This window comes from Heloderma suspectum, chromosome 1 (genome assembly GCF_057233095.1).
Source record: "Heloderma suspectum isolate Gila_16-S chromosome 1, 16-S_ref, whole genome shotgun sequence".
In the NCBI taxonomy this organism is placed as follows: Eukaryota; Metazoa; Chordata; class Lepidosauria; order Squamata; family Helodermatidae; genus Heloderma; species Heloderma suspectum.
Genome location: NC_139458.1, coordinates 76,818,691 through 77,097,953, shown reverse-complemented (window position 1 = coordinate 77,097,953; position 279,263 = coordinate 76,818,691). Strand labels below are relative to the sequence as shown.

At 44.9% G+C, this 279,263-nt stretch overlaps 5 protein-coding genes across 7 annotated transcripts; 3 read left to right on the top strand and 2 right to left on the bottom strand.

The window, feature by feature from the left end:
- Window positions 1-11,850: 11,850 nt before the first annotated feature.
- Window positions 11,851-23,049, bottom strand: ERH (ERH mRNA splicing and mitosis factor). The gene is made up of 4 exons (XM_084847927.1): window positions 22,982-23,049; window positions 20,136-20,223; window positions 17,856-17,976; window positions 11,851-12,317 (listed from the first exon to the last, which is right to left on the bottom strand). The coding sequence occupies exons 1-4, from the start codon at window positions 22,982-22,984 to the stop codon at window positions 12,215-12,217; spliced, it is 315 nt and encodes a 104-aa protein (XP_084704053.1). The 5' UTR covers window positions 22,985-23,049; the 3' UTR covers window positions 11,851-12,214.
- Window positions 23,050-23,485: 436 nt separating this feature from the next.
- Window positions 23,486-46,100, top strand: SLC39A9 (solute carrier family 39 member 9). The gene is made up of 7 exons (XM_084847926.1): window positions 23,486-24,200; window positions 28,876-28,984; window positions 33,701-33,898; window positions 34,747-34,815; window positions 35,805-35,890; window positions 39,739-39,873; window positions 42,466-46,100. The coding sequence occupies exons 1-7, from the start codon at window positions 24,105-24,107 to the stop codon at window positions 42,694-42,696; spliced, it is 924 nt and encodes a 307-aa protein (XP_084704052.1). The 5' UTR covers window positions 23,486-24,104; the 3' UTR covers window positions 42,697-46,100.
- A 9,903-nt stretch (window positions 46,101-56,003) lies between these two features.
- Window positions 56,004-94,302, top strand: PLEKHD1 (pleckstrin homology and coiled-coil domain containing D1). Its single transcript, XM_084827672.1, has 13 exons — window positions 56,004-56,211; window positions 73,515-73,608; window positions 74,018-74,107; window positions 75,132-75,208; window positions 80,083-80,174; window positions 82,393-82,445; window positions 84,060-84,154; window positions 86,550-86,643; window positions 88,557-88,738; window positions 89,654-89,786; window positions 90,689-90,833; window positions 92,308-92,457; window positions 93,240-94,302. The coding sequence occupies exons 1-13, from the start codon at window positions 56,063-56,065 to the stop codon at window positions 93,395-93,397; spliced, it is 1,512 nt and encodes a 503-aa protein (XP_084683798.1). The 5' UTR covers window positions 56,004-56,062; the 3' UTR covers window positions 93,398-94,302.
- Window positions 94,303-126,868: 32,566 nt separating this feature from the next.
- CCDC177 (coiled-coil domain containing 177) lies at window positions 126,869-131,578 on the bottom strand. Its single transcript, XM_084827661.1, has 2 exons — window positions 131,180-131,578; window positions 126,869-129,987 (listed from the first exon to the last, which is right to left on the bottom strand). Exon 2 carries the CDS (start codon window positions 129,962-129,964, stop codon window positions 127,925-127,927), a length of 2,040 nt encoding a protein of 679 aa, XP_084683787.1. The 5' UTR covers window positions 129,965-129,987; window positions 131,180-131,578; the 3' UTR covers window positions 126,869-127,924.
- A 21,930-nt stretch (window positions 131,579-153,508) lies between these two features.
- Window positions 153,509-278,468, top strand: SUSD6 (sushi domain containing 6). 3 transcript variants are annotated; one of them, XM_084847890.1, is made up of 9 exons: window positions 153,515-153,927; window positions 158,490-158,599; window positions 199,344-199,428; window positions 199,721-199,918; window positions 228,024-228,221; window positions 229,683-229,821; window positions 235,997-236,424; window positions 237,293-237,371; window positions 277,154-278,468. In XM_084847890.1, exons 4-8 carry the CDS (start codon window positions 199,798-199,800, stop codon window positions 237,316-237,318), a joined length of 912 nt encoding a protein of 303 aa, XP_084704016.1. In that variant the 5' UTR covers window positions 153,515-153,927; window positions 158,490-158,599; window positions 199,344-199,428; window positions 199,721-199,797; the 3' UTR covers window positions 237,319-237,371; window positions 277,154-278,468. The 3 variants fall into 3 exon arrangements, with proteins under 3 accessions (XP_084704033.1, XP_084704016.1, XP_084704024.1); XM_084847907.1 differs by lacking the exon at window positions 199,344-199,428 and having other exon boundaries at window positions 153,509-153,927; XM_084847898.1 differs by lacking the exons at window positions 199,344-199,428; window positions 277,154-278,468 and having other exon boundaries at window positions 153,518-153,927; window positions 237,293-242,141.
- Window positions 278,469-279,263: the final 795 nt, after the last annotated feature.

Genomic DNA, 279,263 nt, shown 5'->3' with positions numbered 1-279,263 from the left:
CCTTGGACTGCTAAAACATTGTTCAAACCCCCATTCCTGAACAAACAATTTAAACTCCCAACTAGCAAAGAGCATATTATCGCTCCCAACTATTTTCGGAATTCCATGACAAGCAAATGCTACTTTAAGCTTAGCAGTCACAGTTCTTGCAGTCTTATCAGGCACGTTCAGTGCCTCTGGATAGTTTGAAAAATAGTCACCAACAATAATAAAAGGAGAAGAGCCATATTCAAAAATATCTGCACCCACCTTTTCCTATGGTATTTCAGGAATCTCATGTAGTTTAAGTGGCTCCTTTTGATTACATGGAGCAAAATGAGCACAAACAGAACAATTTCCCAAAACTGTTTCAATCTTTTTAGACATACCAGGCCAGTACATTAACCCTCTTGCCCTAGCCTTACTTTTCTCAATACCCTGATGAGACTCTTGAAGTTGAGAGAGCATACTCTGTCTTTGAGACCCAGGAATAACCACCCTATCTCCCATATCAAGAATATCATCCTGACACCGTAAATCGTCCCTCACCAGCCAAAAAGTCTTTGCAGCAGGAGATACATCTCTCAAGTACTGTGGCCATCCCTGCTCTATGAGTACTGCCACCACCTGAAGTTGATAATCTTGCTTTGCCGCTTCTTGCATAGTAACCACTCTGTCTGGGAGCATAGCTAATGTATTCAGTTCATGTACTACTCTCTCACCTTTCAAAGAATCTTCATCACCTACAGGAGGATCCACTGTAGCCTGTGACAAGGTATCAGCAAGATACATAAACCTGCCTGGGGTATACACTACATTAAAGGTGCAATCCTATGCATGTTTAGACAGAAAAAAGGCCCACAACTCCCAGTATTCCCCAGCCAGCAAAGCTGGGGAATGCTGGGAGTTGTGGGCCTTTTCTCTGTCTAAACATGCATAGGATTGTGCTCTAAGTTGATACCTCTGGAGCTGTAAAAGCATCCACTGCAAACAAGCAGGAGCGGCTCCTATAGGCTTTTAAAAAATTGTTTCCAAACGATTGTAATCAGTCTGAAATGAAACAACTTTGTCAAACACATATTGATGGAATTTTCTTACTGCGTACAAAACAGCAAGTAATTCTTTCTCTATTTAAAGCATAATTTTGCTCTGAGATGCTAAGTGACCTTGACACATAAGACACCGGTTTATTCTCCTGAAGCAAACATGCTCCCAAACCATCTTTTGATGTATCAGCTTGCACAACAACTGATTTGGTAACATCAAAATATTGGAGTACAGACGCTTGACACAATTGCAATTTAATCATTTCAAAAGCTTTGATGTTCTGGCATCCGCTGAAACACCACATTCTTTCTTAGCAAATTTCTTAAGGGTGCCATCAGTTCTGCCTCCTGTGGAATATAGTTTGACAGATATTGTACAGACCCTAAAAATCTGAGCACACCTTGTCTATCTTGTGGAGGTGTCATTTCTCGAATGGCCTTAACTTTATCATCATCAGCGAGAACTCCCTGAGCTGTCACTATCTGACCCATATATTTCACAAAGTTAACCTTAAACTGAATATTTTCTCTGTTGAATCTGATGTTCTTAGCACACGCTGTTTCCATAACTTGTTGTAAAATCTGGTCATGCTGCTCAACTGTCTCTGCGGCTATGATCATATCACCAGCTATCATATACACCCCTTTTATGTGCCCAAAAGTCTCCTCATTTTTTGCTGAAACACTTTACTAGAGGATTTAAGCCCAAATGGCAGATGATGAAGCAATACCTTTATGTACATTAAATGTACATAAAAATGATGAAGATTTATCCAACTTCACCTGTCAATGACCATCTTTCTCATCTATAATAGTAAAGGTTTCCATTCCAGCTAGATGACTCAAAACTTCTTCAACTGTGACGATAGTATAAAGCTGACTTCAAACTGCTTTACTGAGATCATGAGGGTCAAGACACATACACAGCTTCCCATTCTTTTTTTCTGTAATAACAAGGCTGTTCACCCAGTCTGTGGGGCCTGTAACTTTAGATATCACTCCTGCATTCTCCATCGGGCACAAAGTATCCTTCAGCCTATCAAGTATTGAAAAAGGCATCTTCCGACATCCATGAATAATAGGAACAACTGCTGGATCAATATGTATATGGAAACTCACCCAAACCTTCAAAAACATCAGAGTACGTAGCAAGCAGCCGTTCCTGTGTCAACGGTTCAGCTGTATGTACAACATCAGCCTACCGACCAAATCCAAAGTCTCACAGGCTGACCTGCCCAATAATGGAATTGCTGAAGGATCTGTTACATAAAACAATAATCTGGCTACTCCCTTTGGAGTGCGACATTCAAGAACAATAATTCCCTTGGGCTGTATGCTCAAGAGTTACATCACTTTTGGTTAGTACTTATTTGTGTGGTAACCCCCAAAATATATTGAATGGCAATGCATTTGCCTCAGCTCCTGTATCTAATTTAAACTTTACTGAAAATCCTTATAAAATTATATCAACATACTAACCAGCACTTTGGCTTGTATCTAAACCATTAGTCTCTTGAGATAATTTCCCTATCAACAAACTGCTTACATCAAACTCATGAGTCTGATATCTTTGTTGTCCTTTATCAAGAGTTAATGATGTTGCTTTACATAATCTGGCATAACGATTTTTCATGCCACAGTTATTAGAAGTCTTTCCAAATGCTGGACATTTTCAAAGCTTGTGTACTATACCACAATAGGGGCACTTTTTATCTCTAGTCTGGTCATATCTACGTTCAAGTTTTGACTTTTTGGCTCCAAGAACTTGCACTGGAATCTTCAGGATTCTTGTCAGTCGCATGTACATCATACAGCTCCTTGGAAGAAATTGCCAGAGTCTGCAGTTGAGTTCTTGTTACCTCAGCCACCCGACATATTTTAATTGCTTTCTCGAGAGTAAGATTAGTTTCTGTTAAAAGTATTTCCTTTAATCTCTCCTCCTTCACACTGAACACAGTCTTATCTCTCACCATATCATTAACTGCACTCCCAGATTCACAGCTGCTAGCTTTAAGTTCAGTAACAAATTGTTCAATGGTTTCTCCTTGTCTCCATAAATAACTCCAAAAGGAATATCATTCAAACACCAGGTTCTTATGAGGAGTGCAGTATATTCTAAATTGTTCGAGAATTTCTGCTATATCTTTTGGAATTTCTGCTATATCTTTTATCCTTCTTCAAGAAAAACAAAAGTATTGTATACTGTTAAAACTTCTTCTCCCACACAGTGAAGCAGAATAGCTACTTGCCATTTCTTGGAAAGATTATCAAGTCCTGCTGCAGTGAAATATAATTTAGGGGGCAATCGCCATAGGTTATGTGATTTTCCATGCTCCGAGGTTGGTTCCCGGAGAACCAACCTTCCCTGGCTTCTGCGCTGCCTCGCAGGCAGCACAGAACAGCCCCACACTCAGAAGAAGAGCATAGAGCAGCCGAAACGGGGCGTTCCAGGGCGGGAAAGGCGGAAATGCTAGTATGACACATCCTATGTGTTGTCCGGCAGCCTCCTCCCCCGCTCCGCCTTCCTGTGGCTAGACAGCTGAAATCAGCTGTCTAGCCACAAATGAAGGGCAGGAGAAGCACGGAGGGAACAATCCCCTCTGAGTTTCTCCTACCCTGCATTGGATAGGTGGTTGCCTCCAAGTTCAGAGGCGGCCACCTATCCCCACAGGATTGCGCCCTTAAAAGCTTGCTCCCAGTGCTTCCAATTCTCAGCCAAATTACCTTGCAAAGCAAGTGAAGTGGAGGCCAGAACGAGTCCATATCTTCAATTAAAACAACAAACTCCTAACTGCAGAGGAAAACCCCCGAAATCCACACCGACTTCTGACACCATGTGATGTCTTGTCCCTCAAGGGCTCTGTGGAATAGGCTCACACATAAACAAAGGCTCCTATGTAGCAGACAAAGGTTTATTCTTCAATCAAAGTACAAGCCCAGCACCAGCATAACCTCTATGCTAGGAACAGACTAACTGAAAACACTTGGTTAAATATTCTCAAGGAAATTCTCAAAAAGGAAATTCTCAAGGCACAATTACAAACAATTCCAACAAGAAAAAAAGGTGGAAGACAACAGATGAGGCCAATGTGGGGAGAGGTAACGAGCAGGGTACCACAGGGCTCAATCCTGGGCCCAGTGCTCTTCAACATTTTTATTAATGTCTTGGAGAAGGAGGTGCAGGGAATGCTGATCAAATTTGCAGATGACACAAAATTGGGCGGGATAGCTAATACCTTGGAAGACAGAAACAAAATTCAAAGTGATCTGGATAGACTGGAGCGCTGGGCAGAAAACAACAGAATGACATTTAGTAGGGATAAATGCCAAGTTCTGCACCTAGGAAAAGGAAACCAAATGCACAGTTACAAGATGGGGGATACTTGGCTCAACAACACTACAAGCAAGAAGGATCTTGGAACTGTTGTCGATCACAAGCTGAATATGAGCCAACAATGTGATGTGGCTGCAAAAAAGGCCAATGCTGTTTTGGGCTGCATTAATAGAAGCATAGCTTCCAAATCCCAAGAAGTACTAGTTCCCCTATACTCAGCACTGGTTAGGCCTCACCTGGAGTACTGTGTCCAGTTCTGGGCACTTCACCTTAAGAAGGATGCAGACAAACTGGAGAAGGTTCAGAGGAGGGCAACAAAGATGATCAGGGGACTGGAAACAAAGCCCTGTGAGGAGAGACTGAAAGAACTGGGCATGTTTAGCCTTGAGAAGAGAAGACTGAGGGGAGATATGATAGCGCTCTTCAAGTACTTGAAAGGTTGTCACAGAGAGGAAGGCCAGGCTCTCTTCTCGATCATCCCAGAGTGCAGGACATGGCATAATGGGCTCAAGTTACAGGAAGCCAGATTCCGGCTGAACATCAGGGAAAACTTCCTGACTGCTAGAGCAACACAACAATGGAACCAATTACCTAGGGAGGTGGTGGGCTCTCCCACACTGGAGGCATTCAAGACGAGGCTGGACAGCCATCTGTCAGGGATGCTCTGACTTGTATTCCTGCATTGAGCAGGGGGTTGGACTCAATGGTCTTGTAGGCCCCTTCCAACCCTTGTTGTTGTTTATTCGGTCAGTCGCTTCCGACTTTGTGACTTCATGGACCAGCCCACGCCAGAGCTTCCTGTCGGCCGTCGCCACCCCCAAATCCCCCAAGGTCAAACCTGTCACCTCCAGAATACCATCCATCCATCTTGCCCTTGGTCGGCCCCTCTTCCTTTTGCCTTCCACTTTCCCTAGCATCAGCATCTTCTCCAGGGTATCCTGTCTTCTCATGATGTGGCCAAAGTACTCCAGTTTTGCCTTTAATATCATTCCCTCAAGTGAGCAGTCTGGCTTTATTTCCTGGAGTATGGACTGGTTTGATCTTCTTGCAGTCCAAGGCACTCTCAGAATTTTCCTCCAGCACCACAGTTCAAAAGCATCTATCTTCCTTCACTCAGCTTTCCTTATGGTCCAGCTCTCGCAGCCATAGGTTACTACGGGGAAGACAATTGCTTGAACTATGCGGACCTCTGTTGTCAGTGTGATGTCTCTGCTCTTAACTATTTTATCAAGATTTGTCATTGCTCTCCTCCCAAGAAGTAAACGTCTTCTGATTTCCTGGCTGCAGTCAGCGTCTGCAGTAATCTTTGCGCCTAGAAAGACAAAGTCTGTCACTGCCTCCCTCTATATGCTAGTTATCAATCAAGCTGGTTGCCATAATCTTGGTTTTTTTGAGGTTTAACTGCAACCCAGCTTTTGCACTTTCTTCTTTCAGCTTCGCCATGAGGTTCCTCAGCTCCTCCTCGCTTTCAGCCATCAAAGTGGTATCATCTGCATATCTGAGATTGTTAATGTTTCTTCCAGCGATTTTAACTCCAGCCTTGGCTTCATCAAGCCCAGCACGTCGCATGATTTGTTCTGCGTACAGGCTGAATAGGTAGACTGAGAGTATACAACCCTGCCGTACTCCTTTCCCAATCTTAAACCAGTCCGTTGCTCCATGGTCTGTTCTTACCGTTGCTACTTGGTCGTTATACAGATTCCTCAGGAGGCAGACAAGATGACTTGATATCCCCATACCACCAAGAACTTGCCACAATTTGTTATGATCCACACAGTCAAAGGCTTTAGAATAGTCAATAAAACAGAAATAGATGGTTTTCTGAAACTCCCTGGCTTTCTCCATTATCCAGTGGATATTGGCAATTTGGTCTCTAGTTCCTCTGCCTTTCTAAACCCAGCTTGTACATCTGGCAATTCTCGTTCCATGAATTGCTGGAGTCTACCTTGCAAGATCTTGAGCATTACCTTACTGGCATGTGAAATAAGTGCCACTGTTCGATAGCTGGAACATTCTTTGGTGCTTCCCTTTTTTGGTATGGGGATATAAGTTGATTTTTTCCAATCTGTTGGCCATTCTTGTGTTTTCCAAATTTGCTGGCATATGGCATGCATCACCTTGACAGCATCATCTTGCAAGATTTTAAACAGTTCAGCTGGGATACCGTCATCTCCTGCTGCCTTGTTATTAGCAATGCTTCTTAAGGCCCATTCAACCTTTTCTTGTTCTCTTCTGCTTCTGTTAGGTCCTTGCCATCTTTGTTTTTGATCATACCCATTTTTGCCTGGAATTTACCTCTGATGTTTCTAATTTTCTGGAAGAGGTCTCTTGTCCTTCCTATTCTATTATCTTCTTCCGCTTCCACGCATTGCTTGTTTAAAAATAATTCCTTATCTCTTCTGGCTAACCTCTGGAATTTTGCATTGAATTGGGCATATCTCCCCCGATCACTGTTGCCTTTTGCTTTCCTTCTTTCTTGGGCTGCTTCCAGCGTCTCAGCAGACAGCCATCTTGCCTTCTTGGTTTTCTTTTTCTTTGAGACGTTTTTTGTTGCCACCTCCTGAACAATGTCGCGAACTTCTGTCCATAGTTCTTCCGGGACCTTATCTACTAAATCTAGTCCCTTAAATCTATTCTTCACCTCCACTGCATATTCATGAGGAATATTAGTGAGCTCATATCTAACTGATCTGTGGGTCTTCCCTATTCTCTTTAGTCTGATTCTAAATTGTGCAATAAGAAGTTTGTAATCTGAACTACAATCAGCTCCAGGTCTTGTTTTTACCAACTGCATAGATGTCCACCACCTTTGGCTACAAAGGATGTAGTCAATCTGATTTCGGTGTCGACCATCTGGTGAAGTCCATGTATAAAGTCGTCTCTTAGGTTGTTGGAAGAGAGTGTTTGTTATGCACAGTGAGTTGTCTTGGCAATCAGCCTATGTCCTGCTTCATTTTGTTCTCCCAGATCATGCTTGCCTGTAATTCCAGGTGTCGTTTGACTACCCACCTTAGCATTTCAGTCTCCTGTATTGAAAATAACATCTTTTTTTGGTGTACTATCCAGTAGGTGCTGCAGATCCTCATAGAACTGATCTACTTCTGCTTCTTCAGCATCTGTGGTTGGGGCGTATATTTGGATCACTGTGATGTTAAATGGCTTACCCTGAACTTGAATTGAGATCATTCTGTCATTTTTTGGATCGTATCCAAGCACTGCTTTAGCCACTTTATTATTAATTATGAAGGCTACTCCATTTCTTCTGTGATCCTCTTGTCCACAGTAGTAGATCTGGTGGTCATTTGTTGTGAAGTGGCCCATTCCAGTCCATTTCAGTTCACTGACACCCAAAATGTCTATATTTAATCTTGACATCTCCCCAATAACCACATGCAATTTGCCCTGGCTCATAGATCTTACATTCCAGGTTCCTATGGTGTGTTGATCTTTAGAACATCGGATTCGTCGTTCACCACCAGCACCATTGGCTGCTAGCCGCCCTTTCAGCTTTGAGCTAGCTGCATCATCACATCTAGGGCTAGTTGAACTTATCCTCTGTTCCTCCCCAGTAGTATTTTGACCATCTTCTGACCTGGGAGTCCCATCTTCCGATGGTATACCGACATATCTCTGGTTGTACTGATCCATTTCATTTTCATGGCAAGAATACTGGGGTGGGTTGCCGTTTTCTTCCCCAGGGATCGTATTTAGTCTGACCTCTCTGCCATGACCTTCCCGTCTTGGGTGTCCCTTCACGGTTTAGCTCATGACGTCATTGAGGTGCTCAAGCTCCAGCACCACGACAAGGTAACGATCTCCTTTGCTGGAGCCTTCCAACCCTACTATTATATGATTCTGCAGCTGTGCTGGAAAACAGTTGATCTTAGAGACTAAACCCACATCTGACTCGGGCAACCCCCCCCCCCCAGCACTCCACCAGCTGCATGAGCCTCCTATTCTTTCTTTGGACCCATGGGGAGCACCTGCAGCCATCGCCCTCTTCGAGGAAGTCGCCATTTTCTTTTAAAATGGTGACTCTTCATCTTCTTTTGGAAATTAAATGTTGTACAAATGGTGGCTGTAACGTGCACAATGTTACAAGCGTAAATAGGACATTTACGCCTGTAATGTTGTGTACATCAAGGCCTTAAGGCTACCATTTGTGCAACATTTAATTTCCGGAAAAGTTACCATTTTAAAAGAAAATGGTGACTCCCTCGAAGAGGGCGATGGCTGCAGGTGCTCCCCACGATCCAGGTAAGGAGCAGGGGGCTTGCGTGGCTGGGTGGGCGGCTGTCTGGAGCGGGCCAAAGCACTTCAGATCTATCCACCCCACTTCGGACCAATCCCAACCCTCTTCAGATCTGGACTGAAGTGCTCCAAATCAGCCTGATTCAGCTCGGAGTTCAGATCCAGAGCTGAAGCAATACACAGCCCTACCACATATCCAATTATTTCATAGATATTTTGCTTTATAGGTCACTCCTCCCTTATTTACAAACCACACACACAGTTTGAACTTGAGAAGCTCTGATTTTCTGTGCCATTTGCTTGAGTGGAACTGCAGCGGTTCTTTTTAATTAGACTAAAGCAGAGATTTCAGTCCACCCCTCAAAGTAATTCCTTGATGAGACAGCGGATGTGACGCAGGGCTACTGAACAGAGTGAAAGGTATAGGAATGCAGGAACGTTTATCTTGTTTCAGAGTTATCATTTTAAGAGTGGGACACACAGCCAGTTAGTAGCAGAAAGGTTAATTTCCCCAAAGTCCTCCAACATGGGTGGAGGCCAGAGCTCCCTCTTCCCAAGGTGCACTGTCTGCTCCAATTGAGGATTGTGTGGGAATCCAGCCTCTTTTTATTATAAGCAATCATTATAGGCAACCTTCTGTGAAAGAATCCAAAATAGTTAAAATTAAAGACCATTAGTTTTTCATAAGGTATGCCACATATAGGACAATTCCTACTCAATACCCCTGAAAACAATACGGAAATTACATGCAACTTGAGTCCTTCAGTGCCTTTGAAGCAGCAAGTAGGCCACTCTTACTCACTTTGAGATTAATAAGATGAGAATCATTTGACTGAAAAGGTCTTCAATAAATAAAAAAGCAGAAGTTCAAACTAAAAATGTACAGTCACCATCAAAACAGCATCTACATTTCCTAATAATATTGACTAAACATTCCTTCTCAGTTGAAATCTCTTGGATCTAGTGAGGTCACTATATTTACTTACCAGAAGAAAAGGATTCCTGGTGCTATGCTTGCAAATAATCCATGACTGCAGAGATCTGCGTGCATCACAATTTCTGAATTCTGTGTCTCCTTCTGTTTTAGTAGTGATATCATAAAAGTTCCCAGTTCTTCATTTATGTGGATGTGCACCTCGCACACAAATTAGACAAACAATGATGAAGATTTCTTCATTACTTGTCTCCATTCTGTTAGCAACAGCCAAATTCCAAGACTAGAATAATCTGACTATAAATATGGCTGCATGCTATGGGCAGTCACTATGATCAAGATGTTAACAAAATGTTTACTTAAATGAAATCAAACCCAACACCACACATGGGAGCATTGCAAGATCCACAAGGACCTTGTGTGACCCAGGAATGCTATGGAGAGAAATTACTTGTTTATGTCCTGAATTACAGATCTGATTGGTGACAATTAATTATTTTAAGTCTACATTAAAGATACAAGTATTATGACTGAGGCTTCTCACACAAATTCAGTCAGAAACAAGTACCCTACCTCTAGTTCAGGGGTGGGCAACATGTGGCCCTCCAGATGTTTTGGCCTACAACTCCCATCATCCCTTATCATTGCCTAACCTGGCTATGGCTGGAAGGCCACAAATTGCCCACCTCTGCTCTGGTTGCAATGTGTAGGCTGAAGAATATTCGGACGTGAGATTCTTAATTCCAATGTTGTTAAACCATAAGCAATAAGCACACTTTTACTCACATACCAATCTGAAATAAAAGTGTTGACCTTGGGATTTCCCTAACTATACTGTTAAGCCCTTCAGAGGTTACACAGACATATTACTGTTTAGTTGTCTTTTTGTAAAAGGGAATGTCTCTTTGGCATTGGGAGCTGCTGCACTCAACACAAATAATGTTTTTAAATAAAACAGTACGTAGTTTTCTGTCAGTACCCCCACTGGCATATCTCACTTTTTAGGCTATGGCCCCTACCCCTAACTATTAACTGGCTGTCGCAACCGAGTAATCAGCATGATTACGTTCTACCATCCCAACACATTTTGTTGTTCGGTCGTTCAGTTGTGTCCGACTCTTCGTGACCCCATGGACCATAGCACGCCAGGACTTCTTGTCCTGGGCTCTCTCCCAGAGTGTGCTCAAGTCCATATTCATTGCATCGGTGATGCTATCTAGCCATCTCATCCTCTGCCGTCCCCTTCTCCTTTTGCCTTCAGTCTTTCCCAGCATCAGGGTCTTTTCCAGGGAGTTTTCTCTTCGCCTTAGGTGGCCAAAATATGTGAGCCTCAGCTTCAGTATCTGTCTTTCCAATGAGCAGTCATCCCAACACATTTAGCATTTAAAAATATTTAGACAACCTGGCCTCTCCTTCCCTTGGGAAGTAAAAGGACCTGATGTCCTGGGAATAAGAGTGCTCAGTCAAGTAATGGACTATCCAAGTATCAGTACTTGGAGGTGTGCAATGGTATCAAAGTAGGTGAGAACCACCATAATGAACTAGTGAGAACTGGTTTTGGTGCTGGGGGGAGCAATGCCAGGTGTTTGGGGGGGAGAGGGTAAAGAAGCATCCCCACTGTAATTGGATTTCATGTTTTTAAAATTTAAGATTCTTTTGAGATTCTATAATTTTTCAGTAATCAAACGGATAGTAATTACATACATAAGCAATATGGACAACTAATACTGCAACTCCATGTGCTAGCTTAAGAACAGTTTCATTTCCCCCAATATACTGTGTATATTAAATATACTGTGCTGGATCCAAACTCCCTGTGAGCTCCACTCATTGGACTCCTCTGAGGGCGGGCGAGAATTATTTTTGCCAAATCTCTCTTCTGCCCCTTGCAAAGCTGCTCCAGAGGGCTGAGGAACCCCTTGAATAACCTAAGGGGTGGCACTGGGAGCTGCAGCAGGGATCAGTGAAAATCGCCTCTCCCACTACAACAGCCTCCACTGCATCTTGGTACCTTCCTTAAACAGAAGGAGCTTTTCTGTTTGTGGAAGGGGACGTCTGGATCTAACCCAGTGATTAAAATCTTGCAAGTGTGTCTACTAGACTAGACAAGGAAACCTCTGTTACTCACATTTCCAGGAATTTGGTCATATATATGTGTCCACAGTTGTATTTATATGTTGTCATGATGTGTTATGATGCAGCAATTCAAAATCTTGCACGAGCCAGTCAGTAGTCAAGCTTCAAGTTGTTTTTGCAGCTAGCTACATTTAAGTTACATAGCTTATTAAGCCACCACTCAACACATGTAACTAAAGAGCATTTATTGTATTCTCTGCTATGACTCACTGCCTCCAAGTAATAACATTGGGGGGGAAAACCAGAGAGGGGTACACAGAGCAACTGGTGAAGCAGATGTGAGCAATCCTCGGGGTGTTGAACAAAAGCAAATTGTCTAAGCAAAGAGAAGAATTAACCTAAATACTCACAGAAGGCATTTCATTTTTAAAAATTTGAACAGAACAAGTCCCTTGAAATTCTAACAGACTCAGTCTGATATACAGACTAACAAGAATGAACAGGAGGACTACAATACAAAACCTTCACTACAGAGTGCTGTACAGACTTGTTGTCTAAACCCTCCCTTAAAGCCCTGTTAACCATGCTGTCTCATTATTTGCTTGCTTGCTGAGCTTGTCTGCGGAGAAGGACATAGATCTTCTCCTTTATCCAGTCTTTATTGTAGGGCTGGTATGTCTGAGTATCAGCACGATAACTAGTGGAGAGAAAAACAGGTCAATTAATATTGCCAGGTCTTTTTAGCGTGCATTTCTCCAAAATCGTTTCACAAAACCAGTACGTCTCAACATCTTGGTACAGAAGCAGAGCCCAAGTTTTCAAACAGTAGGATGCTGGACCTTTGGGTGCCAGGAATCCGATGGCAAGAAAAAGGCATTCGTTTCAATCCACTTGGGGCTTTTCTGTTGACCTTTATCCTCCACAGATGACAGTGATAGCCAATTGTATGACTAGAGTGCTGCTCCAGGATCTTAACTTCACATATTGCATTAGCCCTGACAGGTCAAAAATGTCAGTGGAGATGTGGTCTTTTTACTAGAATCCACCAGATTTCAGAAAGGAAGTGATCTCCATTATGGCGCTCCCATGTCCCAAGCTAAATAAAGGACCCTTGACAATTCTAAACATGGAGGATAGCAACTTCTAGAGTCAGAGAGCAAGACTGATGTGGGTCTATATATATTATATATATATTAGTAAGGGCTAAGTCCCCAAGGCCAACAAAATGGTCTTCCCCTGCTTCTGAATGCAATGATCTTATGCTTCTTGAATAATGCATGCAGTGGTTACCCCTTAACATAGTACTAGTAAAGTTTTAGCCAAAAATTAAACTCAAGTTTGTATTGCTGCTACATGTCAAGTTACAATGAAAGATATACAAGCAGCAACTTAATAATCAGTTCTTGGAATTACTAGCTATTTTGAAGTCAGCTGTGTCCCATCAATGTGTCTGTATGATTAATTTATCCTTGATGGCATGCTATGGAAGGAGCAGCACCAGAACCATTATGTATAATGTTTTATGCTCCAAGTATGCCCTCTGGTGGCTCACTAAAATCTGAATACCCAGAATTTACCTACTGCTTCTGATCTAACAATCTGATGTGCACAAGGTGCTTGGAAGTGTACAGCCTACCCCATGTTTGCTTGACTCCTGCCATTCTTAGTTTCGGGGCGGGGGGGAATAATTGGAGTTCAAGAGGTTCTTCACTGCAAAAAGAGGGGGTCCTGGATTTCAAGGAGCCAGTTGCAATACTACTCCTTTAAAAACTTGACCTGGACCCAGAGGATTAAAACAACTGACCAACTGCAGATTGTCCCCTTTTTTGAGTCAAGAACTTGAATAGCTGGCAGCCATGATGCTATTGGATGAAACTGATTATCCATTTCAATCCTGATTCAGGCCCAGGTTTGCCACTGAAACTGCCTTGGTTGCCCCGGGGGACAATCTCTGAAGGGCGAGTCACAATGGAAGTGCAACCTTGCTGGTTCTCTAGATCTCCATGACCTTTGATATCAACTATGGCATTCTTCTGGACTGCCTGTCTAGCATAGGGATAGGGAACACTTTTACAGTGGTTCCACTCCTACATGGTAGATGGGTTCCAGAAGGTGTGAACTATAGTTCAATGCCACACATTTGTGTGCTTGTCTTTCACAGGGTCTATTCCCCCCCCCCCCCAATGCTGTTTTAAGATCTACATGATAGAGCCACTGGATGAGGTTATCCGGAGGTTTGAAGTAAGGTGCTGTCAGTATGCTGGTGATACCCAGCTCTATTTCTCCTTTACATTAGAGTCAGGGGAGGCAGAGGAAGTGCTGAACTGGAACCTAGAATCAGTAATGGGCTGGATGAAGGCTAAAAAACTGAAGCTCAGTCCAGACAAGATGAACCAAAGTACTGTTATTCAGTGGTTCAACGAACTTAGCAAGGAGATCTATGCCAACTCTGGACTGGGTTGCACCCTCCCTTAATGTGTAGGTTTTCAGTTTTGGGGTGCTGTTAAATCCAACCCTTATGATGGATACTGAAATAGTATCCATAGCATGACGGTCTTTTCACCAGCTCAGCCTGTTGTACAATCAGCAGCAATTCCTAGACAGAGATAGCCCTGCTAAAGTTATTCAAGCAATAGTAGCATCCAGGTTAGATTACTGTAAGTTGTTATACTTGGGGCTGCCCTTCAAGACTGTTTGGAAATGTGAGTTCATCAGAACATGGCAGCCAGAATGTTGACTACACACCCCCAATATACAACCCATATCTGCTGCACTGGCTTTCGGTTAGTTTCTGGGCTCAAATCAAAGTGCTGGTCTTGACTTTTAAAACTGTAAACAGCTTGGGACTAGGTTACTTAACAGAATGCCTTCACCATTATAAACCTACTCAAAACATTAGATTTGCTTCAGAATCTCTCTTCCATCTGCCTACACCAGGAGAAATCTGGAACATGGTGAGAATGGAGAATGCCTTTTATGTGGTGATGCCTCACCCATAGAAGGCCCTCCTTTCACCAGGTGAGGGAAGCACCACCACTTTTGTCATTCTGATGTGTCAAGAACTTTCTGGTCTGAGGCTTCCATTGATTGTTGAAACAGGAGAGCAGTAAACCAATCTTAAAAAATATTTTATTCATTTTAAAGCAACATATTATGTTATTTTATTGTTTAAGCTGCTTTGGATATTTTTAAAAATAAAAACAGCTAGAAATATTTTAAATAAAAGTGGGAGTCAGATATAAAAGAAAAAACCAGGATGAGAAAACTATTCCCATACAATGAAGTGCATTACTGGAAAATTAGTACAACCATGAGCGCTACTGGTAGATTTACATATTCCCCAAACTACAAAATTCTGCTGTTAAAGTGTTTATTGTAATTTCTCTAAATATTTTAGCTGTATTTTTTCCCAAGTTATGTAGAAATAAGAATGACTGAAGTTTCCTTTAGAAGCCAGTTAACATTCATATCCACATACATTATGTATATTTTATACATTCCTTTTTTCTATATCTGTAATTCTAGCCATCGACAATAGTATGAAGTGAAGTGGGTTTTGGGGGGACTCATCACAAATAGCTTCTCTCTTTCATAGCAGATGGATACACCTTCCTACACAATGGCTTGGCCCACACCAGCACCACGGCTTTAACAAGCCACAATGGCTTAAGCCACAGCATGTGGCGGGTGCCATTTGCCTAATTACCCGCCCAGGTGCAGCTTGTCATGTCAACCTAACCCGAGTGACATGGCTTCTTTGAGGATGAAACAACCCTCAGATAACTCATGGACTTTTGCCAGGTTATTTGAAGGTTGCTTCCCCCTCAAACAAGCTATGCTGCCTAGGTTTGGATTACATGAAAAGCTGTGCCGGTTAACTAGGCTAATGGCATCTGGCACACACCATGGCTTAAAGAAGCCACCATGGCTTGTTTAAGCTACGGTGATCATGTGAACCAGGTCTATGGCTTGGATCCTAAGATGCTCCCTGATTAACATGGCAGGGGTGCTTCTTGCCAGGATGGATGGATTGACTGAAATCAAGACAAGTTAAATTAAGGTTCCCACTGAAACTTTTTCATATATTTCCTGAACAATGGTGCAAATCTGACCATTAAGCCATGTTAACTTACAACTAAAAAAAGAGTATTATGTACACAGTTTCATTCTTACAAGGAGGCTTTGCATCTCTTTGTCTCGCTGTATATACTTTGCATGCTTGCCTTTTTTACCTCCAGAGGGAATATATTTAAAATACTCCCACGACAATTTGAATTTAACAGCACAATCCTATACATGTCTCCTCAGAAACGAGTTCAAATGGGCTTATTCCCAAGACAAGTGGGTAGGGCCAATATGGTTGGGTACCTGCCCAGGGCCTGCACTGCAGCAGAGAACCCACTGGACATGCTCCTTTTCAACCTGCTTATTCACATGCCTTTTGCTCTGACCCAGACAACAGTGGTGGTGGTGAGGAGGAGCAGTACATGCCACTGCCTACTGGCTCTCAAGCAAGCAGTGTCAATGATGAGAAAGAAGGTAAGGAGCAATAGCAGCCAGTGTCAATGTCAGCGAGAAGGTAGATGTACTAAGGGAGGGGCCCCATGGAGGGTGTCTGGTTCAAGGGCCCTCCAAAACCAGGAGCATGGGAATACAGAAAGATGTACACGGGACAATTTTGTCTTTTTTCTTTCCAATGTTGCTCTTTTCTGCTTCACTCTACCTTGGCCCAGTTTTGCCCCCACAAAAAACAAATAGTAAACAAAAAGGAAACGCCCATGACCTTTTATCCACCCAGCTATATTCTCTTTCTGTCTTAACTCCTCTGCCTTGCTTGGCCTGACTCCACCACCACATAAGCACAGAGTAACAACAATCCTATCTAGCCTGTGTCTTTGCACCTGTGACTTTAATCAGAGGAACTGGAAGCCCAGAACTCGCAAAACCTGGTTAGACTAGACAAAGCCATTTTCATGAGATCCAACTGAAATAAACGCCCACATCTGATTAGTAGGTACCTTTATTTATATGAGACTGCAACTGTAGGTTTAGCATGTTTATGACGAGATTTAACTGTACGTATGTTATTTTCTGAGCGAAAAAATTGTATTTTATTTATGATTTTTAAAAATAAAATCATCCAATGTAAATGTTAGAAATCCAATTTTAAAAAAATAATTGCTTTTTATTCTACCCTGCTTTTCGCTAATTCCCCCCTCACCATTCCATGAACAAGAACTCCATTCCAGTTATGGAACAAAAGTTAGGATCCAAGCTAATATACCAGAAATTCCTTCCACGTCCATATTCTTTAAGCCACCATAACCGCTACCATCCATCATTGTTTTCCTGTCAACTGCTGGCCACGCAAACAGCATAGACAGCAATCTTTTCATTTAATCTTTTGATTAAATTAAATTTAATATTTAATGTAATATTGTATCTTAATATTTGGTAATACCCTATATGGTTATATGATTTTGAAATCATATTACTATACAATTTTATTCCAAAACACATTAGATTAATACATTAGTATATATATTTGTCAGAAAAAAATATAATAAATCTAATGGCATCAAAAAATCACAGTCATGAGACTCTGGACTTTGAAATATTCTTGAATTCTGAAGGATCCAATCTATAGATGATTTACATTGCCATATTCCTATTCATTTTAACTGTAAATGGTTTTTAAATTGGCTCCATAAGCCATGTGAGCCATCCATATGTTTTTTTGAAAATACTGTATCTTCCAAATATAATCAGATTCAGGCTTTGGGCTCCTAGCATACCATTAATGTAGCCACAGCTAGTTAATACCGACATGTAATTGCTCCAAACCTGCAGCACTTTGCGTGCCAAGAACTCCATATGTGAAATGAAGCTCCCACAGAGCTTTGGACTGGATCGACAGCTCCATTTTAGGCTTCACAGTCAACTGGATGAAGCATTGGTTCTACAATAGCTAAGGACAAAAGTTCCAAAGTTTATTCTGCATGCAATGGAAGTTGTATTTGACAAATTTTGACCATTTCAAAATCACCTAACATTCCAAGTAACACTTGAGGTAGATGTATATTTTACACACACAAAATACAGATCACCTATAACTGCTAACAGAAATACAGAGCTGTTGAGCAAAAATATTAAAAGCCCCATTGCACATATGGAAACTTCAACATAGATTCGTAAGCCAGTAGAGATAAGCTTACAGAAGCTAAAGAATACTTACACAAGACAGCTGAGGTCAGCCAAATCATCAATGAAATCAAATAACTGGCTAATATCATATGTGATTGAAGGGCTGTTAGGATTCATTCTCTTCAGGTGTTCTTCATACATTTTACAGACTCCTGAGAGGAGAGGACACTGTTCAGCATTTACATTATAAACTCATAGGGCTCCAGCTTCCCACTTACTACTCAGATGTCAAGAAAGGTATGAACAGAGAATCGGAAGCAACCTGATTCTAAAAGATTAGGGGTGCAATCCTATTGAGATAGTCAGCAGCCTCTGAAGTCAGAGGCTGCCGTGTATTCAATGCAGAGCGGCTGAAACATGAGGCGATCCTCACCTCCATGTTTGGGCCGCCCTGCATTTTTTGCAGCATAGCTTTGGGGAGGGAAGGAGGCAGTGTGATGCATAGGAAGCTGTGTAAAGCGGCTTCTGCGCTCTACTCCCCTCTCCACTGTCTCTGTGCTTCATTTCTGAGTGTGGAGACATCGTTGGTGCGGAGAGAACCATGCTGGCTACAAGGGGGTGGGGGAGGCAAGTGTGGTTTCTGGGAACCGCATTTGGAGCCCTGGCTCCGACCTTGGTTCCTGGAAACCGAAAAATCCTGTAGCCCTCTAGACAGTGTCTAGGGGCCATAGTACTGTTCCCTAGCTTAAGTATAAGATTCAGCTTTTATGTGGATAAATATACAAATAACACGGCATTAAAATGTCTTCATAATTCTGTACAAGTAATAAAGCAAAAACGGAAGTGCATGATTGAACATAAGAGTTTAGATTCTTGGATTTTAAAGTTTTTTGGCTGCAGACATTTTGAGGATGGTTTTTAAAATTATTCCTCTAGCAGTTTGACAATGATGTGCATTCATAGACCTATATGTTAATCTAGTAAAAGCCGTAAGCTCTCATGGTGAGAAAGAAAGTAATGTCTAATCCAGGCTGTACCATGTTTGGCACTGCAGCAAACACCCCTCCACTTCATTATTTCCAGGGACATATGATTGTGAACAGCCTCAGGGGGTCACTGAGTTAAACTACAGTAGGATTTTATCCTGTACTCTGTCTGGCTCACGCACAGGACACAAACACAAGTCGCTGTACTGACACTATTATTCTCTCAATATTTCTCTCTCAATATTTACCAAGCTACTTCTATGATGACTTGTCCTGTGCTTGCAGTTTCTGTGTGCTACAAAAAGATGAGTATTCCAGTCTAGTGATAATATAATTTTTACCAGTGGGATTGGTAAGATTTTCATGGAATTTGCGGGCAGGTAATCTGTGATTTTGTGTGTGTGGCTATTTTCACTGTGCACCTTCAAAGCTATGCAGCTGTGAATAACATAATTTATTTTAAACCATTCTGCACAGGTAGTCATGATGGCTATATACTACCTCCAGTATCAGAGGTGGTATGCCTATGTACACCAGTTGCTGGGGAACATGTGTGGGAGGATGCTATTGCACTCATGTCCTACTTGTGAGTTTCCCACAGGGAGCTGGTTAGCCACTAGGTGAAGAGAATGCTGGACTAGATGGACCCTCGGTCTGATCCGGCATGGCTCTCATATACTGGGCTTTAAAACACACACACCAAAAATGGCACTATGACCTCCCCACCTTCTTTCATCTCCACATATTTCTCCTCCTCCATGTTTTGTTTGGGTTTTTTCACTGTGCAACTGTGAATAACCATGCAACTTAATTTTAAACCTTCATTTCTGCACAGCATCAAAGGGTTGCATGAAGTTACCAGCCTCAAAAATGCAAACTGAAACTGCTGCATAACTGTCCATTTCTCCCACAATTGTAGCACTATACTGAGTCTTCTGGCATATGGTCATGCTACAAACACAAATCATAACACACACATGACTTTTCAAATTCCACCTACTTATCATGCAATTATAATATGTAATTTGTGTGTGGCACTCAATCACATTATAAGAATGGTGGATACTATGCTTTATTCATTAGCGTGCCCACTTGAGTAGCCACTGCATTTTGCAAAAATATCAGCAGAGCGATTCCTCAAAAAGGAAAAGGGCTCTAGTATAGATCCTACCACCATGTTCAAATACAGGTGGTACAGCCAAGGTAATTCATTACAGTACCCCCAAGAGAAGGGGGCAGAAATGCAAGAGCTTAAGACTTTGACTGGGTTAGTATTTCCCCCCAACAGTTTACTGAACTTGCCCAATTTAAGAGGGAACTGGACTTCAGTACTTATTTACAGCCAAATAATCTGAAACATCTCCATGTAAAGCACTGGTATTTACCTTCCATGCACTCATTCACAGATTCATAATCAGCATAAGTCCTGCCTTCTGGTCGTTTGGTAGGTTGAACAAGCAAAATTGTGTGAGACTGTATAAAAACAAAGGCATTATTTGGACTTTTAAATGTACCACAGCAAAGCAAACCAAGTTGTTGCTAACAAACACCACAGTAGTGTGGTGATCAGAACAAGTGGAAAATTAGATTACTTAGTCTTAAATGTTTTGTTCCCAGAAGCATAATATTGTTTGCATACTGAAACACTAGTATGCAAGGATCAGACATACTCAAAATATGTTACAGCCAATAAAATAAGCGCAGTCACGCAATCTCATTGTCAGTGATATATTCCGTTGGATGTATTTAAAAAATGTGAGTATGTTGATCTGATCGTGAACTCAAATGTGAATACATCAAACCTATTTAATAATTTGCAGTGTACATTATCTTTCCCTAAACTATCTAATATGTATATTGTTCATATTAGATAGCTTAGGAAAAGGGAACAATTTAGGGCACAATCCTATGGCCGCTAGACAGCCCCGCACTCATAAGAGCACCGAAAACAGGGCATTCCTGGGGGCAGGTCAAGTGGAAGCACCTTACTGATGCTTCCTATGCGTTGTCCACCCCCCACCCCTGAAATTGGCTGTCTAGCCACAAATGCAGGATGGCTGAAGCATTGAGGGGAAGATCCCCTCCATGCTGCTCCTGCCCTGCGTTGGATAGATGGTCGCCTCCGAGTTCGGAGGCAGCTGCCTATCCTGATAGGATTGCGCCCTCCAACAGGTTTCCAGTATAGGGACAAGGAGTTTGCATGTAGGGAAGTGGGTAGGGCAGGATCTGGGTCCTCAGACTTCTTAGGAAGCTACATAAAAGGTGCATGTCATTAGACAACTACGAGAGACAAAGGAAAAAGGGTGTTGCAGAACAGCATTAGCTAATAAGACAAATGTTTGTTTTTGAGATGATATAGCACAACAGCAATATACTCTGTTAATACCGGAGAATTTCAGAAATACAGGAATCCAATGTAAAATGAAGTGATGCAATGAAAGGTAATTTCCATGAGGTAGTCTTGCAGGAAAATAAAGGTAACAGATACCAAACTGTAATATATATTTTAAATCTAACAATTGCAGTGTTGGAATATGTGAAGGATATCATCAAAAGCAGAATGTGAACTGATGTAGAATCTATTTGCTAAAATACTAACTGCTAGCAACTGGAGAAATCAGATTAAAAATGTGCATAACTGCAGGTATATGAGAACTTAAGATATATTGGCTTAGATTCAGTGTCTGCCTTCCACAGACAGAAGGCTTCTAATTCAGAGGGAGCATCAGGGAGTTGTGAAGTCTGGGGAAAAAAATTAAAGTTTGGGTGAAAACTGGGAGTCCCCCCCCCCAAAAAAAAACCTTTGAAAATGTTTCCAATGCAAAAATTGGAAATTTGAGGCTACGCTAGATAACACTACTGAAGAGTTCAACATTTCAAGGTTAGACAGTTTTAACTTGATATTCAAATATCCTGCTAATCCTTAATATCATGATTGTATGAATATTTCAGTCTAAATAATATAGTCTGTTTTCTACAAAGTTAGTAGTTCCCATTTTTTCCTACTTCCCAGGTGGCAAGAATTAAGATGCAGCAGTTTGCAGTTCTAACCTCACTGAGAAAAGCAACAGCAAAATAGAAAGAAAAAAAGAAAAGACACCCCACACTCAGAGAGGGGACACACAGGTAAAGAGTGAGAATGAAATTGTAGTGTGATTGAAAGAAGTGTGAGCTTTTTCTCAACTTGCTGTACTTCTGACAAACAGGTTATGTATAATAAGCTAGGTGTCAGGGAGAAGGGTTCTCATTTAGCAAGACAAAACAAAAATTATGGTTTTTTTTTATATGTGTAGGGAACTTTTGGTATGGATCCACTCTAAGCCTCAACCAGTAATTTCAAGCAGTACAACTCAAAAACAATTATTTTTTTACCTCAGTTAGAGGTGCATACTCATCTACAACAGGAAGGGATACATTTGGCCTTGGTACAAGTAGGGAGGGAGACCAAACCCCCCAAAGAACTAAGTGGGGCAAGTTTTAAGCCGTGCTTGAAACTAATGTGAAGATTACCCAACGCGTTTCAACTACTGGCCTTTGACAGGGCCTTCAAGTGGCTTATTCTAGTACACCAGTTAAAAACGACTCAGTCAAAAGATACTTTCAAAAGTCTGCTGCCGCCAATATGTTTAAGATGCTGTTTTTACCACGGTGTGCGTATCTTGTTTTATTGTTCGGATTGCTTGTAGCTCTGCAATGTATGCCTTTATTTGTAAACCACCTTGAGTTTGCTTCCTATCACAGAAAACTAGAGGATAAAAGCCGAAGTAAAGAAATAAAAGTAGCAGCCCACATAATGAATCCCTACTTCCAAGCACTACCTTGAGGCCCGCCTTTCTTTGGGTCTCCGCAGCGCAACGGGGTGTGCGCGCGTTGGGGTTAGGGAGCCTGAAGAGGCGCGTACGAAGGACTGCGCCCGCGGATGGTCCAAACCCATTTTGCAAAGAGCGTCCCCGGGCTGGGGAGTTGGGGCGACTTTGCGGGGGGGAGATGGAGAAGTGCTGTCCTTTCCGGGATGTTACAGGCGCTTTCGCGAGGGAGGGAGTATTCCCTAGGCAGGCAAGCGACTAACTGCTCCTCCTACCCCGCCATAGCCACCGTAGGCCCAAAGCACTGGAAAAAGGCGACGGAGGACACCACATGGAGCGCCTGACCCTCGTGGGAGCGTACCCGGACGCCCTCTCACGCCTCAGCCTAAAAGAAACCAAGGCACACGCGCTCCTCTCTTACTCACCATGGCGACTCGTTTTGCTGGGCTCAGGCGCGAAGCACAAACTCTCAACGACTTCTCCACCACAATGCACCGCGGCGACCGGAAACCGTGCACCTAGCCCAACGTGCCCTCCAAGCCCATCAGCACCTTTTAGGCACGATAGAGATGCCACAGTTCTCGCTCACGAAGTCTGGAAGCTAGAGCGGCGACGATGCCCATCTCGCGAGACTGGCCCTCGCCGTTGGCTCGCCGTTCCCCCTTCCTTCCGCGCGGGAGGCGGAAGAGCCGAAATAACTTGAGAGAGCTGCGCGGCTTCGGCCATCTTTGTTAAGGGCTCCCTCGGTCGGCCGTGAGGAGAAGCGTTCGGACTCCCATTCCTAGCAAGAACACATAGCCGTGGGTGGCCTTATATCGCGCGCCTTTCCCTGCCCGCCATCTTAAAATTGGGCGGGAAAGAAAGGGGTGAATAAAAGGAGAGCGGCCCGCTAGTGCGTCTGCTTTCAACTGCCAGGTGTCCCGGAAGTTGAGTGAGCGAAGAGGAAGTGAGCGAAGAGTTGCCACTTGGCCTTATGGCAACAGCTGAGGGAGTTGGGTTTATGGTGATGGCCGCCGCCGCGGCGGACTGAGGAATGGGCAGTTTCTCTCCCCGCCTTCCGTAACCGTAGCCAACTACTGGTTAAGTAGCGCAGTTGGGTGACGAAGGCCGAGTCCATCCGCCTTCCCTCTCTCTTCATCTGCACCACAAGGAGTGAGGGGAGCGTCTGATTTGAGCTACCCGGGGCTGGGCTGTGGACCAGAGGAAAGGGAAGACGGTCCGTTTGCCCCTCGCCCCTCCGAGGGCTGGCTTAGGGCCGCTGAGGCTTTCCTCGGAGGGAGCCGGGTGCCCGCAGTGGACGGCACCCTTAGTGGGGGGTGTCTCCTCAGTAGATTCCGAGCTTCCTGACAGGCAAGTAAGTGGGTCCTGAGTGCTGTGGCCAGTCCTAGGCGGCGGCGCGGCCTCTGAGTGGAAAGGAGGTGTCGCCTGCCCCCTACTTCTTGGCGCAGTCGCCTTTTGGCCCAGGAGGTTTTCTCTCCCTTTGGAGCCGTGAAGGCGAATTCCCTGGTGAATTGGGGCGCCCCGGTTAACACGAAGCAGAAGCCGGCCATGGATGACTTCTTGTCCATCAGCCTGCTCTCTCTAGCCATGCTGGTTGGCTGCTATGTGGCAGGGATCATCCCTTTGGCCGTAAACTTTTCCGAGGTAAGGAGGCTTCCGTGCAACTGCCATCCACTTCTCGAAACGGAGATGCCTAGAAGTTAAAAGTCTGCAGAAAGTAGGGGGGCGGGGGATGCAAACCTTGACTTCTCAAAAGGAGCGAGGCAAGAGAAAAGAAATGTTGAGGGAAGTAATTTAATGAATGCTATTAATATCTACGATGAGAGTGGGGGAAACACTGTAAATAAGAATTTAATTGAAATAAGATCCACATCTCAATTAGCTCTGATCCCTTATATCAGGATTCTGATGCAGTATAATGACCCAGAAAGAAAGAGGAGGTGGTAAAAACTGAAGTCTTTAAAAACAAAATCCAGGTGGTTTGAGTTTGTGTTCTTTCTGACTTGCTTCCGCCCCCCCCCCTCCCCCTGTAAATCTGTTTAAGTCCAGTTTGCTTTTGTGGTGTCAAATATTAGTAAAGTAATTCATGAGTTTTAAAGTTAGTTGAGAGATTTTGGGCACAATCCCTTGCATGTTTAGACAGAAAAAAAAGTCCTACAATTCCCAGTATGCCCCAGCCAACCATGCTTTTTTTTGTCTAAACTTGCATAGGATTGCACTCTTAAAGGTGCAATCCTATGGCCGCTAGTCAGCGGCTGGATAGCCATAGGATAGGTCAGTTCCCGGAGAATCCACCCCCTCTCGCAACGCCTTGTAGGCAGCACGGATCAGCCCCATGCTCGGAAGAGCAGCACAAAGCGGCGAAAACAGGGTGTTCCTGGGGGAAGGCTGGGGCACAAAGGTCGGAAGTGCTGGTGTGATACATCTTATGTGTTGTCCAGCCGCCACTTCCTGCTCTCCTATATCCCGAAATCAGCTGTCTAGCTGTGAAAGCAGGGCGGAGGGAGCGAGGAGGCGATCTGCTCCTCACCACTTCTACCACTCTGCACTGGATAAGCGGTTGCCCCTGGGGTCAGAGGTGACTCTCAGTCCACATAGGATTGCTCCCTGAAGCATGGCAGAAATGTTTTGCTAGATCCAAATTACCAAGAATTCAGTATTCTTTGTGCTAGAAATGTTCAGACAGCTGTTATTTCAGGTGATAGTTACACTATGCTGTTAACTGACACTTGAACAAGGAATACTTGTTCCTATACCTATTCCTACCTGTTGTCTCCATTGAAAAGAGTATCTGATTCTCATTTTAAAATAAATTGTATTCATTTTCCCAATGCATTATGTGTGGCAATAAGTATCTTCTGAGTAAAATGTCTTCTAAAGCTTCCAGATTTGGAGGGGAAAACATCTTTAAAATATGCTGGATAATAAACACAAGACAAAGCAAAAAATAGATAACTTCATATATTTATACCAGTGTTATGTATTTGAAATTCTGCATCTGGAAGAGAAAATGGTTACTTACTGTACAGATGTCTACAGAATTAGAAGCTTATTTAAATGCAGGAAGCATGTCTGCTAAATGTCATTTCATTAAGAGTGCAATCTTATACATATCTATTCAGTAGTAAATCCCATTGAGTTCAGTGGACCTTAATCCCAGGGAAGTGTATATAGGTTTGCAGCTGAAATGAAATTTCTCTGATAAGCATGAAGTACTTTTTGTAATATGCAAAGTCAGGATTGTTTTCATTAAGAATATTAAGTTTTCTTTAAGTTTTATTGCTAAATATGAATGCATGAATGTAAAGGGCTGAGAAGTAACAAGCACTTTAGAAATATTATTGGTTTAGAGCAAATACTTTGAGTAGGCAAGCTTTAAGTTCTACGAGTTTTGTAGTATATCTTTCAACTCTGCACAAATATCTTTCCAGTTCACAGAAATTTCCCAGCATTCCTGCATATACCTGCATGCCACAAAGGTTGGCAAGCTGCTTGCCCATATGATATTACATTTTCTGTGTGACTGGCTAAGTTAAATGGTTGGCTTGTTCTGTATCATTGATCTGTCTACTTAGAGGAAACACATTTGATCTTTGTCTTCTAAAATATTCAGAGGTAGCCATTTTCTAAGTAGTAACTGCCGCAAGGATTGGGAAATGTTTGTCACCCCAACCTCAACTTTCAGCTCTGTCAAGGAAAGGTTTCCTGGCAACAGATGGGTGTGTGTGTGTGTGTGTGTATGGAATCAGAATGGGTTTAGATCAAGGTGGCTTAAATCACCAAAAAATAAAGCAAAATAAACAGGGTGAAATTATTGATGTTAAAACCATTTTTCAGCTGTGGATTCCTGCACTCCCTCAATAAGCATGTATATCAAGTGGCTGCAATAACAATTGCAACATATGAGTTTTCTGTTAACTATGCAATCGTGTGTGTGTGTGTGTGTGTGTGTGTGAGTGAAGTGGTAGATCAGCCACTGCTTCCACGGCCCTGCTGGCTCACGACAGCCAAGGCCAGCAGTGTTGGGGCAGGGTGTATCGGACGTACTGTTTTCACACACACTGATCTCTTTTTTAATTACTCACCCATTGCTTCCAATGGGGGGATTATTTATGCCAGCTCCAGACTGGCATACAGAAGCCTAATCCTAGGTCAAAGGAAAACAAAAGATCTGGATCCAAGGCTGCCTCTGTCCTACCCCCAGAAATTCTGATTGTGGGACCTACTGCAGGCAATACATTTATACTCATGGAACTTACTGTGGTCATATCAACGGTGTCTGGAGCATACGCAGACCACCCTGGCTGGTGGGAAGGCACCTCTGCCTCAACCTAACTGCCCTAGAACAGCTATCCAGGTGATGGCTATGCCTGCAGTCTTTATATTAATTAGCATAATCCAAAACATCTGGTTGTGCAGCCCACATGCACCAGAGAATTGTATCTGCTTAGAGTCAAGAGACAGATTTGTTTGGCTCCCAGTCTGTGCACATGAAAGGATATGATGTAAGATCGCTTAGTAGAAGGTTAGTGCTACAATCCTATGGGTACATTTGGAAGCAAGTCCTATTTGAAAAAGTGGGACTTACTAATGGATTGGGCTGAAACAAGTACCTAAATCTCCCCTAATCAGGGGCAGTTGTTACTGGCAAAATAGTTAGATGGGAAGTCTATGTCCAACTCCTAGGTTGGTATTCATACTTTTCATTATTTGAAAACTGAGGGTGCAATCCTATGGACTGTATCCTCGCTGCTCAGAAACCCCCAAACTTGGAGGCTCCCAAGATTGCAGTGTCCTGCTTGTCTAAAACTGACAGGGTTGGAGGAGCAGTGGAGGCGATCTTTGCCTCCCTGTCCTCCGTTCTGTGCTGTGTCAGAGGGGGAGAGAAGGAGGCTCGGGATAATTTGTATCCTGACCTTCCGGTTTCCTCCCTCGCTGACTGCTGGAATGCCCCCTTGCCCGCCTCTCTGAGGTCAGTTTTCTTACCTCAGAGAGGCAGCCAGCATGATTCTCTCCACACCATCTACAAGGGCTGAGGGTTGGATCTCCTGCTCCCACATCAGAAGGAGTTTTCCCAGTCCTGTGATCCCTGGGATGCTTGCCCAGGAATCATAGAATTGCTCTCTGAATGTGTTGCAGAACTTGGGTAGTTGACAAGTACAAGAACAGCTATATGAGTTCCATAGATGATCCTTGAAGATGACCCACCTTGCATTTTTGTAAGGAAAGGGGGTACAAATGTAAAATAAAACAGAATGGCATTTCCTGGATCCTAGCAGCTTTGATGACTTGGCAACTGTTTGACAGGAGCACGATTCTGCTGGGAAACAGGGTGTGCAAGGAGAGCCATCCCCAGGAACCCTATTTCCCAGCAGAATTGGCTGGCAGCAGCACTGGTGGGTAGGAGCCCAGGGTACCTCTGGTAGGCTGCACAAGCCATGGTTGTCCACCCCTAATCTAATGCAAGCCCCACATGATAAATAAAACATAGGAGTTACATTTGTGCTGCTTAACCTGGGTCAGATACCATTCTCAATGTTTCTATTTTACATAGACCTGGTTTGCATGTAACAACAAGCCATCAGTTTTAAAACTGATGGGTTGTTGTGCATGAGCAGCTGAGAGTGGGTGCACTGCTTGTGGAGTGCCTGCCTCTTCTGCTTTTACTTGATGACCCACAATCAGCTGCTTTGTAGGTTGTAGAGCGTGACATCTGAACCAGTGGTTAACCCAAGTTAATTCCAATCCAAACATATATTTAGAATTATTATTCCTTCAGTTTAACTTTTTATTTTTGTGAAGAAGGGTCTGTATTTCTGTTCTCTGCACTTGACATGGCAAGGATGGTGAGAGGAAGCCCAGCCTTCCTATCTAGCTTGGCTCTGGACATGGGGAAGCAATTGTCCCTGTAATTCTACTGAGCTTCAGAGGGCTCAGTGCAGTGACAGGAAAGATCTCTGCCCCCTTCCACCTAGAGAGGAAAGTTGGGGCTAGCTGTTTTGGCGATGAGCTGGTGAAATGTCTAGAGCACCTTGGCTACCCACCACTAAAATAAGCACCATGCTTTTTTCCCAACTCTGGAGGTGACAGTTGTGGCTGGCTGTTTTGGAAGTGGCTGACCAAAGGCATTTCAGCTGGCCAGCACTAAAGCAAGCCCCTGCTCTTCTCTCCTAGCTCCAAAAGATTGCCTAGATTATTTGTCAAAAGTTCTGATTTCATGTTTCATGTTTTTGAGTAAGCAATATTTATCCAAAAATTTATTCTTGTGACAAGGTTTTGGTTGCTATGAAATATTAATTATTTTGAGTTTTATTTGCAGGAAAGGTTAAAGCTAGTCACAGTTCTTGGTGCTGGGCTTCTTTGTGGAACTGCCTTGGCTGTCATTGTGCCCGAAGGAGTACACGCGCTTTATGAAGACATCTTGGAAGGTGAGAAAACAACAGCATTATTGTTCTGGTGCGAAGTATTCTGAATAATTAAAGATGACCTTTTGCTCAAACCTCAAGCACTGGCCATGTTTATAAGCTTTGTTTTATTATAGATCACAGCCTCTTTTGAATTTCAGCAGTTGTAGGGCAACCTTTAAGTTTTGTATTTTCAGTGAATTAAAATGCCATAGTGGCTTAAAAATCATGGCCAGGACATGTACATGTAACACTACAGAATTCCATACAGCTCTTTCTTTGTTAGGGTGCAGTCTTATCAATTACACCTTTGCCGCTCGAAAGCCTCCGAATTCAGAGGCTTCTGAATTTCCTATGCCCTGCTAGGCTGAAGCCAGCAGGGTGGGAGGAGCAGCAGAGGCAATCTTTGCCTCCCTGTCCTCTGTCTGTCCTGATTTTTGGAGTGGAAGGGGAGGAAGCTGGGTCAAGATAACTCATGTCCTGGCCTCTCTGGTCCCCTCTTCTCCCCTCCTGCCCACTGGAACACCCCCTTTCCTCCTCCTCCAAGGTAGTTTTTCTGACCTTGGATGGCAGCCAGCGTGGTTCTTTCCACACCAGCTGGGTTGGGGAGTGGGGTCAGATCTCCGACTCCCCCTTGTGAGGTAGGAGCGCTCTGTTTGTTCCAGCCTTCCTCCTAGAAGACCCGCATTTTATCCTCCCAGCTACCCTGTGAAGTATGGGTGGTTGAGTTATTTGGGGGTTGTTTCCCCCAAAAACAAGACATGCCACTCAGGTTCGGATGACATGACAAGCCATGTGGGTGGGTAATTAGGCAGTTTGCACCCAGCTCATGCCATGGTTTAAATAAGCCATGGTGGCTAGTTTAAGCTTCTGTGTTCGTGTGAACCAGCTCATTGACTGGCCCATGTTCACCACATGACCTTCATAGCTGAGTTCAGAGTTGAACCTGTATTTTCCTGTTTTAAACCTGACACTCTTTCCACTATACCACACTTGCTCATGGTCCTTGAGTGAGCCTAAGCAGCTTGTTGGACCCCAGTCCATACATTTAATATCAAAACAACCACAGTTGTTGTGGATATTAATGGAATCCTGTGTAGTGAGCCCATGCAGGTTTATATACTGTGATTATCTGATCCTATTGTTCAAGTGCAGAAGTTAGTATTGGGCAAAATTCAGCATCCCGTGGGATTTGGCGTTCTCTTTATTTTGCTTACGTTCCCAGCTATTAGGTTTATGCTTGAAAATACCTTGGAAAAGCCTGAAAATGATTCAGAAGTCAGGGGGCCGGATATTAGTGCAGGTTTAGCTCTTTGGCTACCAGAACTAGAATAATGTATTTAAAATAAATAAATGTATGCATGTTTGTTTACAACATTTGTATACCATTCCACATCTGAAACAGATACCGGAGTGGTGAACATAAAAGGTAAAGTGATGAAAAGAATTAAAACCCCATATTAAAATTGTTTTTTAAAAACGGAATACCAATAAAAATCCTCCCTGGTCAGTTAAAGAATGCTTCCTGAAGAAGAGCTCTTTTCAGGAGGTGCCAGAAGAAGCAGTGTTTGTGCCTGCCTGACCTCCAGGGACAGGGAGTTCCAAAGAAAGGGGGCCACCACAGTGAAGGCTCTTCTCCTTGTGAACTCCAGTTGGGCCATAAGTCCATGTGGAACCACCAGGAGCATGCCCTCTAATGACCTCGGTGACCAGGCAGGGAATAGGCAGCCAGCGCAGTTCCCTCAGCAAAAGAGTTGCATGCTGAAAAGGAGCAGCTCTCAACAAGAGCTGAGCTGCTGCACTCGCTCCAGCTTCCAGAGCAGCCTTAAGGGCAGGCCCACATAGAGCGCATTGCAGTAATCCAGTCTTGAGGTTACTAGCACCCATACCACTGTGGCCAAGCTATCCCTGTCCAGGAGAGGCTGTACTTGGTGAACCAGTCAAATCTGGTAAAAGCCACTCTGAGCTGCCATGGCCATTTGGGGCTCCAGCAACAATGATGGATCTAGGAGTACCCCAACCTACGAACCAATTATTTCAGAGGGAGTGCAACCCCATCCAGAACAGGCAATGAGCGTGCCTCCTGTACCTGGGAACCACTCACCCACAGGGCTTCCATCTTGCCAGTATTCACTTTCAGTTTATTGGCCCTCATCCAGCCCATTACTGGGTTTAGGGACTGATCCAGGACTTGCATAGCCTCTTCAGATGTCACAGGGAGGTAGAGCTGTGTGTCATCAGCATACTGATGGCACTTAGCTCCAAATCCCCTAATGACCGCTCCCAGTGGCTTCATACAGATGCTAAACAACATTGGGGACAGGATAGTACCCTGTGGAACCCCTTAGCTCCATTGCCAAGGGGTTGAGGAATGGTCACCCAATGTTACTCTCTGAAATTGACCCTGCAGGTAAGACCAGAACCACTGTAATACATTGTCTCCAGTGCCATATGGTTACAGTATTGCAAGATCTGTGGCTTGGGGTGCTGTGAATAGATTTATTTGTGTGTTATACTGATATGCCAGTAGTTCTAATTGAGAAAAAAGTGGATTGTTTTGTTTGAGTGTGTCATTTGTTTTTATGTGGATTATTTTGTTGGGTGTCATTTGTTTTTATGTGAGGGAATTAATGTCCTAGGCTGGTGTGACTTGTATTTCCAATTGATAAATCACTGATGAAGAGGGGAGAGGGAGGGAGAAGGTATGTTGGACTCCTCTGAGTAAGCTTTTTGGAACTGTAGAGGTACGTATCTGTTCATTTGGATATGTAGAGGTACATATCTGTTCATTTGTACACATATATCAGTTAATGACTTGTTCGTGTTTTGTGTCATAGTTTCTGTTTTTGTTTTTTCAGAACACTGTAATTTTCTTTTTAAAAACCAGGGAAATTCAGTTATCAAAATCCTGCTGTTGGCTCAAGCTTCACAAAGCTGTAAATTGGAAGCTAGGACTGATGCCTTAACAGATGTGCCTCATGATTAGTAAAGATGTTGTGCAGTGTCACAAATAGTGCTTTCTTACAAGCAACAAACAGGCATGGAGCAACTTACAAGAGGATTCCTCTAGCAATACAATAAGGCTTGTGTGCGTTATAAGGCCATACAGGACCAGGACGTGGGGTATCTTTGCTGGTCCCAGGCACTCCATCCTCCTCATCTGGATTTGTGCCTGAAAGACCCAGGAAAAGTGGGTACATGGAAGGTAAGTTGTAAGCAAGCACAATTTGTGACATTGCACAACATCACTGATCATGGGGCATGCCTGTTCAAACATCAACCTTGGTTTCCAATTTCCTGGCTTTGCGGATCTTGAGCCAAAATGTATTAGCCTTAACTCTGGTCTTAAACCGGTAGGTTTTTTGATAATTAAATATAGCACAGATGAATACTGCAGTTTCCAGTTGTTGGAAAATGGATACATAAACCTTGAAATTAGAGACACCCCCCAGCTTACTTGCTTCCCTTGTTGTTACACATTCACCCATTCCCCTCTCCACTGCTGTCTCCTCTTCCCTTTTACTAATGCCTTTCATCAGCTGGAAAGGGAGGCAGCTGGTGGTACATCTTCCTTGGAGGTAATAATGCTGCTCTTCCTAGGCTGTAATGAACACCACATAGCTATCCCAATCATGTGTGAGGCAGCTCATGAAGAGAATTGGGAATCTGCTGCAATGCTTTCTTTCCCAAAACTGGAAAGACTGCTGTGGGATTACTAGGGCTCTTGACTCATGCTACAGCGATAGTGATAGGAAATGGAAAGGTAGAGGCAATTGCTGCTTGTTTTATGTATTTGTGTAATTCAGCATGTCAACATATATCCTGTTTGATTGCTTTTGAAAAACAACACTTCTCTGAAATTGGTGATGTGTTTTAATATAAAATTTTAACTGTGATGTTTAATAGGGGCAGTTCTTGGGGGGGGGGGCTGTAGTTCTAATTTAGTTTAATTGGAGATGTGATGTAGCTTAACCAAGAGTAGATTGCTTTCCTTGATGGTTATTGAAAATAACAATACACAAAGCTTCCACTTCAAAGTATGTTTTTAATCCCCATGACTGGGGTAGAGGAACCCCCAAGCTCCTGGTTGTTTAAGCACCTAAGAACTGATAGAAACATAATAAATGCTGCCAGGAATAGAAAGTCAGTAAAAGAAAGTGGCTCAGCATACTTCCCTAAGGTCATTGGAGATATACTATTCACTTGCCCCAAGATGCTTCTTATTGATCTCTAGAAATTTAGAGTTGTCACAGTGCCTGCACATGTACACACATTTGCTTACTGTACCTGCTGGTAAGCTTTTGCTTTCACTAAAATGTTTGAGTTTAAAGAAAGTACCTACATATGTTAAATGAGGCTTGTGTACCTATAATCACTGACTGACCATTAAAATTGTTTCCCTATTCAATTTTAAATCTCTTTCTGACAGATTACAAAAGCTGAAGACTGAAAATGCATTTTTCACACATGCTGGTGTTCAGCACTCATGAGCAACATCTATGTGGTGGTTAATACACGAGTATCTTGACTTTTTCCTCTTAAACAAAAATGTATGAAAGAACCTAATTTTATTAAGTTAGCTCAGTTGCATTTAAAATTCTTTTGTACCTTTTTCATGAAATGTAAAAATGGCTTGGATGCCAACAAATTATCTAATAATTTTGACAATTAAAATATGTTGGAAATGCAGTGCTCAAGGCTTCTGTGGAATTTCAAACTGTCCTGTTTTGTTTCCTTTAGCAAAGCATCACCCAGCCAGTGAGACTCAAAAGATGGTTGAATCTGAGAAAGTACCAGATGTACTAGATGTGCACGACCATGAGCACAGCCATGATCATTCAAGATTACATGCTTACATTGGTGTTTCCCTTGTCCTTGGCTTTGTCTTTATGCTTCTGGTAGATCAGATTGGTAGCTCTCATGTCCACCCTGCAGATGGTAAGTCAACTCAGATCATACTTGGAATGAATAGCGAGAGAGTCTTGAAATACTCAGATATGCATATTCTAGCGTCACCTGTTTTAAGTAAAAGTAAACAGTTTGTTCCACATCAAGTGCTTTAATTAAAACGTTTCAGGACCTGGAAGGCAAAGTTAGTTTATATACACACATGGTGTATGCCAGGGCTTGAGTGGATTGAATTTTGTGGGTATTCTTTCATGAGTCTAGAAGTGGAGGTTCTGAAGCAAAATTACTACTATTGCCTGTTCAATACAGTGTTAAGGCTTTGCAATAAAATGCTTGCTCAAAAGTCTATATACTGCCAATGAAATAAGTTAACCTCCATACTGGAAGGATTTTAAATGAGGTTTTGTCTGCAGAGATTTAAAACATTTATTGGTAGGCGTCAAGCTTTTAAAGAACAATGTTTTCCACCAGGAGATTTTTTCTAGAGTAAATAAACATTCTAGAATGTTACTGTTAAACAAACCCAGTATGACAGTCCAGGTTATTCTGAGTTTTGGGTAAATCAAGTCTGAATTCACAAAGGTATAGCAATAATTGACAATGCTGCTGCTGGTATCTACTAAGCTTTAGCATGCTGTAAAATAGGGGCAACAGACAACTAAGGCACAGTGCCCTTCAAAAGGGGACAGCTTTGTGGAATAGTCCACCTCCCCAGTTCTAAAAACAATCTGATATGTGAAGAAACTGGTGAACTGTTAATATGTTATAGCTTGGTTTTAGCTAACACGTTGGGTGTTAATTCCTGTAATATTTCTTTTTTAGGGTTCTCTACATACTTGTTTATATCTTATTTGGTTAAGATTTCTTAATTATTTCAGACCCAGAAGCAGCAAGGTCGGGAAATTCCAAAATTACTACTACACTGGGACTAGTTGTCCATGCAGCAGGTGGGTCACTGTTGTTGGTCACTTTTAAAGAACAAATAAGAACAAAGGCCTTATTTGTCAGGTTATCCAGGTTAGAATTATGCTAGTTTTGCATGACATGACACCAGTAATTAGCATTCCTGGTAAGGAAAGGAACCTTTGTATCATGCTTGCAATACCTTTCTCCAAGCTTACTGAGCGCTCTTTTGTGTTGGGTAAGAGAGAAGAGGGAGAAGACTGACACAAACCTTAGGGACGTGTACCTAATAATGAATATACTGCTTAGTGCTCGGGGAGCTCCAGTGCACACATGAAACTCCCACACAAGCAAAACATTATCCATTTGCTTTTAATTTGCAGGGCAGCTGCCAGATCAAATCTCTGAACTGGAAGGGTGAAGATTTTTATTGGAATCTTATTCATAGTAAAAATGTCAACTAGTACAATGGTTTATATGCTAATAAGGTTACATGTAGTTCAAAACACTCAATCTGTCCAAGCCCTCAGAGGCCTAATTTCCACCACTCCCATGCGCACACCAACACACCCTTTTCCTTCTACAGTTTTCAGGAGGCAAAGCAAGCCTTTATTGTGACAGTAACCTTGAAATTCTCACCGTGTTCATCTGAAAGAATAAACTGAAGTCAAATATGTCAGGCCTCTGACTCTGATAGACAGTTTAAGAAGAGAAACTAGGAACAAGTCTGATATGATTTAGAACACTGGTGTTCTCATGGCATAAAGGAGTAAACAGAGTAGTTGGGTGTATTGCCTCTCAGAAGACTGAGGGCCCATTCATGATTTGAAACTGTTGCTATAGATTTGCTCTCAAAAACTGTCCTTTATCAGAATTAAATCATTAAAAAGGGAAAGCAGATTAAGATGTGATAAGAGAATGATGGGTGCGGTTTACATTATAAAATTGTTCCTTGCATAAAATGGCTCCTTAAGCCTTTGATCAGTGGATGGGTTCACACTTGTGTGTGTGTGTTTTTCCCCCCCTCATTAAGCTGACGGTGTTGCCTTGGGTGCAGCAGCTTCTACATCTCAGACCAGCGTCCAGCTAATAGTGTTTGTTGCAATTATGTTACATAAGGTAAGCCTTTGAGTAGGAAATCTTTACATGTTTCTGGTATGCATGGATGGTATTCGTTATTGGGAGTCATGGATTTGCATTAGTGGTGGAAATTATGATTTAAGAACAGTGTGACTTAAGAAATCCATGCGTTTTCTTGAAGCATTTCTTCATTTCTCATTTCCCAGTGGAACTTTTTGGCATGTTAGTTTCCAAAGTTATCTTCTAGCTTTCATGCCTAAGAATGGCAGATGAAATTGATTGTAAATGCAGAATCATATATTTTATTTCTAGTCTGTGGCTTGTGGCAGGAGTAGTGATATTTATGTGACCAAATTAGTACCATTCACATATAAAAGGGAGGTCCCTCCAAGCCCAGAGGATTGTTGTGCATCTCTCGGTTTGTGTCTTTAAGCTTATGACAGCAACCTAACCTGTACCTTGGCTCTCCCTCCACAATCACTCTGCATCTCTGCATGTGTGCACACGTTGGTTGCAGGGCTTCAGTTATCAATACAGGTTAGGATGAAAAGTAATAAATTATAAAGAGTAGAGATGTTAAATTGGGCCGCGGTGGCTTAGTGGTTAAGACGCAGTTCTGAACTGCAGACCGGAAAGTCGGCAGGACAGCAGTTCGAGACCCGAGTGCTGCGTGACAGAGTGAGCTCCCGTCTTCAGTCCCAGCTCCTGCCAACCTAGCAGTTCGAAAGCAAGAAATTGCAAGTAGATAAATAGGTACCGCCTCGGCGGGAAAGGTAACAGCGTTCCGTGTACCTCGGTGTTCAGTCATGCCGGCCACATGACCACGGAAGCATCTTCGGACAGCGCTGGCTCTTCGGCTTAGAAGTGGAGATGAGCACCACACCCTAGAGTCGGACATGACTGGTTGGGGACACCTTTACCTTTAGGGATGTTAAGGCCCAGAAAACAACCAGAAAAACTTGGGGGGGGGATGGGGACGAGTTTTTCCATTTTTTCTGAGGACCATTTTTGTTTTTGCTGAAAAATTGGAAAAATTCAACAGCTTTGGATTATGGAATATTTTCTTTTAGAATTTAAGACCAAGTTTTTATATATTGTTACCCAGCCTTTACTCCGCAAAAAATGATTTCTAAAAACTATGTAATAAAAACACTTCTGTAGAAAGACTAGAGCTGTAAAATGTTTGGAAATAATGAAGCAATGGGGAAAATATTTTTTTATCCTCTCTATAAGATTCCCAGCATAGGTAGTTCTTTCATTCCTTATTAAAATTATTGATCTAGAGTATATTTTACTGATAGACATTTGTGCTCAGTTTCCCAACATGTGACCATTGTGCAGTGTTGGCAGTATATGTGCATTCTTGACAGCTTGGGTTTTGTTCTATAGAGTCCTGTGTTTCTGATGCTGTAGCAGTCATTTAATATAGTTCTAATCTATTCAGACAAGAATTACAAATTCACTAACTCGGTTTACTTTTAAAGTTTTAAAATATAATGTTAATGTTATGAGCAAATTAAGTCATACATAAAATAACTTCAGCCACAGAAAAGCTGCTTTATGTTCCTAGAGCAGCCCTCCCCAACCTGGTGCCCTCCAGATGCTTGGACTACCATGCCTAGCATTCCTGACCATTGGCCATGCTGCCTGAGGCTGATGGGAGCTGAAGTCCAAAATATCTGGAGGGCATGAGGTTGGGGAAGGCTGTCTTAATGCAACAAAGTGACTTTAGATCTGTAAAGAGCACTTTAAAAATAGGTATTGCTTATTTTTCAGTTTTTCCAAAATTTCCAATGTTTCTAGAAAAAAAAATTGAAAGAACCCTTTTTCCTTACATGGCCTTAAGATTTCTGGAAATGTCTGTTGTTTTTCAGTCATTAAGTCGTGTCCGACTCTTTGTGACCCCATGGACCATAGCATGCCAGGCCTGCCTGTCCTGTACTCTCTCCCGGAGCGTGCTCAAGTTCATATTCATTGCATCGGTGATGCTATCTAGCCATCTCATCCTCTGCCGTCCCCTTCTCCTTTTGCCTTCAATCTTTCCCAGCATCAGGGTCTTTTTCCAGGGAGTTTTCTCTTCACATTAGGTGGCCAAAATATTTGGGCTTCAGCTTCAGTATCTGTCCTTCCATTGAGCAGTCAGGGGTGATTTCCTTTAGGATGGACTGATTTGACCTCCTTGCAATCCAGGGGACTTGTAAGAGTCTTCTCCAGCACCACAGTTCGAAGGCATCAATTCTTCGGCGCTCAGCCTTCCTTCTCTAATAAAGGGGTTAATAAATCTGTAGGTTGGATCCAAGATCCATTTTCTGTAGACAGAAGGGCTCCTTCTGGGGGAGGACGGGGGAGGAAGTAATCTTTACTATTCCCCCCCCCCCCCCGCACAAGCCTGCTCCAGAGTTTGCTGCACCCTCTGGAACAGTGTGGGAAGGTGGTATTATGAGCTAAGGCTGAGGAGGGAATCACTCAGGTAATACTGGCAGGAGGAAATGCTTGATCTAAGCCAAATAACAGTATGAACGGACACATTTCTCTGTGTACATATTTATCTGTGTACTCTGGTCACCCAATGAAACTGTCTGGTATGTTCAAGACAGAAGTGCATTTCTGCACGATGAATAATAAACTTGTGGAATTCATTACCACCAGTGATGGTAATAGTAACTTATGTGGTTGTCTAGCTTTGGATTTTTTTAAAAAGAGGAGATTCAACACATTCCTGGGCAATGTCTATCCACTATTAGCCATGATAGCTAAATGGAACCTCCATCTTCAGGTGCAGTGTATTTTTCACAGTCAGATGCGGGGGAGAAACAGGGAGTAGCCACTACCTTCATGCTTTTGGGAAGAGCAGGGCATGTAACTGATCACTGTTGACACAAAATGCTGGTCTAAATGGACCTTTGGACTGGTTCAGCAAGGCTGACTGTGTGGGAGCTCAGAGTAAGGTTGTTGCCTTCCACAATGCCAGTAAATGTGCTTTACTTTTAGAAGCTGGACTATGCGGTTTAGTTAATACTTTAAATGAAAGGGGAAAACTACTTCAAAGGTGGATTTCTGAGAAATTGGGATGCTGAACTGCATAGAAACATTACAGCAGGCCAACTCTGCCCTTCCCCCACCACTTCTATTTTTACACTTTTTCTCTTACCCCACCCCCACCCTTCCATCAGATCTGCAATAGTCTCCTGAGGCCAAGTGTTAAGCTAGTTGCTTTTGATTCCCTCCCTTCTTCCCCTGCCCCACCACACAGTGTAATCACAAGCAGATCACCTCTTTGTGCATAGAAGTTCTTTTAATTTGCAGTGGAAGTTTGAAGTGTTTCTATCAAAGTAGAACAAATGAATTGGGGGGTGGGAGAGAGGCCCAGTTCTGTTGTCGGTAACATCTGTATAAAATGTCTTATCCCATCTTCTTTTTTAAAAAATCAAAATTTGGGGAAGGGGATTGATGCTTACATCTTGGTTTTCTACTGCAGATGTGTGTTTTTTACAGCACTTCAAGTTATTAAGAAAAGAAAAACTCTGCTACAGCAGACGTTTGCTATCTAGATGCTGTTTTGGAAACTAACAAGAATGAAAATTAAGTTGGAGTGGGTTTAAACCTTTTACAGCCTAGTTAACTGTGCCTTTGTGATGATTATGCAAATCCATGGGATGTGATATGCTAATAGCTTCTGTAGTAGTTGAATTTGTAATTTAAGGAAATGCTATGCTACATATACACCTTGCACTCAGAATGATCATAAATGGAAAAAGAACTTAAATAGGCCATAATAAGATAGTAGCTTTTGGGCTGGCTAAGCATTCCATTTCACTGAACAGAAATAGTGATTGCAGCCTGTTCTATAGTTCTACATAACATCTTTAGCGATTTTTCTCTTATAGGCACCAGCTGCCTTTGGCCTTGTCTCTTTTCTTATGCACGCTGGTCTTGAACGGAATCGAATCAGGAAGCACTTGCTAGTTTTTGCACTAGCAGCACCTGTTTTGTCAATGGTAACTTATTTGGGACTAAGCCAGGTAAATCTCTTCTCAGATTTAACTGCCCAGAATTACGATCTAACGCGGGAAGGAGATGCTAAAATCGTGTTTTACCCACATTGTTATTACCACTCAGTTTTGCATGAGTAAGTGTGTTGTGGAATGTATCTAATCAAATACTTCTGTATCTCCTTCAGTAATATATTTTTAGTGGATTTTGAATTGCCAGACATTTGTGCTATGACTAAAAGTTTGAATCTTCTACAGATTATGACATCTACTAAAGACATCAGCAATTGTTGCTTTTGCCAACAGTATTTGAATATAAACAAATTAAAAATATTACATGAAACGTCTGTGAGCATTCTATTTTGCACTGACACATTTATTTAAGAAATTTATACCCTACTTTTCCTCTCCAAAAAAGGAGTTGCTCACAGTGGCTTACAAAATATAGAAAGCATAAAACAATAGCCTGTTAAACACATTAACAATGAGCTAGTGCAACATATACAGAGAACCAAAACTAATGAGCAATAAATAAAATTAAGCAAATGCATCTGCAATGAAGATTAAAAACTTTGGAGGGTTAATGTGTCCTGATGTTACTTTGAACTATCTGCTTAAAGTTTAGTATTCAGGGAGCATTTAGCTGACTGTTAAATTCATATAGCACAGGAAGGGGGAACCTTTCCCAGCCCAAGGGCCCTGTTATGATCTGGGAAATGTCTTGGGGTGGGCAGGGTGCATCCATATGTGGAAGGGGCATAAAGCAGAATGGGTGCAGCTACTGATCTTAAGCCTACTCAGAAGTGCGAAATTCAAGGCTTTTGCATGTCTACTCAGGAGTAAGCATGAGCAGCATGTCTACCCACAAGAAAGGAGGACAAGCATCTGCAGGATAAATCTCAGAAGTAAGCATAAGTGAATCACTCAGAAGCTTCTTCCCAGCCCCCACCCCTTGCAGAGAAAAGCTTATCTCTGATTACCAGCTGATTGGAGATAAGAGTTTTTTCTTCTGCACAATGACAAAGGCTCCCTTCCCTGTAGGGAGAGGGTCAGGGCCTGGGGAAGAAGCTGGCAAGCCAGTTGGGGAACCCCCGCAGGCAATATCTGGCCCACTAGCCAGATGTTCCCCATCCCCACTATAGCAAATAAAAGCACTTTTAAACAAAGTGTGCACTTACCATCATTTGGGTTACCCAGGTTTTACACTAAGAATAATTATAGTACAGGAATCTTTGGATTAATTTCTTTTATTAATATAAATGTGTTTTATTAGGAAATCTCTTAAGTATCAAAACATTTAAAAGCAACTAAGGATGCAATCCTATGCATGCTGGGAGTTGTAGGACTTGTTTCTGTCTAAATGTGCATAGGATTGTGCCCTAAGGTAATATTGCGAAGCATTTTTTATTACGAAACAATGTTTTATTTATTTATATATTAGATTTATTAGCCGCCCATCTGACTGGCTACCTGGCCACTCTAGGTGGCGTACAATACAAATAACATGAAATAAAACAAATTTACATAATCAACTGAACAAAAAAACATTGCTCTAAAAAACCTTAACCCACTCCAAATGCCCACCTGAACAGCAAGGTTTTCAAAGCCCGGCGGAAGCCCATCAAAGAAATGTTGAGTCCATACACTTACTGGAGCTTCTCTATGGAGAGTCTGGCAGTTTGTCACAGTCCAGGAGCTTCAATATTAAAGAAGCTACCTACCCCCAAAATCAGCTCATATTTATACAGTTTCTGAAATGTTATTGCATTCTTATCTACTGTCCCATAAACTTGGGCTCAGTTGACTCGTTAAAAAGTTCCGATGGGTTTAAAATATATTTTTGAAAAGGCTGTAACACATATCATTCAGGCTACGTAAGATTAATTGTGAATTACAGATTTGACAAAACAACTCCTGACTCAAAATTTAAGAATTAAACCCAAGTGTATAAATTTTGTGTATATATCATGCTTTCTAGTGTTTGTAACTTTTACAAAAAAAATTGCTCACTAATAAACAAAAGCTTTGCTTGTTTGAACTTGAATAATAAACTAACAGTTTTACATTTTGACACGCTTCAGATAAATCTTGATCCTGGCCATTCAATTCTACAACTCTATTCCTTATATATTCCCTTGATCTTGAGCAGTGGGCTTTAAGTCAACAATCTCGCATCAGATATTATATAAAATGCGTTGCCAATTGGTTTTTTATATCAGTTTCCCAGAGTTCTTTGTGAACTTGCTTTGTGTCTTATTAATATTAGTTCTCATTTGTTTAATTCTCTGGATTTCCATGTATGTCTTATGCAACATCTAAGGTAGTTGTCTAGGGTTTGATGCGACAAGACTACTTTCATTTTTTGCAGAAGGAGGATGTGAATAATCACTTCAGTAAACATTTGAGCACATTAGTGGCACCCTTGTTTGGATAAATCAATGACAGATATGGAAAGTTGGCTCTCAGAATCATTTATTCTTCAGTGGCTAGTTCAGGATAGGCAATAATACTTCTCAAAGCTGGCTTTGAGTCTTCAGTAGAATAATTAATTGAAGTATAATTAAAAAGGAATCTCTTTAAGCATTGTATTTTGTCTCCTTTTGCCATGTTTTTGTTTTACAGAGCAGTAAACAAGCACTTTCAGAAGTCAATGCGACTGGAGTTGCCATGCTTTTCTCTGCTGGAACTTTTCTGTATGTTGCCACAGTTCATGTTCTCCCTGAAGTGGGTGGAATGGGACACAGCCACAAACCTGATTCTACTGGAGGCAAAGGACTCAGCCGCCTGGAGGTGGCAGCATTGGTTCTGGGCTGCTTGATTCCTTTGATTTTGTCCATTGGACACCAGCATTAAAAGTCTGAAGTCCAGCAATCTTCTCAGTCTGGTATGAGCAGCAAACTGGTGTCAGCTGCTCTTTTATCATTGCCTCTCTTATCCTGTTAACCACCCCATCTGTTTTAAGGAGTTGGAGAGAAGTACAATTACAAAAGGAGGAATTATGGGAAAGCTTTTAGTATAGCAGACGGTACTGTTGACAGCCTGACATAAATCCTGCATAACTTCCCTTTTCTGAAGATACTCTGATTATGACTTCTTGCCCTATTCTCAGGGAAGTTGGAATTTAAGAGATTATTTGGGAAGAACTTTGCAGCTCATCATGAAATCATAATCCAAGTATTCTGTATGTCTGCATTCACAGCTGACCTCTTGACATTAGATGCTGCCTTCTGACATGTGGAACTACTATTTGCCACCTCCAGATTTTTCATCTGGTAATGATGACATGGGCTGTCTTGGGAGGATGCATCTGCTGAAGAAATGTGTTTCGGATGAAACTCTGGACAAGATTTGTACTAATTAAACAGACTGTTAGGTTTCTTTCACTGAATTACTAGGAAACATCTGTTGTGCCCCTTGAGTATAACAATCTATATGGTAGAATGAGGGAGCCATGCTGGGTTGGAGTTTAGGTTGTTCCAGGCTTTAAGGAGCAGGTGCTTATTGAAATGGACACTATACTAATGTATTCCACTAAAATAGAATATGGTAAGCGGTAATCAGCAAGAGTGAAGGGGGCTAAAGTATCAATCTCTGCGATAGCAGAGACTAATATATACCATTATCACAAGCGAGAAGCATCCTAAGTTGTTGTGGGCCCCTCTCTCAAATTGTTCAGTCAACTCTGAGTGTAAGTGCAATTGTGGAATGCAGTGCCAGTCACTGATACCTTCCATGTAAGAAATGCTACTTTTTGGCTAGTAAATTCCATTTTGTTATGAAAGAAATTGTGAGAGCCTTGGGCAGAAACCTAAAACATTTGAAGGTATATGTAAATTCTGAGCACACAATTTTGACATCAGTTTTAAATCTTCATTCTCACTGCCAGCAATTCTTCAATTAATATTTACAATGTCACTGTTAGCAGAGGTAACTGGTGTCTGTAGCACTGGTTATTCTGTGTAACTTATATTTCCCTCTTTCCCTATCATTTTACAAACAGCCCACATAATGTGGATCTCTTCTATGCCTTATCCACATCCTATATTTGCTTGGCAGAGAATGATGGTTTGGTTTTTCATGAGAGTTTGGTTTTTAATTGCTTATTCCTGCTTGCTGATTTGGTATTAGTGCAGCAGCAGTAGTCAAGATCAAGACTTCACTGAGGATCTTGTATTTCATGAGAGAGGCGTAACATTAGAAATTGAAGTTAAAATCTGCACAGAAGAATGTACATGTGGTCTTTCCTGTATGCTAGTTATTGATCTCATCTAAAACCAACACTCAGCAGGCCTGCCCGTGTGATCCAGAAGTGTAGTGCACCAGCTACATAAGTGGATTCACCAAAAGCTTGGATAAGCCACCTAGTTTTTATGCCTGCCCTGGACTGTAAGAACAGGTGTTGTCAAAACACCTGGTGGCCACATCAGCTGAGGTTTGGTGCATTGAAAATTGTGTGGCCTGCTCTATTTTTTTTCTTTAAAAAGGAGCCTTATTTGTAAGGTATGAATGCTTTCTTACTGATCAAGTGGAGTTTTTCTATAACGTAAAATAGAATTACACTCTCAAAATGTAATATAAAGAAAACATAGTAGGTAATATCTGGTATGAGACACAAGATGGCTTATGTGCTTGTCACATCTGCATATTTGATGACTGTAGGAAAGCTAAACAGCAGTATAATTAAAGGCCAAGTTTGCCCTGCAGTGGTGGTTAAGGCAACAAGAAGTTCCTGAGTTGGCAAGGAAGGAAATGGTGGCAAAATAAGAACATCTGGGTGAACAACAAACTTGATCTGAAAGTTTATAGATCTAGAAGCACTTGGTGTAGGAGTTGGGATTAAATCATACTTCAAAATCACTCTTTTTCTTAGTATTTTTAACATTTGAGAGAACCTCAGGAATCCTACTCTAGGGCAGAGTTGCATTTAATTGCTGATAGCTTTTAGCAAAAACATGGCCAGAAGCTGCCTACACCACTTCATGTATATGAAAATGATGTCTGCCAATTCTAGCTTCTCTGCTTTCTAACCTTGGGCCGAGTACCCTACCAGGAAGCCTATGTTGTACTTCTATCCTTGATTTATAAGGAACTATGTCTACAATCAATATGTTGGATGTATCACATACTAAACATGAGCAAGGCAAGACATGAGGCACTACAGCAAAGGCCTGTAAGGTTGAAATGTTTCCAAATGCATTCAGCGTTAAACGACTTGTTCTCCTCTACCACTGCCACTCTGATTTGCTAATATGTGGTGACCAGGATGTCTTGGTGCTTTATCTGTACTGAATTGCCTAACTGCTACCACTTAAGTGGCTACCAATGAGAAGGGAATTTCTAGATTATGGCACCAGATGTGTAATCCCTTCTATAGCCATGAGAATCCTAACATTGAGGAGACGTCTAGGTTGAAGCAAACCCGAGTTTACTATCCCCCATCTTAAGAATCATCACTCAAAATCGGGGCTTTTGTAGTCTAAAATCTTATTAGTCAAATACAAATTCTAATCAAGGTCTTACACTCGACTTCTGGAAGCTATCAACTGCTGAGTTAGGGATGTATTCCTGCACTTCCACAATGCACATCAGTTGTGGACTGAGTTGAAAGTGGAAATCAGTTAATCTCTGGAACATTATGTTTGGCCACTTAATTGACCACTATTCACAAAATAAAGGGATGATCTCTTGCTTAACTGAGTTAAAAAAAACTTGGTTTATAACACCTGCCATGGTGACAGAGCAGACATATCAAGGGCACATAGAATCTACAAATATGGAAGGACACTTCTTGGAATTTCTGAAAATGTTCTGAAACAGCAGAAAATTGCTTAACTAGAGAGGGCTCACCAATCTGTCTTTCAGGTACACTCAGTGGGAGCTAGTTTGCATTCTTCATAGCCAGCTGTATTGGAATGGGAAAACTTGAACTTGTGTATTGTGCTGCTGCGTTATGTTCTTTATGATGAACCACAGGAGATATGAGGGAGGAAAGCCCTTATATCAATATGAGGAAGCAGAGTTTTCATTTCAAAAGGAGATCAACTTTCTGTGCTTCAGTCATGTTTCTGAGTAGCTGTGACTTTCTGGGCACAGTGTTCCCTGGTCACAGCTGTATACCTGATTTTGTGTACTCAAGTGTAATTTTAATGTCTTTTACAAATCATTCCATGGATGGCTGCCTTATTTTTGATTTTTTCACTCTAATTGTGAACAGTTTAAAAATGTTTTTATTAAAACAAATGTTAGCTGCACTGCAGAAGTAAGTAGCCTTATTTCTTTTGAGTGGTTGTGCTGAAGTGATTCAGTAATTTGATACTTTGTGTGTGCGCTTTTCCTGCGGCATGCTTTATTTCAGTTCTTACATAGTTATGCTCCCTCCTTTAACTTCAGAATAGAGATCTTATAAAACAGTTTTAGGAGAGCCTTAGGAAAAGCACAATGGCATCAGTGTATTTTTCACCCTCCACTGGCTTTTGTGCTTCCTGAATGGTCCAATATAGTTCTTAGCTCAAAATGTGTTGAAAAATATGTATTGAGAGAAAATGGGCTCACAACCAAATCTCAGAAATGTTCCTTTTGATCAATAGATCAAGACTGCTGGTTGGAGGTGCTTGAACATCTCACAAGAATGGTCTTATCATAACCCCCTTCAGCTTAGGATAGCCCTCAGAGCCCAACTTGGAAGAGCACAGCAGCCACCGTGGCGAAATCTCCCTTGTTTGCTTTTTCATTTTAATTTTGGGTGATTGTAATGCAACTTGACATAGCTGTATTTGGCTTTCTTGCTTGCAGGGACCTCTGCATCCACAAGGGGGAGTACTTAAGAGAAAGGGGTTGGCGTTTTCTGGTCACGCCATTGTGTCATTTGCAGGAGCAAATAGGATGCATCTCATGGCCTGGGTGCTGATGCTGAAGATCAGACTGACTAGATTTGCTCTATATTGGCAAGATTCAAACTGCTATTTTTCTTATATCCACTGTCCACATAAACCTTAGTTTAGAATATAGAAAGCTCAGTGCTGTATTACAGGCTTAAGCAGGCTTCCTGCGTTTTGGGGTCCCTTGCACATTTCCTCCTTCACAGCAGTATTGCCTGGTAGGCACATACAAGCTATTATCTTTGTGCGGTTCTGCCTATGAGCTTAAAAGACATAATTATTCAGGTTAGTGTGCTTGGCGGGCTATTGCTGTGTTTGCTTTATAACTGGAAATCCAGCCATTGTTCCCTTTGCTGTAGTGTGGAGCATCCTTAGTTTCAGAGGCATTTGAAAAGAGCCATTTTGTATGGTCTTCCCTCTTCCCCCAGCCCAGGGGAGGTAACAAAGCCCAAGAGGGAGACTAAGGCAAAACAACATCACACATTTTATTGAATTTGAAATTCTTTGAAATTGCTCCACTGGCCAACCCAAATGGCTTGATCTTAATGCCACTTACAAAAGGTGCTCAGTCTTCGCCTTTGGCAAGTTTGTAGTGGGGAGTGAGAATGAAGAGGGACCACTGAGGGTGTCTCTATGATCTTGTATATAGGTAATACCATAAAGAGGGTACCTTCAGTGGACCTTGGAGATCATAATGGGTCACATGGAAGGAGTGGTCTGTAAGCTATACTGAGCCCAAGCTATATTTTTTATTTCATTTATGTCCCACCTTCCCTCTTGCAAAGAACCCAAGGTGGCTTACATGGTCCTCCTCTGCATTTTATCCTCACAACAACCCTGTGAGGTAGGTTAGGCTGGGAGTCAATGGCTGGCCCAAAGTCATCGAGTGAGCTTCATGGGCAAGTGGGGACTAGAACCTGGATCTCCCAAGTCCCAGTCCAACCACAACATCACACTGGCTCACAGTGTGCTTTCTTCACGTGGTATCCTTAATTGTGCAACAGTATGAATGGTCCTAAATGTAGAGTATGCTTGACACAGTAGTTAAGCTCTCTCTTCCCATGTAACCATATGATTTTCAGTCTCACTTGGAGGTGCCACATTAATAGAAATAGTCATAGCACTGGTTGGACTGGATGGCATGAGTCAGGCCTTCCAGTCATAACCTAAGGGTTCCCCTTAACCTGGTAGCTTGCTAGAAGCTTGGCAGGCTGGCTTTATGTAGGGTTTTCACATTTATGACTGCCTAGCTGTTTCCTAACCCCCTTCTAGTCACTCTTAAAATGTAATGGTCCTGTGGGCTGCGCAAGCATCATCAGTGGTATCCAGGTACTGGCTGAGGGGTATCTTGCTCTCACCCAGATCAGAGGCCTGAGGTTCTGGGGATTAATTTGGATTAATAAATATGCCACTCGTGGGTGTATGGGGAAGTGAAAATAGAGTGAAAATGCCCCAGGAGATTTTCAGACCATTTAATTCACCTAAAAATGGGCATCTCAAGGCTGTGTGTACTTCACCACTTTTGTACCGCTATGTGCAAGGCTAATCCTAGATGCTTTCTTCATCACTACCACCCACCAAACCCTGCACAGGATGAATGAACAAACTGGATGCAGTATAGGCCGTGCCTATAATTTGTCACAGTGAAGTGCCCAGGACCCACTGTGGCTGCTGCTTCCTCCAACCTGTTTTAGAGGAGAGGAAGTGAGTGAGAGGCCACATGTCTGTCCACTCACTTTCCCCATCATAAAGCTAGTTCTCACCTGGAACTAGCTTTATGATGGCCCAGGGCTCTTAGCCAGCTGGCGAGAAGGTGAGATGTCAAAAGAAAAAGTGACCAATGCTCTCCTTTGCCTCATGAGCTTGTGTGGAGGGGGAAATGGTGACTCACCATGAGCCTGGTGGCAAAGCCAGAGGAGAGTTTGAAAAATGGGTTGTGCCCAGAACAGCAGATGCTGTGCTTATATTAAGGCTTGTGAGAATGGACCATCAATAGGGCCTCAAACAACGCATTTCAGTATGTGGCAGTTCATATTCTAGCCAAGCGAAGGCAGCGCTTCCGGACAGACTAGCGCTAATCATTGTTCTTCTGCTGTAAGCTGCAACTGAAATTCCAACTGACTTCCCTTGCTATCGAGGGATATTATACATTTTCTGTAGGTACATCCCACTATGTTCTGTCCACACCAGTGCCCTTCGTGCTATTCTTCTGACTTCCTAAAGGGGTGTGGTTGTGACATGGGTAGTAACTTCTCGGCCACCTGAACCGATCACAGCTTAAAACGCATTTGTGATGTCCTTTGCAGTGGAACCCATTTTTTAAAAAATTATTTAGTTTTAATCTGTCTTTTAAGAAGTGTGATGTAGAACCCTGATTATGCAGTACTTTTGTATTGCTTAGGTACAAGTTAGTGACAGATTTAGCAAATCAAAAAACAAAACACATGCAAACCTCAAGCCTCAAAACTTGAGAGCTCTTCCTTTTTTAGTTGTCTCTTATTAAGTGAGCAATTAAGTGTAGAGAAATTGTTATATATGCACTTATAAATTAGCCCTTGGATTTCTGGTTTCTTTTATGTAAAACAATGTCTGAAATTATATTTTGAGATGAGTAGGGGCAGATAACAATAGAGCTGGTTCTCAAGCTGACAAAGGAACACCACGACTGAGTAGGGATACATAGTTCCAGTACTAGCAAAACTGGATATGGCGAAGCTGCTATAATAATTTGCCTGTCTCTATAAACTGACAGTTGCACAATTTCTTGGCATTGCTAAAAGTGAGAACCAGTGGTTTTCCACCATTCAGTTCACTCAATTATCCAAATGCTTCTTTGGTGAAGGTATGACTAGTTCAGCCTGGTGAGTCTGCAATGGTATATTAGGCTTTTAATTTCTTTCAACAGCTTCAAGACAATCTTCATAATATGAGCTGAAACCACAGCAGATTACAACTGCCAAAACAGAAAGCCTATTGTTTCATCTCCCACCCACCCCCACCCTGCTCCTGAATGGTGGGACGTTCTGGGCAGCTTTTATTGGATAAATTTCCTTTGCAGGAGAGGGCACTGGCGTCTTAATGTCTTTATTATAATTGGTTTGCTTCCACAGCTAAAGGTTGAGCAGGCATTACAGAGGCACAGAAACAAGCAGATAGCCAATGTGTCAAAACAATCTCTGCACCCTGGCATCATAAAATAAAAATTTTTATTTATAAAAATAAAAGGAGCCTGGGGAAGGAGGACCAGCCAGCAGCTGCACCAGGTGGATCCTGAACCTGAGCCTGCTTCTGCCCCCGCCCACAGGTACTTAAGGCGGGGCTGCCAGAGGCTGCTGGGGAAGGAGCACTTAGCGTCGCACTTGGAGTTGCGTAGGACCTGAAGATCTACCCACCTGCCTCTCCAGAGACACCAGCAGCCACAATACCAGCAGCAAATAGCAGCAGCAGCAGAGGGCAGCAGCTTTAAAGACAAGGGGAAGGGGCAAACGTGGACTATCTGCTCCTTCTTAGCTGCAGTTCTCTTTTATCTCTTTTATATTCTTTTAAACTGTTGTGTATTTTATATCTTAATATTTTAATATGTGCCTGGGAGGACTATTGGGCAACTCAGGGGGTGGGGGAGGTGCCACCATAACTGTGGTCACGGGCAGGGGGAGGTATGGTGTTGGGGGATTAACAGGCCAGCTGAGGAGAAGAGGGGCTAGACACCTTACAGCTGTCCCCTCTTCTGGTTCTTCCCCCAACCTGATGGTTCCTGGCAGCCTTACCAGTCTGCCCTCGGGTCTGGTGGTGCTGCTGCTGAATGCCAGGTCGGCCCAAAGTAAGACCTCCCTCATCCATGATTTGATTGTGGATGAGGGGGCTGACCTGGCATGTATTACTGAGACCTGGGTGGGGGAACTGGGAGGGGTCACTCTCTACCAGCTGTGCCCTCCTGGGTACTCGGTGCAGCACCAACACCGACTTGAGGGTCGGGGAGGGGGGGTTGCCGTGGTCTATAGGAATTCAATCTCCCTCTCCAGGCTTCCTGCTCATTTGAGTGCAGATCTTGAGTGTTTGTACCTTGTGTTGGGTACCCAGGACAGATTAGGGATTCTGTTGGTGTACCGCCCACCCCACTGCCCATCAGACTCCCTGCCTGAGCTGACGGAGGTGGTCTCGGACTTGGTGTTGAGGACCCCCAGGATGATGGTCCTGGGGGATCTCAACTTCCATGCTGAGGCCGCTGTATCCAGGGCAGCTCAGGACTTCATGGCCGCCATGACAACCATGGGGCTGTCCCAACATGTCATCGGCCCAACGCATATAAAAGGACACACACTTGATCTGGTTTTCTCGACTGGGCAGGTGGATGGTGATCTGAAAGTGGAGGAATTAACATCTGTCCCTTTGTCATGGTCAGATCACTTCCTGCTGAGGTTTAGACTCCTGGCGGCCTTTCCCCTCTGCAAGGGTGGGGGACCTATTAAAATGGTCCGCCCCCGGAGATTAATGGATTCCGATGGATTCCAGAGGGCTCTGGGGGATTTTCCTGCTGGTATGGCTGGTGCTCCTGTCGAAGCCCAGGTCGCTCTGTGGAATGCAGAGATGACTCGGGCAGTTGACATGATCGCGCCCAAGCGCCCTCTCCCTCTGAGCAGAGCCCGGCCAGCTCCTTGGTATACACCTGAGCTGAGGGCAATGAAGCAAGAGGGGAGACGGCTAGAACGCAGGTGGAGGAAAACTTGTGCTGAGTCTGACCGAACACAGGTAAGAGCCCGCTATCGAGCCTACTCTGTGGCGGTGAGGGTGGCAAAGAGGCAGTTCTTTTCCACCAGCATTGCATCTTCTCAGTGTCGTCCGGCGGAGCTTTTCCGAGTGGTTCGCGTCCTGTTACATTCTGGGCCAGGGAGAGAGACGGTGGAACCCTCGGTAGCACGCTATGACGAGTTTGCGCGGCACTTTGAGGATAAAGTTGCTCAGATTCATCATGAATTGGACACCACCATTAATGCAGTTCCATTGGTAGAGGCGTTCAGAGCACCGTCTGGTCCAGTTTTATTGGATGAGTTTCAGTTACTGAGGCCTGAGGATGCGGACAAGGTGCTTGGCCAAGTCCGATCGACCACTTGTGTGCTTGACCCTTGCCCTTCATGGCTTATTAAATCAAGCAAGGAGGGGTTGTCCGGCTGGGTCCAGGAGGTTGTAAATTCCTCCTTGAGAGAGGGAGTGGTGCCTGCTGCTTTAAAAGAGGCGGTAATTAGACCACTCCTGAAAAAGCCTAACCTGGACCCAGAGGATGTTAACAATTATAGGCCAGTGGCCAACATCCCCTTCCTGGGCAAGGTGCTTGAGCGGGTGGTTGTAGGACAGCTCCAGGCACTCTTGAATGAAACGGATTATCTAGATCCATTTCAATCGGGCTTCAGGCCTGGTTTTGGAACGGAAACTGCCTTGGTCGCCCTGTGGGATGACCTCTGCCGGGAGAGGGAAGGGGGAGTGCGACCCTGTTGATTCTCCTGGACCTCTCAGCGGCTTTCGATACCATCGACCATGGTATCCTTCTGGATAGGTTGTCTGGGTTGGGAGTTGGAGGCACTGCACTACAGTGGTTCCGCTCCTACTTGGATGGCCAATTCCAGAAGGTGGTGCTGGGGGATTATTGCTCTGTGCCATGGCAATTGTGCCATGGGGTTCCACAGGGCTCTATTTTATCCCCCATGCTGTTTAATATCTACATGAAACCGCTGGGGGAGGTTATCCGGAGGTGTGGGCTGAGATGCCATCAATATGCGGATGACACCCAGCTCTACCTCTCTTTTTCAACAAAACCAGGTGAGGCAGTGGCTGTTCTGAACCAGTGCCTGGGCACGGTAATGGACTGGATGAGGGCTAATAAACTGAAACTCAATCCAGACAAGACGGAGGTACTGTTAGTGGGTGGTTCGTCTGCCCGGCTAGGTGATATTCAACTTGTTCTGGAGGGGGTTGCACTCCCCCTAAAGGATCAGGTTCGTAGTTTGGGGGTGCTCTTGGATCCAGAATTGTCACTTGAGGCACAGGTGAACTCAGTGGCACGGAGCACCTTTTATCAGCTTAGGCTGGTATACCAACTACGCCCTTATCTGGACAGAGATAGCCTAGCTACAGTTATCCATGCTCTGATAACTTCTCGTCTGGATTAGTGCAATGCGTTATACGTGGGGCTGCCTTTGAAAACGGTCCAGAAACTTCAGCTGGTCCAAAATAGGGCAGCAAGATTGTTAACAGGGACTGGCCTGCGAGCTCATATTACGCCAGTACTTTTCCAGCTGCACTGGCTGCCAGTCCATTTCCGGGCCCGATTCAAAGTGCTGGTGTTAACATTCAAAGCCCTTAACGGCTTGGGGCCAGGTTACCTGAAGGATCGCCTCCTCCCATATGTGCCTGCCCGGACCTTAAGGTCATCATCAGAGGCCCTTCTCCGTGAGCCCCTGCCAAAGGAAGTGAGGTGGGTGGCTACTAGGAGGAGGGCTTTTTCTGTTGTGGCACCCCGGCTCTGGAATGAGCTCCCTCGTGAGGTTCGCCTGGCACCTACATTGTACTCCTTTCGGCGCCATGTGAAGACCTTTTTATTTTCCCAGGCATTTTAGCTTTCTAAATTTTTATCTTAGCTGTTTTAAATCTGTATTTTAAACTCCTGTACTGCTGTTAGGTTTTATTGTGGTTGTATTGTTATATTGTGTTTTAATGTTCCATATATTTTAAATTGTTTTATTGTGTGTTGTTTGGTTTTAGTTTTTGTGAACCGCCCAGAGAGCTTCGGCTATTGGGCGGTATAGAAATGAAATAAATAAATAAATAAATAAAATTGAGCCTTTAACGAAATCCATGGTTTTGTACAGAACAACCTATAAAAGCACACAAAACAGTTTGGACGTTTGGTCTAAGGGCTGCTCAAAGGGGAACATGGGGTTGAGAGAAGGCATGCTCCAGAGGCTGTTTTGTTCTAGCAACTCTTGTGCCTAGGGTGGCTGCTTATGAATCATCAAAAAAGAGGAAATGCATAACCAGAAAATAGGATAAAAGAGGGCACTGATATATACTAATTTAGAAATATAATTTAAATAGAAATACAGGATAGCTCGGAAGACTGTGACCAGATGATTTCTGTGCCTGCCTGTTCAGTCTGCTCTCCAGATACTAACTGTTGATGGGCAACAGTTCTGATGGTTCTTCATATTTAAACTGGACTTGGACTGGACAACCCTTCAAATGGAGGATGCCTTCAAAAAGAGGACGGTCCTCTGGCAGCCTTTCAAATAGAGGTCTGTCCACTGTCAAAGAGGACACATGGCCACCCTATGAACTGCTCTCTTAATTTGGAGGGGCTCTGCAGAGTGAAGCTTGCTCAAACTTACGACAGGCATGCAGTTAGTGATTCACCTCTAGATCATGGCTGGAGTACATACTTTTAATTTTCTATAGTGCTGTTCTGCATCCAGCACATCTGATATTCTCTCTTCCTTGTGTCCTCACAACAACTCTGTGTAAACTTGCACAAAGGGTCTCTCTCTTAACCTGAAGGTCATACAATAAATTTCATAGCAGGGCAAAGCCACTCTGACCCTGTATTCAAAGTTGACACAATCATGTGAGCCCTGACCAAGGGTTTCCATTCTGGTAGAAAAAGCAAATTGGGATTTATGCCCACTTTCTGCACACATAGGTATTCTGTGTCTCCCTCCATGGGCTTTTCTACATGAGGCTGTTAATCTGGTACATCTACTTTTTGTTTCATCACAGAATTGAGATCCGAGCACTGCACAGGGAATTTTTTCTGCTTTTCTGCTACATAACCTCTAGGTGGCACTGTGGATTAGCAGAATAGTGCAAATTTATAAGAGGAAATTGTGCTTTCCATTGCCATTAGAAATAATACCCCACTTTCCCTACCCTAAAAAAACTCGTGGAAAGTGCTCTTTACAAACAAGCAAAACTGGAGGGTCATGTCATCTAAAGAACCCATAAATAACCGTAAGTAGAGAATGACAAGGGCACAACAAATACCCCATGTAGAAAAGCTCCATCTCTCTGAGCTGCTTTGCTGGATGTGCATATTTAAAATGTAATGCGTCTGACAAGGAGGAACATAAGAGCCTTGCTAGATCAGATTAAAGGCCTATTTGGTCCATCATTCTGTTCATACAGTGGCTGACCAGATGCCCCCATAGGCAGTCCACAAGCAGGATGTGAATGCAACAGCACCCTCCTGCTATTGAATGTGAAATTGCTACACACCCACCCACCTACCTCTCACTTTCTTTCTCTCAGATGCATACTATGTACACTGCGGTGGGGATACTGTTGTGAACTATGTGGGGGTGCTTCCAGACAAGGCTTTTAGCTTGCCATCACCCTGCCTCATTCACCAAAATTTACAACATCAGCTTCCACTTGTAACCCTCCTGTTTCCCTCCCCTTCATCACCTTTTTTTCCTCAATGCACAAAAGTCATTAAGGAAGAAAAGACAGAATAGCTGCACAATGCTTTCTAATTGGTAGCACTATGAGCTGTCCATCTGGAAGCACGTCTGGGTGGCCACAACGAGGATCACGTGCTTGGAGTGCAGGGGAGCTGGGCATCTCTCAAATCTGAGGGCCAAAGTCCATTTCGGACAAGGTCTTGGGGTGAGCGGGGCTGAAGGCAAAAGGGGAGGAGCCAAGAAAGCCAGCATATTTCAGCTGAAAGCCAGTAACTATGTCTCAGGAGAGGCATTTCAACCTTTTGGAATTGGGGGTGGGGGCGGGGGGACTGCACAAAAGCTGGGAAGCCACCAAGTGATCAGTGGTTGGGGGTGGCTGGGAGGGTGGCCACTAGGGGACCGCTGAAATGCTGGCTTTGGCCCCTGAGCCTGAAGTTCTGCACCCCTGCTATAGTGTCAACTCAGGGAAAAAGCCATTTCACCTCCCCACATGTTACAGGATAGAAGCAGATATAAACTCATTTGAAACATGTATCTGTGTCTACGGTAGGGTGTGAATGCCACAATGCTGCACAAACACTGAGCATGGCCTGCTATGAGATCTGAGTGCTCTGATGAGGCTGTCTTCAGTCTGGTGTGGAATGTTCCCTCTCTCTCCAGTGTATCAGCACCGGTATGGAATGAGGAAGCTCTCCTCTGCATCAGGGAGGCAAATATTGACTGAGCACTGAGCAGTCCAGTTATTGATTCAAAGCGTAGCCTCTGTCTCTCTCTCCAGAGCGAGTGCTTACGTCCTTCTGGTTCATTGCATTTAATCAGATTCCCTGAGCTGCAGAGCAGAGGCAGAGAATTAGATTTGAAAATCTCTCTCTCTCTCTCTCTCTCTCTCTCTCTCCAATGTTCACTTCTAAATCCAACTCCGTCTCTCCTTCCCCGTCCATGGAACCAGCAGATTCGGATGCCTTGGATATCAGCACCAAAGTGCAGCTGTATGGAGTGCTTTGGAAGAGACCCTTTGGGAGACCATCAGCCAAATGGTCCAAGAGGTAGGAATTTGCAGGATTTGCTTGTGAAGAACTGCATTTGCAAAATTAAAAGCCTTTGCAGGGGCTGAGGGGAGGGGATAATAGGGTTCATGCTGGAAAGGGAAAGCCAGAAGATCATGGGTAGGCTCTGAGGGAGTCTTAAGCTAGGCAGATGGGTCCAAGAGACAAGGGGGAGAGCTCAGAAAGGATGCTAAGGCAAAGTTCAGCATCATGGGCACCTAGGGGTTAAAAAAACAGGTTTACTTTTCTGGAATTTGTAGGCTTACAATGTGGCAATCAAATCCAGGTGTGTGGGAGAGAGGAGGATATATCTAGATTGATTGATTTCCTCTTTGTACACTGGTGTGGTATCTTTATCAGCTCTCCTCTGGTGCTCCTCACAGGGGAAAATCATAGCTGGTATTGGCTCAGCTGTAGGTTGGAATATATGTGGCCTTTGGAGGTCCACAGAGCATGTATTTTAATGGAGTGTGGTGCTAAGTTGAGCAGGGAGCTGCCCTGCCTCTTGTAGGGAACAGCAAGGGTTAAACCGGAGCTGTGCCAAGACCTGAAGTGGTTCTTTTGCTACCTTTTTGCTGAGATAATGTGTGAACTCAATTCCACAAAGCTTTTTTGAGATCTCTGTTTGCATGCCTGGAAGGTGAAGGCACAGGCACTGGCCAATAGAGCAGCCATTCCCAACCTGTCGTCCTTCAAATGTGTTAGACTACAACTCCCATCATTAAGAAAAGGCATCTGGATTCCAGCACAAAAAATTAAAAGATAAGCAAGCACCCAGTTCAGCAAAGATGATAGCCTAAATGGCCTTAGAGGTCAGGTGTCAGACCCTTTGGATGCGAGGGTGTTGTAGTCACTGCCTGTTATTGCTGGGAAGTTGGAAATGGCTCTGGTGTTTTGGTTGCTAGCCATGTTCAGTTATTCTGTACAATTACCAGGTTTCAGAAGTGCTTATGTAGGGTCTATGTAAACGGTTCTTTTTAACGCAAGATGTATTGCACTAGTCAACATCTTCAGTAGCATTTGAGTAACAAAGTGTCTGTTTTCCCCCATATTTGGTACTTCCTACATCGTGAGATTATTTTATAAATGTACTTAAATGTATACCCCATCTCCTCATGAAGGCTTGTAGGATACATACATAGGCTTGGAACCAGAGTTCCCAGGAGCAAAACTCTGCTCACAGGATGCTCCTGCTGGAGGAAAGCAGGCAGTTGATTTTGCAGATTCCTCTTCCCCTGCAATCCCTTTGCGTCCTCATGAAAAATTGCTTTGGAGAGCTCAGGGGTGCTCCAGAACAGGGTGGGAGGTGGTGCTGGGTTGTAGGGGGAAGGGGGAATGAGCAAATGTCACTTCCCCATCCCATTCTTCCATCAGGAGCCTCTGCTGGGTCCATCCAGAGAGCTTTGGCTGTTAGGCGGTATAGGAATGTCATCAATGACTAAATCCTGGATCCTCCTGCAAACAGAAGGAGCCCTTCCATTTGCAGAGGGGCAGCTCTGGATCCAACCCTTTACCTATTTAATTAAAATGCATATTTATATAGCACCATTAATATACAAGGCCCTTTCCAGAATAAGATAAGCAAAAACAGGTCTAACTTTAAAAGCAGACAAGCTAAATTTAAATGTGTGGGGTGGGGGTGGGGGTGGGGAGAATGTAAGGTGGGGGAAGCACGGGAAAAGCAAAGGTTACCAAGGATATATGTGAGCAAATGTAAATAGACATACACTGGCTTTATTTTAGGTGACTGGGTCGATGGGAATTGTAGTCCAACACCATCTGGAGGGGGCACAGAAGGGTTGTTGCTCAGTGGTAGGGCACCTGCTTTGCATGCAGAATGCCCCAGGCTCAAGCCCCAGCATCTTCAAGTAGGGCTGGGAAAGGGTCCTGTGTGAAGCCCTGGAGGGCTGCTGCCAGTCAGCGTAGAGAGACAATACTGAGGAAGACGGACCAAGAGTGACTGGGTATAAGGCAGCTTCCTGTGTTCCTGCTTCATGGAAACAGTGGATTTGAACTGGGATTCGAAGGAGGAGAGAGAGAGGCGCCACCACAAAGGTACTCTGTAAGGTTGTTCCAGGCATAAAGGGCAGCAAGAGAGAGAATGGGTGGAGTCACTCAAGAGGGCAGGGGACAGGGGTGCAGACCCCGGGGGCCAAATCTGGCCTGCCTGGGGCCCCAAGCCAGGCCACACCCCTCCACCCTCTCCCATCCCCTCCAACCATCAATCACTTGGCACTTTCCCGGCTTTTGCACGGTTTCACCCTCCATTCTAAAAGCTTGGAATGGCTCTCCTAAGGCTTGGTGACTGGCAGGAAGTGCTGTAAGCTAAAATATGCTGGCAGTTTTGGTAAGTTGGCCCCACTCTTTATGCCTTTGGCATGCGGCCCCCGAGCACTTCTCCAAAATGGAATCCAGCCCTCAGGCTGAGAGAGGCTCATCAGCTCTGGCACAGGAACACAGGAAGCTGCCTTATACCGACTCAGGCCCCCCACGCTTGTGTTCCTGGGAGCTCACAGCAGCCTAAGCAAAATATCCCAGAGAGCGTGGAAATGTGTGGAAAGTCTGCTCACAAGCGGAGGGAAGTTTGAATAACTTCAGCTTCTGAAGTAGGAGCCACTTGAAATGACAGGGAGGCTGCTGACCTGAAAGTTGCACTCTTTTAAGAACTTACTCCTGAGTAAATACAGACAGGTGTGGCAAGATTGTTATGGAAAAATACTGCTATATAAATGTCGTGTGGCACCACTATTTTAATTCCGCTTCCAGCTGACGGATAAATCTAGAGGGAGGGATTTAACCACTGCTAATTTAAGAAATCGTTACTGTAGCAGCAGTAAAGTACCCCAGTGTGGAAAGGGCCTCTGTCAAGGAATTTATGGCTCCGGTCATCTTTTCTTTGTTCCATAAATTTAGCATAACACAAATTTGGCTAATTTGTAATGAGAAGAAATGACAGTCAAGGTATTTCATGTTCATAAGCAAGCCATGTTTAAAAGGCCAAAGTCATTGGGTTTGTGAAAGAAGCCAAGACTGCCGTTTATCCCCTGTGAGTGGGAATAATAAAGGGCAAAGATTCTTTTGCCGTTGGCCGAGAGTCATTTCATTCTAACCCAGACTCTTCCATGCAAGTCTGCAACTCCAGCCTCTGAGTGCTATTATTAATTTAACACAATTTTATAGCCTGGATGATAAAGAAAAACTCTTACATTGCCCAACAGCAAAAACTCTAATTTGCGCCAATGGGAGCTTTTTTCTATCGCTAATTAAAATGTGGGAGGGATTTTCATTGGAATTACCAGTGTGTGTGAGTGTGAGTGTGTGTGAGTGTGTGTGAGTGTGTGTGTGTGTGTGTGAGAGAGAGAGAGAGAAACCTCACCTTCCTGTATCCCAAATGCACGTTTGTATTTTATATTTCATTTTTAATGTTACTATAGGAATATATGGGCAGTATGTATTTGAACTTTCAGCAAAGGAGACCGTTACCTTGTTGTGGTGCTGGAGCTTGAGCACCTCAATGACGTCATGAGCTAAACCGTGAAGGGACACCCAAGACGGGAAGGTCATGGCAGAGAGGTCAGACTAAATACGATCCCTGGGGAAGGAAACGGCAACCCACCCCAGTATTCTTGCCATGAAAACTAAATGGATCAGTACAACCAGAGATTTGTCGGTATACCATCGGACGATGGGACTCCCAGGTCGGAAGATGGTCAAAATGCTACTGGGGAGGAACAGAGGATAAGTTCAACTAGCCCCAGATGTGATGACGCAGCTAGCTCAAAGCCGAAAGGACGGCTAGCAGCCGATGGTGCTGTTGGTGAACGACGAATCCGATGTTCTAAAGATCAACACACCACAGGAACCTGGAATGTAAGATCTATGAGCCAGGGCAAATTGCATATGGTTATTGGGGAGATGTCAAGATTAAATATAGACATTTTGGGTGTCAGTGAACTGAAATGGACTGGAATGGGCCACTTCACAACAAATGACCACCAGATCTACTACTGTGGACAAGAGGACCACAGAAGAAATGGAGTAGCCTTCATAATTAATAATAAAGTGGCTAAAGCAGTGCTTGGATACGATCCAAAAAATGACAGAATGATCTCAATTCGAGTTCAGGGTAAGCCATTTAACATCACAGTGATCCAAATATACGCCCCAACCACAGATGCTGAAGAAGCAGAAGTAGATCAGTTCTATGAGGATCTGCAGCACCTACTGGATAGTATGCCAAAAAAAGATGTTATTTTCATTACAGGAGACTGGAATGCTAAGGTGGGTAGTCAAACAACACCTGGAATTACAGGCAAGCATGGTCTGGGAGAACAAAATGAAGCGGGACATAGGCTGATAGAATTTTGCCAAGACAACTCACAACTCAGACACTCTCTTCCAACAACCTAAGAGACGAGTTTATACATGGACTTCACCAGATGGTCGACACCGAAATCAGATTGACTACATCCTTTGTAGCCAAAGGTGGCGGACATCTATGCAGTTGGTAAAAACAAGACCTGGAGCTGATTGTAGTTCAGATCACGAACTTCTTATTGCACAATTTAGAATCAGACTAAAGAGAATAGGGAAGACCCACAGATCAGTTAGATATGAGCTCACTAATATTCCTCATGAATATGCAGTGGAGGTGAAGAATAGATTTAAGAGACTAGATTTAGTAGATAGGGTCCCAGAAGAACTATGGACAGAAGTTTGCAACATTGTTCAGGAGGCGGCAACAAAAAATGTCCCAAAGAAAAAGAAAACCAAGAAGGCAAGATGGGTGTCTTCTGAGACAATGGAAGCAGCCCAAGAAAGAAGGAAAGCAAAAGGCAACAGTGATCAGGGGAGATATGCCCAATTCAATGCAAAATTCCAGAGGTTGGCCAGAAGAGATAAGGAATTATTTTTAAACAAGCAATGCGCGGAAGCGGAAGAAGATAATAGAATAGGAAGGACAAGAGACCTCTTCCAGAAAATTAGAAACATCGGAGGTATATTCCAGGCAAAAATGGGTATGATCAAAAACAAAGATGGCAAGGACCTAACAGAAGCAGAAGAGATCAAGAAAAGGCGGCAAGAATATACGGAAGATCTGTATAGGAAGGATAATAATATCGGGGATAGATTTGACAGTGTGGTCAGTGAGCTAGAGCCAGACATCCTGAAGAGTGAAGTTGAATGGGCCTTAAGAAGCATTGCTAATAACAAGGCAGCAGGAGATGACGGTATCCCAGCTGAACTGTTTAAAATCTTGCAAGATGATGCTGTCAAGGTGATGCATGCCATATGCCAGCAAATTTGGAAAACACAAGAATGGCCAACAGATTGGAAAAAATCAACCTATATCCCCATCCCAAAAAAGGGATGCACCAAAGAATGTTCCAACTATCGAACAGTGGCACTTATTTCACATGCCAGTAAGGTAATGCTCAAGATCTTGCAAGGTAGACTCCAGCAATTCATGGAACAAGAATTGCCAGATGTACAAGCTGGGTTTCGAAAAGGCAGAGGAACTAGAGACCAAATTGCCAATATCTGCTGGATAATGGAGAAAGCCAGGGAGTTTCAGAAAAACATCTATTTTTTATTTACTATTCTAAAGCCTTTGACTGTGTGGATCATAACAAATTGTGGCAAGTTCTTGGTGGTATGGGGATAGCAAGTCATCTTGTCTGCCTCCTGAGGAATCTGTATAATGACCAAGTAGCAACGGTAAGAACAGACCATGGAACAACGGAGTGGTTTAAGATTGGGAAAGGAGTACAGCAGGGTTGTATACTCTCAGCCTACCTATTCAGCCTGTATGCAGAACAAATCATGCGACGTGCTGGGCTTGATGAAGCCAAGGCTGGAGTTAAAATCGCTGGAAGAAACATTAACAATCTCAGATATGCAGATGATACCACTTTGATGGCTGAAAGTGAGGAGGAGCTGAGGAACCTCATGACTAAGGTGAAAGAAGAAAGTGCAAAAGCTGGGTTGCAGTTAAACCTCAAAAAACCCAAGATTATGGCAACCAGCTTGATTGATAACCGGCAAATAGAGGGAGAAAACGTGGAGGCAGTGACAGACTTTGTCTTTCTAGGCGCAAAGATTACTGCAGACGCTGACTGCAGCCAAGAAATCAGAAGATGTTTACTTCTTGGGAGGACAGCAATGACAAATCTTGATAAAATAGTTAAGAGCAGAGACATCACACTGACAACAAAGGTCTGCATAATTCAAGCAATGGTATTCCCTGTAGTAACCTATGGCTGCGAGAGCTAGACCATAAGGAAGGCTGAGCGAAGGAAGATAGATGCTTTTGAACTGTGGTGCTGGAGGGAAATTCTGAGAGTGCCTTGGACTGCAAGAAGATCAAACCAGTCCATACTCCAGGAAATAAAGCCTGACTGCTCACTTGAGGGAATGATATTAAAGGCAAAACTGAAGTACTTTGGCCACATCATGAGAAGACAGGATACCCTGGAGAAGATGCTGATGCTAGGGAAAGTGGAAGGCAAAAGGAAGAGGGGCCAACCAAGGGCAAGGTGGATGGATGATATTCTGGAGGTGACGGACTCGACCTTGGGGGAGCTGGGGGTGGCGATGGCCGACAGGAAGCTCTGGCGTGGGCTGGTCCATGAAGTCACGAAGAGTCGGAAGCGACTGACCGAATAAACAACAACTTGTATTTGAACAGAACTTAAGCATGGCATGTAGGGAAGAAACCTATCTCTTCAAGCAGCCTTGTATTGAAGCACTCACCACTGACGACAAGGAATTGCATGCAGGTGAGCAAACAGGCTGCCAGAGGAGAGATGGAGTGCTCCGTCCCTCATTTGCACCCAGCATAGAAACCAGCGGGATGCCAGAGTAGTGAAACATCCACATAGGAATGCAGCCGGCTGCTAGAGGAGGGAGGGAACTCTCTGTTCTTCCTCTGGTTAGTTGAATTTTTGCAGTTTTGTGCATTTATTTACAAGACTGTCTTAAAGGAGTCGTACAACTGTAATGGTGTGCTGTTGGCCTGGTGAAAGACCAAAAGCTTCTTGAGATGGGGATGGGGAGGAAAGCCCTCATTGTATGACCCACACAAGAACATGGTGGGACCCGACTGTGACCCAGAGTTTGTGAAGCACTGTGCTGTACTATTATTTGCAAAAGTTGCAGGGTTGTGTAAGAGTTGGTATTGATTAATCAGGGGAAATGCCTGAGCAAATGCAACATGTCCAGATAGGGAAGTGCAATTACCAACTGGAGAACGGAGGTATCAGCAGGTTATCTATGTACTGAAATGCTTTGGAAGCCAGTAGACGCAATCTTGAAAACTGATGCAGTATTAAGGTCCTATAATGGTATTAGTGCTAGAAATTATTACAGGAAACCTAGGGTTCTTCGATTTATAAGAATAAAATGTAACTAAATGAAACAATGAAGATCCCCCCAACCCCCCGGACCAGATTTTGTAGGCACATGGGGACGGCTGCGTGGGAGAGGGGCAATTGCCTCATTCCTTATTCTGCTGATGGAAGTAGTTTTGTCAGCAGAACAACTTCATTGGACTGCACACGTATTTCATAGATTTGTCATAAAGACTGAAATGGGGGGAAAGCTGGATATAAATCTGATAAATATACAAATTAATTAAAATGGCACAGTTTTAAATTATCCAGTGCTCATAACAGGATTCCTGAGAGCATCATATTAAATAATGGGTTAGATCCAGAATTGCACTGAGTGGAACTCTGCCACTGGATGTGCCCACAGATGGGGTGGAGGCTGTTTCTAGACAATTTGCCTTTCCTCTTGCAGCCCCCTGTGCTCCTGAAAATCTGCTTCAGAGGGTTGGGGCACCAGGGTTGCAAGAGGGAATCACCAAAATTGCTCCCCCCCCCCCCAGTCTTCTGCCTGCAGGAGAATCCCCTGGATCTGATGCACTTCCACAAATAGAAGGACTCCTTCCATTGGCGTAGCATCTGGTCTGGATCCAACCTAGTAAGTCCTTTGAGTGGAAGGACGACATGACTCAACCCATTCCTATAACTGCTAAGGGAGCTTGGTGAAGATCAGGTAATCCACCTTCCACAAGCAAAAGCAATTTCCGCTAACGCAAAGCCACTGTCAGGATTGGAGATAACTAGCAGTTCAGATTCAGAAGGGGAACAGCCAGAACCGGGGGAGGCATCTTCCCGAGTGAGTTCAGATATGGATAGGCATGCTTCTCAGGATGCTAACACCCAGATGGCTGGGCCTGACGCCCCCCCTTTTGCTCCTCCATGACAACCCAGGAGGAGATCGCAGGGCGTGACCCAAGGGATGCTAGACTGCAGTGCAGAGCTAAGAGGGAAAAGTTAGAGGCAGAGCTCAGACAGTTGACCCTGTTGGTGATGGGGAGCATCACTGGAAGGGAGGGGCATCCCTCCCCAAGTTATTCTAGCCAGCAAGTCTTGTTTCAAACTGCTGGCAACATTGTAGCTCCCATTTGGATCCCCTGTTGCCATTCCTTTGTAGCCTGAGAGTCTTTGAAGATTTCCATCTGTAATGAACCTGTTGATAGTGAATTAAAGGTGTGAGACTGCAGCCTCTCTTCTTGTGTGTGTGCATGGGGGGGGGCAAGGGAATGTGACAGCCACCATTGGATACAACCCCTGGTGTTTATATGTCATGAGCCTAAGATCTAGAATCTGAAAATGCAAATGCGCATATCATGTTTATGACAATCCACTGAGCATCTCCTGGCCTGCACAAATCCCAATTTTCTAATTGGGTGCTTCCCCTATTTACATTTATGGTTATGGTTCTTTGCTTTTGAGATTGTTTGTTTGAAGTTGTTTTAGATATATGTTTCTTTTGTGTATATTGTCTGTTTATGTGTTTTTTATGTAAATAGTTTTTAATCGCTGTATATTCTATTTTTAATGTTTTTAATCCTTGTAAACTGCCCAGAGAGCTCCAGCTATTGGGCGGTATAGAAATGTAATTAATAACAACAACACTCTATGCCAGCTGGTGTAAGAGCTATTCTCAGGGGGATCGTGTCCATATTACTGGGTCCCATCATGCCCTTGAATTCAGCAAGACAAGCCTGGGAACCACAAATACGCTATATCCCATTGGGAGCATCTCCCATTGAAGCATCTAATTTTTAAGAAGTTACCTAGAATCCCACACACTGAAAAATGGTTGTTTTTGGTGTGTGTGTGTGTGTGGGGGGGGTCTTAATAAATAATGATTCTCATCCACTTAGTGCAGACTTCCCCAACTTAGTGCCCTCCAGATGTTTTGGACAAAAACTCCCAGTGTTCCTGGCCATTGGCCATGCTTGACTGGAGCTGATGGGAATTGTCCATAAAGACAGTTCCTGCAGTCTTGTTTCCCCATGGTTCTGTTGCCACAGTGTGTGATAGAAAAGTGTGGGTCTCCAATGAAGCACACAGCCTCTCTGATGGAACATACAGCTGCAGCTTCAGATTTGAACAGCCCTAGCAGCTGTCTTGTTCCACTTTTATGAGAACATCCCCAAAGGAGGAGAATCACCCCAACAACAATTACTTGCTATATGTAGCTATTCCCAAAAAAACATTGTTAGCTCCAAGGCCCAGCAGTGATGTTATGATCTCCTGGGAATATGGCTCTTTTGTGTTTTCAAAACACTATAAATATTACCTTGCTAATCGCACTGACTATACATATTAGGAGCAAAAATATTTATCTTCGGAAAACAGGCTTTTTGAGAGTTGATCATTACACACACACACACACACACACACACAATTTTCATATATTCACTCCATGTAAGTCAGCCTTCCTGAGCCTGGTCCCCTCCAGATGTGTTGGATTACAACTCCCAGTATCCCCAGCAACAGGTACTGAGAGACATACTGAGCATTTCTACACCAGGCTTTTATTGCACACTCATGATTGGTCATTCATGGAAGTTAGTGGGTTCCTTACATGACATCATCAACCTCCAGGGCGTCTCCACACTTGTGACCTTTATCCTGGTTTTTAAAAGATTGGGGATAATGCAGTAATAAATGTAAATCTGCTTTAATGGCCGTATGGAATTGCACAATTCTGCTATAATGACAGTGCCATCTAGTGGCTCTAAAATGAAACATATCGAACTTGCCAAGAACTTACCAAGAAAGACAGCTCCAAAAAAACAGCCCATGTCAGACCATTTAAGGAGTTGATCTTAATCCCACAAAGAATCCAGAAGCAGAAGCCCCAGTAAATTGTGGGATAAAAAGCCTGCTGTGGAGAAGCCCACTGCCTCTGATACTGGAGGTAGCATATAGCCATCATGGCTAGGAGCCATTGATTGGTTTATCCTCCATGAATTTCAAAGCTGTCCAAGTTGATGGCCATCACTACTTCTTGTGATAGCAAATTCCATAGATTAGATACACACTGTGTGAAGAAGTACTCCCCTTTGTCTGTCCTAAATCTCCCACCTTGGATGACCCTGGGACCTAGTATTGAGATTAGCATCCATTTTTTCCACACCATCCATATTTTATACACCTTAATAACTCTACTGCTTAGAACTGCGTACTACTGAGTTAGTCAATGCCACATTGACAGTCTCTGCACCTCTGCCAGAAGCCAGCAGGAATGTCTTGTGAGGCCATGGAGACTCTTAATGTAATTATTACCATCACCATGATAAGTATTCCTAAATGTTATGGCTTCCTGCTAGCATTAACAACATTGTGAGTGTGAGAGTGAATATGGTTGTCACATGCACCTATTTGTGAGTTCTTTTGCCATCACTGATGGTAATACATGGCATGTCCATTGCAGTTTTGGAACTGTTCTCAAAAGGCTTCTGTGTGTTGATTTTATTTTTATTTTTTGAAGGAGAAGGCTCTTGGGTCCTTTAGGGAGCTTTTCTGCAGAGGCTGTTGGAAATTAAATTGACTGGCTATTTGCAGTCTGGTCTAGACAATTTCACCACTCTGTTGACTTCTGAAGGGTAAATACTGCAGTTAATGGAGGAAACAGGCTTCCCAAACCTACATTAGCTTTGTGTTATGAGGGTGCTAATGCTGGATCAAGGCTAGTGCTCAGAAAAGCTAAGCAGGCAGGGAAAAGTCCCTCCTACTACCATACAAAAAATAACCATCATTACTATATAACACACTTCACCTGGGAAGTATTCTTGTGTCTTTTCCAATTGTTGTGTGAAGTTCTATAGTTTTTTATAGATTGTGGAAAAATTAGCACAAAACCTTTCAAAACTTGTAAGCAGGGCACAGACTGTTTTTTTCCTAGTCTGTGCAGCTGCAATGTTATGAAATATTCAGGGCACAATCCTATGCAAATTTAGACATGCTGTCTGGGGAATGCTGGGAACTGTACGGCTTTTTTTGTGTCTAAACATGCATAGGATTGCACCGTTAGAGCATTAGCCTACTAAAAATAAGACTGAACTTTACAATAATTGCAAAAGAAAATTTATTGTTGAGAGAGTGATCAGATTAGCATCAGAAGCACCATACTAAAAGTTGTAATGTGCAGCAAGATGCAAAGTTGTTGTTGTTGTTTTCATCCTTTTATTGCAAGCAGCTGAAAGATAACAGTTTTTGTGCTGACACAACTGCGTTTGTCAACAGAACCAATACAGGGGAAATTCCCCCTTGGTTTTTTGGTAAATGAAGCTTTTCAAACATAAAAGCTTCACACCTTTAGTAGAGTCGTTTGTGTCTCTTTATTATCAGCACAATAATCTTGGGGAGGAAAAACCCCAAAATTCCCTCATACTTCTAAAGCTAATCTTATGCATTTCCTTTGCTATATCAGCATTAGCACCTGTTGATATTAAAAAGTCACTGTTATAACCTTTTGGCTCCATCGCAGCTCTGGTGCTAGTATTCAGACAGTCTTTGGCTTTGCATACAATTGTGCATTCAAGTCCATTTTTTCTGTGGCTCCATTTCATTGTGTCAGTGTTGCCTTTGAAGCTACACTTGGCTATTTTCAGGAGCTGGTGGAAGATCTGCCATGATCAAGTACAATGCATCATCAAGCTCTTTCTATCCTCTCCCATTAGCATTCATGCTTGAAATGTCCTTTGCAAGTCCACACCTGTACGTGGTGTGTGTGTGTGTATGTGTATGTGTGTATGTGTATTCAGTTTATGAGTTGCCCTATAGCTGAAGATCTTAGGGTGACATACATAATAAAACTGGTAATAAAACACATTTTAAAAAAATTAGAAGAATTTAAAAGGAGCAACAAGAATAATTTGAAATAATGCAAAAATAAGAGATAACTGTCAAAGCAGCTAAAACATGGAAGAAGAAAATCATAAAATTCAGCTTTAGTGGCTCAGTGCAAATTAAATATTTTTTTGAGGTCTGAGAAAATGAAAAGGTCTTTGCCTGGTGCCAAAAAGTCAACCAAGTAGGTGCCAGGTGGACCTTTCTCAGGAGGCATCCCACATTTTGGGGGCCACCACAGAAAAGGCCCGCTAGCTACCTGCTGAATCTTGGTATGTAGAGGCCCTCTGAGCAGTGCCTCAGAAGATGATGATAAGTAACAATATTTATATGTTGTTTAGTTGTTAAGTTGTGTCTGACTCTTCGTGACCCCATGGACCATAGCACACCAGGCCTTCCTGTCCTCCACTCTCTCCCAGAGCGTGCTCAAGTTCATAACAATATTTATATACCAGTTCTCATTTGAAACAAATCTCAAAGCAGTTTACAAAACAATAAAACAACAACAAAACAAAGGAACAAAAAAGACCACTCACGCATATATACAATAGTACCATGAGACTGGTACAAAGACAGCTCATGGTTGGGGGAAAGACAAAGGAAACAGATATGATGCTCTCAGGGCACAGGTAGGAATGTGGGAAGAGGCCGTCCTTCAGATACTGTGGTCCCAAGCCATAAAGGGCTTTATAAGTTAATACCATCACCTTGAATTGGGCCTGAAAATGAACTCAGCTAGGGAAGATGATACAATACTGGCATAATGTCATAACACCCAGTTCGTCAGCATCCTAGCTGCCGTATTTTGCACTAATGGAAGTTTTCAGACCATCTTCAAGGGTAGCTCCACACATTGCAGTCATCTAACCGGGACATTCCCAGGGCATGGATCACTGAATCCAGGCTGTCTCAATCCAGGTAGGGCCATAGCTGGTATATTGACCTAAGCTGGGGAAAGGCACTCTGTGCCAAAGAAGACACCTTTGCTTCTAGTGACAAAGTTGGATCTAACCCCCCCCCCCCCGAGCTAGGAACCTGATCCTTTAGGGCAAGTGCAAACCCTTCTAGACTAGGTTGAACATCAGTCACCTGGAGAGATGAACCACCCATCGGCAGTACCTGCATCTTGTCTGGATTTTACGTTGGTTTATTGGCCCTCATCCAGTCCATTACCATAGCTAGGCACTGATTAAGCTCTTCTACTACTGCACATGGATCAGATGCATGAGAGAGAGCTGTCTGTCATTATGGAGAGAGAGACAGTGCTGTGTGCCTTATTGCACCCTCAAGCTGTCCCATTTTGTAGCAGCAGATACTGGCAGCACTTGTTCAGGTCAAACAAATGATGATGAACTAGCCACTTTCTTGGAAAACATCTGCTGATTATATTCCTCTATTGTTATTTCAGACAGTGCGCCATACAGCAGGGGTGAAGAACATGTGGCTCTCCAGATGTTGCTGGACTGCAGCTCCCATCAGCCCTTGCCAGCATAGCCAATGGTGAGGGCTGATGGGAGTTGCAGTCCCACAATGTCTAGAGGGTCACGTGTTCCCCATCCCTGCCATACTGGATTCCTAAAACTCTTTCACCAGCTGCAGCAGCGGTAGCCTAAGAAAGATCTCGGCAAAGAAATAGCAACACAAGTTCATGAAATTCACTACTAGCCATCAGTGTGCATGAATAAAGTCGATAAATCCTGGAAGTTGTGGCAAAAGCAAGGATGGCCTGTGCAAATAGTATCAGTTTGTATATTTCTTCACCAAGTTGCTGCTGAATACTTGTGATGCCCCATGCCTTTCATACCTCTTCCTCCTTTGGCTCTGGAGAGAAATATAAAGTCTTGCTTGCTGTGCTGGCATGAAGACAAAGAAAGATAAACAGATCGCTGTCATCTCCTGCAACAATGGTGTCAGTGGACTAGGCTAGCTTGCCAGCTGTTTGAACAATCAAAGCATCAGCATCCCCAGTTGCTTGAACAACCGTAAAGCCCTGGTCCTTCAGATGTGTTCTCAGTTTGCTGCTGAATTGTTTATTGTTGAAAGGAATTCTTGTTTGCTGATCTTCAGCTTGATTTTGTTAGTGAAGACGATTTCTCAACCGCTCTTCTAGATCTGGTGGTATGTGTCATGTCCTCGATTGAGGGTAAAGTTGTAGATCCCTCAAACACTGTTGTCACTCCCAGGTGATATTTGTGCACATAGTTCCATGATGGCCAAAAATGATTTGTTCAGTCCATTGGATCGTATGTAGCAGAACCTTTCCATTTAGCACAAGCATCACTCCATTTGCTGATCTACATACTAGAGCACTGTCTGCCTGGGATACTCTTTGGACACCATGAAGACATTCCGGTGTATTTCTTTATTTGGAAAAGGAAGGTGCTGTTAAACCAAAGATCCTGGGTGTGAGTACAATTTGTACCTGAAGCAATCTGAAATGCTGCTGGATTTGTCAATGAGAGGAATCTCTTTTACATGAACGTTGGGTCCAAGTATTGATCACCCCTCTAGGTATTTGCATAGCATTTAGTTGTACAATGTTGTCTTTATGTTTAAATGAAATACAGGCATCTTATTATCTCCTGGCCAGTTTCCTTAGCTGTGTCAGCACTGACACCTGTTGATGCAACCTTTCTTGGTCTGTAGCTGATGATCCCCAGTCCTACTGTCCTCACAGACTACAGTCACAAAGCTGCCTTGTGTGGCACACAGCAGCCAAATGATGCTTCGTTATTTTAGAGTGGTTGCACACAAGTGCCCGTCTGGCTCAACGTTACTCTGCCATAGTCTTCATCTGTGACAGCTCCTGGTGACAAGTCATGCACCCTCCCACTCCGCCTTCCCTCCACCTACCCATTCTAGCACTCACTTGGCTGCTTCTTAGTGCTGCCTACCACCCTTCTGCTAACTGTGGCTGCAGTCCTAAGCACTCCTATCTGGGACTAAGGCCCATTGAACACAGTGGGATTTACTTCTGAGTAGGCACACAAGGATTGCACTGGGTGAGGTCTTTGAAATTCCCACGCTGGCTGCTGAAGCCTTCCGCAGTCTATGGGTGCTTCAACAGGAAGTGGAAATGGGCAACATCCTGTGGAAACAGGTCACTTCCTGTTTGGTTGAAGCATCGCCCCTCCCCTTTTCAGAACCTGGGACGAGGCCTCAGGCCTCAACGCCCACATGGGGCTTTTGAAGGCCCACAGGAGGGTGGCCTGCAGGGCCAGAGTGGTTGATCCTATCCATCCTGTTATAAGACCAGCCTGACAATGGGGGATGGGGGGGGGGAACTGCATCAAGTGGGACATTGCATTTTTAGTATGTTTCTTGTGCTAGTGATTGTTGTTTCAAAAAATAATTTCTTTTTCAGTTACTTGGAAGTATTCATGTAGTTTTTGCCAACCTTAACTGGACTATAGTATAGAATCTCCAAGTGGGCACTTTGACTTCGAGATTGGGATGCAGCACTTAGCCATGCCACTGTTGACAGAAATGGTTCTGGGCTGAGTTATTGTGGAACGAGAGAAAACAGCTATCCAAGCAGGAGCATGAATCAAGAGAGGCCTTTATTTTGCATAGACAGAAAATGCCTTTCCTTTGCCAAGATTGAGAATTGGAATCACTCTGAAATATATCAGCCATTAAATGCAAGCAAGACTATTACCTAAAGAAATATTAGGAGCTGCAAACCTCTCAAGCTCCTTTTGTGGCTGTGAGTTCATTCAAAGCAAATTTCCAGCCTGGGTAATTACATTTCAGATCCCCAGACGATGTCAGTGGGTAAAGATTCAACTTACCATCCTTTGTTAGCATTGTTGTGCTGTTTTTGAACATGAGAGTGAACACTGGAGGACAGTATTGTTCCAGAACTTGGCTTCCTGAGAACCTTAAGCTTCTGTTTTAAAAACAAAGCTTCTAGCCCTCATGATTGCAGAGCAAAGTTTTAAAATGTACATACAATATTCACTGAAGGCTCATTTTGGGAGGACTTAGCAGGAGTAGGAAGCCTGGAGCCTTCCACATGTTTCTGATGATAACTTCCATAATCCCTGACCATTTGCCATGCTCATGGGGCTTATGGGAGTACAACTGGGAGTCCAAAACATCTGCAGGACACCAGCTTGTGCAGTTGTGAGCTGGGGGTATTCACAGGCATCTCTTTAGATCTGTTTACTTGGCTAGGTTTGACATTTGTGCATATATATATATATGTGTGTGTGTGTATTGTACTTGAACAACTTGCAATAAATAGGGGTTCTTCTCAGATTATCTTTTAAACCAGCCTTCCCCAGTCTGGTGACCTCCAGATGTGTTGGACTACAACTCCCACTATCCCCAGCCCATATGACCAGTGGCCATGCTGGCTGGAGAAGATGGGGTTTGTGGTTCCAGGTTTCTGAGGGCCCTTGGGCAAGACACCTTCAGTGGACCCCTTCTCTCAGTGAGTCTGTCTTATTATCGTTGCCACCGGCTGCTTTTGCTCCTCATTGACTTTCTCATCCTTGCTACCACTTTTTTGCTTGAGAGGCAGAGAGCCAGGGAGCAAGCAGGCCATGGCATCTCCGACTCCTCCTTCTCACCGTCACCGTTGTCTGGGACAGAGGGAGAGGCAGGTGAACAAACAGATTGCAATGATGAAGAGCAAGTCCGGGGGGCCCTTGTCAATGGTCCCCTACCGGGTTGCGGGCCCTCAGCAGATGTCCGACTGTGCCTGCTCTTGACCCTCACCCTGAAGGCTGTTATCTAACCCTTTCAGGCCTCATAGTGTCAACCTTTTGGCTGAAGTCATAGAACTATATGGCCAGATGGGACATGAAGTTAATCTAGTCCAACTACTTACAATAAGGTAGATTTTCCAGAAGCGATGCTAACAGATTAGCAAATGTTATTGCAAGGAAAGAGAGTGGTGCCCATGGCTAATCCAACCTGTAGGCTAAACAAGAAAAGTTCAGTAATGTTTGCACTTTCCACAGTATATATATTTCCACAATATAGTGCATCAAGAGTATTGTTCTCCGTTTGATATTACTGTGTGTTGTGGAATGGGTAAGTGTTTGATACAGAAATTAATAATACTTCCTTCTGCCTTTCTTTCAGATTCTTTATCATCAAGGAGAGTTTTTTGCTTTACTATGCTGAGAACGAAAAGAAGAACTTTGAAAACAATCGCTACTTTAATATCCACCCTAAGGTAAGCAGCATCTGCAAACACACTCAGTGGTCTCTCACAGAAGCTAGACTCTAGCTTCTCTGCTTCATATGAGTTATTTTTGTACTTGGATATCTTACCCAGGTACAAAAAAAAAAGGTATGCCATGTATTTTTGGTGCTTGTCCCTTTGAAAATACCTATTCCAAGCCCAATTCAAAGTGCTAGACTTAACCCTTTGAGCTTTAAATGGCTTGGTCCATGTTTTTTGAAGGGCTACCTACACCCTTATCAATCTGAAGAGAGATGAACTGGAGACTTTCTGGCCCACACTTAGCCAGTATCACCAGCTCTGTGATGAACCAGAAACCACTATGATGGATGCCTGTCAATCCTGTGTCATTATCACTGCATCAGTTACGAACGAGCCTAAATCTTTGGTGTCTCCTCAGGGTGTCATACCTCTTGGTGGCTGCATCGTAGAAGCCAAAGAAGAGCCCAACATGCCTTATGCTATGAAAATCTCCCACGAAGACTTCCACGTAAAGTGAACTTTTCTTTTCAACTTAATACATTTTTAATGCTGCCATCTGATTAGGACAATGAAGGAAGTCCATTTTCCAAGAGAACATAAGAGCCCTGCTGGATCAGACCAAGGGTCCATCTAATCCAGTGGCCAACCGGCTGCCCATGGGAAACCCACAAGCAGAAACCCACTGCCTGCAGCAGTGCCCGCTCCATTCATTTTTTCTCTGCCAGCATCCTTCAGCAGGTTCATTGACCACTCTGGGCTAAACTACACACTATGTTAAATATGTAACGTGCAGCTAATCCTCTCCATTTTGTTTACCGTAGTCTAAGTGACGTGTCGTGGGGGGGGAATCCGGATCGGGACCACCACATACGGGTAGAAGAAGGTGGTGCCAATTGAGGGATTGCTTCTCTTTTTTTCAGTCACTGTCCTTGTTGTGTGAATTTTGAAGAAGAAAGAAGTGACTGGGTGGGAAGGTTTAAAACTTCCTCTCCCCATGTGTGGTAGATCTGGATTAGGGCTCCGCACACTTACACTAAGGTCAACAAAATGGCAAGGTTGAACTGCCCACTATATGTTTAATCTACTGTGTAGTTTAGCCCTCAGCAATGTTTTCTGGAGCTATAACACCCAGGAAGGGAGCTAGCAGTTGTGGTACCAGAACATCCTGAGACTCCGATGGCCTTGTAGGCCCCTTCCAACCCTACTATTCTGTGATTAATTTCTAGGCTACCAACTTAAATTGGTTTAACAGCCATTCCCCCCACCCCCCCAGGGACCTTTGAAAATTGTAGATCTGCGAGCTTATCAAGGATTCTCTACCCAAACTACAGTTCCCAAGATTACTTTGGCAAAACCATGTGAGTTAAACAAGTGTAAAACTGTATAGACATATGTGTATCCCTGAACACTCTTCTTTTCATACACAAGAACAGAAATAGCTGTTGGTGGTGGTGGTAGTGGTTTCTCCCCTTGATGGGGCATATTTATGTACCAGCTTCCTTTAATCAGCACTATGATGTTTCTTTTATAAGGGTAACATTGTGCTAGCAGCAGAATCTGAGTATGAACAAGCCCAGTGGTTGGAGATGCTACAGGAGTCTGGAAAAGTGTAAGTATGTCAGCAGTCATTCCATTAAGCTTGTCCTTACTTCGAAGTATAACAGAACCACCATTGCCTCAGTGTTGACTTCACAAGCGTTCTGGCTGATATGAACATTCTTTGTTGCTCTTTTAGGGCAGGGGCTGTGTAGCTCAGTGGCAGAGCACCTGCTTTACATCCAAAAGGTCCCAGGTTCGATCTCAGGCACCTCCAGGTAGGGCTGGGAAAGAACCATGTCTGAAGGCCTGGAAAGCTGCTGGCAGCCAATGTGGACTTTGTGGAGTGAGATGGGGCCCGTGGTTTGACTTGGTATAAGGCAGCTCCCTCTTCCATGTAGTTGCACTTCCAGTTATCCTCACATTGTTTGATATCTGCCAGTGGAGGCTGGTGGCTCTAAAGGTTCTGCGAAGCACCTTAGATAGCTCCTTTACAGTTCTGCCTGAAACCTGGAGCGGATTCACCACCCCATGGACATCGGAGCCACCAGCCTCCACTGATATCTGCAAGGCCATTTGAATAAATGGGGCTCTATTATGGATAATCTGAAGCTTTGGAAGGTACACCTGAGGAAGCCCAGACATTTTGGAGGATGGGGTGCACCCCATATTCTCTCCTATGTTGCTGTGAATACACACAACTTTATTTAAGCTACCCACAAATTTTGTTTGTGATCGTAGAGTAACTAAAAACATAGTTAGCAGTCTCCTTGGGTTTTGCTGAGGCTGAAACCCTACCTTTTATTGGTAATAGAGATCTTTTGAATTAGCTGCTAAAAGGATGTCATGCAAGAAAATCTGGATTCTAGGGTGGCTGCATACCTTGGATGTGAAATTTCCCTGTCCTTCCTCATCCCCTTTTCATTTTGTGACGTGTTTTTAGGTTGTACGTCTGTAGGCAGCAACTGTCTTGTTTGCTGCCGATCTTACGTAAGCCTTCACTGAGCACCGGCTCAGGCTGCACAAAGTATTCAGTTCTAGTCTTGACTTTTTCTTCATGCTGCATCATTCAGATCATGAAATGAGCAGCTGCTCCAGCCCTGCCGAGAAGCCTGAGCAGGCGCTTCCCAGCTCCGAGAATTCAGGTTAGGCCAGGGCTAGCGCAGGGAGGGGCTCTCCCCAAACAGATGGGGAACTTTTGGAGCCCTGTCCTGATTGGCTAAGCTGCTTAAGTTTGGCTGTTTGCTTCATACCCAACAGTTTATGCCCAGCTACCTTTTATTCCATCAAGGCTTACTGGGAACAATTAAAAACAGCTCTCGCACCCCAAGGGGTCTATTCTAGGTCAGCCTTCCCCAACCAGGTGTCCTCCAAATGTGTTGGAGTGCAGTGCCCAGCATTTCCAACCAGTGGTGCCGCAAAGGGGTCCCCAATGTGGCGCCTCTAGGCCCCCACAAAGCTTTTTTTTTTATCCCCTTTTAAAAATATACGTACATGGATTTGTATATATCTATAGCAAGGAATACATATGAAATGCCTCTATATGAAAATAGAACTTTCTAGCAATTATACATAGCCTTGCTATTTCTCCCCACCCAATCTCTTTCCTTGCTATTTCTCTCCCTTCCCCGTCCCTACCCTATTTTGTTTTCTTTCTTCCTAGCCTCTAGCCTTGCTCTTTCTCTCCCACTCACCCTTTATTGTGCTGTTTCTCTTGACTCCCAGCCTCTAGCCTTGCTATTTCTCTCCCCAAACCTCTTTTGACTAGCCAGGCCGCCCCAGCAGCCATTATACGACTAGCCACATCCTTCATGGGAGCCATTTTGTGGTGGTGCCCACAGTAGTTTCTCAAATTCCCAAACATATCCACGGGTCCAAAAAGGTTGGAGGCCCTGACCTAGGTTATCTGCCCATGTACACTCACACTAGGGAAGTAATGTCACACTCAAGTGGAAATGAAGCACCAATTGTCTTTTCATAAAAGGAGACTGTGTAGGAGACATTGCATCACACACCCCAGCAGCAATCCTGAACACACTCCCTGGAGAGCCAGGCCTGTGAAACGCAGTGAGACCCACATTGGAGGGAACCTGCAACAGACTGTGCTACAAATAGCTGCATGCCTGAGAATCCCGCCTGTTCTGTGTTGGCTGGGGGTGAGGGGGGGGGCATTGTCTATTGACCTGGCTATAACAAGCAGTGCTTTTCAACCACATTTTCGCCCCTTGAACCAATTAATGAGCTGGAAGAGACAGCAGCACCTGGTTAGTTCAAAGGCTCTTGATCTGCCTTTCTCTTCCACCTTCAAATAACTGGCAATGTTATTAACAGGAGGGTTGTTTTAACCCTGGTGAGTGGAGTTGGCAATTACAGCGAAATCCCAGTGTTCTGTGAATGGCCTCAAGTAGTCAACAAGTGGGTATTGTTGAAACTCCTTTGAATATCTTGTTAATGGAAAGCCTAGGAAATGCTGAGGGCCAAAATACACTTAACTTGCATCATCATTTGGTAAGTACAGGGGTGTTCTTCATAAATTACCAGTAGAGGGGGCCTTATGCAGATCAGCACCATAGCATGTGGGGAAGCAAAGGGCTTTAGCCCCTCCTATCCCCCACTGCACTCCCCATCTGTGCTGGCAATTTGCATTACCCCCAAAATGTCCCATTCATTTCAATGGCCCTGAACTTTGCCAGTTTCCTCTACTATGGCAGGACCTCCCAGATCCTTTTTGACCCCCACCCTGGCCTTTTGATTGATCTATACAAAGAGCTTTTCTGCATGAGGCATTTATTGTGCACTCGTGATTCCTTACTCACAATTGTTTACGAGTTCTTTAGACAATGTCATGACGCTCCAGTTTTACTTCTGTTTTTTAAGAGCACTTTCCTGGGGGGGTTTTAGAGAATGGAAAATTGGGTATTATTTCTGAAAGCAAAAGAAAAGGTATTTTCCTACTTGTGTAATTGCAATATGCTGCTATAGCACAGTACCACCTAGAGGTTACATAGCAGAAAAGCAGGAAAGGAAAAGCTCTTTGTGTAGAGCTTGGATCTCAATTCTGCGACAAAAGCAAGAGTAGATACAGCAATTAACAGCCCCATGTAGAACAGCAAAAGGCCTCGGGAGGCGTGTTGGTCCCAGTCCTGCTTTTTCTGCCAATGGCCTCCCTATCTCACCCCATCTGAACTGTCTGCTCCTGGCCTTAGCTCCTGTCCTTCCTCATCTGCTTCATACGGTGTGGCAGGAACTGCTTCAGACATCAGCCTCTATTTTCTGCTACACCTCTATATGCAATGTGCCTTATCTCTAAATATACTCAGTATGCAGGATGGCATTCAGCCAACCTGGCTTCCAGCCCTCAGACTACTGCCAGGTGGACGTCTCTGTGTCAGCCCACCTTCCAGAACTCTAGGCCTCCAGCGCAGCACTAGGCCATACCAGATCACCAGTATCTACCTCACTGTTTGCTGCGATACTGCTTGGCCATCCTCGCTTCAAGGCAAAAATCACTGAGGAGCACCTTTCCTCCCCAGGGACGTTTAAAATAGCTCTGAAAAATGGCTCCAGCAGTCATGAAGTTGCATCGTTAGGCGAGAGGAGGTCATGGCCGTGAAGGTCAAGAAACGTTTTGAAAAATGTGCCTTCAGCAGGACAGAAGCAAGCCAGCTAGCCATCCGTAGCAGAACTGTTCAGCAAGCGGATCCTCCTCCCTCTCTCTGTAGCAATCTCCGCTAAGGTCGGTGTGAAGGGTAGGCCTGGTCAGGCACCTGCCAAGGGCCCACACCCCAGCAAGGGACCACTGCCAAGAGCTCCCTGGAGTTGTTCCTCCTCTTCGACATTGCAACCTGCTTGTTTACCTGCCTGTTGCTTTGGCCCAGGCAATGGCAGTGGTGAGAAGGAGGATCAGGAGATGCCACGGCCTACTTGCTCACTGGCTCTCAGCCTAACAAGCAAGCAAATGGTAGCGGTGATGAGAACGAGGATGAGGAGCAAAAGCAGCAGGTGACAATGGTGGTGAGAAAGTAGACCCACTGAGGGAGGGGGCCCAGTGAGAGGACCTTGCCCATGGGCCTCCCAAAACCTGGAGCCAGCACCGATCTCAACCCAGGACCCCTGGGAAAGGGGAGAAGGGGTTTACTGCCACAAGGCCTCAGCTGTCGGGAGACAAGCCGTTCACCTGAATGCCGGTGCTGCCATCCATCAGCAGCGCCAGGCTGGGCTTCCCCAGCAGTTGTTCTGAAGCAGCCTCCCCCAGCCTGGCATCCTCAATCAGCCCCAGCTAGCATGGCCAGTGGTCAGGAATCCTGGGAGTTGTAGGCTGGAGGGTGGCAGGTTGGAGGAGGCTGTTCTAGAAAGTACATTCACCCTGTCCTTTCTCCTATGCCTACAAAATTAATACGGGTTCTGTATCCATCCGATGTGTTACCTACTCCAAATTCTGGGTGGGGTCCCGGGCCACGTCCACTTCAGGGCTCACAAATCCACTTTGCAGGTTGGCAAGAAACAGAAGCTATTTGACTGACAAGAAGGTGCCAGTGGAAGATTGTGATTTGTGATACAGGCCGAGGGCTAGAGCTGAGAAGCCCAAAGGCAGCATGTGGCCCAGGAAAGTGAAAGACAAGATTAAAGGGAAGCTATAAGTTACTTTGGAACTTTTTACTGCTCTTTTGCTCTTTGGAGAGAAACGTTCCCTTTTCTGTCACAGTGCTGGTAATTTAGTTTCATTATATCCTGCCTTATCTGCTCCAGTTAACAGAGGGGGAACAGGCAGAGTTGTCAACTCTCATTGTTTTAACAGAACAATTATTTTTCTTAGGAAAAAAGGCTCCCCCCACTATTTTACAGCTACACAAGGAGGGAAGAGAGCAGGATGTTTATAAAGGGATTTCTTGTTGTTCTTTCATTTGTTGCTCTCTTTTCTTTTCTTTTCCTTTTTTTTCTTTTAAGGACTTGGAGAAATGCTCAGCTGGGAGAAGCCATGATCGAGAGCCTTGAAGCACAGGGACTCCAGCTGGCCAAGGAGAAACAGGTGTATTTAGGTTGGAACAAACAGCTGTGGATCCCCACTGACCGAATAAACAACAACAACAAGCACTAATATTAGGATTATGATCTTCTGTCACTTATATATGAACATATGATGCCAATTCTTTCTTGCCTTCTGGCTAGTTTCCAGGACCAATTCATAGTGCTGGTTTTTACCTATAAAGGTTACCTATTTTCCCTAACCAGGTACCCTCCAGATGTGTTGCTTGGCTGATTGGGGCATGCCAGGAGTTGTCATCCAACACATCTGGAGGGAACCAGGTTGGGGCAAGCTGCTCTACACAGTTTGAGAGCTAGGTACCTGATGGAATGCCTCCTTCCATATGTACTTACTTGTGCCTTTAAGTCATCTTTGGAAGCCGTTCTCCGTGTGCCCCCTTCAGTCAGAAGTTCGGAGGGTGACCATGAGAGAGAAAGGGCTTTCTCAGTGGTGTCCCTCTACATTTGGAATGCTCTCCCTAGCCCATCCGGTGCCTACATTACTGTCTTTTTGCCAAATCTTTCCTGTTCTCCTAGGCTTTTAGAGGTCTGCATTTTAATTCCTGTGGTTTGGTCTTAACTCCTGATCCCGTTGGCCATTTTTGTAAACTATGCTGTATTTGAGGGCATTGTGCTAGTATCTCTGTGTTGGACTTTTTATTTGTGCTAGTTTTTAATTGATTGCAACTTTTACTCTATTTTATTGCATTTTATTCTGTACAACACCTAGAGATTGTGTCAATGAGGCATTCAAGACATTGAACAAATCAATAAGTATAGTGCCATCGTTGTACGCTGTACCCTTTCTACGGTAACATGCTAAAAAAAAAAAAAGAATTATGGGTGTCATGACCTGTCCCTGTATGTCACTGCAACATTCTTCCTACAGCAGCAGTTGGGTTGAGGAAGCAGTTTGGTTCTCTCTGTGCACCTGCAAGACTTTATAACCAATGACCTCAATTTAAGCAGCCTGTTCTATTAGTAAGCCATCACGACAGACAAAAATAGAGCAGAGTTAATGAGTACCTCAGGAATGCAGACCGTTCCTAGATTCAAGGATATTTTTTCCATTTGTACTGAACCCTCCACATTAACGTGATTGTGAGGAGGAGGGGAACATTTGCAGGAGCAACTGGTTGGACGGGGTTTCGCTCTTCTCACACCTTCCATTTTTCCCCTGCAGATGTCTCTCCCTCCACCATGCATTTTTTCTGGCATCTGGTCTTCCAGCCTGGTTGGTGGTGGTGGTGGTTGCTGGGAACACCTGGTCTTGTTTCACTATGGGCTTCTTCACACGGAACTTTTATCCTGCTACTGAGATTACTCAGTCATGGAAGTTTGTGGGCCCTTTAGATGATGTTGTTAACTTCTAGGGCATCTCCCACACTAAATGACCTTTATTCTGTTTTTAAATAGATCGGAGATAATGAGGTATCAGATACCCCATTTGTGTTCCTCTTGAATTCCCTCCATGAAAAAGGAAAAGCCGCAAGAAGAGGAGCTAGATCCATGAAACATATGGAAAGGGGAGAAGGAAGGAGAAAGGGGAGGGGGGAAAGGAACCATGTGTAAAGGGCTTCCGTTATGCTGTGATCCCGCATTTAAAATGGAAGCAGAAAACCCTATTTTAAATGCAGGATTTTAGGCTGGTGTAGACATGCTCTGTGTCTAGTTTTTCCTCATATTTGTTAACAAAGTCATCACCGGTATCTCCTCCTCTTCTCTTCTCCTCTTAAGGCAGAGCTGGGCAACTTGTGGCTCTCCAGATGTGTTGGCCTACAATTCCCATTGTCCTAGGCTGGCTGGGTATGATGGGAGTTGCAGTCTGACATATCCGGAGGGTGCCAGGTTGGAGAAGGCTCTCTTAGGGTCAGGGGTGAGTTTCCTCTGCTGCTTCTCATTGAACGTGACCAGAATGCTCCTTCTGTGTGTTCTTCTCATCCGTTAAATGAAGGCAGCGATGCAGCCATGCCTGACGAGAGAGTTGTAAAGTTGAGCATGTTAGTGGACACCAGGAAGGCCCTGGAGGCAAAGCAAGCCACTGCAGTCACTTATCATACATTTTACAGGAGACAGAGAACAACCATCTCATGATAGCAAACTCTCAAACGAGTGCGACAGGCAGTACAAGAAGCCAGGTTGCCTTTGTCAAGGTCCTTGTGATCTGTGTTCAAAGATCTTCAGTGTTCCCTTCCATGGTCACTGCTTTCACTTTTGTCTGCTTATTTGCAGATAAGCTGATGGAAGAGACAGAGGAGCTGTGTCTGCAAAGGGAGCAGAGAGAGGTTTGTTCTCCTCATTTAAACAAGTGTATTTATTTGTTGAAGATGTTTATTGTAATGGCAAGGCATGCATTGAGTGCAGTAGCATTGGATTGCACTCATTGTTTTTCCCCCTTCAGAAGTTCACAGGGAAGGGACTGCGGGCTTAGAGCAGCTTTCCCCAACCTTCTGCCCTCCAGATGTGGAGTACTACAAGGCCCATAATCCCAGCTAGTGGGACCAGCCATTGGCCTTCTGTCTAGGGATGATGGGAGTCGCAAGCCAACTCATCTCGAGGGCAGCAGGTTAGGGAAATCTGGCTTACGATAAACCTGTGGGAATTTATGGCACAGTGATCAACTATGAGACAGCTTCACTGAGGTGGAGCTACGCAATGTGCGCCGCTTGCCTACTGACAAGAGGCACCGCTTGGGTCTGGCCAGTGTATCATTGCTTCTTCAGGTGACAACAGACTGAAGACTGCTAGAAAAGTGGGGCCTTCCTGGGAGCACAGGTGCTGCATTCAGTCTAAACGTACTTTCTCTCTCTAATAGGAAAATCTCCCAAGAAATCTTCCCCACAGCAGTTTGGCGCTTTGCAGGTGCTTCTAGTTTTAAAAACTTCAGTCGGGGGGAGGAATCCAGACTGAAACCACAATGTGGGGGGGGGGTGCAAAGAGTTAGTGCCTCCCTACCGTCCATGCCGGGATCCTGATCCAGATTGGGCCCCTGCACTTACTTTAGAGTAACAAAGAAAGTGACATGTACTTTTGGTCTTAGTAAAGATGATGAATGAACAAATAAATGCAAGAAATTAATGCACTACTTTAACTTTTTTTTTTGAGTGGTCATGTTGGACAAATCTGCTGAAAGGCATCTTTTTAAAGGCTAAATTTCAAAATTCTTCCGTGGAAAACACTTCTATGTCAGAAATACAGCGTGCATGTACAGGTTGCTATAAGTGATCACTGAACATGCAGGTTTGTGTTGTGTGTTCATTGCTGCACACGCACACACTGTGATGGAGCGATTTGTTCTGGCTTCCATGTGTGTGTCTGTGTGTGATGGCCTCCAACTTGGATGGCTTTAAAGGGGGACTAGACAAATTCATGGAAGGTTACCAATGGCTGCTAGTCATGATGACTCTGTATTACTCCAGTATCAGGAGCAACGTGCCTCTGTATGCCATGCGTTGAGAACATGAGTGGGGCAGTGCTATTGCACACACACCCTGCTTTGGGTTCCCACAGGTGGCTGGTGGTTGGCCACTGTGGGAACTGACTGCCCGCCTGATCTTTTGTTCTTATCCAGAATTGAGATCCAAGCACTACCCAAGGAATGTTTCATTTCCTGCTTTTCCACTACATCACCTCTAGGTGGAACTGTGGTACAGTGGAATAGTGCACATACACAAGAAATAATTGCACTTTGTTTTGCCATCAGAAATAATCCCCCACTTTCCCTACTCTAAAAAAACTTGCGGAAAGTACTGATTACTAAGAGAAGCGATGCTGGAGGGCCACAATGTTATCTAAAGAACCCATAAACAACCATATGTGTAAGGAATGAGTAAGGAATGATGAAGGCATAACAAATGCCTTGTGTTGGAGCTCTGTATCTCCTCTTCTTCTCTTTAAAGGCTCTGGAACACCTCAACCAAGTACTGGAGGCAGAGAAGCAGCAGTTTGAGGAGGTGGTGCAAGATCTCCGGGTGGAGCAAGGGCAGATTAAACGGTAATATTTCCTATTCCTAGCTGTGAAATGAGCCAGGTGAAATAGTGGACCTTTCATTGGCAACCCGGGGTAGTTCTTGGGAAGCCCACACTGGCAAGCCCTGACTTAACCACCTTGGGCTGGCTCCATACTTGAGCTCAGTGGTATGGAGATTTTTGCCAGCTCCTCCTTCCCACCGTAGCCCCCAGGCCTCCAGAAAAGCTGCTTCAGAGGGTTGGGGGACATTAAGGGAAGAGGGAATTGGCAGAAGTCACTGCCCCTTTCCCTTCCTCCAGTGGAAAGCCTCTGCTGGATCCCTGTTCCCTCTGAGAAGGGAAGGAGCCTTTCCATTGGAGGAGCAAGCCTGGATCCAGCCCCTTACATTTGATTTCCTAATGCATTCCAATGCTTCTTACTCCTCTTTCTGTGTACCATACTATGTTAGCTTTGTGCGTTGTACTCCATTTTATCCTTGCCGCTTGTTTCTATGCTGCTTTTAGATGTTTTGTTCTTGACCTATTTTATCATATGTGTTTTCTAAAACTTGCTTTTATTCTTGTGATAAGACATCCTGAAAACTTGGTTAAACCATATAAATGCTTAAAACGGATAAGAACTCTGCTGGATCCAGTAGAGGCTGGTGGCTCTGATGTCCGTGGGGTGGTGAATCTGCTCTGGGTTTCAGTCAGAACCAGTCAGAACTTTAAAGGGACTTAGATAGCTCCTTCAGAGTTCTGACTGAAACCTGGAATGGATTCACCACCCCACGGACATCACAGCTGCCACCCCTGGCTCAATCATACTTAAGGTCCATCCAGTCCAGCATTCTATTTCCAGCTGTGATCAGCCAGATGCAGCTAGGAAGCCTCCATGCAGGGCATGAAAGCCATAGTCCTCCCATGTTGTATATCTTGAGCAATCCTCCCCGACCTGGCACCCTCCAGATGTGTTGAACTACAATTCCCATCATACCCTGGGGATAATGGGAGTTTCAGTCCAACATATCTGGAAAGTTGCTCTTGTGCATCTGATAGTCAGAGGTGTACTGCCCTAACCAGTTAGCTATCGTGGCCAATGACCAACCATTGACAGAGCCATGTTGGTCTAATCCTTTAAAGACATCTGAGCCAGATGCCATTACCACCAACCACAGCTTGTAATAGTGACTTCCATAAGTGATGTGTGCAAAGAACCTAGGGCTCTCCAACAGAGTATTCCCAGCATGATCAAACTACAATTCCCAGAATTCTTTGGAGAAGCCATGACAGTTAAATTGGTATGATGCTGTTAGTAGGCTGCATACAGATGTACATAACTTCTGTATGTTTTGGGTGGTGAGCCTGCTGGCAAACACGCTCACACCTTTTGTGCAAAATTGAACAAAATGTATAGGCTCGGTCCCAGGGAAACCAGTTATTTCTGTTTGCTTCAGAAGCCCTCAGAGCCTGCTGTGATGCCACAAAAATCACTCTTCGCCCCACATCCTTCACCCTAAGCTCATGATATAGATATGCCCTCTGTCTTGTCCAAAATAAAACTTTTGCATAGGCTTTCCTCAGGGAGATGTGAAGGCTGTCACTATATATTGTGAGTTTGTGCACCTCCCCATAGCAAGACGTATGGAAGTTTGAGATGGAGGGATCAAGGAACAGGAAATACGAGACGTTTGCACTTCCTGTTTTCTTCCACACCTCCTGCTGCATCTGCATCACATCTTAAACTGATCTCTTTTTAAGTACAAGAGCAAAAAAGGGATGCTGATGCTGGCTAGCTTTATCATAGGGGTGTTGAACATTTTTCAGCCTGAGGGCTGAATTCCATTTTGGAGAAGCTCTCAGGGGCTGCATTCCAGTGGTGGGTGGGGCCAAAGGCAGAAGGGGTGGGGCCAAAATACCAAAAGAAAATCCAAGCATATTTTACCTTAAATCTCTTATTGCCAGCAAGTAACTCAGCCTTAGGAGAGGCATTTCCACCTTTTGGAATGGAGAAAAAAACTGCACAAAATCTGGGAAACCACCAAATGATTGGTGGTCAGGGGAAAGGGGAAGTGGGTGTGGACTTCTGAGGAATCCCAGAGGGCCAGATATGGCCCCCGGACCTGAGGTTCTGCACTCCTGCTTGTATCATGAAGTATAGTACACTAACATAAATCCATGCGTGATACACTACTTCAGGTGATGATCCTCAGCTTTTAGGAGCTGCATTTCAAGCAGAACGTAAGTAGCTGAAGCTTTTCTCAACATGGAGGTGCTGAGGTAGAGAAGGTGCCACTGGTTGTATTTCTAAATGTCACGTGGGTGTTATAGGCGTGGCGACCTGCCAGAAAAAAAAAATGTAGTGACTTTAATACGATTGCAAGCGTAAGGGGTTTGGATCAATATTCTTTATCCTCGGCATTTACATGGATGTTTCACAGGGAGCTGGAAATGACTGCCCAGTCCCTCAGAGGAGTGGAGGAGGAAAAGAAAGGGCTCCGAAATCTGACAGAAGCATTGCAGAAAACCCTGGAAGTAAGTGTCTGACAGCCTTTAAGAACCCATAACTGAGGTTCCTTGGGAATCTTTAAAGAGCAAGCAGGACATGCAAAATGTTGCCATGTGGAGTGCTCCTGCTCCAGGTGCCAGCCAGCAGGCCCTGCCCTCTTCCAGTACAGTCCATTCCATTCCCCCTCCACCCAGCAGTCAACCAGCATTCCATGCCGACTGAGCATGCTCAGTCCTGACTGGGCTGTCTTTCGAGTTTGTTCTCTCTTTAAGTCCCCCCCTCCCCGTAAATTTTTAAAAAATATTTCTGCAAACCTTGGGGTTCCCCCAAACTTGCTGATACTTCCCTCTTGTGTGTGGATGGTGCTGTTTTGGTTACATAAGGATTGGCTTGAAGTATGAGTTTGTTGTTAGCGTGTAGAGTGATGAACTCTTACTTATAGATGAGAACTAAGACCTTATGGATACAAGGGGGGATTTCCCCCTGAACCACACAATTCCATTATATATGGCAGTGTGTGCCATGGAAATGGTTTAAAGGATTCCTATTCTTGGCAATGCAATGGGATTTACTGTGTTTGGGATTACTGACTGGAGGGTTGCTGGCTTTTTTTCTAGCAGTGATCCTTTGCCCTTAATGGCTTTAGACAAGCAATCAAAGTTTCTCCCATAGTGGAATCTTACATTGGGAAAGGTTCACTTGCTTAATTTCTGTCTTTTGCACAGTTATTTCAGGTCCAGAGGCCCTGTTAGAAAAAAAAAGTTGGCATGATTCTTAGGGCCAAACGAGACTTGACAGGGCCATAATACATGTTTCTGCTATGGTGTGTGTTATTTTAACAGTAAAAAATGCAGATGAGAGGCTTGAATTATTTGCGGGGGCGGGGGGGGGCAGAGGCGGCCCTCCCCTTTACCTTTTCTGATGGCCCACTTAGCTGCTGTTTAGGAAGCTACTGGAAGGGTCATTATTTGGCTAAAATGCAGGGGGGAGGAGTCAGGGGGGCTTGTTAATCCCCCTCAACACGCACACACCTTTCCCCTTTAATTCGAACACTAGCTGGAAAAGGGCAGTGAAGCCTCCCCCACTTCTGCCTTCTCCCTTCACTCAGAGCCAGCCCTACCATTAGTGCAAAGTGAGGTGTCTGCCCCAGGCAGGTGATCTGGAGTATCTTGAAAAGACAGTAGATTGTTAGTGATTTCATGTATTATTGCTGTATTTTTACTGCCATGGAGGGTGAGAAGTGCTTGTGGGATTTTCTGCCTCAGGTTCCAAAATAACTTGGCTGCCCCTGGGTACTATGCACCTTGACTTGGGGGTGGGCATTTTCTGCTCCACCTCAGACAGCAAAATATCTCTGCCTAACCATTTTTCTCTGTTCTTTCATGCGTGAGCATAGGTGACATGTTAAATGAATTATGTCTGCTATAGTTACATCTAGTTTGGTGTTCAGTGTGAATGGGTACATTAAAGGGTTAAATTTAAGTGTTTGTGGGTGCATTAAAAATACTGTTTTCACCCAGGTACAATTGTCCTAGAAATTTACTCTCAAAATTCCTCTCAAATGCAAAATTTCCATTGTATTTGTTCACACAACACATTTATTGTGTGATGATGTAAATTCAAAGGTTGCCAACTTTGGGGGGGGCAAGGTGCCTGTGCCTTTAACAGCAGTGTGACAGGTAGAAATGAAGCAGGTAAAGCGATTTTCCAGTAGGGGGATGGAGTGATGAGGAATCTGCTGTTTCTTCTCGATGAGTATGTGTTAAAGGGACAGGGGCCCTGCCAGGAAAAATGTGGCAACTTTAGATACCACAGCTGTGTGAACAAAAAGTGTGCTTGAGGATTGGTTTTAAAGGGCAACCAATCCGAGGATGGGACATGGGAAGGGAGAAAGGAAGAAAACTTGACTGCTGCTTAACATGTTTGTGTGGGCTCCAAGGAACTGTCCCAGGAAAAACAGCGAACGCTGGAAATGCTGGAAGAGAAGGAAAGTCAGTCGCGGCCCCAGGCGAGCCCTAGCGAGCAACCGGATGATGCTACTGGGGGCCTGCACAGCAGCTTGCACCAGATTGAGGAGAAAATGCACCAGCTGCTGGCAGAGAAGCTCCTGGCAGAGAAAAGGTAAGATGGGGAGAGAAGGGTGTGTACCCCAAATGGAAAGGGGTTGACACTCTGGGGCTCCTTCACGCTGGGCTTTTATCCTGCGATTGAGATTGCTCCTTCACAGAAGTTTGTGGGCTCTTTTCAGGATGCCGTGAACCTCCAAGGCGTCTCTTGCACTAAATGCCCTTTGTTCCGTTTTTAAATAGATCGCAGATAAAATCAAATTACTCCACTGTGTTCCGCTTCCCTCCGTGAAAAGAGTAAAAGCAGCAAGAAGAGGGGCGAGATCAATGGAAGATAGTGGAGGACTCAGATATGGGGAGAAGGAGGGGGAAGGGGTGGGGGAAAGGAAGCGGGTGAAAAGGGGAGTCGTCGTGATCCTGCATTTAAAGCAGAAGCAGAAAGCCCCGTTTTAAATGCGGGATTTTAGGCTGGTGTAGAGATGCCCTTTGCCTTTGCATTTCCCAAGGAAGCAGGAGACTCCGCCGCCATTGCTCCTCCTGCCCATTCCTTCCTCTGTCCAGGCACCAGTGGAGGCTGGTGGCTCCCATATCAGTGGGGTGGTGAATCTGCTCTGGGTTTCAGTAAGAACCAGTTAGAACTCTAAAAAAAACCCTAAAGAACTTTGCACCTTGGAGAGCTCCTTTAGAGTTCTGACTGAAACCGCCCCTCTGACCTCAGAGCCACCAGCCTCTACTGCCAGGCACCTGGAGTCCTGCTTCTTCACTGTAGGTGGGAGTGAGGGGAGGAAGACAGGAAAGGGGGAAGACGCGGGAGAAACGGGCAAGAGGAGGCCCTGTCACTCCCCTGGGGAGTTTAAAGGTACGGAGTCAGTGCCTGGGCTGCGACCTGGCAACCGTACAAACAAAAGGGAGGAGACACTGTAGAAACAGTGGGACGAGAGCCAACGCTCTTTCCTGTGCTGCTTTGCAGAATGAAGGAGAACGAGGACCGCTCCCGAACTCTAGAGAAGGAGCGGGAGTTCTATTCTTCCCAGTCGCAGGCCTTACAGAACTCACTGTCCGAGCTGACAGCGGAGAAGCAGCAGACCGAGAGAGACCTCAAGGTACTGGGAACATGCTGCTGTGCGCTCATTTGGATTTTGTTATCAGCTCCATGGGCAATCTCGCCGCCTTCTCTCTTCCTACCCCACAGCTGGAGATATATTCTAATTTTTTAGTTATTTAATCATTCATACAAACATAAAGAAAGAGCCTCATAATACAAACAATGTAAAAAAAAAGATACATCAGGAGAGGTGGAGTAACTTAGATGAGCCTGTTAACATTACAAAGGATGCTCATCTTTCCTCAGAGGTGTCACACAATTGCCTTCCTTTGCCCTTCCCACGGGGCCAGCTTCAAGGGTAGGCGTGGTTGGGCGCCTGCCAAGGGCCTGCACCCCAGCAGGGGCCCACTGACAGGAGTGCCCTTGAGTTGCTCCTCCAAGTCACAATTTCATCCAGCTTGTTCACCTGCCTCTCGCTCTGGCCCAGGCACCGGTGGTGGCGAGGAGGAAGAGCAGGAGATGCTATGGCCCATTTGCTCCCTGGCTTTCTGCCTGTCAAGCAAGCAAGTGGCAGCAATCACGAGAAAGAGGATGAGGAGTAACAGCAGCTGGTGACAATGGCAGTGAGAACCCAGACTCCCCGAGGGAGGGAGCCCACTGAGGGTGTCTTGCCCGAGAGCCCTCAAAAACCTAGTACTAGCACTGGCTTTCAATAATTACAATCAGAATGCTGACTGCCTTTAATACATTATTAGTTCATGCAATCATGTATCATCCCAATTGTCCTAACAATAAAACTAAATAGTTAAGAAGTTAACAATATTTAGTAACGTTTGTTTAAAAAAAACAACACACCATCTCTCCACCAGTTGGCCTGCAAGGTAGCTTAACGACAAAAATTAAGATAGCATCAGAGTCAAACACAGCAGTTTTGGGCTGCCTGCTTTCCTTCCTGTTCAGGCAGAAGTGAAGGTGCGCATGGACCTGGAGAAGCGATTGCAAGAGGCCGAGGAGGCCCTGCAGAGCCTGGAGCAAGGCCTGAATTGTAAGCATCGGAACAAAGAGAAGGAGGAAAAAATGAAAGCTGACGTCAGCAATCTGAAGAGTAAGTGAGCCCCCCTTTCCCTGCTGCTGGTGGGTAGACTCCACCGGTGGGGCCACTGCCTCGAAAGAAGGATGAGCCGCTGAAAGAGATGCTCCCCTTGTCAGCCGAGCCCAGCTTTCCCCACCCTGGTGCCCATGCCGACTGGGGATGATGGGAGGTATAGTTCAACATATCCGGAGGGCGGCAGCTTGGGCAATGGTTGTGCTGGCTGTGGGCGATGAGGGTTGTAGTCCAAGATGGTGTCAGGTTGGGGAAAGGTGGCCTAGCCAGTCGAGACCTTTGAATGCCAGTCAAGAGTTGAATCTGCCGGATCTTCAAGCAGCTGAGTGCACCGCTCTGGCGGGTTACTTCCAACAACTATAAAGCGGATCACAATGCTGGTTTTTATTTTGTCCTGTAGTTTTAAATGTTTTTGTTGTATTTTCTCGTGTTGCATTTCATGGTTTTAATTGTTGTGAACTGCCCCAAAAGCTTCCGCTGTTGAGTGGTATAGAAATGCAGTCAATAGAAAAATAAGTAAATATAACCTAACAAAGAAGGTGTTAGGATGCCATCATGTGTGGACATTGTAAATGACCTAACTAGATGTGACATTAAAGTTGCAATCTTATGCCTGTTTAGACAGAAAGAAGTCCTACAACTCCCAGCATCCCCCAGCCAGCCAGTATTTGGAAGCCATAGCATATGTACCAGAATGAGGCACGCTGCCCATGCTCAGAGGAGCGGGCTCGTTACTTCACATGTTGTAAGCATATTACTGCATGTGTACAAACTGTGAGCCATGGTGTTCGCAACCATTTCTAGAGGCGAGTCCTGCTAAGCTGTGAGTCACATTGAGCTCTGGATTCTCTCCCTGCTCCTATCCACTGCCCAAGATGCCAAAATTAACTTGTGAGAGGATAAATCAAGTATGAGATGAGAAATAAATGTGAAGTATCTCTTTCACTGCCCTGGGGAACAGCAGTCCCAGAAACCTCTGAGAGGCAATTAGTGGGCATCAAGTTAGGTCTCCTAGTTCAGAGCAGCTTATCTCATTTGTGTTCTCCTACTTCACTCCCCTTGTTCCCCCCCAGCATTTTCTTAAGGATATCGTTGTTAGAGATTTCAGAGAAATAAAGAAGGTGGTAAAACTGTGAAGCTTAGTGAGTTAATACCTAACGTTATTGCCTTACATGTATTCAGAGGAGGAAAGACACAGCTTTTATCAAAGCATCTCTCAAAGTCAAATTTCAAAAGCCAAATTTGAAAACGTTCAACATTCACATTCTAAAAGGTAGACTAATTTTGTACATCTCCAGAATGTTACGTCAGCTTGAATGGAGTCTCTCTAAGCCAACCTTCCCCAACCTGATGCCCTCCAGATGTGTAGGACTACACCCCCCCATCAAGCCGGGGCCACCATGGCCATTGGTTGGGAAGGGCTGATCTAAGGACAATATGAACGATGTCTCCCTTGGGTATCCTCTTCCTGCAGAGTTCTTTGAGGAGTGCATCCGGAATGCTGAATTAGAAGCCAAGATGCCAGTGATCATGAAGAACTCTGTGTACCTCCACAAGGCTGCCACCCGCCGGATAAAAAGCTGCCGATTTCACCGCCGAAGATCCAGCAGTTCATGGAATGACTGTAGGTGCTACTTCCAACTTCCCTTACAGAGCTTTTCTACATGAGGCTGTTAATCGCTGTATCTAATTTCAGTTTTATCGCAGAATTGAGATCCAAACTCTACACAAAGAGCTTTTCCTTTCCTGCTTTTCCACCACATAACCTCTAGCTGGTGCTATACTATAGCAAAATAGTGCAAATGCACAAGTAGTTCCTTCACTTTCAGAAATAACAGCCTATTATCCCTGATACAAAAACAAAAACGGGAAAGTGCTCTTAAAAAACAAGCAAAACTGGAGGAGGAGGAGGATGTCATCTAAAGAACCCATAAACAACCATGAGTAAGCAATCACAAGCATACAATAAATGCCTCATGTAGAAAAGCTCACAGTGTGTGGCTATGGAGATTGTGGTGAGGTTGTGAGGATGCAAAGGACAGAATTTGCCATAGCCCTGTCTCCCAACACGTGGATGTAGTAGCTGAGACAAGCTCTGATACCCCTTTTCCATGTTAACGCACACACAGACACGCATACACACACACACGCAGAGTTCCTTCAATTCAAGGAGCACAATTCGAGATTGGATTGGCCTTCATAGGTTGTGGCACTGGACTCTGGATATGCTGTGAGGCCTCAGTGATTTCTGCTAAGCACCACCTTTGTGGACCTTAATCTCTTCATTTCAGTGATTGGGGCTCAGCAGAATAGCTTCCATGTTGAACTCCACAGTGGGTTGTTCTTAGCAGGCCTTGGGCCTGGCATAGCTCTGGACTTAGTGTTGTATGCTCTTCCTGTTTTCAGCGCGGCAGCCGCAACTGCTCATGTACTCGGAGGCTGAAAACTTAGAAGAGCTGAAGCAAGTGGCCAAGAGGCTGAGCCAGGACCAGCACTTCCGGGAGACCATCTTTCAAATCATGAGGTCGCATCAAGGCCCATCTTCCTCAGGCGACAAAAAGTGAACTCTTTTTGGGAGGGAGGTTCCAAGCGTGTCTTGCCATCATTCCACTCTGCGGGAGCCAAATTGTTGTGCCGAGAGGCAGAAGGGGGCTGACAGTCTGCAATGTGTTCTTTCCAGGGAAAAGTTGGATGGCGAATGGGACACCCTCCCTTGTGGAAGGTTGGGGTTTAGCTACCATTCCTGAGGGGAAATGAGCAGCTTTGCCTGCTATATTGTGGTACAGTTACCACTCCTGTCACAACAGCTGACTCTGCTTCCGTTTCGATATGCTTTGCCAAGATCCTGCAGTGTCAAAGTGAGCTACAGACCTGAGCTTAGAGCATCTGCCTCCAACCTGGCAAGCTCCAGATGTGTGTTGGACTACAACCCCCATGATCCCCAGGCAGCACAGCCATGCTGTCTAGGGATGGTGGTGGTTGCAGTCCAACACACATCTGGAGGGCACCAGGTTGGAGATGATGCCTTTAGAGTTCTGTTAACTCTGTTAACAGGCCTTTCTGCATGAGGCATTTATTGTGCACTGGTGTTTCCCCACTCACAGTAGTTTGCGAGTGCATAATATGACATCATAATCCTCCAGGGCCTCTGTCCTGTTCTTTGAAACCATTTTAGCCGGGGGTGGAGGGTTAATTGGGAAAGTCCGGTATATCAGGGAATGACAGAATGAAACCCTAGTGTAGTTAACTGGACCGTAACTCTATGGTCCAGTTATGTAATGGACCATAGAGAAAGGCACAGAAGGAAAAAACTTGGGAAAAAAACAGGTGTAGAGGATCCAATCTTAATCCCACAAAGAATCTGGAAGCAGAGGCCTCGGTAGCATGTCAGGTGAAAAGCCTCATGTGGAAAAGCCCTAAAATAAAGGTATGCCCCCTGTAATTTCCGCAAGGCAGCTTCTTAGCCAGCATCAAAGACTCATTCAGTTCTATTTACTGCTTAAATTCAGACTGCTTCTCCCCAGCCCTTGATACACACAGACATGCACAATACCAGGCTCACAACATAATGCCAGGCCCTTAGGTGTGACCCGCACGTCCCAGCACATCTTGGTGTATCCCCCAGCCATCAGTCCTGCTCTTCAAAAGCCTAGGCAGATGGCCCTCTCTTTACTTGATCCAACCCAATGGCACTCCCACAACAGGACTTGCACTCTGAGTAGTCTTTTCCTAAACACAAGACTGTGTGTTGTCCCGGCAGTGGATGCTGAACTCTTAGAAGTGCCAAGATAGTGATAAATCAGACTCAAAGGTTTGCTTACAAGGAGTACTTTATTGGGTAACTTACAGCACACAGGCGTACCCAGTGGTTGGATCAGACAGCTTCTCTGAACCCCGAGCCATTGGGTACAATGGGTCTTATATACTCTACAGGTTAGCAATAAGCAGCGTTTCAGCAGCACGCGCCCCTAGTGTTCATTCTCAGCATAGGCCAGAAGTGTTTGGTTCTTCGGCACAGCCACCTGTAAACAGACTTTGCTTCCCAGGCACATCAGAGATAAAAACTCTCCTCATTAGCAAGGAATGCACCAAGAAGGCTGTTATCGGCCTTTTGACTCATCTGCACATGCTCAGAGGTTTATTGGCCTAGGAATTGCACCAATAATGAACTTAAGCAAGTATTATGGATCTCTAGTCCCCTCTAACACTACAAATGACTTGGCTACAGTCCTGGGGCCAATACAGACAGTTAACTAGTAAAAATGATACATAGCCAGGCTTCTCCCAGGCATTTCTGATTTCACCTGATAAAGTATGTCTTAAGGTTCTTTCTTCTCGAAGACCAAGACTAAAGAGTATGACTCTTACCAAACCCTTTAGCGTGTGCAGTGAGGTGAAATACAGATTAGACTCTTGGTTCCACTCCTGCATAGAATCAAGTGCAACTTAGGGTACAATCCTATGCATATTTAGACAGAAAAAAGGCCTACAACTTCTAGTGGCATGCTGGGAGTTGTAGGCCTTTTTCTGTTCAAACAAGCATAGGATTGCACCCTTAGTATCTTACTTTAAGGTGCAATCCTATGCATGTTTCGACAGAAAAAGGCCTACAACTCACAGCAGGTTCCAGAAAAAAAAGCCTATAACGCCCAGCATGCCCCAGCCAGGGCATGCTGGGTATTGGAGGACTTTTTTCTCTCTCTAAACATGCATAGGATTGCATCCTCCCCCCCCCCCCCAATAATGTATATCCTGCCTTTTTACAGAAAGGTGGCCATGGTCATGTACATCTAGAGAGCACAAGGTCAGGGGAGCAGTGTAGAACCAAACTGCTTTCTCAGTTCTGAACTGTTCAGACCCTCTCTGTAGCCTTTCTCGGGTTAATGGTGAGTGGGGAATTGCACAATTGGCACTAATGCTGTTGATGTCAGTGGCTAGAACCAGGAGCAGAACATGGCAGTACAACAGTGCTGCTCGCTGGCTGGGCAGAAGAACGTCGGCTGGCTGCCCACAGTGACATCAGTCATTTTCTTGTTTCCTCATCTGCACCATCTAACAAAAAATAAAATTAGTGGATTAAACATTAAAAATGGTGGATAAAAATGGAGAACTATGGCCATGAATTGAGTTAGGCCAGTCTTCCCCAATCTGGTGTGCCGGGCCTCAACTCCACTTGGCTAGGAATGTGGGGAATTGCAGTCCAACACAGCTGGAGGGAAATAGGTTGGGGAAAGGCTGAGTCATGCAATCCCCCAGCCTCTCAGTTAATGGTAGGGGTGTATGAACCCCACTCACCCATCCAGTCCAGGGCATCCACTGGGGGGTGGGGGAGGCAATCTGTCCCTCCCCCCAGAACCCTTTCTGGCTGGCTCCGATATGCGGCTGCTGCTATGCAAATGGCGTCCAGCGTAGCGGACGCCATTTGCGTCCCTGCCCTTGGCCGTGATAGGCTACGTAAATATTTATGTAGCCTATCACGGCAAAGGGCAGGGACGCAAATGGCATCCACTATGTCGGACGCCATTTGCAGCTGCAGCCTGGCAGTGGATGGCTGCGGATGGCAGCGGATGGACCCGGACGGCTGGCGCCAGGTAGGTCCATCCCTACCGGACTTCATGGAGTTGCTGGGGGGGGGGGAGAGCATTCCGTTCCGCCACCGACTCCTGGGGGACGGATTCTAAAGAATCTGGCCTCATTGGAGTCCGTGGCGGATTTCTCTGCCATCCCTAGTTAACAGTAGGGATGTCAGAGAATTCCATGACGGATCTCAGTGAGGCCGAATGCTAGTGCATTCGGCCCCCCGAAATCCATCGCGGAACGAAGCCCCCACCCCCCCACCCACGAAAGGCGCGCAGGACGAAGTCCCCACCGCCCTCACCCCACAAAAGGCGCGTGAAACGGAGCACTTACCTGCTCCCGTCCACGCTGCTTTGCGAATGGCGGCCGTTCTGCGGCCACCATTCGCTTCCTCCTCTTTATAGCCGTGATAGGCTACGTAAATACTTATGTAGCCTATCACGGCTAATGCAGGGATGCCATTTGCGTCCCTGCGGAAGCCATGATAGGCTATGTAAGTATTTATGTAGCCTATCACAGCAGGGGGGAAAAAAACCCCAGCGTACGCAAATGGTGGTGGCTACCGCCATTTGCGTAAGCTGGGGTTTTTCCCCCTGCCATGATAGGCTACGTAAATATTTACGTAGCCTATCATGGCTCAATACAGGGACGCAAATGGCAGCTGCCCAGCGGCCTGATGTCTGGCTGCGGGCGGCCGGAGCCGGCTGGCGGCTCCGCGGCTTGGCCGCGGAGCCAGCCAGGCAGGATTCCAGGGGGAGGGACGGAGCACCTCCCCCACGTCGAGGATTCCGGGGGGAGGGACAGAGCGCCTCCCCCCACCGTGGATTGCCCGGCGCGGAGCCAGGTAGGTGTTTCGTACGTCCCTAGTTAACAGACATGCAACTTGAGGAGCATTGGCTCCCTCTGGTGGCAGTCAGTAACAATGCAAGTGCCATGAGTTCTGCCTTGCAGGGTGCACAAAAACAACAATGCAGGGGGGCACCAGGTTACAGGCACAGACTCCAGCTGTGAGTTAGTTACTAATTACTGACAGACTCACCCCTGTCAAAGTCATTTCATGAGAACAAGCAATGCTGTCATCTAAGCAGACGAGAGTGGATTCCCGTTCTCTCCCATCTTAGCAATTTTGGTGGGGCTGCTAGAGATGCTATTTTCACGATTAACTGAAAATGTCATCCCTGATTGAAGCAGAACATGTGGCCAAATGTGGTAGAATACTGTACATCAGAGAGCAAACTAGGTGTCTGTGCAATGCAGGCAGATAAGAGCACCTTCTTTAAGTAGCTGTACAATACCACTATTGCTCTTGATTGGGGCAGGCAGCTTAACGGATGTTGTGAGGCGTTCAGCTCAGCCAGGCCTTGTGGTGAGTCACCAGAAGGGGTGTGTGTGGAGTTGAGAGATCTAGTGCAGCGGGGGGGGGGGGGTTGCAGGTATGTGTGGACTACTTGGAAAGCTGGCTGTAGCTTATTCGGCGTGCACTTGCCATTCTTTGTTCTAGATCCTTACAGTTCTTAGCACATGAATAGAGCATCCTACTCCTATGGCCATGCTACACCGTGACTTGGACAAGCCCTGAGGATCTTTGCCCTCCTCCTCCTTATTTATTATTTATTTTTTAAACATTATAAACAGTGTCTTCATCCAAATTGTGGCAATTTCAGTCTTAACATCTGAGAAGGGTGGGATGGGACCTGTACAGCTCTATTGCAACATCTAAGAGTAAATGTGGAATTATTTAATATCCATCTAACAGAGATGTACTCAAGACATTGCTATTATAGGTCTTTACTATGCAGTATTAGTTATGTGACAAATAAACTAACGTTATTGTCAAGAACAGGAGTGGCTCAGTTGACCCTGCTGTGAGATTGCTCTATGTACAGTTAATTATCCCACCACCTTTTTTCAAATGAATGACATCAGCCAAATTTTATCAGTTAACTATTACCATCAACTTTCTATTATCCCCTGAAAAAACAGTGCTCTGAGTGGTTTCCCTCATGCAATGTGTTCTCTTAAGATTTGTTTCCAATACAATATTTACAGTCAAATTAGAATTCTGATAATCCAAATTGAATTCTAATAATCCTGATAATCTTCCATTTTTCCACCCTTAAAGGCAGCCTAAAAATAATTTTAAATAAATAAATAATACATTCTGATTCCAATAAATATATATCTCATATTGTTGGCACAATGCACTTTATTGTTGGAACAATCTTACCCATGGGACTTTGATTACAAGATAATGCACTAAGGGCACAATCCTATGCATGTTTAGACAGAAGAATGGGAACTTACTTCCAAAAGAGGTTGCTGTCCTGAATCATACCCACTGTTCACAAATGTCAGAGCGACTCCCATCTCATCTCATTTTCCTCTGTCATAGATGTCCTAGGATGTCCAGATTTTGGTGCATTAGCCACTGCACCTGTTGCTTCAAATTTATCTCTAAGACAATAAATTGTGAGACGTGTTGGTGGTGGAGTGTCAGATGCTTCTTGCCATGCTGTGCACACCCGCTCAGCCTTTTCAGTCTTCCAGTACTGCTTTAGAATCCACTTTCTTTGTTCTTGACTCAAGTTCGCTGCCATCATTCACAATATCAGTAAAAAAAACCCTAAACAACTAAACAACTGTATACCTACTTAAGGGCCTCACTCCCCTCACTCTCTACACTTAACTGATTTAACTGTCACTCACTCTTCCCAGCTGTCATTCTGACTCCACCCACACATCTTCTACTCACACATTCTCTCCCCCTCCCATCAACATTCTAAACAACTGTATACCTACTTTTGGGCCACCTGGTATTGCAGAGATTCGCTTTCCCAGTTAAGGGCAGGATCTTTACATATACATTGGCAAAATTGTACAGGGCATGAATTCCACTGTGGTGTGACTGTTATCAGGCATTAAAAAGACTTTTGAGTATTCAAGTCTGCAACACCAGCAGCTTTTGACAGTATTGTATTTACACAGCAAAGCTGTAAACAAAAGGTCTGGTTTCAGGTTCTCTTCAAAAAACTGTTTCTTTCTAAGGGATAGGAAAAAACAAAAATATGGCACTAACAGCATTAAAAAATAACACACATTACACATATGTTAAGGCTGTTTGTGTGTCTCTGAATTTGATTTAGAGCAAAATGTGAGACAATTGAGTTCCAAGGGAGAATTGGGAGGGGGTGTGCTTGTAACAAGAACTGTGTGAATACATTTGCAAAGGAAGGATAACTGTTGGGTTACTATAGCAACGATACCAAAGAGGACATTTAGGCCTTAACATAAAGGCAGACGGGTTTTAAAAGGCTGGGCAGAAAGGCTGGTTTTTGTTTGGGATTTTTGTCTGCTTTTATTCTACCAAGGCTACTTACCTGGAAGTAAATCACACTGAAATCAAACAGGGATCCACTTCTGAATAATTAAACATGGTTAGGCTAGGGCTGTACATTTGTAGTGTAGTTTTTATCAAAGGAGAGGAAAATCTTAACATTTTTAGGGAAACAGCAAAAAGCATAAGTTATATAGAACATAGTAAATGAAGCTCAGGATCAGGCAGGAAGAGAGGATGTGGGGGCCATATGCTCACCTTTATTACCTTGCCAAAATATTTGAAAGCAGCTCAGACCAACTGCTCCCAGAAGGCCTTGTGGGACACACACACACACACACACACCCCGCCTAGGAGGGGGAATACACTGAACATCCCCAGCTGACAGGACAGAGGATCAGTATTTGCTATTCGTATAGTCCTGATATATCCCTTCTTCTGCCCCCCGAATGTACACTAAACATGATGGCAACAGAGGCTTCCTGTCCCTTTTGAGCAAAATATCTTACCTACTACTGCTTGAAGAACTGCCAGTCACAACTCTGAATACAAGCGGGATTTTGTTGAAAGAAAGCCTGGTGCAAACCTTTGTTTAGTGATACGCTGGACATGAGGAAAATGCTGCCTTTTCTTAAACCGGGCTTTTGACCAACTCAAAATTTGCATTAAATAATATCTAATATTTCAATACTAGGGATAGATTGCAAATATACAACTGGGACCAAGGATGGGAAGAGTGTGTTTGACCACAGCATGAAGAACTTCATCAGGAGGGCTTTAAACTGAATCCTACGGGGAAGGGAGATGTAATGTTGGGGGTAACAATGGACGTAGGCGCATGCACTGCAACAGAGAGAACAGCTCTGATAGCGCCCAATAATAGTCTTCAGACAAATGTAGGAAGAAAGCCAGACTATGAAGCACATGGTCTTCGATGTCTATATACTAATGCCCAGAGTATGGGAAACAAACATAACTAACTCGAACTCTTAATACAAGAGGGAAATTATGACTTGATAGGTATAACTGAGACTTGGTGGGATGACTCTCGTGACTGGAATACAGCAATGGAAGGATATAACTTGTTCAAAAAGAACAGGAGGAACAGAAAGGGAGGTGGGGTTGCACTGTATGTGAAAAATACATATCTCTGCACAGAAATACAGGAGGATGAGCTTGGTAGCCCCATCGAGAGCATCTGGGTTAAAATTAATGGAGCAAAGAATAAAAGGAACATGGTGGTCGGAGTCTACTACCAGCCACCCAACCAAGGAGAAGACGTGGATGAAATTTTTGAAAAGCAAATAGCCAATGTTTTAAGGAAGCATGATGTAGTAGTAATGGGGGACTTCAATTTCCCTGATATTTGTTGGGAGACAAATTCTGCAAAACATGGCCTCCAGGAAATTCATGACTTGTGTGGCGGATAACTTCCTCCTACAGAAAGTAGAGGAAGGAACTAGAGGATTGGCTATCCTTGACTTGATCCTAACCAACAGAGATGACTTACTGGATAAAGTAGCAGTTACAGGAACTCTGGGGGAAAGCGACCATGTTGCATTTGAGTTCTTGGTTCTAAGGGAAGCAAAAGCCGAGTGTAGTCAAACATGTACCCTGGATTTTAGGAAAGCTGATTTTAATAAACTCAGTAATGATCAGTAAGGTCCCATGGCAAGCGACGCTAATGAGAAAAGGAGTCCAAGATGGGTGGGAGCTTTTAAAAAAGGAAATTCTCAAGGCACAATCACAAACAATTCCAACCAGAAGAAAAAGTGGAAGACAACAGAAGAAGCCAATGTGGCTTCACAAAAAGCTTAGGGATGACCTGAAAACAAAAAAGGACACATATAGGAAGTGGAAAGAAGGCCAAGTAACAAAGGAAGAGTACAGGCAGGTAGCACAGAATTGCAGGGATGGCATCAGGAAGGCTAAAGCTGAGAACGAGCTGAGGTTAGCAAGGGATGCTAAAAACAAAAAGGCTTTCTTCAGCTACGTGTGTAGTAAAAGGCAGAGGAAATAAATGGTTGTTCAGCTATTAAATAAGGATGGCAAAACGATAACAGATGACAAAGAAAAGGCAGAGGTGCTCAATTCCTACTTTGGCTCAGTCTTCTCCCCAAAGAGGGTCTATGACCCCCCTGGCAAAGGCGAAGTGCAGGCTGAAGGGGCAGGATTGCAGCTTGAGATCGATAGGCATATGGTCAAGGAACACCTAATTACTTTGAATGAGTTCAAATCTCCAGGGCCAGATGAACTGCATCCTAGAGTCATAAAGGAACTGGCAGAAGAACTCTCAGAACCGCTGTCTATTCTGTTTGAGAAATCATGGAGGATGGGGGAAGTGCCAGATGACTGGAAGAGGGCTAATGTTGTCCCTATCTTCAAAAAGGGTAAAAAGGAGGAACCTGGGAACTACAGACCAGTCAGTCTGACATTGATCCCAGGGAAAATTCTGGAGCAGATGATAAAGCAATCCATCTGGAAGCACCTTGAAAACAATGCCGTGATTACTCGAAGCCAACATGGATTTGTCAAAAGCAAGTCCTGCCAGACAAATCTGATCTCATTTTTTGATCAAGATACCTCCCTTGTAGATCGTGGGAATGCTGTAGACATCATATACTTCAACTTCAGCAAAGCTTTCGACAAAGTGCCCCATGATATCCTGATGAGCAAACTAGTTCAAAGTGGGCTAGATGAAACAACGATCCGGTGGATCCACAGTTGGCTACAGAATCGGACTCAAAGAGTGCTTATCAATGGGACCTTCTCAAACTGGGGAGAGGTAACGAGTGGGGTACCGCAGGGCTCAGTCCTGGGTCCAGTGCTCTTCAACATTTTTATTAATGCCTTGGAGGAGGAGGTGCAGGGAATGCTGATCATATTTGCAGATGACACAAAATTGGGCAGGATAGTTAATACTTTGGAAGACAGAAACAGAATTCAAAGTGATCTGGATAGACTGGAGAGCTGGGCAGAAAACAACAGAATTACATTTAATAGGGATAAATGCCAAGTTCTGCACCTAGGAAAAAGAAACCAAATGCACAGTTACAAGATGTGCATTTTCTCGCTTGTAGTCAACAACACTACAAGCAAGAAAGATCTTGGAATTGTTGTCGATCACAAGCTGAATATGAGCCAACAATGTGACCTGGCTGCAAAAAAGGCAAATGCTCTTTTTGGCTGCATTAATAGAAGCATAGCTTCCAAATCCCAGGAAGTACTAGTTCCCCTCTACTCAGCACTGGTTAGGCCTCATCTGGAGTACTGTGTCCAGTTCTGGGCACCACACTTTAAGAAGGATGCAGACAAACTGGAGAGGGTTCAGAGGAGGGCAACAAAGATGATCAGAGGACTGGAAACAAAGCCCTATGAAGAGGGCCTGAAAGAACTGGGCATGTTTAGCCTTGAGAAGAGAAGACTGAGGGGAGATATGATAGTGCTCTTCAGGGACTTGGAAGGTTGTCACAGAGAGGAAGGCCAGGATCTCTTCTTGATCACCCCAGAGTGCAGGACACGGAATAATGGGCTCAAGTGACAGGAAGCCAGGTTCCGGCTGAACATCAGGAAAAACTTCCTGACTGTTCGAGTAATACGACAATGGAACCAATGACCTAGGGAGGTGGTGGGCTCTCCCACACTGGAGGCATTCAAGACGAGGCTGGACAGCCATCTGTCAGGGATGCTCTGACTTGGATTCCTGCACTTAGCAGGGGTTTGGACTCAATGGCTTTGTAGGCCCCTTCCAACCCTACTATTCTATGATTCTATGACGTGCAGCTTTGACTCAGTCAATAAGAGAAACACAGCTTCTTCTTTATACTCGGCACTTACCTCTCCCCTTGGATCTGTGGCTCAGAGTAACACATTTCCAGTGCTCCCTCGACTTGCAATGGCTTTCTTACCAGCACCATACCCTTTGCCTCGCTTTTCTTAAATTCCCAGCTTCTCTTCAGACCATCTTCTACCCACCCTTCTCAGCCAATTCCATCCCGCCTCTGGTGTCTTTTCTCACTCACCTTCCCAGCCTCTGCAGGAGGGTCACATGTCATCTTAAAGACTACAAAAATGTTTCATGGAATAATAATTTGTGGACCCTGATCCAAGAAAACTTAGGCATTAATAAATTGCATAGTTTTCAAGGTGCCACAAGGCTCTTCTGCAGTCTTTCTTTCAAGTCTCTTCTGCCTTCTTCACCTTCCCTCCCGTCAAATACTTGGGATGTAGATAATATGAACTGCAGCAACTGTGAAAGTGACATTGACCCACAGAAAGACTTTAATAGAGAAACCCTGAGGGTTTTTTTTCGACTCGCTTATATTGTGCTGACTAATCTAGAGTTGTCTTCCCCAACCTTACACCCTCCAGATGTGTTGGACTACAACTTCCATCATCCCCAGCCAGCATGGCCATTGGCCAGCATGGCCTGTTGCTGTCCAACAAAACTGGAGTTTTTAATGATTAAAGGCACAATCCTATGTATGTTTAGACTGAAAAAAAGGCCTACAACTCCCAGCTTGCCCCAGCCAGCCATGCTGGCTGGGGCATGCTGGGAGGCCTTTTTTTCGGTCTCAACATGCGAAGAGCGGAGGGCCCCTCACATTCAGGCACACCTGAGCCAGTCAGGAGCAGCACTGCCTAGGCTGGCTCCTGCATGGGTGAACCAGCCCTTTTGACCCACCTGTCCCCTGGCAGCCCATGTGACCATCTACATTGCCTGATTGGCCATTCCTGCTGTGTAACATCCCCCCAGGCCTAGATGCTCCTCCCATCATCCCTCCCTCTCCCAACTGGCTGCCTTGTACACCATGGCAGCAACACCCACCCCACTTCTGCGACCTGAGAGTCCTGCCCCCTCAGGAAACCTGCGTAAGCAGAGCAAGGAGGGGCCACTACCCCAGGGCCCAGCAGTGCAGTGGCAAATTCAGACATGCAGGGCCCTTTCGTGAAGTCACAGCTACGCCCCCTCACATCCACGCCCCCGTCTGAGATTGTACAACCTCATAAGATATACAGCCTTCAACTGGGATCCAAAAACAGTGCAGCTGAGAGTAAGGCAGGGGTGTTTCCATCGGATGTCTGAGGAAAAATCCAGGGGTGCTAATCTTTTTCACTCACTCACACACACACATTTTAGGTTTTCAAAATATGATACTCTATGGAAGCTTCACCCTCTCAACTCAGCCCTCATGGACAGATCTCTTCTCATTTAGACAGCCCCCTTGCACACTCCCTCAGTGCCCCAACATTACCCATTAGCCTTTCCTAAGCTCCTTCATTATATCTCTCCCATCCCGCAACAGAAATGTCCACACACCCAGCTGGATTGAAACACACACACACACGCGCGCGCACACACACACACACACACACACCCCTCTACCTTCTTCCTCCTCTCCCGCCAACTGGTTTTTTTCTGTTTCCCTCCCCTCCATCAGGGGTTGTTTGCCCAGGTACATGCCAGCCTTGTACCAAAAAGTGTAGCTGACAGAGCAGGTTGCATCAGGCAATTCTGCTTACTGCAGAAATTAATGTTCAAGAATTAACAGTGCAATCCAGTGGGTGTTTATTTCAAATTAAATTTACAGAGATCTTGGGAAGGCAGCTCAGGCTGCAGTCCTACGCACACTTACCTGGGAGAAAGCCCAATTGGCAATTGAAATAGCAGGACTGACTTCTGAGAAGACATGCAAAGGATTGTGAGATAAATCCTAAAAACTGGCACAAACCAGCCACCTGCCCTGCCCCATAAGTAAATAATGGTGGCAGCCCCTCCCCCCACGCTGCTGCCATGGCCAGCAGCAGCCCTGAACGGGTGGCCGGTGTTGCAGGAGACAAGGGCATTGCCGGGCACGCAGGCACGGAGCAGGGACAGGCAGAGAAGCCAAGAGATGAGGAGGAGAAGGGGGGCGAGAGGAGGCTGCAGAGCTCCCTCAGGCTCCCTCTCTCGCTCCCTTTGTCTGGCCAGCAGCCAAGTGGCAGCCACCCACACTCCTTCTGCTCCCTCTGCCTTCCCTAGCAGATGGCAACCCCGGGCTGGGGGTTGGCTTCAAAAAGAATGCCGGAGCAAAGCCCCAGCACGACCCGCCACCACCACTACACTGCTGCCAGAGCCGCTCAAGCTCTTTGCCCATCATCTCCCTCAGAATCACCTTGCAAGGCCAGCTGAAGCCAGACCCTACTACAGATCCCTTTCCCACACCCTAGTATCTACTACTCCTTAGCAACGAGGAAACAGCACACATGGCCAAGTCAAAGCCTTTATTGAACAAGAGCTGGGATGAAGGAGATCCTGAAACGGAATGATACATGTCTGGGCAAAGGCATTGCTAGGCCTGGGACCATGGGGTCCTGACCCCGAATCTCTTCCCCAGAGCCCAAATCTCTTTCCCAGAGTGCTGTGTACCTGTTGATGTCAATGGAAGATTTATTTCTCACCTTAATTGCCATACAAGAAGCAATTTTCAAGCGGGTTTGCAACTGTGGAGGAAAGGTTTAACCCTACCCTGCCCACATGCTGGAACACCCCCTCAACACTCCCCACCCAAGCATGGCAATTAAACTTAAAAAACAACTTTCCATTGGTGTCAATGGAACCTTTTTGTTTAATTTCATAGGTTGGGGGCAATTTCCCTCCAAGAAGGAAAGAGAAAGAAGTGGGTGAGGGAGAGAGGTTGCAAATTAATTGTAATTGAAGAGGAATTACTGATTTGTGATGATCTGGGGCAGGGTTCAAATTAGTTGAAGAATTTGTTTTATTTGAGGTGATTTGGATGAGAAATTAGCTGGCTGGCTTTGCCTTCCGTGAAATGTAAATATATCCTGGTGTGGTCTAGTGGATAGAATGCTGGACTGAGACTTGGGAGATCTGGGTTCTAGTCCCCACTCCGCCATGAAGTTCACTGGATGACTTAGGGCCATTCACTGACTCTCAGCCTAACCCACCTCACAAGGTTGTGAGGACAAAAAAGAAAAGAGGAGGATCATGTATGCTGCCTTGGACTCCTTGAAGGAAAGGCAAAATAAATACATAAATCTTTCTAGATATATGCATATGCACAGTTATATAGATTTGTGTCCTATGGGCTTTGGCACCAAACCTTTCAATTGCCTAGCAGTCAGTGGAGATGATGGCTCTGATTTCGGTGGGGCTGTGATTCCATTCTGGGTTTCAGTCAGAACCAGCAAGAACTCTAAAGGAGCTATCTGAGATGCTGAAACCATTTTGGGGTTGTGGCTCAGCACCTCAGATAGTTCCTTTGGGTTCTGACTAGTTCTACCTAAAACCCAGAATGGAATTACAGCCCCACTGAGATTGGAGCCACCAACCTCCACTGCTAGCCATGCCCGTGTGTTGGATTGCCAGCCAATCACTGCAGCAGGGCTCCTCTACCCTGGATGGTGACTCAAGTGACTGCAGGGCTGCAGATGTTGTGTTCCTTATACTAAACTCCATGAAGAACACCTTCACCGGTTGCATAGCTATCTGCCATTGAGCTTGCAAGGGGATAGGAGCTTGCCTGGGACATCTAGTTTAAGAACCCCACAAAAGAACATCCAGGAACATCCTCACCACTGCTTCTCATCATGGAATGGGATTCCCTCATGGTCCGCACAGAGTGCCTGGTGTCCCCTGGATGTCCCACCCATGTCACCATGACAGAGCATATAATATGGTGCAACTCAGCACCCAATCACAGCACACCACTACCAATGTCTACACCCCACACAGGGAGACCATAACTCAGATGACAGGGCATGTGGAATGGGGCTCTCTCTCTCTTGGGTCTTGTCACACAACCTAGATCTCACAAGGGGACAATTTTTGTGATGGGAAACAGGAAGAAAGGGGAATATAGGACTGCACCCTAGTACGACAAGGCTGTATATTGTTGCCCTGCTTATTTAATTTATATGCAGAGTACATCATGAGAAACGCCAGGTTGGATGAATCACAGGTCGGAATTAAGATTGCTGGGAGAATTATCAACAACCTCAGATACGCAGACGATACCACCCTAATGGCAGAAAGCGAAGAGGATCTAAAGAGCCTCATGTTGAGGGTGAAAGTGGAGAGTGCAAAAGCTGGTCTGAAACTCAACATTAAAAAAACTAAGATCATGGCATCTGGCCCCATCACTTCCTGGCATATAGAAGGGGAAGAAATGGAAACAGTGACAGATTTTACTTTCTTGGGCTCCAAGATCACCACAGACGGTGACTGTAGCCATGAAATTAAAAGACGCTTGCTCCTTGGGAGGAAAGCTGTGGCAAACCTAGACAGCACAGTAAGAAGCAGAGACATCACCTTGCCGACAAAGGTCCGTCTAATCAGAGCTATGGTTTTCCCAGTAGTAACGTATGGCTGTGAGAGCTAGACTATAAAAGGAAGGCTGAGCGCAGAAGAATTGATGCTTTCGAACTGTGGAGGCTGGAGAAGACTCTTACGAGTCCCCTGGACTGCAAGGAGGTCAAATCAGTCAATCCTAAAGGAAAGCAACCCTGACTGCTCATTGGAAGGACAGATACTGAAGCTGAAGCTCAAATATTTTGGCCACCTAATGTGAAGAGAAAACTCACTGGAAAAGACCCTGATGATGGGAAAGATTGAAGGCAACAGGAGAAGGGGATGGCAGAGGATGAGATGGCTAGATAGCGTCACCGATGCAATGAATATGAACTTGAGCACACTCTGGGAGAGAGCGGAGGACAGGAAGGCCTGGCGTGCTATGGTCCATGGGGTCACGAAGAGTCGGACACAACTTAACGACTGAACAATTCAGTCAATTGTTCCCCTGCCAATTGTAAATGTCCATTTAAACGTTGCCCCTTTCAAAATCATACTTGGGACATGAGTGTTTCCCCTTCTGTCGAAAAGTCCTGCCTTCTCCTCTGAGCTGGGCTTACTGCTTTGTTAAAGCACTATTAAAAGCTTTTTCCTGTGAAACATTATCCCTCAGAACCTAATGCCAAATACACTTGGCTGCCAAAAATAGTGTCAGAAATAGTGTGTATGCATGTGTGGGATGGTGTGTGTTTTCCAGTGGAGGTTGCTGTTGCTGAAGGCAAAGGAGGATGCAAATATATGGCTAACTTTTGTAGCTTTCATGGTTTCTAGAGGCAGTTATAAAGCCAGAGACTGTAGGAGGAAGCCCCCTCCCTGAGAGTGAGATTTTACCTCTCAAGCATGTGCTAAGCACTGCTTGTGGCATTTGTCAGAGACAAATCCTTAAATCAAGGTCAAGAGTGGAATGATTTACTTTGTAATTAAAGTGCAGCCTTAAATAACATTTTCCATCTCCTTGGTCACCCTTTGGGGATGGTGGGCTTCCTTCTCTCAGTGTTCTGTCCATCTGCCCCCCCCCCCCGCCCCAGTAACCCGCCTTTACCCTTGAGATCTTGGAAGCTTTATTAACTCTTTTGAAAAATGTCATTATCTCTTTCAGTGACAGCCTAGAGAATAGTGCATCTTAAGTAGGGCATTTTGGTTTCAAACGTATATAGCCATATGGCACAAAAGTCTGCATGGTGTGCAGGCTTAGGAACATCAGCATCCAACAGTATTTTTGTGCTCTGAGTCCAAAGATAGCTGGTGTGGGTGTGGGTGTGCGGGTGTGCGCGCACACACACACACACCGTTCATGTTAGGAAAGTATTTTTTCCTCTCCAGCTTTCCTTTCAGAGGGCTTCCACTGCTAAATGAATGTGATTTGAGTGATAGCACTGAGTAGGACAGGGAGTCTAAGGCTAATTTTCTCAAGCTTTCATTTGTGAGAGTAGAGAAAGCAGATGCTCACAACTGTCTGATAAGGTAGGCCAATTGTGCAGGCCACAATCCGGTTAATAGCTCTAAATGGCTTAGCACCTGGCTATCTAAGAGACTTCCTGTCTTGTTACGTACCTGCCCGGGCTTTAAGATTTGCAGGAGAGGCCCTCTTGAGGGCGCCATTTCCCACAGAGGGCAATTTGTCGGGTACACATGACTGGGTTTTCTCCTGTGTTGCTCCCAAACTGTGGAATGCACTTCCTCAAGAACTACAATTCGCCCCACTCTCTTGGCTTAATTAAAGGCTGAATTTAAAAAGATATGTCTTCATACCCTTTCTAAGTGTGAAGACACATCTTTTTAATGCAGGCTTTTACATTATGTTTTTAAATTTTTTTTTTTTTTTACTATTTTACTGTTTTTAATGTTCTTTTTTTTGTTAAGGTTTTATTGCTGTAAATTGTTGTAAACCACCTTGATGGCTTTTTAGCAAATAAGGCAGTATACAAATGTTAAAAATAAGTGAATAAATCATTTTTGGCACCACCTCCCTTTTCCCCTCTAACTCTGGCCGCCAGGGAGGAAATCCAAAGCTCCAGGACAATTATCTGCCCAAGATGGGTAGCAAATGTCTGAGTGTAGGCAACCACATGTTTTCCAGATGTCCTGGAGTACCAGACCTATCAGCCCCAGCTTACATGGCCTATGGTTAGGGATTGTGGGAGTTGTTATCCAAAAATATCTGGAGGGCACCAGGTTGTGTACCCTTTAATCTCCCCTTGGGCTTGTCACAAATTCATGCCAACCATCTTGTCCAAATGAAGTGGAAAGGTTTTATTAGGGATCACAATAAGGGACAAAGGGGAAAGCAAAAATGGTATTTAGCAAAAACATGAATAAGCTTATTATCCTATCCTAAGACTTTTGGAAGAAAATCTCCATACTCGTTCAATGTAGATGTCACCTGGGTAGTTTCAGCGCACAGCACCCCTGGATGCTCAAAGGAGGTGACAAAGGAATAGGGGACCATCTTCCATATTTATTATGTTTAGCGAGGGGGCAGACATTGAAAGCAAATGGGTTCAACCGATCAAATGAGTTACACGTAGGCAGGAAGGGACTCTTATTACCTTTGGAGCTAGGAGATGTGTCAGAACATAAGAAGAGCCATGCTGGATCAGACCAAGGCTCCATCTAGTCCAGCATTCCATTCACACAGTGGCCAACCAGCTGTCAACCAGGAACTCAGAAGCAGGGCGTGAGCGCAGCATCACCCCCCCCCCCATGTTCCCCAGCAATTGGTGTACTTAGGCTCACTGCCTCTGGTACTGGAGGTAGCACATAGCCATCAGGACTAGTAGACATTGATAGCCTTTTCCTCCAGGAATTTGTCCAACCCACTTTTAAAGCCATCCAAATTCATAGCCATCACCACATCCTGTGGCAGCGAATTCCATAGTTTAACTATGCGCTGTGTGAAATACTTCCTTTTATCTGTCCTGAATCTCCCACCAATCAGCTTCATAGGATGACCCCAAGTTCTAATATTTTGAAAGAGGGAGAAACATGTCTCCCTATCCACATTCTCCACACCATGCATAATTCTGTAGACCTCTGTCATGTCTGCTCTTACCCTCCTTTTTTCCAAGCTAAACAGTCCCAGCTGTTGTAACCTTCTCTCATAGGGAAGATGCTCCAGCCCCTTGATCATTTTAGTTACACCTTTCTGCACTTTTTCCAGCTCTACATTGGCCCTAATTCAGATTCCTGTGGGACCCCACTATTTACTTCCCTCCTTTGGGAGAATTTACCATTTATTCCTAATCTCTGCTTTCTGTTCTTTAACCAGTTGTGGATCCATAAGAGGACCTGGCCTCTTATTCCATGACTACTAACTTTGCTCAGGAGTCTTTGGTGAGGGACTTTGTCAAAAGCCTTTTGGAAGTCCAAGTAAACAATGCCTACTGGATCACCCCTGTCTACATGTTTATTGACACTCTCAAAGAACTCAAAAAGGTCAGTGAGACAGGACTTACCTTTGCCAAAGCCATGGTGATTCTTTTTCAGCAGGGTTTGTCCTTCTATATGCTTACTAATTTTATCTTTAATAATGACTTCAACCAATTTACTTGCTAACTGGCCTGTAATTTCCCAGATCCCCCCTGGATCCCTTTATGAAAATTGGTATTACATTGGCCATCTTCTAGGCCTCTGGTATAGAGGCTGATCTTAGGAACATATTGCATATCCTGGTTAGAAGATCAGCAATTTCATATTTGAGTTCTTTGAGAACTCTAGGATGGATACCATCTGGGCCTGGTGATTTATTTGCTTTTAATTTATCAATAAGGTTGAGAACTTCATCTTTTGTCACCACTATTTGCCTCAGTTCCTCAGACTCCCTTCCTGAAAACATCAGTTCAGGCATAGGTATCTGTCCTATATCTTCTACAGTGAAGACAGAGGAAAAGAATTCATTCAGCTTCTCTGCAATCTCCTTGTCCTCCCTCAGTACTCCTTTAACTTCATTGTCATCCAATGGTCCAACTGCCTCCCTAGCTGGTTTTCTGCTTCTGATATATTTAAAGAATTCTTTATTGTTGGCCTTAATGTTGTTAGCGATATGTTGTTCAAAATGCTTTTTTGCATCTCTTATTATCTGCTTGCATCACCTTTGTGCAAGCTTGTGCTCCCTTTTGTTTTCCTCACTTGGGCAAGACTTCCAGTTTCTGAAGGAAGCTCCCTTTTCTCTAATAGCTCCCTTAACACTGCTCGTTAACCATGCTGGCAACCTCTTCGACTTGGTGCTACCTTTCCTAACCTGTGGTATACATTTTTGCTGGGCTTCTATTATTGTGGTTTTGAGTAATCTCCAAGCATTTTGAAGGGATTTTATCCTCTTGACTCCCCCTTTTAACTTCCTTTTCACCAGTTTCCCCATTTTAGAGAAGTTTCCTCTTTTGAAGTCAAATGTGACTGTGTTGGACTTCCTGGGCAATTTTCCACTTATATATATATATTAAATCTGATAGTCCTGTGATCACTGTTTCCAACTGGTTCAACAAATTTACATCTTGTACTAGGTCCTGGATGACACCACTTAAGACTAAATCCAAGGTCGCCTCCCCTCTGGTTCCATGATCAACTGTTCTAGGGCACAAATGTTTAGAGTATTGAGAAATTTAACCTCTTTGTCGTGCCTGGAACATGCATTTATCCAGTCAATGTGGGGGTATTTGAAGTCACCCACTATTACAACACTTCCTTGTTTGGAGGCCTCCCTGATTTCGTTTTCCATCTCAAGGTCACTCTGAGCATTCTGGTCTGGGAGACGGTAGCATGTTCCTAGCACTAAATTAGTTTTGGAGTCTGGTATTGTCACCCACAGCGCTTCTGTGGAACAGCCTACCCCTTCTAGGTGTTCTAGTCTGCTTGACACTACACCCTCTTTGCATACAGGGCAACACCTCCCCCAGTATGCCCTTCCCTATCCTTCTTATAGAGTCTAATATCCAGAGATGACCGTATATCCCACTGGTTCTCTCTGCTCCACCGGGGTTCTGTAATGCCTACTATATCCAGGTTTTCCTTTAAAACCAAGCACTCCAACTCTCCCATTTTGGCTCAGAGGCTTCTAGCATTTCTATAAAATCACCTATACACAGTGTCCTTCCCCAGATGCCTCTGGCATGTGCATCATTTGCTATGGGACATTGGTCCCTTTAATTGGCTATTATGTTCTATGATGTAATCCTGGCCTATTTCCTGCCCTTCTACAGTTGAACAATCAAAAACATTTTCATTTCCATCCCCTTGGGATGATTTAACCCGAACTGGATGCTTCCCAGCTCCTGTCGGCTTTCCCCGAGGGTTTAGTTTAAAAGCTGCTCTGCCATCCTTCTTATGTTTAGTGCCAGAAGTCTAGTTCCATTTTGGTTCAAGTGGAGCCCATCCCTCTTGTACAGGCCCGGCTTGTCCCAAAATGTTCCCCAGTGCCAAATAAATCTGAACCTCTCCTCCCTGCACCAGTCTCATCGATGCATTGAGACTCCTCAGCCTTGCCTGTCTAGCTGGCCCTGCACATGGAACAGGAAAGCATTTCAGAGAAGGGTGTTAATGAAAAAAGGAGATTGCTCTGCCTAATGCTGGTAGACTTGATATAGAATCATAGAATAGTAGGGTTGGACAAGGCCGCCGAGTCCAACCCCCTGCTCAATGCAGGAAGCCAAGTCAGAGCATCCCCGACAGATGGCTGTCCAGCCTCATCTTGAACACCTCTAGTGTGGGAGAGCACACCACCTCCCTAGGTAATTGGTTCCACTGTCGTATTGCTCTAGCAGTCAAGAAGTTTTTCCTGATGTTCAGCCGGAATCTGGATTCCTGTCACTTGAGCCCATTATTCCGTGTCTTGTACTCTGGGATGATCGAGAAGAGATCCTGGCCTACCTCCCTGTGACAACCTTTCAAGTACTTGAAGAGTGCTATCATATCTCCCCTCAGTCTTCTCTTCTCAAGGCTAAACATGCCCAGTTCTTTCAGGCTCTCTTCATAGGGCTTTGTTTCCAGTCCCCTGATCATCTTTGTTGCCCTGCTCTGAACCCTCTCCAGTTTGTCTGCATCCTTCTTAAAGTGTGGTGCCTAGAACTGGACACAGTACTCCAGATGAGGCCTAACCAGTGCTGAGTAGAGGGGAACTAGTACTTCCCGGGATTTGGAAGCTATGCTTCTATTAATGCTCCCCAAAATGGCATTGCCTTTTTTGCAGCCAGGTCACATTGTTGGCTCATCTTCAGCTTGTGAGCTATAACAATTCCAAGATCCTTCTCGCTTGTAGTGTTGTTGAGCAACGTATCCCCCATCTTGTAACTGTGCATTTGGTTTCTTTTTCCTAGGTGCAGAACTTGGCATTTAACCCTATTAAAGTTAATTCTGTTGTTTTCTGCCCAGCTCTCCAGTCTATCAAGATCACTTTGAATTTTGTTTCTGTCTTCCAAAGTATTAGCTACCCCGCCCAATTTTGTGTCACCTGCAAATTTGATCAGCATTCCCTGCACCTCCTCCTCCAAGGCATTAATAAAAATGTTGAAGAGCACTGGGCCCAGGACTGAGCCCTGCGATACCCCACTCATTACCTCTCCCCAGTTTGAGAAGGTCCCATTGATAAGCACTCTTTGAGTCCGATTCTGTAGCCAACTGTGGATCCACCGGATCATTGTTTCATCTAGCCCACTTTGAGCTAGTTTGCTCATCAGGATATCATGGGGCACTTTGTCGAAAGCTTTGCTGAAGTTGAGGTATATTATGTCTACAGCATTCCCATGGTCCACAAGGGAGGTTACTTGATCAAAAAATGAGATCAGATTAGTCTGGCAGGATTTGTTCTTGACAAATCCATGTTGGCTCCGAGTCATCACTGCATTGTTTTCAAGGTGCTTCCAGATGGATTGCTTTATCATCTGCTCCAGAATTTTCCCTGGGATTGATGTCAGACTGACTGGTCTGTAGTTCCCAGGTTCCTCCTTTTTACCCTTTTTGAAGATAGGGACAACATTAGCCCTCCTCCAGTCATCTGGCACTTCACCCGTCCTCCATTGATTGCTCAAAGAGAATAGACAGCAGTTCTGAGAGTTCTTCTGCCAGTTCCTTTATGACTCTAGGATGCAGTTCATCTGGCCCTGGAGATCTGAACTCATTCAAAGTAATTAGGTGTTCCTTGAACATATGCCTATCGATCTCAAGCTGCAATCCTGCCCCTTCAGCCTGTACTTCGCCTTTGCCAGGGGGGTCATAGACCCTCTTTGGGGAGAAGACTGAGCCAAAGTAGGAATTGAGTACCTCTGCCTTTTCTTTGTCATCTGTTATCATTTTGCCATCCTTATTTAATAGCTGAACAACCATTTATTTCCTCTACCTTTTACTACACACGTAGCTGAAGAAAGCCTTTTTGTTTTTAGCATCCCTTGCTAACCTCAGCTCGTTCTCAGCTTTAGCCTTCCTGATGCCATCCCTGCAATTCTGTGCTACCTGCCTGTACTCTTCCTTTGTTACTTGGCCTTCTTTCCACTTCCTATATGGGTCCTTTTTTGTTTTCAGATCATCTCTAAGTTTTTGTGAAGCCACATTGGCTTCTTCTGTTGTCTTCCACCTTTTCTTCTGGTTGGAATTATTTGTAATTGTGCCTTGAGAATTTCCTTTTTTAAAAGCTCCCACCCATCTTGGACTCCTTTTCTCATTAGCATTGCTTGCCATGGGACCTTACTGATCATTACTGAGTTTATGAAAATCAGCTTTCCTAAAATCCAGTGTGTGCGTGTGACTACACTCAACTTTTGCTTCCCTTAGAACCAAAAACTGAAGTACAACATGGTCGCTTTCCCCCAGAGTTCCTGTAACTGCTACTTTATCCAGTAAGTCATCTCTGTTGGTTAGGATCAAGTCAAGGATAGCCAATCCTCTAGTTCCTTCCTCTACTTTCTGTAGGAGGAAGTTATCTGCCACACAAGTCAGGAACTTCCTGGAGGGGCCATGTTTTGCAGAATTTGTCTCCCAACAAATATCAGGGAAATTGAAGTCCCCCATTACTACTACATCATGCTTCCTTAAAACATTAGCTATTTGCTTTTCAAAAGTTTCATCCTCGTCTTCTCCTTGATTGGGTGGCTGGTAGTAGACTCCGACCACCATGTTCCTTTTATTCTTTGTTCCATTAATTTTAACCCAGATGCTCTTGGTGGGCTACCAAGCTCATCCTCCTGTATTTCTGTGCAGAGATATGTATTTTTCACATACAGTGCAACCCCACCTCCCTTTCTGTTCCTCCTGTTCTTTTTGAACAAGTTATATCCTTCCATTGCTGTATTCCAGTCATGAGAGTCATCCCACCAAGTCTCAGTTATACCTATCAAGTCATAATTTCCCTCTTGTATTAAGAGTTCAAGTTAGTTATGTTTGTTTCCCATACTCTGGGCATTAGTATATAGACATCGAAGACCATGTGCTTCATAGTCTGGCTTTCTTCCTACATGCGTCTGAAGACTATTATTAGGTGCTATTAGAGCTGTTCTCTCGTTGCGGTGCATGAGCCTACGTCCATTGTTACCCCCAGCTTTACATCTCCCTTCCCTGTAGGATTCAGTTTAAAGCCCTCCTGATGAAGTTCTTCATGCTGTGGCCAAACACATTCTTCCCATTCTTTGTGAGGTGCAACCCGTCCCTTGCCAACAGCCCATTTTCCAGGAAGTATAGCCCGTGGTCCCAGAATCCAAATCTCTCTCATCAGCACCACCTTCGTAGCCAGTCATTCACTTGGAGTATTTTTTGTTCCCTTTCTATCCCTCTTCTAACTACTGGAAGGATGGATGAGAAAACTATCTGGGCCCCAAAGTTCTTGAGTTTCCTTCCCAAAGCTTCAAAATCTGACGTGATTTCTTCTTAGCTCCACTTGGTGGTATCATTTGTTCCCACATGGATGAGAAGAAAGGGATACCTGTCAGTGGGCTTTATGAGTTCAGGCAACCTTTCAGTCTCGTCTCTAATCCGTTCTCCCAGAAGGCAACATACCTGGCAAGTCCATGAGTCTTCGTGACATACTTGGGTCTCGATCCCACGCAGCAAGGAGTCTCCCACTACCACCACTCTTCTCTTCTTCTTGTTGTAGGCCTGGGTTTCATTGCCTCTGTTTAACTGACCTTCACCGTCTTGCTCACTCTCATGCAGGTTCCCCTGTGATTCTTCCTCTGCAGGCTGTCCTCCAGTCTCATCCGCAAGTACCTGGAATCGGTTCCACAGCTCCACTGCTTCCACTGGTGCAGAGTGGCATCTAGTTCTTCTTCTCCTAACTGTCATCCTAGTCCAAGGAGTATCCTCTACTCCATTTTTCCTCACCTCAGCATTTCCCACTTCTGCCTCAGCTTGCTGTTGCTCTTCAAGCTTCTGGTCTTCCCTTTGCTGCTGTAGTTCCCCCATTCTGTCCAAGAACTCTTCGTGTTCTCTTATTCTCTGGAAGGTCGACAGCTGCCGCTCCAGTCCACTTACTTTTTCTTCCAGCAGCGTGATCAACTTGCACTTGTTGCAGGTGTAGGCCATGTTGTTCTCAGGCAAGAAAACAAACATGGCACACACCTTGCAGGTCACCACCACTGGAGAGTCTTGTCCTTCCATAGCCTCTTTTCCCTTTTTGTGTCTAGCTTTCTGATTGTTCTAGACTGTGCCTCTAGATTGTTCTGTGCCTGCTCCTCTACTCACTAGAGGTTAAAGGACCACTCCAATTATGCATTTGACAGTGCTGGGAAGTGTGTGAATTGGTCACTTTGAGGAATGGGGAATAGTTGGGCCAGGAAAAATAAAAGTGTGTTGCTGTGGGATGGAGGTGGAGGAAACAGAACCACAGGGTCCTACAAGACAGTGAGGTTCATGAAGGAGAAATTCCAGATGGTCCCAAAGCATAGGAAATATGCAGTTACAAGTGAGACCTTGCAACAAAATTCACAGACATCTGATGTAGGGTGGAAAGATAGCACATACTTTCAGTTTGAACAGAAGACATGCAAATTCTGTGTCCAGAAGCTAGGCATATATTTCCATATCAACCTGCCCATGACTTAGGATCATCATCATTGGAGACCCTGTTACATGTCCCACCACCTAAAGAGTCTAGGTTGGCAGGCACTCGAGACAAGGCCTTTTCCATAGCAGCCCCCTGGTTGTGGAACTCCTTCAATGAGATTTGCTTTAGATGGGAACCAAAGACTGTCCGTTTCCATCATGCTTTTAATGTTTAATGCTTTTGCTGATCTTTAATTTTAATGCCATTCATGAATTTTATTGTATGGCTTTGTTCCTTAGGTTTTATGTGAAGTTTTTAATGTTTAATAAAAACATTTAATAATATAAATACTATCTCTCTGAAAGAGAAGGTGTATTTTCCCTCTGTCATTTGCACACACACACACACACACACACACACACCTCCCCTGGGAAGTCCAGGGCAGTTTTTACGGAATATGTTTCTCTTGGAGGAAAGAGTGCTGGAGACTAATGGTTAACTGTTAGAGAGCCAGCAAGCTATTATGGTTAGAGTGTTGAATTAGGAAGACAAGGGAGTTAAAATGTACACTCAGATGCAAAGCTGACTGGGTGATCTTGAGTCCAGTCACTCTCTCTCTGTCTCTCTCTCAGCCAAACTACCTCACAAGGATGTTGTGAGGATAAAATTGGGGTGGTGGTTAACCATATATGTTCAGGGACCAGGACCCCAAACCCTCATCTTCAGAGGATCCAAACCCCTTCTCCTCTGAGAAAGAGGCTCCAGAGTTAATGGCTCAAGGAGAGAACTTGGCTGCAGGAGGGCTTCATGAGGCTTCCACCTCCCAAGGACCCAGTTTTCCATAAAGACCCCAGGGGTCAGCACCCCTGCATCTAGAGGAGGTCACATCAGACCATGAGGAAACTACCATGTCACAGCCACTCCCTTGTCATAGTCTGACTGCTAAAATGGGCTCCCTTTAATAGACAAAGCCACAGTCAGTATGGAGACAGGGCCAATCAGCCTAGAGGCACCCACTTATTTTAAACCTCAGTCTTGCTCTGCTCCTTGTTGGAGCAACATACAAACAACGCTATCTGGCTTCCAGCTCCAGCACCACTCATAGCTTTCCATGGCACTGATCTTTTTCCATCTTGCCTCCCTGACCCCTGCCAGGGTTCTGATCCATATAAGAACCCTACAGCCCAGGTTACAGCACAAGACATCAACAGAACCCATGGAATGAAACAGTACATTATGCTGCCTTGAGCTTCTTGGCGGAAAGGCGGCTATAAACATAATAAATACACTGAACACCTGAGTGATAACAAAAATGAGAATGCACACATATAATAACAAAAATCGGTGCAGGATGTGTGCACTTATATTTAACTAACTTCTTTCTGCTAACCAGAAAGATCCTTACAACAATTGAGTGCCACCTGTAGAAAATTCAAGCAATAGCCTGCAAAACTCCAGATTGGTTGTTGTTACTGCTGAAATTCTTCAGTGCTGTGCGAAGTGTGGATTTTGTGTAAGCTCTGGAAAATGTCTTTAACATTGGCAGGATATATATTTATTAATAAATTAATGAGTAATAATGTCTGAAACCTCCCACCGCAGGGTGTGTGTGTGTCTCTGTGTGTACCTCTATCTGGAGCATCCCGATTCTTTCCATGTTCTCATTTCACCATCTGCTTTGTGCAACTGTGCATGGCAAATGAATGTTGGAAGATTTCCAGTGCTGGGCTTTACATCTTTCCCTTATCTACAACCACAAGGCATCTTTCAGTATTAGTATTCATAACGGATAGTTGCTAGTGCTGTGGAGAATATGAGCACAATATTCTCCACAACTGAAGAAAATGCTCATTTAATAGTAGGTGGTATGACTACATACTAATTAATAACAAGCCTATAAAGAACTCAAGATGTAAGGAATCAAAAAGCATCTATCTTAGGTGGAGTCTAACATTTGTTTTTGTCTCAGTGCACGGCACCTGCCTGTATGCTGAATGAATCTATTGTTATCCTCTTGTCAGCATCCTAAATGGATCTTCTAAACTAGAGGTGGGCAGACTTCAGGCTTCTGGGACCAATTGTGTGTGTGTGTGTGTGCGTGTGTGTGTGTGGGCGGGGTGTTACTAGAGACTGAAGGTCCACCATTTATGGATCCAGGTTGAAAACAGTTGCTGGAGGGGGTGGTGTGTGTGTGCAGATATACACCCAGAATTAACTAACAGGGTATCTCTGAGCATGTGGCTCAGACCAACAATTTGTTTTCAGTTAGCAGAACTGAACTCGCAGTCCTTTCACACAAAAATCCAATCCTTGTTCCCCTCCCTGCCCTCAGCTTTCTTTATTTCAGCAATCTAATTTAGGGGAGGGGGAGAGGAAGCCTTTTATTTTTGTCACTGCAGTTGTTAAACAGTTGGGAAGCAGAAATGTAACATGCAGATCTACTACAAATCACACCAAGATCTACCAGTAGACCCCTAATTACCTTCTGCCACCCCTGTTCTAAAAGCCAAACTCTGGGGATACACACCTGCATTTACCTTTTTTCTGACATTTCATTCTCCCTTCACCCCCTCCCCTTGCCAAGAGCAGCCTTTGAGGCTGCAAGTTTACGTCCTTCCCTTCCCCAGCCTGCTTTTCACACTGGGGAAAGATGCAGGCACTCATATTTTTCCATCTGGAGGCGAAAATAAGCTTCAGGAGGAAATATCCCAAGGGCAAAACATTAATCAGGCCCTCCCCTCCCTGCCATTGCTGATTCTCCACTCAAGACTACAGCCGCCCAGTCAGAAAAGGTACAATTCCTGTAATGTACAGTTTGGCCCTCTGGGTGCCACTAAGGCTGCAACCCAGTGGGACAATGTCCCACTGAACACAGTGGGACTTTCTTCCAAGGAAATACACAGAGATTTGGGCAGCATTTCCCTATATTTTAGGGCAGGGGTGCAGAAACTCTGGCCTATAGGCCACCCCAGTCCTGCCTGTGGCCCCTCTGAGGGCCCCACCCCCTGGAGGGATCCCACTGGAGGGCATCTCTAGTGCATATCAGATTGGAGAAAGCAGGGATGAGATGTGACAGGACTCCCCTGCACAGGAGCAGGGGAGTGAGTACTCTTCCCTGTGCACGGCGAAGTCCCAACACCCACCGCCGATCACCTTCGATGCAATCTCTGATCTGAGATCCGGGATAGCAGCAAGCATGGGCAGGTGGGGTGGCCACTCTTCCCTGCGGGGATGAGATGTGGCAGGACTTGCCTGGGCGAGTCCCAAGGCATCTCTACACCAGCCTAAAAGCCTGCATTTAAAACAGGGCTTTCTGCTTCCATTTTAAATGCAGGATCACAACAACTCCCATTTTCACCCGCTGCCTTTCCCCCCTCCCCTTCCCCCTCCTTCTCCCTGTATCTGAGTCTTCCATTATCTTCCACTGATCTCGCTCCTCTTCTTGCCGCTTTTCCTCTTTTCACAGAGGGAACTCAAGCGGAACACAACAGGGTAATTTGATAGCTCATTTGTTGTTGTTCAGCCATTCAGTCGTGTCCGACTCTTCATGACCCCGTGGACCACAGCACACCAGGCCTTCTGCAATCTACTTAAAAACGGAACAAAGGACATTTAGTGCAGGAGACGCCTTGGGGGTTCATGGCATCACATAAAGAGCCTGCAAACTTCCGTGAAGGAGCCATCTTAATCGCAGGATAAAAGCTCAGTGTGAAGAAAGCCCCAATGCCCAGGCTGCCCCACATCTCAGATCGTACATAGCAGCAGGGTACAAAGTGGCACAGGCTTTCTTCATGCTGGGAAGAAACACAATTCCATCCTTCCTTCCAATGTGAAGGAAAAAGAAACAAAATTTAAAAGGGGGCTGACATCAGGGGGTGAGGCCATGCCCACTGACATCATGGGGCCTGTCAGGTGCAGGGCAGAGGGCAATCTGGCCCCCCACCTCAACACAGTTCTGCACCCCTGTTTTAGGGCAAAGTCATTTAACATGTATCTGAAATAAGTACAGATAAAAGAAGAGATGACAATTGTCAGGATTCCCTTAGCCCCCACTTCACTTCAATGCTCAAACATCCACAGATGAGAGGCTTCAGTCTACAGCTTTTAATCCATTACTTCACAGGGTCATACAGATGCAAATTCTCAGAGACTCTCCATCTACAAAGAAATGCCTTCAGGGGATCCAAATGGAATTTATGAGAGTTTTGCCATTTGAAGAGGGAGGCAGTCTCGCTATCCTAACTGAAGGTGGGGAGGTCCCTCTCTTGTCGTGAGGCTACTAAGCACAGCTTTTCATGCAAAGCCAATCGGGTAGACTGTCTATGTTCCACCCCTGCCTTCTCTCTCTTTGCTCTGCGCCTGCATCTGGCGTTTATTAGGTTATCCTCCTGTTCGCTGCCTCTCATGAGGGGTGGGTGAGTGAGGAGGGACCCTTAAGTTCAGTCATCTGTACGTTTGTAACCTGAGAAGCAGGCCTACTCATATCTGGACTAGCCTGGGAAAACACCTCCCCCACGTCTGATGGTTCTCCTTCAGAATCTGAACTGCTATCCCACTCCCTGCACTCAGAAACACTCCTGACAACAATAGTCCTAGCTTCATGAGTCAGATAATGATGACACATACAAACTGCATTAAATATTATACAGTGTGAGCTGTTCTTGGGTATTGAAAAAGAGAGTTGGGGTGGGCAACTTATGGCCCTCCAGATGTTGTTGGACTGCAACTCCCATCAGCCTCAGCCAGCGTAGCCAATAGTGAGAGCTGATGGGAGTTATAGTCCAACATCTGGGCCCCCACAAATTTCCCACCCCTGGCATAGATGGTGGAAGCTGTGGATGTGTGTGTGAGATAGATAGATAGATAGATAGATAGATATAAATATAAATAAATATAAATTTAAATATAAATATAAAAATAAATAAAATGTTTGGAATCACTGGGGAAAATGTGTAACGTTGCTTTCAGAATCTAGCTAAAATAACTCTTCCTTAATCCAACCAATCACCTCCAGAGTTCTTCATAATATTAGTCCCCATATTTTTGAAGACAGACTACCAATGAGATCGAGAAATTCTAAATACATACATGGCATGACTATATTCTGTCTCATTTTTGCTCTTAAGTGATGATTTGTTAAGGTTTTGTCTTGTGTCATGTAACAATTACAATATTGGCATGGAATATTTGTAAGCCAGTTAAATAGTCTATGCATAGCACACAACCATTATAATCTATAGAACTTCACTGGCCATGAAATTCTGAGCAGGTAAAATGTCAAAGACTACAGTTTCCAGCATACAATGTACACTGTATTGGCTGTTAGGTTAGAAATTTCATGCTGACAGAATTGATCCAGTTCTACCTATGTTTGGACAGCTAACTTGTTCCCATTGACATCAATGACATCAGAAAGTCACAGCTGCATTTCTGAGAGTATTTTGCAACTTGTTAACATGACCATGGTGTAAAACAAATGTATATGCTCCTAATTTCTGATACAGCATCCTTAATGAAAACAGCTAAAAAGTCACTACAAAGTGATTATAAAGTTATCCATGTACTTGAGTGAGCTCTGGAAGAGGCCCGTGACTGCTGTATATTAAGAAAAACACAAATTATTTTTAAAATTAAATATGCTCAGAACTTGGAATCATTATACTGCATGTCCAGTAAAAAGGCAGAAACTTGCTGTTTACTGTAGGAATTATCAGGTGGTGTTTGGTCAGTGGGTTCTTTCTAGAAAATCTACAGTTGTGTAGCTAGTATGTAGTGCTTGGGTAAAAACTATAGGACAGCATACATAATCCCCAATATTACCATATAGTTATGCTTCACTCTCTGTTGCAGGATGGAGACCCCATACTCTTGTCAGCCTTGATTCTCATCTTACTGTTTCCTAAAGAGAAGGACTGACAAAAAGCAAATTGCATGTTTGGGGGTATATGTGGCTGGGTGACCAGCCAGATGGGCGATTAATAAATTTAATAATAAATAATTTAATAATAAATATGTCACTCCACATATCCAGCTGCACAATCGTTTTTATTACAAGACTTCTGCCCATGACATAGCCCTAAATCAGGGCAGCAGTAAAGGACATGGAAGCCTTGTTCTTTTCTGGAAGGTGGGCATCCTAAACTTTTATGCCATATTATATTTAAATTTTGTACACAAATACACATGTCCTCATAGGAAAAAAAAATCCCATAAGAATTGGTTCCCAGTTCGAAGTAAAGAGATAGCAATTGGCTAAATGGAACCTTGACATAGGTTAGAACAAGGGTATCAAACCTCAGGCTCATGGGCTTAAATCCAGCCTGCCTGGAATCCCTATCCAGCTTTCTGAGGTTCCCCAGAAGGCCTTGTCTCCCAACTGCCGATCATTTGGTAGTTCTTGTCATGACCCAGGAGTCCAGCAGTGATATGGACTCTGAAGCCAAGGATCCAGCGGTGCCAACAGGGGAAGCTCCAGGTCTGAGCACCACGGCAGAACTGCCAGAGCCCCCCGAGCCTGAACCTCCAGAGCCCCCTGAGCCTGAACCTCCAGAGCCCCCCGAGCCTGAACCTCCAGAGCCCCCTGAGCCTGAACCTCCAGAGCCCCCTGAGCCTGAACCTCCAGAGCCCCCTGAGCCTGAACCTCCAGAGCCCCCCGAGCCTGAACCTCCAGAGTCCCCCGAGCCTGAACCTCCAGAGCCCCCCGAGCCTGAACCTCCAGAGCCCCCTGAGCCTCCAGAGCCCCCTGAGCCTCCAGAGCCCCCTGAGCCTAGCTCCAGCCCCAGACCAGACCAGACCCCTCATCTGCAAGAGTCCCACATTCCAGCGAGCCAATGCGCCAATGCCGGTAGCGTGCCAGGCACGAACTCTTGGAGAGATGGAGAAGTGCTAGGCTACAAGCCAGGGGCCTGTCCCTTTAAGGCTTCCATTCTGAAGGAAAGAGGGGAGTCTGGGACCTAGCATAAAAGGCTTCAGTCTAGCCTCCGACTTTGTGGGAGCAAATTGCTCACTAGGGGCTCTCCTGGGTGCTGTGACGCCTGCCTTGGCTCCTTGCTGCCTGGTATCGAACCCCATGGGCTTCTGCTCAGGCTGGAGCAGGACAGTTCCCCAACTTTTGAACAACATTTTCCCTATTCTAGAAGTTTGAAATGCCTCTCCTAAGGCTTAGTCACTGCCAGTAAGATCTGTCAGCTAAAACATGCTGGTATTTTTGGCCCTGCCCCTTTTGCCCTTGGCCCTGCCCACCGCTGGAAAACAGCCCGAGAGCTTCTCCAAAACTGGATTTGGTCCTCTGGCTAAAAGAAGTTAGACACCTTCGGGTTAGAAAAATCTTGCTGAGGGTTAAAGAAGCCATGGTGGAAAAAACCCTCTTTTCATATCATTTTGATTTCATAGCCTGTGAAAGCATACCATAAATTTAAAAGCCCCTCCCTTTTTTTTGGAGAGCAGCTAACGAGTCACATTCCAGGAAACAGTCCCAATGACTGTTTTACACCATGTAAACCATATGGCAGCTTGATCCATACAGAGAACAATTTGTTCCAATACTTTGTTCCAAGAACAGTGGGGGAGAGGCTGTATGAATCAGGCTTCTGTGCCTCCAGCAGCCTTGCCCAACCTGGTGCCTTCTAGATGTGTTCGATAGGAACGCCCATCATTCTCAGCCAGCAGGCCATTGGCTGGGAATGGTGGGAGTTACAGTCCAATACATGTGGGGTGCACCAGGTTGGAGGAGGCTGAACTACAGACTTCAGTAGGGTGCACCCACCTGGTGACCTGGTTTGCACCTAATGGCTAACTAGGAGTTATTTAACCCCTAACCCAAAGTTTCCAGATTAAGGCATAACAGTTACAACCCAGGATGAGGGCATTCCTGGGTTGTTCTGGAAAGCAGAAGCCTGTGAGCAGGCTGGCGGGAACCAGCTCACTCCTGCAAGCTCTCCAACTATGGGTTGTTTGATCGCACAAACTGGGTCTATCTATGTTTACATTATGTGAGTAGCCAGGACAGAAAGGGAAGGTCATGAATAAAATAACTCTGTGAAACTTCCCTCTCCCTTTGTTTGGAAGTTTTCACATTCTGTTACCCCCAATTTGATAAAGTGGCCATCATTTGCTACACTGTTATGACCATATCCTGTTTAAAGTGATGTAAAATTTCACTGTTACTTCAGATATGAAAGTTTTTAAGTGAAACTACTCTGGGTTCTATCCAGTGGTGTTGTTCCACCAGCAGAAGGAAACCAGTGCTGGTGAAATGGTTTTCTCCTCCCCATGGCCTCTCACCCAGATCTGCTCCAGGGGGTTGGGAGACCCTCCAGAGCAGATTTGGGGCATGCGCAGGGGGCTGGAGGGAGGAGAAGACAATAACAAAGTCCCATCGTGCGAGCAAGCTAAAGCGCCATTGTGCAAATGGACTTCTGCTTGCATGAGAGTTAGATCCAACCCTCTGTTTGTGACATCGTTTCCATCGTAGCCGCTGGCAGTGCCACAGACAGTGAAGCATGTCTTCTCGAAAGCAAGCATCTCTTGCACTTTGTATTTACAGGGAATAAATAGCTCTCTCTTGCTATGCAAGATGTTTTGATATTAATAGCTAAGCACAGAATAAACGTGACTTCTTTCTGCATAAAATGATTCCCATGGGGACAGTCACACTTCGTTAAGAGACTCATTCCGCTACATTCCGCAGCTAGCTCAAGCTGTAAAAAAAAAAAAAGAGTCATGCTCCCCTGCTGATTACAAAGCCTGATTGGATACAAAAGATGTCGTGTCCCACGATTAGCACCAATGGACAATGGACAAATAAATGAAATATGCTTTAATAGGCCTTGTTTCAGACCACTGTTTCTCTGAAGAAGTTATGTTAACATCAGTCTGTGGGTTGTTCATAAACTCCATCCTGCAGCTAGTTTCAAGGCTGTTATGCTTATCTATTATTCCTGTTCTGGATAAGTGGAGATATGTTACCATCAGCATATAGCATAATTTCTGCTCCCCAATTAGACACAATGCCTAATTGTGTCTTTGGCCACATTGGTCTGAACTGGTTATGACACAATTGGAATGCAGTTGAATGCAACAAGATAACAAAGTTTTCAAGGTGGTTCCAACCACTTGGGTACAATAATTCCTGCAGATCAGTATTTGGAACAGTATTTATAAGGCCTACTCCTTCTGCTATGCTTCTCGCAAACAGTAGTTCCCACATGCAACTGTCTGCAAAAAGTTAATAAAAGGGCCTGTAAACACCTTCTGAGTGTTTGTCATTTTATTTAAACATGAGTTTCTGAACATTGTTTTTGTGTCAAGGATCAGCACAAATCGGATTTTTACCTGCATTTGGGTTTTTAAAAAGTTATGTTACAATCACCAGTGTCCCTAACAGCATGGATAAAGTGCACCATACGGGCCAAACACTACAAAATTAATGCTTCTTAAATATGGACACATGGTATAAGAGAGCACAAGTTCCAGCCTGCATTTCTGCATCCTGATCCAAAGTGAATGACATCCAAATTAAGTCTTAGGTGTGTCAAAATCAAAGTAGCTGCTATTTGATCACTTGGGCAGGGGGAACTGAAATGGCCCTTGACTTTTTGGAGAACTTTTACTGTGGCATGCAATTGTATAAAATGTGTTTGTCCCTGTCTGATTCCTTGTAAACAATGTTTTGTTCAACAAAGGATGGGATTCTCTGTAGGAATGGTTGAAAAAGAGTTTTGAATATGTATAACAAAAGCATTTTGGAAAATGAAGTAGCTGCCAGAGTTTATGTGCTCCTCTGAAATAATAAATAGTTAAAAAAAACTTTTCACAATGGGCACCAGGAGATATATCCCCACTTATTCTGAAATAGAAAAGACTCTTTATTTTTTAACCAGGCCAGCCTGCAGTTCTGCCTCAAAGGCCATCCTGTCAAAGGTGCGCATGTTCATCTCTTCCCGTACTTTTTCCCGGACATGGAAAGATGCCCGAGCAACAGACCTGGCATTTTCCAACACATTTTTTCTCTCCTTACAAATCTGTTCACTCCTTTCTAGCTTTTTCTCAATAGACAGTAGGATTTCCCTGCGCCGGATATCTTCACACTGTTCTACCTTCCTCTTGTTTACTTTCTGCACCTTCTCCTTCTCCATCCGGTTCTGGACCACTTTACGGGCTTTCTGCTGGACAACTTCCTCTGCCACCTGCGCAGCGTGCTGGAGCTTCCTCTCTGATGCTTTGGCCAAGGCCTTCCAGTACTCCTTCTGCTCCCTTTCCCTCTTCTCTGCCGCCAACTTGGCCCTTTGAATCTGCAGTTCCTCCCGCTTGGCTCTCTCTCTCAGTTCCTGGTTCCTCTTCTCAATGAGCTGCTCATAGTTCTCTTGCACCTTGCTCCAGCTCCCTTCCAGGGAGGCCCGCATCATAGCTTTCTCTTCGGCCTCGTGCTTGGCCAGCTCCTTGAGAATGGCCTCGTGCTTCCGCTTCTCGGCTTGGTTGAGCAGCTTCTTCTCCCTCTGCAGCAGCTGCTCCTTCTTCTGCTTCTTTTGGGCTGCCAAGGACAGCTTCCCTTGCAGCAGTTGGACCTCCCGTTCCACAGCCTCCTTCTTGCCCTCTTCCTGCGCCTTCAGGTTGTGCTCTTGGTGGCGCTTCTTTTTCTTGTCTTCGAGGGTGGCCTTCTCAAGCCGCTCTCTCTTCATCTTCTCCTGCTTCTCCAGCTGTTCCCGCCACTTCTCCTCCTCCACGGAGCTCTGCTTTTGCTTCAGCAGGGCAGCCACCTCCTGCTCCTGGCTCAGCTTGCAGCGCCGCTTCTCCAGCCTGGACTCCCACATCCGGCGGCACTGCAGCAAGGCCCTCTGCTTCTCCTTCTCCTCCTGCTCCCTCCTCTGCTCCGTGTGCCGCCTCTGGATGTCCCACTGGAGGTGGGCACTGTACCGCTGCTCGTTTAGGATGCTCTCCTCCTGGCGCTTGGCTATCATCAGGGCGGCGATCTTCCGGTCCCTCTCGGAGACCTCCGTGAGGCCTCTCTTCTTCTTCACCTCCTTGACGATCCTCTCCACCTTCTTGGTGGTCTGAGGGGAATGGCTCAGGTCGCCCAAGCTGAAACTTCGACCCACCAGGGAGGTCATGGTGGCCACTGTCTTAGTCCTGGGCAGCTCCTTGGGCCATTTGTCCCTAAAACTGTCCCCGCTGTAGGACGAGGAGGCCCCGGAGTCCGAGGAGGTTTTGGTGGAGAAGCCCTCCCTCCTCTTCTGCAAGGAGTCCAGGGAGTGGCTCTTCTTGGCCTTGGTGCCACCAGCAGTGGGAGGAGGAGGGGCGCCAGCCCTCGGCCGGCCTGCTGGGCTGCAGCTCCCGCCGGCCGAGGCGCTTTTGAAGGCCACCCGGGGGGCCGGCGAGGAGGGGAGGCTGCCGATCAGCAGGGGCCTGAAGAGTCGCCTCTTCTCCTCGCGGATAATCCTTTCCCGCTCCGCCTGGCACTGCTGCAGCTTCCTCTGCCGGTCCGTCTCGTAGGCCTCGTAGAGGCCGGCGGCGACCCGCATGGACCTGCCGGGGGCCTCTCTGACCAGCTCGCTGAGGGATCTGGGCAGCAGCTCCACCGGCTTGACGGCGCAGCGGGCGCACGCTTCCAGCGAGCGCGGGCTGGTGAGCACGTAGCGGCTGCCCTCGGCCTCCGGGCGGTCGAAGTTGTGCAGGTCCAGGTGCAGCATCGGCGACTCCTCGCGGAGCTTCTCCGCCTCCCCGACAGGAGGCGCCGCCGGGGCCGGGGGGCCCGGCGGCGGGCCTGCCGCATCCGTCTCCGGGGCAGGGGCGGCTGTTGCCGGCGGGGCGGCGGCCTCCCCCGCCGGGGCCTCGTCTCCGCTCGCCGCGCTCCCGGCATCGGCGGCGCATTTCCCCTCGCCCGGATCGCCCGCCACCGGATCCACCATGCCTGCCCGGCGTCCTGCGGAACCTGCAATTGAATGGGAAGAAAAGCGACGCGCTGCAAAACCGGGAGGATCCATCGTAAAGAAGTAATAAGGACAACGACCCCCTCGCTGGGATTTAATCCGCTACCATGGCAGGCTCAGTCGGGTCCGCAGCGCCCTGCGCAGAGAGGGAGGGGCACCGAAAGGGAGCAGCCCGCCGCGCTTCCCGGCTGATCCTCGCAGGGGGCTGGGGAGCGGGAGCAGAACCCCGCGGTGCGCGCGTCTCGTGACAGGATCCAGTCCTGGCTGCCCGGGGAGTTACGAAGTCGCCCGAAGTCAGCCGTGCGCAAGCTGGTGCGCTCCAGATGTGTTGCGCTACAACTCCCAGCATCCCCAGCCAGAGCGGGCAGGGATGCTGGGAGTTGTCGTCCAATCTGGAAGCCGCCCGCTTGGGCTCCTAAGGGTCGATAGCGGCGGGTGAGCAGGTAGTTGACCTTAGCCGCCGCCGCTCCCCGCACCACGCACGGACTCACAGCTCCTCCCCCCGCCACAGGTGACGCGGTTGGTCGTGCCGGATTTTTGAGCCCTCCCCCAAATAATATAAGCTTGGAGGGGCGGAGCTGTGAAGAGACCCCCCCCAGCATCGCTGTCTAGCAACCTCGAAGTTCTATCAGGGAAAAGGGGGGGGGAGGGGGGTGGCCGGCCGGCCAAAGGGGCCCGTGGTCCGAGCGCCGTTCCGCCAGACAGCCGCGCTCGCCCGCGCCTCTTTCTAGCGCAGCCTCTGCACCCTGAGCCCGGGATGCGGGCAGCCTGGGGTGCTGAGCTCTCCGCGCCTCTTGCGGGTCTGGACAAGCAGCCTTGGCCAGCGGAGGCTGGTGGCTCCGGTTTCGGGGGGCTGTGCCTCCATGCCGGGCTTCAGCGAGCCACCCAAGGGTCTGCACCCTCTCCCCAAAGAGGCGCATCACCTTGGATAGCTCCGTTAGAGTCCTGGCTGAAGCCCAGCGTGGATGCGCAGCCCCCCCGAAATCGGAGCCACCAGCCTCCGCTGGCCTCGACGTCGGGGATGCAGAGCCGCTCCCCAGAACCGCCCTCCTCCCCTTTCCCGCACTGGAGGAATAGTATCGTCCCTCCCTCGCTCCCCGCGCATTTTTGCCCTCACACGACCCCCAAACACGCGTCCTCGGAACGGCCCCCCCGCCGCAGACAAAACACCCCGCCCCATCGTCGTCCACTCACCACGTCTGCTTTGGCGTGAGGGGCTCGTTTGGGCGGCGGCGGCGGCGGCGGGCGGCTCCCAGGCTCTGGGTTTCCCCCTCGGCCGGCCGATGGGGCAAAAAACGAGTATCAGGAGGGGAAAGAAGAGGGCCGATCAGGTTACCCGGAGCGGCGGCGGCCTCTCCATGGCTCCCAGCAAACCCCGCGCAGGGTCTCCACCTGCGGCCGCGGGGGGCGAGTCCCTGCTGCTTTTTGCCGCGCCAGCCCGGGCATTTTGTGCGTGGATGTATTTTGCTGCCTCCTAGGCGGGAGGAGGAAGACGACAGCGGCTTCCCATCTCGGCTGCCGCCGGCCTCGGCCTGTCCGGCGGTTCACCTCCCTCCTTTCGCCTCCTGCCGAGCTCCTGCCGCTGTTGCTGCTGCTGGAATCGGATGAAACCGCTGGTTTTCCGGGGGGGAGGGGAGGCGGGTAGGGGTGGCGTGGGACCCAGGAGAGGAAGCTTGATCCACCACTTCCCACCACAGAGCGGGGACAGGGAGGGGGAGGGGGAGGGGGAGGCGGGCGGTGGGAATGAAAGGGGGGGTGTCTGAATGAGGGACCATGAGTCGCTGCAGCGCCTGAGGGCCGCTGTGTTCTGGCTGGCGGTTTTGGTGGGGCCTGAGGTGGGCGGATCAGACTGTGAGCAGATTTAGGGCGCGATCCTATGCATGTTTAGGCAGAGAAAGCCCCACAACTCCCAGCTGGCTGGGGAATGCTGGGAGTTGTAGGACATTTTTTCTGTCCAAACATGCATAGGATTGCGCCCTTGTTGCCTTTGCATTGTTTCTCCATCTCCCTTTTAAATAGCCCTTACACTCCCATCCTACAAATAATGTATGGATTAAATTCGTAGCGCCTTTCAGGTGTTCGAAGGGCTTCACCTGTAATGCCTGAGTCATCCTTATAACCGCCTTGTAAGGGTGGGCACTGATATTACCTCCATATTGCAGATGGGGGACTGAGACGGAGAATAAATAGCTTGCCTAAGGCCACCTAGGTCAGTTTGTGGCTGGGGTATGATTTGAACCTGGGGTTTCCCTGATCATAGCTGTGCCACTCTACGACAACATCTTTCCAAGTACAGTAAGTTCTGTCTCTCATTATACTGTCTAATAGTGAGCTCAAGTGGTGAGAGCCAACGAGACTGTAGCCAGAGTGGGACCACTGAGAAACAAGAGAGAGGTTTGCAGAAGTACCTCCCCAAAAAACTTTTTAAAGTCTATCAAATCTCTTTGCAGACTGCCTATGTTCCCCTCCGCAAGACTCCCCCCTACACGCACACGCGCGCACACACACACACACACACACACACGCTTTGACACTATGCGGTAGCATCCTCGTTTGCCTAAGCCTATGCTCATTCTGTACAAACATGGGCATTAAAGGAAGGAGCAAAGGGAGCAGTTGCACCTCCACCCCTGATTGAGCCACAATCTTCCCAGCTTTCATTTAAAAATAAAAGCAAGTCTATAGCCCTTGTAGAACCTGAGATACGATGCAAAATGTACAACCAATATTTTTCCCATTCATTTTGTAAGCAAAAATAGTATGTTCCTACCTTTCAAGGTTTTTAGCCAATGAATGAAGTCACGGCAAAATTTGACATACCCACTGTCTGTAGAAAGACCTTCCTGGTTCATTGTGCAGCCTTTGCAGGGGGTGGGGGGTGTCTTCCCTGGTGGGGAGTGTTTGCTCCCTCAAAAAATCCATTCAGAAATCCAGGATTTGAATATAGCTCAGATTGGACAGTAGTGTATCTACCCAAAAAGTGGGAGCAAAGCTCTTTGTAACTCAGGTCTTATTAAAAACAATTCTGAGTTTGTAAACATTTTAAAAATTACCCTAACAATGCATGCAGATAAAGTCCATCATCACTATGTCTATATTACTGCAGTCAGGGCTCTGGCTGAGAGTGTGGGTTATGCTATGCAAGCCCTGCAAAGTAGTCCAGTGTTGTTATTTCCATTTTCGGGGGTGGGGGGTAGGGTGGCATAGTGTATGACAACTCTGCAGTGTAATCCAGTGTTTTTATCCAGTCTTCTGGTAAGTTGATTATTTTAGGGCATTTAGAGGGAGGGGGCAGTGAAGTTGATTGATGCAGCTGTGCAATTTATTAAGGTGTAGGTTGCTGGGATTAATGTATGTCAGTGTTTATAGCTTTAAGAGAATGTGCAAGTTTTAGTTTTTGCAGTGTTCTTGTGCGTTGCCTGCAGAGCAGAGCCTAGGAGTGGTCACCCCCTCCCCATATTAACCATACCCTTCATGCTTGTAATGGCTCTTGGCCCAAGGCCCATTACAGGGGTGAAGGGAGCCAGGAAAAGGTTTGAGGGATTCAGCTGTAGGTGGAAATACATTGGCTCTGGACACCAGGTCTACTTACTGAGAAACAACAGAAGTAGATCTGGTTTACAACTTTCTCAAAGCAGACCTGGTACTGAGACCTTGTTCAGCCACCAGATCTATCAGAAATGCTGGACTTGTTCTTTGATGATGTCAGGCCTTTTTTATATGCAACCATACACAAAATTCAAAATCCACAGTACGACAATACCTACCAAAATTTCACACAATTGTGCAAACTTTCATGTTTTGTTTTAGTTTTGTTCTTAGTTTTTTTTTTTAATATCCCTGACTCCAAATAAAGTTTAGTTGGAGTTCATGATGCCTGTTGTGTTAAACATGAGTAGAATACTCTTCAGCTTTACTGCTATCACATTCTCAGAATTTTCTTCCTAAGCTTCTAAATGTCATATTACTCTTAAGCAATAAAGCATACACACAAGGAAAATGCACAGGTATGTTGTAGCAGCACGTGCTTGTGTGTGAATTACAATCACCCACCACAGTGCAACTTTGCCCCCACCCCTGGAAAAATTCCTGCAGACACTCACATCTACAAACAGTTGACATCTGTATTCAAGCCTGCTATACAATTGTTGAGAGAGGCGTGGATGAGGTAACTATCCTGAAGGGACAACGGAAAACAGCACTGGACACCAAAGGAACCAAAACCTCTACCCTTGATTTGAGAGTACATTTCTGTTTCATTGATGTTAGAGTTCACAAGAAAAACAGGTCAGGCACAAAGCAGCGCTGGCAATGTGGGCACCCTACCGGCACCCCGGAGCATAGGATGTGAGTGCCTGCCAGAGTGGTGGACTTCTGGCTGGAAATTAGGATTTTGCTGCTCAAATCCTCCCTCAGCTATCCGCTGCAACCCTACCCCTGGGCTATTCACACATTACCTGGGACAGCGCTGGCTCCAGGTTTTGGGGAGCCCTCGGGCAAGACACCCTCAGTAGGCTCTCTTGTTTGCGTGGGCCCCGATACCTCAGTGGGCCCACCTTCTTCCCACTCTACCTCCTCCTGCTCACTTGCAAGACAGAGAGACGGTAAACAAGCGGGTGGTGGCAGCAGCAGCTGCTCTCCCTCACCTCTGTTTCTCCCTTGCTCGCCTCCTTTGGGGAGGGCAGGTGAGCAAGTGGGGGGCAATGGGACATAACACTGGAGCAAGGGAGACGTATTCTGTAGCCAGCATTAGCTTCCAATCTTGGAAACGGGAAGGACAAAATATCTCCTCCTCCATCCAGAGCAGCCTTCCCCAACCTGGTTGGGGAATGGTGGGAGGTGTGATCCAACACATCCAAAGGAGACCAAGTTGGGGAAGGCTCGTCCAGAGGATCTGCCCTCTCTGTCTACAGACAGATCACATCGTATAACAAAACAGCTCCAAGAGGACACCTTCCTGCCACACTGTTTGCCATAGGCAGAGACATTTGAGTAGCCTGCCCTTCTGGAACTCACAGCCAGGATATGCAACACAAAACACGGGGTTAACCTCACTGCACTGCTGTTATAAGCATTGATCCCCCCCCCCTTAACTTCCCTATCTCCTTCCCTGCCCCACTTTGCCTCTTCCAGGCATCCCTTCCCTCTCCCACTGGGGACTTAGCTGTAGCATGTTTTTGTTACTGTTTGCCATGTTAGATTTTTTTTTTAAATGAAAACTTGTTGAAGTATGAATTAAAAAAAAACATGTTTTTTTCTTTTTACAATGAGTTGTGGACTTATTTATTAAATTTATATTGCAGTTTAAGGAAAATGAGACCCTTTTCTCAATATTATACGAACATAGGAACATAAGAGGAGCCCTGCTGGATCAGGATGAAGGCCTATCTAGTCCAGCATTCTCTTTATACAGTGGCCAACCGGATGCCTATGGGAAGCCCACAAGCAGGACATGAGGGCAGCAGCACCTTCCCACTCAGGTTCCCAGACACCTGCTATTCAGAGGCATGCTGCTTCTGATCCTAGATCAGGGATGGGGAACGCGTGGCCCTCCAGATGTCATTGGACTGCAGCCCATCATCCCACACCATTGGGATAGCTAGGTCTGATGGGAGTTATACTCCACCAGTATCTGGAGGGCCACATGTTCTCCACCCCTGTCCTAGATGTAGCATGTGGCCATACAGTATCTTCAAGCAAGCATATATTGATATTTTAGTAATATGCAAGGCAGTAGGATCAATATTCATTCAAAGCATTTTTATCTTGTTCTCCAGCTAAGGCTCCTAGAGCAGCTAATAAAGATCAGAAATATGCCCCTGCCTGCAGGCTTACAATCTGGAGCCTTTTTACACAAGACTGTTATTGTGCGCTCATGAGTCCTCACTCATGGTAGTTTGCGGGTCCTTTACATGATGTTGTCATCCCACAGAGCTTTGCAACCATTATCATGGTTTATTTATTAACGAGGAAACTGGTGTTTTTCTCAATGATGTTATACAAGTCTCCTGTATTTGCACAATTCTGCTATACCACAGCACCACCTAATGGTTGTGTAATGGAACATACAGAAAGGCAGAGAAAGAAAAACCCTGAAAAAAAAGGTGTAAAGGAGCCAATCTTAATCCTGCAAAGAATCCAGAAGCAGAAAATTTGGTAAAGGTGTGAGTTAAAAGCCTCATGTAAAAAAAGCCCTTAAGGGTGCAATCCTATGGCTGCTAGTCAGTGGCTAGACAGCCATAGGATAGGTCAGTTCCCGGGAACCAACCTCAGAGCCCATGCTCGGAGGTCGGTTCCCTGAGAACTGACTTCCACCCGCTCTGCCTCATAGGCAGCACAGAATCGCTCCGTGCTTGGAAGAGGAGCGCAGAGTGGCAAAAATGGTGTTCCTGGGGGTGTGCCAGGACAGGGAGGGTGGAAGTGCCATTCCCACACTTCCTATGTGTTGTCCAGCATCCGTCCCCTGACCCCCTGCTCTGACTTCCCGCAGCTAGACAGCCGAGATTGGCTACCTAGCTGCAAATGCAGGGCGGCTGGAGCGCGGAGGGGACAATCTCCTCCACGCTGCTCCTGCCCTACATTGGATAGGTGTTCGCCTCTGAGTTCAGAGGCGGCTGGGCACGCAATAGGATTGCGCCCTAAAAGACACAACACAAAAGGAAAGGGGATCAGGAGGGAGGAAGAGCTGGAGCTGTATCCACGCACAGTAATAATCTTCATTTGATAGACAGCCCCCCTTTCCCTAATAGAGGCTCTGTGTCTTTAACAGCTGAATAACTGGTAAAAATAATAACACTAACTGCTGTTATGAGTAATGCTACGTCTGTTGCATTTCTGAATTTCCTTCTGCTGCTCAACCTGCAGAGTCTGTGTCAGAAAAATGGTAGCTATGTAGCACTTTGGAGCACTAGTCATAGAGGGATATCCTGACATGCAGTGTGTGTTTACATGTGGTTGGGTACACAGTGAACCCAGGTCATGTAACACAAAGGGTGACTTCATTCAAAGAAGCCCTCGATGTGTCTTAACTCCTGGAATGTTTTCACGGACAGAGAAGGAGGGACTCTTCTTTAGAAAAGACCACATGCTCTTCCCCTCAAATGTTTGTTCTTGTAACGCAGCCCTCCCCAACCTCCGGATGCGTTGGACTGCAACTCCCATCATTCCCAGCCAGAAGGGCTGTTGTCCAGGTTAAGGAAGGCTCTTGTAAACCTTACCACAGTAGGAGACCAACTACATCTTTCCCTAGTTGCCTCAGGGCAATTTAGATAGGATGGCAGCCCCACAGAGGCTGTTAAAAAGCGTTTGCCCAAGTAGGCATTGTTTCCGTATAGACAGAGTCGTATTTAGATAGTTCTTAGCCCACATGGAACACAGGAAGCCGCCTCATACTGAGTCAGACCCTTGGTCCATCTGGCCCAGTACTGTCAACACTGACTGGCAGCAGCTCTGCAAAGTTTCAGGCAAGAGTTCTTCCAGCCCTACCTGGAGATGCCAGGTATTGAATTTGGGGTGTAGGTCCCGAGACCCACAGACAGGCAGCAATAGCAGTGGGGCTGTGGGCAAGCCACAGCATGCAGGAAAGGAAAGTTCTGTGCTAGCCAGTTGGGGCAGCTGATGCCACTTTAAATCCAAGTATTTTCTAAGAGTGAGAGTGACAGTGAGCGGAACCAATCAGCTTGCTGTCTTTGGGGGTGCGTGGCCAATGAGAGCACTGGAGTGGCAAGAGGCCTGCCCCCTTGCTGTTCCAGGTAAGTGATTGGGTGGGAGGAGAGCAAGGGCTTCTTCATACGGAGCTTTTATTCTGCTATTGAGATTGGCTACTCACAGAAGTTTGCAGGTCCTTTAGGTGACAACGTCAACCTCCAGGGTGTCTCCTGCACTAAATGACCTTTATTCCATTTTTTTTTTAAAGATCAGAGATCATGAGCTATCGAATTACAGTGTTTGCATTTCACGTGAGTTCCCTCCGTGAAAAGAGGAAAACTTACAATAAGAGGAGCTAGATCATAGCGCTATCTAGCAGCTGTATGATGAAACATATGGGAGACTCAGATAAGGGGGGAAAGGCAGGGAAAGGAAGCCCATGTAAAGGGAGTCCATTGTGATCCTGCATTTAAAACAGAAGCAGAAAGCCCCATTTTAAATGCAGGATTTTAGGGTGGTCTAGAGATGCTCAGAAGATAGTAAAGAGACTGGGGAGGAAGGGAACAAAGAGGTCCCTTTGCCTAACTTTTCCCCCAAAAACATTTTACCGAAGTTGTTGGGCATGCTGAAGCTTTCTGCCCAGTGTACCTGATAACCTCTGAAAAATATTTTCAGGAAAGAAGGTAGGAAAAGGGACCCATTTGTTTGCTTTCTGCCACCACCTGAAAAGGGGTGGGGTGGGGAGCAAGCAAGTGGCCAGGATGGAGGGGGGAGAAAGCAACCTGCAAAGCAACCAGGACGGTGCCCCCTCAGAGGGCATCTTGTCAAGGTCTCCCTCAAAGCTGGCAGTGCCACTGTGGCAGTTAGTTATAGAGTCAGTAAAAATGCCCCAAACTGTTTCTCTTATCCACATGCCAAGAACAAGGACCATATGCTCCCAAAATGGCCCTCACCTGGTGAGTGAGTCCCATCTGAGGTTCTTTTGGAAATGTTGGGAGTTTTAAACTCATATGAAGGGCATTTGGTTAAATTCTGTCATGTCCTTTCCCACAACATCCATTCATTTCGGGGGTGGTGGTGGCGGCGGCTTGCTCTAGGCAGTTTGCCAGTGGATTGTACCCTCTGCCTTTCATGGGATCACCTTCCTTTGACTGGTGTGTGCCTGTATGCATGTGCACATGCATGTGCCACACAGATGTTTCATGTTCATTCCATAGATATCTAGGAATACTGCCAACACTGGAGATTGCTGGAGGAAAATCTACTGAAGTCTGATAATGTTTGGAATAAGCCTCTGTGCCAGATGTCAACGAGTTAATCCTGTAGAAACGTGGAAGTCAGCAGAGCATGGTTTAAATGTGCTGCCCATGAAATCAGCATGCACTGAGGTCTGCATGGACGTTAATTAGATATTCCCTCATTCCTGGGTTCTTTCAGTGGCTGGCTTAAACAACAATGATCCAAAACACAGAGCTTATCTAGCACAGAGTCTATCATCCAAAGAAATACTGTTGCCTGACACATACATTTAAAAATTTTGTCTTCTAATGACAAGGCAGAGTAAGCAAACAGAAACATCTGTCCTCCTAGCATGATTTCCCAAATGTTAGCGAAAACCTTTAGAGTTTGATTAGAAACTGACAGCTTACTGCACTGGTATGTAAACTGAAGAAAGTGTAAAACCCAGTTGCCGTACCAAGGAAAACGGAAGCTCTGGCTAGAGTTGCAAAATATCATGTTTATTTGCTTTTTTGAATAGACCCAGAGCTTGCCTTCTAGAGACCTTCAAATATTAACCCAGAGAAGCAGAACATTAATTTCCTAGGTATTTATTTTTGGGTTGCGTCTGCTCTTACAGCATTGCCACTCTTGAATAGTACATAGGCCACTGGAACTGGTTCTCCTACTAGGGCCCCCATTTTTCCCACTGACAATCAGGCTAGAGCAGGGATGGGCAACCTGGGTGCCCTCCAGATGTTTTGGATTACAATTCCTGTAAACCCCAGCCAGCATGGCCAATGGTTGGGGATCATGGGAACTGCAGTGCAAACCATCGGGGGAGGGGTACCAGGTTGCCTACCCCAGGAGGTTTTTATGATTAGAAGGTGTGCTGACCCCATGCTTTTGACAGCCACCATCCACACAGAATCAATGTGGTGTAGTGGTTAGAATACTGGACTGGGAGCAGGGAGATCTGGGTTCTAGTCCCCATTTGGCTGTGAAGCTCACTGGGTGACTTTAGGCCAGTCACTGACTCTCAGCCTAACCTACCTTCCAGGGCCGTTGTGAGGACAAAATGGAGAGGAGGAGGATCCTGTATGCTGCCTTGGGCTCCTTGGAGGAAAAGGCAGGATATAAATGTAACAAATAAACAAACAGGGGTTGTGCCAGTTCCCATGCTGACTACCGGTAGTCCAAATGAATCAGCACTTATGGCACAACCAGTTAGGCACAAAAATAGGGACAGCAGCATCAACCCTTCTCACAGGCACTCACAGTTTGAGGTATTTTCAGCGGAGGCTGGTGGCTCTGATGTCAGTGGGGTGGTAAATCTGCTCTGGGTCTCAGTCAGAACTCTAAAGGAGCTATCCAAGGTGCTTAGCAGAGCACTGGGTACTTCCCTCCCTAAAAGTCCTGTTTAACATTACTATTGCTGAGGGCAGTTACAGAAGCAATGCAGGGCTCCTGCCAGGGTTCTGGGGCAGTTGGGGGTACCACTGAAGATGTCAGAGGACAAGCCTTTCAGACAAAGGGGCCATGTGAACTAAACAGGTTTCCCTGAGGGTCTCTTGCCCAGCAATCAGGCTGTTGGTGTGGGTGTGCATAGCAAATCCTTCCTGATGTGGACCCTGCAGGATGCAGCCTTCTGAAAGCAGCTTGCCTCCTTTGACAAGGTTAGCAGATGCTAGAAGTGAGGAATTCTTCCTTCAGAATGACTTTTCAAAGGGTACTGGAAGGGAGTGATTCAGCACAAGCCCATAGCCTACTTATGCTGAGACAGAGATATGCCACTGCCATATCCTATACGTCAGGGGTGCTGAACCCCTTTCAGCCCGAGGGCCGAATTCCATTTTGGGGAAACTCTTGGGGGCTGCCAGTGGTTGGTGGGTGGGGTGAAGGCCAAAGGGGCAGAATCAAAAACAAAATATGCCAGCATGTTGTAGTTCAAAGCTCTTACTGCCAGTAAATACAGCTTAGGTATTTCAGTCTTTTAGAATGAAGGGGAACTGCCCCAAAGCCAGGAAGCCACCAACAAATAGGTGGTTTGGGGCCAGGGGAAGGGGGCAGAGTTCATTTGCTCTGCCCCAGAGGGCTGGATTGGGACCCAGGGCCCAAGGTTCTGCTCCCCTGCTATACATGCTCAGCGTGGGAAAGGAGGGGGAAAATGCACAACCAGAAAATGCAGTAACCGCAGACATGCCCACAGCATCCCTGGAAACACTGTCTGTGCCTGTAAATCAGGAACCGCACCCACATGCCTCCCACACACAGAGGGAGCCAATGAACTCACGACAGCATGGTGACACCCCCAGCACACTCCCTGAATCTCCAAACATAACTCCACAGCACCCCACTCCATAGCTCCAGTGGCACAGCCGGCAAGGACTGCCAGTCCACAGTCTTACCTGCAGGCAAGCAGGGGGTCAAATCCCCCAATGTCCCTCCTCACCAGCACTGTTTCTGAGCACAACACACAAAGGGGAGGAAAGGGAGTCCATACGCTGCAGTGCCCATGCAGCTCCCTGGGCGGGATGGCTGCAGAGAGCACACACAGCCCCCCTTGGACAAGGGATCCAGACCCACCCAGGCAGGGAAAGCCTCTCTCGCCCAGCAGCCAAGCTTGCTCTGCCCAGCGCACCTCTCTGCAGTGCTTCGAATTCTGGATGCACAAAGGCAGATTTTTTGCTGAGTCACATGCAGATTTCACAGCTGGGCCCAAGGGGGGCATTTAGAAAGTGTGAACAGGCAGGCATCAGGGGGACTTTCCACTTTAATAGATACTGGGTTTAAATATTTTTCATCACCAGAGGGCACTCACTGATCAGTTAAATTCTTACTACTTAACTTTAAATGTTTAACAACCAACTTCCCAACAATTCTCAAAACAGAAACAGCGGCAACACAATAAAATGGTAAAACTAAACAAATGCATTTTTATCAAGTGGTAGAATTAAAAGATCACACAGAGCAGCAATAAATCCATGAATCCCAAGCATGGGTTTAAATATCCAGGTTCTAATCCAGCGCCTCTCCTACACTCAACATTGGGCACGAAGATCCGTCCCATGCGCACTTAACGTGCGAGGGCTGCTGACAGAGGAGGTGACCAGCGGTGACCTAGGAAACCCAAGAAGGTGCTTTATACCAAGTCAAACCATTGGTCCATCTCCAGGGTTTCAGGAAGAAGCTTTTCCAGCCCTACCTGGAGATTCCGGGGATCAACCCTGGTACCTTTTGCATGCAAAGCCAGTGCTCTGCTAATGAGCTATGGCACCCGCATGTGGAACAGCAGACAGAGGCAGGGGAGGGATGCAGCAGGGGATTGTACTGGGCTTGAGATGTTTTTTTTGCCTGTGAGCAATTTAGAAGGTGCTCTCTCTGGGCTGATCTTGAGAGTAGGTCTTACTTCTGGTGCCAACCATCTTTACTTGAGGGGCAAACAGCACTTTCAATCAGCTTTCCCCAAACTGGTCCTCACCAGTTGTTTTGGACAACAACTCCCAGCATTCCTGACCATTGGCTATGCTGGCTGGGGCTGATGGGGGTTGAAACCCAAAATATCTGGAAGACACCACGTTGGGGAAGGCTGCTTTACAAACATACAAATGTGTGTGTGTCAAACCCTTGATGGCCCTTGTGTTTGAAAGAAAAACATGACCTTTTCTCAGAATACTATAGCCCTGTACAGGTGTTCATTCTGGGGTAGAATGAATGCATGGTGGGTAGATTGGAGGTGTGCTTAATAGCCCCTTCTTTCAGCGCCATGCATTCATTGGAACTTGTGCACTGCAGAGCCCATGCATATACAACCAAATGCATACAGACCACCAGACACATCATGCATACCCTCTGTTCTTTCAGGGTACCGATTGTGCGTACCAGAGCCTACTTACACACACCTGGACACGTGTGAGCTCTGTTGACAGATTCCAATGAACACGTGCTGGCTGGGCATGGGAGTGTCCCCAGATCCCTTCTCCAAACTCCAATTCATCCCTGCCAGGGCCAGCTGACAAGAGCCCCCTGGAGTTGCTCCTCCTCTTCACCTGCAGCCTGCTAGTTCACCTGCCTCTTGCTCTGGCCCAGACAGCGGTGGTGGTGGTGGTGAGGAGGAGGAGCAGCTGGTGACAATGATGACGAGAAGATAGACTCGCTGAGGGAGGGGTGTCTTGCCAAAGGGCCCTCCAAACCTGGAGACGGCACTGATCCTTACCCAAAATTAAACCTGAACAGCCCCCATGTCACTCACTAAGCTATCCATTCCTTCTCCTCTTTCCTTCCTGTGCACTCAGTAAAGAAACCTAGTGCCTGCTTTTATCGGTCCAATAAAGCCACTCTTGGTGTAAAAGGCCACGCTGTAGCAACACTCTGAGCCTATAGGACTAATTTAGGCAGGGTTGCATTGGGCCTAGGATCAGGCCCCTTACTTGGAAGAACGATGCTCCTGGTGGACAACTAATCTTTAAGAGGGGCTGAGTTTTCGATTGAGCAAAAGGCTGGATCCCGTTGGGGAAGGCTGATCTATGCCTTCAGGGGCCAGTCACACCAATTGCTCCCAAGGCTCTTGGGACCCTCAACAGGCTGCGCTTAAAGAAGTCTTTTTCCCACACAGTGATTTAAATAGGTGTTCCTAATTGGTGTATAATAGGATTGCTTTGGAAAGTTTATATGAGTCTCTATCTGCCAAGATAAAAATAGCTGGCATATTGTGAAAGGGGGAGCACCTCAGTTCTGCAGCACTCTTGCACTGCTGACACCCACAAAGAGCGCTTCCTGGATCAGGGTCAGCAGTTCAGAAAGAATACGCCTCACATTTTAATTTGCTTTTAATATGAAACGTCGACTCCAGTTCATTCACACTATAGTGTGTACCCAGCTTTTCATCTTTTGCTGCATTTATCTTGCCACTGCTTGTGTGAGTGTGTGACTGTGTGTGCGTGAGGGAAGATAGGAGTGGTGAGTTGCACACATTCAAGGTAAAAGCAAAGGCTCAGAGCCACTCAGCCAATGGCTCCCTTTTTGCCCCAAGGACAGGCCTGGGTTTTATTATGAAAGCTTCTTGGAACTGACCAAGCTGTCAGGCTGTTCAAATTCCATTGTGCACCTTCATTCAGTCAGGGCTTGATACTCTTTAGGGAATGCAGGAAGCTGCCTTATACTAAGCCAAATTATTTGTCTACCTCAGGGGTGCAGAACCTCAGGCTCAAGGCCAAATCCAGCCTTCACAGGGTCCCAATTCAGCCCTGTGGGGTTCCTCAAATACCCCTGTCTTTTGCCTTGGCCCCACCCCCTTTCCCCCTACCGCCGATTGTTTATTGGTCTCCCAACTTTTGTGCTGTTTCCCCCCCATTCTAAAAGGCTGAAATGCCTCTCCTAAGGCTTAGTTACCGCCAGCAAGAGCTTTAAGCTAAAACATGCTAGCATGGCTGGCTGAGGAATGCTGGGAGCTGTAGGATCTTTTTCTATCTAAACATGCATAGGATTGCTCTCGCTCTCTGTGTGTGTGTGTGTGTGTGTGTGTGTGTGTGTGTGTGTGTGTTTTAGTATGCTTAGGTCAGTCTGTCCCAACCTGGTCCACTCCAAATGCTTTGGACTTCAACTTCCATCAGCCCCAGCCAGTATGGCCAATGGTCAGGAATGCTGGGAGTTATAGTCTAAAGCATCTGAAGAGCCCAGGTTGTGGGAGAGGCTGCTTTATTCTCACAACGTTGCCAAGTGGGGTTGCCAATTGACCAGAAGGAAAGCAGTACATTTCCCCCCTCAGCCTTCTTCTATCTTCTTCTTCTTTTAAGAATGGCCATGCTAGCTGGGAATGGTGGGAGGTGAAGTCCACTCCATCTTGAGGGCACCAGGATAGGGAAAGCTGCTGTACGCCTTAGGCTTTTGTGCTGATCCCAAACCTCCAGATCCACCTGAAACCACTGGGTTATGCCCCAAGGTCATGTTACGCTGTTTTTGTATATTGTGTGTTTTATCCGGTTGTGTGTTTTTCCCTTCCCTTCCTCGTAAGAACATAAGAAGAGCTGTGCTGGGTTAGACCATGGGTCGATCTAGTCCAGCATTCTGTCCACACAGTGGCCAACCAGCTGCCCACGGGAAACCCACAAGTAGGACACCAGCACAACAGCACCCTCCTACCCATGTTCTCCAGCAACTGGTGTACATACACATGCTGCCTCTGGTACTGGAGGTAGCATACAGCCATCAGGACTAGTAGCCACGGATAGCCTTTTCCTCTATGAATTTGTTCAGCCCCCCTTGAAAGCTATCCAAATGCGTGGCCATCGCTACATCTTATGGTAGTGAATTCCATAGTTCAGCTATGTGCTGTGTGAAGAAGTACTTCCTTTTATCCATCCTGAATCTCCCACCAATCAGCTCCATAGGATGACCCTGGGTTCTAGTATTATGAGAGAGGGAGAAAAATGTCTCCTCACATGTGATAGGGTGGCCATTCTGCCAGCAACGCACCTGCATCTCCTCCTTCCCCCCACCCTGCAGTGTAATGTGATTACAGGATTGATCTGTAAGAAATCTTGGCATACGAGCCGAAACCCATAAAAAAATGTAACAAGTGCGTGTGGGGAAATTAGTCCCAGAGGAAGCATGAGTCCTGACACCAATTCCCCCACAACCAATCCTTCAGACTATGAAAGGGCAACAGTCCCCTTCATAGTGGATCTTCATGGGAGAAACAGAGTTTGGAGAATCTGGGTGAAATCCAATTATATTTTTCCACTGACAGAACTGCTTCCATCTGTGAAACTGGGAAGGGGTAATTCTCCCTTTGTGTGCCATCAAAATCTGCTGTGGAGGGTTGGGAGACCCTCTAGAGCAGAGGGGGAGGGAGTGCAGGGGCAAGTGGGCTTCCATTTGCATGATGATGTTGGTTTCTGCCCTTCAAATCCTCAAGGCCAGTTTCCCCACCCTCTTTCTAAGGTCCTTTAAACCACAAAATGGCAGGCCCCACCCTTCACAGCTTAAACCTTGAAGTCTCCTTTGGCATGGGAATTTGGACTTGGAGAATAGGTGCTGGAGAGCACGCATTCTCTGGGGATAGTTCCTTTCTTCCCGTTTAGGCCCCCTGGGCTGAAGGGAAACAAATGGCCATAAGTCTGCTTCATTGGTTTCCTTCAACACAAGTCCCAGTGCCAGCTGTGCCCTACTCTCTGCTGCTAACAGTTCCCTGGCAGCAGGAGGGCAGCATGCCTATGCAGCCTTCAGGCTATGCTGATTTGGGAGGTGAGGCAGGAGATAGTACTGACACCCCAAAATGTTCCTACCAACTAGAGTCTCTACCGGTTGTAGAGGCCCTCTCCTGCCTTGCCCTGCCCATATTTTGCTTCCCTCCACATCCCCATGGCAGCTACCCACTCTACTGATATAGGGAAGGATACCCATGGCAAAAAGCAGATTAAAAAACATAAAACAGACAATATCATATGCTGCCTACAAGCAGCAGAGGAAACCTTGTGTGGCTCTTCCACTGTATCTAGGTCCACCTTTTACCTTCCTCTCCTGGTGCATATTGTCTAGCTGATAATACAGCTGTTTCCTGCCTCTGAATAGACACTGTTTATACAGGGAGTATTTTGAATAGGTAATATTTTGTTCATAGCTAGAGTGATGTCATGTCCTTGGATCAAATACATGCAAGCTATCTGTACATTCCATTCATCTGGCTTACCTTGTCATCACTATCTATGCTTTGGTCGGGCACAGAGATACAAGCAAAAACTGTTATGCCATTTTGTCCACAGCTTATATGTAGGGTGCCTTCCACAAAAAATAGCTACTTTTATTTTAGATGCATAACAGAAATTTAACACCTTTCCTCATGATTACATCTCTATGCTAGAAGCTGCATCTGTTGAAGTTCTGTCTGTCATCTTGCTGTGCAAGGCGCATGATCCCTGCTAGGAAGAAGGTAGAAGTTCTAGGCCCTCTGTCCCCATCCACTGCACGGCAGACAATTTAACTATATTTTTGTGTTTGCAGTCCCCATTTCTAAATGCAGGAAACTGCTGGTTGATAAAGGACTGCTGAATTACATACCAAGTGTGAATTATTATAATCAAGGGACTAGCAAAGTGCCTGTCAGGATGACAAGCGGGAGGAGTTCTCTTGCCTTTCACTGAACAATGTGAACCAGACTTGCACTTTGTGGGTGCTTTGAGACAGAGGTCTCCTAGCACTATTAATTAGAAGGCACTGTGCAGCTATTCTGTCTTCTTCTCCTTAATGGATTTTCTGCAGTAAGAGGAAAGACGGAAGTGGTGGGAAAACTCAGGCACATTACAGGTGGAGGAATATGTCTAGACCACCCACAAAGTATGTGAATGAGGCAGTGATAATGCCTTAAGAGCCTCATCAGGAAGCACCCTGTGTGTACCTGCTGTTCTTAAAACTTCACATATTCAGCAGGAAGTGAACTATATGAGATCCTCCTAACCAGAACAGGTCTACTAGCAGGGCTGGCCCTACCATGAGGCAGAGTAAGGCAGCTGCCTCAGGCAGTAGATTTTGGGTGTGATAAAAGGGCAGCAAATTGTTAGTGATTTGCTTTGTTGTTATTGCATTTCTGCTGCCAGGGATGGGGAGAAGTGCTTATGAGATATTCTGCCTCATGTATCAAAATAACTTGGCTGGCTTTGGACACTATGCAGCTTGATTTGGATGAATGGGGGGCACCATTTGCTTCTCTGCCTCAGGCAGAAAAATGCTTTGGACCAGCCCTGTCAGCTAGGAAAGCAGAATCCCTGCAGTTGGAGAAAGGAGGATCTGGGGTGGCTACCTTTGCTGAGACATAAGAAGTTAATCTTAGATCTTGATTGGAGAAACTGCCCAAGAGGAAACGCGTGCTAAGTACACACACCTCAGCCCTGCTCTGATCAGATTTACAGCTCCTCTCTCCCCACAGATGTTTTTCAGTAAGGGAAAAATGCTCTTGGGAGACTGACCATTTATCTTCTGGCATTTTGTCTGGTTTAGCTCTTATTCCAAGTCAGACCTATTAGCCCAGTGCTTTTGTACAGTGGCTCTCCAGGGACCCACACAGAGGTCTTGATGGGTATATGGGTTCCTTTAGCATATTTATTTAACGATATTTATTAATCTTTTATATTAATTTCTAAGTTATGTCCAGAGGACCAGCGATGTCGAGAGGACCTTCCGGGAATGCCAGTTGGAAAAAGTGTTTTTTAGTAGGCACTAAAACCACAGGCTCGTTATCAGCACAGTGCCTCATAGGATCTTGCTTTTTTTTCTTCTTTTTTTTAAAAAGTAAAATGAAGATGAGAACTGGAGAACCTACCATTTTCTCACTTGCAGATTACAATGTCAATAGATTAATTTCAAAAGTGTATTCTATACGAGATCACATATGGTCATATTGGGGAAGGCCATTAGCTCAGCAATAGAACATATGCTTCACATGCAAAAGGTCCTAGGTTCAGTCCCTGGCATCTTTAAACAGGACTGGGAATGTCTCCCATCTGAAACCCTGGAGACCTGCTTCCAGTCAGTATACTATACAATACTGAGTAAGCAACATGACGGACCAATAGTCTTACTCAGTATAAGGCTATTTCCTGTGTTCCCATCATTGTACAGTGTACCAGAAATTAAGAGGCTATAATGCAATGGGAATAGAACCCTTCATGGCTTTTAAGGATATATTTGGCATGTGATGTCATATGTCTCCTTTGTAACGGTCTAGGATTTGTTTTCCTTACTATAATTTTCCATTTCTTTCGAACTGTTTTTGTGCTGCTGTTTTTGGCTCATAAAAACTATGTTTGAGGGGAGAGGGGAAGAGAGAGAGAAAAATCAAGTTCTCCCTGTTTTCACCAAAAAGGATATAGAAAAGGAGAAGTTAATTTATGCCACGTTGTCATCAGATGTGGCTTTCCTAAGGAACAACCCTTAGCAAATAACTCTTAGTGGGACTTGCCCATTTACTAAATGGCATTCAAGTGATACAGGGATATTATCCTAAGCCAGACTATGGTAGGATATACACATATCTTGTTGATATACTTAGGGCGCAATCCGGTGCATGTTTAGACTGAAAAAAGTCCTACAACTCCCAGCATTCCCAAGCTAGCATGGCTGTCTGGGGAATGGTGGGAGTTGTAGGATGTTTTTCCTGTCTAAACATGCATAGGATTGTGCCCTTAAACTGTTAAAAATAGACTTGTTTGGTTGTTCTGGTTGGAGAAAGATGCTGACTACTGGGTGACTGATTATAAATTTCATGTAGACAGCTCTTCAGTGGCTGTATTAACCCATAAGAACTTTATTATGAGGAATACATCAATGTCATAGTTTGCCTCTCTGTTGGTGGTGGTTGGTTTTCAAAGTTTTTACAAGGGGACTACAAAAAGAAATATGTCGTTCCAGGAGTGCCTATTGTTCTGCATTCTGATTTTGTAACATCTTTTGATACATTGTCCCTTTTCTCCAAAAGACCCAGAATATTTGCGTGACTCATCATTTCAAAATCACCACACTCTTGACAAGTATGCCCATTTGTTTTTGTTTTTTTAAATAGGAGATGTAGAGTGGAATCCTGTATTGAAGACCCACCAGCTGAGGGACTTTTGGAAGTGGCAAAAGCCCTCCTATGCTGTTGGAACTTGAAATGCACCACTGCCATGATAGATACAGTGGCAAAAATCCCAATACGCTGGGGGAACATGCCACAAGATGACAGAGCGAAAATGGGTAGAACTGTGGGCAGGATGTGAGTGGCACAAGGGAGGAGCACATTTAACACTGTAAATCTTTCAATCCACAGCCATAGCCCTGCTGGTGGTGCAATTTTACACCAGGCCGGGCCTGACATAAGAAATGTCTTCAATGGGAAAGAAAAATGGATTCTATCCAATGGTGGCTGTCCAAGAGCGGAACAGAAGCTGCTGATGGAACAGATTTCTCTTCCCCTCTGCAACCCCCTCCCCACTGTCCAAATCTGCTCCAGAAGGCGGGGGGAACGATTTGGGGGATGCGCAGGGGCTACAGGAAGAGAAGAGCAAAGGGAAGTCCCATTGTGCAAGCGGACGTCCGCTCATGTGACGTTGGATTTAACCCAATGTTCTTAAAAAGTCACCCCTGCATGGATGACCATCCTGGCCATGTTGGCATGGCAGAGTGTAGGATATGGTGTTACTCATCACCCAACCACAGCACAATACCTCCAGTGTAGAAACCTACCACATGGAGACCAACACTCAGATGATAGGGTGTGCAGAATGGGGCAGTTTCTCTCTGGCTCTATGTCATGCGCACTTTGAAATAACAAGGGGGAATTCTAATGATGGGAAAGGGCACTTTGCACACAAAGAGAGCCCTTCAAACAAAACCCCTGGGCCTTAGGACACAGGGAGGACATCGCTACAACTTCTCTGCTTAGGACCCTGACAGGAACCTTGCCTCAGGATTCCAGACACAAACACCCAACACCAAGCTTCATTCGACAACTGGGGATCCCAGGGCAGAGCACCTCACACAGGTAAGCAAGGGAAGGGGGAAACTTGCTGGAAACTATAACTACTGTGACTGCCCCCCTCCTTTGCTTCAAATTTGTGAATGCTGTATCTTGGATGAATATTGCTCCAATACTCCCCCCGCATGCACCTGCAACAGTGAGAAGCAGTATCTCCCACAGCTAGGGGAGGCACTCATCCTCACCTGCAGGTAAGCTCTCTGTTGGCAAAGGCAAAGGCCGGGAACTCACGCTAACAATCACCACTGCTGGTCAAGCACTCATTAAGCACTTTCTGCCTTGCAGGATCACACTCTGGATGCAAGGTGCAGAACAAACAGTAACTGCACACACTGATACAAGACACTTCCAGATGGAGGGGTCTTAGCACTACTAGTCAGAAGGCAATGTGCAGTAATTATTCCATCTTTTGTTCCAGAATGGATTTTCCATGGTAAGAAACAAGATGGAAGAAGTGTGGGAAAACCCAGGAGGATTACAAGGGCATGACGATGATGTCTGGACCTCTGTGAAGTTTCATGAATGAAGCAGGGCAATTGTGCAGTAAAAGCATTGTTTGGAAGCACCGGAAGTGTTTCACTGCAGCCTCCAAGGGGTGTGTGTGTGTGTGTGCATATTCACAGTCCCTGCAGTCTGCCTCTCCTCCCCCTGGGGAGAGGAAGGTGACGTATGAGCACTGGCTGAGCCCTTAGGTGGCACCATTCCTCTTGCTCTCTCACAAACACCTACCAAGTATGCACATTCAGGCACTTTGTGTTCCAGCTGCTGACGCTGGCTTGTTACTCCCTCTCTGTGTCTCCCCTTTGCTTTGCATGGGCCTCTCTGCCACCAGTTCAGGATCCATCCCATACCCTGTTCTGTGCAGGCCACTGCCAGGAGGGAAACCCACCCCACGACCCACAGCAGTGGCCAGGAGCTCCTGGCTGTTCCTCCATGGGGTTGTTGACTTATTTCTCCAGGAAGGCCTGTTTCCTTGTAGGCTCCATGATACTCATTGGCAGGCAGCTATGCAACAGGTGAGTGTTCCTAACATGGAGCTGGTGCCATAGGGCATACTGCAGCTGCTACAGTACTGTCTACGAGCAACAGAAGGGGATTGGAACTGTTGGTTGTAGGGGTTCCTGGGGACTGACAGCGGTGGTGTTTTTGCTGCCTGTGCTACTGGGGCTGGTGGACTGGGGAGCTTTGGCACCATCTTGTGTGTTGTGTGTGTGGTTATGCAGGGGGTGTGTGTCTCCTTGTCACCATGGGTTCATTGGCTCCTTCCATGTGTGGATAGCATGTGAGTGTCATCACCAGCACAGTTCCTGATTGGTGGGCACTGCAGCGTTTCCAGGGTCCCTGTAGGCATGCCTGCCATTTTTGCATTCTCTGGTTGTGTGTTTTTCACATCTCACCCAGCCTGAGCACATCTAGAATAGGGTGGCCATTTTGCTGGTGCAGGAGCAGCGTATTTCTGGTCCCTGCTTAAATAGAATGTAGGATTACTCTGCCCAGGGCTGCTATCAAATGTTACCCTTTTTTCTCTTGGCAAACCCTGTTGGCTTGTTATTAAATAATGGCCCTATTTGCTTATTTATTTGTGGTGGCGGTTCAGTTTTAAACAGGGTGGCAACATGTTGTTATCTTGCCGCTAAGGAAATGTATTGACACTTTATTATGCACCCACAGAGACACACATATGGATCCCAGATGAAATCCCACCCACCCCTTTAAAAAATAAAATAAATGTAGGACAGGCCCTCAGAAAAGAAGGTGGAAATGGCAACATGTTTCTAGCAGTTCTTTCAGTTTCACCTTAATTGTTCGGGGAACAGGAAGTATGATCAAAGTGTAATTAAACTTCTGAACACACCCACATGGACTGGTTTGATCTGGAAAATAACATAAAAGATCACAGAGGGCTTGTTATTTTGCAAAGGCTGGTGTACTTTCACATTTTCAAGCGGAATCAGTTCTCTGTGTTTGAGATAATGGGAAAACAAAGTGGAGGAAGAAACACAATCTTTCAAGCCCATGCCACAGAGGTATAAGATCAAAACCTCTACAAAAATGTGCCTTACAGGTTTTTATCCTGCATCAGTGTGGGTCCATGGGAAAGAGCAATCAAAAATGACAGTCACTAATATTGATGTTAAGTCTATGCCTTATCGCCTTGCCTTTTCTCCCTCAACTTTTTTGGGATACAACTGCTTTAGATAGGAGAAGGGTTGATAAAGTTAAGACTCTTTCCCTCATCTAAAGAGACTCTTGGCTTTAAAACAACATTCCAGTCAGGCATGGAGTAAGGGTGCATTGTAGGCCAAGCATGAACACATCTGGATATGTATACAAAGGAAAAACAACAAAGTCTTCTGGCACCTGAAAGCCTAACAAATAATGCGCCACCACATTCTTTGCTGTTTTTCCTGCAACATACTAACAGGGCGACTCCTCAGGAAATTGTACCATAGGAACTTTTCCTAGCCTATAAAAGGGGACTTCCTGTTGGGAATGTAAAACGGCAAAGGAGAAAATGGGGATAATAAAGGCTGCGGGCGGGGGGAAGCCCCCAACTGTCAGCTCGTTCCAATGTAATATAACACTTTGCATTCACTAGCATGTCTCTTTTGGCACTGCAAGCCCACACAGCATGCACTTGGGTCGTGCTTGCCTGACTTTTTTTTAAAGAGAGAAATAACGGGGGGCGGATCAGAATACCTCAGACTTAAGGTATAATACGAGAACGGTTTTAAATGACCTAAAGCAAAAGGGATGCAAAACTGAGCATAAGATGCTCAGCAGAAACCTGATCTACGTATTATTTATTCGGCGTATCTTGCTTCTACAATCCCCGCCCCATGGGAGAGGAGGGGGGAAACTGCTCCCCCCCCTTCATGGAGCACCCTCCTTTAGTTGTCGGCCCGGGGAGGAGCGGGGGCAGCCCACGTGCGGAAAGGCGCTGGCTCCGTCCAGGCAGGCTAGTTGTTTGGCGAGGGTCCTCCCTCCCTTTCCTCTCCCTTGTGTTGCTCCGTCCTGTGGCCTCGCCCCGGCCAGGCCTCCCTCCCTCGCCGACCACTCTGGTCTCAACCCAGCTGCTGCTGCTGCTCTGCCTTCGCTGCCCCTTTAAATCCTCGCGGAGGGCCGCCTCCTGTCCCCTCCTGCTCGCCAGGCCCAGCGCGTGAGGCGAGCTCGCGTTAGGGCGCAGGCGGAGCCATCGCCGAGCGGCTGTTGCTTCGGGGAAGCAGGAGAGTTGGCGGCGGCGCGGCGGCGGCGGGGCGAGCGAATTAGAGGAGAGGGTCCCCTCGTCCCGCTCTTGAGGCGCCGGTGCGGGCGCGGGGCGCTCCTCCGCGGCTCGCCTCGACTTTTGCGCCGCGGCTCTCCCGTTCCGCTTTTGTCGCGGGCCGCGAATGTTGCGTTGGCCGAGCCCTGCGACAAGAGGAGACGGCTCCCTTCCCCTCCCCCGCCGTTCCCAGCGCCAGGCAGCCAAGGGCACGCGGGCCTTGCAGCAGCCCAACCAGCCGTGGAGCGAGGAGGGGAATCGGGGAGGCGGCCGCCTTCTCTCTGGAGCCAGCCGAGGTGCTGCTAGGTGAGTAGTTGGCCCGAGAGTGGGTTGGGAGGAGGAGGGCGGCGAGGAGAGGCTGGCTTGGGGAGGGAGGAAGTGAAGGCTCGTCCTCCCCCCTCCCCCCTTTTTGCTCTTTGTTAGCTGAACTGGGTGGGAGTGGGGGGGGACAGAGGAGAGCGACTGCTGTGGGCGCAGACCCAGCCGGGGGTCTGTCAGAGAGTTGCTCGGGTTTTTCTCGTTCCGGGCACGCGCACCTGCCTGTCTGCTCCGGGAGAGTTAGGGCACTGAACAACAACAACAGAGATACACACGGCGATGACTTGGACAGATGAAGGGTGGATTTGAGAGACGGGGGACGAAGAGCGGAATGTTTTGAGTCCTGCGTTATGAGGAGTGTCTGTGGATGGAAACTGTCAGTCTGCCCCTCCCGTCCCCCCTAGGGGTTTGGATGATTCTCAAAGGCAAAAGGGGAAATCCCATTGCTTGGGAAAGTTGAAAACTTGTCTGGACACAGCTGCTGTGGAAAAGCCAGATCGCTAGTACTTCCTGGAGGATGTGCTAGAATAGATCATGCAGCCTTCCCCAACTTGGTGGTGCCTTCCAGATCGGATAGACTACAACTCCCACGATCGACGTCGGAATTGTAGCCCAACACATCTAGAGGGTGCTGGGTTAAATGCAGATGTGACACTTATGGCTGCACTTGGGGTTGCAGCTAAAGAGAAACCTTCCGGCTAGTGACTTAACAGAACTCAACCTTTACTTGCACCATATGAAACCCTCTCTCAAGGGGTGGAGTGTGTGGTGGAATGACTTAGACTCTGGTAGCGTGCAGTTTCTGTGTGCCTCAATCTGTAGCTTGCTTGTGTGACATTTTGGGAATGCCGGAGTTCCTGAGGAAAGTTGGGGCTGTATGTAACTGCCTTATTTAAAAAGAGTGCGAGTGTGAGAGAGAATTCTGGTTGAAATCTTGTATTGTCTCACAAATACAGAGCTACCTCTTTTATTTGCTGTTTACTGGAGCAATAACACTTGGGCTTTTAAGATGAATTATTAGACTTTGTTTATATGTCTGTTTTGGTTTTTAAAAGTCGTGGGAAACGATGTGGTAGTGAAAAAAAAAAGACTATTATCAGATTAAGAGTGAATGCATCACTTTCCTGTAATGTGCTCTTTTTGCGAAACTTTACGTAAGAATTGCTGATCATATTTAACATGGCTGGTGTGCTGATCCTGTTTGATCCTAATGACAGCCTGCTAGTAAGGAGCTAGAATGCGTTCTATAATCAATGTGAGCTGGAATCTTGTACATACCTACTTATCTGGAAGTAAGTTCCATTGAACTCAGTCGGATTTACTTCTGAGCAAGCATACATACACAGTTAACATCTAAGCTTCCTGTTGAGAAGTCTGGTCTTCCCCCATACTAGTTCTTTCCTAGAAAATGTATATGGGAGATCAACACAAAGTTACTTTCTTAACCATGAACAACTCACGGTTCACAACCCAGCATACCATGGGTTCTTGTCATGGGTTGTTTGTGGTTAAGAAACCATGGTTTGTTAGTGCAGCTGGGTTCAGACAACATGATATCCTATGTTTTAACAACAACTCACAGTTCAATGACAACCCACACGCAACTCACTCTCAAGGTTTGAGTATGAGTTACCGTGTTGTGTGAACCTAGTCACTATGTTGGCATGCTTCTATTCTTAAGAAATGCTTGCTTTGGAGCTTTGGAAGACTTCCTATTTGATTGTAATATCCTGCATTTAGTGTTCGCCTTAACTGGGAAGAAGCAAAGATGTGAAAATTACTTATAGATGTTTGAAGTCTTTTATCACTCAGTAGAGCTGCCCATTTATTTCCTCATGCTTGCTTTGTGTTCCTGTAAATGTTGTTATGCAATAAGGCCTTGCTTGGCAAGATCCTTTCCGTCACTGTAGTTGTGCAGGGTTTTTTTTTTTAAGAGTAAGTTTGTATGTTGTTGTTCAGTCGTTAAGTCGTGTCCGACTCTTCGTGATCCCATGGACCACAGCACACCAGGCCTTCCTGTCCTCCGCTCTCTCCCGGAGCGTGCTCAAGTCCATATTCATTGCATCGGTGATGCTATCTAGCCATCTCATCCTCTGCTGTCCCCTTCTCCTTTTGCCTTCAATCTTTCCCAGCATCAGGGTCTTTTTCAGTGAGTTTTCTCTTCGCATTAAGTGGCCAAAATATTTGAGCTTCAGCTTCAGTATCTGTCCTTCCAATGAGCAGTCAGGGTTGATTTCCTTTAGGATTGACTGATTTGACCTCCTTTCAGTCCAGGGGACTCGTAAGAGTCTTCTGCAGCACCACAGTTCGAAAGCATCCATTCTTCGGCCCTCAGCCTTCCTTTTATAGTCCAGCTCTCACAGCCATACGTTACTACTGGGAAAACCATAGCTTTGATTAGACGGATCTTTGTCAGCAAGGTGACGTCTCTGCTTCTTACTATGCTGTCTAGGTTTGCCCAAGGAGCAAGCGTCTTTTAATTTCATGGCTACAGTCACCGTCTGTGGTGACCTTGGAGCCCAAGAAAGTAAAATCTGTCACTGCTTCCATTTCTTCTCCTTTTATATGCCAGGAAGTGATGGGGCCAGATGCCATGATCTTAGTTTTTTTAATGTTGAGTTTCAAACCAGCTTTTGCACTCTCCACTTTCACCCTCAACAACAGGCTCTTTAGATCCTCTTCGCTTTCTGCCATTAGGGTGGTATCGTCTGCGTATCTGAGGTTGCTGATAATTCTCCCGGCAATCTTAATTCCAACCTGTGATTCATCCAACCCGGCGTTTCTCATGATGTACTCTGCATATAAATTAAATAAGCAGGGCGACAATATTCAGCCTTGTCATACTCCTTTCCCAATTTTGAACCAATGGATTGTTCCGTGTCTGGTTCTTACTGTTGCTTCTTGACCTTTGTACAGGTTTCTCAGGAGACAGGTAAGATGGTACTCCCATCTCTTTAAGAATTTGCCAGTTCGTTGTGATCCACACAATCAAAGGCTTTAGCGTAGTCAATGAAGCAGAAATAGATGCTTTTCTGGAATCCTCTTGCTTTCTCCATGATCCAGCGAATGTTGGTGATTTGATCTCTAGTTCCCCTGCCTCTTCGAAACCCCGCTTGTACTTCCGGTAGTTCTCGGTTCACATACTGCTGAAGCCTAGCTGGTAGGATTTTGAGCATCACCTTGCTGGCATGTGAAATGAGCGCAATTGTACGGTAGTTTGGACACTCTTTGGCATTGCCCTTCTTTGGAACTGGAATGTAAACTGACCTTTTCCAGTCTTGTGGCCACTGTTGAGTGTTCCAGATTTGTTGGCATATTGAGTGCAGCGCTTTAACAGCATCATCTTTTAGGATTTTAAATAGCTCAGCTGGAATACTGTCATCTCTGCCTTGTTGTGGCGAAGGGGCTTGCGTAACTCAGTGCATAAGCTATGCCGTGCAGGGCCACCCACTACGGACAGGTCATGGCGGAGAGTTCTGACAAAATGTGGTCCACTGGAGAAGGAAATGGCAACCCACTCCAGTATTCTTGCCAAGAAAACCCCATGGAACATATCACAAGTTTGTATAGGACTGTCTTTTTCCCTTGAAGAACAATGAATGGCTTGGATCCTAACTAATGCTCTGCAAACAGATGAGCTCCTTTCACCGATGAAAGAGACTCTGCTGTAGCAGAGGCTTTCAGAGGAGGAACAGAAGGGGAGATGATTTTCACCAATGCCCTTTCCCATCTGCAGCCCCTTGCCCCCTCCTCACTATTCCAGAGGGTCCCCTAATGCTCCAGAGCAGATTTTGAGGTGTGCAAGGTGCTGGAGGGGGACTTGGTGAAAGTTGCCTCTCTCCCCTCTTTCGCTGGTGGGAGCATCGCATCAGCAGAACTCTCCTGAGGGGATGCTGTTGCCAACAGAGTGTTAGTTAGGAGCCAAGCCAATGTTTTTAACTAAGGAGGATGCTATTTTGCTAATGCTTTTGGCATCTAAGTGTTTCTAAACCAGTTGTGGCTTCTTGAACTGTAATAGCTAAAGTTTGCTGCTTGGGTCCTGAAGCAGAAGTAGGACAGTAATGGCACTTGGTGTCTACTTCAGTAATAAAAATAGTTGCCTGTTCTAGAGCTAGGACAGGAATGAAATGAAAATGCAAAGCCCTAAGAAAGTAGTGGTCCTGATATGTGAAGAAGCCATATGGCCATGGCTCTTCATGTTATTTGAGCTACAGTGCTCTGGCTTCTAGTCCACAATGATAAGATCCAAAGAGGGGCCCTTGGTCCCAGCGAACAAGTAAGCACGCCTTGGTTTGGACTGCATGGTCACATTCCTGTGCTTGTTACTGCCCTGGTTCAAGTGGCGTCCCTCTAGGGTTCAGTAATGACTCGGTGCTTGCACAGGAGGAACCTTCTTCTCTTTCCCTTGCAGATAGCAACACACACCAAGCAGCAGCTCCATATGTGGTTTCTGTAGTAAGGGAGCAGAGCAGAGCAGCTGGAACATGCCTATTTGCAAGGGGCAGAATCTATGGTGTTATAACCATTGTTCTATTATAATATTTTCTCAGGAATCGAGCTTCCTTGGAATTTTATTGCGGGTTCCCCAATGAGAAGATCTGAAATAGCAAAGAAGCTTCCCTGGAAGACAGCTACCTACTGTTGTTGATCTTCGCTTGCAGTAAGCATTTGGGTGTGTTCTGGGTTGCATTCTGTTCAAGAGGACAACAGTGAGGCCTGACTGGTGTCTCATCGGAATGGTGCCCCAGAAACCTTTGCAATATACTAAGGTTCCTTGGTTGATGGTAGAAAGTTCTAAAAACCACTGTTTCTCTATGTAAAATGCCTACTGTTGGTTATTGTGGCCAAGTTTTGGTTTTGCTGTCATTATGTGGTTATGCAAATCAGAAGACCCAGACATACATTTATTGTTAAATAAGATAAACTTTATGAGGGCAGTACTAATACAGAGTTAGGCTTGAGTCTGGGTTGTAATTCGACCTTTTACCAGGTACTGAGTGTCTTTAGACAAGTCACTCTCTGCTTCAGTTGCCCATCTATAACATGGGAATAAGTGTTTTCCTCGATGGAGTTGTTAGGTTGACCACAGGCTGCAAAACACCTAGCATGTTAACATTTGTAATAAATACTACTGTACATATTTTGAATTCAGTTTTTTACATTTCTCCATTTTTAGCCCACTTATTCTATGAATTATATTAAATTCAAATTTCTTCTTATAAAAGTCAGTCAAACATTATGTTTTAACCATCAGCGAAGAGCTCTGATATTCAAGAATTAAGTAAGCATGAAGGGATATAGGCTACCAGTCTAGGTGAAATGGCCATGGAGCATTCTGTTATACCAGTTGTGATGACATAGATGAGCTGAGTTTGTTTTTCAGCTTTAAATAAAATCCAAAATTTGTTCTCTGCTTTCTGAACTTACTTGATACTGATGCACTGCAAGTGTATTGCAAGTTCACTGAGAATCTATGTTATGTTACCTTTACAAGCATCCTGGTAAAACTTGGGGAGACGAGGCGTTTACCACTAATCTGTCCCAAACTATTCCTGTCTTTCTTTCTCCACCCGCCCTGGGAATGTCAACTAAATGTGCTTAACATTTCTTTACTGTAATGGAAAACCTGACAGTGGATGTGACAAACTTGATGCATCCAAGTCAGTGCTTGCATGCTGGCCAATATATTTTTTTCTGTGTCTTCTCTGTGCAGTTCTTGTTCTCTCCATCCAGCGGTGGCACATGCAGGGGGGATTAGCATAATTACCCTTCGTATTGTGGCTTGTGTTGTGTGAACCTGGCCAGTGGCTTATTGCTGTGGTTAACAAGACACCCCAGAACCCTACAACAGCCCATGGGTTCTGTGTGGCTTGTTAACCATGACAACAGGCCACCTTGGCCAGGTTCACATAACATGGGAAGCTGTTCTGCTGAGGGTAATTATGCTAATCCCCCAGCATGTGACCAGCATGCGCAGAGTAGTTAACAAGCCATGGCGGCTTATTAACCACCCTGCAATCATGCAAACCAGGTCAGTCATGAGTAGATTTAGAATTATTGAGAGCATTCATATTTTTCTTTTGTTGCCATTACTTGTTCCAAGTATTTCTAATGAAGCAGTTAAGTAAATAAGTTTAAACATAGACCAACATCAGCAAAGATTAAGAATGACCTGTGAGCAAATCCAACCAGACTAACATTTAGCCCCCTGTACTTAAGAGGCATTGTCAAGGCCAATTGGATACCTGTGACAATGTGAGAAGAACTAACAAAATGTCTTATTTGCTATCAGTCCTAGGGCTGTGGACTAGACTAGATATGTGGAAGCTTAAGCAAGGAGTTTTTGTTATGCTTTTGGTGGCAGACTTGCCCGTTAATGCTGAATATCTCATGCATTCTACTTGTACAGTGATATTGGAACATTCATGACTATCAGTACTGTGCTTTGTTCCTTCATTATTAGATCCGGGGTTGGAAAAATCCCAAGCACCGATCATTTAAGCATTTACTTGTTTTTACTTTTCCCCATCTTTGAGCAGTTATCATTGTCACATTGTGAGTACAGAGGCTGCGGGAAGAAGTACAAGCCTTACCAAACTGAGCTCCCTCTATATACTGAGGCAAGGACTGACATTTAAAAAGAACATTGTGAGGCAGAGTCACAATGAATGCTTCTGCTGCAACTGGTTTTGTGTTTAGCATAAATTATTTGTTAGAATTAAGTTCACTATGTTACAGTTCTTGAAAAAGAGGTAAACCTGGGGCTGGTTATTTTGGCAATGGTCACTTAAATTTCCCCCCATCATGAAGCTGCTTTTCTTCATAGAAGGAGACAAGTCCAGACCATTTAAAATTGATATCTTGGGTCCACAGGCTTTCCACTTGACTGTGCATTCTTTTGCTAATTTTTTTTTCTGCTCCGGTTATCTTTTTGAGCGGAGGAAGAGTGAGGAAGTTACGTCAGCATTGTTACTGTGTAGGAGTAGCTAGTTACTGAAAGCCTAATTCTTCTGGAAGCGAATTCATGTCAACAAATAGAAGTGCAGCACTTAACTTCAGATGTGGTTCACAGCACAAACAGGAAACTGTTTAAGAGTACTTGTTCTGTGTACTAAGGTTTGCAAACAGGATATATTTTTTACAGAACAAAAATAACTCAAAATTAACCTAAGGGTGGTAACCAACAATGTAATGTCATGATATTGTTACCAAATTTTACTTAGCACTCTTTGCCAAACTGCATTTTTAAATGGTACCTTTAGAGAGAGTATTACTGGAAGAGGCCAGATAACAACCAGGACCTTGGCTTTCCTTACTTGTAATCATTGAGGTTATTGAGTCAGTTCAGCACTCACCAATGAACTAGGGACAAAACCGAACAGTAGCTAGAAAGTCCATTACAATCCCTATATCAATACCACCTTGGAGCCTTAATGGCTCACAGAAGGGAAAGGCTGGGACAGAGGGAGAATGTCCTCTAAAAGCAGATGTACATATACAGGTCCATCTTCACAGAAGAAAGGATAATTTCATCTCCTTTCACAACTGGAGCCTTAATCATGGTGGCATGACTTTCTAAAAAGTGTGTCAAGTAATTATACTTCAAGTTCTTAAAGTCTAGGAAGTCTAATCCTAAATACGATTCTCTAAAACTGAGCTTGCACTAGGAAAAACAGGCAGCATAATCCCATTTCTTGGAGTCTGGGCCGGTGACCAAGGAATTGAAATTTGGAACTGGAACAAAATTTAGCATCGCTTTACAAGTCAAAATACTGAGTCATCAGTCTTTAGTACAGTAAAATACGCTACTCATTTGTGATACAAGGGCTGTTCACTCAACATGCCAACCCACACTCAGTGGTTCAATGTGGGTTGTTTTGAACCGTGGGCTGTTTGTTGAAACATGGGTCAGTGTGCTGTTTGAATACACCACACTTTCTACAGGGTGGGTTATCATGTTGTCTGAACACAGCCAGGGTGGCTTGTTAACATGCATTGTGGCTTGTTAACCACCCTGAACAACCCAACAAGCCATGGGTTCTCAAGGTGGTGTCTTGAGAAAAATAAGCCACACTACATGGTTAATAAGCCACCCTGGCTGCATTCAGACAGCATGCTAGTCCACAGTTCAACAAACAACCCATGGTTCAACAAACCACCCACACTCAACCACTGAGTGTGGGTTAGCGTTTTGTGTGAAAGTCCCATAAAGTCCAGATGAGTTTCTGTAAGATTGTGCTTCTGTTACAGGGCTGCATGTTGGCTGCAATCCTATAGGCCCTTGGAGGATATACCAGAGGCCAATGGATGTTTCAGATCTCCCTTTCTGAGGGTGGAGAGAGCAGTCTGCCCTTGCAAACCTGCCCCCCCCCCCCCCCGTCCACTGTGCAAATGTCTCCAGGCCTTGCCTCTCTGATGTCAGATCTCCAGTGCTGGTAGAGGAAAGAGGGGGGCATTCTAGGGGGTTGTCAGGGGAGAATTGGAGGAAGACTTAGATCCACAGGGTCCAAAGTCTACCCATTCCCCTGATATGTCCCCAAGCTGGTAGCAAATCTGCATCATGCCTACAGCTGGTGTAGTTTAATTCCTTTCCATGGAATCAGTTGGAGAGAATTCAAAAGAGGCCAGTGGGAAATTGCCTTTAAAAAGGGGGGGAGGGGGGGAACATAGGCAAAATGCCACTCCTTCCTTCCATCCATGCTGCCAACATGAGCCAGGCACACCTTTGGATATGTGGGGTCTTCCACCTTGGGTCCCCACCACCCCATGCAATGGTAGGATTGTTCTGCCTGTTTCTCTAGTACTACAAGCATTTTATTTTATGCTTCAGGAATTGCAATTTTTTCCTTTGGTTACCATTTCGATTGTTAATGTGGTTCCATGAATGTCAGCAGTAATATTTGTCTCTCATCTACAATCCCATTAGTGACAAGGGAAATTATTCGTCCCATCGCTCCCACCATCACTCTAGCTTGTGCATTTTGTGAATGTTTTAAATGCTCTTGGTGCCAATTCATTTAACTTTATTTGTTGTATTTCTATACCATCCCGTAGCCAAAGTTCTCTGGACGGTTCAAAGAAATTAAAATAGTTTGAAAGTGATTGAAAAACAAAGTTTGAAAAGCATCAGAACTACCATCTAGACTTCCCCACCATAATTCTACTTACTTATTAGGCTGTTCTTCTACAATAAACTGTAGCCAAAGTGGCTCACAATAAACATTAACTTATCAAAAGAGAGCATTTGAAAGAAAAAAAATTGTTACAAGCTTATCAATAAAAAACATCAAATATAAAAACAACTAAAAAAAATATTGGTGGGAGTACAAAATCAGGGTTGGTGTGCTACACTTCAAAATCTAAATTGTAAGCAATAATATAACCACCCCTCCCCTTTCTCTATGCAAACAGGTGACTGGATTGTGGTTATAAAGCCTATTATCTTAGGATTGCTTTGAAAGGCATTGCCCATTTCTGCACGAGGCATTTATCATGCGTTCGTGATTGGTCATTCACAGAAGTTTGCAAGTCCTGTACATGATGTCGTCATCCTCCAGGGCATGTCCCAATCTTTGCAACCTTTACCGCGGCTTTTTCCCATGACGAAGAAAGTGTGGCATTTTCCCTCCTCCTGCTATGAACCGTGGTAGATCTATGGTATACTGATGAAATGGCACTTTATTTCAGCAATACCACAGCACCATCTAGTGGCTTTCTAATGAAACATATAGAGCTTGCCCAGAAAGAAAAAGAAAAAAAGGATAAACCATGTGGAAAGGAGCCGAGCATAATCCCACTAGGAATCTGGAAACAGAAGCCCTGGTAAAGTTGTGGGATTTTAGCTTCATGTAGAGCAGCCCATTATAACTGTTTTTCTTGCAGTATGACCTGACAAGCTGCAATGCCACTACAGTAAGGTATCATTAATATTGCACAGTGTTGCAGATATGTGGGTTGGATCCAGTGGTGTCATTCTGCTGATGGAACTGCTTCAGTCAGTGGTGCTGGGAGGGGGTGAGGGACCTGGGAAGGAATTAGCTCTGGAGGGCTGGGAAATCCTCTGGAGCAGTTTTTTGGGTGGCACAGAGGGCTATGCGGGGAGGAGACGGAGAAAGTCATTTGCGCTAGCAGATTTCTGCTAGCATGATATTAGATTTAACACTGTGTTCTTGTTTTCTTTAAAAAAATGAGTCACATGTTGAGGATTTAAAGTCACTTAACTTTAAAGCAATCCTAACACTCCCCAAGTGAGTTTCATGGTTGATTGAGGAGTTAGTACCTGAGTTTACTACATCCAATTGTATGCTCCAGGCACTAGCATTATGCTGGGTCTCAGTAACAGTAAAATTGTGAAGGAGACCTAAAATAATTACTCAACTTGCTGCCAAAGATCAGTAAAACTTTTGGCTGAAATACTTAAATGGCACTACAGTGCAAATGATTACAAAGCAAAAAGACAAACTAAATCTGAAATTCTGGTGTATTTTGCTTGCTGCAACATGTAACCATGAAGAATTTATGTAGGGCAGTAGGACATAACAAAGCTACCCTCTTTATTCTCTTTCATGGCAGTTCGGATCTTAATCTTTGTAACCTTCAGCAGCTTAATTCTTTTGGCACATTCAAGGTAGTTCTCTGGTCAGTAGACACAGCAGGATGGATTTTTGAAGGTCCTGTGATTGAATGGCATAAATCAGTGAGGATGGAGACATATACAAGCAAAATGTGTAATGAGGAAAATGTTAATTACAAGGTTTTGGCTTCAAGTTAGCTCCCTGAAGCAAATATCTTGAAGACTAACTGAATAGATCCATGAAACAGAGCCCTGATGCTGAAAAGCAGCTTTGGGAGAAAGGGAACTTGGAAAGGAAAAGTGACAGGGATGGGGTGATAACCTGATCCTCTTTCTGCTGGCTGTTTCTCTACTTCAAATGGTTTCTTCCTCACATGTGGTCCCAAATGCATGCTTGCTTTAGAATGATGAGAGGAGGTAAACCTGAGCAACTAGAGGAGATATATCTCAAAGGAAACTTTGAGGTCCTTCTGTAACCATTGTTGCCAGTTCTGATAGCTGCTTCACACTTCTGAGTACCAGTAAGCATGTTTCCCATGACTCATACAACTGCCTTCCCCATCCTTCCAGATGTTTTGGACTTCAGCTCCCATTACCCCTAGTCAACATACCCAGTGGTACTGGAGGTTGTAGTCCAAAACAGCTGAAGGGTACCAGGTTGGGAGAAGGTTGGCATATAAGGTGAGTTTGTTACATACTGAAGGGATCAGGGCTAATTGTAGCTTCCGTGTGCACGCGGATATGTGAAGAGATGAGTTTGCTTTTAGCACATAAGGAACATTGCACATAATTTCAGTTCACAAATGAGCACTTACTTGTAAATTCTAAAGCAAACCTAGAAATAATTTGTTTAGGGCAGCCTTTGCCAACCTGGTGCCCCCTAGATCTTTTGGACTGCAACCCCAGCATTCCTGACCTTTAGCTATGCTGGCTAAGAATTATGGGAGTTGCAGTCCAACACCTTAGGGAGTATGTAGACATGAATTTGATGGAAGCACCAAACTGTGCTGTGGCTGGACCGTCTGTGGACTACCCACAAAATTATGAGGTCACCTGACACAAATAAGAGCCAGACCATGGTGAAGTGGTAAAGTGAGAGCTGTTTCAGACATTCAGTGTCTGTCTGTATGAATAACGTGTCCCTCTGTTGCCCTGCTGCTAAGGTAATGTTTGAATTGCTGACACAGATGTAATCTGTGGTCCTAGTCATATGCTCAGAGTTCATCTTGGAAGAATGGATGTTATCACTGCTGATCAGTGATCTGGAAGAGGAGGAGCAGGAAAGGAAAGGCTTCCTAATACAGTTCTGCTAACAGCTAGCTTATGGTGAGGAGGTGGGAATTCAAAGGCAATGCTAAAAAGAGCATGCTTAACTCACTTGTAATTTCACCTTGGCCGCTGCTGACACCTGCTAGTTCCTGTTCATTAGCATTAGTTCATTGCTAATAATGGAAGATCATTGCATTTTGTTGTTGTTCAGTCGTTAAGTCGTGTCTGACTCTTCGTGACCTCATGGACCATAGCGCACCAGGCCTTCCTGTCCTGCGCTCTCTCCCGGTGCATGCTCAAGTTCATATTCATTGCATTGGTGATGCTATCTAGCCATCTCATCCTCTGCCATCCCCTTCTCCTTTTGCCTTCAATCTTTCCCAGCATCAGGGTCTTTTCCAGTGAGTTTTCTCTTCGCATTAGGTGGCCAAAATATTTGAGCTTCAGCTTCAGTCTCTGTCCTTCCAATGAGCAGTCAGGGTTGATTTCCTTTAGGACGGACTGATTTGACCTCCTTGCAGTCCAGGGGACTCGTAAGAGTCTTCTCCAGCACCACAGTTCGAAAGCATCAATTCTTCGGCGCTCAGCCTGTGATAGCCCAGCTCTCACAGCCATACATTACTACTGGGAAAACCATAGCTTTGATTATACAGACCTTTGTTGGCAAGATGATGTCTCTGCTTCTTACTATACTGTCTACACTGTTGAGTGTTCCAAATTTGTTGGCATATTGAGTGCAGCGCTTTAACAGCATCATCTTTTAGGATTTTAAATAGCTCAGCTGGAATACTGTCATCTCCGCTAGCTTTGTTGTTAGTAATGCTTCCTAAGGCCCACTTGACTTCACTCTCGAGGATGTCCGGCTCAAGTTTAGTGACCGCACTATCATGGCTATCAGGGTCATTAAGATCTTTCCTGTATAGTTCTTCTGTGTATTCTTTCCACCTCTTCTTAATCTCATCTGCTTCTGTTAGGTCCCTGCTTTCTTTGTCCTTTATCATGCCCGTCTTTGCACAAGATCTCCGATTTTCTTGAAAAGATCTCTAGTCTTTCCCATGCTATTGTTTTCCTTGATTTCTTTGCACTGTTCAGTCAAGAAGGCCTTCTTGTCTCTCCTTGCTATTCTCTGGAACTCTGCATTCAGTTGGATATATCTTCCCCTTTCTCCCTTGCTTTTTCGCTTCCCTTCTTTCCTCAGCTATTTCTAACGCCTCATCAGACAGCCACTTGGCTTTCTTGCATTTCTTTTTCTTTGGGATGGATTGAGTTGCTGTCTCCTGAACAATGTTACGGTCCTCCGTCCATAGTTCCTCAGGCACTCTGTCTATCAGGTCTAATCCCTGAAATCTATTCCTCACCTCCACTGTATATTCATAAGGGATATGATTTAGGTCATACCTGAATGGTTTAGTGGTTTTCCCTATGTTCTTCAATTTAAGCTGAAATTTTGCAACAAGAAGCTCATGATCTGAGCCACAGTCAGCTCCAGGTTTTGTTTTTACTGACTGTATAGAGCTTCTCCATCTGTGGCTGCAAAGGACATAATCAATCTGATTTCGATATTGACCATCTGGTGATGTCCATGTGTAGAGTCTCCTCTTGTGCTGTTGGAAAAGAGTGTTTGCTATTATCAGCGTGTTCTCTTGGCAAAACTCTGTTAGCCTTTGTCCTGCTTCATTTTGTACACCAAGGCCATGCTTGCCTGTTATCCCGGTGATTTCTTGACTTCCTACTTTAGCATTCCAATCCCCTATGATGAAGAGGACATCTTTTTTTGGTGTTAGTTCTAGAAGGTGTTGTAGGTCTTCATAGAACCGATCAACCTCAGCTTCTTTGGCCTCACTGGTTGGGGCATAGACTTGAATTACTGTGATGTTGAATGGTTTGCCTTGGATTCGTACTGAGATCATTCTATCATTTTTGAGATTGTACCCCAGTACTGCTTTTCCCACCCTTTTATTGACTATGAGTGCTACTCCATTTCTTCTAAGGGATTCTTGCCCACAGTAGTAGATATAATGGTCACCTGAATTAAATTCGCCCATGCCTGTCCATTTTAGTTCGCTGATTCCCTAGATGTCGATGTTCAATCTTGCCATCTCATGTTTGACCACCTCCAGCTTACCTTGATTCATTGATCTTACTTTCCAGGTTCCTAAACAATATTGTTCTTTACAGCATCGGACTTTCTTTTCACCACCAGACACATCCACAGCTGAGTGTCCTTTTGGCTTTGGCCCAGCTGCTTCACTCTTTCTGGCGCTACTTGGAAATTCCCTCTGCTCTTCCCCAGTAGTATATTGGACACCTTCCGACCTGAGGGGCTCATCTTCCGGTGTCATATCTTTTAGCCTTGTGATACGTTCCATGGGGTTTTCTTGGCAAGAATACTGGAGTGGGTTGCCATTTCCTTCTCCAGTGGACCACATTTTGTCAGAACTCTCTGCCATGACCTGTCCATCTTGGGTGGCCCTGCACGGCATAGCTTATGGCTTCACTGAGTTATGCAAGCCCCTTCACCACAACAAGGCAGTGATCCATGAAGGGGTCATTGTATTTAATATTGATTAAATGATAAGCTATATGTTGCAGCCTTCATCTTGGATTGTCAAGTTGGGCAGTGGTTAAAAAATCAGAAAACGACCTGCCCTGGCATAATAATTGTTCTTGATCACGGGAAACAAGAACATTCCAGTGGTAGGGGTGAATTATCTTTTCAATTGTCAACTAAAGTATGCAGAGTGCTAGTACCTGTGAATTAATGTCCTAAAATCCAGGTGTTCAAATGTGAGCTTCTTAATGTTACGTTATACTTTTGTAATTGGAAGCCATTCTTATCTTGTGTGGCTTTAATATATCTAATTATGAAGTATGTTGGAACAGGAAAGAATAGCTGGAGAAATGTGGGAAGGAAGGCCACATGCTGCAATTTTCCACTCAGTCACCTTATGGGATTGAGATCTCAAGCAGTAATACCTTTTCTCAATTGAAGCTATGCAATTCTGGGGACTAAGGTAGGAAGGGTCATCTGTATATGTTTGGGGGAGGAGGAGATTATAATGAAAGATAAAAATGGTCTGTCTGCAAATGCATCTGGGATGACATTAGCTGACTGATCTCCCATGCCTTCTGAAGTCTCATTCATTTGTGTGTTGTCTGTAAATCTTCCGCTGTAACCATATCTTAAGTTAGAAAACATCAGACTTTATTTTAGGGCAAATTGTGTTTTTCTTTATAATTGTATAGGCCTTTTGTTTTTCTTGGCACTATAGACGCTGTACTATAAAGTGCTGATGCAAGCTGCGGATAAGAAATGGTGAGGACTCTTTTGGACTCAAGTAACACTTGAATATAGGCTGCATAAAGTAGCAACCTTTTAAGCCTCAGTAACTGGAGTTGTTTGAAGTGGTTTTTGTGCATTGGAACTGTTCTATAAGCACAGGCTAGCAGCTTGATAGAAACACAGGGCCAAATTCTGATCTTGGAAGCTAAGCAGGGTCAGATCTGGTTAGTACTTGGCTGGAGGACTGCCTGGGAATACTGGGTGCTGTAGGCTAAAGGAGAGTGGCTGTAGTTTAGTGGTAGAGCACATACTTCGCATGCAGAAGGGCCTAGGTTAAATCCCTGCGTCTTCAGGTAGGGCGATGAAAGTATCCTGCCTGAAATTCTGGAAATCAGCTGCTAGTCGGTGTCAACAATACTGGGCTAGATGGACCAATGGTCTCGGTGACCTGGTCGGGTTCGCATGACACAACAGCCCACCATGGCTTAATTTACCTGTAGGGGCTGTTGTGTTGGGCTGGGCACCAATGAGCACCATTTTTGCATAGTGCCTGGGTTGCTGTGGCTTGTCATGTCATGCAAACCCAGGCAGCAGGGGTGTTTGAGGGTTAGACAACCCACAAATAACCCATGGCTTTTTTTAGGGTTATTTGAGGGTTGTCTAATCCTCAAACTACCCTGCCTCCTGGATTCATAAGACATGGCAAGCTGGGCACCATGCCCCTACTGTTGAGCTGTTGTGATTTGTGATGTGCGAACAGACCCAGTATAAGTCAGCTTCCTGTGTTCCTAACCATGAGTGCTAATTATAGGAATGCACAGAAAAGCCCAAAAGGTTTTTCCTCTCAGACTTTCTCTTGTTTCATGCTTGGAGTTCCAAATGCATGATGGAGGATAAACATGCTTTTGGAAATCCATTGGTGTCAATTTGAAGTGAATTTTCAACCTTTTCCTTTTTTCCCCCCATTCCAGTGACATTGTCCCAAATCTGATTTTGATTTTTGGGGGAGAGGGTGTGAGTGTGTGCTGCTTCATCAACATGCTGTCAGTTTTGTGTGTTATAATTTAGAGGACTATTTTGTGGCATGTCTGTAAAGACACATCCATGCTGGTAATGTAGTCTACATATTCTTGGAAATGTAAAAATATATTTTTAAGCGATTTGGAATCAGTTGGAAACCATTAAAAACTGAGATAGTAAATATTCCTGCAGTGTCTTCTGGAACATTGGGAATGCAGGTTTCAGAATTTAGTTGCTAATAAGAAGCTAATAAGCAGGTCTTTGGTATGTAAGCTGTTCTGTAGAGTTAGGTGCTGTTTTCCTTCTGTTACTTTTGTGTTTTTAATTGTTTCTAATATATTTGTTTCATTATTGATTTAATCAAGTCTTTATTTAAAAAATTAGCTCCTATAATTGTAAGCCACTTTGAATGCAATTTTCTTGGCAGAAAGGCAGGGTTCAAATCAAATCAATTATTAAATAAAGACAATGCCATTGGATTGTATCCAACTGTGTTTGCCCACTAGCATAATGGACACCACTGGAGGAAGGGATTCCCACTCCCTCTTGTAGTCCCCCCCCCCCCACACACATACCACAAATCCGCTCTGGAGGGCTAGGGGACAAATAACAAATTTAACAAATAAACAACTCTCAAAAAGTGCTTCCATCGGCTGCGTACACAGTTTCAGAGAGCAAGGTTGGATGTGAACAGCTATTGCTGACTTTACCCTGGGAGCTACTGGTGCTTTAAGGCAGAAGAAACTCAGAAAGCCAGGCACCCAGCCTAATACAGTGGCATCAGTCAAAGGTAGCTGCCACTGGAGCAAGCTATGTGTTTCCCCAGCTGGGCAACGCAGCAGAGCTTTCTGGCAACTAATTCTACATTCCCCCCCTTGAGGAAATATGCAGGGTCTAGCAGCCCAGCCCAACTCCTGCAGCTGTCCCCCTGTTTTCTAGTGCAGAGAGACATGTAGAGACCTTGGCAGGGCTGCTGCCTTGATACTGTCCTTGAGAGTCCATTGTGAAAGGCTGAGTCAGTGGCCCTGCATGGTTCTCTTTGGATCCCCAAAAGCTGAACAGAGGGGAAGTGGAGGTGGCTTCAGCAAGATTCCCAGGGCATTTTATGCAGCACCATAGTAAGACCCTGTTTCTGAGTGCAGCTTCTAGAGAGTGGGTTTTGATACCTGATAAAAAGTTCTTCTTGATATATGCCTGCTGACCTAACTTTCACATTGCTAATTTTGTCTCATTTGAAACAATTAAGCCTCTGATGCAGCTGTAGTCCTATTAAAATGTCCAGGTACCTTGCATTCTCTTACCACTCTTCTCTGTTGGTCTCCTTTTGCCTTGCATGACGTCGGTAAATAGATGTAGTGGTGATCTAATGTCATAAATAATAATATATTGTTTAGCTGAACTGAGAAGTGTAACTGGTGCAGCTGAAATCTGTTGAGATTATTGTCCTTTTTGACTTGTAAGTTTGTCAATTATCAAGAGCTTTATTTACCGTATCTTACTGTACAGTCCTATGCTCTTCAGCATTTGCAACTACTTTTATTTATTAAATTTATATCCTGCCTTTCTGCCAAAAATGGTGTTCAAGGACAATATCTTGTGTACTTAACCTCCAGGCATGGTGTCCAGCAGCCCCATGGTGATGTCTTTGGACAATTCCATCAAAGCACTGCACTTAACCTGTCAGAAAACAGAAATGTTTTTTAGACACTGATAAATGATGCTCGTGATCCTTGGATACTTGATAACAGCACAGAGGACACTTGCGACTGCATTGGTCTTATCTGCTTAAAGCTTCCTGGACGAGCAATGATCTTTGTGATAGATTCCCTTCCCTCCTTCTGAAGTGGAAATTCTAGATGCCTTTGGGTACAGGGAACAATGCGGATTTGCCAGCTTCGTTGTCCAGCTCAAGTAACAAAGCAAGCCATGCTCATGTTGCTGTGCTGCTACTGGGTTCTAGACGGCAATTAACAGAGTATTGGTCCCAAGTGTCAAGTTGGCTTTCTCAAAAGCACCAGTATTTTTTTTCCTGAGGGTGCTTGGTTTATGTGCACTCTGCTTTTAAAAGTCTGGCTATTAGGCAGACGTGACTGCAAGGAATGAATACCCCTTTTGTCTTCTAGGATATAAAGGCTAGTGTCAGTAACAATTTAAAGATCCATAAAGGTCTGTTGGTAGGGTTTACAACATTAGACCATTGCTCTCTTTCCCTTAGTATTCATTCCTGCTGTGACTAAAGGCATATTCAGAATGACATTACTGACTTTCTTAGTTCTCTCCAGTGTATATTTTAATTCAGTATTCAAGACATTTAATTGGGCAATCATGGATTGGTACTATAACAGTCAATTTTGATGTGTGCAGGAGTACTTGTGGGTAGGACTGATGATCCACATAGGATTATATAGGCACAGGCACAAGTATGTTAAATTAGCAGTGGGCTTTCTGGTTGTCCAGCATCCTTAATTTTAAGTGTGATTTGGAGAAGCATAAACTGTCTTAAGGCATGCCAATACCAAGTACGTGGGTGGTTTGGAAGTTTGGGAGAATCCCAAAGAATCAGGTATTGGTACTGTATGTTAACATTATGGCAGAAAAAATGCAGCACATTTTAATTTAAAAGAAATAGCCTTCCCTGGAAGGTTTGAAGATGTTGGAAGAACTAGGTTGGTTGTTCCAAAGTAGTAGTGTTGGTCAGACAGAAAAAAAGGCTATGTGCCACTGGGAATACCTGGATTTAACAGCATGGAGTACAATTTAGATCTTGGAAGCCTTGAGAACCTTTAGAAGGGTCTAGTCTCACTAAAACATTAGTCCTAAAAAGTACCAGTGCTGTTGTAAGTCAGAAAGTACTAGGACCCTTCCATATAGCTTGTGGCTGACGATGATGTTTTGTGCGGGCTGAAAGTTACCTTCAAGATATATTATTTTTTGTCCTCAGTTGATCAAAATCTATACCATTGCTGAAATTTTTTTAAAACCTATTTTAAAATTTCAACAAAAGAAAAAGAAAAAAAATGTGGCTACATAGATTTGAATATATCAGTGTCAGTGCATACATATGAAGGTGTGTGTGTGTGTGTGTGTGTGTGTGTATGAATGAAAATACAGGTTCCTAAGAATGAAACATAAACTTCAGCAAAAGCAGACCAAATATCCCAATAAGAATCCATTCGCAAGTAGCATCTGTACACCACCCATTCAAATGTTGAAAGTGTTGTCTTCAATCCATTGCACTATAGGAGGGGAGTGTTTAACCTTCTAGTGTTGTAATATCTTTTAGCTGTCAGAAGGGCATGGAGAATCCATTTGCACTGAGCACATGGAAACAGGTAGATAATTTTAAAGAACATGTACATCAGTCGATATTAAGGAGTATTCCAATTCAAAGTTTATCTACATAATGGCCTCCTCCTATAAGGGAGGAAACTGCTGGGCATTTCTAAAACATATTCTTAAAAGAAGTATTAGCTGAAAGTTGAAAGCAAATACTCCATGGCATTTTTTTCATGGCCTAGTGCTGGAGAGGTTCTAAAGTAATGATATTTGAACTTTATCTGCTGTTAGTCCTCTGAAAATCCCCTCATTTCTCCATTATTTATCCCACTCATCTTCTCCAAACCCAGCATGCACATGCACATTAGGCTCTTCTACCCTGCCAGCCACCCTTAGCTCCTGTCAACTGCTTAAACAAAACTATTAAAACAAAACTCTGGATGCTTTTCCTCTTGCCTTAAAACTGCTACTGACATTTTTTTTCAGGACCTGATCAGTTTTGGTAGATGATGGCGTCTTAATAGGTTGGGTACCCAAGTATATGCCGTGCACAGTTCAGTTAGCTTTGTGTGTCATATATTGTATTGCCCTTTGATGATAAAAGTATACCACTTGTCATATTTAATAATCTTACATATTAAATTACACAAATGCAACACAGGTGTGTGATGGGGGGCTTGGCTTGAAGAAAGTAATCTATTTTCTTATTTCTTATTATAAGTGCATAGATTATAACTGGAAGGAATAATATGGTCAGTGTGGCTGTGCTGTGTCTAGTCACTACATATTTTTAAACTTGTAGTACTAAAAAAAAGGAGGTACTAAAAACAGGAAGACAGTGTTTGGCATGTCACAGATCTAAGCACTTCCTTTATAGGGCCATAATGCTTGTATTATGTGCATTGCTAGACAAACTATAGCAGCCTTCTACAATCTGGCACCCTCCAGTGAGTTGGACTGCAACTCCCATCAGCCCCATCCAGCATAGCCAGTGATATGGGGTGATGGGACTTGTACTGCAGCACATCTGGAGGGTGCCAGGTTGGGGAAGGCTGAGCTATAGCAATATGGTCGAGTTCATTCCTAAAGGCTAGTTAACTTGAATTAATCCATTTAACAAGTATAGAAGAGATCCCTGAGAAATATTTTTGTAGATAAGCTGAGAAGCACACAGAAGAAGGAAAATTCTGTGGTGAAAACTGTAATCCTACCTATAGTCGACTAGAAATCACTACCTAATTTTAAAGGTTGTTGGGCCTCTAGGTTAGCTAGTCTGTGCCTGGTAGAGCTTTATTGTAAACCCATGTTACTGAGGACTTGGTAGGACAGTGGCTTTCCCCAAGCAGGCCTCTCAAAAGAAGGGAACTGCTTGTTTCATGTTGATTATGCTGGTGACCTAAAAGCAAGAATAGGCTTCAACATGCAAATATGGGGGCTACTTCACAAGAGCTCCATCTTCATGAGATCTGCATTTAGGAAATACATCCACTTGAAGTCAACACAACAGGTACCGTCTCCAAAAGTCTGCATGGGTTCCTTGCAAGAGGAAAAAAGGCGGGATATAAATGCAATAAATAATTAATAAATAAATGGGTCCTTGGGTGGAGTGTAACTGTATTCTAAGGCTGTGTTTATGCTTCAGAATGGCCTGGTCATATTTTGTGCAGGTTTGCATGGTAGACGGCACACTCGCTTTGCATCATCTGCTTCTTGCTGTGCAGCTATTTCTAGGGCTCCTTCACACGGAGCTTTTATCTTGCGATTGAGATGGCTCCTTCACTGAAGTTTGCGGGCTCTTTACATGACGCCATGATCATTCAAGGCGTCTCCTGCACTAAATGCCCTTTATTTTGTTTTTAAATAGATTGCGGATAATGAGCTATCAAATTGCCCTGTTGTGTTCCACTTCAGTTTCTTCCGGTGAAAAGAGTAAACATGGCAAGAAAAGAAGAGCAAGATCAATGAAAGATAATGGAAGACTTGAATATGGGGAGAAGGAGGGGGAAGGGAGTGGGGGGAAAGGAAATGGGTGAAAAAGGGAGTCGTTGTGATCCTGCATTTAAAACGGAAGCAGAAAGCCCCGTTTTAAATGCAGGAGTTTAGGCTGGCGTAGAGATGCCCATAGTGTACTTTCTTTTGCTGTGACTGCATTCATAGGGTCTTGTTCTTGTGTTATCCAACAAAGTGCATTGGTAGAGTTTCATTTGCCATTTTAAACAGCTGCTTCAAAAATCTTATGTGAGTATTTTACAGTTACTGGAACAAAGGAGTCAAGCGGTGAATAATTAAAGGTGGGTTTATTTTTTTTTAGAAAAGGCTATGAACCAGGTGGAAAACAGGCTTGTTAAGAGTTGTACGGCACTTTATGTCCCAGGAGAAGGAATAGAGTTAGCTAGGGGACAAAGAAGTATACGTTTGGTTATTATTAAATAGGCTGATATGCAACAAATGCACTTAATATGGGATATCTGCCTAATGCCACACAATTGTTGTAAATTAGTACAATATACATGGACCTAATTTGAAGCAACATAGATAGGTCTATCTTAATTCCAGAATGGTTTTAAGCATGATAACTCAGGCTCCACAGATTCCCAGCTGTGTCTTCTACAGATGCCAGAACTATGTTGGTCATTACATTAATCTCCTTTTGATTCTAATGTGCAGCAGACCTAAGTGGGCTTTCAGATTTGATATCTGCCCAGTACAGAGGTTGCAAGATGGAAGAGCAGTAGTAACACATTTTCTCTGTGGGAAGCACCCAGGCAATGTTTTTCAATTGTATCATGCCTTTCTTTAAAAAAAAAAAAGTTTCCAAGGTATTCATGCATCAAGTTGTCACAACTAGGAATGGGATAACTCTGAGGTAGGTTGGGCTGACTTGCTCAAGCCTACGGAGAGCTTTGTGGCTGAACAGAAGTCTGAACCCGGATCTACCCACTTCAACTTGGGTAAAAGAACTAATAGGTTCTTCTGAAAGGAGGAGACTCGCAGTACACGTCAGAGGCATATTGCATCATGGAAATGCCCAAAAGAGAGTTGTAAAATCCAGAATTGCAGTATACAAAAATTAGTGACTGTTGTATAGTGAAACTAGGGCCTCTAGTTCACTTGAGTTGTGTAGAAAACATGCTGTCTGTCTGACAAGTACTATTAGAAACTGTAAGTGAAGGAGAGAAAAAGATGATGGAGAGCTTGAAGAAAAGCAGATTGGTGACACAGGTTAAACTATGGGGTTGATATGCCTACTCTGAAGTGGGGGATTTCATTAGCACTTGGAGGAGTGGCTGCTTCTCCAGGCACCAGCCAAGTCCCTTTCGCTATGCTGAGTGAGGTGCAGAGCTCTGTGCCTGTCTCAGCACTGAGAAAGGCAAAATCGGTGGGGCAGGATGATGACATCAGTAGGTGTGGCTATGTTCACTGAGGCCAGGAGGCTTGGCCATGCCCAGTGATCTCATTAGGCTCATGGAGGGTCGGGGGGGGGGCAGTTTGCCCCCACCCCCAACCAGGTTCCCCATTACAGGAAACAACATATGTGACCTGTCAGTTAAGTGCTTCTTAAAACTTTAAAAGGAAGCTGCTAAAATGTTCACTTCCTCTTTCTTTCTGCTTTCTGCTACTAAAGACGCAATGGTTGTTAAAAACACCCCCCCCCCCCCGAGTCCCTGGTGTTTTTCTTTCTACGCTTGGAAATATGCTCTCTGACTGGATTAGAAAATTGAGCATGTGTTCAGAAGAGAAGGAACACCATTAGGTGAAATCTGTTCTTCCAGAATTTTGCGATCTTGGCATAACATGTACACAAAGTAGTCGCTGCTGATAAGCAGTTGTTCTGTGGGCTGCTTCTAACAGCAGTACCTCTACTCATCATAGAAGCTGGCAAGTCATGTTCCTCGGGAGTAACGTTTGTTTCTGACCGCCGAGTAGAAGCTGGTGTATGCTCTTCCAGTGTTAACAGTTCTGTCATAGGAAAGGGGTCCATGAGAGCCAGTGTAGTGTAGCAGTGAGAGTGATGGACTGGGAGCTGGGAGATCCGGGTTCTAGGCCCCACTTGGCCATGGAAGCTCACTGGGTGACTTTTGGCCAGTCACAACCTCTCAGCCCAACCCACCTCACAGGGTTGTTGTTGTGAGGATAAAACAGAGAGGAGGAGGATAATGTAAACCGCCTTGGGTTCCTTGCAAGAGGAAAAAAGGCGGGATATAAATGCAATACGTATTTATTTATTTATTTATTTATTATTGCATTTAAATAAATAGTGCACATCTGTTGCTGGGTGGTACTACTTCAGAATGCAGAGGTAAGGGAGGATAACTTAGTCATTGACATAAAACCCCCCCCCACCTCTCTGAACTAATACTGTGAAGAAGGAGGTTCTAGCTTAGCCTTGTGTATGGAGGTTTTTCTTGGGTTTTTTCCCCAAAGCATTCAATATTGGATCCCTCCACCTTCAGTCCAAAGTGGTACTATCCAGCAATAGAGAGAGATCTCTTGAGGCTTTCTGATTTGGTGCAGCAACCCTGACTTTCAGATACTCTCCTGTGAATTCTGTGCAGTTCTGCCCTGTTAAATGTGCCTATCCTGGCAGAGTAGGTTAATCAGTCCTTCACCAGAAGGGTGGAGGAAGAAAGAAACCTAAATGAAGCCCAGGGAATACTTTGGGCACAGTTCATCGATGTATGAACACAGGGCCTGCTTATAATTCAGCAGCTGTTTCAGAAGCAGGCCGTCAAGTATGAAAGTGGTGTAAGCCTTCTGAGCAGCATGGCCTGCTCTTTTTGGATTGTGGTAGTTGTTGTACTGTGAACAAACCCTGAGTGTAAACAGGCCATTCCAACTGGCGTATGCTTGCTCTAATCTAAAGTGCTGGTTCTAATCTTTAAAACCCTAAACTGGGACCAGGTTATCTGAAAGACTGCCTTCTCCCAGATGTACCTACCTGAACTGTAGGATCTTCAGAGGCCCTGTGCAGAGTGATCCCGAGAAAGGGCCTTTCTGATAGTGGCACCCGAACAGCCTTTCCACAGAGGTTTGCTTTGCATCATCCTTGGTTTTTTGGCACCAGGTGAAGACCTTTTTGTTCATCTGGTCCTTTTAAACAGTAGTCTGGGCCTCTCAGTTTTAATATCTGGGTTTTAACCTTGAGGTTGCTGTCAGTTCTGTTTTTTGAAGTATCTGTGTTTTTTATTTTATGTTTTTATGTCTTATTTTGCACTTATATAAGCTGCCTGGAGAACTTCATAATGGCATGGCATACAAATGTCATTAATAAATTAAAATATTTCCAGCAGATTCAGTTCTTTCTATTTTGCTTTCCGATAAGCCTCTGTTACATTCTGGGTTTCATATTTTATTTGTGTAAGAACATTTGGAACATATACAAAGGCAGAGGGAGAGTTTGCTATCACTTGGGTAACAGAGCACTGTTGCTGCTTAAGTTAGCATTGGGTTGGATCAAGACTAAAGTTAGCTCCACTGAGTTCAATGGGAACTTTAGTTCAGCTGCTTTAATCTGAATCCAACCCTTTTGCCAAGAGTTGGCAAAAAAGGAATTACTTGTCAAAACTGTAATTAAAAATAAAATTACATGTTTATAGTAGCCTGCATTTCAAAGAGGTCACTTTTTCTAAGCAATCTGTATTTGGTAATGCAGCCAACTTTTTTTTAAAATGCAGCTGCTTAAAGTGCTGACTTAGGGGTGGTCCAGTGTTCTGGATTTGGATGCAAAACACTGCAAGCTAGTTTCTGAGCTCAAATTGTTGAACTTCGGTGCACACCTCCCAGATTTCTGAATTTCTGTAGCAACCACAGTCTGATTTGAATGGGAAAAAATAGCTTTGTATTTCTTGAGTCATCTCTCCAGCGTGTTCTGAATAGCTGCGTGACATCCATTGTGCTGGTGATGCAGCTGATTGGCTTTCAGTACAGTGGCACTGAAGGGTTTTGTGTGTTCTTAAAAAAGAAAAGGCCTTTACAGTTAGCGGAAGCCTGTGAAGCTAGACCTGCAAAAGTGTGGGCCCTTAGCATACTTTAAGGGCCCTAAAGGAATGGCTGTAATGAACTGCAGACCCATTGGCCTCCAGTACCGTCAGTCAACCTGGTGGGTTAGGAGCTTATAAAGAGACTAAGCACATTCACCACAATTGCAGAAAAGCTCTCAGTTTCTGTCATAGTGGCTGAGAGGCAAGGGCAGGGGGGAGCCCATTGCTTTCACTCCTCCTGAGTAAAATCAGATTCCTAACTGTACTTTATTAGGAAGTGGGGCAGCACGGGTCTTGCTTGTGCCTTAGGCCTTCCTGCTTCTTTAAGGGCAGTAATGGTTACAGTCCTTAAAGTAATTAAGTAACTGTCCTTCAGTAATGGTTGTTGTTCCCCACCTCATGGGCATGGAACACATTTTGTCACACAAAGTTGTGTGTTTTCACTTTAGCAATTGGGGGAAATCTCTTGGATGTTTCAAAAATTGCCCAAGTTAGATAACTCCTCAGGCTCTGAATCGTTCTTACGATGTCTGGAAGAATTTTCAACTGTGGAAAGAGTGGCTTCTTAGTCTAGGTAGTCAATACCACGCTCGTCTGCCAAACCTTGAGCCCACAGGATGATTCTGTCTGCCTGGAGATAAATGTGATAGATGTCACAGTCTTGGTTCTGAGCAGCATTGCTTATCTTTCAGTAACTAGTATGCCTGTTTTCAGACATCATGACATCAAGTAGCAAAGGTGGGTGGAGAAAGGAAATGAAACTTCTTTAATTCCTAAAGAAACAGTAGGTTTACATTTGCTGTAAACTTGAATTAAGTCAGTCTGTCTGTGTATCTGCTACAGGCCATATGGTATTTCTAGCGAAACCAGCAGATGTTTCTCTTGCTCTGTGTCCTTTTTTCTGTTGCTGCCTGATCTTCTTTTGTTCCCACGTGTCCTGTCTGCAGAGGGCTGTGAAGCAGTAAGGCAGGCAGCAATTGTTGCTGTGTGTCAAGTTATTGGCGTGGATTTTATAATACAAAAATTCTTAGACAAGCTGCACACAGTGTCGCAATGAAGCCTGCCTTTTCAAAGAGTTCAGTAACTGGATCCTGGCTTCTCAGTCATCACTCTTAACAGAATTACCCACCCCGTGTGCTGGCTGCTGCTCTTCAGAATCAACTGGATTTCTTAATAGAAAACTGAGTTTCCCCAATTGCTGCTTGCATTTGTGGTGAGTGAGCCTATCCTCTGTACGTATTTGTGTTGCTTTTATTGTGTGTGTATGTGTGTGTGTGAGAGAGGGAGGGAGGCAGAACAAATGAACCTATAGGAATCAATTGTGTGTGGGTTTTCACTCTGCCAGTCTCATCGTCTGTCTTGTATCTACTGATGAGCTATAGAAGTTCTAAGTTTGGAAAATGTTGACAGACAATAGACTGTTGTAGAGAGGCATTTGCAAATATCCGGATATGTGATGCAACATCTCCCAAACATCTGACCTGGAAGAAATAAATAATAGAAGCTAAGGGCTTTGTTCTCTGAAATAGTGGATTTCTTGAATTGCTGTTGTGTTCCCAAGCCTGTGTGCTATATGACATCAATCAATATTTAAAATACTGTGAACAAAGGAAACTCGAGACATCTGTAGATGTTTCCAAATTCATATGCGCTTGTTTGCACTTGAGCATGTGTACAGTCCCAAATACTTTATTTTAACTTGTGGGCCTATAACTCTGTGGCATTTTGAAAGCACAAAATGGCACTTATTCCCCAAAGTTTCTGATGTCTGACTCTGCATTATAATAGGCTGCAGTTACCCCTGGCTAGATTCTCATGTGTAGTAAATTAACTTAGAAGCTTTTACTATAGAGGTGGGCTTGTAGTTTCTTGGAAGTAAGCACAGCAGCAGAGGGGATTAAATTGGTGATGTGGTCCTGAGCCCCAAAGCCTGAACAGATACTGGAAGTCATTCAAGACTTGAGCAACTGTGAAGATTATTTTATCTTGTCCAGATTTTCCCATTTTTTCTAAAACAAACAAAAAACACCTCGATGATGATGATGATGAAGAAAAAGCAATGTTTCCATATCCCACAGGGAGCTATAACAGAGTTCTAATTTGTTTTTGCTACTTGATGCCCACTCACTGAAAGGAAGTATCACCAGAGCTTTCATAATGTGCAGTGCAGTTTTATATTTTAAGTGAGTAAACCCCATGGAACATATCACAAGGCTAAATCACAGGTCGGAATTAAGATTGCCGGGAGAATTATCAACAATCTCCGATATGCAGACGATACCACCCTAATGGCAGAAAGCGAAGAGGATCTAAAGAGCCTCTTGTTGAAGGTGAAAGAGGAGAGTGCAAAAGCTGGTTTGAAACTCAACATTAAAAAAACTAAGATCATGGCATCTGGCCCCATCACTTCCTGGCATATAGAAGGGGAAGAAATGGAAGCTGTGACAGATTTTATTTTCTTGGGCTCCAAGATCACCGCAGACGGTGACTGCAGCCATGAAATTAAAAGGCGCTTGCTCCTTGGGAGGAAAGCTATGGCAAACCTAGACAGCATAGTAAGAAGCAGAGACATCACTTTGCCGACAAAGGTCCGTCTAATCAAAGCTATGGTTTTCCCAGTAATAACGTATGGCTGTGAGAGCTGGACTATAAGGAAGGCTGAGCGCCGAAGAATGGATGCTTTCGAACTGTGGTGCTGGAGAAGACTCTTATGAGTCCCCTGGACTGCAAGGAGGTCAAATCAGTCCATCCTAAAGGAAATCAACCCTGACTGCTCATTGGAAGGACAGATACTGAAGCTGAAGCTGAAATATTTTGGCCAGCTAATGCGAAGAGAAAACTCACTGGAAAAGACCCTGATGCTGGGAAAGACTGAAGGCAAAAGGAGAAGGGGACGGCAGAAGATGAGATGGCTAGATAGCATCACCGATGCAATGAATATGAACTTGAGCACGCTCTGGGAGAGAGCGCAGGACAGGAAGGCCTGGCATGCTATGGTCCATGGGGTCGCGAAGAGTTGGACACGACTGAACGACTCAACAACAACAACAAGATGTGTTAGACCTCTGTTGTTTTGAGGGCAACTTTACTCAGTTGATCATTTCGAATTCTATGCACAGAGTTTCTCTTTGTTTCTGGCCAATAACACTTGAATATGCACAAAGCAAACCTAGCCATGTTGGCTCAAGAAAAAAATCTAAAACCCATATTGGGATAATACCTTTATCAGGCCAACCAAAATGTTGCAAAATAGTGTGCAAGATCTTATCAGAAGATGAAGCATTCTAGAGAACTCAAAGGAGTGCACATTCTTTTATGACATTTTGGTTGCTTTAGTAAAGATATGGTCTGAATATGGATCCTGGATATACAAAGCAATTGTTATATTTGATGAATAAGAAACAATTGTGTAAAAAGCCTAGCAATCAGAGGCTTGGAAACCCTTTTAAAAGTTCAGTTTAAAGGGATATAAAGAACAGGATGGCCAGAGTAAACAAAGAAGCTGCTATCAATTTAGCACAGAATATTGTACTATAGACTGCGTACAAAATTTAAAACAGTACAGTCAAATGCACAGCACAAATGGTCTTTATCTCAAAGACTATGCAATCAGTTTTGAGTCAGAGGAATACAAATTCACAGTCCAGACACCAGCTTGTCATCAGTCCACAAGGGTAAACCAGTCCAAAATACCATTTTTTCCTCTCTAGCTGAAATACTTATTAGGAGCATGACCCAAACAACCTCCACCCCTAGATCATGAATTGGTGTATTGAATGATCAACAACTGGATATAGAGGAATGACCCCTTGGATAATCATTTAAATGTATGTGTCTGCTTTACTGAGTCAGAATGTTGGTCCATCTAGCCTGGAATTGCAGACCATGTCAGCTGGGGATGATGAGAGTTGTAGTCCTGCCTATCTGGAGGGTATCAGGTTAAAGAAGAAGGAAATGGCAACCCACTCCAGTATTCTTGCCAAGAAAACCCCATGGAACGTATCACAAGGCTAAAAGATATGACGCCGGAAGATGAGCCCCTCAGGTCGGAAGGTGTCCAATATGCTACTGGGGAAGAGCAGAGGGTATTTCCAAGTAGCGCCAGAAAGAGTGAAGCGGCTGGGCCAAACCCGAAAGGACACTCAGCTGTGGATGTGTCTGGCGGTGAAAAGAAAATCCGATGCTGTAAAGAACAATATTGCTTAGGAACCTGGAATGTCAGATCAATGAATCAAGGTAAGCTGGAGGTGGTCAAACATGAGATGGCAAGATTGAACATCGACATCTTGGGAATCAGCGAACTAAAATGGACAGGCATGGGCGAATTTAATTCAGGTGACCATCATATCTACTACTGTGGGCAAGAATCCCTTAGAAGAAATGGAGTAGCACTCATAGTCAACAAAAGGGTGGGAAAAGCAGTACTGGGGTACAATCTTAAAAATGATAGAATGATCTCAGTACGAATCCAAGGCAAACCATTCAACATCACAGTAATTCAAGTCTATGCCCCAACCACTGAGGCCGAAGAAGCTGAGGTTGATCGGTTCTATGAAGACCTACAACACCTTTTAGAACTAACACCAAAAAAAGATGTCCTCTTCATCATAGGGGATTGGAATGCTAAAGTAGGAAGTCAAGAAATCACCGGGATAACAGGCAGGCATGGCCTTGGTGTACAAAATGAAGCAGGACAAAAGCTAATAGAGTTTTGCCAAGAGAACATGCTGATCATAGCAAACACTCTTTTCCAACAGCACAAGAGGCGACTCTACACATGGACGTCACCAGATGGTCAATATAGAAATCAGATTGATTATGTCCTTTGCAGCCAAAGATGGAGAAGCTCCATACAGTCAGTAAAAACAAGACCTGGAGCTGACTGTGTCTCAGATCATGAGCTGCTTCTTGCAAAATTTCGGCTTAAATTGAAGAACGTCGGGAAAACCACTAAACCATTCAGGTATGACCTCAGTCATATCCCTTCTGAATATACAGTGGAGGTGAGGAATAGATTTCAGGGATTAGACCTGACAGACAGAGTGCCTGAGGAACTATGGACGGAGGTCCGTAACATTGTTCAGGAGGCAGCAACAAAATCCGTCCCAAAGAAAAAGAAATGCAAGAAAGCCAAGTGGCTGTCTGAGGAGGCTTTACAAGTAGCTGAGGAAAGAAGGGAAGCGAAAAGCAAGGGAGAAAGGGGAAGATATACCCAACTGAATGCAGAGTTCCAGAGAATAGCAAGGAGAGACAAGAAGGCCTTCTTAAATGAACAATGCAAAGAAATCGAGGAAAACAACAGAATGGGAAAGACTAGAGATCTCTTCAAGAAAATTGGAGATCTCAAGGGAACGTTTTGTGCAAAGACGGGCATGATAAAGGACAAAGAAGGCAGGGACCTAACAGAAGCAGATGAGATTAAGAAGAGGTGGCAAGAATACACAGAAGAACTATACAGGAAAGATCTGAATGTCCCTGATAGCCATGATAGTGCGGTCACTGAACTTGAGCCAGACATCCTAGAGAGTGAAGTCAAGTGGGCCTTAGGAAGCATTAGTAACAACAAAGCTAGCGGAGATGACGGTATTTCAGCCGAGCTATTTAAAATCCTAAAAGATGATGCTGTTAAAGTGCTGCATTCAATATGCCAACAAATCTGGAACACTCAACAGTGGCCACAAGACTGGAAAAGGTCAGTTTACATTCCAATTCCAAAGAAGGGCAACGCCAAAGAGTGTTCAAACTACCGCACAATTGCGCTCATTTCACATGCCAGCAAGGTGATGCTCAAAATCCTACAAGCTAGGCTTCAGCAGTATGCGAACCGAGAACTACCGGAAGTACAAGCTGGGTTTCGAAGAGGCAGAGGAACTAGAGATCAAATCGCCAACATTCGCTGCATCATGGAGAAAGCAAGAGAATTCCAGAAAAACGTCTATTTCTGCTTCATTGACTACGCTAAAGCCTTTGATTGTGTGGATCACAACAAACTGTGGCAAATTCTGAAAGTGATGGGAGTACCAGACCACCTTACCCGTCTCCTGAGAAACCTGTACGAGGGTCAAGAAGCAACAGTAAAAACCAGACATGGAACAACCGAGTGGTTCAAAATTGGGAAAGGAGTACGACAAGGCTGCATATTGTCACCCTGCTTATTTAACTTATATGCAGAGTACATCATGAGAAATGCCGGGTTGGATGAATCACAGGTCGGAATTAAGATTGCCGGGAGAATTATCAACAACCTCCGATATGCAGACGATACCACCCTAATGGCAGAAAGCGAAGAGGATCTCAAGAGCCTCTTGTTGAGGGTGAAAGAGGAGAGTGCAAAAGCTGGTTTGAAACTCAACATTAAAAAAACTAAGATCATGTCATCTGGCCCTATCACTTCCTGGCATATAGAAGGGGAAGAAATGGAAGCAGTGACAGATTTTACTTTCTTGGGCTCCAAGATCACCGCAGACGGTGACTGTAGCCATGAAATTAAAAGACGCTTGCTCCTTGGGAGGAAAGCTATGGCCAACCTAGACAGCATAGTAAGAAGCAGAGACATCACCTTGCCGACAAAGGTCCGTCTAATCAAAGCTATGGTTTTCCCAGTAGTAATGTATGGCTGTGAGAGCTGGACTATAAGGAAGGCTGAGCGCCGAAGAATTGATGCTTTCGAACTGTGGTGCTGGAGAAGACTCTTACGAGTCCCCTGGACTGCAAGGAGGTCAAATCAGTCCATCCTAAAGGAAATCAACCCTGAGTGCTCATTGGAAGGACAGATAATGAAGCTGAAGCTCCAATATTTTGGCCACCTAATGCGAAGAGAAAACTCCCTGGAAAAGACCCTGATGCTGGGAAAGACTGAAGGCAAAAGGAGAAGGGGACGGCAGAGGATGAGATGGCTAGATAGCATCACTGATGCAATGAATATGAACTTGAGCACGCTCCGGGAGAGAGCGCAGGACAGGAAGGCCTGGCGTGCTATGGTCCATGGGGTCACGAAGAGTCGGACACGACTGAACGACTGAACAACAACAACAAAATCAGGTTAAAGAAGGCTGGTCTACTCTGGCAGTGGCTATTGAAGTCTCCAGCAGAGCTCTTTCCGAGCACTTACCTGAGATAATTTAAACTGGGTTACTGAGAATTGAACCTAGCTTCTTCTGCCTTCAAAGCATGAGTTTTGCCATTGAGCTATGGTGCCTCCAGGTCCATTGTATCACCAATGTGCTTTTATACCTTTTTGTTTTGTTTGAGGAATGACAATGAGTCTGCGTTTGCTCACCAAATGCAGTATTGTTGATTGTGGCTGGCAGTAACTCTTCAAGGCCTCAGATGGAAGATGTTTGCCAGCCTGCCTGCCTGCCAGAGATCATTTAACTAGGAAGTTCTTCCTTCTGATCCTAAGGTCATGCTATTCTGGATTAATTGCAAAAGAGAATCTTCCTTTTCATGGGAGGGAATTGGTAGTGATGCTCTTGCTTCATGCAGTGAGTGTTCGGTGCCACTTCCTCTCCCCTCCCCAACAAGACTTGCTATTGAGTGGCCCCCAGAAGAACTCTGTAATGGGCAGATAACGTTTGGAGACATTATAAGAGGCCTCCGCATGGATCTTAATAGCTCTTTCCACCTTCTACCTTCCAGAGAGGTGGGGACTTCCTTGATGGACTTGTACATATTATTGTTCTGGAAGCCCTCTGTAACCCTGAGGCCCCGTAGAGTAGCTTTCAGCAGTTGCTGGTAAAGTGATCATAATTTGATTCTACCCTTCATTTTAAGCAGCACCAGTTAACAGGATGCTTTTGAAAAATGTAAGTAGAATTTGGAAGGTGAACTCACAGAAAGGTTTACCTATTGTATGCCCTCATGTATAATTATTGCTGTAACTGTGGTGCATTTTAAAGCACTCTGCACCGTGGTGCTTCTACGAAAGCCCTCAAAAGTCAACTTGTAATAGGGTCAATAGGACAGTTGTTTGGGACAAGGACTGCCTGGAGACCTTGCTGATGAGCACATTTCAAAAAGATTTAGTGTGGGAGCACTGGGGCATAAAACAAATGTAGGAAATGGAGAGTTTTTGTGTGTGGTTAATGCTCCTGCAAGATGCTGTTTGAAGACTGGTTCCCTGACACAGGCTGCTGCTGAACATCTAGTTTGGTCCGGAGTTGTAATGAATTGAATAGATCTGTGTTTTCAGGAGGCTTGACTGTCAAGTGTTCTTATCTAGGATAGGAAATCTTTCTAGCCTAGGGAATTTTCATTTGTTGCATTCTAAATCAGTACTTCAAAGTATACTAAGTTGTTTTCGCATCCAGCTCACTTCTCAGATGTGTAATTTCTTCAGTAGCTCTTTGTGACTAGATCCAAACCAGATCAGTTATGCTTTAGACCCACTGAAATTAATAGGATTTAAGATAGCAATGACTAAACAATCCAATTGATTTTGATGAGACTAAAACATGACAAATCTAGTCTGGATCAAACCCATGTCCTGATACTCTTTAACTGTGGTTTTCTTAATATTTGTAATGTTAAAGAGGGAAGGCACTGGGAAAATGTGTACTATATTCCCAGCACCACGTAAGGATTGCCATTATGAATCACAGTAAGGGTTCCTCTAGTCCAGCATTCTGCCCCCCGCCATGGCCAGCCATATATCTACAGAAGCTCACCAGCAGTACATAATGATAATAGTGATCCTGTGTGTTTCTTCAGTTGCCTGGTGCTCAGGACTGCTTTGTTCTTTATAAATACAAACAAAGGGATCTTTTCTGGGAAGGGCATCCTCGAAACATGGCTACTGCATTTATGTTAAGTTCAGCCACTGATCTTATGAGTATTATGAATAGTCTACCACCTTTTAAATTGGTTAGAAGTTATGGCTGTGTTTAGTAAAACTCTGCATACGTGAAATTGCAGGCATGTATGAAAATTGCTTGCTCTGGGTGGTGGGAAGAGTCTGGAAGTCCTGGACACCCCCAGTTTGTGCCCAAGTCTAAAATATTCTGGACTAGTATTTTGCCAGTTCTTAATTTAAAACCTGCCATGATGTTTCAATAGAAGGTAATCTGGTAAACCCACATGACACATCTTTACATTATTAACAAGTAACAGCTTAAAAAAGGTAAAGCAATAAGACTGACCACTGCTCTAATGATAGCTGCCCATTTTGCTAGTTAAGCATTCCCATCCTGCTGAATGGTGCATAAAGTGTTGATTACTAGTTTGTTTGCTTTTTAAAAATAATATGACGCTATTATCAAGCTGTTGAATTCACACATGTCTTCATCTCATTACTGGTCATTTGAAGTGTCAGATTTTATATTAATCTGCACATTTGGGGGTGCAGCCCCTCTCCAACCATTGCAGTGTATCAGCAATAGGTAGGGAAAACAGAATTGCCACTTCAAAGCTGAATATTTTGAAATTTTAATCTGTATACAACAGGGGTGGGGAACTTTGAGAGGTCCAGGGGCCGTTCTCCACCCCCATCCCCCCCGGGTGCCAAAAATGGGGAGGGGAATAAAAATACAATTTAAAAAATGGTGTCTGGAGCTGCTTTGAAGTGCCAAAAGGTTGAAAATGTGGAGGCTGCATGTTGCCCCACCCTTGATATACAACTTTGAAAAGTCCCCTGTAGTTGAGAATATGAGATGGGGCAGCATCCAATGCTACCTGCACAACAGCGGAACCCAACACTAGCACAGTGGGAAACTAGCACTTCCTAAAGCAACTGGAAACAGGTCAAAATGCTAGTTTCTGGAATGGAACAAGTCAGCGGACCTAGCAGAAGGGAGCTCCTCTCACCTTTTCCATCCTGGAAATGAGCATTTTGGCTCCTTTCTGGGGTTGCTCTAGGAAGTGCTAGCTTCCTGTAGCACTAGTGGTGGGTCCTCTTGGCACAACGCAACCAGCAGAGGTGCAGCAGCAGCAGTATTAGAAACTGCCCGGGGGCCCACACATTTCAGTAGCCAATCATTTTATTTGTGTTTCTCTGGCCTTCCTCCGTCCCCGAAATTCATGCTCCATGCCTCCCGTGCCAATTAGCATTCCCAGGGCAGCTTATATTTTTGTAAAAGTACAGTACTAGAAAAGCACACATCTAAAATAATAATAGTTATAATGAAAATAATAGATGCCACTGCAGCTACTAACAGCAACATGGTTGCCACTGACCCTCCATATTTAGGCATGCGTAGAGGACTCTGAGGAAGCGGGGGTGGGAATCTTGACTCTGTGTTTACGCTACATTTTGAAGGTGTTGAGTGCAATATGAAATTGAAGACTTCAACTCCCATCATCCCCAGGCAGCATGGTTGTAGTCCAGTACATCTGGAGCGCACCAGTTTAGGGACTCTCAGTTCTCTGCGTGGTTTTATTGCCCAGTGTATAATGTACTTTCTGTTGCTAATAAAACGTGTGTGTGAGAGAGAGAGAGAGAGAGAGAGAGAAGCGCCATTGTTCCTTGGCTTGGCCTAACTTTCTTTTGTCTGTTTCTGTCTGGAGAACTTTCTCAGCCAGAGCTCATCAATTCCCACCTTTTACATTTTTAATTATGCTTTCCCCTCTAAAATATAGGACCTGTCTGACCATTCTGTAGTACTGTCTGTCTGCTGTTTTTTTAAAGGGGTTATATTGGAGTATCATTGCTTTGAAGCCATTCTTATATTCTACAGGATTTAAGTCACTGGTTTTTTTCTTAAAAAATCCTTATCGCATTCTTACCTGCTTCTGTAGTTTTGCACACAGCCATGAAATAAGACTTCTGGAATGCTGCCAGTATTCAGAAGCTTAAGTGGCTTGCAGAAGCATTCTGTTGATATGTTTCTGTTTCTTGTACAGCATATGTAGACCATTAGTCGTGTTTAACAACTTAAGTGGTTCTGAAATGGTGTATGCCCCTGCAGTGGGCTTCCAGCATTTAGAGGTGCTGAGATAATGATAAGCCAGATCCAGGTTTGCTTACAAGGACACTTCAATGAATACTTACAGCGCACAGGCGTACCCAATGGATGGCTCAGACAGCTTCTCTGAACCCAGAGCCAAAGGGTAAAATGGGTTTTATACCATACATGTTAGCAGTGAGGCAGCATGACAGAAGCAAGAGTTAATTAGCGTTCATCAGCAACTTTCCCAGCATAGACCAACAGTACTTGTTCAGGAGGAAAACAATCAGAACTTTCCCAGCACAGACACCTGTAGCTTAGCATAAACATAGCCTCACTTCTCAGGCGCATCCTAGGCCCTGATAAGATAAACAGTTCAGAGCTTGTTAGCATGGAATGTGCTGAGGCGGCGATATTGACCTTTGACTCATCTTACCAGCCAAGAGGCCCACCTTGCAAGAGAATTGCAATAATAATGAACGAAAGCAGAGAGCATTATGGATCTCTAGGCCCCTTTAAAACTACTGGTGACTTGGTTACAGGCCTGGGGCCATTACAAATGGTAAACTCAGCTTTCAAACTTTTGTCCTTAATTCCTCTTAAACCAGGCATCTGAACCCTGTACAAGTGTCAGACTTTTAAATTAACTGCTCAAACAGGAGAAGCAAATGATCCTCTGATATCTAAGGAACATAGTTTTTCAACTGCATTGTCCTTGTATTTTACCAAGAGCGGGTTGGGAAGGGCATCATTTGCTCCGAATTTCTACCAGACTCTCTGCTCCCATTCAGAAGTGTCATGTTGACTGTTTAGAGCAGCTTTCCCCAACCTGGTGCCCTCCAGAAGTGTTGGACTACAACTACCACCATCCTCAGCCAGCATGGCCATTAGCATCTGGAGGTCACCAGGTTGGGGAAGGCTGGTTTACAGGGGTAAACACAACACTGAAAAGGGGCTGTGTGGGCTAGCCCACCCCCAGAACTGTGTACCATGACCGTTCTCCCTTGATGTGGAAAGCTCCTGTGCTCAAGGGGAGGCACCCTGATTGGGTTCTTTCAAAGTTCGGAGGGAATTGTGTGTACCTCCTTCAATTACCAGGAATGCAGAAGACCTTTGATGATTTGTTCTAATCTGCACAGGCAGAAGAAAATCTTGATTATTCCTGCCCCCCCACTCCAGTATTCCATCCTTGAATTTTACTCTTCTTCAAATTAACTGCCACACAGGAGAATGTTGGTTTCCATTCATATATGCATCTTTTCTAGCTTGTCTTCTCAGTTAACTATGGTGCTGTTTGTGGAAATTCTGTATTCTACCATAGTAACTTTAATTAAGTGTAGATTGCCACAAAGCAAATCTCTGTGTGATGCTATGAATTAGGAATTAATCCTTGAAGTAAAATAGATTCAGAACAAAACACAGAAGCTATCACCAGCCTACAATGGGCACAAATGATTCAAAACACTTCTTAAGATTCCATTGGCTTCTATTGGGAATAGCATGTGCTTAATTTTCCCAGTGACACCTAGAAGAATTAAGTGTGTGCTTCTGGTATCCAATAGAAATCAATGATTGGTGGATGGTAAGTTGGTTTTAGTGCATTTCAGATTGGATTTGGCGTTAAACTAAGAAGACTGCAAGTAAGGGACATAAAAGCTACAATTATCATATTGGGCCCCCCAGGAAGGGTGTCTCAACTGAATTTGCTTCCCATATTTTACTTGGTAGTTTCCCAGATGCTCAGAATGTGTATAGGCAGCAGGATTTTTTTTCTAACTTGCAGCGTGGAGGTAGTTTCCTATCTTGCATACTTGCAAGATGGGAGTAGTTAATCTCTTCTCCTTGAATGCTGGTGGCAGTTTTAGCATTGAGGAAGATGAAACTGGGCTTTATTGGTCTGCAGAGCATAATTTGGGAATGACTGCACGACTGATACAAGCCAGTCCATTTGTGCTGGCCTAAAATACTTTAAAACAATTTGCTTGGGTTGTTTTCTTTTTCACAGAGGGGTTGGTGTCTTTATACCAGGGGTGGCGAGCCTATGGTGCTCCAGATATTGTTAGTCTACAACCCCATCATCCCTGATCATTAGCCATGCTGGCTGTGGCTGATTGGAGTTGGTGTCCAACAGTTGGGGGATCACACCTTTGCTTTATACTTTGTACAGAAGGCATTTGTGGGCTTCTTTTGATACCAGTTTTCCAATCTTAGAATGCATTATTCATATGTGTGTGTTTTCCTTCCCTTTCCTTGTAATAGCTAAGCTCAGTTTTGGTCTGAACTTCCTTGCTGCTGTAGTTCATAAGTATCCCTGTGTTCATTCTGCAATCTTCCACCCACTGGCAGGGCAATTACATTTCCCACAGAATACTGCCTGTGCGGGGTTTTTCCTTTATGAAAACTGCATAATGTGATCTTTTTAAGCAGGTGAGGGGTGAGGAACCCGGCATAAAATTGCTGAGTGTTCCATTCAGATGCAGATTAGAGTCCTTGTTAAAGATGGGCTTTTACCTTTTGAACTTGGCCTCCTGCTGCTCTCCTCTTCCTCCCCTTTTATGGCTTCTGCCCCTCACTGCTCACAAGTGACAAAAAAAACCTTTGGTGCATGCATGTTTGGCCAGCGCTCCATGTCTAGTGAAACAGATTTAAAAGAAGGATGCTCTCTGTTTAGATTTTGTTTGTCTTGCTGCATGTGTGCCTGAGCCCTTAATAATCTCTTGTAGATGTGCAGAGCATTCTGTTGTCCAAATCAGAATGCATTGTATTGCAGACGTAGCGCAAACAAAGAAGCTGTGCAGGAGTGAGAGTTCATGGTAATTATGGGGAATGCAGTTGCTGAACACTTTGCAATTTTTAAATCCCCTGGGTTGAGAAAGGTGAGGAATGAAAGAGGGAAAGAACAGGGGTATCAGACCCTGGAGGCTTAAGGCAATTAAACAAAGCCTATCTTGTGACTTCTGATTAAAAGATGGGTTCAGCCCTAGCCTTTGAAGTCAGCCCAGGTAAAATTTGCCCTTAAGCTGCTCCTTAGATTTTAGGCAGCTGGTAACTGAACGTTTGACACTTGAGCTGCTCCCTGCAGGTTTTTCAAAGGTAGACCTGCTTTGACTCCATTCAGCAGAATTTTATTGCCTGCAGGTATGAAGCCTGTAGGCCTTTATGTTAATTCTAATAGTCTCTCTTCTTTCCCCATCTTCTAAATACAGCCTTGACAAACATTACCCAGCAAAGCAAAAAGCATAACGTACTTCAGCAAACCATTTCTTTCTATACAGGTATAATGATGGTGCATCTACCAGGATTATTTGTTGCCAAGAGAATGAAATGCATTATTGAGTAACGGGGCAAACTTTGGTTGCAATAGCGGCTTAACCAGGCACACTGTCACATTTATTTTAGAGTAAAAAGCATCAATATTTTTTAAACAAAAAGGAAGGGGTTGATCCCTTGCTATTTTGAAAGGCAATGATAGAATGACTGAAGTGGTGTCTGGATTAATTCAACAAGGCAGCAGTTTCAAAGTTACTCTTGCTGGCTGCATAATAGGATAAGACAGCTTTCAAACAGTGCCAATGTCTTGTATATTTTGGTGTATAGGAGAACAGATCATGGAACTCTTAGGCCCAGAAGCCGAACCCCTCCTATCCCTTCCTGCTTTGCTCTTGTTTATTGGACCTGACATGGCCAGCCTTGTTCGGAACTTCCCCTTAATAAGGTCCCCTTATTTCAGATCAGTGGCTGATCTGAAATTTTTAACCTAGGGTTTTAGGCCTGGGCCCTTTTACACTGGTTCTCTTTCATTTCTCCTTTCTCCTGCAACTTGTTCCAGTGGTTTGGGAGCCAGTGCCATCCATGGGAAGTCTATGTGAAGGATTTTTAAAAATGAGTAAATTCATTTTTCCACGAATCTTATGAGAGAATGATCTGGACATTTCAAATATATTTCTTAAAATATCCACATTGAGATATTACTTAGAGAGGTAACAATTAAGGGCATAAGTTCTAAAACAACTCTGTGTTCAAAAGGCTTTGAACTAAATTCAGTTGATGAAAACTGCTGAAGAAACCACCAAAAAAGCAGATTGAATGCTTTGGACTAGTCTTTCTCCCATCAACCTTACAAAAGGATTTTTAAAAAGTCTTTGGCCTCTTGAGTATGCTAAGATAACTGTGTCTTTAAGCTTCTTTGGGATGAATAGTTGTTGTAAAGCTTAAATTCCATTTTTGGAAAACTAATTCGACGTAGTTGGCACGATCCTGAGCTCTGTAAGGGCTTGGATGTGTACATGGTGCTCTGCAGAAGAAGGAGATGCTTCACTGACTTCAGTTAACTGCAGCCTTCTTCAAGCTGGTGCTCTCCAGATATGTTGGATTACAACTCCCATCATTCTCAGCCACCATAGGGGAGGGTGCCAAGTTGGGGAAGGCTGGCTTGGGGTTTGAGTGCATGAAGCCTTTTCTGTCATGGAAATGATGTAGTCTTGTAGCTTCAGGCTTTCTACCTCCAGTTTTTTGTGGGGCATGGCTTTGCATCAAATTGTCTGTCTGGCATGGATATTTTGCATTTTGGAAGGTGCATAGTCCTTATGGGTCTGGTCTTCTGAGTTTGGACATTCAAGCTGGGAATAAGAGCTGTGACCACACACACCTTCTACCGTCCTCTTTTCTCCCCCTCTCCCTCCTTCTTTGTGTGCAGGTTTCAGAATCCTGGCTTGCATTAAATCAGAGTTCCTCATTAGTTGAAACTGGGAAACTATGGCTCAGTATCACTTAATGATCCAGGAAACAAAGTCAGGATCAGATAGTGGTTTACTATAGTGGTTTGTTAACTGATACTAAGCCAGAGTTTGGCTTAATGGAATATAGGATCTCTGCACCCAGCCCAGTATGTAATTGCCAGGGGTGGTGGTGCAGTCATGGCACCTGTCCCAACCTTCTTAAACCATGATTTATGAAGCCAATGATAAACGTCTGAATCTGGACTATGGAGTCACATTGTTGGCCTCCCTAGAACACATCCAACATTCTCTTGTGGCTGTGCATTGATGGGGAGGTTTGGTAGTGCTGGTCAAGCTTTCCTTTGCAGAAGCTTGTCATTTGTTACTATGCTTCTCCTTGAGAAACCCTGATAAGTTTCCGAAGAGTGCCACGTGCTCTGAAATATAGTCTGAAAGCCATTGCTGTAGTCCTTAATTGTGCAGAGCTCCACTTGTGTATTGGAGCATTCCTGTGCCTATTGGTTAAAATCTATTATTGTGCCATGCTACAGGTTTCTGTCTTATTCAAACCTTTTATTTTCAGCTATGGCAAGAAGGAACCTTTTCTGCATACAGAAGCAACTTGAAGCTGTGCTTTCATGTAACATGCGAACTGCAAAAGAAGGACCTTAGCTTGCTCATGTTAAATTGATTTTGGATTTTGTTCAGGATACTTTGCTCTTAGAAATATTGCTTCAACTAAATTGACTGTACAAGGCACAATGAATAAGTTATAAATATTTAGCTAAAGGATTCTGGCCAGTTAAACCTAAGTACATGAGATCTAGTGAGTCTCCTGTGTGGTATTTAAAAGTGGACAGATAGCTTTCCTGAGAAGGCCTGGTTGACTGTGAAATCTGCCTCGCCTCGTTGTGTCCTTGAAGCACCAGCCAGCACACGTCTACTTTATGCTGTGTCTTTCTCATGCCCTTGCACTGCATGGGGAGATGCTCTTTGGCTTGGAATCTAGGAGTTCTGCCCATGTGAATGGCTGAGATCAGCAAATGATTAGGGTGAAAAGGAACACTTGGGGTGGGGTTGTAAAAGGGTATGTTTATGGTGTATGGCAAGCCAGGTCTATGCATGTCTTAGAACATAAGAAGTTCCCTGCTGAGAAGCCTCTGGCAGAAGTAGATGTGAAACACCAATGAAAACTGTTTCCTCTTTTAGACTAGAAATAAGCAAAGATAATGCCAGTAAGAAAGATTCTGGAAAGTACTGCCACTATTTATAATAGTAGACTTCTGGAAAGTACTGCCACAAGTAGAGCACAAGGGCAATAGGTCTCTCACTGCAGCTTGTGCGCAAGCTCAGTATTGTGCTGGTCAGCACAACAGTGATTATCAGCATCGGTGAAAAGAGCAAAACATATTAAGCATATTCTGAAAATGTGTCTTTATAAAGGGCCACTGAGTGTCTTTTAGATAGTAATTGCTTGGAAAAAGAATGTAAGTGGTGGTGGGAATAGCAGGCTTTACCCCCAACTAAAACACATTCATCCCCCCCACCCAATGCAATTTATGTTTTTAATGGTTTGAGTTGCAAATTAGGTGGTTGTGAGTTGAGTATGGATATCTGAAAAGTATCTGAGTGGTTTCCTATCAGAGAGAGGTTTTCTGTGAAATGCAGTTAAAACGGCTGATGGGCATGTGAAGAATCCAAAGTCAGGGTGGAAGTGGGAAACATCATGAAATGGCAAATGTCTTGAACTGAACGCTGTTCAGTAATTTAAAATATATCAGATATTTTTAATATGCATCTACTGTGAATATCTGACTATTGTGTGCATGTAAGTAGCATCAAAGACAGTTGCAACCCCGCCCCCCCAGCCCTTCAGGGTGGGATTGAAATGTAAGAATTGCAATTGAAGATTGCTCATTTCTGTAGTTCCCTGTTTTTACATAGTTATCCCAGAGCCAAACTAGACAAGACGTTGAATAGCATGGTTAGCAATCACATCCGGGTTTTAAAACATTTGAATACTAGGTATGGGCTGGGGGGAGTCAGCGGTGCATGAAGAGGCTCCTCTCCCCAGCTGCTGTCCTGATGAAAATTGATACCCCTGCCTGGCAGTTAGCCACAATGGCAGCAACAGCAGTAGTGCAGGCAGCCGATCCTCCTTGCCTCCCCAGAATCTTCTCTGTGTCATCTCTACGGCCACAGTGATGGCTACTTAGAAGGCCTCTTCTCTGCGTCTTGCCCACACCCCTGTCACAGCAAGGGGGAGGAGTGTATTGAGGGAGAAGGAGAGGGGGACCTTCCAGGCAGCAGTTCTCTGAGCCCTGGAGGAGTTGATGCAGGTCAGTCCAAGGGGCTTCCCCAGAGCTTCCCCTCCCCCCCAAACCAGCAATCCTCCTTAGGCTCAATGTTAGCAGTCCGGTCTGGGCGGCTGTAGGCCCCTGTTGGTACAAGGGCCCCACGAGGCCCATAGCTCTGTGCTACCTCCCAAAAGATGGTCTGTAGTTCACAGATCAACTGTACAAATATATAATTCATCAGACTTTAATGTACATAGTTAACAGTTCGAGGGGAAAAAAACTTTCCCTCTATCCCCGGTTTTTGTACCTGTCATCTAACCTGATGGGAGAGTTCTGTAGAACTTGAAAGCTTGCACACACTATTATGGCATTTTGGTTGGTCCTAATAAAGGTATTGTCCAACTGCCGGTTTTGTAATTGTAGGTATTGGCTTTGGTTATAAAAGGGAGGTATGGAGCGATCATAGAGTTCTGTCCTTTAATAGTTCCTAGTCCGTTGCAGGGAGAACATAATAAAAGGAGGGAGTTCCAGGTCAGAGCCTCACTTACTAGTTCCTGATTAAGATCATGGTGGTGTGTATTGCCCTGTTCACACTACAAACTATGATGGTTGTTGATGCTAGGCCTGATGTTTGATAAATATATGTTAAAGGAAATAAGCCTGGGTTCAACATTGATTTAAGATTACACTGTCCTAACAATTGTATCTATATGATCCTCTTTGACACCAGAGTAAATGAACCAAGTAATCCATGGCTGGAAACATCGAGCAAGAGAGAGCTGTAAAGCTTTTGTGGCTAGGTTCCTCTTTTAAGGTGCAGCTGCTTTTCCATAGATTTCAGGTCAAGATCAGATTTCTATTCTAAGCTTATGTATTTTGAAAGCTTAAAACATTTGCGGTTGTTATGAGGTGGTGGCTGTTTTAAATCACTTAAGTGCTGGTATGTTTTGAGGGGTTTTTAAAATGAGAAACTCTAGTAATAGCCAGAATTTCTTCCATTGAGAATGATTCCAAGGAGAGAGAAATTATTATTGACCACTTCGAAATAATACCATTACCAGTATGAATAAACTTTGAGATGGTGAGGATAGATTGACCATAAACTTCTGTAAACAAATGAACACTACACTGCAGCAGTGTATTTGGAGGAATAGTTAGATGCAATGTCTTAACTCCATAGCAACAGGAGTATCTAGGGGTGGAGCAACAGCAATTAGGAAATAGTACAAAACCATCCAGGTTATCTGTATTTCCTTATTCATTTGATAAACAGAGCAGTCATCTGTTTTCACCCAATGGTTCAAAGGAGCTTAAGCTAAAACAATTTTATTAGAGCAGTTCATTTTTCTTGTACCAGACTGTTATTGCTAGCAATCTGCTAGACATATGATAGTCCATAATATCTTTGTGAATTTTCTCAACTTAAAACAAAGCAGATACTTATTCAGTGTCTTGTCATTTGACATTGATCAGTAGTCAATACAGCAACTTCAGTAAAATAGTTCTATTTAATAGAAGTGTTTCCTATTCATGATTTCCATGTAGATGAATACTCCAAAACTTTCTTTACAACATCCCAGATCTATAATAGTTGTAGCTTTTTCATTTAGATATTTTGAAATCCAGTTTCAAGTAGCTGACATCAGGGAGACTGAGTAGTTATGAGAGATTAATAGCACTAGACTCCACTTATGGCTGCATTGAACACATTATTGACTTCCTGACACTTGCCACACAGGACAGGTTTTGCTAGGTATTTGGCTTAAGTTCTGAATAAAGAAGGTGACGTATACCATTGGCTTGAATCTAGTAGTCCACAGCTAGGAATGAATGATGTCACTTCCCTGAATTTAAATAGCTATCCTCTTTTGAAATTCAGAGTTATGACGTCTTGACATTGCAACTTGATTTTCTGTCTGGCTTCCTCTTATTCTGCAGTTCCTTTTAGGTAGCATATGTCTACAGACGTCTTTCTCTTGGGCGCTTTGTGGTTTCTCTCTCTCTCCAGGTGGCTAATGAAGGATTTCGATTTATTTATCCTAGCTGTCTAGTCTAGTCTGACTGCTACTTCTGTGTGAGCCCTTTTTTCTTTTTTCTTTTAATACAGAAGCATCTGTCTAGCAAAACTGGTTTACCTGAAATCTCTTGAGTGAAATCTCCAGATGAAGCAGTCTGCCAGGTTGCTTTTCTCGGTAAAACAAAAACAGTCCTCCAAAAATATACAAATTTAATTGTGTGTTGCTTTTGTATAAAATCTGCCTGAATGCTAGTTAGTTCAGAAAGAGGGGGGCCCTTGTTTTGTGGACTCCTGACCCCTTCATGTCTCTTCAGTCTTTAAAAGTCTTGTATCTTGTTTCACCCCCCCCCCCATGTAACTCAAGCCAGGGGTGTGTTCATATAGGAGCTTTCCAAATATTATGATTATCCTTTTCTTTACTTGGATGTTTATCTAACCTTTATTTCCCCCTCCCCCCGCCCTTATAGGTAGAATTGACCTCAAGCAACAAAACCTAAAAAGGTTGGAGGGGAGGAAAAGATAGAAGACTTTTGGTGTCTAAAAGATGTGCCATGGAATGGTAGCAACAAAGAGCACCACAACATCGCTGCTTGCCTTGATCAGTCATGGGATATTTTTTCCACTGTTTGTCTTCAGTACACGCATGGCGGAAGGATTGGACTCATGTAAGTAAAGCTCTTGTAGTCTACTTTATTTAGATTTCTAGCCCTCTCTGTGATGGCTCAGGGCAAGTAACAATAATTCTACTAAAAGATGGACTCTTGCCTCTAAAAAAAAATTCATAAGACTCTTATTTAAAAATCACTTAAGGCAGCTTGCTTATTTTAAGGATCTTGGTGTACTCATACATACAATAGGAGATTCCTGCCCCTCCAGTACATGCTTGTGAGTGAAGTGGAAATCCTCGTGAAGTATGAAACTTGGACAGGGGTAACAATTTGAGTAGGCAGTGCAGATACAAAGGGGTGCCATTGGTTTTGTAGGAGGTAGAAGGATATCCTTTTCAGATACTGTTGTTTAAATGGCAGCTTGTTCTTTATATTAAAAAGGCAGTTTCTGGTTCTCTTTGGCATACTTCCTGGCATGACCAAGCGTTAGAACAGAAACCAGAGTTACGTAGAAAGGGCCAAACTTAATTCTCACTGATGACCATTAAGTTCCACTAGGCAAGTACATTGGCTGCAGTCATCATGATTGTGGGAAAGGTAAAACCTGCTGTCCTCCCCTGCCTCAGAGGCTGGAGTCAGTAGGAGCATCCTTCCAAAACTTTTAGCCTCCTTCCAAGCAATGCCCCTGAGGACATCTCTTTATTTTCTCCCATATAAGTTAATTGCTGCTATTTAGTCTGGGAAGAAGATAAGTAAATTACTATTCTGGGGGATATTGGTCTGCTCTTGACCATAAGTTAAACTCCTTTACCCTGTCTTCCAGAGAGAGGGGAACCCATAGCAGGGCACAAACCCCCCTCTGGCTTGCTGCTTGTAACAAAAGCTAGCAGACATTTGGGCAACCCACGGGTCTCATGCAGCCCTCAGAGGCTTGACTGTGATCCATCACAGATGCTCAAGCCCCTTAACTCCCCTGCCCCCCACATGCATGCAGGATTGAGATGGGGAGGAGGCATGTGGCACTGACCCTGCACATGCACTATCCTCCAAAGTTGAGCAGAATACTATGATGTTGAAAAAAGGTAGAGGTTCAGGGACTTCTCATGCTTGTCCTCCTGGCTATGCATACTGGGAGCAGTGGGGAGGAGGCAGGAAGGGGCAGGTTTGGTAATTGCAGTCTAGGTGTGAGGAATATTTGTCTCTCTCCTCCCACCCCACCCCATGGGTATGATCAGATACACGAAGTTGGATAACTTTTATCCAATAAAAAGATTACAATATCTAGAGAAAGAAAAAGCCCTGTTCTTAAAATACTAGCCCTGCCATACTTTGCTTTCCAATGTAGCATAGCTTCTTTGACCACAAGCCTGTTGGATACACTCTGAGATAAGTGACTGAAATGCCCCATCCTTTGAACTCTTGATTAGTTGCTGAAATATCTGTAAACAAGACTGCTCCTTTTCAGTAGTAGTCAGTAATGGGTAGCCCATCTCATGAATGTTTAGTTATCCATGGGCTCTTCAGTGTAGTTTTCTTGTGTGTCAGGGTATGTTGCATGAAGCAGCCCTAGCCTGCAGTGGTAAGAAATGATAACACTGTCAGAGACTTGTGCCATATTTTTAGAGAGGGGCTACTTGCCTTCTACATTGCATTCATTCCTTATTTTGGGGGTTGAAATGAGTAAAGGTATTACATCAGGCAGGTGGGTGACTATACAAAGTTTAAAAGTTCTGCTTGAGCAGAAGAAAATGAGTTTTGGGAGTACTCCTTAACACAGACTGTAGATACAGCCTTCTCCTTGAAGATAAGTGACGGTTTCCAAGTACAGCTCTTTTGTGTCAGGAATTAGCCTGCAGGGAGACAGTGAAAATTCTAGGCATGTAATGAACAAAGATCACCTGCAGCAGTGTCTTAGTTTTTTGTGTAACTCCAAAGCAAATCTGCTGAGAATTTGAGATCCAGATAAATACCTGGTTCAGGCAACTTTGTTCTGTTCTTTTCTCTGAAACAGTTTCCTTTTTCAAGTTTTCAAAATTAAAGCTACTGGATATATATATTTGTGGGTGGGTGAGTGTGGGGAGGTAGTATGTGAACAAGGACAAGAAGTCCTTGTTCTGTTGCCATTCTGAGTCCTCTTAGTGTGAATATTTAGAATGGGATACAGACACAAGGCTTTGATAGGCAGCATCAGACTTCATGTGTCCAGCAGCTCTATTTCTGGGATATCATAATAAACAATAATGAGTTGTTCAGAGGATCAGACTGTGATGCCTGAAATATTCATGAAGCTTCCAGCCAGATGTTCCTTTGAACAATATAAACGTTATGTGGCATAAGAAGTTTGGGGATTTTAGTGAGTCATTGTTGGCATAAATTGGTTTCAGAAAAGACCCCCACAGTACATGTCAGTGGCCATAATATGAGACATTTCCTTAATAAAAGATTAAGAATGTGCTAAGGCACACATGGTGAATCCAACTCTAGTTATTTTATGTAAATCCAACTCTTTAATGCTGCCTGTATTCCTTTGTGGGTGACACAAAGACATATTCACACAGAACGTTATTTTGATTTAATAAACCCCAAAGATGTTCTGTACTATTACCACTGAAGAGGAGTTAAAATGAAGAGGGTATTGGAGCATGCTTCCTTCCTCTGCTTTCAGTATGAACACATACCTATTCCTGAACTATTTCTCACCAAACCAGAGCTGTTCTAATGTTCCTCGGTCCACCATAGAGGGTTACTTGCTCTCTAGAAACCTATAAAGAAGAACTTGTGGATATCACCCCAGTGCACTCCGGATTAGAAAAATGTCAACTGCGTGGATGACCACATTCCTAAAATTTGATAGTGATGCAAAACCCTGTAGAAAGTCTAATACCCAAAAGTTTGTTAGCAGCTGTCTCCAAAATGAGACTGACACAGGGGGATTTAAAACCTCCCTCTCTCCTTTCTTTACCGAATACAACCCCCCATGTAGCAGCTGAAGTCACATAAAGCATGTATGAATACAGAAGTGGAATTTCCTCTGGAATGTAGTCAACAAAAGTAACTTGACCATTGTTTGCCTTTGTGTGAATACAGTCCAAATCAAATTATGCTTGCATGAATGAGGCTACCTGGCAAATGTAGTTGTCAACAAGCATGCAGCAACCTTCCTGTTTTGTCTCCAGCACCTGGTATTCAGAGGCAATACAATTAAACTTGTGTTTACATGGTGTTTCTCTCCAAATGTCATGGCCAATCACTTCTGCAAAGTAATATTATTGTCAACATTATCCCTCGAGTAACTGCACTGCCTTGGAGAACTGTGATAATTTCCCCAAAGAGTTGTCACTTAATTCCAAGGCTTTTCAAATTCACAACAGATTTAGTCTTTTTAAAAAAAATTTCCTCAATGCATTCCCAAGAAAAGGATTACTCTACCTGTTTAGTTTGCTAAAGCTGAGTTTGTAATTTTGGAAAGAACTTGTGGTGATGAAAACTATGGAGTTTCTGTACTGGCTGTACAGTATCACATTTGCTGTCATACATAAAAATATGTATAGCTGGATTTGGGGGGAGGGCTAACTTCATAATCCAAAGTAGAGGGGAGGTAGCTCCTGGAGAGATGAAAAGGCTATGCACAGTCTCTATTGGAACATGAAAGCTTATTAAGCTGTCTGGAGGCAGAAGGGAATTGTTTGAATATGATTTGAAATATCATACTTAGGCTGGGTCTCCACACCAGACCACCTATAAGACTGTAATTTGCAACATTTGACCATGGGTGGTAACCAACTAACATCTTCCCTTGACGCCTTCAGCAGAACAGATTCCCCTTCCCCCATGTCCCCCAAAATATGCTCTGGGGGGTTGGGGGACCCTCTGGAACAGATTAGGGAGGATGCTGGGAGTGGCAGATGCAAGGAGAGGAAGGGAAAGTTCCATAGTGGAAGTCTACTTGCACAATGTTGGATATCACCCCATAGCTCGGTGGTAGAACACATGCTTTGCAGGCAAAATGTTCCAGGTTCAATCCCAGGTGATCTCGAATTAAAAGGATCAGGTAATAGTTGACATCAAAGACCTCTGTCAAAACCCTGGAGAGTTGCTGCCAGAATAGATAATACTGGGCTGGGTGGGCAAATAGTTTGACCTTGTAAAATGCAGCTTCCTGACAATTTTAGGCCCAAGCCCTGATCCAGAAGATCTTTGTACACGCGACAGTACTGATGCACACACACATTGAGCCTTCCTTGCAAGGATGTCACCATTCAGTGCAGTAACAGGAACAGCACTGTGTACACATCTTCCTTGCATGCAAGGAGGTGCCCCTGATGTTGCACTAGATGGAAAAGGCTGTTTGCTCTAACCGCTTTGTGGCCCTCGTCTCGAGGGGCTCTGCGTTGGGCTGATGGCCATTCTACAGGGAATAGTGGGTTCAACTGCTGATGTCATCCAGCCTTTTTCCTGGTGAACCATATACTAATGTGGCAAACAGGTGACTGACTTTGTGTTCAGATTGGTATATTCGAAATGCTGATCGTTTTTTGAAAAGGCAGTCATTGCCATGTTCCAGTGTCTGCTGTGGAACTGATGATGGCTTGTGCAGAGTAGGAATTGCAGGGGACAGCTTTAGAAAGAACTTGAGGCATTTCTGCCACACCCCTATTTCTACACTTTCTTGTTGGAAGCATTCTTCATGAATGCCCACTTTCTTTTCCCTTGACCTAGTGGGAATACTAAGCTTACTACTCAGTGCCATTTCACAACATCACATCTGGGCTTTGTAACTTTTCTTCAAAGGCTTGTTCATGTATTCATGCTGCAGTGTATGGTACTGAGTAGTAATAAAAAACAAACGAAGTTCCACAATTGTTGAATTGCTCAAGATGGAGGCTATGGAGTGTGGTTCTATTTCTTCATAAAAGTGGATGCACATTTACATGTAGCCAAAAATGCCCACTGTGGGTTGGTATTCATGGGAAGGTTCTGCTGGAGGAAGGGATGGTAAAGAGATTTCTGTGTGTGTGATGCCTGCTTCCCTTTGTGCCCTGTCAAAACCTGCGCCAGATGGTTAGGGGACCATGTTCTCTCAAAATCCATCCATCCTTCCATGTGGTGGAAGAAAAAATCATTATACTGGCAAAATGTCTCAGCAGTTCTTTTTGAGGAGGGGGATACACTGGATGCTCATGAAACCTTGCACTACGTAGTTTAAACCAGTATTTCATCAAACTGATTTCTTCCTTTTCTGGATTTGAAGAAATAGGATTCATTCTTATATGATGATGGTTATTAGAGAGGCCACATCAGAATGTGTCTGTGCATAATATAACAGGGGTAAAATTAGTACTGCTAATTTGGTTTTTCCAGGAGCATATTTTGAATAGTCGATTCTTTGTAAGGTGATGAGATGGTTTTAGGAATGTGTTATGTTGGAATTACCCACACAAAATATGAGTTGTCAAGTGGCCTATGTAGCAGCTGTGTTTTGGGGACTGTTGTCTCAGTGAAAGCGGGCCTCCTGAAGCATAAAAATTGAAGCCTTAAGCAGGGCTGGCTGAAGAGGGTGGCAAGGTCAAGCATTTGCCAGGCCCTGAAGATGATCAGAGACCTCACTGTCCCAGCTGCCTTGCCATTTTCACTTAGCACTGAGACCCAAGAACTTTACAGCTAGTGTGCAAGAGTTCCAAGTTTGCATGCACCGCCTCTTCCACTGATGGTGCATTGTCTGCACATCCTGAAGATCCTGGAGTGCAAGCAAAACAAAATCTCTCAATGTGCATTTTATAATTTTTATAAACATTTCAAATCCAGCAAGACGTGACATATTCCAAACTGTTCTCCCTACCCTCATCCCAAAATCATAAGCCATTAAAAAAAAAAAATTGTCTCGGTGAGCACCGAGGTGTCACTATGAAAGGACAACTCGGTGTCACACTATGTTCACACTATGTGGGTTCACACTATGAAAGGTGCTTATGCTTTGGCAAGTCTTTAGTGGAAGAGCTTGACAAGATGGGAGCGGCCAATGAGAATGGATGCCTCCTATTCATGTGCTCATAGAGACCTCACAGACATATGATTTAGTAAGGTAGGAAAAGGAAGCATACTAATTCCAGAAGGAAAAATGCTCAGCAAGAAGGTGTCATTAGATTCTAAGAAAAAAGTGACTAGAGCATCAATATGGGTTTTGCAGGTGGGCAGAGCAAGGAAGAGCCAGGCAGCTGGAGATGCTCAGGACAAGAGCACAGGCTATAGTGACAACACTGATGTAGGATGACATTGTAAGGCATACTTTGTCACATTAGTACACAATCTCTTTTCCTAAGGAGCTCAGAACAGTGTATTAGCTTTACAACAACCCTGTGGGTTAGAATCATAGAATCATAGAATAGTAGGGTTGGAAGGGGCCTACAGTCCAACCCCCTGCTCAATGCAGGAATCCAAGTCAGAGCATCCCTGACAGATGGCTGCCCAGCCCCGTCTTGAACGCCTCCAGTGTGGGATAGCCCACCACCTCCCTAGGTCATTGGTTCCATTGTTGTATTGCTGTAACAGTCAGGAAGTTTTTCCTGACGTTCGGCTGGAATCTGGCTTCCTGTAACTTGAGCCCATTCTTCCGTGTCCTGCATTCCGGGATGATCGAGAAGAGATCCTGGCCTTCCTCTCTGTGACAACCTTTCAAGTACTTGAAGAGCGCTATCCTATCTCCCCTCAGTCTTCTCTTCTCAAGGCTAAATGTGCCCAGTTCTTTCAGTCTCTCTTCATAGGGCTTTGTTTCCAGTCCCCTGATCATCTTTGTTGCCCTCCTCTGAACCCTCTCCAGTTTGTCTGCATCCTTCTTAAAGTGTGGTGCCCAGAACTGGACACAGTACTCCAAGTGAGGCCTAACCAGTGCTGAGTAGAGGGGAGCTAGTACTTCCTGGGATTTGAAAGCTATGCTTCCATTAATGCAGCCAAAAAGAGCATTTGCCTTTTTTGCAGCCACGTCACATTGTTGGCTCATATTCAGCTTGTGATCTACAACAATTCCAAGATCCTTCTTGCTTGTAGTGTTGTTGAGCCACGTATCCCCCATCTTGTAACTGTGCATTTGGTTTCTTTTTCCTAGGTGCAGAACTTGGCATTTATCCCTAATAAATGTCATTCTGTTATTTTCTGCCCAGTGCTCCAGCCTATCAAGATCACTTTGAATTTTGTTTCTGTCTTCCAAAGTATTAACTATCCTGCCCAATTTTGTGTCATCTGCAAATTTGATCAGCATTCCCTGCACCTCCTCCTCCTCCAAGTCATTAATAAAAATGTTGACGAGCACTGGGCCCAGGACTGAGCCCTGTGGTACCCCGCTCATTACGTCTCCCCAGTTTGAGAAGATCCCATTGATAAGCACTCTTTGAGTCCGGTTCTGCAACCAACTGTGGATCCACCAGATCATTGTTTCATCTAGCCCACTTTGAGCTAGTTTGCTCATCAGGATATCATGGGACACTTTGTTGAAAGCTTTGCTGAAGTCAAGGTATATTATGTCCACAGCATTCCCACAGTCCACAAGAGAGGTTACTTGATCAAAAAATGAGATCAGATTAGTCTGGCAGGATTTGTTCTTGACAAATCCATGTTGGCTTTGAGTAATCACTGCATTGTTTTCAAGGTGCTTACAGAAGGATTGCTTTATCATCTGCTCCAGAATTTTCCCTGGGATCGATGTCAGACTGACTGCTCTGTAGTTCCCAGGTTCCTCCTTTTTACCCTTTTTGAAGATAGGGACAACATTAGCCCTCTTCCAGTCATCTAGCACTTCCCCCGTCCTCCATGATTTCTCAAAGAGAATAGACAGTGGTTCTGAGAGTTCTTCTGCCAGTTCCTTTATGACTCTAGGATGCAGTTCATCTGGCCCTGGAGATTTGAACTCATTCAAAGTAATGAGGTGTTCCTTGACCATATGCCTATCGATCTCAAGCTGCAATCCTGCCCCTTCAGCCTGCACTTCGCCTTTGCCAGGGGGGTCATAGACCCTCTTTGGGGAGAAGACTGAGCCAAAGTAGGAATTGAGTACCTCTGCCTTTTCTTTGTCATCTGTTATCATTTTGCCATCCTTATTTAATAGCTGAACCACCATTTCTTTCCTCTGCCTTTTACTATGCACGCAGCTGAAGAAAGCTTTTTTTATTGCTTTTAGCATCCCTCACTAACCTCAGCTCGTTCTCAGCTTTAGCCTTCCTGATGCCATCCCTGCAGTTCTGTGCTTCCTGCCTGTACACTTCCTTCGTTGCGTGGCCTTCTTTCCACTTCCTATATGTGTCCTTTTTTGTTTTCAGGTCATCCCTGTGAAGCCACATTGGCTTCTTCTGTTGTCTTCCACTTTTTCTTCTTGTTGGAATTGTTTGTGATTGTGCCTTGAGAATTTCCTTTTTTAAAAGCTCCCACCCATCTTGGACTCCTTTTCTCGTTAGCGTCGCTTGCCATGGGGCCTTACTGATCATTGTTCTGAGTTTATTAAAATCAGCTTTCCTAAAATCCAGGGTACGCGTTTGGCTACACTCGGCTTTTGCTTCCCACATTCAAATTCAAGCACTTCTGCCAGTGCTCCACATGGCATATTCACGCTTCAGGGTGAAGACAAACTTCCCATTGTTCACAGCCATGTCTCCCAGTGAACGCTAATGTTTCAAGGGTAAACGAATTCCTGAAAAATATTTTGGGCATATGGTAGGGAACTCTGGCCACAGTCCCTGGCATATGTCCATGGTAAGTGCATGCATCCATATTTCCCCCCTTAAAATGTTACCTCTGTTCACCAGGGGACATACAGTGGACAAAATTGTTGGCTGTGTAAAGTGTGAATTGGCACACCCTACCCTAGCATACTCTTAGTATATATGAAGCCAAACAAGATGTTAATTCTAAAAATGCTATAGAAATAATACTAATGGGTTGACTGTCCTACAGCAACTTCCATTTAACTGTTTATTTGAATGTTTACTCCCTGTTCTCTCCCTTGCTGTGGCAGTTTGTATGAAGAGAGCAAATATTGCTGTAGTGTCAACTTGTGATAAAATGGTCTCTTTATATGAATCTTCACTTTACTGCTTCTGCTTTTGGCAAGATAATCGTTTTACAACATTTCGAAATCCGGCCAGGGTAAAGCAGTGGAATGGAAACAACTTTTGAACACTGGAATATTCATCCACAAGATACAGTAGCTTGATCAGCAGTGTACTCTGCCAGATAATGTGTTTTTTCACCTGTTTAAATGTTAGCCTAGTTTCCACTTGACGGAAGGCTCGGCTTGAGGCTCTGTGTGTGGTCTGCTTGGAGACTTCTTGAAATACCTACAAATCGGAGGTGAGGAAAGTTGGGATTTTTCCTCCTAAAAAGGACAAACACTTTAATGGGTGTTGTGGTTCTTTTGAGCCCCCTTTAACATAATCTTAGACACTACTTGGAAAAAAGCAGCACTAACAGTTCTTGGTTGATGTCTGTGTAAATACCGTCTTGTATGGCCCTGAGGTGGTTGGTGGCATTGTGTCCCAGTGGCAGCTTTTGGGATTGTTAGCTAAATCTCTGTAACTTGCTGTGTGTGTGTGCATGTGCGTGTGTGTGTGTGTGTGTGTGTGTGAGAGAGAGAGAGAGAATAATTTTTCCCATTAGGGAACCTGCTTCCTTTTTTGTGTTTGATCAGGGAAAGGCTTACAACTTGAAGCACATTCTTTTCTGAAAATGTTCCAGGAATATCCACGACTTTATGCTTTATAAAATATTCTTCTATCCCACATTTTGTGAAGAAAAGGATGGTGCCAGTGAGCTCTTTCAGGTGCATGCATTCTTATTTCAGAAGAGAAGGACAATGTTTGATGTAGTGGCTAATGATGCAATCCTATGCATGTTTAGAGAGAAAAAGTCCTACAACTCCCAGCATGCCCCATGCATAGGATTGCACCCTAAGAGTGTGAGTTTTAAGTTCCGTGTTCAAATATTGTCTCAGCTATGAAGGTAAGGTAGCCTTAGGTGAGTTGGAAGCATGACTGAGAATGAAGTTGCTTTCAAACTGCAGACTTACATTCTAGTGGAAGCTGGTGGCTCTAACATCAGTGGGGCTGTGAATCCCCTCCGAGTTTCAGTCAGAACTCTAAAGGAGCTATCCAAGGTGCCGAGCCTAGGGTTCACCACCTTGGATAGCTCCTTTAGAGTTCTGACTGGTTCTGTCTGAAACCCAGAGCAGATCCACAGCCCCACTAACATCAGAGCCACCACCCTCCACTGTTACATTCTTGATTGTAGAAGAACTGTTTTCACTGCTCCCTAGCTCCCCTTCTCTGGACCACAGCTGCAGAGCCTGTTAAGCATGACCCACAGGGGATGCTGTTGAGAGATGGGAGGTTAGGTGATTTAATCAGGGCCCTTTGTAAGCCTTCTGTATAAGGGTACAGCCAGAACTTCTGTCATCCAGGCTCTGCCTCTGCCACTTTTCTTCTGGGGCTGTGCTTATAATGACATTAACATTTCAAAAGGGGAATTACCATAACCCCCAGGTTCTAAGCACAGAGGGTCTACCTCTTAATTGAAAGGCTGCTTTGTGACTGATTGACATGCATAGCAGATATAAAAGTGAAAGTTGGAGAGGTTTGTAAGGTGTTCTGTTTTCTTTTTAAAGTGAAGGTTGCCATTGACCTAACATTTGAAATATCTACAGATAGTGCTATCTATCCATTTTAAAATGTATATGGAATTTATCAATAGTTTATAGGATTACTGGAATGAGCTGCCAGAGAAGATCGTTGGAGGGGATGAAAAAAATAGTCGAGATCAAAGCTTTGTTAGTATATTACACAGTGAAAGTAACTTTTTCCTTTGGGTTTCCTTTTGTGCTTTTATGTTATACTTAACAAGACGTTGAAATACTGGCTTTTTAAAAAATACTGAACAGTTTGCATTGAAGCCTTTTAAGTACCATTAAACAGAAAAGGATTTTTCAAGGAAATGTTTTAAAGGAGGGGTAGGTAGGAGTAGGATATTCTTCAACATAATTCTTCAAGTGTACCTTTTCTAAATCAAGAGCTCAGTTTCCATTAAGAGTAAAAAATTCAGCTCTCCTAGATTAGCCTGAATTTGTCCTACATTCCAGAAAAAGACCGTGGATATGAAGATTTTAAAAAACAAAATATGCCATTTTGGCATATTTTGCTCATATCCAAAGGTTTGAGCAAAAGGACTGTGTTTCAATTTAAGGGGCACAATCCATAATAAAGACATACAAATCAATAAAATAATCTAATAATAAAACCGTACATGTCATAAACTCACATTATAAGCCAGAAGTTATCGTTTAAGACAAGAGAAATACTGTCTTTAAACTCATAAGAAATGTGCATTCTATAGTATTGAGATATGACCAAGAAAGCCCTGCTACATAACCATGTAAATTGTCAAAAGGGTGCTTTTAAGCAAGGTTTTTTTCTGCAGATCCTGTGAAGACATGGGGACTCCCTGTGCTCACAGATTCTTTGGCTTTGAAGGGGAACAGATCCCAGTCTCTGGCTTTAGACAGTTATGGCTGACTGTACGCAATACCATCTTCCATACCAGTCGAGGCTTGTGACTCTGGTGTCGGTGGGGCTGTAAATCTGCTCTGGTTTCAGTCAGAACCAGTCAAAACTCTAAATGAACTATCCAAGGTGCTGAGTCCAATCCCCAAAATAGGTCTAGCACCTTGGATAGCTCCTTTAGAGTTCTGGCTGAAACCCAGGGTGGAGTCACAGCTCCACTAACATCATAGCTACCGACTTCTACTGTTCCATAACTTTCTAAACTACAGTACACAGCTGATCATAGCAGTCTCCCCCATACATACAGGATAAGGCTTTATATGCATACTAGTGAGTTTGAGTCTCACTGTAGTGCTGTGGTTTTGTTTCTGTTTTTTAAGCATGTGGGCATTATAAGCTGTGTTCTGACATTTTAAGGAGTGAAAGGCAAGAGGCACGTTCTCAGAAGTATATAATGATTTGTAAGGCCAGTGCTAATTCACATATGTTACACTCTTGTGCCTACATGAAGGATGTGTGTAGTGGAGGGCATTCATTTTCAGAAAGCAATTTCTAGCATTCAGAACGCTTTCCTTCAGTTGAGTGCCTAGCCTTCAGTAGCGTTGTGAACAACACATGGTCAAATGCAGTTTTTCTTTATAAGGCAATGTTCTATCGATTTTATGGATGTGGAAGTATGATTCAATATATGAACTGCATTTGTTTCATAAACAAGTTTTAAACATGGTCAAATGAAATCTGAAAATCCTAATGTTCAGGAATTATTTCTATAAATGTATATAGCTAATGAGAACAAGCCATGATCAAACTGTGGTTCCGGTTCCTGTCTTTCAAGCCACGGTTTTCAAAGTTCAGAATATGTTGAGGTGATATATCAAGATGGCTTCAATGGTAATATTTGGCAAGTTGTTGGAATTTTAAGTTGTTTCTCTCTTGTGAAGCTAGTTCAAATGATCATGGAATGGAATAGGATCGTCTCTTGAGTTTTATAATGGATGACTTATGAATGATATGGAACATATTTGTCTAGCTGTAACACCCTGCAATTCCTAGACCAGGGTAAGCAACCATGTGCTTTCCAGCTATTTTGGAATACAGCTCCCATAATCCCTGACCATTGGCCATGCTGGCTGGTGCTAATGGGAGTTGTAGTCCAAAACATTGGGAAGGTTCAAGGTTGCCTAGCCTTGTCCTAGTCTATAGATTGGTGCAGAGGGGTTGTGTCAGGACATGAACCTTCTGAACTTCCATTTCTATTGTGCTGATAGTCTTCGGCATCTTTTAATGTGTAAACACGATCTAAAATGGCTCCTGTGGAATCCTGAGAATCTGACTTTCATTGAATGAGAGAATCATCTGGTTATCATGGCTGCGAAGAACAGCATAGAAACTTGTCGGAACTTTGTTAAATCTTTAAACAAAAATGCTCTGAGTGGGATTTCTAGCAGGCAGGGAGAGTATGACTTAATTTGATGCATCTGAGGGTTCATCAATGCTCTGCATTGTAAGGAGCCTGCTCATAGCTCTCCCATGACTTCAGCTGTTTCAGAGTATGACTATTAGTGCTGTACTACATAAATGTCAGTTACACAGAGGTTATAAAAAGCTTCCATTCCTACACTGATTCCATTTCCTTGTTGAAGTTAGTTTCTCATGTCATCTTGAAAAGTGGAATACAATATCCATTGTGCCTCCATGTTCGGGGCTCATCTCATTTGGAGGCTTAGGTATGGGGAGTGGATTCTGTGGAAGGGAGTGTTCCGTACTGGAAACAATAGGTGTGTGTTGGAAATATACACTTAAAATGACCTGAAAGTACAAGGCAGTTTGTTCTTCATGGGTTCTGCAAAGCCCCACTTTGGGAATGCACCTGCATCTACCACAGGGCATTCTGAAAAGCTCTGGAACATTAGAAGTTTGGTGTCATCTTTGCCCTTCACTCACGTGCGGTTGATTAGAGCACTTCTCAAGAAGTGTTGTATCTGTGGCAGCAAAATCCCTGAATTTGACTGTCACAATCTTTGCCTCATTTGGCTTAGTGAAGATTATTGTTGAGACCTGCATGCATTGCTCGAGGCTTACCAAGACAGCTAGAGAACTTAGGGTGCCACAGCTCCTAAATATTATGTGCAAATGTGCATTGGAAGTTATTGAAATCATATGTGTGCTCCCTGCAACTACCTCTCCATCAGAATCTTCCCATGTCTCCTGGGGCTCTACCTCTGATTCATCACTTCATTCTACTCATACAGCTGTCTGTATGAGTATGGAGAAAGGATCTAAGCCTCCAAACCTCCATCCTCTCCAGTGTCAGCTGCTTCTTTTTCTACCTGAGCCTTCCCTGACCTGGTGCATTTCTCCTTCTATCTCCATCTCTAGCACAGTCATGAGGAAGATGTTGGAACTAGTAACTTACATTCTCAACGAACTCTGCTTTGTCCAAACTGGGGAAAGTGTGATTAGTTTCAACTGTGGTTTGCCCAGACAAGCCAGTTTCAACTTGTGGTTAATAATCCTGGTTTATCTGGAATTAACCACCGTTTCTCATTTGGACATAATAGAAAACTGTGATTCATTGAAAATAGAAACAAATGTTCAATCAACTCCTCATGGCCACTTTGGAGGAAGAGATGGGAGGTGGGAGCACATAAGCTTGAGACTCATGCACCTAATGCTGAACTTACATAGTGTTACATCAGGACCAGGCCAGTCTCTAAATCGAATCAATTCCCTCTACCAGACTATCCTATGTATATGAAGAACCAGTTTGATTTCTCAAACACGGAACAAACACCTACCAAACATAGGCATTTCATTTTCACCTCATGAAAATAAATTGCTCTAGTCCTCCCAGGCTGGTACAGGAAGGGGAACTTCTTCAAGCCATATAGCACTCCGAAGGTAAGCACCAACACCTTGAATTGGGCCTGGAAGCTGGCGGGCCTGGAAGCAGTTGGTGACCAAGGGTATAGGCATCTCTGTGATAGTGCCCCAGCTTTTGCAATTTCCTCCCCAACAGGGTTCACCTAGTGCAAAATCATCTGTCTTTTCAGTGGCAGGTGAAAAATCACCTTATTTTCCAAAGCCCTTTTAGTTCTGTTGATTTCAACTCTGCTTTTATCTGTTATGCTGTTGCTGTGTCTTACTTTTTTGTTTACTGGTTTTTATTGTTGAAATAATTTTGGTTGTAAACCACTTTGGGGGGCATCGGGAGGAAAAGTGGCCTAAAAATTGAAATATAAATAAACTTCTAAGAATGGTTTGCTTTACCACACTAATTTTCCCTTGCAGGCTCCAACCCTAGTATATTTGTTATAGCATGTTAATAACTGTAAAAGGTGGGATTAAGTTGCAGCCTGTGGTTGCAAAGAAAAATCTAAGTGGAATAGCAAATTGGTAACAGATTTGTAAACTGCAGAGATGTGAGTTCCTGTTTAGTTCTGAAAGCCCTTGTTCAGACTTTTCAAGGGTTGACTGAATCTTTTCATGTTTGGTCTGATTCTGAATGTGTAAATGTAAAACATAAGATTGCAACAAAGGTTCCACCCACCTACTCACTCACCCACTTTTCCTTTTTGCCCAGTTCAAGCAATTTTAGAGAACTAGTTGTGTGGTTTTGAATCATTCTCTTCGTACCCCCCTGCACACACTCACACAGAGTACCATTGGGAAGCCTCTTTTGAACTGGTATCAGTTCTCTTAGTTGTTTTTTATTCCCGGTAAAGAACAGGAGGAGAATGTGTAATCGCTTTTCTTCCACATCCTTAATCTCCGTGTTTTGAAAACAGTGACCCATGTCAGAGCATGTACTGACTGGAACTATAGGAGAGATTTGGCGTGTTCCAGGAAAGCAGCATGTTGGCAAAAATAGTTGCTTCCTCCTTAAAACACTTAGTCCTCAACAATGTTCTTGGAAAAGCATCAGAGCCATCATCTCTGTCATGAGTATTTTCTTTCCTGAGGTACTGTCAAGTTGCTTTAAAAATAAGAGCCTGCTTCATTTTTCGTTGCTTCTGCTTGTTGCCCAAGCAGCAATAGAGGTCTTAGAGATTATTTATGATCTGCACTGGAGCGCTCTCTCAATTTCTTATGGCTGTATGACAGTTTCTCTCCCCTTGCTCACGGGAACAATGAGATGTATTTCTGTGCTAAATTTTTAAACCCATGATGTAGGGTTTGGGAAAGGAAAAAGACTTCGTCCTTTAACATATTTTGTCTTAGCATTTTATGTATAAAATTGGTTTACTCAACTACTATAAAAATATAAAAACTAATAAAAAGCATTGTAAGCTCTTGTTTTCACCAAAATAATAGAATTAGCATTAGGTCAGTACAAACGTGTAACTTAAAAGCTTCCTTCCAGCCCTAATTCTGATTTAAGTTAAACTTGTTTTTTAAAAAATTGAATTCTTTGAAAATATACACATGTTCTTTAATCATAGTGAAGGTTATACATTAAATACAATGCGTTCTACCTTGCAAATAATTACTGAGGAGACAATTATCTTCCACCTGGTATATTCGCCTGTGATACACATATTTTCCTTGCCATGGCTCTGTACTGTCTTTAAAGGCTTATTGGCACTCTAATAGAATGAGTGTTTTCTAAATCTTCACTCTGGTGTAGTGAAGGATTGCTCATGGGGAAGGAGGCAACTCTTGCTGACTTGGGAGCTGCGTATACCGAAGGATGCTTTAGATGCACTTCCTGTGGCTCCACCTTTGCAACAAACACTTAGGGCTGTATGGGCTGGTTTGGGTATCATGTGTGCAGTGCCCACTAGATGATCGATAACTACTGGCTTTGACAGCACTGGTTACCTGTTTGCAAAGGATGCAGTGCAGTACTCAGTCTAAGGCTAGGCCCCCGTTCCTTCTCTGCCACAGCTGTAGGAAGGGTGAGATAGGAAGGGATGTTGATGATGATGATATTAATATGAATACTTTTACTAATACAAATAAATACTTTCAGGGGAAACTGCCCCCCCTGGCAGCTTCCAACATATAATTTTGCAATCTAGAAACAATACATTTTTAAACCATGGAACACCAAAGTAATAAGATTAATAACTAATAAATATCAGCAGTAACACTAAACAGGGTACATATCGCCCAGCAATCCTAGCTTCAGGCTCCCAATGCTGCCAAGCAGGTGTCCAGAGATGTCACAGCTGGCAGGATTAATTTCTTGGACGTGCGCAGATACATATGCACACTCCAGTGCTATATGCATATATCTCTTTAATTAGGGCCAAAGAATGATTTGAGGAGATGAGTTGCTGCTAGCTTCCCAATGAAACAGTGGGGTATATAAGAAAGAATAAATGGCTGGTAATGGAATGTGTCCAACAAAGACTTAGCTAAGGTAAATGGCAAACTGCAGAGGTTAATTCAAGTACAGATGAAATCTAAAGAGAGAGAGAGAGATGGTGCTGTTTTGACTTCTGGTACCATTTTAAAGAATACTGTTTTGAATTATGCCTTGGTATTTAACTCTTCATGGAGGAATGCTACTAGTCATGATGACTATATATTACCTTCAGTATCAGAGGCAGTAGGCCTCTGTACAACAGTCGCTGGGGAACATGAGCAGGAGGGTGCTATTGGACTTATGTCCTACTTGTGGGCTTCCCCCAGACAGCTAGTTGTCCACTTTAGGAACAGAATGCTGAACTAGATAGGCCTTCGGTCTGATTTAGCATGTCTCTTTTTAAGTTTTGGGGAGAGCAATCTGTGGCCCCTAGACAGTGTCTGGGGGAGCCATAGGATAGTTCAGATTCCTGGATCCAAAGTCAGAGACAGTGCTCCGACATCAGACCCAGGAGTCCAAGCTCACCACCCCCTTGCAGCCGGCATGGAGAGAACCATGCCAGCTGCCTCATCAAGCTTGGAAAAGTGACCTCTGAGGGAAGGTAAAGGGGGCATTCCCGTGGGCGGGGAGGGGACCAAGAAGCCCGCTGTACTTGGAATCATCTGGCCACCTTCCCTCCCTGTCCCTGATGCCTCAGCTAGAAGGGCAAAAAAGCCCTTGTAGCTGAAATGCAGAGCAGGAGAAGCATGGAAGCGAAGAATTTGGAGGCTTATTTCCATCCCCATAGTATTGTTCCCCAACTCTACATATGAAGCTGCCTTGTACTTAATTAAACCTTTTGTCCATCTAGCCCAGTATTATCTGCTCTAATTACCAGGGCAGAGGCTTACAAAAATTCTCTAGTCTGTAAAACTGGCATGCCTTTTTTTGGAAATGCACATGGAGTACACATGGAAATGCCCACAGATACTGGGCAGTATCCAGTCCAACATTAGTGCTGATGTAAATTACATTGCACTAGTGTAAAGGATTTCTAGTACAATGCCAACAGTGCTAGTTGGCATGATGGGATTCCCTGGGCCCCCTATGCTAGCTCAACGTAATTGACATTAGGGCTAGTGTCCTGTTGGATACTGCCCGCTACAATAAAGAATTAGGCAACAATCCAGCAAAATCTACATCGAGATGCAGAACCTCAGGCCCGGAGGCCAAATCCTGCCCATCTGGGATCCCAGTCCAGCCCTCCCAGATTCCGCGGATGGCCACACTCCCTTCTCCTGGCTCTACCTCTTTCCCCCAACCACTTATTGTTTGGTGGTTTCCTGGCTTTGTGCAGTTTTCACCCCATTCTAAATGGTTGAAATGCTTCTCCTTAAGGCTTAGTTACTAGCAGGAAGGGCCTTAAGCTAAATTATGCTGGGGGTGGTGGTTGTATTTTGGCCCCTCCCTTTTTGCCTTCTGCCCTGCCCACCACGGGGATGTGGCCCCCCGAGAGCTTCTCCAAAATTGATTTGTCCCTCAGGCTGAAAGAGGTTCAACACCCCTGATCTACATGTACACAGGGAGAACTTGAATGCACAGCCAAAGCTCCCTGGAATCTAAAGGTATAATGGCATCCATCCTTTGTCTGGGTTCAAGCCTGTTAGGGTTCAAGCTTCAGGGAAACAAAAGAGCCTGGAAATGAAGGTATTGAGGGACAGTAGCTTAGTGGTAGAGCACCTGCTTGGGAAAGACTAGAGATCTCTTCAAGAAAATTGGAGATCTCAAGGGAACGTTTTGTGCAAAGACGGGCATGATAAAGGACAAAGAAGGCAGGGACCTAACAGAAGCAGATGAGATTAAGAAGAGGTGGCAAGAATACACAGAAGAACTATACAGGAAAGATCTGAATGTCCCTGATAGCCATGAGAGTGCGGTCACTGAACTTGAGCCGGACATCCTAGAGAGTGAAGTCAAGTGGGCCTTAGGAAACATTAGTAACAACAAAGCTAGCAGAGATGACAGTATTCCAGCCGAGCTATTTAAAATCCTAAAAGATGATGCTGTTAAAAGTGCTGCATTCAATATGCCAACAAATCTGGAACACTCAACAGTGGCCACAAGACTGGAAAAGGTCAGTTTACATTCCAATTCCAAAGAAGGGCAACGCCAAAGAGTGTTCAAACTACCGCACCATTGCGCTCATTTCACATGCCAGCAAGGTGATGCTCAAAATCCTACAAGCTAGGCTTCAGCAGTATGCGAACCGAGAACTACCGGAAGTACAAGCTGGGTTTAGAAGAGGCAGAGGAACTAGAGATCAAATCGCCAACATTCGCTGCATCATGGAGAAAGCAAGAGAATTCCAGAAAAACCTCTATTTCTGCTTCATTGACTACGCTAAAGCCTTTGATTGTGTGGATCACAACAAACTGTGGCAAATTCTTAAAGTGATGGGAGTACCAGACCACCTTACCTGTCTCCTGAGAAACCTGTACGAGGGTCAAGAAGCAACAGTAAGAACCAGACATGGAACAACCGATTGGTTCAAAATTGGGAAAGGAGTACGACAAGGCTGCATATTGTCACCCTGCTTATTTAACTTATATGCAGAGTACATCATGAGAAATGCCGGGTTGGATGAATCAGAGGTCGGAATTAAGATTGCTGGGAGAATTATCAACAACCTCCGATATGCAGACGATACCACCCTAATGGCAGAAAGCGAAGAGGATCTCAAGAGCCTCTTGTTGAGGGTGAAAGAGGACAGTGCAAAAGCTGGTTTGAAACTCAACATTAAAAAAACTAAGATCATGGCATCTGGCCCCATCACTTCCTGGCATATAGAAGGGGAAGAAATGGAAGCAGTGACAGATTTTACTTTCTTGGGCTCCAAGATCACCGCAGACGGTGACTGTAGCCATGAAATTAAAAGACGCTTGCTCCTTGGGAGGAAAGCTATGGCAAACCTAGACAGCATAGTAAGAAGCAGAGACATCACCTTGCCAACCAAGGTCCGTCTAATCAAAGCTATGGTTTTCCCAGTAGTAATGTATGGCTGTGAGAGCTGGACTATAAGGAAGGCTGAGCGCCGAAGAATGGATGCTTTCGAACTGTGGTGCTGGAGAAGACTCTTACGAGTCCCCTGGACTGCAAGGAGGTCAAATCAGTCCATCCTAAAGGAAATCAACCCTGAGTGCTCATTGGAAGGACAGATACTGAAGCTGAAGCTGAAATATTTTGGCCACCTAATGCGAAGAGAAAACTCTCTGGAAAAGACCCTGATGCTGGGAAAGACTGAAGGCAAAAGGAGAAGGGGACGGCAGAGGATGAGATGGCTAGATAGCATCACGGATGCAATGAATATGAACTTGAGCACGCTCCAGGAGAGAGCGCAGGAAAGGAAGGCCTGGCGTGCTATGGTCCATGGGGTCACGAAGAGTCGGACACGACTGAACGACTGAACAACAACAACAACCTGCTTTGCATGCAAAAGATCCCAGGTTCAATCCCTGGCATCGCCAGGTGGGGCTGGAAAGTTTCCTGCCTGAAACCTTGGAAAGCAGGTTGCCAGTCAGTGTCAACCATACTGGGCTGGATGGGCCAGTGGTTTGACTCCGTATAAGGCAGTTTTCTGTGTTCCTAGATACACAATGCAAAAGAACCAGAGGTTTATTTGAGTGACACTTTCAGTGGAAGAAGTGAGGAATACAAAATTGAGTTCAAAACAGTTTATCCTGTTTATATCCTGATAGAAGGCGAATACTTGATTAAAGTTACAATATTGCTATCTCTAGCACATGTCATAAAGAGCTGTAGCTTCACGGGCATTTCTTTGGACTTGCATAGATAAAATCAGTTTCCTCACTAGCATTTTGTTTTGCTACAGGAAACTGTCTGTCCAAGAAACCCATATTAGAGAGTCACATATAATAACCCCAAATGTGTATGTTCATAATGACCCAGCATTAAGACAGAGCCATCTTTCTGTAATGCTCAATTTTGTGGAGGCCCATAGCCTTTTCGTAATATTTAATATGGTGCCATAATGTTAATCCAGATTCTCATACCAGTGTTTTCTGAAGCTTTTAAAGGATCTGTTCCTACTGCCAAAGAGGCAAACTGGTTTTAAACAGAACACGGGCTTCCCTCTTAACGTGGGGGAGTTGCTGCCATTAAAACCTCTGCATTTCAGTTGCATGCATCTTTCCTGGCTTTATCAGCATTTTAGCTTTTTTGAACTATAGCTCTAATTCTGTTAGCAGCTTCTCTGCTTCTGTTTGACTTCTAGGTATGTAAACTTTTAAATGTCCAAGAAGAAGCGGACATAATGTATTATGACAAAGTACTTGAAAAGCCAACAGATCCCAGTAGTAATAATTTCGGGTTGGTAGTAAGGTGTAAATATGTTGAATTTTACTGTGTTCAGTTAACAGTAATCCTGTGAATGGGTTGTCTTTTCCTATATAATATCCATGTTACACTTGTTTTTTTATTTCATTAGAAATAAAATAAAATATTAGAATATGAGTAGATATGTGTAGTGTCCTGAAAACAAAAGTACAGCATTTATCCTGTGAAATGTATGGAAAGCTTTGGTATATGTGGGTTTTTGAAGGTTTGACAACCCAAGCAAACACGGTATTTTGGAGACATATTTTAAATTTCCCTTTTCTAAATGGGGCTCATAAGTATTGCTTCTACAGATCTGTAAAATGTTAAAATATAATTTTGTCTTCATACAGAGAACTATTTGTGGGGTTTGGGTGGGCTACCCATCTTTTTCTCCACTCCTCCCAAGGGGGCTTATGAGACACAAATAGTTACTACTTTACACAATCATGGGCTAGTATTTAAGCTATGAAGTATAGAAAGCTGCTGAATGTTCCTGATCATGGTGGTACTGGCAAGCTTCCGCCATGGTTTGTTGATCATAGCAGAGGGTTAATAAGCACATGATATTTCTAGTGTTGCTGCATGTTAATTAAGATAATTCAGCTCTGTGCTGCTTGTGAATCACCAGCTGGTGACTGCATTGGTGCAAGACTGTAATTAGTCTTTATTCCCCTTTTTGGTGTCTCTTATTTAAAAAGCTTTTGGAAAGTCTGAAATAACTGGGCATATTTTACACTGTGTAAGTGCTTGCATCTAATTACATAAATGTGTAGCTATGATTACACAGACAAATCCTTTTCTTGAGTGTGATCTCATTTATCCAATTCATTTTATTAAAAGTAGACTCCTCTTTAAAATGCAGGGAAACAGTAATTTCCCAATAATAACTTAAGATAAAGAAAACCAGAATGGAGCAACCAGTGCTTGTTTCTTTATTGTGAATTCTGTGAAATTCAAAAGAAAATGAATCAGTTGAACCCCCTCCCCCCACTCCTTTAAAGGTGCAACATGGACTAAACTTGTTTATATATTTAAAACTTATACTGTCCACAGAAAGTATACATACACATATACATAAATGCATCGAACTCGGCTACAAAGTAGCCTGAGCTTCTTCAACACCAGCTACAAGTTACAAGCTTAAGCAGATGCTGCTTCTGGAACTTACCCCTCTGGGAAATCGTAATCCACTTGCTAGCATACTGGTGACACCTGATTTTCTACAGAGATGAAGATTTGAGGGAGGAGGGGCAGGCAGAATATGAAGCCCACATATTGTTCAAGGGTCAGGCTGTTGAACTTGTATTCCTCCAGCTAATATTTTACATATGTGGAAAATGAAGTGAGGACTCAGTAATCTATAACAAAAACAACAAAGAGACTTGTAGCACCTTAAATATTAATTAATTTATTATCACATAAGCTCTTGTGGACTATAGCCTGCTTCATAAGATGCATGAGTTGTTGTCCTGAGCTTTGTGCATGTGTGTGCGCGCGTGTGTGTGTACACATACACACACACACACACACACACACACACAAGTTGGGGGGTGGTATGTATAACCGCATCTCAGGACAACTCTTCTCGAATTCTGATTGAGTCATGCTGTATTCCCCACAGAAATTTATGCCATAATAAATATGTTAGTCTTTAAGGTACAGCAAGACTCTTGGTTATTTTCTGCTGCAATAGCCCAACACTGCTGTCATTCCAGTAATTTATAACAGATGGTTTTGAACATTCTGTGAGCAGCACCATCTATTTTCTTCTCCCACTCCCAGATTACCTGGGCTGGCATATTGTACAATAGTGAGAGTTTCTGTTATTTCTTTCTTTTGAGACAACTTGGTATGGGAAAGTTGGGTTTGCTCATTCATTCATTCATTCATTCATTCATTTCTACACCACCCAATAGCTGAAGCTGTCTGGGTGGTTCACAAAAATTAAAACCAAAAAGCACACAGTAAAACAATAAAAAATATATAAAACATTAAAAACCACGGTATAACGATAGAACCAGAATAAAACCTAGCAGCAATGCAGAGATTTAAAATACAGATTTAAAACAGCAAAGCTAAAAGCCTAGAAAGCTAAAATGCTAAAATGCCTGGGAAAATAATAAGGTCTTCACCTGGCACCGGAAAGAATACAGTGTAGGTGCCAGGCGAACCTCACTAGGGAGCTCATTCCACAGCCGGCGTGCCACAGCAGAAAAAGCCCTCCTCCTAGTAGCCACCCACCTCACTTTCTTTGGCAGGGGCTCATGGAGAAGGGCTGCTGACGATGATCTTAAGGTCTGGGCAGGCACATATGGGAGGAGGTGATCCTTCAGATAACCTGGCCCCAAGCCGTTAAGGGCTTTGAGTGCTAATACCAGCACTTTGAATCGGGCCCGGAAATGGACTGGCAGCCAGTGCAGCTGGAAAAGTACTGGTGTAATATGAGCTCACTGGCCAGTCCCTGTTAACAATCTTGCTGCCCTATTTTGGACCAGCTGAAGTTTCTGGACCATTTTCAAAGGCAAGCCCACATATGATGCATTGCAGTAATACAGATGAGAAGTTATCAGAGCATGGATAACTGCAGGTAGGCTAGCTCTTCCAGATAAGAGCGTAGTTGGTATACCAGCCTAAGCTGATAAAAAGTGCTCCGTGCCACTGAGTTCACCTTTGCCTCAAGCGACAGTTCTGGATCCAAGAGCACCCCCAAACTATGAATGTGATCCTTTAGGGGGAGTGCAACCCCCTCCAGAACAGGTTGAATATCACCTAGCCGCGCAGACGAACCACCCACTAACAGTACCTCCGTCTTGTCTGGATTGAGTTTCAGTTTATTGGCCCTCATCCAGTCCATTACCGTGCCCAGGCACTGATTCAGAACAGCCACTGCCTCACCTGGTTTTGATGAGAAAGAGAGGTAAAGCTGGGTGTCATCCGCATATTGATGGCACCTCAGCCCACACCACTGCATAACTTCCCCCAGCAGTTTCATGTAGTTGTTAAACAGCATGGGGGATAAAATAGAGCCCTGTGGAACCCCATGGCACAATTGCCATGGCACAGAGCAATAATCCCCCAGCACCACCTTCTGGAATCGGCCATTCAAGTAGGAGCAGAACCACTGCAGTGCAGTGCCTCCAGCTCCCAACCCAGACAACCTATCCAGAAGGATACCATGGTTGATGGTATCGAAAGCCGCTGAGAGGTCCAGGAGAATCAACAGGGTCGCACTCCCCCTGTCCCTCTCCCGGAAGAGGTCATCCTACAGGGCGACCAAGGCAGTTTCCATTCCAAAACCAGGCCTGAAGCCCAATTGAAATGGATCTAGATAATCCGTTTCATTCAAGAGTGCCTGGAGCTGTCCTGCAACCACCTGGTCAAGCACCTTGCCCAGGAAGGGGATGTTGGCCACTGGCCTATAATTGTTAACATCGTCCGTGTCCAGGTTAGGCTTTTTCAGGAGTGGCCTGATTACCACCTCTTCTAAAGAGGCCGGCACCACTCCCTCTCTCAAGGAGGAATTTACAACCTCCTGGACCCAACTGGACATCTCCTTGTTTGATTTAATAAGCCATGAAGGGCAAGGGTCAAGCACACAAGTGGTCAATCGGACTTGGCCAAGCACCTTGTCCGCATCCTCAGGCCTCAGTAACTGAAACTCATCCAATAAAACTGGACCAGACGGTGCTCTGAACGCCTCTACCAATGGAACTGCATTAATCGTGGTGTCCAATTCATGGCGAATCTGAGCGACTTTATCTTCAAAGTGCTGTGCAAACTTGTCACAGCATGTAACCAAGAGTTCCACAGTCTCTCTCCCTGGCCCAGAATGTAACAGGCTGCGAACCATTCAGAAAAGCTCCGCTGGATGACACTGAGAAGATGCAATGCTGGTGGAAAAGAACTGTCTCCTTGCCACCCTCACCACCACAGAGCAGGCTTGATAATGAGCCCTAACCTGTGTTCAGTCAGACTCTGCACGAGTTTTCCTCCACCTGCGTTGTAGCCATCTCCCCTCTTGCTTCATTACCCTCAGCTCAGGTATATACCAAGGAGCTGGCTGGGCTCTGCTCAGGGGGAGAGGGCGCTTGGGCGCGATCATGTCAACCTCCCAAGTCATCTCTGCATTCCACAGAGCGACCTGGGCTTCGACAGGAGCACCAGCCACACCAGCAGGAAAATCCCCCAGACCCCTCTGGCATCCATTAGCCTCTGGGGGCAGACCATTTTAATAGGTCCCCCACCCTTGCAGAGGGTGAAGGCTGCCAAGAGTCTAAACCGCAATAGGAAGTGATCTAACCACAATAAAGGGACAGATGTGAATTCCTCCATTTTCAGATCATCCTCCTCCTGCCCAGTCAAGAAAACCAGATCAAGCGTGTGTCATTTTACACGCGTTGGGCGGATGACATGTTGGAGCAGCCCCATGTTGTCATGGCGGCCACAAAGTCCTGAGCCGCCCCGGATACAGCGGCCTCGGCATGGAAGTTCAGATCCCCCAGGACCATCATCCTAGGGGTCCTTAACACCAAGTCCGAGACCACCTCCGTCAGCTCAGGCAGGGAGTCTGATGGGCAGCGGGGTGGGCGGTACACCAACAGAATCCCTAATCTGTCCTGGGTACCCAACACAAGGTACAAGCACTCAAGATCTGAACTCGAATGAGCAGGAAGCCTAGAGAGAGGGATTGAATTCCTATAGACCACAGCAACCCCCCTCCCTGACCCTCAAGTCGGTGTTGGTGCTGCACTGAGTACCCAGGAGGGTGCAGCTGGGAGAAAGTAACCCCTCCCAGTTCCCCCACCCAGGTCTCAGTAATACATACCAGGTCAGCCCCCTCATCCACAATCAAATCATGGATGAGGGAGATTTTATTTTGGACCGACCTGGCATGCAGCAGCAGCACCACCAGACCTGAGGGCAAGCTGGTAAGGCCGCCAGGAACCATCAGATTGGAGGAAGAACCAGAAGAGGAGATAGCCAGAAGGTGTCTAGCCCCTCTCCTCCTCAGTGGGCCTGTTAATCCCCCAACGCCATACCTCCCCCTGCCCGTGACCACAGTTATGGTGGCACCTCCCCAACCCCCTGAGTTGCTCAATGGACTTCCCAGGCACATATTAAAATGTTAAGATGTAAAATATAAAACACCATAAAAGAATATAACGGAGAGCAGCAGCTAAGAAGGAGCAGATAAGATCTGCATTTGCCCCTTTCTTCCTGGTCTTTAAAGCGGCTGCCCTCAGCTGCTGCCCTCTGCTGCTGCTATTTGCTTCTAGTAACCGGTTGCTGGTGTCTCTGGAGAGGCGGTGGGTGGGACTTCATATGCTCCTCCATGCGGCTCCAAGTGCCACACTAAGTGCTGGCACAACGCTGAGGCACATGCTGAGGCGCTGCCTCTGGCAGCCCCGCCTTAAGAACCTGTTTGGCAGGGGCAGAAGCAGGCTCAGGGTCCACCTGGTGCAGCTGGTCCTCTTCCCCACAAGCTCCTTCTGTCTTTAGGGAAAATGCAAGATCATACTCTTATAGTGTGTAGTTAAACTATTAATGGATCTTTATTCCACAGATGTGGCTGAAGCCAGTTATTTGGGTCCCAAATGTAACTTTCTAAAAGTTGCCAGTGGTGCAGTATGTTAGTGCTTCTGTAGGGATAGAGCTAATACATGCCAATATGTGGTTAAATAGTGCATTTCATTGACCTTCCTTGCTTGTGGCTCCATGAATGGAATAGTTGAGGCTGAGTGGCAAAGATTAGGGCAAAGAGATAGAGGTGGCTAGATTTATGAACGGTCACAGTCATGGTTGGTTGGTTAATTGTTTCTGTATCAATAAAATACAGTCCTGATTGGGCTCTAATAGAATTGTCTCAGCTCTCTTCAGTGAAGAGAGATGAGGTGATGCATAGATGAATTAATGCTGAATGTTAATGCTTGTTTTAGAGAGTGGATGTCTGGTGATTTAATGGCCTTTTGCTTTGAATGGCAGCATATAAAATTGGTTGGCAGCTCAGACTTGCATCCCTGGTCAGTTCGTTTAGTATATAGGCTAAGACTATTTTGTGTTGTATCTTGTCCTCCTTTTCTTTCTTGGCATGTCTTCCTATCACCTGTTGCTCTCTTGATGTAAATGGATACTTCACCTAACAGAATCTAATTTAGAGAAGAGTTCCACAAGAGCCAAGCTTCAGAGACAGGAAGAGAAAGTTAGGATGGAACAGGAGAAGAAAGTATGGATGTAGAACAGCAGAATAAGCAAGGGACGTGTCAGATCCCCTGTAAGCAAACATCTGCCCTCCAGTTGGAGGTCATCCCCACAAACTCACCTGCTGTGATGAAAGGACTTCAGCTTTGGCTGCAGCAAAACAAACAGTACAACTAGGAGAAGGATGAGAGCTATTGAGCTTGCCGATTTCTCTTGCCCTCTGTGTTCTCACTCCTTCGAAAATGGCAGGGTTGTAATTGGAACACATCAGGGGAATTGCAGTGAGTTGAGATTATTGGGGTGGTGATCAGGAGCATTGACTGCGGACTAGGAGTTGTCACCTTGAGGACCTTAGGGGATGCTTAAAGCATGCCTGGCTCCTCTGTTGTCACTGTAGAAGCACGAGATGTGGGGGGGGGGAATGGTACCTGTAGCAGCAGAATGTATAAGCAGGGCACTCTAAGCCTTAGAGTCTAAGGGGTGAGGATTGAAGCACTGGCCCACCATCCATGACTCATGCCCCCCCTCTCCTCAGCCTGGAGAGGGAGTGCGCAGATTGTCCTACTATTTTTTCACTAGCTGTTGAAATTCTGCAGAGCTCTGTTCCGGGTTTGCTACATGTCTGAATAACACATCTTATTGTGGAGGGTACCCAGTTTATTCCTGTTTGCTTTCAAAGTTATATCATATTCTTCTCCCCTGTGCAGTGTTTGTATCACAGCATCTGTTTTTTCCTTTGCAGTCTGTCCACAGCCACCAGAGCCTGAGAATGGAGGCTACAGATGCCATCCAGCCCCTTGCAAAGTCCCATTGACATCTGATAGTGTCATAGAGTATTTATGTGAGGAAGGCTACCTGCTGAAGGGAGACTACAAATATTTGACTTGCAAGAATGGAAAGTGGAATCCAGACATGGAGGTTACCTGTAGGCTCAGCCAAGGTTAGTTGTGCCTCAGTGTGAATATGCTCACTTTTGTTTCCATGTTGTTGGCCTTGTCCAGGGCTTTTCAAGTACTGGCATATAAGCCAGTGTGTGGTTAGACATCAGCAAATGTGTTGGGTTAATCTGCTCTAAAGCCACATCTTCACTGCAGATTTGTGTCTGTTCTGTACCAGTTTAGCAATCATGTCTTTCCCCATAGATCCTAGGAACTTGGTGAGAGGCAGAAAATTCTGTCAGAAATCTCCATGCATGCATGCATGCATGCATGCTCGCTCACACACACACACACACACACACACGCATGTGCACGTGTACGTGCGCACACTATTCCTAGAGTTCACTCCAAAGTGGTAATGACATTTCAACCAGTTTAAGTTGGTAAAAGGGTATCATGTGTAACTCTGAATACTCCATCCCCCTCTTTTTTTTAACCAAAGTAATGGTATAACCCTTTAGAGACTTAAACATCTACTCCCCAGATCTAAAGTGCACAGACACTGAGTTGTGTGAGTAGAGGGGTGGGGTGGGGGTGGAGTTTTGATGCTGCTTGATTCTACCCTGTTCCAGCACAGAGCGTTCTCTGCCTAGCCCAGCCTGTCTTGAAAAGAGTTTTTCCAAAAGGAACTTGATGGTTGCATCTTGCAAGGTTTTTCACCAGTTAGTTAAGAATTCCTTTCCCATGATAGAAAGCCAAGAAGTTTGCAGGAAAATGTAGCTTTAATTGACCATGAGGTATTGGAGCAGAGGGAGGACAGGAGTGTGTGTAATTTAATAGAAATTTGTGGAAATAAAACAAATTTCTTGCAAGCTGGATGGTATGCTGAAACTAATGTACACATTGTAAAGTTTTTTAGGGTGAGGAGTTGGGTTCTGCTATTTTTCTTACAAAAGAAAAGTGGATTATTCAGATAGGAAATGCAGCAGTCTCTCCACTTTCAAGCTCTGACTCGGCTTTTGGAGTCTGTTGCAAGTTTCCCAAAACATTTTGCCAATATGTTCCATGAGATGGTGACTCAATCTCACAAACATAGACAAAGCGAGAATTCAGCGCCTTGTTCCCATGGGAAAAAATAAATTTCAAAAGGTGTTTTTTAAGAATAATAATGATATAATTATAGTTTTAGCTTGCGTTCATACAACCAAATGGGTTCGATGCAGGAAAAGGGTCCTGGTGGCCAGATGGCAGCAAAGGTTGTCTGGGAATCATGTTGGACTGAGTGTCCTCCTGTGGCTACCAAGTGTGGCCCTGTCCCATCTGTTTGTGTGTGTCTGGAACAGGCCTCAACCCAGGGCAATTTCATCTGGCACTGAGAACAAAGTTGGCCATTTGAAGGCAGGAGCATCCAAGTAATTCTTTTTGCTTTCCCTAGTTTGTTAAGGAGTCTGGTTTTGTGAAGGGAAACACCTGCTTCCTCAGAAGAAACCATTTCTAAAAAGTCTTTTGCTTTGGCTTTACAGATAAAGGTTCTCCTCCGAGTGTAGGAGTACCCACCCTATCCATAGTGGCTTCCACAGCAAGCTCAGTAGCTCTCATCCTTCTCCTAGTTGTACTGTTTGTTTTGCTGCAGCCAAAGCTGAAGTCCTTTCATCACAGCAGGTGAGTTTGTGGGGATGACCTCCAACTGGAGGGCAGATGTTTGCTTACAGGGGATCTGGCACATCCCTTGCTTATTCTGCTGTTCTACAACCATACTTTCTTCTTCTATTCCATCCTAACTTTCTCTTCCCATCTCTGAAGCTTGACTCTTGTGGAACTCTTCTCTAAATTTGATTCTGTTAGGTGAACTATCCATTTACATTCCTTAGCAAAAAGTTGCGATCAGGCTGCTGAGCCTACAGCAGGTCTACATAACTAAGCCTAATCGCAAAGCCTAATGCAGTCCAACATCTGTGTGTCATGGCTGAGGATGTAGGAGAAATCCACAATGGAACCAAATGAGTTTGGATTTTTAACAACCCAGCCTGCAGATTCTGCAGCGGACCAGCTTTCCCCGTTGGGCAGATTCCATGGGCTTGCAGAGTGTTTTTCTAACCTTTGGGAATTCTGCACAAATGTTGTTGTAGAAAAATGCATATTTTAGGCAGTTCTAAAAAATTTTTTTTTTTGCATATTTCCCCCATTGGCTAGAGCATGAAAGTGTATAATGGGGGGGGGGGATTTGCACATTTTGGAGGGATTTGCACATTTTTGCTTGTGCAAATTTGTGCAAATTCAGAAAATGCTTTTAGAAATCCAATTCTGTGGATGGGCAGACAGTGGAACGAAAGGTACCTGGCAACCTGCGAAACACACACGGAATGGATTTTACACAGTCCGTACATCCTTAATCATGGTCTGACTGGCTTGATGAGCCTCCTGTTTTTATTGCCTGGAAGGAATCACAAATATGGGTGCGGGGAGCTCTTGAGACTGTATTGGGCTTGATGGATCTCAAGGTGTTTAGGCCTCTCTTGGTGATTGCATTCTTGCCATCCATGGGGCAAGATTCAGCCTTGGTAGTTCTTGAGGAAGCATTCCCCAGGCACAACTTCTGCTGATGCACTTTGGCAGGGGACCAACCTCGCCAAACCAAAAATGGTGGTCGCCAGGCCCCTGCACCTCCACTTGCTGGCTTGGCTGCTGCGTGGCCGAGGAAGCCCCTTGTTGTCTTTTCCTGCAGGATAGGGAAGTGGGGAGCTTGTTGGTTTCCCACTATGCAACATAGGTACTCATAGGTACTCAACAGTGCAGCAGCCAAACAACTCCCAGCCTTGTTCCCACCTTTGAAGCTTTGGCGGGGTGGGAAGGATCACGGTGCAGCTGTCCCGATGACTTCCATAGTTCCCAGGCTGGGAGGAGGGCTGAGTTGCTCACACTCACAGGGCAGTCGTGGTGCATTTGTCATGGCAAGCAAAATGTGGATGCTGCATTGGGAGAGATGAGACGGTTTAGCATATGGGCTTCAAAGTCTCTACTGAGATGGGTGTTTAAAAGGAACAGTTTGGCAGTAGTGAAGTAGCTATTCGTGTAACACAGGCGTTGGTGTCTGGGACTCTGAGTCAAGGCCTTGGCTCATTTCACGTAGAACATATTAGTCAGTGAGATGGAGGAAAAGCATGTTCATTTGAGAGCAAGAAGGGAATAATTCCCTGCTGTCCTACCAGTCTGTATATTGAAACAGACAGGTTCTCAAATACAGAATATAGGGCATAAAATTGTCTCCCTCTATACCCATATCTGAAGCAGGGGAAGGTCTGGTGCTGGGGGAGCAGGGTGGAGTCTGCCCCTGAACGAGGTAGCAAACCCAGAGCTATATGTACATCATGCCACACACATACATTATTCATTGAGGAGAGTGCTAGAAACATCTGTGGTATGCTCTTTTGGAATATATGTAAGCAGTGAGGCCCATAGTAACAGGCACTGCTTTGTTTCTTCATGGCTAATTTCTGTGGCAGTCCTGTCCCATCTGCTGTTCTACCTTTCACGTTCTCCAATCTTGCATGTAAACAGAGATTTGAAACTTATGTTCAAACAATGTAGTCTCTTTCCCGTTTCACTCTCCTGGGTAATAAAAAAGGAGCAGGCATATGTGCATTCTTCTTTGTGATGTACTCTTCTTTAGCTTCTGGGCTTTTCCTAGTAATTCTGACATAGTTATCCTAAACTAAGAATTTCAGAATCACAGAATCTGGTATCCCTACTTGAGTTGGGGATTTTAAAATCATATTCAATTCTCAAGCTTGGGCGTGTTCAGTGTGTGTTGTGAGAAGATACTGAGGGTTTTCTCTTCAGTGTCCCACACAAACTTTGGGCTGTAAAGATGTCCTCTTCATCATAGGGGATTGGAATGCTAAAGTAGGAAGTCAAGAAATCACCGGGATAACAGGCAAGGATGGCTTTGGTGTACAAAATGAAGCAGGACAAAGGCTAATAGAGTTTTGCCAAGAGAACACGCTGATCATAGCAAATACTCTTTTCCAACAGCACAAGAGGTGACTCTACACATGGACATCACCAGATGGTCAATATCGAAATCAGATTGATTATGTCCTTTGCAGCCAAAGATGGAGAAGCTCTATACAGTCAGTAAAAACAAAACCTGGAGCTGACTGTGGCTCAGATCATGAGCTTCTTATTGAAAAATTTTGGCTTAAATTGAAGAATGTAGGGAAAACCACTAAACCATTCAGGAATGACCTAAATCATATACCTTATGAATATACAGTGGAGGTGACAAATAGATTTCAGGGATTAGACCTGATAGACAGAGTGCCTGAGGAACTATGGACGGAGGTCCGTAACATTGTTCAGGAGGCAGCAACAAAATCCATCCCAAAGAAAAAGCAATGCAAGAAAGCAAAGTGGCTGTCTGATGAGGCTTTACAAGTAGCTGAGGAAAGAAGGGAAGCGAAAAGCAAGGGAGAAAGGGGAAGATATACCCAACTGAATGCAGAGTTCCAGAGAATAGCAAGGAGAGACAAGAAGGCCTTCTTAAATGAACAATGCAAAGAAATCGAGGGAAACAATAGAATGGGAAAGACCAGAGATCTTTTCAAGAAAATCGGAGATCTCAAGGGAACGTTTTGTGCAAAGATGGGCATGATAAAGGACAAAGAAGGCAGGGACCTAACAGAAGCAGATGAGATTAAGAAGAGGTGGAAAGAATACACAGAAGAACTATACAGGAAAGTTCTTAATGTCCCTGATAGCCATGATAGTGCGGTCACTGAACTTGAGCCAGACATCCTAGAGAGTGAAGTCAAGTGGGCCTTAGGAAGCATTCCTAACAACAAATCTAGTGGAGATGACAGTATTCCAGCTGAGCTATTTAAGATCCTAAAAGATGATGCTGTTAAAGTGCTGCACTCAATATGCCAACAAATCTGGAACACTCAGCAATGGCCACAAGACTGGAAAAGGTCAGTTTACATTCCAGTTCCAAAGAAGGGCAATGCCAAAGAGTGTTCAAACTACCGCACAATTGCGCTCATTTCACATGCCAGCAAGGTGATGCTCAAAATCCTACAAGCTAGGCTTCAGCAGTATGTGAACCGAGAACTACTGGAAATACAAGCAGGGTTTCGAAGAGGCAGAGGAACTAGAGATCAAATCGCCAACATTTGCTGATCATGGAGAAAGCAAGAGAATTCCAGAAAAACATCTATTTCTGTTTCATTGACTATGCCAAAGCCTTTGATTGTGTGGATCACAACAAACTGTGGCAAGTTCTTAAAGAGATGGGAGAATCAGACCACCTTACCTGTCTCCTGAGAAACCTGTACGAGGGTCAAGAAGCAACAGTAAGAACCCGACATGGAACAACCGATTGGTTCCAAATCGGGAAAGGAGTATGACAAGGCTGTATATTGTCACCCTGCTTATTTAACTTATATGCAGAGTACATCATGAGAAACGCCGGGTTGGATGAATCACAGGTCGGAATTAAGATTGCCGGGAGAATTATCAACAACCTCAGATACACAGACGATACTGCCCTAATGGCAGAAAGTGAAGAGGATCTAAAGAGCCTCATGTTGAGGGTGAAAGTGGAAAGTGCAAAAGCTGGTCTGAAACTCTACATTAAAAAAACGAAGATCATGGCATCTGGCCCCATCACTTCCTGTCATATAGAAGGGGAAGAAATGGAAGCAGTGATAGATTTTATTTTCTTGGGCTCCAAGATCACCGCAGACGGTGACTGTAGCTATGAAGTTAAAAGACACTTGCTCCTTGGGATGAAAGCGATGGCAAACCTAGACAGCATAGTAAGAAGCAGAGACATCACCTTGCCGCCAAAGGTCCGTATCATCAAAGCTATGGTTTTCCCAGTAGCAATGTATGGCTGTGAGAGCTGGACTATAAGGAAGGCTGAGCGCCGAAGAATTGATGCTTTCGAACTGTGGTGCTGGAGAAGACTCTTGCGAGTCCCCTGGACTACAAGGAGGTCAAATCAGTCCATCCTAAAGGAAATCAACCCTGAGTGCTCATTGGAAGGACAGATCCTGAAGCTGAAGCTCAGGTATTTTGGCCACCTAATGCGAAGAGAAAACTCCGTGGAAAAGACCCTGATGCTGGGAAAGATTGAAGGCAAAAGGAGAAGGGGACAGCAGAGGATGAGATGGCTAGACAGCATCACCAATGCAATGAATATGAACTTGATCACACTCCGGGAGAGAGTGCAGGACAGGAAGGCCTGGCGTGCTGTGGTCCATGTGGTCGCGAAGAGTCGGACACGACTGAACGACTGAACAATAACAACACACAGCCTGGATATAGGGTTCAATCCTGAACATTGCTGGTCGAGAAGTCTTATGTAGCAGAGCTAGGTTTGAGACTCAGTTTATCCAGATAGACACCGTTTGTCAAGGTAGACCATTGCTCTGACTACAGAGGCAGATTGATAGTTCATAGAAGCCTAACAAATATTGTGATTTATAAAAAAAAAATACTGGCCTACCTTACATTGCTGTGATAAGAACTATTGCAAAGTGAAGTGCTTTTAGGAGGAGAAGCATTCAGTATTTTGTTTGTTGTTGTTGTTGTTACATTTTCCCCAGGAAAGGGAGTCCTGGAGCTTCCCTGGCTGGTTGCTGCAAGGCTGAAGTACTCTGGTTGTCACAGCAGATAAGGAAGCTCTCTACCTCCCTTTCCTGCTCCAGTGTAACCCAGCACTGCCAAGGCCCTCCAGTTGCATCAGCAGTACCACAGCAGCCAAACCACTCCCAGCCTTCCTCCCAGACTTGGAGCTTGGAAGAGGATGGGAATCATCCCAACAATCCCTGCCCACCTCTTCAGTTTCAAGGCTGGGAATGAGGCGGGGGTTCCTCATATTCACCAGTCCATGGCAGCATGCTTGCCATGACAAGTGACAGTGTCGAGGCCTGATTATGCTCCCTGACTGTAAGTGGAAACTGTAATGAAATAATGGGAATTTAGAGTTTTAAAATAGCCCCTTGATCAAGTTTAGATTAACATTAAACGATGAAATGTAAATGCCTTAACTTGCACAAGGGGCACTCAATCAGAGCCACATAATAGGGATATCTTTTTATAGACTTGGTCATTTGGAGCATTCAGCAAGGTTGGAACTGCACAGTATTAATTACTGGCAATGGTGAACCTTAAGCCAGGTCAAAAGCTAGCAGACAAATTAATAAAACTTGTGGCAGGACAAGGCAGGGCTCCACCCCAGAATCTGTTTTCGGTGTCGGGGCACAATCCCGGGACGTATGAGGAATAGATAATGTGCCCCCGAGGTAGGTACAGAGTACATTTATAACTCACTCAGTGGTGAGGGAGAGAATCAGCACATTGGGGAAAGGGCTTTCAGAGGCCCCTGTACCTTGTACACTTGTTCTTTTTTTCCTCCAGGAAGTTAAGCAGAGGGGGTAATGGTTTTTGTAGCCCTTTTTATTATTAGAATGTTGTGACTCTGCCAGGCAGAGCCAGGTGCAAAATAATAGCTGGGCTGGGCTGGGCTGAGCTGAGGTGGGTACACTAGCAGACCACCCAGAGAGCTGCTGGTAGATCCTGATCCACCCTCTGCCTATTCTCTGCTTATTGCAAGTGCAAGAAAATGTAAGGCACATGGCAGGGTAGTACATGGTAAATGTAACCAGATCTGTGTGACTGTTATTGATTGAGTTAAAGGGAGACCTGGCTGTGCGGAGGCCTGAATATTTGAAGGGTCGTTGAATCTAGGAGCTCCGCCGATCCAGTGTTCTGTAAAATGTGATTGTTTGCTTCATTATGCTAGAACATAATGTATTCCTTTACAACCCAAACACAGGCGTGATCAAGGTGTTTCTGGAGACGAGGTTTCCATCATAGTGGATGGAGTTCAGGTGGCATTGCCATCTTATGAAGAAGCCGTCTATGGCAGTGCTGGAAACTGCATACCTCCCTCGGATTCACGGGTACAGATCGTCCTTTCAGAAGGAGCTGGGCAAAGTGGAGCAAGTGGAGAGATGCAACAGCCTCCACCAGACCAAGAGGGGCACAACTGCTTTGCTGGGGAGGACGAAGTCCCTGGACACTCTGGACTGTGTGAAGCGGGCAGCTCTCGCCACTCAGAGGCTGTTCTAGTGCATCAGGCCACCAGCTCCTCCTGGGTGGCTGGCATATCTAGTAGAAGACCTGGGCCCAAAGCCCCAGACTCAGAAAGCAGTGATGTACAAAGCCTTCTATCACTCACTTCCTCAGAGGAGTATGCTGATGGTAAGCAATCTGGAAAAGAAATGTTTCATCTGAACTTATGCTAGAATTAAAACGTTCGTAAAACCAAATGTTCTCGCTCCTTCAGTGGAACACCTATAACAGGGGTGGGGAGCATCAGGCCCGGGGCCAAAACTGGCCTTCCTTGGGTCCCAGTCTGGCCTCCCGGGATTTCCCAGATGGCCGTGCCCCCTTTTCCCCGGCCCCCACTCCCTTTCCCCCAACCATTTGGTGGCTTCCTGGCTTTTGTGCAGTCCCCCCCCCCAATCTAAAAGGTTGAAATGCCTCTCTTAAGGCTTAGTTGTAAGCCTGCAGTATGCTGGTATTTGTTGTATGTTGGCCCTGCCCCTCTGCCCCTCGGCTGAAGGAGATTCCCCACCACAGACCTACAAGGAATAACACTGTATACAGGTGAAAGTATTAGGACCCCCTTCTCTTTCCTCTTTCTCCAACACGCACACACAGAATCCCTAACAACGACAATGCCAGGCTGATAAAGGTAAGAATTGTGGTGTTACCTATGGTGTGAATGTGCGTTGGTGGACATTCATTGGTTGTAAAAACTGGCAAAGTCACAATTGTGCCACAAATTCCAGAAACTTTAGTTTCTCATTCATTGCAATGCAAAGCCTTTTGGGCTTTGCTATGGGAAGGGCATTGCAAAACCATAAGTGATGAAGGTTTAAAGGGTGTCTAGCTTTTATAGAAGCTTGACTTGGTTAAATAAGAACTTTGTAAATGGAACCGACTTTATAGACAGCCCGGACTTACATCGAGTCTGTGCTGTGTGGCTTTTGAAACATGGAAGGTAAACGTGAAAGATTGTCTAACTTGTTCTCCCCCACCCCCTTTTCCCTTTTTCTCAACCCAGATATTCCATTGCTGAAAGAAGCATGAGGCTTGCTGCATTCATCTAGCCTTCTCTCTCCATTTTCCTTCTTCTTGGGATGGTGAGCACTCCATGCAGACTTCCCCCACCCTCACACGCTGTGCCCTGAATACCTCCAAGCAAACACCCATTAGCTGAAGATCCAAAGGATGCTGTCAGGATGTCTCCTTGATGCATCAGTAGGGTGAACAGGGTGCCAGCTGTCCCCCCGTTCTACCTGCATTAAAGGGGGGGGGGCTTCAGTGATGTCAATGGACTTGAGCTCCTCCTACCCTCTCCCCTTCCCCAGCCAGATGTTTTTGAGTGTGGTCTCTGGAGAGCTGCTATTTACTTGTGCCTTGCTCCTTCTCACGCCGGCTTGTTGCAGCTTCTCACAAGCCTTACTAGCTTCTGGACGTCTGCTCAGAACACAGGGCCAAAATGCAGCTTGCTTTGTTGGGTGCATATAGTTTCCTTCCATTTATTCCCTGTCTTAAGAAGGCAGGACAGAATTCTTGTGGATGGGCTAAGAGGGAGGCAGTCCAGTGGGAGTCACACAGACACATACTGCAGCTCGCAAGTTTTCAGAGTTGTATGCTATATATAATGCAGCTGCACGTGAACACATTAGGCAAAGCTGGCTACGTTAAAGGTAATTGCAACTGGCCGACTTAAAGAAAGCAGAAACCGTAACGGCAAGCTTAGTCTGTTTCTTGCTTTCTTTTCTTCGCTTCCCAAAGAGAGGGGGAAAGAGCACCTTTGTTGGGATGGAGTGTCTGTACCTCTGCAAGCTTTCACTTAAAAAAGAATTAAATCTATCCCCCTCCACTTTCTTGGCTCATCAAGGACATTCTTCTCTGAACTTGGTGTGGGTTACGTTTACGGCTGTCTTGATGTAAAGGGCTTTGAGCAATTCACTTTTATGTGGCCAGGTTAAGAGGTCCTGTATGTGGCCAGGTTAAGAGGTCCACAGTCATGTGGAGAGTGAGTTGCCCTTCCTCCTGGAGGAGCCACCCTATCTGCCATTCTGTGGCTGTGCCATAGCTGATCCAAAGCCTTCTGTTTTCTTTGGAATGGCTGTAGAGTGCAGGGGTGCACTGTGCCTGGGTGGGGGTCATCATGCCTAACATCACGCTTTGACCCACCTGAATGCGAGAGTAATTTTGGCATCGCCCTTTAATTTTGTTGCTTTTGTTTGTCCCCATCCTTGTGGGGGCAGTGCCAGGGCATTGAGTATTTGGCCTGCATTTCTTACGTCTTCCTTGTTCTGGTAGAAACTAGTCATTTTAAGAAACGATCATCATTAGCAAGTATCCAGCTTTTTGTAACCGGCATGCCCAGTTTGCCTTGAATGAATTACAGTGATAGCCTGCCTTAAAATGTTTGAATGGGAAGAGCCATGCTGCTGATTTGTCCTGACGGAAGATCCCTCCCCCTCCTTTTTTTGTTTTCCACTGCACGCTGCTTCTGCTTGGAAACCTCTTACTATGCAGGGGACAAGTTTGCATACCTCCACCTCTTCTCACATAATAAGTATGCTTTTGCTCTTGTTTATCTGGCCCTCTGTGGACAAAGCAATGTAGTTTCTTGATGGCATTGTGGAAGTATAGATTCCTAGACTTCCTTCTAGCGAGTCCCCCAAAATTGAGAAGTTCTGTGAGCTTTCCCAAAGATTTCTACAATAAAGGCAGGTTGTCTTAGTTGCCAGTTCTCATTCTTGCCCCAGGAACAGACTGATCAAAGTAAAAGATTGGGAGCATGTCCACACAGAGTTACAGACCCAGTTTGCATGAAACTGTGGGAAGTCATGGGTTAATTAACCCAGTTTGCCAGGGTTTTGTGCCCCAGCCATTTTGAATATGCAGCCTTCAATCAGAGGTTATTCCATGACATAGGAACCCAGACATGATTAGTTCTTAGGTTAACTATGGGTTGTTTAGCCCACAATTAACACAGTATCCGGTTCACAGATAATGGAATAACCTCTGATTGGAGAGTGTTATATTCAAAGTGGCAGCTATACACACCAGACATGTGCCATGGCAAATCATGGCTTAATTAATCCATGATTTGCTGCCGCTGTAGGCAAACATGTCCACAGTATGCTTTAAAATATCTAGGGAAGCAGAAAGTCCTTTTTAAATAGCATGGTGGATGACAACAGTGTGCTTCCTGCTTCAGATGTGGAGCATTTATGGGCCAGCTGCTGCAATGTGGGTCCATCAGCACTTTGCCTTTTCTAAAACTCACATGCTACCAAAATCTGAATGGAGAACAGCTTATTCCTCCCTGGACAACTGCCCATGTCCCCTTGCTTTGGAGGGGCATTACATTCTGCCCAAGCTCAGGAGTGTGCGCATTCCACAGAGAAGCAACAAAAAGTACACACATTTGGCACTGAATGTAGTATTAAGCATCCAGAAAATCACAGCTTTCATTTTAAAAAATAAAAAGGTGCCTGTCTAGCGGGACTCTAGCTCCTTCGTGAAGATACCCTTGCAAATGCGTGGTTCATGCATCTGCTGAAAACTTAGAAGCCCAAGGGTGCACAGAAGAATTTTCCACTGGGGCAGGGCTTCAGTGCTTGCATAGCTCTTTTCTTTATGATTAGCAGAAGCAGAATCAATTGCACTGAGTAAGCCAGTAGATGCCAATTTGCTTGCTTTTATTCATGAGACCAGTTCACAAAAATGTGGATTGCCTTACTACCGGAGATGGATAGTTCTTATCACAGAATACACCCATAGCCCTGGCCTTAGGGAAGCCAGGCTCACTCTTCCAGAGCCCTAGTTGTGCAGCTGGCCCTTGCCTAATTCAGACTGCACCTTAGTACATACCTAGGTCTCTGCATTCCATTTCCTTACAAGAGAACATTGCACGCACACGCATCTGTCCCTGCCTGCTATCTGTGGAGCCTTGTAACCTCCCCTGTGTAACTCCAGCAATTAGCACAACTGGTGCAGAAAGATTTAGCAGTGGCCATATCTATCAGCTTGGGACACAGTGGCAGTAGTAGTGCTAAATGCTTTGGATAGGATGGAAGTGTGCCAGAAGTGGCACCTACCACAAAGGAAGCTGCTGGTCTTTTTTTAGTGTTTATTTATATGAAATAATTGGACCAATAACATTTCTCTTAATTACTATTCCTTCATCACCTGTGGACTGTTCATAAACCTTTGTATTCTACATAACATCCTAGAGGTAGCCGTTCGGCTGCCTCTGTAGCATAGCTGCACTCCAGCAGGCAGAAGCTAGATCCAGCGTTTAGTATGTTGTGTGCATGTTCCACATTCCTTCCTAAGTCCCTGGACAAGTTTGGCATTGAGCAGATAAGTGAAACGTCTCTTAGCTTCAGCTTGGTTCCTAATTCTGTGACTGGTATTTCTCCTGAATAGTTTAAAGGACAGGACGCTAAATAACTTCATAGTTGAAATCTTGTGTATTTGGGGTCCACTGTAAAGCATTTTTTTCTTTTTACTAAAACTGGATTTTGAGGGACAGAAGTGCAGAACTTTGTCCACTTCTGGCTATGAATGTAGGGTTCTTTCCCCTTTAAGGTTTTATATTCTCAGGTTCTTAATCTTATAGGCAAATTCATGAAAGGCAGGGATAGCAATAGTGGTCAGGTGTAATACTTGAGGCACTTGTTCTAATGCTCAGGTTGGAAACGAATAGGATTCTGCTAAAAACAACAAACCCTGACACATTTTAAAATATTCTGAAACATCCAAGAGGAGTTATTCAGTTGGAAGGGCCACTAACCCAACGCTGTGAGGCTGTTAAGAATTCAAGTAACTTCGTCCAGCCTTGTACGCAGAGAGCCAGATTCTGCAAGGGCACACCGTGCCTACCAGGAATAAAATCCTGTCTTAAATGGTGTTTGTCTGATTTGGAAAATGTGGGCCTTCTCTGGAATTTGGTTCTCCAGGCTGGCCTTTAAATGCTGGAACATAACATGCCTGATGAATGAGTGGTTCCCATGCCATCCCCCATTTTGTTCAGAATATTGGTTGATGATAAGAAGCTGCCGTATACTGAGATAGACTTTCGGTCCATTTAGCTCAGTAATGTCTACTTTGACTGGCAGAAATCTTTCCCAACTTGGGGCGGCGGTATGAAGATCCCAGGGACTGAGCATGGGGGCTTCTGCATACACAATTGAGCGGTGGCCCTTTTTCTTTAACACACCTAGTGCTAAAAACAAGATGGCATTTGTTTAAACTAAAATGCAGTGCTTCTTTTCCATGGATGAATACAGATGACCACTTACCAAGTGGTTAGATGCATACTGTGGTAAGCTACCACTTGGCAAAGAGTGATCTGTGTGTGTCCCATGTTTTTCCTTTCTGTATGACCACATAGCATGAGTGAGTCTTAAAACAGCTGCTATGGACACTGGAGCACTGCTGGAGAGGGCAAGAGAACCACTGATGACCCAAGATGCCTTGGCATTTGCAGGAAGCCTGAGTGTCTTTGCCATGGTGTCCCTTCCTTGCAGGAAAATCTGAAACCTGATTGCCCCATGCAAGTATGAACAAGCAGGATTGCCATGTTCCTCTCTTAGTCTCTCAAGTCCTTGGCTTTGAAGGTCTCTTTCATGTAAAATACATTAGGACAAGAGATGGAGGAAGAGACCTGTTTGAGGACAGGCGTGCTTTGTTTTTTTCATGTTTAAAGTTGCACATGGCTTAAGACAAGAATACAATAGGCTTTGATGCACCTTTCAGAGACTGGAAAATATGCAGAATAGTGGACAGAAGGGGAACCGGATGATGCATTTTCATACATTTTTCACACTGGAGCGCTTTTGTATGATGATTTCTGTGCAGCCTGGCCTAGCTCCTTTTTACTTTAAAAAAAAAAGAAGAGGAAAAAAGCCTGTATTAATCACACTATGCCACTTAGTGGTAAATGTGAGAGATTTGTAGGGCCACTCTCTCTTGTAAAAATGTTATGTGAGAAGCAACCCTCTGACACTGGATATATGGGCTGCCAGACCTAGAGCTTGTAAAAGCTGCTTATACACTCCGTGATGAATAATCTTTCATCTTTACCACTTCCTTAGTGAGAGAGGTTTTTCTTTTTACTCATACCAGGTGTACAAACACATGACTAAATACCACAATACTTATCAAAGTAGTTAAAACTACTGTTGTGCATGCTGAGAGGGTTTCCAAAGCCAAAGATGCCCCTGTTATCTGTGCTAGTGTAATAACACATGCACAACTGATGTGTGTTAAGCTGTATCTTAATACTTGTGAGGAAGAGTGTCTGCAGGAAAAGGCATTAGTTGTAGTCTTACTACTGTGTTTTCAGCTGGAGTTAGCACTCCTCTCGAAGCAGATGCTTTTTCACTGGATACATTATATTACAACTCTGTCATGGTTTTGAATATGGTGTACCTATAAAGCACTTGCACATTGTTCAGAAGAACTGAAGATTGGCCACGAGGCAAGCCCAGCCAATTCACGTTATGTGCCAGGTGTCTGATTGCGGTGACCACTGTGTGGTGTGCCTGTAAACACATTGACATATGCTGGTGATCTGTGATCAGCAATAGGGCCGAGAGTTTGTGTACTGCATGTTCCTGAATAGGAAGGCATGCATTTTCTTCATGTTTTACATGTTCACTGCATCTGCAGCTGGCACAATTCCTATGTTAAAGTGTGAGCTGACCTTCGGTTTCTCTTATTACTCACTTTTTAGTACCATAGCACACATGCACACATGGGACAGAGTATATTTTTTTCTTTTTTAGTAGGAACTTTTCTTTGGTTTGATTCATGTGTAGTATTCTATGGATCTCTCTCTCCCCCCCCCCTTTTTTTTAAATGCCTGAGTCCTTCATGTCTGGTTTCTTTCTTAGATATTTTTCCTTGATTGCTTTTGTACTTGATCACCTCTGTCACTTTATTAAAATTCCAGTGCTTGCACCAGAGGAGATGTGTGTTGAATGAAGAAACACTTCTGTGTTAATGTATATCTTGAGATACTGGCTTCTGCGTCTTTCCAATAGGTGAACCCATGAGAGTGGCTGTCCATTTCTGCTGGAAATGTCACTGTTCCATTTGCTTTGGCATAGAAGATCACACGGTTCAGACCAAACATCCTGTCAGAACAAATGCTTTCACACAAACACACACACTTCTTTACCCAGTGGGCAAACTGCAGGTAGTTGGAAATGCAAACACATGGGGAGATCTTGGTTGCCTTCAGTGCTTTTTATTTGTTTGTAATCTGAGTTGCACCACTATGGAATTCATTTGCAGAATGGTACTCATATATATGTGGGATTTAAAAAATACCGTAATTAATGCTGTGCAGGATGTCAATCAGTTTTATTTTGCTTTATTTTATATATATATATATATATATATTTTCTGGTATCCTGTACATTGCAGTGGGTGTGAAGATAGTATTTTAATATTTGTACAAACTTTAATTTAATTTCAATTGTTCTATGTATATAACTGCATTTCTAAATTAAAAAAAATCTTTTGAAGTGAATTGCTTATATTTGTTTGTTTTTGTCTGTCAGAGTACAAGAAGTATTTTGGCTTCATCCTGTTGGGCTCCTTCCTGAGAGCACATAGCTGAATAATGGCCATTTTATTGAGTTCATAGAACAGAAGGCCCATCTGTCCATTCTGAAGAAATCACTTAATTGCTCTTACAGAGAACTGAAGGGTCAGGGAGGCCAATTTACACCTAGCCCTGGCAGTCATCTGGGCTCACTGTTGGTAACAAAGTGTCAGTCTGCTACTGAGATCTCTTTGTATTACAATTTACTCAGGATTGTGAACTGAAGTTTCTATGTATGAGCAACTTCAAAAGGCTAGCATGGAAGTATCTGTTGTCCTTGGGTGCCTAGATCCATTGTTTACTTTTATAAATCTTCAAAATGAAGTTGCATAGGTTGCCTCCAACCCCTGGCATGCATACAGGTTGTAGAATGAAGACCCTAAAAAAAATAAATTCAAGAGTTGGAGGACACAAAATGTAAGGTTCTGTTTAGGTTAAGAAAATGTTAATTTGTGGTAGTAGATTATAGACATAGGGTTGTAGCCAATGGGTTATATCCAATATTAGTCTAACTTAAGTCCCACTAATTTCAGTGGGTTTACTCTAACACTGGATACAACCCATAGCCTTGGTCCTAGTCATTTGTACAAGAAATCTGCTACACAGTTGGGTCTTTCTCTATAGTTTTGTCCAGCAGCCCAATCAACAAACTGCTTTTTAATCCAGTAGAAAAGGTATGTATGTACGTATGTATGTATGTATTACAGTTATATCCTGCCTTTTTACCTCTTGCAAGGAACCCAGGGCAGCTTAGTCCTCCTCTCCATTTTATTATTTTGTCAGTATGAGTGAGCCGTACTGGAAGCTGCTCCCAGAGTGACTGTACATTTATGGAATATTTGAATATGAACAGCTATGAATGTTGTTGTTTTTTATACTGCAGGTTTCTCCAGGCCTAAGGCAAAAGCCTAATTTTAATTCCATTCTGCTTCGCAGTATAGGTCACTCAGGGTGCAATCCTATGCATGTTTAGACAGAAAAAGTCTTACAATTCCCAGCATACCCCAGCCAGTATGGTTGTAGGAAGGATGCTGAGAGTTGTAGGACTTTTTTCTGTCTAAACATGCATAGGATTGCACCCAAAGCTTACTTCTTAGTAGACACATATAAGATTGCCTCTAATTCGGTTTCTACTAACTTTAGTAGACTGTGTAGATGACCAGGTGGCTGATGTGTAGGATCCTTGGCCTGCCATTTCAAAGTGGTTTGGAATGAGACCGCCCTTACTTTCCTGCATCTCTCCTCCTACCTGGTTGTCTTTCCATTTTGGTTGAGAGTGGGTGGCCAATGCCATAGGTGAGAAGGGAGATAGCCGAGAACAGACCTGTGAAAGGAGACATTTTTGTATTGTCACACCATGAGGTTTGGAATGTCCTAAACAAGAAAGTTAGGGGCCGGCCTAGGTATCCACTTAATTTGCTGAGCCCCAGAGATTTTTTTCCCCCAAAGAGAGCTGTCATCCTGAAAGGCCTCTTCTGAGAGAGGGACAGAAGAGAACTACACATATTTACACATTACTCAATCTGAGATTCTGAATGTGTGCTTATGCCTGGTTAATCAAGTAGGAGTGGATTCTGTGTTCAAAACATCTTTTGGTTTCACAGCTGAGATGCTTACAAATGCACTACCCCAAAAAGTTCAGGGGGCAGGGGGCTCACAATGCACAGGCATTCTCGCATCCCCATTCATGGAAGTGTGCTCTTGTATAGTGTAATATAAGCTGCAGAGGTTGGTTATCAGAATTAAGAGTTAGGGTGCATGCTTTTTAAACTTTCAGTTAAACATTGACACTTGGGTCTGTGCTCTGTCGGTGTTCCAGTCCTCTCCAGGCTGGGAGTAGGACTAAAAAACCAAGGGAAAGTGCAAGTTTATGGAGGCTGAGTTATAAGTGACCACAATGTTCAATATATGTTTACTGTTTCTATGGCACAGAAATTAAAGCTGACACCTATCATTCAGTGTCCATGCTTTTTGGTGCAGAAGTGAATGTGCAAACACTTTTCCCTCTGAAACTGAAGGCTGTTCTTGGACCTAGAAATTAGTTACTCCCCACCCCGTTTTTGTTATGAAAAGGGAAAACACTGAATTTTAGGAGCCCTTTCAGGAAAGGGGGGGGGGATTTTAACTGTATATTGTGTTCTTTTATAAATAGTTTGAACAAAGCACTAAAAGGAGTGCAGATTCAGACATGGCAGACGCAAGTTCAGCTCCATGTTTAGCCATAAAGTTCTCCGGCTGGCTTTGGATTAAAATCCATCTCCCAAGTCTAGTCTGAGTTGAGCAAAAAACACAACACGTGTATAGATTGAAGAGTGCAATAGATATCAACCACGGAAGAAAGCAGCACTTATTACATTGATTCTCTAACGGCTTTCATTGGTGTATGATATGCTGGATTTCCCCCACTTTTTTTTTTTTTTTTTTTACCATTCTCATTCAATTTGATATAAAGGAAATGGCTTTTGAAAAGGAATTCAAAGAAGACAAACATTTTGGAGAAATTCTCATAGGTTGGGTTTGGGCTCCTTGTGTTTACCTTACTTATGATGCAGCAGACAAATGTGCACAAAGGCCCTGTCTTTCATCACACAATCGCTTCTCCAGCAGCCTGTAGCTGCCTTGGCTTCCCACACTTCAATTAAAGCCTAGGGGAATGAGCTAACTCCTCCCATAGGGCTTTGTCAGATCAGGAAGGGCAGGCAACTTGGGATGCTGCAGAGCTATAGGGAGATGTGTAATAGAAAGAGAACACACACACAGTACCTTCTACGAAAGGGGGTGCGAGAATGCCTGTGCATCAGTAAACTCAAAAACGCCACCAAAACAAAGTCTCTTTCATGGGGGAAGAAAACTTTCAGGAAATTAGAGGTCAGATTTTGGCACAGCACTAGGTCCACCTCTTCCCTGGAGCTGGACACAACACTACCCCCACCGCCATGCACACACCTGTTGCAAGCCTTTCAGGGAAGTAGTGGTATAAACATCTGCGTTAGAGACAAGATTTATCCACAATCAGCCCTCAGAGATTTAAATTTGGAATAACCTGGGGAAGGTGCTTGGGCCATGAAGAATGACTAGCTTGAGCCAAAAAAATTCAAAGACCTTTTTCTCAGAAAAGTTCTGAGGTGTTTCTTTTTTTATCCCTTTAAAATAAAAGGCCACTTTGCAGAATTTTCCCCAAATTTTCTTCACCGTTTTTTGTGTGGTGGTCACCTTCCATCTCTTCCCCCATCCCACAGTGCCCCAGAACGATGCATTGTGCAGGGAATGTGAAATGGGGGCCAGGCTGCCAACACTGTTGATGCTGTTGCCACTTACAGGGACAGCGCAAGAAAAACAAAAGCCCCAGGAAAAAATGAAGCTGTGCTACCACCCTGTGCTAAAATGGTGAGCCCTGCCTGGGAGAAACTGTTGGAGAATTTCTCCCGCACCCCGGAGAGATTTGGTAAAATTATCCTCCCCATTTCTCTGACAACAAATAGGGTGGAAATTTTTGGGAAGCCATTTATGCACAGCTCTGTATATCAGGTTCAACCCTTAGCCATTAAAACCTCTTGACTGGTCTGGGCCCACGCGATTCAGGCTAACCCAAAGGTAGGCAATCTTTATGGGCCATGGGCACATTTGTTAATTTGAGAAAGCACAAAATGGCTGCCATGGGGTGTGTGACAAAGGAAAGGTAACTACCCCCAAGATTGGGTACAACACAGAGGTAGAGTGTGAGCCTCAAAACACTAAACGCCTCCTTTGAACCCACAGTTTTCAGAACCGACAAAAACCTATTTCACAGCAATCCCAGTTTCCAGTAATTTTTTTTTTTTAACTAGGAGGGGTGGGCACATTGGTGACTGTGGGCCCCAACCCCTGGGCTAACATCTTCTAAAAACTACAGGCACATGTGCAAACTCTTCCCACAAACCCTTCCTGAGCCTTTTGCACACACACGCTGCTGCTGCCATCCGTCCTTCCCCAGCCTACGCAGTACGGAGCATCCATTGCAATATGACTTGCCCTTACTTAAATGATTGGGTTAAATGAGAACTTTTTAAAAAACATGTTCCCCCCCAAAAAAATACTCAATGGATGTTCACCAAATCAGGAAGGGCCAGACCCCTGCTATTTCCTTGAATTTTTGAGAGAATGCATAACAAATTACTGCAAGCAGGAGATATTGGGAGGTCAGCCCAAAATAAAATCTCCCTCATCCATGATTTGATTGTGGATGAGGGGGCTGACGTGGCATGTATTACTGAGACCTGGGTGGGGGAACTGGGAGGGGTCACTGTCTCCCAGCTGTGCCCTCCTGGGTACTTGGTGCAGCACCAACACCGACTTGAGGGTTGGGGAGGGGGGGTTGCCGTGGTCTATAGGAATTCAATCTCCCTCTCCAGGCTTCCTGCTCATTCGAGTGCAGATCTTGAGTGTTTATACCTTGTGTTGGGTACCCGGGACAGATTAGGGATTCTGTTGGTGTACCGCCCACCCCGCTGCCCATCAGACTCCCTGCCTGAGCTGACGGAGGTGGTCTCGGACTTGGTGTTGAGGACCCCTAGGATGATGGTCCTGGGGGATCTGAACTTCCATGCCGAGGCCGCTGTATCCGGGGCGGGTCAGGACTTCATGGCCGCCATGACAACCATGGGGCTGTCCCAAAATGTTATCAGCCCAACGCATATAAAAGGACACATGCTTGATCTGGTTTTCTCGACTGGACAGCAGGATGGTGATCTGAAAGTGGAGGAATTAACATCTGTCCCTTTGTCATGGTCAAATCACTTCCTGCTGAGGTTTAGACTCCTGGCGACCTTTCCCCTCTGCAAGGGTGGGGGACCTATTAAAATGGCCTGCCCCCGGAGATTAATGGATTCCGATGGATTCCAGAGGGCTCTAGGGGATTTTCCTGCTGGTAAGGCTGGTGCTCCTGTCGAAGCCCAGGTCGCTCTGTGGAATGCAGAGATGACTCCGGCGGTTGACACGATCGCGCCCAAGCGCCCTCTCCCTTTGAGCAGAGCCTGGCCAGCTCCTTGGTATACACCTGAGCTGAGGGCAATGAAGCAAGAGGGGAGATGGCTAGAACGCAGGTGGAGGAAAACTCGTGCTGAGTCTGACCGAACACAGGTAAGAGCCCATTATCGAGCCTACTCTGTGGCAGTGAGGGTGGCAAAGAGACAGTTCTTTTCCACCAGCATTGCATCTTCTCAGTGTCGTCCGGCGGAGCTTTTCCGAGTGGTTCGCGGCCTGTTACATTCTGGGCCAGGGAAAGAGATGGTGGAACCCTTGGTAGCACGCTGTGACAAGTTTGCACAGCACTTTGAGGATAAAGTCGCTCAGATTCGTCATGAATTGGACACCACGATTAATGCAGTTCCATTGGTAGAGGCGTTCAGAGCACCGTCTGGTTCAGTTTTATTGGATGAGTTTCAGTTACTGAGGCCTGAGGATGCGGACAAGGTGCTTGGCCAAGTCCGATCGACCACTTGTGTGCTTGACCCTTGCCCTTCATGGCTTATTAAATCAAACAAGGAGGGGTTGCCCGGCTGGGTCCAGGAGGTTGTAAATTCCTCCTTGAGAGAGGGAGCGGTGCCAGCCTCTTTAAAAGAGGCAGTAATTAGACCACTCCTGAAAAAGCCTAACCTGGACCCAGAGGATGTTAACAATTATAGGCCAGTGGCCAACATCCCCTTCCTGGGCAAGGTGCTTGAGCGGGTGGTTGTAGGACAGCTCCAGGCACTGTTGAATGAAACGGATTATCTAGATCCATTTCAGTTGGGCTTCAGGCCTGGTTTTGGAACGGAAACTGCCTTGGTCGCCCTGTGGGATGACCTCTTCCGGGAGAGGGACAGGGGGAGTGCGACCCTGTTGATTCTCCTGGACCTCTCAGCGGCTTTCGATACCATCGACCATGGTATCCTTCTGGATAGGTTGTCTGGGTTAGGAGTTGGAGGCACTGCACTACAGTGGTTCCACTCCTACTTGGATGGCCGATTCCAGAAGGTGGTGCTGGGGGATTATTGCTCTGTGCCATGGCAATTGTGCCATGGGGTTCCACAGGGCTCTATTTTATCCCCTATGCTGTTTAACATCTACATGAAACCGTTGGGGGAGGTTATGCGGAGGTGTGGGCTGAGGTGCCATCAATATGCTGGTGACACCCAGCTTTACCTCTCTTTCTCATCAAAACCAGGTGAGGCAGTGGCTGTTCTGAATCAGTGCCTGGGCACGGTAATGGACTGGATGAGGGCTAATAAACTGAAACTCAATCCAGACAAGATGGAGGTACCGTTAGTGGGTGGTTCGTCTGCGCGGCTAGGTTATATTCAACCTGTTCTGGAGGAGGTTGCACTCCCCCGAAAGGATCAGGTTAATAGTTTGGGGGTGTTCTTTGATCCAGAACTGTCACTTGAGGCACAGGTGAACTCAGTGGCACAGAGCACTTTTTATCAGCTTAGGCTGGTATACCAACTATGCCCTTATCTGGACAGAGATAGCCTAGCTACAGTTATCCATGCTCTGATAACTTCTCGTCTGGATTAGTGCAATGCGTTATACGTGGGGCTGCCTTTGAAAACGGTCCGGAAAATTCAGCTGGTCCAAAATAGGGCAGCAAGATTGTTAAGAGGGACTGGCCTGCGAGCTCATATTACGCCAGTACTTTTTCAGCTGCACTGGCTGCCAGTCCATTTCCGGGCCCGATTCAAAGTGCTGGTGTTAACATTCAAAGCCCTTAACGGCTTGGGGCCAGGTTACCTGAAGGATCGCCTCCTCCCATATGTGCCTGCCCGGACCTTAAGGTCATCATCAGCGGCCCTTCTCCATGAGCCCCTGCCAAAGGAAGTGAGGCGGGTGGCTACTAGGAGGAGGGCTTTTTCTGCTGTGGCACCCCGGCTCTGGAATGAGCTCCCTAGTGAGGTTCGCCTGGCACCTACATTGTATTCCTTTCGGCGCCAGGTGAAGACCTTTTTATTTTCCCAGGCATTTTAGCATTTTAGCTTTCTAAATTTTTATCTTTGCTGTTTTAAATCTGTATTTTAAACTCCTGCACTGCTGCTAGGTTTTATTGTGGTTGTATTGTTATATTGTGGTTTTAATGTTCTATATATTTTAAATTGTTTTATTGTGTGTTGTTTGGTTTTAATTTTTGTGAACCGCCCAGAGAGCTTTGGCTATTGGGTGGTATAGAAATGAAATGAAATAAATAAATAAATAAATAAATAATATTGGCACTTCAAGGGGAAATCTTTAAACTGCTGTATCTTTGCCAGTTCTAAACAGGCTCTTCTGCAATTTGGCCACCTTACTATGCTCACTCAGGGTACTACTGCATGCCAGATTTTAGACAGTTGGGACAACTCACCTTGATTTCTCAAAGGTCAGAATCGAATGCTGTTTGCTTTTCCCCTGCCTGAACGTACAGGTGCTCCTGTGCTTCTGTAACTGCCTTCTCCACCCTAATGAACTCCAGGTGTTTTGAACTACAATGCCCAGCATTCCTGACCATTGGCCTTGCTGGCTGGGGCTGATGGGAACTGAAGTCCAGAACCCCTGGAGGGCACCAGGTTGGAGAAGCTGTTTTATAACAATTAGTGCTGTGCCAAACCCCCACTTGCACCCTCTTCATTTCCCTATGAAAGAGGCAGTCATTTTCTGTCCTTTTTGCAGGGATTTTTAGAATTTTGGAGAAATTTCTCCGTGTGCAGGGCTTCAGCGCTTACCTTACTGTAAGGAGGTGGCTGAGGAGTGGTGGTGGTGGTGTGTGCAGTCTTTATTTTACTATTTTTTATCCTGTTCTGTCCTTGTAGCCCCTCCAACTGCTTGAGTTTCTGGAAAGCCCCCTAGAGAATTTACAAGGACTTCATCCCTTGGGGTTTTCCTGCACAGCTATCTGCTGAGTGAGGCATTTTTAGTTTGGTTGATGATAAAAGGAGGAGAAAGAAACACTGTACCTTGAGAAATGTATTTGAAATTCTCCCACAATTTTCAGGTGCAATTTCTTTTTGCCCCTCCCCCCAGTTAATGGTCAAAAATAGATAGACTGAAAAATTTGGCACAGTGCTAATAGTAATGAGAGGAACAAGGTGCTTGTGGACAATAAAAATGCCTTTTCCTGGCACCAAAAATATAGCAGTGAAGGTGCCAGGCAAGCTTCTGTGGGGAGGGCATTCAAGAGGAGTGGGTGTCCCAACTGAGAAGGCCCTCTCAGTGGTTGCCCCTCATCCTACCTCAGAAGGTGACTTTTACTGCTGAAAAAACACTTTGACCAGCCTTTCCCCATCTGTTATCCTCCAGATGAGATGGAATGGAAGTCCCATTATCCCCATAATAATGCGAGTTGCAGTCCAACACATCTGCAGAGCACCAGGTTGGGGAAGGCTCATTGAACAGGAACTTACGAAGCAGCCCTGACATGCAATCTGCCTTGCCCACTCTTGGCTTCAAGGGATAAGGCCGTAAGAAGAGCCTTGTATTCTATTACTGCCTTTATTATTGTTGTGATTGAGATTGTTTTTAATAGTGTGCTTAAATGTGATGTTTAATATTTATATGTAAACCACTTAGAGATTTTATTTTATTATGTAGTATATAAGTATTCATAATAAAACCTAATGCTGGATCAGACCAAGGGTCAATCTAGTCCAGTACCCGGTCACTGTGTGAACAAAGCAGGTCTCTATGTGAACCCATGAATAGGACATGAGTGCAATAGCAGCCTCCACAGCAACTGGTGTACATAGACATGCTGCCTCTGATACTGGAGGTAGCATATAGCCATCAGGACTAGTAGCCACGGATAGCCTTCTCCATTAATTTGTCTAGTCCCCTTTTAAAGCCACCCAAATTACTGACCATCCCTACATCCTGTGATAGCAAATTCCGTAGTTTATCTATGCACTGTGTGAAGTTTATCATAGTTTATCTATTATCATAGTTTATCTATGCACTGTGTGTTACTAGCCCTTCTTGCAAGGGCTAGTAACGAAATTGACCTTCGTTGTCTTTCACCTTCCTTTTCTCATCTCACCCTCAAAACCACCTTAAGGTGCTGCTACTTGTCCATCAAAGCTGCGGTGGCTTAGTGGTTGAGACGCTGAACTGCTGACCGGAAGGTCGGCAGGACAGCAGTTCGAGACCCGAGTGCTGCGTGACGGAGTGAGCTCCCATCTTCAGTCCCAGCTCCTGCTAACCTAGCAGTTCGAAAGCAAGAAATTGCAAGTAGATAAATAGGTACCGCTTCGGCGGGAAAGGTGACAGTGTTCCGTGCACCTCGGTGTTCAGTCATGCTGGCCACATGACCACGGAAGCATCTTCGGACAGCGCTGGCTCTTTGGCTTAGAAATGGAGATGAGCACCCCCCCCCCCCAGGGTCGGACACAACTGGCTGGGGACACCTTTACCTTTTACTTGTCCATCATACAGCTAAGTCTGACAATCGAACCAGAAGCTGTCAGACTCTTTTTCCTGCGTAGGCTGGTTTCATGGAAGGTGTGTGGGTGGTGGCAGCAGCTTCAGGGAAACTGTTTTTTTATTATTATTTTATTGTCCTTTGTTTGTACAAGGCCAGGCTTTCCTGCTTCACTTGCAGCTGGGAATATTTTCTTTTCTCCGGTGTTTTTAACTGCCAAATCATGTACTGGAAAGAATTTGTCACTTTGGTTTCATGCCTGTAACAGGGAGGTGGGATGCTACATGACTGAGCTGGTGGGAAGGAAGGATCTGTGTCTCAGACAAGGAATGGTGGTTATGTTTCTGTAACCAGCACGGGGTGTTCTGGTTACAGGGGCATTCCAAGCAGCCAGAGGCATGAACCAGGCCAAGAGGAGTGTCTACCTGTACTCTCCAAGTTTGCCTAGAGGAAAGGAAGCAAAGGTTAAGACAACTCCTTCCTTCCACCATCCAGCACTTGGACCAGCAATTGCTTCCAAGCCACTGGAGCACTCGGGTTTATATTAATGACCCAATCAGCACTCATTATGTGCAATCCATTGGCCGCTACTTGGGTAAACGTTTTAACAATGATTTGTGGTGCCTTTGGTTCACCGCTCACGTTCGCCTGTTTGGCCTCCCTCCATTAAAGCCTTTATTTGCCATATCGTGTGAGTGTTCTCAAAAGGGCAAAAACTGATACATAGGCAATGTAAAAACAAAGATAAAAAACCCTTTCTTATCTATGGCAGCCTCCCCCAACCTCGTTCCCTCCAGACGTACATCACTCCAACCCACAATAAGCAACCAGTAATGGAGCATCCAGTTTACACATTTTAAAAGTTTTTTTTTTTTTTTTAATAAACAGGTTTTAAAATATGAAACATCTCAGCATCAAATGCCAGCTTCAGTCACTGTAGACTGAAGCTGGCATTTGATGCCAAAATGTTTCACATTTTAACATCTGTTTATTAAAAAAAAAATCTTTTAAAATTTGTAAACTGGATGCTCATTTGCCGGTTGCTTATTGTGGTTTGGAGTGACGTACATCTGTTTAAGAGAGTCGGGAGGAAAGAGTGCTGCTTATCAGTGGAGAACAGAACCTGGTTCTGTCACTGACATACCCCATCATCAACAGCTGCAGATGGTTTGCATCAAAATAGCCGGCTACCAATCCTACCACGCAGCACGCTGATCTCTTCCTGCGCCAGCCCGTGTGTCTTGTGGGGCACACAGAACTCTTTCATCTTCCTTATATTTTACTGGGCAGTTACCCTTCTATACAGTGCTGCATTTCATGGTGTTGCTTAAAATCACAAAGGAGGAAATGAGGCAGGAGCCCCAAGAGACTTCTTGACATGTAAGAAGCCTGCACACAAAATGCAGTGGCCTTCCCCAGCCAGGTGGCCTCCAGATGTGTTGGACTACAACCCCCATAGGCTAGAATAGTAGAGTTGCGGGAGGCCTATCAGACCATCGAGCCCAACCCCTGGCTGTGGGATTATGGGATTTGTAGTCCCGACACATCTGGAGGGCACCAGGTTGGGGAAGGCTAGAGTAAAAGATTCCATCCCGCCACTGGGGCCAGGCACCCAGCGGCTGTGCCATAAAGGACCTCATCATCGCTGCTACCCCAAGTGAGCATGAAAAGAAGTGCTCTGTGCTGCTGTGCCCTGTTGCAACAAAACAAACAGAACACTACCAAAGGGCCATATTCTGTCTGTACAAAGGGGGGACAATGTGTTGCTGAAGAACACAAGTGTCGTATTCAGGGATTGCGGGGGTGGGCAGATCTGGATGTACAGGTAGATCTCTGGCTGATATTCAGTAGATTGGCAAGGAAGGTTGACTCCCAGCTATTTAACAACAGCAGCAACAAAATGACTCCCCCACCCCAAACTGCTAAATTACACTGCTGAATAGAAGACAGTTTGGGGTAACCAGGAGTGGATTTTCATGTGGAAGGACAGTGAACTGCTGCATTCAGTTCTGGTACTCAAAACAAATCCCTGGGCTCAGAATTGTTTAGTTTTAAGGGGCTGTTCACACAACACGCTAACCCACGCTCAGTGGTTGAGTGTGGGTCCTTTTGAACCGTGGGTTGTTTGTTGAACCATGGCTTATCATGTTGTCTGAATGCAGCACATTTTCTGCAGGGTGGGTTGTCATATTGTCCGAACGCAGCCAGGGTGGCTTGTTAACCATGCAGTCTGGCTTGTTAACCGCCCTGAGCATCCCAGCAACAAACCATGGGTTCTCAAGGTGCCTTGTTCAAGAAAAAAGCCACTGCATGGTTAACAAGCCACCCTGGCTGCATTCACACAACACAATAACCTATGGTTCAACAAACAACTCATGGTTCAAAACAACCCACACTTAACCACTGAATGTGGGATAGCGTGCTGTGTGAACAGCCCCTAAGTGTATTTTTTATTGCACTGACTCTGCTTAGTGAATCTCAGGATTCTTGGAAAAAAATGAAGTTGATCTTGCAAGCCTGAAGTCTGCCCAGCCCTGAATTGTATCCAGGATTACTAAAGCCTTCATATGATAGAGAGCTGCAGGACAACACATCCTTTGACCTCCTTTTAACTTGGCCTGCAATCTCTGCCACCACCCTTCTGGAGAGGGAGATGTCTCTTGGTTTTGTCCCCCAGGTATGCACATTCACCAGCCTTCTTCATTAATTTCTACCACTTTTTCTTGATCTGGCCGGGACAGGAGTTGCATTTGGGGACATCTAGATGCCTACTTCAGGGGTGGGCAATTCGTGGGCCTCCAGATGTTTTGGCCTACAACTCCCATCATGCTTCACCATTGATTATGCTGGCTACACCTGCTGGGAGTTGTAGGCCAAAACATCTGAAGGGCCACAAGTTGCCCGCCCCTGGACTCCTTGAGTTACTTTTAAAGAGGTCCGGATGTCACAGCTTCCACTAAGGAAGCTAGATGGATTTGATTATCTCCAGGGTTTCTTCCAGTGCTGTGAAGGAACTCTGGGTTGTTTTAGAAGCCTTGTGGCTAAATAATCTAGACCCTGGATATAGTTAGCTATCCATGCTACTAGTTTTTCTTAGCTTCCATGTGCCCGGCCATGCAGACTTCCAGCCTCTATGCTTTAGCCTAGTCTTCCCCAATCTGGTGCCCTTCAGATGTGTCAGACTACAGCTCCCAGAATCCTCCAGGAGAGTCACCTCCAGGATTCTGGAAGTTGTAGTCCAACACACCCTGGAGGGCACTGGGCTATGGAAAGCTGCTTTAGCCCTGTTCAAATAACCAGATCTCCAGGGCGTGAACTTGCATGGTGATGCGACTGCACTTGGAATTCTCTGAACAGTTCTGGTCACAGCATACCTCAAAAATGATACTATAGAGCTGGGAATGGTGCAGAAAAGGGCACCCAAAATGATCAAAGGCCTGGAGTAGCCCTGGTATAAAGAAAGGTTATGATGTTGGGGGCTTTTTAGCTTAGAAAAAAGGCAAGGCATGATAGAGGGGTTTAAATTATTTAAGCCACGGTGGGCTGCATTGCATGCAGGCGGGTGGCATTTTGAATATTTGTGATGTCCAAACCCGGCAGGGGTAGGTTGTGCCACAACCAGCATGGCTTATTTAAGCCACAGTGGCTGTGCAAACCAGGTCAATGTCTAACTCAGTATAAGGCAGCTTCCTCTGTGAGTTGCACCCTGCGTACTCATAAGCCCCCGAACTTAGTGGCTTACGAGTATCCTATGCAGAGAGGGAGGTGCCTTGCGCCCCCTGTGCTGCATATTAACTAGACAGGCAATTTCACCCGCCTATAGGAGGCTTCGGGGAGGGGGAGGGAAAGAGGCTGGGGTGGTGATAGGAAGAGGCATCAGCCAGCCACCCCGACCTCTTTCCCGCCCTGCATGCCAGAATGCCTCCTTTCCCCTGTCTGGGTGCTCCATTTATCGAGTGCAGAGAGGCAGCTGGTGCGGTTCTCTCCATGCCGGCTGGGAAGGGGAGGGGGAAGGGAGCGTGGTTTCCTCGCTCCGATCTCGGAGCTCTGTCTCGGAGTGCGGAGCCAGGAGCCTGAAAAATCCTATGTCCCCCACATGCTGTTCTGGTTAGTTCTGGGGGCAGAGGGGGACAGATGTGGAAAAACCAGGCCATTTACTATAGAAATTAGGATTCTGGTGGGCTGGATTGGTGGGTAAAAGGATGGCTGATGAGGGCAAGGAACCTCAGCATAGAGAAAAGGGACCCAGAGGGAGTATCTGGCTAAAGCCGGGGGTGTGGGGAGGAGGCAGAGACGCATCTAAAGTAATCAGTGTATGAGGCTCCACAGGAAAGTTGACAATGGCAGTGCACACAGCAGGATCCGACTATGGAGTGCAAGAGCTGATCACCGAATCTGTCCTAGCCACCCAAAAGGCTAAGATGAAATCCCTGGTTTCTAGGGTGGCTTTGAAAATTGCGTGAAGAAGGCAATGAGGTTGCTGTTAACTTCCTTTCATGTGTAAATTGGAGATGACGACAAGTGTCTGATGGGTAAGAGCTCCCTTTAATGAGGGGTCCCAGTCACGTTAGTGTTTCCTGTTCCTCAGATATGCAGCTGCCTAATGAGAATTGCATGTGCTCATATGTACACTCTGGGCGATATACAAGTATGTACTAAAAAAGTTTAAAACAATAAAATTGTGCAATAAAAACATCATTTTCTAAAAATACCCTAACCCACTCCAAACGCCTGCCTGAACAACCACATTTTTAATGCGCAGCGGAAGCTCATAAAAGAGGGGGCATGGCGGAGTTCCCTAGGGAGGGAGTTCCACAAAGTGGGGGCCACCACAGAAAAGGCCCTCTCCCTTGTCCTCACCAGTTTAGCTGTCCTGGCCGATGGGACAGAGAGAAGGCCATCCAAGGCTGATCTTGTTAAGCGGCCTGTCTGGTGTTGCTGGAGGCGCTCCTTAAGATAGGCTGGGCCGGAACCATATAGGGTTTTAAAGGTCAAAACCAACACCTTGAATTTGGCCTGGAAAACAACTGGTAACCAGTGCAACTCCTTCAGCACTGGAGTGATGTGATCTCGCCATCGGCTGCCTTTAATCAGGCATTCTATACCAGCTGCAGCTTCCGAACCGTCTTCAAGGGTAACCCCACGTAGAGCACATTACAGTAGTCTAAATGAGAGGAGACTAGGGCATGTACTACCAATGGGCGCAGATGGTCAGGAAGGAAGGGGCACAGCTGCCATATCAGATGGAGTTGATACAGCGCTGTCCGGCTCACAGCTGACACCTGAGCTTCCATGGACAGCTGGGAGTCCAAAATGACCCCCAGGCTGCGGACCTGGTCTTTCAAGGGTAGCCGTACCCCATTCAACACCAGGTCAGCATCCCCCAACCTCCTCTTGTCTCCCACCAAAAGTACCTTGGTCTTGTCAGGGTTCAGCTTCAGCTTATTCCTCCCCATCCAGCCACTCACTGTCTCCAGACATTTGGACAGGGATTCTACGGCCAACCTTGGTGAAGATTTGAACGAGTGGTAGAGCTGCGTGTCATCCATATATTGATGACACTGCACCCCAAACCTCCTGATGATAGCCCCCAGCAGCTTCACATAGATGTTAAATAGCATCGGGGAGAGGATGGAACCCTGTGGCACCCGCTCGGCCATGGGTCCGACACCTCCTCTCCCATTGCTACCCTCTAGTACCTGCCAGAGAGGAAGGACCGGAACCACCGCAATACGGTGTCTCCAATGCCCAACCTCTCCAGGCAATCCAGGAGGATACTGTGGTCAACGGTATCAAAAGCTGCTGAGAGGTTGGGGAGAATAAGGAAGGAGCATTCACCCCTATCTAAAGCCCTCCTCATATCATCCACCGAAGCGACCAAGGCCGTTTCTGTCCCATGCCTGAAGCCCAACTGAAATGTGTCTAGATAATCGGCTTCTTCCAAGTGTGCCTTCAACTGCATCACCACCACCCGCTCAATCACCTTGCCCAAAAATGGCAGATTTGAGACTGGGCGAAAGTTGTTCAGAACTTGGGGATCCAAGGAGGGCTTCTTTTAGAGTGGTCTTATCACTGCCTCCTTGAGGGCTGATGGCATCACTCCCTCTTCAAGGGAGGCGTTCACCACCGCCCTGATCCCCTCACCCAGTCTCTCTCTGCAGCCCATAATGAGCCAAGATGGGCAAGGATCAAGTAAGCAGGTGGTCAGCCTTACAGATGAAAGCACCTTGTCCACTTCATCAGAATGAAGAAGCTGGAACCGATCCCACAAAACCGGTTTGCCACAGACTGCCTCTTGCTCACTAACTGTATCCATAGCACACAGAATAACACTCCTAATCTGATCAATTTTCCCCGCAAAGTGCCTTGCCAAGGCCTCACAGGAGACCTTAGAATGCTCCAGCAGTTCAGGAGCCACTGGACTGACCAGGCTCTGGACCACTTGGAACAGCCTCCTGGGACAGCACTCTGCAGACATGATAGAGGCAGCATAATATTCCTTTTTTGCTGCCTTCACCACTACGTGATAGGCTGAAGATACAGCTCTAGCCCGTGTCTGATCATGTTTGGAGCGAGACTTCCGCCACCAGCGCTCTAGCTGTCTTACCTCCTGTTTCAGAGCTCGTAACCACAGATTGAACCACGGTGCAGTCCGAGCCCTGTTCAGGGGGAGAGGGCGGTTCGGAGCCACCTGATCTAATGCCCCAGTGATTGTGGCATTCCACCCACCCACCAGGGTCTCGACCGAGTGGCCGTTTATGTGCTCCAGAGAATCCCCAAACGCGTTCAGGAATCCATTCGGATCCAGAAGACGCCTGGGGTGGACCATTTTAATGGGTCCTCCATCCCTGTGGAGGGGTTGTGGAACCGAGAAGTCCAACATCACCAGACAGTGATCTGACCATGACAAGGGGGGGGGGGTGGATATACCCCCGACTTCCAGATCACTCCCTGCTTCTCCAGAAACAAACACAAGGTCTAGTACATGACCAGCTACATGGTTGGGCCCAGTTGGAATAGGGTGCAGCTCCCAGGAAGCCATGGTCTCCATGAAGTCCTGAGGTGCTCCTGTGAGGATGGCCTCTGAATATACGTTGAAGTCCTCCAACATCAATAAGTTAGGGGACTGCACATGCACATCAGAGACCACCTCAAGCACCTCGGCCAGGGAGTCAGTCGTGCAGCGGGGTGGATGGTACACGAGCAGCATCCCCAGACTGCCCTTCAGACCAACCTCCAGTACATGCACTCAGCAACCTTGGTCTCCTGGAGAGGGGGTCTGGTGAAGACCAAGGACTCTCAGTAGATAATAGCCACTCCCCCTCCCCGACCCCCAGCCCTCGGCTGCTGTGTGTACAAAAATCCAGCTGGACACATGGCCGCAAGAGTTGGAGCAGCGGCCTCGGCCAGCCTGGTCTCCGTAATACATGCCAGGTCTGCACCCTCATCCAGAATCATGTCATGGATGAGGGAGGTTTTCTGGGTAACAGACCTGGCATTGCAGAGCAGCAAACGAAGGCCAGAAGATGGAGTCACGCCTCCCCCAGCCATCCTTCGGCTCTGGACAGGCCCGGAACAGGGAGCAGATATTACGCATCACTCCCTTGTTCCCTTCACCTAGCATGGCCTGCCCCTAGCACTCAGCCAGCACCTGCCACCTAGCCTCGGTATAGTGTGGCCCCCAGCACTCCCCCCCACTACCTCCATCAGGTGGACACATGCCCACTCACTCCCACCTATCGGGCAGGCTACCCACCTCTAAAACACAACAGAATCCCCCCAAATTAAAAAAAAAAATTAAAAATCCCTTTAAAAAATACTGCCAGGCAGGAGTCCACAGTGGTGGTAGCGGCAGCACGGCGGGCCCGCCTCTTCCCTGGGTGGTGGCAGCTTCTCCTGCAGACCCTGGCTCTCCCAGGCCACCTCAGCCAGCCAGCTTATCTAGCCCCTCCAGGGAGGGGCAGGTGGAAGCAGCACAGCTGGCTCGGTACTTGGGGGCCTGGTCCTGCAGGGACTGGCCGTCTGCTAGGCAGAAGTCTGCAGGGAAGGACTGGTGTTGGTGGTGGTGGCAGCAGCAGCAGGCCCAGCAGCAGCAAGCACGCCTCTTCCCTGGGTGGTGGTAGCTTCTCCTGCAGGCCCTGGATCCCAGGGCCTGCAGGAGATATATAAAGCCACACGTCCCAAAGGTATCACCATGACCAGTGGAGGCTGGTGGCTCCGATGTCAGTGAGGCAGTGAAGCCGCTCCGGGTTTCAGTCAGAACTCTAAAGGAGCTATCCAAGGTGCTTCAGATAGCTCCCTAGGAGTTCTGATTGGTTCTGACTGAAACCCGAAGCGGATTCACTGACTCACTGACATTGGAGCCACCAGCCTCCACTGACTGTGACCCATATGGCTGGAAGTTAGTTTAGGTTGCAACCCTAGTAATCCACTTACCTAGAAGTAATCTGCACTGAACTCAATGGGACTTACATCTGGGTAGACATATACAGGATTGTACTGTTGGTTTATTAAATTTCTATATCACTTTGCACAACCAAAGAGAGTCCCAAAGTGATCTACAAACAGAATAATACACAAAAAGCAAGATGCAACAGCATATTCATTAAAACCAAATAAACGTACTAAAAGTGTCTGTGCAAAAGACCCCTCCCCTTCCCCCCCCCACACCCCCATTCATCATAAGAATGAACAACAACAAAAGCCACAGAGGCTGGACCCTTAAACTATCCAAATGCCCTGGAAGCACAGGACTAAAGATAACATGCCACTGAAACTGAAGCCCGTGGTATGTTGAGATCGCCAACTTGCCCAGGTAACTCTTAGAAGTACAGGACTTCAGGCCAGCACTGCTGTCTATATCTAGCCTAGGAATAGCTTTCTAACCAAAGCCTTGTTGTTGTTGTTCAGTTGTTCAGTCGTGTCCGACTCTTCGTGACCCCATGGACCATAGCATGCCAGGCCTTCCTGTCCTGCGCTCTCTCCCGGAGTGTGCTCAAGTTCATACTCATTGCATCGGTGATGCTATCTAGCCATCTCATCCTCTGCCGTCCCCTTCTCCTTTTGCCTTCAGTCTTTCCCAGCATCAGGGTCTTTTCCAGAGAGTTTTCTCTTCGCATTAGGTGGCCAAAATATTTGAGCTTCAGCTTCAGTATCTGTCCTTCCAATGAGCACTCAGGGTTGATTTCCTTTAGGATGGACTGATTTGACCTCCTTGCAGTCCAGGGGACTCGTAAGAGTCTTCTCCAGCACCACAGTTCGAAAGCATCAATTCTTCGGCACTCAGCCTTCCTTATAGTCCAGCTCTCACAGCCATACATTACTACTGGGAAAACCATAGCTTTGATTAGACGGACCTTTGTCGGCAAGGTGATGTCTCTGCTTCTTACTATGCTGTCTAGGTTGGCCATAGCTTTCCTCCCAAGGAGCAAGCGTCTTTTAATTTCATGGCTACAGTCACCGTCTGCGGTGATCTTGGAGCCCAAGAAAGTAAAATCTGTCACTGCTTCCATTTCTTCCCCTTCTATATGCCAGGAAGTAATGGGGCCAGATGCCATGATCTTAGTTTTTTTAATGTTGAGTTTCAAACCAGCTTTTGCACTCTCCTCTTTCACCCTCAACAAGAGGCTCTTGAGATCCTCTTCACTTTCTGCCATTAGGGTGGTATCGTCTGCATATCGGAGGTTGTTGATAATTCTTCCAGCAATCTTAATTCCGACCTCTGATTCATCCAACCCGGCATTTCTCACCACGCCTCCAAAGCTTTCTTGCCTGCCTCCTTCCTGTTAATAGCACACAGCCCTTTGTATGTTTCTCACCCAGTTCCACTAACTCCTTGGCCCTCTTTCTTCAGCTTCGTGCCTCTATCACCATTATTTCCTTGGGTTCCTATTTAACTTCTTGATTTAATCTTTTTCATATTTGTATCCTGCTTTACGTCTGAGGAGCTTGGGGCAATGCAAGCCACAAACAACCCAGAGTTCACAACCCAACAACAAACCATGGGTTCTCTTCCTGGGTTGTTTGTGGTAAACAACCCATAGTTAAACCAGAGTGTAGGGTTCACGCGTGACAACAATCCATGATTTAACAATGGGATTCAATGACAACCCACACTCAGCCCATGTTCAACCTGGACCTTGGGTTGTCACTACGTGCGAACAAGGCCACTGTATATCTTCACAACATCCCATTAGGGTAGGTGGAGTTGAGAGGGAGTGATCTGCCCAAAGCCAAATCATGGGCATTTCTGTGGAATGTGCTGGAAACCTCAGAGCCAAGAAAGGGTTAGGCTTAGGCTTAGCACTGTGGTCTTCTTTTGAGGAATGCTTTGGATGCTACCAACCAAGTCAGCTTGAGAACCATTTGGACAGTTGGTCCAATTCATTATGTAAGAAGCTTAAAAGGCAATGTAATTGAGCTTGAGACAAAAAGCTATGCCATGCAGTTTTTGCTTAAAAATAAGAGTGGCACAGCAAGCATAGATAGCATAAGGCGGCATAGGTAGGCATAGGAAGGATAGCTAAGTCAGCCAAAGATTGCTTCTTCAGGCATAGTTTGAGCCAGAATGACTTTTCGGAAGTGACTGTTGGGTGGCAGTTATTTGACTTTGCTAAAGAAAGAAGTTTATGGGAGAAAGTTGATGGTTGATGCACCTTTTTAAAATAAGCATCCAATTGCCGGGTACAGAGACAGGATGCTTAAGAAGGAGTTGAGGACTTTTTGAATTCCTCTGGAATTAACAAAGACATCAGCAGTGAGGTTAGCAAATGGGAGGCACTTGGATTTAGAGTAAGGAAGCTAGACCAACTTATAATAACCAAGGAGCAAGCTTCAAACATAATAGTTACCAAATATGGAAATTGGCATGGAAATTGGCCTAGCACAAGGGTATAAAACAGCCTTGCCTCCGATGCCATGTTCTGCCTTCTTTCAAGGTTCCTGGGGTCTTCCCCAACTCCATACAAAGGGTGTTTGAAGTAAGACAGATCCTTCACTGGTGAATCGAGTAGCCAATTCTATTCTTTTTCTATTTTATTGTATTGTATTTTCTATTTCTATTGTAGTAAGTGTGAACGCTGTGCGCGCATGTTACTTTTTTCCCTAATAAAAGCATTCTGTTCTATTGCATCCCCTTGTCGGTGAGATGGAATTCAGCGCACTTCAGCATCAAGGCAGCTGCTGCTTCTCCTAGCCTGCACCAAATTTTAGTAGGCAGGAAATGAGAACCTGTCATAATTTGAAACAGGAGTTTGAGGAAAAATCACCAGTGTGTTGTTTAAAAAACAAAAACAAATGTAAATCCCTTTTAAAACCTGTGAGGAGCTCCCTAAAAGCGTCTCACATTTAAATTAAACAAGATGGGTGTCCACCACATCTCCAAGCCAGCATTCATGTTCAGTCCCTTGACTGGCAAGCTTGGTGGAGAGGTCAGCATCTGAATCACTCACAAAGGTCCAGGGAAAGCATGTGGTGTGGCACCTGCGTTGCATGCAGAAGGCCCCGGGTTCAATCCCCAGCATCTGCAGGAAGGGCTAGGAAAGAATCCCGCCTGAAACCCTGGAGAGGCACTTCCAGTCAGTCCACGCTAGCCTCCCTCAACCTGGTGGCCTCCGGGTGTGTTGAGTACAACTGCCAGCACAGGAGGGCACCAGGTTGAGGAAGGTTGGTCTAGTCAATACTGAGCTAGATGGGCCAGTGGCCTGGCTCGCTGTCAGGCAGCTTCCTGTGCCCCTGAGATGGGCGCTCTCCAGTCCATCCCCTGACATGCTGACAAAACCCTTGCGTTCCCACCTCTTTTAGAGCATTTGTGCCGTCTTGGCTTTTTGTCCCAGTTTAAAGAGAAAACGTCTCCGCCATAAGCAGGGAGAGAGGGAGTCAAAGAAGTCCTCAGGGCCTGCCCCAGTTGGACTCTCCCCCCACCCCTGGGAGGCTGTCTACCATCCACAGCCCTGTGAGGATTCCAGCAGAGAGAGAGAGAGAGAGAGAGAGAGAGAGAGAGAGGGAGATGAGGGGGACTCCAGACACTGGCTCCTGTTCCAGCTGGACCGTTCCCACCCCAGGGCCATCTTCCACCAACTACCCTGTTGGAAGGATCCTGATGATTGTAAAGAATTGCTAATATGGTTTATAGTGATTTTTTGTTACTTGTAAGCCACTTCGGTGAGATTTGTAACACAAATGGTGGCATATAATCGTAATAAACAAAGAAACGATCTGCAACCTGTACAATCCTTAACAGGCAAAGCTTGACACTCTTTTTCCTTCTGACATGCCATTTATATTTGACTTCTATAGTGATTTTTCTGTGGCCCAAGTTAGACTATGGTCAATTTTTAAATCACCCACCTAAAACTCAAGATATGCATGTCACCAGCTTGACTGCCTCTTTTTTCAGTCTCCTGGAATAAGTGGTCTCTTACCAGTAGTTAGCTTGCTATACTTAAAACTCTCTGCAAAGACTCGTAGCTCCTCTTCCTCTTGAGTTAGCATGATTGCAGCAATCCCCTTGCAATAAGGCACCTTCTGTGGTGCGTAAACATTGCCTCCAGGCAAACATGCATGGACCCACTATGACTGCATGCGAGCTCTGGGCACAGATGGAGATGGAGTAGCTACAGGAGTGTGTGATGTTTTGCTAGCCAGGAATGCATAGCAGCACCCTGCGGACACATCTGTGCACAGATGAGGATAAACTAGACATCAAGGCAACTGTGATTAAATGTCACCATCTAGTGTTGAAAAGGAATATTACCTGTGTCAAGAGAGAAGGGACAGAATTTAATGCATACAGCTTTATTTGGTCAGTCAGGTGATCCATAGGCAGTGAAACATCCACAGTCCAGAAACTTGTTTGGTAACAATTTAGAGGTGAGGGGGAAAAGCTGGCCAAGCCAAGAAAGAAGAAGGGCGGGATGCTAGAAGAAAATGTGGCTGGGATCACGGCTGAGATTCATGAATGATACAGCTGCTTAAGAAGAGTGGCACACAAAATGATGCATGGTTCGGAGAAAATGAAGAATGTTTTTTCTCCCCTTCTTCTCTCATAAGATTAGAATTTGGGATCACCCAAGGAAATTGTTTGGTGGTAAAGGCGGGCAGACAAAAAAATTTACTTTGCCACAAAACACATAATTAATTGCTGGAATTCACTGCCACAGAATGGACTGATGGCCGATGCCTTAGAATGTTTTAAAAGCTCAGATAAACTAATGGAGCCTTGGTCTATCAGTGGCTATTGGGTCATGACAACTAAATGGAACGTCCAGGTTCAGAGATAGAATACCACTGAATATCAGTTGCTAGGAGAGAACAGTGGAGGAGGCCGTGGCCTAGGAGCATCTGGTCTTCCAGCCAACTTGAGAAACAGAATGCTGGAAGACGCAGTCCTGAAAGGTCTGCTGTGCTAGGGCTCTTCTTATGATGCTAGTAGGTGGCATCCTGCAATGACTGAACCTTACACAACCGAAATCATGGCCAGATTGCAGGCTGTCCTCAAACCATCAAGTCTTCATTCTTGGATGGCATGCAAACGTTGTTGTTGTTGTTCAGTCGTTCAGTCGTGTCCGACTCTTCGTGACCCCATGGACCATAGCACGCCAGGCCTTCCTGTCCTGCGCTCTCTCCCAGAGCGTGCTCAAGTTCATATTCATTGCATCCGTGATGCTATCTAGCCATCTCATCCTCTGCCGTCCCCTTCTCCTTTTGCCTTCAGTCTTTCCCAGCATCAGGGTCTTTTCCAAGGAGTTTTCTCTTCGCATTAGGTGGCCAAAATATTGGAGCTTCAGCTTCAGTATCTGTCCTTCCAATGAGCACTCAGGGTTGATTTCCTTTAGGATGGACTGATTTGACCTCCTTGCAGTCCAGGGGACTCGTAAGAGTCTTCTCCAGCACCACAGTTCGAAAGCATCAATTCTTCGGCGCTCAGCCTTCCTTATAGTCCAGCTCTCACAGCCATACATTACTACTGGGAAAACCATAGCTTTGATTAGACGGACCTTTGTCGGCAAGATGATGTCTCCGCTTCTTACTATGCTGTCTAGGTTGGCCATAGCTTTCCTCCCAAGGAGCAAGCGTCTTTTAATTTCATGGCTACAGTCACCGTCTGCGGTGATCTTGGAGCCCAAGAAAGTAAAATCTGTCACTGCTTCCATTTCTTCCCCTTCTATATGCCAGGAAGTGATAGGGCCAGATGACATGATCTTCGTTTTTTTAATGTTGAGTTTCAAACCAGCTTTTGCACTCTCCTCTTTCACCCTCAACAAGAAGCTCTTGAGATCCTCTTCGCTTTCTGCCATTAGGGTGGTATCATCTGCATATCGGAGGTTGTTGATAATTCTCCCGGCAATCTTAATTCCGACCTCTGATTCATCCAACCCGGCATTTCTCATGATGTACTCTGCATATAAGTTAAATAAGCAGGGTGACAATATGCAGCCTTGTCGTACTCCTTTCCCAATTTTGAACCAATCGGTTGTTCCATGTCTGGTTCTGACTGTTGCTTCTTGACCCTCGTACAGGTTTCTCAGGAGACAGGTAAGGTGGTCTGGTACTCCCATCACTTTAAGAATTTGCCACAGTTTGTTGTGATCCACACAATCAAGGGCTTTAGCGTTGTCAATGAAGCAGAAATAGATGTTTTTCTGGAATTCTCTTGCTTTCTCCATGATGCAGCGAATGTTGGCGATTTGATCTCTAGTTCCTCTGCCTCTTCGAAACCCAGCTTGTACTTCCGGTAGTTCTCGGTTCGCATACTGCTGAAGCCTAGCTTGTAGGATTTTGAGCATCACCTTGCTGGCATGTGAAATGAGCGCAATTGTGCGGTAGTTTGAACACTCTTTGGCGTTGCCCTTCTTTGGAATTGGAATGTAAACTGACCTTTTCCAGTCTTGTGGCCACTGTTGAGTGTTCCAGATTTGTTGGCATATTGAATGCAGCACTTTAACAGCATCATCTTTTAGGATTTTAAATAGCTCGGCTGGAATACTGTCATCTCCGCTAGCTTTGTTGTTACTAATGCTTCCTAAGGCCCACTTGACTTCACTCTCGAGGATGTCCGGCTCAAGTTCAGTGACCGCACTATCATGGCTATCAGGGACATTCAGATTTTTTCTGTATAGTTCTTCTGTGTATTCTTGCCACCTCTTCTTAATCTCATCTGCTTCTGTTAGGTCCCTGCCTTCTTTGTCCTTTATCATGCCCGTCTTTGCACAAAACGTTCCCTTGAGATCTCCAATTTTCTTGAAGAGATCTCTAGTCTTTCCCATTCTGTTGTTTTCCTCGATTTCTTTGCATTGTTCATTTAAGAAGGCCTTCTTGTCTCTCCTTGCTATTCTCTGGAACTCTGCATTCAGTTGGGTATATCTTCCCCTTTCTCCCTTGCTTTTCGCTTCCCTTCTTTCGTGAGCTACTTGTAAAGCCTCATCAGACAGCCACTTGGCTTTCTTGCATTTCTTTTTCTTTGGGATGGATTTCGTTGCTGCCTCCTGAACAATGTTACGGACCTCCGTCCATAGTTCCTCAGGCACTCTGTCTATCAGGTCTAATCCCTGAAATCTATTCCTCACCTCCACTGTATATTCATCAGGGATATGATTTAGGTCATACCTGAACGGTTTAGTGGTTTTCCCGACGTTCTTCAATTTAAGCCGAAATTTTGCAAGAAGCAGCTCATGATCTGAGACACAGTCAGCTCCAGGTCTTGTTTTTACTGACTGTATGGAGCTTCTCCATCTTTGGCTGCAAAGGACATAATCAATCTGATTTCTATATTGACCATCTGGTGACGTCCATGTGTAGAGTCGCCTCTTGTGCTGTTGGAAAAGAGTGTTTGCTATGATTAGCATGTTCTCTTGGCAAAACTCTATTAGCTTTTGTCCTGCTTCATTTTGTACACCAAGGCCATGCCTGCCTGTTATCCCGGTGATTTCTTGACTTCCTACTTTAGCATTCCAATCCCCTATGATGAAGAGGACATCTTTTTTGGGTGTTAGTTCTAGAAGGTGTTGTAGGTCTTCATAGAACCGATCAACCTCAGCTTCTTCGGCCTCAGTGGTTGGGGCATAGACTTGAATTACTGTGATGTTGAATGGTTTGCCTTGGATTCGTACTGAGATCATTCTATCATTTTTAAGATTGTACCCCAGTACTGCTTTTCCCACCCTTTTGTTGACTATGAGTGCTACTCCATTTCTTCTAAGGGATTCTTGCCCACAATAGTAGATATGATGGTCACCTGAATTAAATTCGCCCATGCCTGTCCATTTTAGTTCGCTGATTCCCAAGATGTCGATGTTCAATCTTGCCATCTCATGTTTGACCACCTCCAGCTTACCTTGATTCATTGATCTGACATTCCAGGTTCCTAAACAATATTGTTCTTTACAGCATCAGATTTTCTTTTCACCACCAGACACATCCACAGCTGAGTGTCCTTTCGGGTTTGGCCCAGCCGCTTCACTCTTTCTGGCGCTACTTGGAAATACCCTCTGCTCTTCCCCAGTAGCGTATTGGACACCTTCCGACCTGAGGGGCTCATCTTCCGGCGTCATATCTTTTAGCCTTGTGATACGTTCCATGGGGTTTTCTTGGCAAGAATACTGGAGTGGGTTGCCATTTCCTTCTCCAGTGGACCACATTTTGTCAGAACTCTCTGCCATGACCTGTCCGTCTTGGGTGGCCCTGCACGGCATAGCTTATGGCTTCACTGAGTTACGCAAGCCCCTTCGCCACAACAAGGCAGTGATCCATGAAGGGGATGCAAACGTTACAAATAAATAAATGAATCAAGAAGACACATTGTGCAAACTACTCAGCTGGATAATCTCCTAGAGCCTCATGTTACCCTACCCTTAATATTAACCTTCTCCAACTCGGTGCCCTCCAGATGTGTTTGGACTGCAACTCCCATCTTCCATGCTAGCCTGATGGGAGTTGCCATCCAACACACCTGGAGGGGACCAGGTCAGGGAAGGCTGCTTAATGTCTTCTGCATTACAGAGGGTGCTACGTCCACCTGTGGGCGCTGTGCCATAAACAGCAATGCACCTGTCTCCCGATTATTACCTTTAGTATAGGTGGGGGAAAGCAGCTATTCCCTTGGCTGATAATAAAGAGACCAGAGTCCAATAACATCCTGAATACTAGCAAATTTACCATGGCATAATCTTTTACAGGCGAGAGCACTAGCCCGTGCAAGCATATGCCAGAATTCTTACTCTATTCTTTACAGAATACAGAATACAGAATTCTTAAAGGGGCAACAACCTTTAAGAGACTAACCCAGCAACCACTTTAGGAATTGTAACAATTTTCAGGAGAGGGAGCAAGATGGACACACTCTGAGAAATACCAGGTAGTTATACTGCAGCAAAGCGTCCTGTTTGCCTGTATGCGTAGTCAGTAGTACTAACATACATGGAATTCATGGTCTCAAGCTTAGCAATGCATTAATAAGATTAACAGCACAGTCCTATACTTGTCTACTCAAACACAAGTCCCATCAAGTTCAATGGGGCTTACCTGCAGAAAATTGGATTGTAGCCTAAGGCTACAATACCATACACACTTACCAAGGAATAAATCCCACTGGACTTAGTGGGACATACTTCATAGTATCACTGAGTTGGAAGGGACCTCAGAGATAATCTCATCCAACCCCTGCTCAATGCAGGCTCTGAGCAGACATGTATGAAATTGTGCTGTTAGATTAAATTACAACTTCTATTTTAAAAAAGATGTCAGCAGGAAAATGTCCTATGAAGAAGAAATATATAAAGGAAACGGTAGATGGATTGGTAGGCTTTAAAGCCCTAACCCATTTGGCTGCAGGTTCATCGGAAAGACTGCCTCCTCGGACATGTTCTCCCATGTGCCTGAGGTCATTGAGGAGGGACAGGTGTTCTCTGGAGCCCTTTCCCGAGAGATGTGTCTCATGGTCTTTCTTGAGAGCTTTCAAAGGTTAGTTAAAACCTCCCTTTGTGCAGTGGGAGTTTGCTAGGCTAGCTGCTCGTGGTCTCTTGCTTGCTTTCTATTCTGTTGTTATTATATGTGGCTGTTTAAAAACTTTTCTTAGCCGACGCAGGAGCCAGTGGGCTGAGCATGTGGTAATGGCTGGCGGGGGTCGGGGCCCCCGTAAGCTCAGTCATCTGGAACCAGCCAGGGAGGAAGATACCTGTGCGTGTGTGTGCACATGAGCTCATGGGGGGTGATTTCTTCCTTCCCCCCCTTTTTTGTCCTCAGTTACCCTTTCTTAAAAAGTCTCCTTCCATTGGTTTCAATGAGAGAGAAAATAACTATGCCAGCTCCAGGGCTGGTAGTTTTTTCTTGTTGGTAGCATGCCAGGGCAATGCAAGGGCTTTGGAACCTGTGGATTCAAGGTCTCCGCTAACCCACCCCATCTTTTTCAAACCCTACCACTATCAAAGCAGCCACAATGGAGGAGTAAAGGCAAGAGGTTTCGGCCACTGCAAGAAGAATCCACCCAAAACCTCTCCGGAGGCTTTGGTGGCGGACTTTGCCTGAGACTTCCTCACTGCAGCAGGAGAAGGTGGTCCGTGACAGCCAAGAGTACCTCAGCTGACCTCTCTGGGACCCAAAGGTATTGCTGGGCCTAGGCCAATGGGGCCCCAGCCCCAAATCTATTTCTCATGGCCCTGGATCTATTCCTTAGAGCCCTAAGTGTCCATGGCTGCCAATGGAAGTTTTCCTCAGCTTAACTGCAATGCAGAGTCCAATTTTCATGGGGGATTACAGCTGGGGAGGGATGGGTTAACCCCCTCCCCACATGCTGCAGTGCCCCCAACCCCGCTCCTGCACAGTAATTAGGCTTTAAAAACTCCTTTCATTAATGCCATTGGAAAAATAGGACCCAAAATCTTTTAAGTGCCTAGCAACGTCTCTGCTTGGAATTTAGGATTACTCCTTCAATAAATTCACACTGTAGCTGTCATTAACATTTCTGGGACCCAATTCCTGAACTTGGCTGATTGACCAAGAAAGAGATCTAGAGGTTGTGATGGACAGCTTGATGAAATGCCAACCCAGTGTGCAGCTGCTGTAAAAAAGGCAAGTTCCATCTTAGACAAAATAAGGAAAGAAACAGAATAAAACTGCCAAGATCATACTGCCCTTATATAAATCTATGGTGCGATCACACTTGGAATACTGTGTACAGTTCTGGTCACCGCACCTAAAAAAAAGATATTGTAGGGTTGGAAAAAGTACAGAAAAAAAGATACTGTAGAGTTGGAAAAAGGGCAGAAAAGGGCAAAGATGATCAGGGGGCTGGAGCCTATGAGGAAAAGTTGCAACAGCTGGGATTGTTTAGCTTATAAAAGAGGCGAGTGAGGGGAGACATGATAGAGGTCTACGAAATTATGCATGGTATGGAGAAGTGGATAGGAAGACATTTTTCTCCCTCATAATACTAGAACCCGGGGTCATCCCATGAAGCTGATTGGTGGGAGATTCAGGACAGGTAGAAGGAAGTACTTCTTCACACAGTGGATAGGTAAACTATGGAATTCTCTACAAGACACAGTGATGGCTACCAATTTGGATGGCTTTAAAAGGGTTAGATAAATTCCTGGAGGAGAAGGCTATCCATGGCTACTAGTCCTGATGGCTATATGCTACCTCCAATATCAGAGGCAGCATGTCTATGTACACCAGTTGCTGGAGAACATGGGTGGGAAGGTGCTGTTGCACTCATGTCCTGCTTGTGGGTTTCCTGTGGGCAGCTGGTTGGCCACTATGTGAACAGACTGCTGGACTAGATAGACTCTGGGTCTGATCCAGCATGGCTCTTTTTATGTTCTTATGAAAAGGGAAACAATTTTGGTAAGATATGTAAAAGTCTTATGGTTGCTAACAAGTTACAGGAATTGACCCGGTGCTTGCACGGGAGGAACCTTTCCTTTCCTAAGAGAAAAGAGCAAATTAGTTATTAATATGTAGTCCGATTTGGATTGTTATGCTTTTCAACATATTAATATTGATTACACACACACACACACACACACATTTTTAATGATAAAGCTCCAAAGGAAGTAAGCAATAGCTGGGCACAAAATTAAAACCAAAACTCAATGTGTTTTAAGGCAAAATATGCTCTTGAGCAGGAAATATTACTTTTAGACCATAAGCACTTTGTAGACCATAAGCACTTGAATAAATGTTCTCTGTGCTGTCTCTCACTATCTGATGGCTATCTTAAAGACTCCTGCTGGTAGGTAGCTCTGGAGGACTAATCTGAAACTCCTGTAGCAGGATACCATTTTATTAATGAATTTATTATACATATTTTTACACCACCCTTCGATATATTCCCAGGGCAGTTTGCAAAGAGAATAAAGCACTTGAGGCATTAATCCTGTGATCTCTGCAAGGGCATCCCAGAGGCCTTTGGATATAGTTGAACTCCTCCTCCCCTTGCAGAGAGGGAGGTCCATGGGCAGAGAAGGAGGTCCACCCTTGGAGGCATCCTCTGTGCAGAGGCAGAAGATCTGCAGCTGTTGCTTCTCTGCTGTCAGAATTCTGAGGGCAGAGAGCAAGAAGGAAGAGTGCCAGGGGTGTTCAGGGGGAAGATCAGGAGAGGCTTTGAATGGCACGAGCCTGGGAGGGCATAGGAAGTGGCAGTTTGGCCACCATGGATCCTCCCTTTCCTGCTTGCCCCCGGATTGCTCTGTAAATTGTAAATGCAAAAAACGTATAATAATCTAAAGGCCATCAAATCATAAAAACATCTAAAACGTTTGGGAAAATAAAGTGGTATCTGCTCAGCACCGAAAGGAACATAGGGTAGGAGCTGGCGAACCTCACTGGGGAAAGCATTCCACAGCTGGGGTGCCGCCACCAAGAAGGCCCTCCCTTTGGTAGCAATCTGCCTCCCTTCAGATGACAGGTGCACTCACAGGAGGCTCTGGACTGAAGGTCTTAATGCATGGGTAAGTGTATACTGGGACAGATGGTCCTTCAGGTACCCTGATGTGAAGCTTCAGGACAAAAAAACAGCACTTTGAATTGGGCCTGGAAATGGGCCGGGCCCCAGTGTAGTTGGCATGGCATGGCATGGCATGACATAGGATACCCACTCTCAGCTGGTAATTTAGCAGCCGCATTCTGCCCTAACAGCAGTTTGTGAGCAGTCTTCCAAGGCAGCCCCATGTCATGTTGTTATGTTATTAATAACCTTTGCCTTCTGGGAGAAACGTGTTCAGTAAAAACTTTGAATTCACCATTGTCAGCCAGTCTACCCTTGCCTGGCGTGCAGCGATGTCCAGGGCAACTTGTGGCTTCCCAATGGGAATGGAGCAGATCCAACACATTCTGCACCATATGTGGTCACACAAAGGATCCTTGTGCAGCCTTTTGGCACATGGCAGAGAGGGCAGCGGATGGGCAGCTGCCCTGGTGGCATGGCATCCCTAAGGGTGTGCACAAGGCATCTCGGTTGTCATTGGCAAAGGCTGGTTTCTCGTGAATGTGGTTGTGCAGAGAAGCAGAAAACTAAGAGAGCAACACGACTAATATGTGGTGTAAGCACACAAAGCAGATAAAAGGAAGCCGACATTCACTTTACGTAGAGATATATATTTCCAAATCCATGCCCACTTCATTATTCTAAGGAACTAATTCAAGCATGTATGCCTTTCAGTTATGCTTTTAAACATTTCTAGTTGCAGTGGGAGAATGTGGGTTAAACACATTAAAAAAAGAAAAAATACCCTAGTGTTGAAGCTGTTATTAAGATACTTCTCTGAGATCGGGGTAGCTAATTCCCTTCCTGAAACTGGCAGGATTCATATGGAGCTCTGGTCAGGCAGTGTTCAAATTGGGTGAGATTTTTAAAGAATCAAATATGCAGATCAGTAACATGGTCCTTTAGCTTTCATGCACAATCTTCTCTTCAAATTGTCCCCACTGATTCCAGCCTCCTCCAACCTCCAGATGTGGTCAGTTGGAGGCCACGCAATCGATCGAGAGGCCCCTATTTTTTTTTCTGCTGGTCAGTCACCCCAGAGGTGCTTTGGAAGGAGCAGATCAGGGTCAGATGTCAATGGCCCCATCCTCACATTCAAAGCTCTCGTCAGGCAGGAGGCTGCCCAGGGCTGGGCATGATTTGTTCTGCTATGAGGGGCAAATTTTGCTAAAGGCCCGTAGAGGTAGTCTCCCGTAGCATGATGACAGGCCTTCAGAACAAGGGTAGGGAACCTATGGCCTCTAGGCCTGATATAGCCCGTTGCTTAATTTCATCTGGCCTGCAATGAAAGTGTGGATCTGCCCTACCTGAGTGCAGATTGGGCTGGCTGACAGCTGACCAGACCCATGCTTCCAGTGTGGGCCAGATGAAATTAAGCAACAGGCTGGATCCAGCCTGCAGGCCATAGGCTTCCTAGCCCTGTATTAAGGGACTATCTACATCAGCCTTCCCCAAGCTGGTGCCTTCCAGATGTGTTGGCCTACAACTCCCATTAGCCCCAGCCAGGATCAGAGCCGTTGTGTTTCCCCCCTGCTCCCCTTGACTTAGAAACTGAAGGCATATAAAACCTGTAGTTTAGCTTGGATTTCAAGAGTGTACTTGCCAATGGCCAGCAATCCAGGGAGTTGAAGTCCAAAACATCTGGAGGGCACCACCAGGCTCAGGAAGGCTGATCTACATCTTATGGGAGATGGCTTCTACAGACCTCTAGCAAATTCTGTCTCGCAGAGCAAGTCCTACATTCTGATTTGCAGAATATCTGCGGCACTTTTGTGCTGTAATTCATAACAAGAGGAGACAGGTTTGTCAAGCTGTGGGAGCCAAGGCTGCTTGTCTATTTGCTGGTTTCTGTACTCACCTTTTAATTTTGCGGTAGTCTTTAATTAAAAAAAGAAGGAAACATTGCTCTTGATGTCAATAGTTTCAAGGATAAACAGGAGACAATGAAAGAAATGCATGAAATATGCTTTGTTTCTGATCCAGCTACAGTTAGTTAGGACAAAGTTTCACTGAATGCAAAAGGTCTAATCCAGACTAACTAATTTCAATGAGACATACTGCACAATCCTATACAAGTCAAGTCTCAATAATTTCAATGGCGCCTACTCCCAGGTAAGTGGATACAGGATTGTAGACTTTGTCGCAACTAATTTGAGCTGGATCAGGGCCTTTGTGTTTCCTCCCCACTCCCCCTGACTTAGACCGCAGTCCTATGGGGAGAGATGGCTATCTCCGAACTCGGAGGCGACCGACTATCCAATGCAGCACAGGCGGCACATGGGGGGTGGGGAATCTTCTCCTCCATGCTCCTGCCACTCTGCATTAGCAGCTAGATGGCCAATTTCAGCTGTCTAGCCCGAGTGGCTCGGAGTGGGGTGGGGGAAGGCTGGACAGTGCACATGAAGCGTCGTACTGGTGCTTCTACCACCCCCACCCCTAGGAAAGCCCCCTTTTCCCTGCTCCACACTGCTCTTATGAGCGCAGAGCCCAGGGCAAACTGCGCCTCCTATAAGGAGGTGGGGAAGGGGCGGGGAGGTGGTTTTCTGGGAACCGACCTCAGAGTGCAGGTTCAGAGATCAGTTCCCCAAAACCAACAAATCCTATGGCCATCTAGCCGCTGTCTAGCGGCCATGGGATCGAGTCCTTAGAAACGGAAGGACTAAAAAACCTATAGTTTTGCTTGGATATCAAGGGTGTACTTACTAGTGTCCCAAAGTAGGCAAATGCTCTCCCAAAGCAAATGATGTCTTTGGCATTCAAGTCCATTGTTCAATCTCTTAAATGTGCTTATTTCAAAAATAAAATACTAGGAAAGCTAAGTGATTCATATGATTATTTGGCCTTTATTAGGCCATCTTTGACTACTGAAAGCATTTTGTTTTTGTCTCTTTCTTTTGTTCAGTGGATGAAGCTGCCAGACCACTGGTCCATCTAGCTCAGCATTGCCTTCTCTGACCGGCAATGGCTGTCCAGGGTGGGGGACATGGGATGACACACCAGCTAGGTGTCCCCTTTTACGAAGGACAGTCCCATTTTTAAGGGCCGCCAGAGGCCCGTCCTCAATTTTGAAGGCATCCTCCATGGGAAGGGCTGTCCGGCCCAAGTCCAGTTTAAAGATGAAGAGCCAGCAGGAGCAGGAGCTGGGCCTTGACGCTCCCATCAATGGCACCTGGTCAGCAGACTGAGCGAGGCACACCGCTCGCCTGGGCATCGCCTGCCACACTACGGTGTGATGAACTGCATTTCTGTTTCAATTCTAATCATCGTTTCTACATTTTCATCTACACATATGAAATGGCACATGCAAACTTGATGCCAATTGGTGTCCTCTTTTTTGGCTATTCAGAAGTGGCCAGACTATCTTGGGCAGAGGACTTTCCTCTCACCTGCTATCCGAGCCTTTTAACTGGAGATGGAAGGGGCTGAACCTGGGATCTTCTACATGAAAACAATGTGCTCTGCTATTGAGCTATGGCCCCTCCCCAAAGAAGAGAGCATGGGGATAATGCCTTTGGACATACAACACTGCCAGAGTCAGACCATTGGTCCATCCAGCCCACTACTGTCTACTTGGACTTGCAGTAGAGATCCCTTAATATGGAAATGCTGGGACTGAACCTGGGATCTTCTGCATGGTAACCATGTGCTCTACCACTGAGCCAGAGCTCCTCCCCAAGGTGAAACATGTGGAAAGAAGTGTAAGACAAGTTTCTTTTAAAGGACTGAAATATAATTTTATCTTTTTCTTAATTAAAAAAAACCCCTCACCAACTAGGAAGGGCTAGTCTTCTCTCTTTGGGGGAAGGCAGGTCAGGGAGTGACAGGTGTGTCTGATGAAGGTTCAGTTTATGAAACTTTGTTATGCGTCCAGTGGTTTGATGTTCTACAGCTGCAAAAATCTCAGTCGCCCGCCAGCTGACACCAATGGGAAATTCCCTAGAATGCCGTTTTTTCTCCATGTGTGGATCAGCTGTCTTGAGCTGGCCAAGGCATTCATGAAGTATTTGCTGCATGAAGGCTGTGGTTGCATTCATCTGGCAACAGCCTCCCAGTTCTGCTTCAAGAGGAAAATCCTTAGTGTGGACTGGTTAATCGGAAAGGCAGTTGCTGGAAGAGATCAGAGATGGGGAGAAAAGTCAAAGCAACGTGATTAATCTATCCATCTATCAATGTTGTTTCCTTACGTTCAGATTCTGGAAAGAATAAAGATGATCTATAAAAAACGAAAGCAAACACCAGAGAGATGAATAGGGACAAATGTGTATACTTCTGCTAAGCATCAGTCACTAAAGATTAGATACCCGGTTGCACTTGAAAGGAATACTGCGGAAAGTCACAGCACTCCTTTCAAACACACAACCAAATCACACCAGCATTATGTGCCACCAGCATACGTGCCTTGGTCCAGTGCTGTCGCAAGGGCTCTCATGTACTCACAGAGTTCTGCACAAACAGCAGCAGCCTAGTTCTCTTCAGTTGTAAGGAATGATCCAGGCATGGAAAAGGAGTGGTTGCATTAAAAGGTATTCCCTGGTATGGAGGAGAATGGGGGGAGTTGTCGAGGGCCTGCCTGGAACTCATTGTGGACACAGACATTTTATTATAGCCATTGCAGCTGGTAGAACATCATTATGCGCTACAAAGAGGCAAAAGTTAAGTACATTGATCTATACTAGCCTCCCCTTCAGGCTGGGCTTGATGGGCACTGGAGTCCAACAGATCCGAAGGGCACCAGATTGGGGAAGGCTGATCTATATAATATAGGGGTGTTGAGCCTCAGGCCCAGGGGCCAAATCCTGCCTTCCTGGGTTCCCCAGATGGCACACCCCATACCCCATCCTTCCCCCCAATTACGTTGTGGTCTCCCAGCCTTTGTGCAGTTCTTTCCTCATTCTCAGAGGTTAAAATGCCCCTCCCAAGGCTGAAATACTGGCAGCAGGAGCTTCAGGCTAAAACATGCTGGCACATCTGGCACTGCCCAGTTTGCCTCTGGCTCACTCAGCACTGGAGTA

Bases quoted from the DNA above. Each gene is read 5' to 3' on its own strand.
- ERH (XM_084847927.1), bottom strand. The intron at 17,977-20,135 runs GTAAATACCAGT...CTCTCCTCTCAG, and splicing joins TGTGAATGAGTGCATGGAAG to GAGTCTGTAAAATGTATGAA. The intron at 12,318-17,855 runs GTAAGTATTCTT...TCTCTCCACTAG, and splicing joins GCTGACCTCAGCTGTCTTGT to TTATCGTGCTGATACTCAGA.
- SLC39A9 (XM_084847926.1), top strand. From the start codon at position 24,105: ATGGATGACTTCTTGTCCATCAGCCTGCTCTCTCTAGCCATGCTGGTT. The intron at 24,201-28,875 runs GTAAGGAGGCTT...TTTTATTTGCAG, and splicing joins TGGCCGTAAACTTTTCCGAG to GAAAGGTTAAAGCTAGTCAC. The intron at 35,891-39,738 runs GTAAGCCTTTGA...TTTCTCTTATAG, and splicing joins TTGCAATTATGTTACATAAG to GCACCAGCTGCCTTTGGCCT.
- PLEKHD1 (XM_084827672.1), top strand. From the start codon at position 56,063: ATGTTCACTTCTAAATCCAACTCCGTCTCTCCTTCCCCGTCCATGGAA. The intron at 82,446-84,059 runs GTTTGTTCTCCT...TTCTCTTTAAAG, and splicing joins TGCAAAGGGAGCAGAGAGAG to GCTCTGGAACACCTCAACCA. The intron at 90,834-92,307 runs GTAAGTGAGCCC...CTCTTCCTGCAG, and splicing joins TGACGTCAGCAATCTGAAGA to AGTTCTTTGAGGAGTGCATC.
- CCDC177 (XM_084827661.1), bottom strand. From the start codon at position 129,964: ATGGTGGATCCGGTGGCGGGCGATCCGGGCGAGGGGAAATGCGCCGCC.
- SUSD6 (XM_084847907.1), top strand. From the start codon at position 199,798: ATGTGCCATGGAATGGTAGCAACAAAGAGCACCACAACATCGCTGCTT. The intron at 199,919-228,023 runs GTAAGTAAAGCT...TTTCCTTTGCAG, and splicing joins GGCGGAAGGATTGGACTCAT to TCTGTCCACAGCCACCAGAG. The intron at 229,822-235,996 runs GTGAGTTTGTGG...ACCCAAACACAG, and splicing joins AAGTCCTTTCATCACAGCAG to GCGTGATCAAGGTGTTTCTG.